The 262,038-nt window shown below is 36.8% G+C and overlaps 15 protein-coding genes and 4 non-coding genes across 22 annotated transcripts; 8 read left to right on the top strand and 11 right to left on the bottom strand.

Annotated features, from left to right (window-relative positions):
• Positions 1-2,944: 2,944 nt before the first annotated feature.
• On the top strand, positions 2,945-5,541 carry LOC114472277 (ly-6/neurotoxin-like protein 1). The gene is made up of 3 exons (XM_028461475.1): positions 2,945-3,109; positions 4,384-4,494; positions 5,163-5,541. The coding sequence occupies exons 1-3, from the start codon at positions 3,058-3,060 to the stop codon at positions 5,384-5,386; spliced, it is 387 nt and encodes a 128-aa protein (XP_028317276.1). The 5' UTR covers positions 2,945-3,057; the 3' UTR covers positions 5,387-5,541.
• A 3,345-nt stretch (positions 5,542-8,886) lies between these two features.
• On the top strand, positions 8,887-17,823 carry clic1 (chloride intracellular channel 1). The gene is made up of 7 exons (XM_028461814.1): positions 8,887-8,990; positions 9,181-9,245; positions 13,120-13,229; positions 14,404-14,529; positions 14,652-14,758; positions 16,050-16,231; positions 16,313-17,823. The coding sequence occupies exons 2-7, from the start codon at positions 9,204-9,206 to the stop codon at positions 16,472-16,474; spliced, it is 729 nt and encodes a 242-aa protein (XP_028317615.1). The 5' UTR covers positions 8,887-8,990; positions 9,181-9,203; the 3' UTR covers positions 16,475-17,823.
• A 2,977-nt stretch (positions 17,824-20,800) lies between these two features.
• Positions 20,801-23,319, bottom strand: LOC114472577 (prostate stem cell antigen-like). Its single transcript, XM_028461896.1, has 3 exons — positions 23,212-23,319; positions 21,896-22,015; positions 20,801-21,012 (listed from the first exon to the last, which is right to left on the bottom strand). The coding sequence occupies exons 1-3, from the start codon at positions 23,264-23,266 to the stop codon at positions 20,801-20,803; spliced, it is 387 nt and encodes a 128-aa protein (XP_028317697.1). The 5' UTR covers positions 23,267-23,319.
• A 5,147-nt stretch (positions 23,320-28,466) lies between these two features.
• On the top strand, positions 28,467-35,193 carry ddah2 (DDAH family member 2, ADMA-independent). Its single transcript, XM_028460985.1, has 6 exons — positions 28,467-28,595; positions 30,678-31,202; positions 32,710-32,898; positions 33,804-33,923; positions 34,037-34,180; positions 34,693-35,193. The coding sequence occupies exons 2-6, from the start codon at positions 30,903-30,905 to the stop codon at positions 34,810-34,812; spliced, it is 873 nt and encodes a 290-aa protein (XP_028316786.1). The 5' UTR covers positions 28,467-28,595; positions 30,678-30,902; the 3' UTR covers positions 34,813-35,193.
• A 327-nt stretch (positions 35,194-35,520) lies between these two features.
• On the bottom strand, positions 35,521-39,051 carry rps5 (ribosomal protein S5). Its single transcript, XM_028460986.1, has 6 exons — positions 38,985-39,051; positions 37,525-37,634; positions 37,066-37,275; positions 36,099-36,227; positions 35,725-35,823; positions 35,521-35,634 (listed from the first exon to the last, which is right to left on the bottom strand). Coding segments are annotated over exons 1-6 (618 nt in total). The 5' UTR covers positions 38,986-39,051; the 3' UTR covers positions 35,521-35,565.
• On the bottom strand, positions 35,872-36,003 carry LOC114472710 (small nucleolar RNA SNORA3/SNORA45 family). Its single transcript, XR_003675183.1, has one exon. It is a non-coding gene; the product is annotated as a small nucleolar RNA SNORA3/SNORA45 family (small nucleolar RNA).
• On the bottom strand, positions 37,346-37,479 carry LOC114472709 (small nucleolar RNA SNORA3/SNORA45 family). The gene has a single exon (XR_003675182.1). It is a non-coding gene; the product is annotated as a small nucleolar RNA SNORA3/SNORA45 family (small nucleolar RNA).
• Positions 39,052-41,286: 2,235 nt separating the features above from the next.
• On the bottom strand, positions 41,287-51,713 carry ppt2b (palmitoyl-protein thioesterase 2b). The gene is made up of 8 exons (XM_028460984.1): positions 51,257-51,713; positions 48,999-49,152; positions 47,680-47,775; positions 46,619-46,726; positions 46,457-46,540; positions 43,752-43,836; positions 42,665-42,719; positions 41,287-42,270 (listed from the first exon to the last, which is right to left on the bottom strand). The coding sequence occupies exons 1-8, from the start codon at positions 51,440-51,442 to the stop codon at positions 42,127-42,129; spliced, it is 912 nt and encodes a 303-aa protein (XP_028316785.1). The 5' UTR covers positions 51,443-51,713; the 3' UTR covers positions 41,287-42,126.
• Positions 51,714-55,484: 3,771 nt separating this feature from the next.
• ppp1r18 (protein phosphatase 1, regulatory subunit 18) lies at positions 55,485-63,606 on the top strand. The gene is made up of 4 exons (XM_028461895.1): positions 55,485-56,667; positions 57,742-59,175; positions 61,641-61,854; positions 62,772-63,606. The coding sequence occupies exons 1-4, from the start codon at positions 55,504-55,506 to the stop codon at positions 62,789-62,791; spliced, it is 2,832 nt and encodes a 943-aa protein (XP_028317696.1). The 5' UTR covers positions 55,485-55,503; the 3' UTR covers positions 62,792-63,606.
• Positions 63,607-64,687: 1,081 nt separating this feature from the next.
• cratb (carnitine O-acetyltransferase b) lies at positions 64,688-79,378 on the top strand. The gene is made up of 15 exons (XM_028460832.1): positions 64,688-65,068; positions 67,708-67,932; positions 69,208-69,326; positions 70,326-70,379; positions 71,047-71,212; positions 72,465-72,639; positions 72,983-73,073; positions 73,267-73,354; positions 73,439-73,539; positions 74,689-74,808; positions 76,422-76,544; positions 77,089-77,224; positions 77,340-77,402; positions 77,740-77,877; positions 78,709-79,378. Exons 1-15 carry the CDS (start codon positions 65,027-65,029, stop codon positions 78,910-78,912), a joined length of 1,845 nt encoding a protein of 614 aa, XP_028316633.1. The 5' UTR covers positions 64,688-65,026; the 3' UTR covers positions 78,913-79,378.
• A 776-nt stretch (positions 79,379-80,154) lies between these two features.
• On the bottom strand, positions 80,155-84,239 carry nrm (nurim). The gene is made up of 4 exons (XM_028460833.1): positions 84,051-84,239; positions 82,476-82,669; positions 82,216-82,392; positions 80,155-81,037 (listed from the first exon to the last, which is right to left on the bottom strand). Exons 1-4 carry the CDS (start codon positions 84,199-84,201, stop codon positions 80,729-80,731), a joined length of 831 nt encoding a protein of 276 aa, XP_028316634.1. The 5' UTR covers positions 84,202-84,239; the 3' UTR covers positions 80,155-80,728.
• On the bottom strand, positions 83,300-83,372 carry trnak-cuu (transfer RNA lysine (anticodon CUU)). The gene has a single exon. It is a non-coding gene; the product is annotated as a tRNA-Lys (tRNA).
• Positions 83,898-83,970, bottom strand: trnak-cuu (transfer RNA lysine (anticodon CUU)). Its single transcript has one exon. It is a non-coding gene; the product is annotated as a tRNA-Lys (tRNA).
• A 3,190-nt stretch (positions 84,240-87,429) lies between the features above and the next one.
• cdcp1b (CUB domain containing protein 1b) lies at positions 87,430-107,391 on the top strand. The gene is made up of 14 exons (XM_028460831.1): positions 87,430-87,543; positions 87,622-87,712; positions 92,781-92,990; positions 93,850-94,194; positions 94,914-95,132; positions 95,227-95,577; positions 96,496-96,711; positions 98,366-98,722; positions 99,411-99,770; positions 101,131-101,328; positions 101,416-101,769; positions 102,890-103,243; positions 105,250-105,331; positions 106,246-107,391. The coding sequence occupies exons 1-14, from the start codon at positions 87,454-87,456 to the stop codon at positions 106,742-106,744; spliced, it is 3,726 nt and encodes a 1,241-aa protein (XP_028316632.1). The 5' UTR covers positions 87,430-87,453; the 3' UTR covers positions 106,745-107,391.
• A 1,347-nt stretch (positions 107,392-108,738) lies between these two features.
• Positions 108,739-112,451, bottom strand: LOC114472556 (tetranectin-like). The gene is made up of 3 exons (XM_028461878.1): positions 112,296-112,451; positions 111,326-111,430; positions 108,739-109,437 (listed from the first exon to the last, which is right to left on the bottom strand). The coding sequence occupies exons 1-3, from the start codon at positions 112,390-112,392 to the stop codon at positions 109,031-109,033; spliced, it is 609 nt and encodes a 202-aa protein (XP_028317679.1). The 5' UTR covers positions 112,393-112,451; the 3' UTR covers positions 108,739-109,030.
• Positions 112,452-115,828: 3,377 nt separating this feature from the next.
• Positions 115,829-121,399, bottom strand: exosc7 (exosome component 7). The gene is made up of 8 exons (XM_028461877.1): positions 121,313-121,399; positions 120,501-120,602; positions 119,511-119,605; positions 118,079-118,241; positions 117,278-117,348; positions 116,363-116,486; positions 116,122-116,277; positions 115,829-115,998 (listed from the first exon to the last, which is right to left on the bottom strand). The coding sequence occupies exons 1-8, from the start codon at positions 121,367-121,369 to the stop codon at positions 115,894-115,896; spliced, it is 873 nt and encodes a 290-aa protein (XP_028317678.1). The 5' UTR covers positions 121,370-121,399; the 3' UTR covers positions 115,829-115,893.
• Positions 121,400-122,501: 1,102 nt separating this feature from the next.
• zdhhc3b (zDHHC palmitoyltransferase 3b) lies at positions 122,502-134,411 on the top strand. The gene is made up of 7 exons (XM_028461139.1): positions 122,502-122,835; positions 126,064-126,395; positions 127,365-127,489; positions 129,582-129,678; positions 129,892-129,973; positions 130,107-130,237; positions 133,119-134,411. The coding sequence occupies exons 2-7, from the start codon at positions 126,093-126,095 to the stop codon at positions 133,275-133,277; spliced, it is 897 nt and encodes a 298-aa protein (XP_028316940.1). The 5' UTR covers positions 122,502-122,835; positions 126,064-126,092; the 3' UTR covers positions 133,278-134,411.
• tmem42b (transmembrane protein 42b) lies at positions 130,672-146,762 on the bottom strand. Of its 2 annotated transcripts, XR_003675059.1 has the most exons (4): positions 146,405-146,762; positions 144,437-144,583; positions 141,731-142,260; positions 130,672-130,684 (listed from the first exon to the last, which is right to left on the bottom strand). XR_003675059.1 is itself a non-coding variant. In XM_028461140.1 (3 exons), the coding sequence occupies exons 1-3, from the start codon at positions 146,579-146,581 to the stop codon at positions 142,114-142,116; spliced, it is 471 nt and encodes a 156-aa protein (XP_028316941.1). In that variant the 5' UTR covers positions 146,582-146,762; the 3' UTR covers positions 140,565-142,113. The 2 variants fall into 2 exon arrangements, 1 of the variants encoding a protein (XP_028316941.1); XM_028461140.1 differs by lacking the exon at positions 130,672-130,684 and having other exon boundaries at positions 140,565-142,260.
• Positions 146,763-156,622: 9,860 nt separating this feature from the next.
• On the top strand, positions 156,623-240,768 carry osbpl10a (oxysterol binding protein-like 10a). 3 transcript variants are annotated; one of them, XM_028461308.1, is made up of 14 exons: positions 156,623-157,088; positions 170,715-170,890; positions 180,828-180,907; positions 181,350-181,418; positions 189,036-189,233; positions 198,945-199,185; positions 206,603-206,733; positions 230,478-230,627; positions 230,705-231,209; positions 231,810-231,814; positions 236,850-237,025; positions 237,993-238,175; positions 238,259-238,412; positions 239,789-240,768. In XM_028461308.1, exons 1-14 carry the CDS (start codon positions 156,856-156,858, stop codon positions 239,831-239,833), a joined length of 2,346 nt encoding a protein of 781 aa, XP_028317109.1. In that variant the 5' UTR covers positions 156,623-156,855; the 3' UTR covers positions 239,834-240,768. The 3 variants fall into 3 exon arrangements, with proteins under 3 accessions (XP_028317109.1, XP_028317108.1, XP_028317111.1); XM_028461307.1 differs by lacking the exon at positions 231,810-231,814 and having other exon boundaries at positions 230,705-231,203; positions 236,839-237,025; XM_028461310.1 differs by lacking the exons at positions 189,036-189,233; positions 231,810-231,814 and having other exon boundaries at positions 230,705-231,203; positions 236,839-237,025.
• The last annotated feature ends 21,270 nt before the right edge of the window (positions 240,769-262,038 follow it).

Here is a 262,038-nt window from a genome sequence, read left to right as displayed (position 1 = left end):
GGTGTATCACGTCATGAATAAAGTAAATAATAAAAAATGAATGCTATTGATCATAATAAATGTTTCCAATGATTATTTGTCATTTGTGTGCTATACTCAGCAGCAGTTTGTACGGTGTTATTGTGCTATGAAGGCACAAAGTAAACGGGCGTTACCTCTGTATGAAAGAAGCTGCTTTGTTTACACATTGATACCAGTGAGTCATCAAGTCAGTAATTCTCTGTAATGGGCTGTACTTTCTTTGCATACACACCTGTCTTTTGTTTGCATATACAAAAGGCAGGAGGACTTTATTTCATGTTAAGTTGTGCCAAAATTCAATTTCAGACATTGTAGGGTAATATAAGGTGAAAATAATCTTTTACACATGCATCCAGTTGGATTGGTGATGGATGGTTGAGGGAGTAATGGTGGAGCATCCAGATGCAGAGCAAGGAGGAGGCAGAAAGGAACACCTGGGTGGAGATTTAGCGCACACGCACACTCTGACAAGGCAGGGTGTGTTAAGACAATCAATGGACCATTACCAGAACTTCAATTCCCAAAAGCCATGGTGACATTTTAGAGCAGTGGTTCCCAACCTTTTTTGAGTCTTGATCCCATTTTCATATCACAAATATCTAGCAACCCCAGACTTTTTTTTAAAAAATTATTCTTGTATTATGTTTGTGATATAGTGACGAGATGCACCAGCTCAGATATTTGTATACTGTAGCTTTTAACAAAATTTATATTTCAGGAAGTGATAGCATGTAATGCAGTTGTTTGAGATTGCAACCCTAACCCTATTTGAACAGGAATATTAAAAAAATATATTTAATTTTTATACTATATTTAACGAGCTTTATATTTGAGGAAGTGATAGTATTTAATACAGTTGTTTGAAATTGTGTGTAATTTAATTTAAAAAATAATAATAATTAAAAGAAAATACAAAAATTTAATTTTCCTTATTTACTGTTTTATTTTTTTACTATAGTTATATTTGAGGAAGTGTAAATACATAACACAGTTGAGATTCTGTGTGTGGCATTTTAATTTGAAATGGAATAATAATTAAAAAAATTAGAAATATGATTTTTTTTTTCACACTCGTCATTTCAGGTGACCCCCATTTGAATTCCCAGTGCCCCCACATGGGCTCACGACCCCAAAGTTGAAAAACACTGGTTTAGAATATTTATTTTTTTAAACCAGCTGAACTCACTCCATATTCTTGTCCTCCCTTCAGTGTTCAACTCCAGCGGTTTCCAGCTTCACTCCAAAGGCTGCACGGCTGCGTCTGCCTGCAACCAAACTGAAACTGGGAGTTTCTTGATCAGTGAATACACCGTCACCACCACCTGCTGCAGCAGTGACCGCTGTAACACAGCCACATCCATCCAGCCCAGTCTTCCTGCTGCTATGGGAGTCGTACTATTAACTGTTTGGAGTCTGTGGATCCTGTATTTCATCCGAAAAGTGACTAAGGCCTCACCTGCCTTGTTATTTCTGTTTTTTTAACTGTAAACGCATTGTATAGATAGTGTGTTTGGAGCATTTACAATAACTGATATTGCTTTGATTAAAGGTAGGGTAGGCAATTTTCAAAAGCTCGCATGATTTTGAATGTAGCCTCCCTGATGGCTCCGCCTTTACCCCCTCGCCCCTCCCCTCTGTGCTCTGTCTCACTCACATGCATGTGCACAGCTGCTGCAGAAGAGCTCAGCTCATCACTTGTATTGTGTAGAAACTTTTTCATTCAGCAGTAATTAAATAATAAACTTTACCATTATGTATGTTAAAAAACGTGACCAAAAATTCTGTTTGTACTCTGTCAGCAGTGATGCGCTTTCAGTGTGAGCTCGTGCAGGGGGATGTGTTAAAAAAACGGTTAGCTCTGTTTCCATTGGTAGAAGTTGTTACAGATTTTCTTCGTTCCTTTTTCAGAACACATAAAATCCTAATTTCTGTCAGGACATAAAGACAATTTCAACCAAAAACTTAAAAAGTGTATGGAGAAAATTGCTTACCCTAGCTTTAACCAATGAGACTTTTTGAGTGACCTGAGCCATAGTCTATTGTACATGTGTCAAACTCGATACCCAAGGGCCAAACCTGATCTTTTACAGCCTCTAATTCAACCCGCTGGAGAAAGTAAAAAATCAATTACTGTGAAATTTACCAAATAATCCAGTTGTAGATATCTCAAATTTACTAACTCCACAATATTTTCAGGGGCTTGCATTTTCCCTTTCTCATTTTTAATTGATAATTGTGGAAACTTGTAGTGACTTGAACTGATATTGAAAACAAGGTCACAATAATGTTAAAGTGATTATTCTTTCCCCACCTAAAATAAAATGGCCCACTTATTCAACTGGACCATTATCGGACCCTGAACTAAAATGTCTTTAATACCTCTGACCTCTTGTTAAAGATGTTGTATACTGTGGATTGGATTCAGGCTGACTTCTGTTCTGCTTGCTTATTCTAAATAAATCATCTGAGTATTTCTCTTGCTTGGACTTTATTGATGTCTCCTGTTTTCTCTGTGTTTGTGTTAAATCTATTTGGATGGATATAGATTTCGGTTTAGAGGCAAATCTGTGTTTTTGAGACCTGTAGCTAAAAAGTATAACACATTTGTGCCGATACAATTCTCTGAAATCTGAACATGGACTTTCCCGTTTTGCTCACGCCCAACAATCCCAAACAAACTCAGTTTGGTTTGCAAATACAAAACTGCAACTGTGAATCTGCAAGGCGGACGATTATTTATTTATTTATTTTTTATACTTACAAACTTTGATATGACATTAGGTACAATCCATTGTAGGTTTTGGCATGATTTCAAGCCCAAACCTTCCGAGCATACATCAAAATTTCCGTATTACGTCAATGGACCCGTGGAACCTGTAGATCCTGATTCTTACAAAGTTGCATTTCCTGGCATGCGAATCATCCTTAAAGTCCAAGTCATTTGTTTTTTTACGAGCTCTCTCCTGACTGACAGACAATTGTTTGAGCTGTAGGTAATCCTTAAGAAATCCTCAGTTGACCTAAAAGTTTGGAATTATGAATAGTTTTTGGAAAGCTGCCATCGTTCTGAGTGCCACGATTGTAGTCGGTGAGTGACAATAGAATACATACACACAGATTATTATTAAAACGTTGGGTCTGGGATAGCACTGGAAACTGCTGAAATTATTTAGTATTCAATGGCATCATTGGTGTAACGAGAATACAATGTGTGAAATAAGTTTTAAAAAGTATCAGGAGGCAGGAAAGGCTAATTGCGGATTTATTGAATATTTGAACATATTTTAGATTTCAGTTTTTCAGTCACACATCACAAGTTGTGAGATTAACGTATGTGTTGTAAACACAGTGTGAGAAATGAATAGTGGAAAACTGGATCTTTATTTATGTGGTTCCCAAACTGGGGTACTTGAACACCTCTCAGGAGGTACACAGAAACAATTCAGTTTATTCATTTAATATGATAGATCTTTTATATATATATTTATATATGTATAAAATATCATATATATATATATATATATATATATGTATATATGCACACAGACTTTTTTACTCTTTAAAATACACCAAAAGCTGAAATTCTAATTCTAAAACAAGTAAAATGTCAGAAATAAATGAATAAAAAGGCCTAAATTTAAGGTTAATGTTGGACACAAATAAATAATGTATAATATGAGCAAAGGGATACTATACAGGCTAAGGGGTACATGTGGCATTAAAGTTTGGGAAACACTGATTTATAGTATCCCATCCTCATATAGTCTGTATGTTTACATGCTGATTGTTTATGTGTAGTTGTAGTGAAATGTTCTGATGTTTCTAAAACGGTGTAAAAATCCAGGATTAATTTTAAATCTTGTGTTAAAGCTCATCTTCCTCAACTCACAACTTTTTTTTTTTGTCTTATATTCAATCTTTTTATTTGCTTATTGATGCCATCTTTGCACATAGTCTTTACCTTACTGTCTTTACATTAAACTGCTTGAAAAGTGACCTTAAACGTCATTAAAGTTTTTCAGAAAACACTATTTTATTTGATTTTTCAGTTATTTCCATTGAGCAGAAATGCACTATTTTTTTTTTTTTTTTTTTTTTTTACATTTGAATCTAAAATATTTTCTAGTTTCACACGCACAAAGCACATTAGGACATATCATGATATAATGTACAGCTATCAGTTTTATAATGTGACCATATTTTGACACATATTCACAGATTGGATTACTTTTTAATGTAAGTACAGAAACTTGCATTTGTTTTTCTTGTTACCATGAGACTTTTGGTAATTGTCCTTCATTATGTTTAACTGTTTAATTGTAGGGCACACCTGACATCATCTCCTTTCTCTCTGTTGAACAGCACAGTGTCTGACATGTCGTGTCTGCCCCATCGGCCTTTTTGGGAGGTGCATATTCTCAAGTGACGCCACTTGTGCAAACGGAACGGAGAGCTGCTTCAAAGCAGAAGCACGTAAGAAAACATTCACAACAAGTATAAAGACAAGGAGCAAGTGAAATAAAAAAACACGAAAACATGTCGTTTTTAAACCGCTTCTTGTTATCCTGAAATACACGAATGCAGATGGAATCTTTGTTGGCACCAGTGTATGGGTGCCGAATGTAAAACATATTGTGAATATCTAGCTCACTTTTCTCACATTTAGCTAATTTTTCTTTCTTTTGAGATGAAAATTTAGGTAAAACGGCATGTTTTATATCATTGTTAAGAATGTGTACACATGAAAAATAAATATAAATCTAAATGTTAAATGTAAATCTAAATGTTAAATCTAAATGTTGAAACGAAATGTTAAATGTAAATCTAAATGTTGAATCTAAATGTTAAATGTAAATCTAAATGTTAAATCTAAATGTTGAATCTAAATGTTAAATGTAAATCTAAATGTTAAATGTAAATCTAAATGTTAAATCTAAATGTTAAATCTAAATCTAAATGTTAAATCTAAATCTAAATGTTGAATCTAAATATTAAATTTAAATGTTAAATTGGTTACCAAGGGTAAAAAAAAACTATTGTTTTTTAATGATAAACCATTGAATGGGGTCAAATTGACCCCATGGATAATAAGAGGGTTAAACTTTTCCTTCATGGCACTGCTGTGTTTGTGTTTTGCACAGAGTTTAACGCCACTGGAAGCTTCTCCCTTCATTCCCGTGGCTGCATCGACTCTGATCTGTGTGGGAAGACGATAACGGGCAACCTGGTGGGGGCTGGCTACACCAGCACCTTCCAGTGTTGTACTACAGACCTTTGTAACGGGGCCACGTCCGTACAGCTGCCTCTGGCCCTGGCCCTCTGCACTGCAGTCCTGTCCTCTGTCTGGGGATTCTGGGAAATGTAGGCTCATCCACTATGAGCGCTTAAGTCCAGACACTACAACCATAACCTTCAGACAAAATCAAAATAACAATAAGATGATTTTCTTTAATGATTACATTTGATTCATGAAATGTTGTTAAACTATTTGAAAAATAAAGACATTTTTGTGTGACTTTATCCAACTGTGAGATATTGTTTTATAACCAAGTGATGTTAGAAGCAGTATATTTAAATGTAATTTTGGCCAAAAAAATGGATTAAAAACAAAGATCAAAATAACCCAAAACAACTAAACGTATACTGTATACGTCATACATACACATTTAATTTTAGACATAATATATAATGTCAAATTGTTTATTTTTCACTAAGCTGTGTTCAATTTATTTACATGAAATTGAAATAAGAAAATTGTATACCTGACTTGATGATGATGTCATTACGACTTGTGCAAAAAATAAGAAATAGTGTTGCACTATGACATGTTCATCTGTGCAAAATCAAGCATTTCTCTCTTTACACGTCATAATACATGTGACATTATTGATGCATTTATTAGTTATTAATGAATTAACTCATTTAAATTTAAAAACATACTTTTATGGTTAAACTTTTTCTATGTTGGTTCATCACAATACATATTTTGTACGATCTCACAATGAAACTGCTTTATTGTTTCAATATATTTGGGAAGTTGGTACAAGACGTTAATCAGTCCATGTGCTGTTATCAAACTTTTTTATTTTAAACACGTAATTTTTGGCATATTTCTGTGTTTTTGGACTCATGTTGTCTGTTTGTAATTTCATATTGTGTGTTTTTGGAGTCATTTTGTTTTTTCCTGTCAATTTGTACATTTTTGTTGTCCTATTGTGTTTTTAAGGTCATTTTCATAGTTATTTTCATTTCTTTTGGGGACCATGCAAAATGAACTCGGGGGGTCACTAGTTGCACGTGTTCAAGCCTGCCCTGCCTGTCCTCAAAAAAGCATCTTTAGTCAATGTATAATCTACTTACTTTTTCTCTTTTTGCACCAATGTGATGTCAAACTAACACTGCACTGAGAAGGTGTCCGTCAGACAACATGAGATTACATTTGTCTGCCTATGCAATGTAATAACCTTAAAAAAAGATCATTTCAATGTAAAAACAAAAGAAAACTGCTGACTTGAATCCGTGTACCCTTTGTTCTTTGGTTATTCCGTTTTAAAACCAACTCAAAAGACCGAAGAGTACACGGATTGACATGGTATATACAGTAGCCCATGTTTCAGTCTATAGTTACAACCAGTGATTACATGGCATTATAAGTTATTATTATCATTCTTGACCTTTCAATGACAGTGGTTGTTGATTAGTGTAGGTAGTTGATGATGTAATACAACTGGTTTATATAAATGCGAAGCCTGTAAATAATACCATGATGATGGGTGTGTTTTTCTAGGATGTGCAGAGTTGTCAGCTGCTCAACAGCTACAAAACAAAAGAGCTTTGTATTCCTCAGATGACCTGAATAATCCTGTTTGCCTTCTTCCATGTGACAGAAACCAATAAAGATACAAATGTGTTATATCATTTATGACTTGGAAAACCCAATTTGAAGACAAAGAAAACATCAGATATTTGCATCAAATGTCCAGTATCAGTGATGTAGGATCAACACAACCTTGGATTAAGCTGCAAATAATTAAATAAATGCTCTTACGTCTGTGCATATGCATATTTATCTCTCCAAACCAGGGGTGTTAAACTCATTTTAGTTCAGGGGCCAAATATGGACCAGTTTCAGCTTAAGTGGGCCACATATTTAAGGTGGAAAAAGAGCAAAATTCCTCATGTGTCCTGGTTTGCACTTCCACGTATAAATGATTAATATGAAAAAGTAAAGTATGTGAGTACATCAGTTCCTGAAGGATCTTCACTTAAATTTCCCTGATTTGGGGAATTTGAGGAAATGTCGTGGAATAATTTGTGGAAGATTGGAAAATCTGAGAGTTCTTTCAACAATTTGTGATGCTCTAATTTGGCCCCTGACCTTGAGTTTGACGCATGTGCCCTAAACAAACAAATAAAACCCTTGTTCTGACGTCTTGTTATTTTATGTCAAGTGTGTTTTTGTATTTTACATACTAATTAAACTCAGGAAACAGTGCTATGGCGCCCTCTATTGGCTATTTATGCTACTACATCCCCAGCTCTGCATGGGACGATACACTGAGTTCACGATGCGATACGATATACAAGAAAGGGTACATTATAAGAATACTACAATATTTTTAAAAGCAAAAATACAAAACAAATTGCAGACGGAAAATGTATTTTTGACTTTAAGTCAGGGCATACTTAGCAGTGATCATTTTGACATAAAGTTTTTATTGAGTTTTAGTCAAAATGTAGTTATCAGGACTATTTCAGTTATAGTCTAGTTTTAGTCGACTAAATGACATTAAGATTTGAATCGACTAAATATGTTACAGCTACAGTCGACTAAATTATAAAGCAGAAGTTTATGCATTTTTTTTCAAAGAATCAATTACAGATTTGATGTGATCAATGTGTACTACATGATCACATGATTTCTTGATGAAAATATAAATATATTTGATATAGTTATTTTAAAAAAAAAACTATTTTATTAAAGAATTACACATAACATCAGTATTAAGTAGTAAAAATCGATATTAAAAAAAGATAGATAAGGAAAAAAAATCCACACCATCTACATGCAGAATATTATGGTTTATATATTTCTATTGAATTGAAAAGGTCATAACCAGAAGTAAGTTTTAAAAGAAGGAAAGTAATTCATTATTTCTGTAACCAACCGTTACTGAGTAGATAATTACTTTTTGTTTTAAAATGATCAAAAGACATATTTGTAAAATTAAAAAAAAAATAAAAATTAGATGACCAGACAACAATGAAATGCATCAAATCATAACTGACCAAAATGTAACGTGCGGTGCCAAAACAGCATTGAATGCTGGTTATTTTCTCAGTTTTAGAGTTCTTAATCTTTTTTTTTTTTTTTTTTTTTTTCAGTTATTTTGTTTTGAAAAGAAGTGCACAATTTGACAAACATTTTATTTTATACAGATGCCTTTGGGGAAAATAAATGAAGTTCTAATTGTGAAAGATTTTGTCTCTTCTTTATTAAGTTTGTACATTAGATGTTTACTGTATGCAAGGGAACCACGTGGCAAGATTCATGACCCAAAATAAACGTGGGAGGTGAAAGTAACTCGCAACTTTTACTTTTATATGTAATGGAGCTACTTTTTACTTGTACTTGAGTTTACTTGCACTTGTACTTGAGCACAATTTCAATCATCAGTACTTGAGTAGGCTTTAGTGCTTTAGTAAGTTTAGTTCACGCCTTTGGAAAAAAGAAGAAGAAAAAAAACACACAGAGCCCTAATTTGTGCACATTCTTTGTGTTTGTGCAAGTGATTCATTGTGAATTGCACGAAGCTTTTTGTAAATAAAGGAGAATTTGAGAAGCACAGATTAACCCCTCCCTCCCCGCGCGACAGGAAACGGAGGTGATGCGGAGCGACGCGACGCGTTGCTCAGACTGAAGCAAAACAGCAACGAACAGGCGAGCGACGACCCCGGTACCGAGTCAGGTCTGCACACTTTCTACCTACTTACTTACTTACTTACACACACATGCACACAGTGAAGCCTTTGACCCGCTGTTGGGTCCAGTTTGGTCACTTTTAACGGCCTGGGTTTGCAGCAGAGGATGCGGTTCAGGAAAGACGAGGTAACGCGTCACGCTGCGTCTCTTCCTCACTCTTTGTTTTTCATACACAGGTTTGGTTCTTCACTAGGAGAAGATGAGCGACTCCAATCAAACCAAACTGGAACTTTTTGTGAAGGTAAGAGTTCCCAGAGGGACAGGATGTTGGAAAAAAACGTGTGGGCATCACACCCAGAAAGTGACGTAGGCGACATTGTGTGACAGTGAGCCATCCATTGAGAACCACAGAGGCGGGTCTTTTTCTTTTATTACTACAAGTTCCATTGAACTCACATCTACTGTTGTACCTCTGCTGACTCACAAAGCTCTAATCTATTTAAACTCACATTAAGATAGTGGGTAGACGTCTTTAATCTATATTTAGTATGTTGGCCAAGGCGGATAATCCTATTTACATGGTGCACAAAACTGTCTCATAATATCCTGTAAATACACAATCTGTATTTAATTTTTATTTATTTTATTTTTTTTTTGGGGGGGGATAAGGATTTAATTTTTTTTAATCAATCATTATTATAAACTTTCTTTTTTTCAACTCTGTAGTTTCCAGGAATAAGTAGGCCTAGACATAATAACTATATTAAAAGTTTTACAATTCTGATGTCTTTATAACTTAAGTATATGACTCCTGAAGAACTGTGAAAGTATTATTTTGATTCTAATGAGTTGCCTTAGAAAAATCTCAGCGTAATTAATGTTTATCGTATCATGTTTTGAAAGCATGGGTAATTTGCCTAAATATATCTGTTTGAGTCAGTTAGTATATTTTTCCATCATTTATTTTATTCAATCTCTGTATGTTTTTAAAGTAGTAGTAGTAGTAGTTATTTGTAAAAACAGAGAAAATGTTGATGCATTGTTGAGATGATTCAAATTTGTTTTTTAACCAAAGGAAAAGAGAGAAAAACAATATCAAAACATTTAGCTTCTGTGGGTTCGTGTTACCATGGTAACTGCCAACAGCAATTGACACTACTCAAGTTAGCAAGTCTTAGCATGAATGGTGAATAAATTATGTTTAAAAAAAAGTCCTTTACAGGCTCAAATTAGGTAACATAAGTAGTAATATAATAACTGGATGATACATTTATATTCATAGAGTAAACTACTGCAGCTCCAAATATAAAAATAGAAGCACTATTGTTCATTAGCATGGTTAGCTAACTATTAGCTTACTTCAGTTAGCAAATTTTTTTATCTGCATCATCATAGCTACAGGAGAATTAGTTAAGTCATTATATTGTATAAAGGAGGCAATGTTGCCAGCAACTGGATTACAAATTGGAAAAAAATAAACTAAAATAAGTTTTTTTTTAACTTTCAGTAGACACTCCCCCCTTATGTATTTCTCTTTATGTAGAATTATATTTGTGCATTGCGACATGCAGATGTTTTTTTTTCTGTAAATGCACAGAACATGTGTAACCATAGTGTAATGTCCTCCCTGTTATGTGTACTGTCCTGTTGAGTTGTCACAATACTAAAATATTCAACTCGATACTGATACACAGTAAAATATTGGGTACTCAATTGCATTTCCAATACCACGGGGATATAGAAATAATGACACCAAAATTAAATAGAAATATTGGTATTAGCAATAAAAAATGCAAAAATACCCTCTATTGCAACATGAAACAATAACAGAACCACTGGTTAAATATGCTTACCTGAAACTATGATAATACATTTCAGGTAATCCGAGGTAGTACAATAAAAATTAATTAAATTCAGTGACGTGCAGTCAGGGTAGGCAAGGTAGGCAGTGCGTACCCAAGGGTGAATTGATATTTTGATTGTTTGTTTTAATTATAATATAATTATAAATTATCTTTCAATTTCAGTACCTATACGTTTGAAAGTATCAGCATTTAGTTATTTTCATTCCACAAATCACTAAACATGGCGGCCACGCCCTCTCCCAAAAGCACAGTGCTGCTCTGCCTCTGTTCCCATAGCGTGTTTATATGTGTTTGCGCATGCGCAATCTATTCCCCAATATGGAAAACCATTTACGTAAAAAGTCAGCTCTCTATGCTGCCTTTGGCCGTAACCGTGCTATGCTAAATGCTATACGTACGTTAACAGTGCATTAGTGAATTGATACAGCGTGGCCGCTGCTACAGGCAGGCAGGATGACAGTGCTAGAGACGATAACTTTCTTTTGAGGAAAAACAACCGCTTTTAAAAGATGGGAGACCAACACCTGAGTTACCAGACCTTCAGCAAAGGAAGGGTCAGAAATTATTTCATATTTTCCACAGTGAATGGTACAAAAGGAAGGATTAGCTTTGTGGATGCTCCTCACTATGGCTGTTCTCAGTTGTTGTCATTTTCTTTGTGTCTCTGTGTTTCCAACACAAACAATGGATGCGCTGTCGTGTCATGATATATATCTTGTTGGGAGAGTATGGAGGCTATATTGAATAATTGTTTATGTTTCTTTAATAGTGTTTTACGATGTTGATTTTGTTAGATTAACACTTGCCAGCAGAAACATTGTCATTGGTGTCGACAATGGTGGTCTTGATTTGCTACGCCCTGCCTACCCAACCCTAGTCCTCACGGCACGTCACTGATGAAATGAAAATAAACAACAACACTTAGAACCATATATGATTATTGAATCCAGATACAACATTTTTGTATCGATTCTTTTTAAAATTTCAATACTTTTGACAGCCCTACTAACCTGCATGCTTCATTGCACTCGTTGGCCCACGGGCCAGATGTTTGACACATGTGCTCCCACTGACTCATAATGGCTCCTCTGTGGGAACCAAGTGGGCCTCACTCTTTATGTCCTCTCCTCTGCTTCTGGTCTGAAAGGTGCCGTTTGTCACTCCTGTGAATCTTGTTTTTAACTATAGTTTTTTTCTAAACGCTTGAGTGGTTTCAAGCCAAAATAAGCCTCACATAGGAATTGTGACTTCCTTTTTTTAAAGCTGTGAGACCATTTCCTGAAGAAGAAGCAGACGTTAGCCTGTGAATGCTGCCTGTCTGCATTTTTAGTTCAAACTGACGGCTCATTGACATGTAAGGTCAAAACTATTAATAGGACATAGTGGACTGGAGGTTTAATAATAGTTTACGATGCAGAAAATAAAAGATTGTCTTTTCACAGTGCAAAGATAAAAATGATTAGGTTTACTCCTGCATTTTTTGGGGGATTAACTTGGGATTTCAAAATATCACATGTTGAGTAAGTATGTCACCACAAACTTCTGCTTTTCTAAAAAAAATAATGATGAAAATATAGTCTATGGCTGTGTTCACAATTGTCCACTAACGTACTAACTCGTACTAAGTCTGAAGACTCAAAATGAATAGCAGTGCATTCACATTAGATAGTATAGAAAGATTGAGTATGAAAGAAATACCCGGTTGTATACTATACACTCATACTCAACTGCCCCATGATGCATTGTGAGCAGAACGTAAAATCGTCCTGGGACCAACTTCAACTTAAAAGTCAAACATCCCTTTTTCAAAATAAAAGCATCTCTTCTCGTCTTCCATTTGTTTTTAAGGCTTTTATAAATAGGGCTCTTGTTTTGAATTTAACCAGAAGTTTTGTCACTAGCACAGTGGCAGGTCTTTGAAAATTTCCCAAATTTCCAAAATGTCGGCATGAAATGTGTATATGTGAGTTTTATCGATCAAATGAGCACATGTTGATATTCTACTTGGACATTTTCTCGCTTAAAAATGTTTTCAGAAATTCAAAGATGGAGAATAAACAGATATTTAGCCTCAATTTGCTTCAGGTTTTTCTTGTAGGTTTAAAATGCATCTTCCGAAACTTGGAAGTATACTTCAGTGTGAACGGTCATCATCCTAACCATACTTAAAGTATATTGTAAACACTTTATACTCATTCAGTTTGTAGTGCATAGTACATATTAGTACATAGTATGCCATTTCAAACTGTTATTTGAGACACTGACTCTGATGCTGTTAAATTTTACATTTAGTGTCCTTTTATTTTCCAGGCAGGAAGTGATGGTCAGAGCATTGGGAACTGTCCTTTCTCCCAGCGTCTCTTCATGGTGCTGTGGCTGAAGGGCGTGACCTTTGACGTCACCACTGTGGACATGAAGAGGTGAATGTTTCATCTCTCCTTTAATGGAGTCTTTGACTGTAAACACATTATTAAGAGATTAACACAGGTGGAATCTTTGATTCTCGGGTTGTGTTCTGCATTGCTCTACTTTGTTGTGCCGTTAGGTTGTTGTTGTTCTGGAGGCTCTGATGTTGCATCCTTTGGTGTTGAACATTTATAGCTCCGCTCATACAGAGACACATATTTTTGTCACATCGTCGCGTTCGTAAGAGTTTACATCTAGAGGTCAGTGACTTCTGAAAGCCATCAGTGTTTCTAAACATGTCGGGAGATAAAAAAAAATCCTGAACAATCTTGTTTTAATAAACGAAACCTCAACTTAACATACTATTCAAAAAGAAGAGAAAATTAATCTCACTGGAAACTATTACATGGTGAAACTTCAAAGGAAACATCAAAGGCATCCTTTGAACTTCTCTGACGAAGACTGACAGTTGACAGTCGAAACATGTCAGAAGATATTACATCTCCTTAAAAACCTTGTCTGAAAAAACAAAATCTCAAGTTAACATTAGTGTTTCTATTTGCTGGCATGTGGATCTGCAAATTCACATCCAACATAAAGATGTGCAACACGTGGGGGAGAAATTAACATCACATTTAATAACAGTTTCCTTGTTCTCCTGAAGTAGCGTCATTTTGGACCCTAAAATGTCTAGTGGACAAAAGGTCAAATGTCCTATAAATGCATACATTTTAAGAAATCAGTCTCTTTTAAAAGAGTCGTTCCCCTGTAGACAATGGGTTGCCTTCACTTGGCCAATGAACATCCTGGTTCATCAGTTTCCTACAGACTTTCAGTTTAAAAGTAGAACCCTTTTAAATAAGAGATGAAACATCTGTAAGTCCATTTGTCTTTACAAAATTCATATGAAACCAAAGAGATGTAAGTTTCTGTGGTTTGAGGTTAAAAAACAGCTTTGACGAGTAGAAAACCTGGATAGTTTGTATCAAAATTAAAGCCACAAGTTATTTTGCAACAACAACAATATTAGTTGTTTCCACTGGATTTCAAATAAAAACACACAAATATTTTTGTGTGAATTTTCCATAAATCACTTTTTTCCATCCACTTTAATAATTAATGAATGTTTGTTTAGTTTGTAATGTAAGTCTCACGGTTAATGAAACTTTTCTTCACTTTCCTCTGCAGGAAGCCGGACATCTTGAAGGATTTGGCGCCTGGAGCTCAGCCGCCCTTTTTGCTTTACGGTAACGAGGTGAAAACGGACACGAACAAGATCGAGGAGTTCCTCGAGGAAAACCTCTGCCCTCCAAAGTAAACTTTCAAGCCTTTACGAGTACCCTAATCTTTTCACCTTGTTTCTATAGCCTCTCATTGTCAGTATGCAACTATTTTTTTAGATACTGATACTGAGTGTGTGTGTCTTATTTGTTCAGATATCCTCGTCTGGCTGCTCGAAACCCTGAGTCTAACACAGCAGGGATGGATGTCTTCTCCAAGTTCTCGGCTTACATCAAGAACTCCAACCCTCAGACTAATGAAAGTGAGTTTTCTCGAGGGCTGTGTTTGAAATAGCACACTAACGTACTATACACTACATATGAGTATATACTGTCTACTATATACTATAAGTATGTTTAGGAGGATTAGGATGATGGCGTTGCCACTGAAGTATACCTCCAAGTTTCCTAAGATGCATTTAAAATTTACAATGACAAAAAACTGAAGCACACTTAGGCTAAATATTTTTGTTGATTCGCCACCTTGTAAACTTCTGAAAACATTTTAAAGGGGACATCATGCTAAATCCACATTTTTAGCCCTTAAATGCATTTTGTTGTACTGTATGGTCATTTGATCCATAAAACTCAGAAAAACATTTCATGCCGATATTTCAGAGATTTTCGCAGACCCCCCCATTGTGCTACTGAAGAAACTACCGGGTGACTACAAAGCAAGAGCCCTATTTACAAAAGTGTTAAAAACTAAATGAAGACAGGAAGAGATGCTTTTATTTTGAAAAAGGAATGTTTGCCTTTTAGCTTGAAACCGGTCCCAGGACGATTTTATGTTCCGCTCGCAATGCATCATGGGGCAGTTGAGTCTGACTAGTGTGCCCACTGTTTAGATACTTAAAAAATCTCTTGAGTATTTCTCACATACTCAGTCTTTCCATCCATCCATCCATCCATCCATCCTCCCTGGCCACTTCATCCACCTCTTCCGGGGGGATCCCGAGGCGTTCCCAGGCCAGCCGAGAGACGTAGTCTCTCCAGCCTGTCCTGGGTCTTCCTCGAGGTCTCCTTCCAGAGGGACGTGCCCTGTCCAGGGGGCATCCTAATTAGGTGCCCGAGCCACCTCATCTGGCTCTTCTCAATGCGGAGGAGCAGCAGCTCTACTCTGAGCCCCTCCCAGATGACTGAGCTTCTCACCCTATCTCTAAGGGAGAGCCCAGCTACACTACGGAGGAAACTCATTTTGGACTTAATGCCGGCAATTTAGACCAAGACTCTGTCTTTCCATACTATCTAATTGGAACCCACTACATACTCATTTGGACGTCAGACTTATTATGAATAGTACGATAGTATGCCAAGCTCTCACTGGCCAAAAAAACAAGTTGTATTATTTAGTGTTAGTCAATCCATCCAGATTCCATTGTCCAACCCGCTCACTCTTATCTCCAGTTTTATTTTTGTTTGAATTTTGATTTTACCATTTTTCAAGCAGGACTTTTATTCTATTTTGCCACTTTAAGTGAGATCCTGGGATGCATTTGTTGAATTTTGCGATATTATAAATAAAACTCCTGTATCTGTTTGCTGTGTGCTCAGACTTAGAGAAAGGCCTCCTAAAGGCTCTGAAGAAGCTCGATGACTTCCTCGGTTCACCACTTCCTGACGAGGTTGATGAGAATAGCACCGATGAGGTCACTTCATCCTCCCGCCCCTTCCTGGACGGCCAAGCGCTGACTCTGGCCGACTGCAACCTGCTGCCCAAACTGCACATAGTGAAGGTACTTAACTCTGTAGCCATATTAATAATCAGTCCAGAATTTTAAATCCTTCTGATTTTGTTTTGTTTTTCTACCTCGTAGGTTGTCTCTTTGAAATATCGAAACTTTAGCATCCCTCAGTCTATGACGAACCTTTGGAGGTACCTGAATGCATCGTACGCCAGAGAGGAGTTTGCTTCCACGTGCCCGATCGACAATGAAATAAACATCGCCTACGCCTCAGTAGCCAAAGCCCTCAAGTAGGAGTCTCATTAGAAAGCCAACATGAGCTCAAATATAGTCCCTACTTACAAACATTGTATTTCTTTACATTTCTATAGTTTCTAGGTGCTTTAAACAATAACGACAGTTATATGTTGTACATTTCAGAAGCACAACAAAAAACGTGATTGTTGTTTGTCAGTCTGTTACTATCTGTGTTCACTTTGCCTGCAGCATGTTTGAGTTACTTGATGTGTTTAAGCGATCGTGCCTCAAAAGTGTTCGCCCCCCTTCGCTGTTTCGCACTTAAATTAGCAACAAGAAGGATTGGCTTTTAATAAACTTATAAATCAATATTTTGACCATGTCTGTGGAGAAAATAATTCGTGTATTGTTTGTACGTGGGGTATTCCGTTTCAAAACCAAATCAAAAATACAATAAATAAACGGTGTGGTTATTTTAGCTTTATGAATTTAAAACCGAAATGGAAATACAGACAAAACAAAAAACAGTTGAGCGTTTTTCTGTTATAAAATTTTATTGAATAATAATAGCGAATTGTTGTTCTGTTGGTGTGATAATTACACTGAAATTCATGTTGTTGGCCATAATTTCCCTCTAAATATCCAAATATCTCACCAACAACAAGATTTTTCCATTAATATTTAGATTTTAAAACAGAAATAATTTTAAAGGTCCTATATCATGCTATATTAAGACCTTCCAAAATCAACTACAGCCACATATGGGTAATAATTTAAGTTTTGCAAAATAACATACTAATTTATTAAGATATATTACTTATTTTCTTTCAACCCGGAAGTTGAGACGCACGGTTTCTCGGAGCCCCGCCTCTCCCCGTGTGAGTGCCTCCTTTTTCATGACGTAGCCCCGGCAGCATGGGCAACATTCACGCCCACCACACTTTGTAATCAGTTCCAGAGAATGTATTTCAAATATAACGACAAAGAAGTGAGTATGGCTAACATTTGGCTAGAGGTTTATTTTACTTACGGCTGTGGCGTCTTCATCACTGGGGTTTATTGTGGGAATCGCTCCGGTTTGAAGACATAATTTACTGGACAATCCACTTTGGAACTGGCCAAGGTTCACCAAGCAGTCTTCTGTAAAGTGACGGTCACAGACTAACGGATGCTGGATGGTGTGTCACGTGCTCCCAGAGATAAATTCCAACCACTTCTGGCGAGTAGACTCTTCTTCAGGAAGTTTGAACAAATTCCGAGGACTGTCGAACATGCATTTTCGGTTACCAGACGTTATCGTTTAGTACAAAAACAAAGTCCGTTTTTTTTCCCTGTGCAGACTGGATAAGAAAGGACAATGACCAGACAAACAGATGTTTTTCGGCCGCTCGTATTACTCTAGCACCTGAGAGAATGGGCGTGTATGTTCACTGTGGAGGGGCGGCCCCAGCAGCAGGCACTTCCTGGAGGGGATGGTTCATAATTCTAGTGATGTCACTAGCATTTTAATCGCTCGTTTCTCAGAAGAGGGCAGAGAAGCAGCTCAGAGAGCAGGATTATTGAGAATATCTCAGAGATGCAGGAAAGAATCCCAGTAATACTTTGGGGGTGTTTTTGATAAGGAATTAACATTGTAACAAGGTTAAAAACTCAAAAAAGTTGATTTGCATGATATAGGGCCTTTGAATCAGTAAAACCAAAAATAACCACACCATTTATTTGTTTTGTTTTTTATCCGCATACAGTTTGTTATTTTGAAATGATTTGCATCAGCACTTCTGCCAAAGAGTTTGTCTGTATGAGTATTAAATATTATCGTCACATGGATGCTCATCAATAAGGGAACAAATGGTTTTGATTCATTAAAGTTTACGCTTTCTTTCTTTCTTTTGTAAAGTCTTGAACATTGAGAGGAAGGGGATGTGGGCGCTACAGGCCTTACAGAGGCAGGAAGCTGATTCAATAGAGTTGGGTTTCCCCTTTCTGTCCCTCCCACAGTGGGCGGGAAGCAGCGCTCAAGGTTACTGTGCATGCTGTGTTCTGATTGGCTGGGAGAGCCTCTTGCCATAGTTGAAGTTTCCTTTGGAGACAAACAGGGTTTTATTAATGTCACATGTTGAATTGTAAACCATTAAAGAGATATACACAAGTACAGCTCCAACAGGAAGTGGCTTTGGTCACTGAACTCATGCATTTTAGAAAGTAAAGTTGGAATTATTTAAAATTTTCAGAAATAATCACAACATTCTGAGTTTTTGGGTTAGCTACAATAGAGCAATGTATTTTTACTGATTCTTTTTTTAATTATTATTATTAATAATATTAATATTATTAAGAAACAAAAACAAGAATAAATGACAATCCATCCATTTGAAACATTTTAAAAATCATAATGAACAAAACAAATATTTGAATTTTAATGCGATCCATATAAGCATATATATATATATATATATATATATATTTATAAAGGAGCTTTTCGTTCACAGAAAAAAATGTTTGCTCAGTGTTTGTAATTTGTTGTATCATTTTTGACAGTGAGGTCATCACCAGCCTTATCTGTTTATATGCCTCATGTATTACACAATGTAAATCTGTCGCTTTAAATCACTTTTTAATGGGAAAAAAAAAAATGCATCTAGAAGCTTCTATTAGGGCTGCACAATTATTTTGATCAATATTGTAATCACGATTATAATCACAATTATTTATCACGTAAGGAAAATAATCTGTGTTTTTATTACACTACTTTTAAACAAACATTACGCGTACGGTTTATAGTGAAAAATGAAGCTTTGATTAAGAATTATGCTTAAAAAAAAATTACCCAAGAATTTAAAATGTATTAAAGCCTAACTAAATAAATACATTATTACAGAGTGCAGCAGAGCCCGTGTTTTAAATGTCAATATTGCAGATGATCAGATTAGATTAATGGTGGCAACCAAAATCGTGATCATGATTCAAATTTGATTAACTGTGCAGCTCTAGCCTCTACGCAAATCCAATGAGTCGCAGCTTTGTAGAAAAACGTTGATCAGTGTGAAACTCAATTAAAATGAACCGAAGTGCAATTGAAATTGATTGGAACGTACAAGTTTGGTTTAATGTAACCCGTCCACGATAAACAGTCACTGATAACGACTGCATCACGTTGAATTGATGCTTAAAGGGATCCAGTGTTGATATTATGTTTATTTTTCCTTCTTTTTTTACTGCCACATTTAACTTTATGTTTCCCCCTCGCATTTTCTTTTATATATATTTCATATATATTAGCATTTACTAAATAATTTCTGCTGTTTTTTTGTTTTTGTAATCATTTATTCAGTAGCAAACCTACTAAAAAGTGCACAGGTTGAATGCAATAGATGTTTGTGTGGACGCTAACCCTGTACGTTTAACTCTGCCATGAAAACAAGCTAATAGCACAAAGGAAATGCGTTTTTGTACTTTGAATATTTCATGATGTCACATTTATTACTGCCTCAATAAAATATCTTGATAATAAAGCCATGGTTGTCTTGTGTGTTCTTCAGCATTCGTGAGAGTATTTTTTAGTTTTGAGTAGGCCTATCGCACAGGATCTGAGGGTGGAGGACCTTCAAAATAAAAGTTTTCACACAGACTCAACACGATGCCACTTAGTTTATTCAGTAAAGGGACTCAATGACGTTAAATGTTATCTAAATATATGAATATAATTTAATAACTATAGGCTACAACGTCCAACATGGAAACAGAGGAGTTAGAGAGGTTATAGATTTTAAGGTTATTACAGCATTAAAAAAAAAAAAAACACATTCAGTGCTTTGTAGTTATCTAACTTTATTTCTTTTGTTTTTTTTCCAAAGTCTGCGCACAGTGTGAAACTAAAGAAATTCAACAAAATTTGAAAGAATTCTTTCTTTTTTGATATTACGAATTAGTGATGCTGAAAAAATAAAAATATTTAGTAATTTGAGTACCGGTAAATCTTTATCAAAAATATCGTTTTATTGCATTTTTGACAATATATGCAATCCTTGATTGTCTATGAGTATCAATGTGGCCTCTGAGCAGAAGGTTTGTACATTCGGAGCAGAGTGTGGAAATTGTTGTAAATTTAAAGAAAATCAATGTTTATGTTCTCTTCATTCTGATTTAATCAGATTTTTTATCATTTATCTTTATATTATATTATATTTATTATGTTTTTATATACTGTATTTTATATACACTTTACATATATATATAGTTTTACCTCTATTAAGATTTTAAAATTGACCCTAAGTCTAATGCCTTTGCTGCACATTGGTTGACAATAACCAGGCTGTAATGTTTGTGTATGTGTTATAAACTGTATTAAAACAACATGACAGTATTCCAGTATGATCTCTGGTTTCATCCCAGCAGGAGGACGAGTGTTGGCATCAGACACAGAGTGATGGAGCTCCATGTGAGGACGGCCGGGGTCACAGCAGCGTTACACAGGTCAGTGTCACAGCACAGGTTGGTGTAGTTGAAGTAGATCCCTGAGGCGTATTTCTGTCCACTCACACCACACTGGGTGGGCACGGCACAGCTCTTCTCATACATGTTCAGCTGCAGGGCCCCTGAGAGACAAATACAGTCAGATGAAAACTTTTTAAGCCCACTTAGTATTAGCACCATTTCCTCACAAACAGACAGTTGTAGTAGGTTTGTTGTTAATTTGTACAGTAGACAATTGGTAGATAATTATGTGGTGTAAAAACTTGGTCACTTTTTCATAGCCGACATATTGTGAACAATTAGCTTATTTTTCTTTCATACAGTATGTGACAGAAATTCATGTAAAACAGAATGTTCTATATCATTGTTGAAAATGTGTACACATGAAAAATCAATCTATATGTAAAAGTTAAATCTAAATTTTAAATGTAAATCTAAATCTAAATGTTCAATTCAATTCAAATTTATTAGCGCAAATTACAACCAAAGTCATCGCAGAGCACTTTCAAAATATAAAATTGGTCGCCAAGTGTAAAGCTAAAAGATTAGAAACTGTACAAAGTGGATATAGATAACTGTAGATATAGATATAAATTTAAGATTTAGATCTACATTTAACATTTAGACTTAACATTTAGTTTTAACATTTAGATTTAGTTTTAACATTTACATTTCAAATTTAGCATTTAGATTTAGATTCAAAGTTTAAGATTTAGATTGAACATTTACATTTATATTTTGATTTAACATTTAGCATTTAGATTTAGATTTAACATTTAGCATTTGGATTTAGATTTAACATTTATGTCTAAATGTAACATTTACATTTAGATTTAACATTTAGATACAACATTTACATTTAGATTTAACATTTAGATATAACATTTATTTTTTATGAGAAAAACAATATCACAAATTTCACAAATATTGCTGTAAATCAGTAAACGTTGTTTGTAGCTAAATGTTGTGAAAAGTTTCTGTTTATTTTAGCATGTGCAGCTTTACCTCGTTTCCCGGTGGCTTCACTGGACATACATCGCTGTCCTGCTGGACATTCAACAGGAAACTTCAAACAGTCCAGAGGAGAAATGGCTGGAAACACACATGTGTAACAGCGCAAACTCGCTGAGAAACACAAACACAAGCTGATCAATAATAACCAATGAGTGTCAGGGATAAAACACAGGTCAGTTTGGCTTCTTTTAATACGTAAATACACATTTTTTCTAAATCGGTTTTCTTAAATCAAGTCGTTGTCGCCCTCTAGCGGATTAGTTGTGTTACACATATTTTCTGTACTAATAAAGGAAATATTAATACACGTAAAATTACAAAAAAAAAAAAAAAAAAAAAATGCAACAAAACAACAGGAATATGTATTAAACAACAAAAATAGTCAAAATGAACCAGAAAATAAATGAGGTGACTAAAATGCATTTAAAAAAATACAGAACAGAAATTTACAAAATGATTCAAAATAAAATAAAAAAAAAAAACAAAATTACAGAAAAATTCACAGGTCAGCAAAAATAGATAAAATGACTCAAAATAAAATAAAATACAAAATGACAGAAAAAATTGACACAAAAAAAAATTGATTTAAAATTATAACATAAATACCTAAATATCAACCAACAACAGACAACACAACTATGCACAAAATGCACCGGACAACAAAAGTTTGACAAAAGTGTATCGAATGACAACAGAAATACATGAAGATAACCAAAAGTGGCACAAGATGCCTAATGAAAAATAACTGAACAGTTTACAAAATTACTCCAAAAATACACAAGACAACTGCAAAAACAACATAAAATAAAACCACAACACAAATACATAAAACAAGTACTCTTAAAACAAACATAACAAAATCATACACTAAACCCTTTTCCCCATATCAATGCTCAGATAAAGTGACCATCTGACATACTTTTCTCCATTTTACCATGTATTACAACCACTTTATAAAGCACTACTTTTACACTGACTAAACAAATTTACACTTTATTTATTTTCTGCATATTTTCCACAAATTGGCCTTTTTTTCAAATCCTGATCATGTCACTGACGCTCTGACTCGTGACAATATGGATGCACTATAAACTTTGAAAGTGTAAATATGTAGACTCCAAAAAAAATCACCAGTTTCAGTTATATTTTCATTTTAATTCAAACATTGGTACAAACAGAGAAGTTTCTTCTTGAACAAGAGAAAATCTAAAAGGCTCAGACTTTAAATAGACATGAAACCTAAAAAAAAAGACAAATTGACAAAAGGTCTAAATACATAAACAAAGGTTGTAGTGTTTTTAACGTACCTGCCAAAGGAAGACAGCACAGCAGTAGTGGTACAAGATGTGAGCGAGTCATCATAGTTCACCGTCTTTTGATTTCATACAGATTTGTACCGACTCGATCAGATTTATGGACGACTTGACCTGTAATGTTTAATAAAGACGCATTAGGATGGTCTATGACTCGTCCTGTCACATTCACAGACTTTGTGTCTCTCCTCGCTGACATTTCTAATGTCATTTAAAGCAGATAATAGTGATCAGCTGATGGTCTGTAGGCGTTGCTCTGTGGCCTCATGTTTGTTTGAATCTTCTGAAAGTTTCAGTAACAGTCTGTCACTGATGCACTGATGTCTTCATAAGGAGTACCATCGTTTGTTTACAGTCACACACACACACACAGTTAATGGGAGCCCCCACATGTGATGGACCGGTGGTGACCCTGAATATGATGGAATATTGTGAGATGAATGAGGTCAGCAGATAGAAGCTGAGCTAACTGAATTATTCTCTGAGCTGTAATGGGAGACGTGATGGTAACACTGAGCGTCTGCTGACAGCAGCACATGATGGAGCAGCTTTAACCATTTAAACGTTATCTTACGCTTTATATGCATCGTCCATATAGCTTAGCTTTAAAATAAACATTTCATCTCAAGACACGTTTGTTTTTCAAATATAGGCTGAAAATTTTACACTCACTTCCCCTTTCCTTCCTTCCTTCCTTCCTTCCTAACTTCCTTCCTCCTTTTCTTCTTTCCTTCCTATCTTTCTTCTGGCCTAACTTCCTTCCTTTCGTCCTTTGCTTCTATATTTTTTTGCATTTGTTCTTTCTTTTCATCATTTCTTTTTCCTTTTTCCTTCCTTCCATTCTTTCTTTCCTTCCTTTCTTCCTTTGCTTCTTTCCCTTATGCCTTCCTTCTTTCTTTTCATTCTTCCTTTTTTCCTTCCTTCTTTCCTTCTTATCTTCCTTTCGGTTTTCCTTCCTTCCTTCCTTCCTTCCTTTGCTTCTTTCCTTTTTACCTTCCTTTTTTCTTTTCTTCTGTCCTTCGTTCCTTCTTTCCTTCCTTCTTTTTCCTTCCTTCCTTTACCTTTTTCCCTTCCTTTTTTCCATCCTTCTGTCTTTATTTATTTCCTTTTTCCTTCCTGTCTTTCTTTTCAATCCTTTCTTCCTTTCCTCTTTCCTTCCTATTTTCCTTCCTTCCTTTATTTTATTGTGTTAGATGTGGAAGGAACCCACAAACAAAGAATATTCTTGCTCCTTTGTATAAACTTATTGAATCAATATGTTCAATTATTAATATAGCATAAGTGCTAACCAGTTTAAATGGCTACAGGGTATTTTCTCTTTCACAATAAAAGCTTAAGAAATGGTTTAATTCTTTAGCTACTGATCAAAATGTAGCATTTAACAGAATTTTACCTTTTTTATTTGTCAATGTCCGTTTTTTTTTTTTTTTTTTTTTTTTAGCTTTTTTGGCTTGGTAAAAAATGTACTTTAAAAAAATATTGACAACCATCTCATGAAATTGGTCTAAAGCTGAATAATAAAACTTTGTTTCAGAAATGTCTTCATTTTAGATTTGAGCCACATACAGTATCATGTTGAGGTCACGACTACTACAAACAGTTAAATATGTGCTTTTTCATGTCTTTTTTTTATTTTGATATTTATGTTTGTGTTATTTATCAGCTCTTATTTTGAAAGCTAAACTCATCAATAGACTGTAATTAAAAAAAAAAAAAAAAAAAAAGACTAATCTGCTTCTTTTCCTTTGAAACCAACCTGAGGAGGAAGTTGACGCTGTTTTTGTGTTGGCTGAAGGATGCCAGGGGACAGATGGTAAACTCTGTAATCCCGTCTGTGCCCTCCATCCATCCATCCATCCATGCACATCCCTCCATTCCTACATCCAACTCACACAGTTTGAGCAGAAAACTTCTCCATCATCCGTCTGCAGTAGCTTTACACAATAATAACTGAAAGTAGACATTATTGTCTGAAAAAGTCACTTTGTGCACACAAACCTGCACATAGACTGAGTGAATATGCAACATTTAGGCAAAAATCAAGTCAAAAAGCGTGTTTAGCAGCCCTTTAATCCACTTACCTCCAGGCAAACATCATCTGACCTACTTTTGCAGGAAGAGCCTGATTATTATTTTTGTGCCACGTCACAGAGAAAAACAGAGCAGTGTGGTGTTGATCCTTTAATCCATGATGGCTCTCAGACACTCAGTGCTGGTGTTCACATGTAAAGTCCAGCCTGGTGGTGTCTCACTGACCTCTACAAACAATATGATGGGATTATAGAGGATATTAAACCATAGTCTGTAATCCAAATGTCAGTGTGAGGATTGGCTTTATTTCTTATTTCTTTGAAAATCATAAATAATCGAACATTTATTTTTTCACAAAGTCAATTTATTAATTTACTACAAAGTTGCGGTGCTCATAAAGTTTAAGTCAGCAATTCCCAACCTTTTTTTTTTTTTCTTTTTTTTTTTTTGAGTGTGACTTCATTTTGATATCACACATTTCTGGCAAACCCAAAAACATTTGATCATTGATGATGTTTTTTAAACTGTGTTATAAATATGGAGTATAGGATTAGTGTATATAAGTGTATATACAGCATTTGAACTGAACTTGTAGCGAAAGTATAGAATAGTGATTTAAGATTGTGTTTTAATTTGAAAAATAACAATATTTAAGATATATATTTTTAATCAGTAGTTGTTTACATTTCAGATGACCTCACATGGGGTCACAACCCCAAGGTTAAAAAACACTGGTTTTGGAGCTTCTAAATCAAACTGTAATATTAATACATTATGTATTTTCTGTATTTACTTTTATTGTTTTTAGTTTCTTTTTTGACTTGTGTGTAATTGTTTTAACAACTGTAAAGTGTCTTGGAGTGTTTGAAAAGGACTTATTAATAAAATAAATAAAATAATTATTATTATTTTATTTTATTTTATTTTATTTATTATTATTATTCATTCATTCATCTTATCTTTGTTATTAAGATTATTTAAGAATTATTTCAGCATCTTTTAATGTCACTTTGGACTTTGCTCAGTTATTGTGTACAGTTGATATTTGCATTGATTTTTGTAAGTATATTTTTCCTGTGCCTGTTGAGGATCTTTTCTCCTGTTGTTTTGTTTTTTTTTTACATGTTGGTGATTTATTATTATTATTATTATTATTATTATTATTATTATACTCGACAAAATGTCCCTTATATTCTGATTGTTTTGATGAAGGGTTTATTAACCCTCAACATTTGTCACTATTGTGTTGTAAAAAAATAATAAAAGTAATAAAAAAAAAAATATTATGGCCCTTTGAGTAACTAATTTTTTTTATTATTTTTGCCAATTTTGTTTCTTTGTGTGTATTTTCCTTTGGGTGTGGTCAAACTTTCTTTTATTTTTCCACTTTTGACTTTAATAATGAATATTTTTAGTTAGACACTTTAGAAACATGGGTTGACCTTTGAACTTTTATTTCTATTTATTTATTTATTTTTCTACTTTTTTGAAGTTTTCATCTGGTCATCTTCAACACCAGAGACTTACTTTGACCTTTTTAACGTTTTAACGTTTTCCTCACAGGTTTAACCTTTTAACAAATCATACAAATGTGTAAAAACAACAACAGAACTGAAGTGAAATCAGTCTGATTGAATCCGTCCAGGATGTGGGGGATGGAGGGAGGAGCAGAGACACAGTCCGTCAAGTTCAGGATCACAGAGCAGAAGAGACCGGAAAAGCTGTCAGCCGTGGATGTCAAAATAAAAGCATGGAAACCAATTAGGGATTTTTTTTTTTTTTTTTTTTCCCCAGAAAAAAACAACTAAAATAGTTCCCAGTTTGTTTTCATCACAATGATTATGTACTAATAGTTCATGCATGCAAGTAAACAAAAAAAAATAGTGCAAAACATAATAATAATCCGTAGGGATGGGAAACACTATTAGCATTTAGACTAAATACAAGCAATTAACTGAAATAATGTGATTTAAAACGTTATTTTAACATAGTTTCAAAACAAATATTCATATCTGATTTTGATTTTGATTTTTTTTTTTTTTTTTTTGTTAAACTGTTGTATGCCTGTATGATATGTTAAAATGATTAAAAAGTTTAGGTTTTTGTTCGTTGTAAAGTGGTTAACCATAGCCTCACAGCTAATATGTCATGGGTTCGTTGTCGGTTAGAGAGTTCGTTTCTGTTTTTGTGGGGCGTTCAAATATTTTTGTGCTGCTGTTGTTATTATTCAATCAAAGAAAAAAATGTGTTCAAATCCAATTATTTGGGTTTCAAATATTATTTGCATTTGAACACGTTTTTTTTATGATTGAAAATATTTATTTTTGATTGAAGTAAACTTTTATTTTTTTATTGAAAAGGTTTTTTTTATTCAAGTGGTTTTTCTTTTGATTTAATTTCTTTTATTATTATTATTATTATCATTATTATTGAATAATAAAGACACGAATCTTACAATACGTATGTTTCTCATTCCAGTGTTTTGGTAACACTGAACAGGATAGAAATGTGGTAAAATTTTAACTTTTTTTGCATAGGTTCATTTCCATAATCTAGTATTGTTCTTAATGTTTGGCTTTATGCAAAATCTTTACAAAAGTTGCGCAAGCTAAAAAAAAAAATCAGCAACTTTTTTGCAACACTTAGCAACATATCACATTTAATAAACGTATGTGCATTATTATTATTATTATTATTATTATTATTATTATTATTATTATTTTGGTTACTTTTGACCAGATTTACGGCAATGTTTGTGAATTTTGTGATATTTACTTTTCTCGTAACAATACAATATAACGTCAATGTTAAATCTAAATCTAATGTTAAATCTAAATCTAAATGTCAGGGTGAAACTAAATATTTTGCTAAAATGCAAATTCATCCGCAGTATCGACATTTTACTTTTAGATTTAGATTTAACATTTAGATTTCATATTTAACATTCGTGTCAAATTTTTATGAGAAAAGTAAAAATCACAATTTAGTAAATATGGTTAAAAGTAACGCAAAAAAAAAAAAAAAAAAAAACCACATGCATTTTGAAACGTGGTTTGTTGCTAAATGTTGCGAAAAGGTGGCGTTTATTAATCCATACGCATCTTTACAATCGGCGCCTCATACAATAACATACAATAAAAGTTGCAGATTCATGCTAGTATGCGTTTTATTGTGAAAGTCTCAGGAGGATGTGCTTCTGTGCACACTCTTTGTTTGGACTAAATGTGTGACTGTCTGAGGGGAAAAAAGGAGCAGGAGGACAGAGTAACGGGAACTGCTCCGCTTTGGAAAATGACATTAAAGTGAGGAGGAAACAACTGGAGGTGGAAGAACTGAGCTGGAATCAGGTACACAAACCAGTGTGTGTGTTTTCATGTTGGAAAGATGAGGAACATCATGATAAGAAGTGTGAGAGGAGCGTTTAGAGCTGCAGGGCGGTTCTCTGCTGGGTTTGTCCTTCTCCTCAAACTCTAACTTTCTCAGTGTTTACACTTGAAACCGAGCCTGAAGCCTCATTATTTATGACTTTAAACACATTAAAGACATTTCTGAAATACTTATACTTGTTGCATAAGCTCTTCCTTCTCTACAGCTTCTCAGTGGGTGATCACTGTTGGGGGGTCAAATACATTTTTCAGTTACAATTACATTTTTAATTGTCCATGATCAATTACAATTACAGTGACTAGCATTCCCCCCCCCCCCCCCCCCCCCCCCCCATAAATCAATTACAATTATTTTTTTCTATCCTCAGTAAGTCAATTACAATTACGTTCTCAATTACTATAAATTAAATTACAAATAATCACAATTACTCAGCCTGAAATAAACAACATAATAAAAGTAAACCTTCCTAAATCAGCTGTAAAACACACTAAAAACTAATATATATCATCTCATTCTCATTATTTTCCTATTAATTGTCTTAATCAATGAAATTATAGGTTTTAATATTTTTAGGTTTTTTTTCTTTTTAATGGTAAAATGTGGGAAAGCTTGATATTAAACTTATTTTAATAATTAACTACATCTGTGTAGAACTGTAACATGGTTCCCCAGTTTTACGTTAAATTATGATTGAACATTTTTATAGAATTTTCATGGCAATTACAAAGTCAATTATCTAAACTCAATTACAATTTAATTTTGATTACGACAGCAACACATTTTTAATATTACAACTTTACATTATTGTGCCCCAGTTTTCAATATCGGTTCAATTCACTTCAGCAATTCCTGATTTTGTTACCAATTTTTGTGTAATTTAGAGTAAAATTTGTGGAATGGTTTGTGAGAAATTGCAAAATTGAGAATTCTTTCTACAATTTGCACTTAAAAATGACTGCATTCATGTGATATAAATAAAGGAAAAATGCAAAACCCCGAATAATATTGTGAAGTTTCATTAAATTGGAAAAAAAAAAAAAAAAAGTTGATTTTTTTTTTTTTTTTTTTTTTTTAGATAGCTTCAACTGGATTATTTCACAATTTACACAATAATTCATGTTTTCTCTGTTATTTTTACTTTTTCCTGTGAGCCAAATTGGATGCTCTAAAGAGCCAGATTTGGGCCCCGGACCTTGAGTTTGACACGAGTTCTTTAGAGTTGCTCCTGGCTGCTTTTATTGTGATAAGTCTACTTTCCAACAGCTTTGTCACTCTTTGCTTTATTTATTTATTTGGATGAGACTTGACTTCATGGCAGAGTTATAAATAGTACTAATATATCCTACTGAAGTAGTACTGTTACTTGATTAATATTGTACTCCAGTAAAAGTACAAGTAAGTCATACATAAAATACTCAAGTACAAGCAAAAAAAAAAAAAAAAAAAACCTCAACTAAATGGTAAAAAATACTGTCAACCCCCACCGTTTTTTTTGTTAATAATTTTTGTGATGGTTCCATTGCATACAGTAAACATCTCATCACAAAGTCTAAAACAGTGCCGTGCTAAATGTACCATGTGGGTAACGACATAATAGAAAACATAACCTGAACCCAAGAAAGTGTCTGGGTATTGATCAGAAATGGCAATGCAAAAAAAAAAATTGCCGACTCATCTCCTACTGCTGTATCTGTATGTGTTTATTGTCGCTTTATTTTTTGGCGTTTGAAATGTTTTTATGCTATACTATATCCTTACCTCCTTTTTTTGCGTTTTTTTTTTTTTTTGAGTGATAGTGTCCCGTCCTCTCTCTGTTCAAAGACGTCCATTTCTGTTTTACATTTCATTTTGCATTGGAAATGATTGATTTGAAATCTGACACTTTTAGTCAAGGAGACAAACTGGTTTTTGAGTTGAGGCAATTAAGCACCAGCCTGGAACTAGTAGCTGCGGTTTTGAATTTGAAGTGGTTAATTGTTGATGAATAAACAGTTTTTTTGTTTGTCTTGCTCCTAATGCGTCTGTCTGCTTTCATCCTACAGATTGGTGTCGCCTGTTTCCTCTGGTTTGTTCAGTCAGATGAGTGAAAAACATCAGAAATAAGAAGTGAAGCAGCAGGAAGAGGATGAAGAAGAAGCTCCTTCTCCTCCTCCTGACTCATCTCGTCTAACTCAACAACTCAGGCACTGCTTTTTTTTTTTTTTTAGTTTTCCTCCTGTAGATAATCTTTCATCATTTATTTGTCAGAAAACTAAAGATTAGAAATCATGGCGAACGTGTGTCCCTACGGTCGCTTCACCCACGCTGTGGTGCGAGGGATCCCCGAGACCTTTGGGACGACGCTTGGTGACGGCTGTAAGAACGCCGAGGCCTCGGTGGATCTGGCCAAAGCCAAGCGTCAGTTCGGCTGCCTGACTGGAGCTCTGAGGCAGAAGGTGGGGCTGCAGCTGGTGGAGATCCCCCCCGACCCAGAGTTGCCAGACAGCTGGAGGATGGAGGACGTGGCCGTCATCCAGGGCGACACGGCACTCATCACCAGGCCTTTCAGACAGCAGCGACGCAGCGAGGTGATGTCACAACAAGTCGTTTAATGTTGGCAGTGGCTATCTGCACGGTTGCCGTATCAATATACCGACATTCTATCCGTATGTAGCACCCCTATTTGGCCAGTTCAGGTCACGTGACTAAGACAAACTTTAACCCTAACCCTAAAAATGGTTGCGATATTGGGTTATAACCTAACCCTAAGATGCTACATACTTGTACTTCGTAACCGTACCAATAGCACCAGGGGGTTGTCCGCACGGCAACCATACAAATAGACATTTTCTTTAATGTGTGACTTTTTAGACATTTTCCAAATACCCACAATAAGTAACCTCAACCTAAACATAGATTTAGTCTCATAATCCCCGCAAGTTCACTTTGTCTTCTTTTTTTAAACAATATGTTAAGATTTTATTTATGCAGACACCTTTTTTTTTTTTTTCAGGAAATTTACTTTGATCTCCTGACAGTCGAAACATGTCAAGAGATCAAAGTAAAGTTCAAAGTAACAAATTAACTCAGTAAAGGACTGAGTTGTTTTAACGATCAACTTTTTGCTCCTATCGACTTACATTGGAAATTTCAACCTTTTCAACTTTTAAGCCCTTCATTCCCAGCAATTCTTCAACTGATTCAAACCCTTGAACCTTCAACATGTTCAGCTACAACCGATTTCAACTTTTTCAACCACTTTTTTCAACTTAAGGCTGTGTAAACTGGATTTCTAACTGGTTTTACTGGTTTTTCCTTTCATACTGGGCTTCTAGCTGATTTTACTGGTTAATGCTAACCTAGCATGTTAACTTTAGGCAAATGCTCATGCTGGGTTAATGCTATTGCTAGGCTAATGCTCATGTTAGGTTAATGCTAACATGAGGTTAATGCTATTGCGAGGTTAATGTTAACGTTAGGGTAATGCTAATGCTTCACTTGCATTTTCTTCAGGAAATGCAAATATTCTGGTTGTATATGTTAAACACATTGTGGTTGGCTCAAATCTCAAGACGGTATATATATTAAATTCTATTTATTTTTTTGCTCCCCCTGGCAATAATCTAAAACTCTACCTATGCTTTTACAAAGCTTTTCTTACATTTAGCGTTGGAAAAAGAATCCCATATATTTGTCTCTTCATCTCTTTTCTTGCTGATAGATTTGGATTTAAACTGAAAATGATAATAAAGGTTAGTATTACAAGTGTAATGTTTTATCATGTCTGACTCAAACTATTGATAAAGGTTTGTGAACAGATTAAATTAAATGTATTTATTTATTTATTTTAAAATGATAGCAGTGAATGTGCAAAGACACTATAAAGAGAAAACAAGAGAAATACACAATTCAAAATCAATACAAAAAATGTAATTGATTACATTTGTTGTTTAATTTGGGTGCATTCTCAACCTCTGGAGGGAAAAAAGTAACAGAGTAACTAAAAAGATGTATTTTGATATTATTTTTAATATTTCCCACAAATCTCAAACCATTGGATGCTCATAGTTGTTTTTTCTTCCTGTTCTCCATCAGGCTGAGGCAGTGAGGAGGGTGATGTCTGAGCTCCACCTCACTGTGGTGGAGATGGGGGACGTGGAGGGAGACACTGGAGGAGCCACTCTGGAGGGCAGTGACGTCCTCTTCACGGGGCGAGAGTTCTTCGTGGGGATCTCATCGCACACGAACCGCAGAGGAGCTGAAGTGCTGGCAGATACCTTCAGGGTGAGAGTTCACACCTGCAGTTCACCTGGGCTAAGGGAATATTATCACAATGTAACCACTAGAGGGCAGTAATTGGTCTTTTTTTTTTTTTTTTTCAAACTGAAAACCTATTAAGAGAAAACGAGATTAGTTCTGCATTCTGTTTGAAAAGCAGTTTAGTTTATTTATAGATGACATTTAAATTATTTATATATAAAAAATGCTTAACCTAACAAGTTTCTATGTTGTCAAATGAGTGTAAAACATTGCACTAGTTGTAGCTACTGTATTTACCCTGCATTATAATATGTCATCATTTCACTAGTTTTTAGGGCCTTATGATTATTTGTTTGTTAATTTTCATTATTTTTTTATGCCGTACTGTAGCCTTATGGTGTTTATCATAATTGCAATAGTTTAGTGTATTTTATTATTATATACTTTACCTCGGTTATAATGTTGTTGCCATGCTTGCACTAGTTTGACTTAGATTTTTTTGCATAACCTCTGATTTTAGGTATTCTTAAGATAACTTTTTTTTAAATTTTTATTAATGACTTCTTTTTTAATGTTCTTTACAAAAATAACCTTTAGCCTCAACCTAATCTTGATAAATGTCATATTTGTGCATTAGAGCACATGTATTTCTTAATATTAGAGCGGAGCTTGCTGAATAGTTTTATACAGCATGCTGTATTAGGTCATGCTCTTAACATGAACAGATTTCACTTGTTTTTTTGAGATGATTGCGTGTAGAAAAGAAAACATTCTCTCCTTTAGTAGCACCACCTGTTGAACATGCTGATTCACCTTTAAACTCAGTTAAAAATATTGCAACTTCTATATTTGCAAACTGCCAAAAATGTTAGTTGAGTTTCTCCATCAGCTCAGTAAAAGTTTCAAAGCCATTCCACGTGATTGTTCAGGACTTCGCAGTGTCCACCGTTCCAGTGTGTGGTGGAGCACGGCTGAAGAACATCTGCTCTATGGGCGGCCCCGACACTATCATCATCAGCAACAGTGACGGCGCCAAGAAGACGCTCAGGGTTAGTGTTTTAAGTCTGAAGCATCTCTGTGTGCAGCGTCACTTTCCTGCTTTTGTTCCATATCTAGCTACATTTTTGTCCAAGTTATGCAGCGTCTGTGTGTTTGTACACAGATGATGGAGCAGCTGACTGATCATCACTACGAGGTCCTCACGGTTCCTGAAGAATCTGCAGCAAACTGTGTTTACATCAAAGGTCCGGCCAAACACGACTTCCTGCTGCACCGACCGGTGGAGGAATGTCCCGACAGCGTTTCAGTGAGTCCTAGAGCATCAACTAGTTTTATTTCTTTGTTGGGAAACTGAATTATTCAACTGGGACAATTTTCTTTGCTTTGAAAGTAAAGAACCCACAAAGCAGTGGTTCCCAACCTTTTTTTTTTTTTTTTGGTTCGTGACCCCATTTTGATACCAATACTTTGTGGACCCTAGACATGTTTGTTATACTGTATTATAAATAGTTGTGCCAGGTCAAATATTTTTATATTCCATTTATTATTAACTAGATTTTTATTTGACAGAGTGAAAGTATACAGTTGTTTAATATTATGTCAAAGAATAATTTAAAAAGTTTTTTTTAATCCATTACTGGACACTTCAGGTGAGCTCAAGGTTGAAAAACACTACCATAAGATTTTAGATCTGGGTAAATGTAGCACATTATCAGGCTTTCGAGCAGACATGTAAAACTTGCAGAATAGAAGCTCTCCACGACTGAACTGTAGCATTATCATCTAAAGAAAAAGAAAACTGTTTTTCTTTGTCTTCAGGCGTTCCAGAAGCTCCAGGATTACACACTCCTGCCCACGGCCTGCAGTGAAGCCTCTAAACTGGGAGCAGTTCTCTCCTCACACTGCCTCCTCATCGACAGGAAACACACACATTTCTAAAAGCTTTACCGCCCCTTACCAAGTAAATTTTATATTTATTGTTGGAGGAATCTCTCCAATCTGATCTTTAGCACGACTGCTTCACTTTTGACTCGTTAGTTAATAATTCACAGATTAGATAGGTTTGGTGCAGCATGTAAAATGACTACCTGCTTTTAAGTTTAGAGAAACTACAGTAATGTAATCTCATTTTTATCTCACCTGTTTGTATTTTTCACTTGAGCGTTCAGGCCAACAGTTTTGCCTATTTTGAACTCTGAAAATCACGTTAGCTTTTGTGGGGACAATTCTGACCTAGCGGCCAAATGTAGAAAAGGCAGATTTGTATTTGCTTTTGTGTTTTTAGCATGCAAAATAATAAAATACCACATTTCACCTGAACTTTGTTTTGAAATGATCTATATTCCATTTCATACATGATTATTGCAAGTGAATAAATCAGTTTCTCTTTTAAAATTAAGTTTACTTTCAGGTTTTTCCATTTAAAGCAGTCCTCGGTGGTGACCAGTTGGGGTTTGTATTTGTCTTTTACTGTCATTTTACAAAAAGGAACAAAGCAATACAGCAACCTAAAATATCTAATCTGGCTGTAATTTAAGCAAAGCTTTTCAACTTCATCAAAATGAAAACTAGAATCAAGATTTGGGAGAGATCGTAATTATAAGATGTTACATTTTTACACTTCTAAGTCATCAAAAACAATCCAAAGACATTTCTTCAAATTTATTTCTCTTTGTTAGAAAGCGAACACGTTTAACGGTTGGACTTGGCCACTCTCTCCAACTCGTCCTTCTTCTTGATGGCATAAGAGTTTGATGAACCCTGGAAATATGAAAAGAACAGCAGTTAACACACGTCTAGAGAGCTGAGAGGCTCACATTATGTAAAAAGGAATTTTAAAAAAAAAAAAACCTTTGCTGCATTGATCAGCTCATCAGCCAGACACTCTGCAATGGTCTTGATGTTCCTGAAAGCAGCTTCTCGTGCTCCTGTGCACAGCAGCCAGATGGCCTGTAGGAAGGGACAGCGTTAATGTGATGATGCCCAACAAACATGGAGTGATGTGTCTGAGTTGGTGATTGACTGGGCCACAGCAGACTACAGCCAATGAATATACAAAGACATTTTCTCTGCGAGCACTCTAGCACACCAGGATAACGGATCATATCCAGGTGTGACTCTAGCCTCGGTAAACACATCAGGACTGAATCTTCTCTGGTTTGATAGTAGCTTAGATGTGAAATGTGGCCAAAAAGGAGCTAGCAGCTCTTTTTTTTTTTTTTTACCTGGTTGACTCTGCGGAGAGGAGACACATCCACAGCCTGCCTCCTCACGGTACCAGCACGTCCGATACGAGTGGAGTCCTCACGGGGTCCACTGTTGATGATGGCGTTAACCAACACCTGCAGGGGATTCTGGGAACACAGGCAGGAGGAGGAGGAGTTTGTGGTTGTACATAAAAACATTTGACATTAAGCTTCAGAGCTGCCAATCAAAAACTACACACTTATTTAAGAACCATTTTGTTTTGGAACAAACAATATGGTAAAAGACGTTCAAGGACCAACACCAGAAAAACTAAGCAGGGCCGGTGTCTTTAAAACGTTTAACACATTTATTGTGATACGACAATTTGCTTTAGTTAATTATCTGCTTCCCATGTTGTCTTAATGATTAGGAAAGAATTGCACAAAACAGCTGTCATAATGGGAACACCTAATAGGCTCATTCTTAGGACATATGTGCATCTAAAAAAACGTCTTTTTTAGGGGTGTCAAACTCATTTTAGTTCAGGGGCAAAATAGGGACCAGTTCAACCTCAAGTGGGCCACAGATTAGCGGCGGTAAATTTAATCATTCATGTGACATCAATCCCTGCAGGAGCTTAAATTTCCCTGATTTTGTGACCAATTTTCATTTAATTTGGGGAAAATTGTAGGATTTTGAAAGATTGAAAGTACTTGTAAAAATTTGAAATAAAAAACGACCATCATGTGCTATAGATGTAGCAGAACTGTGACCTGACAGAAAACGTGCAGTTTCATTGAATTTGTATATCTACAACTGAATTAGTTGATTTGCACAATGAGTCATGTTTTTGCTGTCACTGTTATTTTCTATGCAGCTCGGATTTGACAAGTGTTCTACTGTATAATTCAAAGACTGTCAATTTGCTCACCTACAGTGCAAATAAAAAACAATGACTGGATGAATCCATGGTTAGTTGGTAACACATTCATGTAGAAGTAGTACCTCTCCTGTCAGCAGGTGGATGATCTCAAACGCATGCTTCACAATGCGAACAGTCATGAGCTTCTTTCCGTTGTTGCGTCCGTGCATCATCATGGAGTTGGTGAGACGCTCCACAATGGGACACTGAGCCTTACGGAAACGCTTGGCGGCATAACGTCCTCCAGAGTGTGGAAGGTACTTGGCGTATTTCTCTTTGACGGCAATGTAATCCTGCAGCACAGGACAGCATTGTTAGCATGTTTTATTACACGCGGACGGCTAACATTAGCTTGATGGCGGCAGGTGTATCTAAGCTGGTGATTGGCTGAGCCACTGCAGGCCACAGTCAACGAATAGCAGAGACAGTTTTCCTCTGCGAGTACTCTAGCACACCAGGACAACGGGAGCATGTCGAGGCGTGACTCTAGCCTCGCTGTGTTTGGGTGATTGACAGTGCATGTGAAACTTCTTGATGCTCACCTGTAGAGAGATGTCATTGATCTGAACATCATCGGTGCTCCATTTGCCGAAGAGTTTGATCTCTGGGGTCTCAGCCACGGTCGGGGCAGTCTCCCACTCAGTCGTCGTCACTAAAACACAAGACAAAACCATTAACTAATGCCTGAATCTTAGAAACAATCCTGACGTTGTAATGAACCCAATACAAAGTGTTCTAGATTGGATTTAGAATTAATGCATACATTAATCTAAAAACTAATGGATCAGATGTGTTTGATGTGTTTATTATGTAATAGACACTAAGTCACATACTTTAAAATGCCAGCAGTCAGAAATAGAATAGGCATAATTGAGATGGTTTGGGTATTAAGCGTTCACCATGTACAAGTGCAGCATTAATTTTTCACATTTAGAACTATCAATATTACAAACTGAATATACAGCTCTGCAAAAATAAATATGCATTCCTAATAGTGACGAACTGAAATTTTAGCCAAAAAGTGTGTATTAATTAGAACACTTAAATGTGAGCATATTCTCCAAACTGCCTTTAAACCATATAATCCTGATCAATACACAAATGACTAAAATGCAAGCACGTTGGAGGTCAAAATTTGCACTATAAATATAATGGTTATTAATGGTATATAATTAAGTAGCGATAAAATGTAACAAAGGACCAACGTAACCTTGAATTTATCATGCAATCTTGCATACATTCTTGAACATTTGCACATTTTTAATTAAAAACGCTACAGATGTAACTGTAAATCATTGCTCGCTCGGAGGAATCAACAATACTGATATCAAATTAGGTGAAATATTGGGTTTTAAGGCAGGGGACGGATTCCTGAGACTTAAATGTGTCCCTGCTCCAACACACCTGAAACTAATGAATGGCTCGTTATCTGCTTCTGATGACAACACACTGGTTTAAACCAGGGACACATCTTAAAATCTCAGGAATTCGACCGTCAAGGACTGAAGTCCCCCCACCCCTGCTTTTAACGCATAATTCACAGTTTCGAAACCATAGGTAAGTTTATTAAATTCTTTAATTTTTCTGACTGTTCAGTGGTTTTGTGTTCTGCTGATGTAGGGCCTTCAGGACATACCCAAAATTATTCTGAATTAACTTGGTATATGATTGAAAATAAACAGCTGGAAGACTTTAAGTTGGGGGAACTATCATTAATCGACTGGTTTGTGGCTACAAAAACACTTGTGTTAAATACATGTTAAACTAAACCCGAAACACACCGCCGCGCAGTCCCCACATGTGCTAACCCGTTAGCCTCTCGCTAATGCTAACCGCTGTTGTCAGCTCAGGTCGCTTTCAAAAGGTTTCTTAACATTTTAAGACTAAACTACATAATCTGCTTGGACTCTATCGACAACAGGGAACGTTATAGTTCTTACAGATCCAACAGCGGTCGTGTTTGTGGCGGTAAAGGACAGTAAAATTATATTTTTAGACTCACTTGTGTCCGCCGTTCTGGACCTCACTTCTCTGAGACGGAAAAGGGCCTGCACGGGGCGCCGCCTGCTGATATCCGGTGCATAGCGCAGGCACTTCCGGGACTTAAAGAATGATGGGAAATGTAGTTTCGACGTGCTCTGAAGGCAGACCAGATTCAAAATGTAAACAAACTCTCATAAAACTTGATATCCGGATATTTACCTTTAATGCAGAACATTTTAAAATAATGACCAACATCCACCAGGAAACCGGAAGCTGTTTTCACACGATTACATTTTATGTACACAACTGTTATTCCTATTTTGGTTGATTTATTTAGTACTTCTGTTCATTGTAATACCAACAATTTCCTTCATATTCAAAACATCAGTTTTACTACTACTTTTCATTTATCGTTTGCACATATATACAGTATTTTTTTTAAACTCTCGATTTTTCCTTTTCTGAATATGAAGTACTTTTAGGAATATGCTTTATCTACCACATATATTAATATTATTTGAATTTCTTATTGGTAAATAGCTGTTAGGATGTCTAATATCAAGTTAATTAGTTCAATATTCATTAGGTTTATTTATGTCCTTATACTTGGACAGCTTTTGTTAGTCAGTGATCAAAAAGTCATAAAATTAAGATTGGCTTAACAAGAATTGATTACTTTTAACAGTTTAGTCCGATTACATGCAATACGTACAAATCTAACCAATAATCTTATGTGTCAACGCCAGGTGAAAACGGCTTAGCACAATTTATTATCAAGACACAAACCTTTGAATAATACACTGTTTTCAATAATTCTATTTTCTATAAAATATATTTACATCATAATGTAGGTTTAAATATGTAAGGGATGTCCCACTAATGTGGAAAATAATGTTCAATGAGCTAATAATTGAATCAGGTAAAGCAGAGACTGAAAATGATCTTTTATTGAGAAATTGACAGTATTTGATATATTTTCAATAGTAGGACAAACATGGTATAAACTTTGGTAAAAAGGTATGTCATATTGTCAATATTTTTTAAAAAGCATCCAAAAGCAGATTAATCATCTTATACATACAAATTGAACCCAGGAGGACTTTTCTTCATCCACATTAACTGCAGTCAGGACACTTGACGATCTACTTATTTGTACAAGTACGCATAAAACACACAGGATGCAACAATATCAAAATATTACTGTAAATATAACAACTTCATTACAGTTAGAGATCGTCCCAGTTACTCAAGTTCCCTTCTTTTAAAATGTGCAACACGTCGTTACGTAGCAATTCCCTCCTTTCATACAGATTTTTCCATTTGTCTTTCTTCAGAAAAAACAGTTGTAAGAACATCAGACAAGACAAAACAAACAGCTAAAAACTGTCCAATCATCCCTTTAATCAGTAAGAGCGAACAAAGGTCGCACAACGCCTGAGATATCTGAACGCTTTGGGAGGTAAGGAGCAAACGCCACATTCGCTCAGTCACGTGAGGCCGTGTGTGAATGAAACGCATCGAGGCATGAAGGGAAACTTTAAGGCTTAATCAAACCGAAGCATGTTGCTAATGATCAGGTCACATGGGTGTAAATAAAATAAACTAAATCTAAATAACTGCATTTTTGAAGGAGGAGGCATAGAGTCTGTAGTTGTTGCTCAGGCCCTGTGGCTTTGTGTCGCATGTTAGAGGTATGAGCACAATAGGATACAAAACAAATAAAAATGTTCAAATAAAGCGATCCATCACTGATTTTGATTAAATAAAGTTACATCAGCACTGTTTGACATTACAAATGTAGTTTAAAAAATTGTCATACTCCTTAAAGAGAGTTAAATGGTAGAAAATTAAACAACTTTAATCACAAAGTAGGACAAAAACAGTCCAAACTGAGTGAACAAATCTGTTTTTCTTCGGCTGAAATGGATTTAGATACTGAAGAAGCTTTTACCGCCAATAAATTATGTCAAAAGTAAGTATTTACGACAAGAGTATCCAACGCTGGTTGTTTAAAACAACAGATTAAAATTTACTCTCCAGTCCCACTCTAATGCCACAATGTTATCTCTGAAAGCAAAATCAGAGAGAAAACACACATTACAAGTGAAAGAAGGGCTGCGTACCAAACCAAAAAAGTTTTTTTTGAATAAAAAAAATAAATTGGTAACATGATTCCAGTATCATACGACGGCGTATTATGGCCACATTAAAATAAAATTAAAAAATATCTGGGCACTACGAGATTTATTTTGAGAATGAAGTTGTAATTTTATGAGAATAAAGTCGTATCTCAATAAAATTGTTAATTTTATTACATTGTCATATTTCAAGATTAGTCATAATATTTTTGAGGGTAAAATCTTAATTTAATGAGATTAAAGTCATATTTCAAGCTTAGTCATAATATTTTTTTGAGAGTAAAATCTTTATTTAATGAGATTTAAGTCATATTTCAAGATTCAAGTGGTTGTGTTTTGAGAATAAAGTCATTATTTTATGAAAATAAATTTGAAATACAAACAGGATCTTGTTTGTTTGTTTTGTGTTTGTTCTGACAGAAGAACCAGACTGACTCGGAGCAAATAGAGGTCGATTTAAGGGCTGTAAGTGTTAGTTGCGTTCACTTGAACAGGGAATTCTGAGCGCTTTACCATCACAAGTTTTTTTAAGATACGGCTTCATTCTCTTAAAATGATGACTCTATTCTCAATATATTAAGACTTTATTCTCAAAATATTACTACTTTAATCAAATAAAACTACAACTTTATTTTCATAAAATTATGACTTTATTCTCGAATTATTACAACTTAAATCTCATAGTGCTCAGATTTCTTTTTATTTTAATTCTGGCCCTAATAAGCCATCGTAATATCAAACATACCTTTAAGGCCACATAACAACCTTATTTATGATCTTTGAAAAACATTGGCGAAGAGGAGAGGCTTTTGTGTAAAGAAAAACTTAACTGACTGACACACAACAATATGAGTTATTTAGTACAAAAGCAGAGTCATCTTTAAAAAGCTAAAAAAAAATTAAAAAGAAGGCGGAGAGATAACATGTGACAAGCCATCACATCCCATCAGATCGTATGATGTAAAGACTTTCCCCATCTGGTGTAAATTTAAAAACCATAACGTGTGCGTGCGTGTGTGTGTGTTAGTCCAGCCACTTCTCCATGCACGTGTGGAACACGGTCTCATTGGAGTGCCAATACACGTGTTCCACTCCAGCGACCGTGCAGAGCAGCAGGTCTCCTCGAGCCGCCAGCGTTTTCAGGCCAAACCGGTCTCCCAGATACAGCTGAGACAAAAAAAATTAGACAAGCACGAGTTAGCGTTTCACTCATTTACTGCAGGTGTGACTCAACAACAGCCAGAGACCCACCAATCAACAAATGAAGTCACTAAAATTCATATTTTGTCTTTAAATCGATCTTGGTGTGTCATTGTTGAATCTTTAGTTTCGACTTGTTTAAGTTTTCTGAACTTTATCCCATTTTACATTTTAGTTTTTTGTTTGTTTTTTACTTTGTGTCATAAATTACAAAAAAAGAAACTTTAACATATAAAAAAAAAAGAGACAAAATTAACTTGCTGGAACGTTTAAGCCATTGTGTCTTTGTTATATATATTAATGGAGTTGGAAGTTCACAAGCTTCACAGGTTCTGTTTCCTTAAGAAAGGTTTTCACTCACATCTTGGTGTTGCATGTCCACCACGGTCTCATTGTCGTCGTAAAATCCAAACTGACTAGAAAACACAGGACAGACAGAAGGACGGGAATGAATGACTGTGAGCATCACATGACATTTCTCCAGAGTGGAATCAGAGTTTAAAGAAGCAAAAAGGAAGTGAAATGAAAACAAAGACAGGCTTTTATTTAGTGTGAAGCTAAGAACCGTAAAGAAGAAATCGTCACCTGACTGTGAAGTCATCAACACCAGTGTGTTGGTATTTAGTGGCAGTAATCACCTTAAAGCTGAGTAATGTTAGTTAGGGCCGGGACAAAAAATACGTCGACGCAAAATATGCGTGCCGATGCGTCATCTGGCCAAAACAAAAATGGCGGCACCGGAGAATAACAACGGCAGTGGCTGCTCCGAGTCTCAAAAGTGCAAGGCAGTGAAGTCATGCACTCATTCGTCGAAGGTAGCTGTTCCACGTAATCCTCGTCCGTTATCCCGGGTGTGACCGGGTGGCAGGGACAAGGAGGAAACACCCACCGTAACATCAGCAGCAGCACAGACGCACGCACACACACACACACACACACACACACACACACACACACACACACACACACACACACACACACACACACACACACTTCTTAAGGTAAAAGGAAAGTTTTTTTTGTTTTTTTTTTTTTTTTTGTTGGAAAAGCACTTTCTGACTCTGAATGCATTATTTTGTACTTTTACTTACTTGAACTTTATTTTGGAATTTTGAGTTGAAGAGCAATAAACATATATTACAATGTTAAGGAATCATTTTTTTTTTTCATTTTAGATATGTAAATCAACATGAATAAATTACTTTTACTCAAATAATGGGATGATAATCGAGTCGAATTGAACTGGGAAAAATGAATCGTTAGATTAATCGATGCATTGAAAAAATAATCGCTAGATTGATCGTTAAAAAAATAATCGTTTATCCCAGCCCTAATGTTAGTGCTATAAAACTGTTGAAGTTTCACGTATACGTAAATTAAATGACTCAGATTGAGTTTTTATTCCAAAGTGTGATAAATATAAATTAGGAGGAGAAAAACAAACCCACCTCGACTGCCAGGGAGTGATGACGCCATCATCAGGGCCGCCAACCAACACCAGCTTTTTGATCTTCAGGAAGTTTTTCTTCCACTCTAGAAACCACACAAAACACAGCACTTTATTCATTACTTTCCATTAAAATGTAAAACCTACTTGCTGACCTGATTAAGGTCAGACAGCAGTGTTTTGTATTCTTCAGATTAGGGCTGGGCGATATATCGAATATACTCGATATATCGCAGCTTGTAGTCTGTGCGGTGTTGAAAATGACCATACCGTTAAACTCGCGGACTTTTTTTTTTTTTTAAATATCTTAGTGGCATTATGCACAAAAGGTGCACTTAACTTTAGTGTTGTTTTGAAATGTCATCTTAATGACAACATGCACAAAAGGGCACTATTTGTTTTAAAATATTGTAGTGGCATTATGTACAAAAAGTGCACTTTAATTTTGTGTTTTGAAATGCCATGTGAGTTGCATCCTGCACTAATGTCTTGTTTTGAAATGTCTCTGTGACAATTTTGCACAGAACGTGCACTTTCTGTTGACAATTTTATGTTTGAGCCACTCACTGTTTAATAAATACAGTTATGTCAACTTTGACTTAGTTGTGATATCCCCTTTTTTGCATGAAAGTTTAAAATTGGCATATATTAATGCAGTATGATCAAGAATGTTTTAATGTAGACATATAGAATCATCATACTGGTGTGATTTTGTGCATCAAAGTGTTAATTCAAGGGTAATGCAAAATATCGAGATATATATCGTGTATCGTGACATGGCCTAAAATTATCGCGGTATTTATAAAAGGCCATATCGCCCAGCCCTACGTCAGATTTAAAAAGATCAAAAAACATTTCTTTGCTTTGTCACCTCATAACGTAGCAACTTAGTTTCATTCTAGAGTTAGTTGTGTCCAATCAAAGGTGAACACAGCAAAAACTGAAGTTGGTGCAACCAAAAAAGTGAAAGAATTTGTACTCTGTGTTGTATTTGTTCGTTGTTCTCCCTATGGATGGTCTGAGTCCATACAATCATTTACTGACATCCCGTTTCCACCACGATGAGTTAATTAATAACCATTTAAAATGTTCACCAGTTGAAAAATAGGAACTATCCTCTACATAAATAAAGTAATGTAATCTGTTCTTTTTTGCTCAGCAGTAAACAAGCCATAGGTTCACATACAGCAGATCAAAAATGAGAAACATTTTGACTCTTCATTTGGTTTCTTTTGTTTTGTATTGTGGGTTAAATGAGTGATCCATTGAGATATTTAAAGGTTTGCAGTTATCTATTTAAACAATGCCCTGAGGACAAAGCTTCTGGTCTAAAACTAGAAAAATTGCATTTGCAGAGAAAAAGCAAGTGAGAATGTTGTTGCTGAAAAGCTCAAACCCAGAGATGGGCAACTTTTATCACAGCGGGGGCCACAAAAATGTGATCTGAGGGCCACAATATCAATGTTCATGTCATCATTTAGAATAATGACCAATATGAGCTTTAACATAGGAAAGAACAAAAAGAAAGAACAAAAAAACAAAGTATTGTGTTTTTGGAGTTATTTTTCTGGGTATTTGTTATTGAATATTTAGTTGTTTTGTCTATTTTTGTTGTCATTTTTTAAAATATGTTTTTCTTCAAGTATTTTTGTTGATTCTTTTGTGTCTAATTTTTTTTTTTTTGGAGCCGTTTAATGTGTTTTTTGTTGTAATATCTCTCATTTTATATGTTTTTGGAGTAACATTGTGTATTCTTACGTAATTTTGTGTGCTTACTTTGAGGGCCCGCACAAAATTAAAGACAGATAAAGGCAAAAGTTTAATTTCTATGATTGACACAGTTTTTGTGTCGCATTAAGAACAGCCAGTCGCTTAAAAAGCAACTCATAATACATTCCAAGTACAAAAAACCAAATCCGTTACATGCAGTAATCTGAATCATGTACATCAAGGGTGTTGAACTTGTTTTCACTGAGGGGCCAAATACAGAGTAGTTTGATATCTAATGGGCCGCAAACTTTAGGCGGTAAAAAAAAAAGCGATTTGAACATTACTGTGCCCTAGTTTTCACTTCCATGTGTAAATGATATCTCCATATACATAAAAAAAAACATGAGTCCCTGCAGGATGTTCACTTCTAAATTCATTGATTTTGAGATCAATTTTTATTAAAGTTTTTACTTTTATTTATCATTTATCTTTGCATGTCTGCATATGTCATCAAATGTGAATACTGCATGTAGTGCAATCTTTTTCTTTTCTTTTTTTTTTTTTTACAGCAATGCATGGTTTATTCATGCAAAAAAGTTAAATAATGATTTTTTTTAACATTGAGTAATTGTGAACACCTTTTGTGTAATCTTTAGGGGAACTTTGTGAAATTGTTTGAGGAAATTCTAAGGTTGCAAAAAAAAAAATTCTTTACACAATTTGAGATAAAAAAAAAAAAAACCCAATTACGGCAGTCATGTGATATACAGTAAGCATGGCAAAACTGTGAGACCCACAAGTGAATCTTTTGGTAATTTACTCAATGATAAATGTGAAAAGCATAGATGAACAACAAATATTCACATTCACAGACAAAAAAGCTCAACAAACCTGAGATTATTGTACCTTTGTTTGAACCTTTTAATCTCAGGTTAAATAACTAGGATGAAAGATGACATTCTGTACGCAGGTAACTGACGGTAACTCGTTACTGACCTGTTGAGTTTGGATTCTTTCTCTCACTGTTGAGCAAAGCCAAATAATCACTGTTGTTCACGTAAAGGTCTTGGTGGTGCGGGTCTAGACAAACGATAAAACATAACCAAGATGAGAAAAAAAAGACATCATAGCACCTAATGCTAACACACTGAGTCTCACCATTCCAATAGTTGCAGATGGAGATCCTCTGACCTATCCCTGTGTAGCACAGGTGGTACAGGTTGGACTTCATTACCTGAGGGAAGAGGTACTTCAGGTAGTCTGTGTCTGAGGAAAGAAACAAAGACAAGTAGAAAATAAAAGAAAAAACAAAGAGATAAATGACTCCAAGTGAATCAAAAGTTCAAACATCTGTATTTTCTATGTATTTTTAGGCACAATTTTATTCTATTTCAGTGATCCTTAATATTATAATACTTATAATATTTTTATAATAATTCCAAAAACAAGATAAACTAATCGCCTGCATTAAAAAAAAAAAAAAAAAGTAAAAGTGCAGTAGTCAAAAATATAGGAAATGACCAAACATTGTTTGCTATCTGTGACAAAAAGGAAATTCAGTGCAGGTATGAAATAAACTTACAAGGAACAAGTAGGATCATGTTTCATAATGCAACTAACACATTTCATAAATAAATAAAAACTTGAAAACTAAATTTAACTAATCACCTGCATAAAAAAACAAATACAAAAGTGATCAATAATTTTTTTTAAGTCCGCTATTGAAAGTTTTGTTCATTGTTCCCGCTCCATGTGAAGAACATGCCGATGTAAATCAATTATTTTTTAATTCCATGTTATTTTGTCTATAGGTCTATATCTAATGCAATCTAATAATTTAATGCTCTTTTCATTTCTGCTACATTTTCAGAATGGTCATTATTGCTTTCTATGTGTGTAGGCTTTTTGTTTAGTGTTAATAATGATCTTTATTGTCAATGAAGAAATGCATTTAAGAAAATTGGCATGAAAATGAACATTTCCTCCTGTTTGTCGCGCCCCACCTGTCATGTGTCCATTTCCCACTTGGGGGCCGTGCCACACACTTTAAGGAGCACAGCTCATTACACCTAATTAATGTATTTTTCTCCACAATTTTATTCGTTTTCTTTTTCTCACATGAGGTCTACACCAGAGGGCGGAGCCTTGAATTTATAGCAGCAGAATGATGACACCACAAAAAGACAATGCAGATCCACAGTTGGATGAGGAAGGCTCACCTCCGTACTGTCCAGCCTGAGGTGAAGACAGAGAGATAAAGGACTGGACATTGTGGTCGGACAGAGTGGAAACAATCCCTCTGCAAACCAGCCCACCTGAAACAAACAAGACAGGTTACCACAGATATGAATAATAATTAATGTGCCTAAAAAAGAAGCACTAATGAGCCCCATTAAATAACTTTTACTAAAAGGTTAGCAAAGTATCACAGAAACATCCGACTGGTTCACTTTTTTTTAATGTATTTAAACACATTTGGATGAATATCCCTGCACAATGTTGCAAAATTAAAAGACATTGGAAAAGTCAAAAATCACCAGGGATCAAACTCACAACCTTACGGCAACATTTCTCACTGTTGAGGCTTAAAGATACTTTAAAATGAACAAACATTAGTAGAATACAGAACCATTTGTGGGTAAAATGTGTTAGAAGGACGAGCTTAGCTGAATGCCTGAATCCAATCTTGGAGAGCCACTGGTCCAGTAAAATATATTTATATTTTTTAGTGCTGGGACTCAATCGCATTAATCGTGATGAATTAATTACAGAAACATACACCACAACACAAGAAATGGGAGAACCTGGGGGGAAGTTGTTCCTGTGTGTCATGGGCGTTAACTGTACTGTACTAAGTGCTGTATTTTCATTTTATTTTAATACACAAACATTTAAATTGTTTGAGAAAGTTTACAAAAAATCTGGAAAAGCATGAATATACATTTTAGTTTGTGCTTTATTAACAATGTAAACATAATATTCCTTTATTCATATTGTACATTATATTAGCACTGTTAAATTTAATTGTTAAATTAGATATATATATATGTATTCTTTTGGTAGCCAAAATGTAATCACCTGTTCCTTGTCCCATTTATCAATTGTTCTGAAAATTTCAATAAAATCCGTTCAGAACTTTTCAAGTTATCTTGCTAACAGACTGACAGAATGACAGACTGACAAATAAACGGAGAGTAAAACATAACTTTACCGCTCTTTGCTTCTGCGCTTCGCTCTTGGTGGAGGTAATAAAAAAGTACAAAAAATAAGAAAAGGAAAAAATAATACATTTCCACCACTAATTTTCTTGTATGGCACATTATATATAAAGTAACTCAATGATTAAAGTGAAACATCCAGACAGGTCATGAAACCATAAAAACAGTGTTTTATTGTTAGGGAACATTTAAAAAGAGTCACCGAGTGTTACTGTAGTTTTTAATGGGTGTTTTATTCATCTGTGTACAGCTCTGATTGTGTTTTAAATGTAATGTTGGCACCTGACAGTCTGACTCAGTAGGTGTGTGCACTGGCTGACCTTGTGAGTAGCAGATAAAGTGAACCCCGTCGGCGGCGTTTTGCATTATAGGGTAAATAGCTGCCTTGAATCCCTCCACCTGTTTCCACAAGGGCTCCAGGCTCTCACTGCGGTCAAACAGGTCAATGACGGTCACATTGGTTCCAGGATGGGACTGCAGGAAGAAGAGATGCTTCAGTTATAAACAAATACAAATATACAGTATATATATGCATGTCTGAAATAACTGTTAACTTTATTGCATGTGGTAAAATGGCAAGTATATGGAACTTATTTAATCTTTGTAAGGCCTCATTCTTCCCTCATGATTGGTTTCATGCAAGTGAAGGGGAATTTCTAAAAGGTGTGTGAGGGTGAAAAACAAGAAAAGAGGAACTGGAAACGGAACATTTTTATTATAGATAGAAGCACTGTAACAAATAAAAACAAAAATGGTGTTCACAGAGGAATAATGCAGCGCTGTTTAGTATTAAAAACCTTTTAAACAGCATTATATTTAGTTTATATGTCTAATCCTGATATATTGTGAAAAGTAGATGTATATACACAATATAAACATGACAAAATAACACTTTTATGACAAAGTCTGAAACAGCTCCTTTAGCGCACACACACATTAACTATGGGATATCTACATATACTGTATGTGTGTGTTTATTTTTGCTCTATTTTACTGTCTTATTTTTTTTTTGATTTGCTTATCTTCAAGTGTAATATTAAACAGAACAAAAAAAGCTGAATAACAACAGTATATTTTGTTATTACGATGTGTATATATGTACATGTATGTGAATATATACACGCACATCAAGGGTGGTGGAAAAAACTCCTATAATCAATGAATTTTGCGATTTTATTGTTGACGATAATCAATTGAATTTTAAATTTCAAAAGATCAATTATTTGCATTTAAAAAAAGATTGTAATACAACCCAGACAAGTCCTCCCAATTGTAATATTTCAATGACACTATACCATTTTGAAGGTGATGTGAAGTGTTTATTGAAAAAAGAAGTCAAATAATTCAGCAGCTGACTGATGTTAAATGGAAGATCAATTATCAAATCAATAATAAGAGTGTCCCAATTTGATCAGTCCGATATCAGCAAAAAAAATGAGTATTCCATTATAAGGGCCTATATCTAAAATCACCGATTTAGTATATATTATTAGATTTATTGAGCTTATTTTTTTTTTTTTAATCAATTGTAGAGTTTTATGTTTAAGTTTAAAATGTATATAACATTGGTTAATAATATTAAATGTGTCAGTTTTTAAATCATACCTGCTGTTGCTAACTATTGTTTTTTGAGTAAAATCGCTTGATCGAACCTTTTCTAACATTCAGACTAAAAAAGAAACGTATGTATGATTATGATTCGTGCTGATATCTGATCAGAATCGGATCGTTATCAATATCTAAAGGCAGCAATATCGGTATCCTATCGTAAGTGAAAAAATTGTGTTGGGACACCCCTAGTTAATTATCAGAAATCGGCTTGTTATCGAATCAAGAAATCGGGCTGAATAACCACCGTTAATATACATTGTTTACCAAGTGTAATCCTTGTTACACAGAAATTATTCAGTGTTCAACAGCATGTTGGACAACCTTTATTTTATTACAGAGTGTCTAGGGCTGAACAATGTATCGAGAGTCAAGATATATCGTGTTTTCTATTTTAGCTATGTAGAAAATTACAATTAAAATACTCATTTTAAGAGTTGCTGCTTCCCCTAATCAAGCCACTACAAAACTCACTCACACGTGCTGTCCCTTTAAGGGGGGAAAAAGAAAGTCAAAAGTGGCACATATTCTGCAGCTGTTTGTTATTAATGTCCCTGTGTTTTTTGCATCAGAAAATGGAACCCAGAATTGTTTTTTCTGGTCTGACTTTATTTTAACTAAAAATATCAAGATTTATATCGTATATCGGCATCTTCACAAAAAATATCGAAATATGAGTTTTGATCAATATTGCCCAGCTCTTAGAGTGTCAATGACAAATGTTTGCTCTTTAAAATGCTTTACAGTACATAAATAAGAGCAAATCACGTGTTGGAGGACACTAAAACAGTCGTCTTATGTCCTATCAGCTGACATTGTGTATGATCAGAGCTGTTATAATGGGACAGTACACAATGTACACTCCATGTGCTGCTGATAACAAGGTGATACAAACCTTATGGGAATAACGTCGTAAATAATAGGTTATTTATTCCCATTAGTGAAAGTGATAGTCCAGGTTCGTGCTCACCTCGTTGATGAACCGCTGTAAATTCTTAAAATCCCCGGAGCTGTCGAACAAACCGTGCACGATCACCACCGGCTTGTATCCGACCACCGCAGCCCACAGACACGCACCGAGGAGCGGGTACAGCAGCCCGGACGCACCGCTGCGGCTCCTCCGCCTGCTCCGGAGGTCAAAGCTGAAACTCTTCATTAAAACTCGAAGAGACTATAAAAGCAATACGATATGAACAAACGGAAAAAAAAAAACACACGCGGACCGTTGTTGTTGTTGTAGTTTGGCTAACGCGGCGCCTTCATGTCTGTGTTCCAGCTGCTGTACAGATGTTTACACCAAAGCCTTTTTAAAACATGAAGCGTGTTAAATAACGGACAGTGTAAAAGTATCACAGCTGACACGCTCTCCTCGGTTGGTTCTGCTTCCAAATAAATATAAATACTGCCTCATAGTGAATCCGGTGACGCATGTTCCTCTATCCATTCAACCATTCAGAGCAAAGCGCTGATTTGACGTCAAACTTTTTTCATGAACACCCCTTTTTACGGAAGTATTGATGCCCACTACAATGGAAGCTTATTCCCACCAGTAAAAGATAAAATATTATTTTTAACTAGGAAAAGTAAAAAAAAAAAAAAAAAAAAAAAAAGAAAAAGAAAATCTGTCAATGAGATACTAATTCATAATTATGAGATATCATCTCATCATTTTGACCATGCATCTCATAATTATGAGTTATATTTCATAACATTTGTTCGATGTCTCACTATGGGATATACGCCCTCTGCACCTTTCTCAGAAGTCCATTCTCATTCTGCCAGTCCTGATTGGCTGATGAAAATGTATCCCTCCGCAGCAGGTAGTCCCTCCCACTAAAAGTGGGGCAGGCTCAGTATGCATTGGCATCCTTTCACCTCTTCTCACTCAGGAAGCTTCTCACCGCAGCAGCTTAACTGTCCACAGGTGGACCCTCTTCTGGATTCTGCTGATACCCTATCTTCGGCTCGGCTCACCCTCGACGCCACCCTGCGACTGTAGAGCATCGGACCCAACACCCCAGTTGGCAGCCCGCGCGATCTCCAGGCGCTGGTTGTCGGCCTTCGGTTAGTTTAGTAACTAGCAGCCAGTGCTAGCCGTGCATGGGAGTTTGTGATCACTCCGGAGAACCTTGTCCGTCATGACTCACAGAGGGGGATGGTCGCACCTGATTGCACCCAAGCACATGAGGTTCTGCCCCACTGGCGTCCCCCGTTTTTCCTTGCGTCCATATTCACCCCTTGTGCCTGTGGGCACACCAAATAAATATAAATACTGCCTCATAGTGAATCCGGTGATGCATTTTCCTCTATCCATTCAACCATTCAGAGCAAAGCGCTGATATGACGTCACCATCGTGTCCAGGTTAGGTGGTCGCCTGATGGGCTGGGACGAGGTGCACGGGGGGAGTAGTCTGTGGGGGTCGCTGGGATGTGTACATCCAGCGCTCCCGCATCAATTCCTGGAGCTCTCCATGGAGTTTCTTGCGCTGAGATGTTTCCTCTTGTTCCTCACTGGCCATCATGTCCTGGTGGGAATGGACAATACAACCACGGTCGCGTATATCAACTGTCAGGGTAGCCTGCGCTCCCGTCGGTTGCACCTGCCAAAGCGCAGGCTGATCCTGTGGAGTAGCAGTCACTTTCTGTTGTTGAGGGCTACGCACATTCCAGGGGCCCTGAACACGGGCACAGACCTGTTGTCCAGGGGGGCACCGTGCAGTGTATGCTGTTTTCTCCCTGAACTTTTGGGGGACTCCCCCTAGGGGTAGATGCGTTAGCGAACGCTTGGCCGCGTTCGCTGCTTTGTGCATTCCTCCCACTGACCCTATGATACCTCAGACCCTTGCCAGGGTGAGGAAACAGGGACACAGTCTGCTCCTGGCGGCCCCTCACTGGCTGGCATCATCATTATTATTTTACTTTTCCTATTCTTTTTTTTACTCGAGGGAATGAGCTTCCATACATCAAGCATGTTTGACTAGTGCAAAGTAATGCTGCTCCCATTATATTTTCACTATTTCAGATTGATTTTCTGTCACCACTAGAGGGCAGTCTTACAGAGGCCAGTGTCGAATTTGTGGCAATACATGGAGGCTCCTGACTGCTCCTCTATTTATATTCTAGTTTCCATTGTTATCACGCTGTTGTAAATTTTTATTCACGTACCCCCATGACAATTTCAGTACCCCGTACTCCACTTTGGGAACCTAGGATATAGGTGATGAAATATCTGAATATAAATAAACACAGAAGGTGATTTAATTTGAGCTTTATTTGTTTCTTTTCTAATGAAATTATAATGTTTACAGTATAAAGAACACTTTCATTGCTTTATTGATCAAAAGTCAACGTTGTTAAAACCTGATGAGGATGAAGAGGATAATGATGGGGGGTGGATGGAGGGGGTCAGTCCGGGCAGACGGCCACGTGCTTTTCTTAGGCCTGACAATATGGTGTGTGCCACTAAACTCTCCTCAGGGAATTGAATGTAATTATCGGATTATGGGGCTGAGGCTTTGGACACCGGGACTCTTTACTATACTCACTGACCGACCGAGGTGTCTGTGGCTGTCTGTAGGGACGGACACGGCCCTGTAGTGCTCAGTGCAGGTGGACCAAGAGTTCCAGAACTTGGAGTTTTACACCTGGATGATGTGAGGATCAGCAGGAAAGGATTTTGTTTACCACTGGGAGTTTGGTAAGTGTGGCCAAAGCGGAATCCCACTAAACAAGTTGGCTAAGCAACATGTGATTTTATTACAATTTTTTTACCTTGAATATAAGCCAACCTCTTTTCCCTAAATACCAGATTATAATAAGAAGTAGTTGTTATCAACCATTTATTGGAAATACATGAGTTACATTGAATTTAACCCTGGCATATTATTGAGCATGTCTGAAAAACCATTTGATCTCTAATTTTGTAAATCCTTCATATGTTTATGTTTTAATTTTCACATCAAATACCTTAAAGCACGTGTCAAACTCACGAACCACAATGTCAAATCCGGCCCTTTAGATCATCCAATTCGGCCCGTAGGAAAAAGTAAAAATGACAATAAAACGATGAATCATTGCATAAATAACCAAACATTTAAGTTTTAGCTATCTTTGTCCCTCCAAATACACAAATTTAATGAAATGACACAATATTTGCAAGGGCTTTTGTGTCTATATCACATGAGTGCAGCCTTATCCTACTGCAAATTGTGGAAATAACTTTTCTCTTCTAAATTACAAAACTCTTCTAAATTACAAAAAATCAATTGTCACAAAATCAAGGATTTTTGAAGTGTTGATCTTGCAAGGATTGATATTCACCACTTATCACTTGGATATGGTCGACGCCTTTCAAACTCTAAATACCAGTTATACGTGGAAGTGCAAACTAGGGTACTGTACATTAGTGTTAAACTCACACTTTATTTCTAACTAATCTGTGGCCCATTTCAGCTCAAACTGCACTATATTTGGCCCCTGAGCAAAAATTTGTCGGACACCCCTGCCTTTAAGGTTAAATGCAATGTTTTTTGCTTGTTTGTTTTTAAAATAAATGGTGTTTGGTGTTTTCATGTCACTAGATCATATCCCAACAACTTGTCATTCCAATATGTAGTTAATCAAAATACATTTAAGGTTGTCTGTCCTTTTTCTGATCAAAATACATCTTGGGATTTAAATTAGGGCATTTTTTTGTTCCTCTCTCTGCACAACTTTGACTCTCAAAATATATACTACAATGAACACAGCACATAAGGTTGGGATTGGCAACAGAAAAACATTTCCACTGTGAACATACCTGTACATTTTACTAAAAACACACACACACCGCAATATCAGGTTATTTAAAACTTACAAAAATTGCTGAGAAATCAAATGGGTAATTTTTTTTTTTTTAAGCATTTTAATTTTATATTATTCAGAAATTCTGGAGGTGACACTGGCTTGGTGAGTGGTTGTACTAAATCAGAGATCTTAAAACTTTCTTCAATACACCAGAAGAGTTTTCTATGTGTAATTGGTAATTGAACACATATAGTGACTCACCTAATAATTGGATAAATAATTGCCAACGCTGCCAACTTAAAGCCCCTCATGCATTCAAATGCGAAGCACCTTTAAAAAAAAATCTATTTTTTGTATTTTACAGACGATTCTCAAAGGCTCTAAGAAAGAACGCCCACCATTTTGCTGGAAAACATACTGCGCCTTTTGGTTATGTCTGTTACCTTACTGCCAGAATGGAAGCAACTCCTTCTGGAGAGAAAGAGGAGAGAGGAAGAGGAGCGAGGGAGGAGGGAGAAGGAGGAGGAGGAAAAGTTTGCAAACATGCCAGCCTGGAAGCGAGGGATCATCCAGCGAAGGAAGGCAAAGCAAGATGTTTTTGGTGACAGGGAGAAGGAGAGGGAAGTGTGTCTGCCACAGATGGAGGTCAGGTCTCCTACTGAAGGTCTGAGTGACACGGACAGTTCAGTGACCGCTAATCTTGGGAGTGAGCCATCACTCAGTCCAGATCCAGGAATCTGGCTGGATACAGAATCAAAAGTAGCCAATCAGGTTTCTTTGGAGACTATAGTCCCTGTGCATGAAAATCCATTCATTCGCACACAGTGTGTGTGGAGGAAAGGCAGGGATGGAGAAGGGGGTAATGAGCTGGAGGTTAAGGAGAGAGAAAAGTGGACTCCCAGGATTCAAGATGGAGATATGGATAGGGGGCACGATGTTGAACAGAAATTAGATAGGTTTATAGATATGAGTGTAGGGAGAGAAAAAGAAAGGGACAGGAGTCAGAGCAGAGAGAGATATGAAAAAGAGAGAAGCCAGTGGAAGGAGTCTGCTAAAGAACTAGTCAGGGAGCAGGAGTTTCTTAAAGTAAGAAAAGATTCAGAAGAACCGGAAACCCATTTGCAGTCGACTTCACATCCACCTGTCGGCCCTTGTCTGCGGACTATTCGAGCTGACAACATTATTATCATCGAGCCGGACAAGAAATGCAATGAGGAGAAACAAGCTCGATGGATGGAGGTTGAGAGGGAGCCGGATTGGCCTGATGACAACTACCATGGAAAGAGAGGGATGAAAATGGATCTGAGAGAGATTCTGGCAGTGGGAGGGAACGTTACCGAGATCAGAGCCTCAGAGGTGCTTATCATTAAAAACTCTATGACCCCTGAAGAGTGGAGTACTGAGGTAAAAATGAGAAACAATAGAGAGATTGAGTGCAGCTCGGATGTAAGGAGAGCAAATTCCTTAAAGGAGTTAAGGACTGACATGCCCTGGGTGAGAGAGAAAGAGAGACCATGGGGCCAGACGATTGTGATCAACAAAGACGAGAAGAAGGAAATTTTTGAAGATCATGTTTTTGTGGAGAGGGGAGGAAGGGTCAGTCAGCTGCTAAGTAAGTTTGGAGAACACCCCAAACCTCCTTCTCGATCCAAAAGTTCAGATAATTTTCTCCAGCCTGCGAGGAGCAAACAATCACAAGATGACAAAGGATCAGAGAAGAGAAAGGAAGACAGGAAAAACACAGTGTTGAAAGGCGTGCCGAAACGCTCATATAGCTTCTCTGACCGGGTCATCTCGGCTAAAGAAAATGGCTTATGTGGTGAAAAATACTACGACAGAAAAACACGTGAGAGGATTCATTCAGACAGGAGTGGCACTCCATGGGTTGACGTTGCATCTTTAAGAAGAGAAACCACAGCTAAGATCAAACTAGGATGTGCAAGACTTTTAGATAAAGAACGCTTTGCAAAATATAGAGACGGCCTATTAAAGATAGAGCACAGAAGTGAAGTTAAAAAAGTTGATCTCCTGGACAAAAGGGCTGCAGAAAATGTATATGATGTGGATGGAGATGAGGGATTCACAGTGGCCACTGTTAAAAACACAGAGGGAATATCATTTGCAAGAAGAGTACCAATTAGACAGGATCTGAAAGCAAGAGCAGAAAGGGACATAGCATGGATAGCAGGTGAGAAGAAGTTGGAAAGGGAACCAAGTGTAGAAAAAGACTCAAAGGTAGGAGAATACATCAAAGAAAAAAGTTGTCAAAAAAATGAGGATGGACCTAAAAGCACAAATGCACCAGAAAGTAGCACAATTGAGCCAGTCTGTGTTTTTAACGTTTCAGAAAGCCACTCTCGGCATATTTCAGCTTTTACAGATTGCTCCAGTTTACAAAGCACACTTGGAGGCAAAATACCAAATAGAGGCACAGAGTGGGCACTCGCACGTCCAAGAGGATCCCACTTGGCACATTCAGTATTGTCTCAACACACAGAGGAGCTTATTAATAAAATAGAACAAATAAGAGATACAACAGTTCACAGCAATGACAAAGAACAAGGATCGAAGGCTAGTCATTGCATTCAAACAGGAGAGACTGCACCCACTGGGCTCCTGCAGGGTTCGCTTGAAGTTCAAATCCCCAGGACTGTGTTTTATGTTGCTAAGGAATTGTCTGACAAAAAAAAGAGTGGACAAAACTTGGAAGAAGGAGGAGAGGTTGAGAGGAGGGACAGCTGGAGGGTTGGAAAACCCTTGAGCCGAATCGAGTCACTGCGGGAGAAAATCCGACAGAGAGAACTGGAAAAGCAGCAAAGGATAGCCACACAAGATGGAAATGGAATGGCTGCTGCAGATGCTGCCTGTGACAAGTTGAATGAGGAGAGGAGAACTGAAGTAGAAGAAGAGGGTGAAGCTACAGGTCATATGCAGCAGAGGCCCATCAAAGCAGAAACAGAAGAGGAAGATGTTGCAGCTCAGACATCCACATCTTTTTTTGACACTGTTCAGGAAGTTGATGTGTTGAAAACCTGCCCTCAGCTTCCTGCTTCAAGCCCAAACTTGCAAGAAGTCAGAGAAGAGGAAGCTACTGCTGCTTCAGAAGTTACGTCTGACTGCTTCCAGATAGTCCAGGAGGAAGATTATTCTCTGAAAAAAGTAGAGGAAGAGTTAAGGTGCCTTCCGGATAGACAAGAGAACAAAGAGGCCAAAAAGGAGTTGGACGTAACAGAGTTGGAGGGGTACGAGTCGCCTCTCGATCTTGAACAAACTTTCTTGCCATCACCGCCAAATCCGGACTCCCTTACAGCTATGAGCCGGATCTACAACCTGGACATGGTGGGTTCAAGATCAGGCTTGTGTCTGAGAGACAGGTCAGTGGACATCTCTTCTTCTGTGCAATTAGTTAAAGTGAAGCCCCTCATATCGGGCTCTCGAGAGTGTGACAGCAGAGCCTTTGGACAGTTTCAGCATAAAGAGCAGGAAGTGCTGAAGTCAAGTATGTCACCAAAGAAAGATACAAAGGGACAGCAAAGCCCCAGAGGATTAATACCTCATCAGGAGAAGGATGTTGACAAGCCTCGGGAGAAGAAGCAAGAAATGCCTGAAATGAGCCACAAATCATCTCGTCAACAAGTTTGTTCCCCAACATCTCATTCGAAGCAAACTTTCAGTGTTACCCCTTCTTTTGTCAGGAGCAGGTCACCAGATAATTTCTTGAGAGCCACAGACTGTGCCCCGACCCCAGCCTCTTCACCATGCTCACCCTCCCCATCCCAGTCCCCCAACATCTCTCCATCACCTTCCCCTTCACCGACACTCTTCTCTATAAGGAGTGCCTCAGGTGGGCCTGTCAAGAGAGGTGCCACGATTACAATTACACCCAAAAAAACTGTCCTCGGAGCAGCAATGGGGCATACAGTGCGGCCCATGGCAGCAGAATTGACATCTACAAATACTAAATCCCTTCAAAATCATATCTCTACTACTGCAGCTGAAGAGAGCAAAAAGAAGTACCCAACGGTGGAGGAAATTGAGGTTATTGGTGGATATGAGAATCTGGAGAGATCCTGTCTGATCAAGAAAGGGGGGACACCGAAAAGGGTGAGTAAAGACAACAAACCAGAAAAAACTTTTTTTATCCAATGTTATAGTCTAGGTACCAAAAATACACAAAAGTGAACTGTTCTTTTTAAAGCTCAGCATCAGCAATTACTGCCTAATGGGCCAGACGAGAAGTTCTCCTGCATGAGGAGAACATCCTTTTTGATTGAGGTGTACGATCGACTGAGCTAAGCTTGTTAAAGCCTTATCAAGCACGACATCTTGATTCTTAGCCATAAAACCCTGGAGGGATCACCTTTGCTGTTTGCTTCTGCAGACTAATTCTGTCCAGACGTTTAGGCTCTGTGACATTGACCTACATGACTTCAAGACCCACAGTAGGACAGTTAACGTCTGGTAATCTGATGAGTTGGTTTTTATTAAAGCTTTTATCATATATATATAACACCAGTGTTCAGGCTTCTGTGCTGACAGAAATAAGGAGGGGACTTGCCTTTAGTTTTTTAGTATCAGTTGCAGATCAGTGGCTTGTAGTTTCCTATCAGTTTGTATGTGAGTTAGCTACAAGCTGTTTCCTTGTTTTCTTGCACTAAATTTGTTGTTTTGTTGAGTTAGCTCTCATCCTCTCTTAGGCAAGACTTTCTTTGCATGCTTCCCAATGTGTTCTGGCTGACGCTTTGAGTTCATTAGACCAGAATGTCTTTGACTCTTCTGATTTTTTTCCTGTTTGATTACGAACAAAAGATTTTCAACGAGTTGGTTCGAAACAGAGAGAAACACAGTAGCATAGTTGTTTTCTGGTTGACTGTTGTACTGAGATGACTTGTTATTATGCTGTTAATCTTCAGGTTACTGCACACTTCTCGCTGACATTCAAATTAGACTCTAGTGTTAGAGGACCATCTGTTTCACAAAGCTCAGCTGTAGTAGCACAGTGAAGGAGAAACCAGATCCTGTCAAGGGATTGACTTAAAGAATAAAGAAACAACTGTTTTTTTGACACATCATTTTGTTACTACTTCTTTCTTTTCTCAATGTCAGGATTATAAGACTATATATATATATTTATTAATCTATAATCACCAGTTGTGACCACTGAGTGATTTTCTGAACACCTGCTGCCCTCACGTTGATGTTCTTCAAACTGTTTGATGTCTTATCTCTTTTCCTCCCACTCTGAACCCCCGCATTATGTCATTATCATAAGTCGTTATCTAGTTGAGCTTTCTCTTCCTTCTTCTCAAATAGTTTTTCAGTTATTTAGGCGTTGTTTGGGGGACCTTGGCGATAAAACATTGTTGTTTGCATATCTTCAAGATGTGCCCATTGTATTATCTCATGATTGAAGCTTTAACTCTTAGATTGCACTTTCAGCACTGAATGCTCATTTCAGTTATATCAATATACATCTCATAAACCGTCTTTGTGTTTTTTATTCCGTCCTCGGTGCCTCTGCCGTCCCGCTGGGTTAATCATGTTCAGGACTGGAGGATTAGCCTCCAGTGCCTTGGCGATGTTCAGCCCAGCCTCTCTAATACACAGCTATTATTTGCTCTGTTCTTGCAAACTGAAGCACCCATGTGCAGGTTGTGACCGCACCTTAAAGTGTGTTACTGTTTACGACATGCCTGAGACCTCAGTGCTGAGCTAATGTTATTACCAGACACGCCAGAATGTGCCACTGTGTATTGTTGGTTTAGAAAGCCTGTTTTACGCCACGGAGACCACATGATGACAACATTTCAAACAAACAGGAGAATCCAAACTCTTACTCCATGTGATTGCTTTAATTGAAGTGAAGTGTCCAAACAGGCTCAACAATTACGTTTCCATAAGTACACAAAGAAATGCAAAGATATCATTTTCTTATATAACCTGTTTTGTATTTGGTCTTTTGAGAATGCGTTTGGTATTTTCATGCAATGCTTTGTGTATCATTTTAAATTGCATTTATAATGCAAAATCTGATTACTGTTCAATCAAACCCATTAACCCTCCTATTATTTTCAAATATTACTAATGCATTTACAGGGATATTTACAAATATTCCTGGGGTCAATCTGACCAATTTTTTTTAAATCTGGGGTGCACATTCACGACTCTCACAGAATAAACCATATTTTTTTTATGTTGGGAACCCCCTTTCTTCTCAAACACATTTATTTATTTATTTTTATCCCCTTTTTGTTAGACATTTGAGGTTATTCACTATAAAGTTCTCTGTCTCAGACACATTCTCCTCTGTCAGTTTCACTGTGAAAGAGCTGTTCCAAAATGAGGATGTTGATTTTTATGCTTAATCAATTGTACCCATCAAATTAGGAAAAGTCAAGACATATGAAGCAAAAAAAATAGTCAACTATTATTTTTTTGAATGAAGAACATTGAATGGGGTGAAATAGGAGGGTTAAGTGAATCAGTAATTTGGAAAATTGCCAAACGGGTCTGAGTTTTGTGCAGCAAATGATGTGATTTCAACCACAATTCTGTTCACATCTCTGCAGGGCAAAGTGTGTTTCGATGAGGACCAGCTGGAGCAGGTCTGCGAGTATCCGTCGGAGACCTTCATGCTCGCGTTCAGCCCTTACCCTCACGACATGCTGAGGATGGAGAGGCTGCAGGGAGATGAGACGCAAGAGGATGAAGGCGAAGCAGAGGAAGCAATGGTCATGTTTAAAAACATGAGCATCGGAATCACAACACCTCGACTTCGCGTCGGTCAGTGACCCTGCATTCTCAAAAATGGTAGCCGCATGTGTTTTTTTTTTTTTTCTCTTTGTAGGTTTACAAGTTCTAAGATAATGTTCACAATGCTACTAATGTCTGAAAATATACATAAATGATACAATGCAGTTTTCTCACAATGGCATTAGAAATTAACATCACATATACGACAAATGTCAATAATTTGATGTAGTTTCTCCCATTTGCGTCATTTGATTAAGTAATTTCCTTTAGTTAAAGCATATATCTAAAAAAAACTTTACAGATATGGTGTCTTTATTTGGTGGAAGTATGATATCTTGAACTGGAGTTTTTACTAATTTACATAGCTTTTTAAATAGCTTTAACTTTCATTCTGTCATGTCAAAATGATGTTTGAGAATTTCTAATTAAGTACCCAATAAAAAATGGGAAAAGTAATGTACTTGAATCTGAATCACATTTGAAATATTTGTAAAGTTAAATATGACTAGGATAGCAAGTAAATGCAACTCGCCAATTATTTTACATTTTACCACTGTATCTGAAAACTAAAATTAACAATTTTATAAGCAATTCAACTTAGCTTTGTAAACTAGCTCTTATTTAGTTGAATGTTAGCTGTTTTGCTCTTACTAAAATAGAAAAAGTTATATTTCTCTAAATGTCATGTCTATTTAGACAAATTATCTTCAACAAAGGAGGTGAAATATAATGTTACAAGCAAGTAAGGTTAATTTTAGATAGTTAGCTTAGTAGCTCAGATAGCTAGCAACGGTGAGGCTTCTGATGGCACTGCATATTTGGCACATTTAAAAAGTAAAACTTTGGTTCCTATTATAGCTCTAAGTATGTGTTTTTACTAATTTTGTCTACTTGTGAACAAGAAACAATTGTAATAATCCTTTATCTTTTTTGTCTTTGTTTTCCAGATGAGTCTTGCCCTCGATAAAATAAAGTCGCCTTCGCCAAAGTTACCCTCGTATAGACATTTTTAACATTTTACCTTATTATTGCTCTCTTTTATCATTGTTTATTTAATGTAAATGATCAAAATTGGTAAGCTGCATGATTTTTATCAGAAAAAGCAAGTGAAACGGGTTTGTTTGGTTTATCCAGTTTTTAAATTGGGACATCTTTGTGAATATTTGAAAAAATAATATATGGAAGGTAGTAAATAATTAAAGGGTGCACCGCGATATATGTTGAAGGATCACTTTGTCTATGCCAGATGAGAAAACAATCTTTTTTGTTTATTGGTTAGAATAGTTGTTTGGTGCTAGTTTAAAGTGATGTCAGCAATGCCTCAGCACAGAAATCATCCCAAAGACAATATTATCATCTGTTGCCATGTGCCTGCTGGATTTGCTTATTTTCTCAGTTGCTATATTTCTTGAAGTGTACACAATATGATATTAGGATATCTTTATTTGATCAAAAAATCCACTCTCACTTATGTTGTACAAACAGGTTTTTGTACAATGTATGGATACAGAAAAAGTTGGGGGGGAAAAAAGAAGAAGCAGGAATTAATCTTCAGATTTAGTTTTGTTATTTTTTACCATGTGAAGTTTGAGTCTAAACTTTCCAAGAGGACAGAAGATTGAAAGCCTGGGTTGAACATGAATGATTATGTGATTATGATTATGGAATGACTGATATCTGACTACTAGCCATGGTATGAGTATTTGTTGTTCATACTATTTTTATTTGGATGTTTGAAATGCAACCAAATGCATTGATATCTTTTCTATGATGGTTGAAGAAGCTGGCTTCATGAGGAAAATGTTAATAAACGTATCTTACTAACCTTGTTTTTGCTGTATTTTTGTTCAGTTGGCATTTCATATATTCTTTACTTGATTCTTACAGATTTTTAGCTGGGTTTCATGTTGGTCTGTTGTGTTTTTGATCTAATATGACTGTCACTGCATTTTGTTTAAATGTTTGATGAATGCATGTACCTCACTACATGCTCTTCAACCCTCTATAAAGCTGATACTAGACTGAGAGGGAGAAAATATCCAATTAGAGGCATTTCTAGGTCCAAAATAATTTGTTGAATCTTGAAATCAGACCAAATAGTTTGAGCTGAAAGAAAAATACTCACTTCAAACCATTAAAATTGATCAATTAATAATTCTCAATCAAAGAAAAAAGTGTTAAAATGCAATTATTTGGGTCTCAATTTTATTATTTGCATTTGAACACTTTTTTCTTTCATTGAAAATATTTCTTTTTTTTATTTAAGTAAACCTCATTAACTCCTTGGAGGAGGTCATGAAGGAAAAAAAAGGGAGAAAACTGAAGATGGAAATGGAATGGCAGATAAATTTAAAAACAAAAAAGCAAAAGAGGCCACAAGGTACAGTAACATCGATCTAGTAGTTCAGCTCAGCAAAACAGAAGTAAGGGACATCATCAAACAGAAAATTAAACAAAGGTGGCATTTGGCAACACATTGGGAGGAAGAGGGGAAAGGAAGGTGGCACTACAGCCATAAAAATCAACTAAAGAGGAAAAATAAAGATGTAGTGATAACTTTTTTTATTTAACCTAACTTCTCTTTATGCTTTGAACACATTGTTTGGCCATCTGTGAAAAAGAAACAGTTTTATATCATTCACCTCATAATTTTAGCTCATATGAAAGCCTTTTGATTTGTGTTCTCTTCAGTATTTTTGTATAATGTTTTACTCTGAAGCTGTGCCTCTGCATATTTGTCCCCTACCTTATTTGTACTGTACTATTTTATATTTTATATATAAAATATATATTTTTTTAATTTTTATCTGAAAGCAGCGACCTCCCGTGGTCACATGAGGTACTGCATCACGTCACGTTGCTTTTTACGGAAACACAAATACGTCAGCACGTGCTGAAAACTGTTTAAGGTGTACGTGAGCGTCTGCATGCGCGTGCAGCTTGAAGTTACAGACCTCGGTGGGGCTCGTGCGACCTTATTTTTAAAGAGATTTCCTCTCTTTAAAATCCTCCAACACACAAATGTTTTCAAGTCTGAAGTCAGTCGAGTGATGTGGACGCTGGTGAGCGTCCATCATGGAGAAGTAGGAGGCGCTATCCTGGTGGTTTTGACGCTGTGAGCATTTGTTGCAGCAAAAGTAGGTTAGCAAGTAGCGACGTTTTTTTTTTTTTTTTTTTAGGTTTGTGAGTTATTAAAGAAAAGATGATCTCGAGGAAAGTTCCCTGCAGAACGTGGCTGTCTCGGGTGAGTTCCGTTACATTTTTTGGTCCGTCTGTCACTTTAATGTGTTGTACTGTTGAACGTTTGGTCTTCGCTCTCACATACAGTCAGATGAATGTTGTTTTCAAAGCAGATGATTCCATGATTAGTATTGGGCTGATCCGGTTTCCACAGCCCGATCGCTTACACTTCCTATTTTGATTCTGCTTTGCAGCTGCGCCCTCCTTCCTTTTGTTTGGCATGTGTTTGCTCTGTGCAGACATGCACGACTTTACTGGAGTTTGTCAACATATACATTCATTTCATTTTTTCATTCATTTATTTAGCTCACATTAAAAAAACCCCCAAACACTTAAGGTGCAAGGAGGGAGCGAAGCCCAATGGGTTTGTACAGGGGTCTACAACCCGCGGCTCTGGAGCCTAATGTGGCTCTTTGACTCTTTTGCAATGGCTCCCTGGCTTTAAAAAAAACTAATGCAAGAAATAGTTGTTTTTTTAATTATTTTTTTTTTTTACACAAGCTATTAATGATTAATGACATATAAAATCAAAATATGGCAATTTGTTAACTTAAAAATACATCAAGTTGTGCAATGACTCAGCTTCTTACTTCACCTCCTGCAACATCTACAGACCATCAACTTTGCTGTACCTGTGGCTAATCTTAAGTTTTAAATCCCTGGTAAGATAACTAAACCAACAAAAACACTATTCTGGAGGAAAATATAGATTTTAAATTGTGTGGGGACAGATTCATTTAACCGCCAATGTGCCGGTTAAATATGCATGCTTTGTGTGTGGCAACAAATTAGCATTAGGCATGTGTTGACCACATGATCATGCATTATCAAATTCAAGTTACTTTTTGTAGCCTTACAAATACATGAACTAAAAAAAAAAAAATCTTCTTTATATAACATTGAGTTCATGTAAATAGAGATGCATAAGAATATGAAGATGCAAGATACTGTTTTATTTCTTTATTTTATTTTATTTTAAACTGTTTTTAAATTGCCATTTACATGATCAATAAAAATCAAGTCAAATTAAATCAAACATTATTCTACAGAATTTTAAATGTATAGAATTTAATAGTATATTGTCTTCATTGCGGTTCTTTTGCAAACAAGATATATGTGATTAGATCAATTCAGGTTTTCATCAACGAATATTCCCAAAAATGTAGTGGTATTGACTTGCAAGATTTCAAAACCATTAATGTATAAGTTTGCTTGCTGTTTATATTGCAAAACATCATGAAGTTACAGTTTTTTATAAATAATATAGGAAAGAAAATGTTTTTAAGATATGATTAGATCATTTATATAAATATATTAGAAATAATAAAGGGCCCAAGTTTGATCCCTGAGGAACTCCATGCAAAATAACCATTCAGTGACACACATTGTTTTCGATTAAGTAATTTTTGAACTAATTCAGGGTAGTATTCTGAATTCCATATCTATTTAATTATGAGATCAGGATACTGTGATTAACTGTGTCAAAGGAATTACTGAGGTCTAAAAAAGACCCCAAGAACAAACTTTTTTGTTAGGGTAGAATAGATATGGGACGATAGTTACTGAAATCATCTGTATCACCAGCTTTGAATATGGGTAGCGATTTTGAGGTCAAGGGGAATAATGCCAGATTGGAGAGATAAGGAAAGAACATGGGTTAATGGTTGAATTACCGTAAATAGATCAATAGTTTCTTGAATCAAAATGTTCTTAATGCCATCATGACCTGGGGCTGAAATATTTAGTTCTATGATGATTTTACAGACTTCCTGTGTAGTTGGAGGATCAAAGGCGTTGAAAGAAGGATATTCTCCCTTAATAAAGCTAAAGGGGTTTCCATCTGCTTCCAAAATACTCGATGCCAGAGCAGAACCAACATTAACAAAAAGTTGTTTTTTTTTTTTTTTTTTCTTAACGGGAGCGTTTCTTTAAATCTTCTGTAACCCAAGGTTTTCCTTTAGAAGACTTACTGTATTCTTGAATTTGGAGTTAATTAAGGTAAAAGATTATTCTAAAGTAGAACTAATGTGAGCCAGAAATAGGTGATAAGCTGCATCGACATCTTTTAGCCCAAGAACCTCATCCCAAGAGACGTGGCTAATAGCCGTCTTAAAAGATACCAAGTGGTTTCTAGTGAAATTTTGAAATTTAAGGTGTCCACAGGCAGAATTGTTGCTTTTGGGTTTTGAAGGATTGAGCATATGTGTATCAGTCGCCCTGAGGTGGTTTCAAAGTCTAGAGAACTGAAAAGTATGTTATCGATTAATGAGGCAGACGATCTAGTTACACAACAGTTTAGCAGAGATTGAGTTGTAATAATTAGTGTCAGGATTAAAGAAAGTCCCATAAATTTCATCATTGCCCGCATTGAGCTCGAAGGGGCTGAATTCACTTGTATAAGAGTCTGTGGGGGAATTCTCCTTAGCGTTTAAAGGAAGAAAGTCAGTAGAGGACATGGGGAGAGAAAGAAAGTAGTTCAGTACCTACGGCGCAGCTCCCATACCCTAAAATACACACTTATCCATAATAAATAAAATGCCACAGGATATCTTTTAGACTGACATTCATTCAGTTTTAACAGCATTCCATTCCAGCAACATTGTTTTTGCTCAAAGCCATCAACCTTTTTTCTTTTTTTTGCAGATTTCCAGGAGACCAGAGGCATGTTTGTTTTCCTCTGTGCCCCCCCAACCTGTGCCGCCTCTGGCCAACACCCTCCAGGGCTACCTGAGTGCTCTGGAGCCCCTGTTGCCCCCCGACGAAATCAGTCACACCCGGCGGATGGTGCAGGAGTTCGGCCGGAGGGGCGGCCTCGGCCCAAAGCTTCAGGAAGGGCTGGAGAAGAGAGCCAGAGTCACAAAGAACTGGGTATGTTTGTATCTACAGTCGGTGTGGGCACAGAGACATTTTATTGGGTACGTCGATTTTTTGAGGCCTACAGAGAATTAATTTGGGGATATTTAGAGATAATAGTAAATGCTGAAAGCCTCAAATGCAATTAGTCTTTATAGTGTAACACTGTGGTTCTCAACCTTTTCAGTTTGTGAATCGTTAAAACCTTCAAAATAAAGTCAGCAAATTGATGGTCCATTGTTCTTTGAATCTGTGATAACCACATTTATTTATTTATCTAAATAATATCCACTGTTATCCAGGAAGTTTAGTGTATATGCATCTTAAAGATGTAAATCCTTGTTTTAATCAGAAATGGCAGAAAAGTGGTGAAATGTGATTTAAAAGAAACACGGAAATTGGTTAAAAGTTGCAAATTACAGTGGCCAAAAATGGACAGAAAAAGTGGTAAAAGATTTAAAGTGTCAATATTGGCTTAAAAGTGGCAGAAATTAGGGGAGGTATGGGGGTTGGGGTAATGTATTTTAAAGATTATGACCAATTAGTTTAAACTGGCAAATAATGGGCATGACAAATTGTGAATGTGGTTAAATTGGCAAAGACAAGCATGATATATGGTGAAAATAGGTTAAAAGTGTCAATAATGGGTTAACATGTGACATTGGGTGGGAAAAGTGGTGGAAAGGGTTTCTAAGTGCTGAAAATGTTTTGAAAGTGGAAAAATGTGCAGAAAAGGCATATACTGCATTAAAAGGAGCTAAAATATGGCAAGAAAAAGTGATGAAAATAGGTTAAAATATGACAAATTGATTTTAGTTGCAGAAAGAGGAAAAATTGGACTCAAATTGTTCAAAAGATTGAGAACCCCTGTTGTGAAAAAAAATCACCTTGAAATGTTATCAATTCTCAAGTTATTTTGCATACGGCTGGAATAAAATGCAATACTATCAGCTTTGTTTTTAGCTGCGTTGGAGAAATAATCTTATGTTGGTTCTGTATTTGGGTCAATGATGGGACATCTAAATATTCTGTCCATCAGTTTTCAATGTTTCCTAATAACGGGTCATTGATGCATATTACGCTGATTTTCACAGATAGTTTTTTTTTTTTTTTTTTTTGTGCCAATATGTGACTTTACTGACTCAAAATCCACCTGAAATTGTTCCAAAAATGTAAATATTAAATAAATAAATCAGAATAATTTACTGAAATACAGTTGACATTTGTGCCCCACCCCCCAAAGGCCATTATAATAACCCTGGTTTTCTGCGTGTTGTATCTCTTGTGCAGATTGCAGACTGGTGGGTGCAGCGGGCGTACTTGGAGAGTAGACAGCCGCTGCCCGTGCACTCCAGCCCAGCCATCTCTCTTCCCCGGAGGGATTACAATGACTGGAAGAGCCAGCTGGTGTAAGTCAACAAATGGCCAAGCAGAGAAACCCACCCCCCTGTATGGTTGGATGTTGTCAAAGTCACAGAAACACAAGCAGCCAAACACAAAGACACAATTTAAATTAAGTTCTGATTCAGCCTGCAAAGGTGGTTTAATGTGTTCATGAGGTACAGATTTGAACATTTCTAAATCATTTCTAACGGAAGCGAATTGCATTGACTTAAAAATCGTTATTTTTTTTTTAAGAATTCTTGTTTTTTTTGGGCAGTTTTATTTCTGTTTTTAGGACAAATTTTTTTGTTTTTTGGAGGAATTTTTTCTATTTTTCTTGCTAATTTTGTGCTGCGTAAAGTCGATAGACTAATTGTAATGCCTTTAATATAGCTTAGAACTGTCTCCCATTGTCTTAAACCGAGTTCAAAGTACATTTTTATCAAATTTAACTAGTCGGCCATGATTGCTTTCAATAAAGAAATAAATGCATTGTTTCAAATGCCCTCTAAGTTCAGAAAAACAAAAAAAGTTGGCATGAAAAACAGAAAAAAATTTACTCAAAAAATCAGAAGAAAAAAAATGGTCCAAAAAAAAAAAACTGAAAAACACAATAAATAATTCCGAAAACCACATTTTTTTCTCCAAGTGAATGCAATGTTTCCCTAATTTCTAGCGTGAAAATGTTACGATTACATCTCTAAACTGATTTTCAAAGTGCAAACATTGCAGCTACAAATGTGCGCAGCAACTCTACATTCTTTAAATTCTTCAAGTTTAAAATTCGAAGAAATACATGTTTTCAATGAGCTCAAACCTTTGTTGTGTGTTTATTGTTTAGCGTCGCACACATTTATTCTGTGAGTGACTGATCCGCAGCCACATCCACTCGAGGGCTGGAATTTTGCAAGCAAACCTTTTAAATATGACAACAATTTAACTGCATTATGAGGCATATGATTAATTTTAGCTGAAATGGGAAATGTGTATAACTTCACACTGATTCATTCAACTTCTGTTTTCAGGTTTGCGTCCAAGCTCATTGCAGCTGTCCTAGACTTCAAGGCCAAAATCAAAATGTAAGTTCCTGTTTGTGAAGATAAAACTGATATTACATCACCACCAATGAAGGATTTCTTCACGCTGATAAGCCACTGTGTAAAGTTTGGCTTTATAAAAATTACTGGGGTGATATAGAATTAGATTTGTGTCAAAGAAAAAAAAATCACTTCAATCAAAAAAAGTTTACTTCCATCAGAAATAAATAATTTCAGTCAATGAAAAGAAGTTTTCAGATGCAAAAAAATAATAATTGAGACCAAGTAATTGCATTTGAATGCTTTTTTTTTTATTATTGAATAACAGAGACAAATGTACGACCCATAATATGACCCAAATACAAAAATAAATGACTTCAGTAAAAAAAATTCAGTTTTCAATATAAAAAAAGTTTACTTCAATCAAAAGAAGTGTTCAAAAATAATTATATGGGCCTCAATTGCATTTAATCACTTTTTATCTTTGAAAATATTTACTGTATTTATGATTGAAGTAAACTTTTTGATTAAAAAGGTTTTTTTCTGATTGAATAATAAAGACACAAATCTACCTCCATAAGGTGAGCCATGCTCCTGCTTCTCTGGCAGACTCGATGTTAAAATGCTGTGTGTGCATCCCAGCAGAGAGCACGCTAAAGCTGTCTACAAAGTGACAACATTTTACTGCGCGTGTGTGTGTGTGTGTCAGGGGGCAGCTGCCCGTGGAATATATGCGGGGGAAGCCTCTGTGCATGGAGCTGTATCCGCTCCTCTTCTCCTCATGCAGGATTCCAGGTCCCAAACACGACTACGTCGCTCACTACGGCCGCTCCAGACGCTCGCCCACGCACATCACGGTCGTGAGAAACTACCAGGTGACACGGCAGCTTTTCTTTTACATGTGCCACTCCTGCTCCACCTGTAGTTACCAGGGTTGGGGTCAATTACATTTTTAAATTACAATTACGTCTTCAATTATCCACGTTCAATCACATCTCAATTATGATTACGTTGACCAGTATTTTTTCCAATTAAAATTACAATTGTTATTTTCCCCCTGAAAGTAAATTACAATTACTAAAGTTCGATTACAATTAATCACAATTACTGAGTCTTTAATGAATACGCCCATAGAACTTAACCGTCCTCTTGTGTTAGCTTTCTGTTAGCAGAAGTCAGGTCTGACTTTGTGTTCGCAAATCTGAGTGTGTGGATTTGTGGTGCAGCACAGCCTAATATGACTGAGACTGAAAATAAAGTATTTAGAGTACCTGTAGTGAAAATTTATACATAACAAAAAAATGTGTTTAATGTATTAACAATAAACAAAATATGTGCACCTAAAAAATGCATTAAAAGGTTTTATTTCGAACAATTTTATACTGTCAGGCTTTTTGGACAAGATATGACGCACATGCGTTCATCGGCCCGGCCTGTCGCTTTCAATTAATGTTGCATTATTATTATTGCATTAACAGGTCTGTTTTCATTGTGGGAAGTTTAGTTTTTCTATTGGCTCTCCCTTAGTGATAAAAGTGCATCATCCAGGTTGTATGTTAGGAGAGAATTAAATGTCACCTTTGTCACCAACTACCTGCTTCTTGTATGCGGACCTACGCCGACTCAGCATGCAGAATTAGCCTAACGGACGGGGCTGTTGTTACCAGCAGAAACGAGGCTGTGTAGTTGGAAGTTAGTGTTGGAAGTGTAAAAATATGGCGAGCAATTGTGATGAAAGCTGCGTGAAAGGATACAATGATCGGGTGTTGCGGCAGCTTAGTGTTTCGAAGGCCCCGTCCATTTAGGTCAAACAAGAAAATAAAAAAATTCAAGATGAAAATCGCCATCTTCACTTTTAAGGTGGAGCAAAACAAAGATTTACTTTCTGAACGTGTGAAAATTGGACATAAAGGAGCTCATTTAAATGCTCTGTGGAAGAGGATCAGCTACCGAACATGTGACGTCTGCCCCCCTGTGTGCGCAGATACAGCCATATGCGAATGGGGATCTCAATAAACAATAATGCAGTATATCTAAGAAAGTAATATTTAAAAACATTACATGATACAATCTATAAACGTGTGACGTTTATGTGTCAGTGTGGATCAATCGTTTCTTGTGGTGCAGTTCTTCCAGCTGGAAGTTTACAATAGCGATGGCTCGCGGATGACCGAGAGTCAAATCCACGCACAGCTGCTGAGGATCCGATCCCAGTCATGGAAAACGGACAAGGAGCCGATGGGGATCCTGACCAGCGAGCATCGGCACACGTGGGGCGAGGCCTATAACCGCCTGCTCAAAGGTGGGCTGGCGTTAAAAGCAGGGTTCTGTAGCTTTGATATCACACGTAGTTAAAATACGTTGTCAGTAAATAAGCTAAAGTCTGCAGGTGAATGCACTACAGAGTTTAATTTATGACACTAACTATAGTTGGTGTCAATTATATTTTTCAATTATAATTTTGTTTTCAATTACCCTTGTTCAATTACAATTCAAACAAATATGGTTTTGGTTGTCTGAGCCTTTTTTGTGTCAGTATAGATTAATTTCTTTCTAAAATTTGGGAAATTCACAATTCACTCACAGTTAAAAGATGTATTTTATGTTTGATTTTATTCTCTCCTTCCTGTCTCTGTTTGACTCAGATAAACTCAACAAAGAGTCTGTGCGGCTGATTGAATCTGGACTTTTCTCCGTGTGTCTGGATTCTCCCGTCATGAGGATTTCAGATGAGAAGTACGTACACGACGTGCACTTTTACTTTTGGACTTTAACTTGTGTTGATGTAATTAAATAACTGTGAAAATGTAGCATTAGAAAAACTTTAAATAAACCGGCAAGCATTAAAACAAGGGCTTATTATTCCTGGCACAATACAAACACAACTGACTAACTCTGCTGTTGTTTGATGTCCACCTGTGATTGACAGATACGCCAGCCGCAAGGCAGCGCAGATCCTTCATGGAGGCGGGACTTTCTCCAACAGTGGGAACCGCTGGTTTGACAAAACTCTGCAGGTGGGAATGATGTGTGGAGAGCTGGTTTAGCCAAATCCGAAAATTTTATTTATTTATTTATCTGGCTCTTGTGTCGTCTCCCAGTTTGTAGTGGGTGAAGACGGATCCTGGGGGCTGCTGTATGAACAGGCCACAGCTGAAGGTCCACCCGTAGCAGCACTGCTGCACCACATCCTGGAGTACTGGTGAGACCACCAATGTCTTTGTTGGTTCTATAAAGCTTGGGGTCGGGAGACACTGGGAGGGGTTTTAAGAAACTAAGAATATTTTTGAACAATTTGGCCCATTTTTGCTTGTTTGGTATGTACTAAGTATACCCATGTCAATAAGTAACTGTACACAATTAGTATATTTAGTATGTTTGGGATGAATTCCCAAAATAAAAAAAGCAGGTTCCTGAGTTAAGTCTTTTTAGATGATGTCCTTTTAAGTTTGAGTAACTGCATCCCAAAATGAATGAAGTACTCTACATTCCCATGAGTTTTGCTCCTTTAGATGCATTTTTGCTACATTACTCTCATTTCTGCCACTACTCCATCAAACTTCAATGCCTTTTCTGCACATTTTTTCCATTTTCAAGATATTTTTGGCACTTATAAACTCTTTCCATCACTTTTCCCACCTAATGTTGCATATTTTGACCCATTGTTGTCACTTTTAACCTCTACACCATGTTCCATGCTTATTTTTTCCAATTTAACCATATTCACAATTTGTCATGTCCATTATTTGCCAGTTTAAACTAATTGTTTCTACTTTTTTCTGCCACTTTTAAGCCATTATTGACACTTTTTCTGTCCATTTTTGCCCACTGTAATTTCCAACTTTTAACCAATTTCTGTGGTTTTAAAAATAAAAAATTCACTACATTTTACACCATTTTTAGTCACTTTTAACCCATTTTATTTCTGATTAAAACAAGGATTTACATCTTTAAGATGACTATATACTGTGGCGCAAATAATAAACTTCCTGGATAACAGTGGATATTGTTCAGATGAATAAATAAATGTGGTTATTAAGGATTCGTTGAACAATGGACCGTATTCGGACTTTAAGCCTATGCAGGGACAACAATCACCTGGTGAATTTTCATGCTGAAAGATAAACTTGCATACTTTTATTTTTAATGTGCAGTTTCACAGTAAAGTAATACAATAATAAACAGAAAGGTGATGTGAGGACAGGAAAATTTTGCTCAATAAACTTGTATTTATAGATTATTCTACGATAAATCAAACTGAATGTAAGCAATACTGCTGTAATGAGGATGTATTATTAACAATACATGACTATCATGAGGGGGGTCATTGGTTGAATTTTCTCACCCGCAGTGAGAAACCCGACCCAAAGAGGGCGCCTATCGTTCCTCTGCCAATGCCCAAGAAGCTCTACTTCCACATCGACAGAGAAATCAAGTGGGACATTGAGCAGGCCAAGCAGAACTTGGATATGTAAGCTCCCTGTCCTGTGCACGTGACCAGCCTATGAATATTGTTTACCTAACGCTAAACTCTGCTCACCTTCGACCTCGCTGCTTTGGCCTCCACTTTATGTTTGCTTTCTGTGCTGAAATCTTCAAAAGATGGAAAACACTCAGTCCGATGTAAAGCCACGCCAGTCTCATGGAATCATCACAAAATGTATCAGAAAATCTGTGAGCACGGCCCAGCAAACTGTTAGATAATCATTGTGCCAGTTTTATTGTGATGCTGCTTAAAGCTGATATCCGGAGTTTCTGAGAGGACATCTCGATGTCCTGGCCTCAACAGCCTAACTTCCTCCCCCTGCCTCTGCCAGAAGCCACGCCTCTACTTTTCTGCACGTGCATCGCGGAACATAAAGTCTCATTGATATAGGTCTATGGGTCAGGTAAGAGCCAAAATCATATTTATTATTCACTTTGATTGACAGTCTCAAAAACAGGAAGTCGAAGCCTATTAGCTGGGCGCACACGGCAATCGTTTCCATTTGTATCGGGGTCTATAGGATGAAGGAGGGACTTATATACAGTCATATATATGAATGACCACTGGCAGTAGACCATAGATTTCTCAGAAACTCCGGATATTAACTTTAAGTCAAAAGTATAATGCTGCGTTCATACATGAAACGTACCGCAGGATCGAAAAAATGTCCCCATTATCTTCAAGCGAAGCCCCGCCCACCAGTGACACATCCATCTTGGTGAGTTTCACTGCCTGCTGGAGCGAGGAGCTTCGTTCTTTTTCTCCTCTAATAAGCATAAACCACCAGTGAAAAAAGCCGGTGTGATTAGCGGTTAATGCTATGCTAGCTCAGTGCTACAGAGAGAACTTTTACCTGCTACTACCACCTCCTCGCTGATTCTCCTCCACGCAAAATCCTTCCTAGTCCGGTCCCGATTATAAAGACCGTGTCATACAGCTCCAGGTGGTCACACACAGCTTCTACTCCATGGTTGAATGGGTGAACAGACCGGTGTCCGTGTTGACGGCCTGACGTCATCGTCAACAAAGACTCTGAATGGCTTCATCATGCGAAACAGTCGCAGGAGTTCAATATTTTCAACTCTTGCGAATGTGAGGATATGCATAAAAATCAAGAGCGCACTCGCACGGCCAACGCACTTGACGTGTGGATCGGACCGCACCTCCGCACAGTAAAGATTCCCTATCTGGGACGCATCTATTCATTGACTTAGTATGGACTTACGGACATTTCGTGACGCATCCGGTGTGAACGCAGCATTAGGCTTTTTGTTAGCAACAATTACTATCAATCACTTTCTGACAACCTCAAAATTTTATTGTATTATTTATTAAGCGTTGCCCTTCTGTTGCGCAATTCTTCTTCACAATGTAAATGGTGAAGCCACACTGCACCTGTATGGTGCTGTAGCAAAAATGAAGCAGAAAGCGTCGACTGGTTGTGATTTTTTTCATGAATTTTCAAACTTAAACGACCCATTGACGCAAATCTATTTTTTCTTTTGTTTACTGCCCCTGGCAAGAATCTTGTTTTTTCTGTCACCACTTCTTCCTGTGTTAATTTATTTTTTAAGATTTGTCTCGTTGTCATTCCTTAGACTCATCAACGACCTCGATGTCAACGTGTTTAACTTCAAAATATTCGGCAAAGATCTCCCAAAGTCGTACAACATGAGTCCCAACTCCTTCATCCAGATCGCACTGCAGCTCGTCTACTACAAGTCAGTGAATGCACCACCGTAGACAACTGACTGAATGTGTTGGTTGTGGTAACAACAATATCCTTATTAACCCTCCTGTTACCCTCAAATTGTACTTGCATCTTTTAATCAATTTAATCAATTTTTTGTCTTCTTTTTGAATAATATGTTAAGGTTTCATTTATTCAGACAACTTTTTATGTTTCGACTGTCAACTGCCAGCCTTCTTCAGAGGTGTCTGCTGCTGATGTTTTATTGACATTCGCGTAATAATTCCAACAAGTTTTTTTCTTTCTTTTTTTTGAATAATATGTTAAAAGTTCATTAAGTCGAAACATGTCATTCGATCAAAGTCAATTTACTGACAAAACTTAACATATTATTCCAAAAAAACTTGCTGTGACAATTTTGAGGATTTCTTTTTTTATTTTAATGTTCAGAGTTTCATTGGTTTTTGGTAGATTTTTTTTTTTAAATTTTAGCACTAAAGGGAAAAATGCAAAACATTTTTTTAAATGGACTAAAATGAACCTTATTGTGTTGCTTTAATTGGTTCTATCCCTAGAGTGCACAGCGAGGTGTGTCCCACCTGCGATATCGCCTCTCAGCGTATGTTTCGAGGAGGAAGAACAGAGTTCATCCGCTCGCCTACGAATCAATCGCTGAAATTCATCCTCGCCTTCAACGATGCCTCCATTGGGGTGAGATTAGCTGCAATCTCTTGATCATCTTTGCTACTGAGAGTCTTGGATTCACTCCTGTGTGCGTTGCCACTTTGGATTTATTTAACTTGTTTTGTTTCTTTTCTGTTTGCAGCGACAAGCGAAGCTGCAGCTGCTCAGGGAAGCCGTGGACGCTCACAGCGCTCTGACAGAAAGGGTGAACATCAAACCTTACAAAACATGACTTCTGCCTGCCCTGTTTAACACATTAACCCTTGAGCTTAGCTACCAAAACGGTACCCTTCATAAAACTGTCATAAATTTGTTGGATACATTTTTTTCTTCCCCATTTTTTTACGTTAGGTTTCTTAAACAACTTCAGACCTAACCATAGATATAAAGTTTTCATCATATTTCTGTATTTATTTATTTTTTAACGTTCATGCCCTTTCTGTTAGTCTTTATTGAGAATTTAAAAAAACTGAATAAGCAAAAAGGACACTTTTGGTCCCCTGAGGATTAATAACGCTTTGAAAATGTCCACTGCTCTTCAGGTGATCAATGGACATGGGATTGATCTCCACCTGCTGGGGCTGAAGCTGCAGGCCATCGAGGAAGGACTGAGCATTCCCAAAATCTTCATGGACACGGCCTATGGCCTGGCCACGCACTGGAAGCTGAGAACCGGACAGGTGGGAGTGGTTTTTGTAAACGTTAGCGCTTTAAAGAAATGCAGATGTGCAGAAATACAAAGTAATCAACCAATTATCTTATTATGCTGATGCACTTAAAAAGGTAAAAGAGAATGATGCAGAGAGTAATGTGCAATATAAATAATAATGTACAATAATGATGGACTGCTCCTTTGTTTTGTTTTTGTGTTGTTTATAACTGGATTGTTTAGATCAGGGGTTCTCAACCTTGGGGTTGACCCCATTTGGGGTTGTGAGACACTGGGAGGGGGTCGCCAGATGCCTTCAAGACGCTACAAATAGTTTTTGTTCAATTTGAGCACAATTTTGCTTATTTTTACGATTTTTCTGCAACTGCACCAAACTTGCCATATTTCATTTTTCTACTTTTAAGACATTTTTGGCACTTCTAAACCCTTAACACTGCTTTTCCCACCTAACCCATTATTGTCACTTTTAACCTCTTTTCACCATATTTCATGCTTATTTTTGCCTATTTAATCACATTCATGATTTGTTATACCCATTATTTGAACCATTTTTTCTGTCTGTATTTGGCCACTCTAATTTGGAACTTCTAACCATTTCTGTGTGTTTTAAAATCCCATTTTTTTTGGTCACCTTTAACCCATTTTATATTGAGTAAAACAATGATTTACATCATTAAGTGTATATACTATGGCACAAATAATAATAAACGTTCCTGTATAATTGTGGATATTATTCAGATGAATAAATAAATGTGGTTATCACAGATTCATAGAACAATGGACCATCATTTTTCAGTTTTATATATTTATTCACCTTTTTGTTCATTTTCATCCTTTTCAGATCCCTGCCAACACGGACAGCGTGATGTGTTTCGGACCTCTCGTGCCCGACGGCTACGCCGTTTGTTACAACCCCCAGGCCGACCACTTCCACTTCTCAATCACCGCCTTCAATTGCTGCGAGGAGACCAACGCAGAGATGTTCGCGCGCACTCTGAAGGAGACGCTGTGTGAGCTGCAGGAGCTGCTCCAGCCCGCTGTGTAGAGCCAACACAGCCACGGCGTCTGTGCATAAGACTCGTCATTTCTGAAGATAGGGAGGACTCTGAAAATAATTTTGGTAAAGAAATAAAATCCGTTTTCTATGGTGTGGAATACTCGCTGCAGCTCCTCAGCATTGGTGCTGCATTGTCTGCTAGTTAAAAAAAAAAAAGGTTTCCTTCTAAAGCCAAACTGACACTCCAGCATTAATCAAACCAGAACACTCCCCCCTCCCCAATCATTTGGTCACACTCTGCTTTCTTGTGTGTTTAATGGAGAAAATGAAAATGGATATTTTTTCTCATACTGCAATGGTTTGGATCTGTTACTTGTGTTGGTTAATGGTAAACAGACCAATGATGTGCGACATGTCTGAGGATCAAAGTTCCTGATCGGCCGAATACTTCCTAAATGTTTGTAACTTACTTCAGCTTCAAACCTGCAACATGAATAAAAGCCTAATCACATGATTTCTCCTTGAATGTGTCATGTGTTGAGGTGTAATGCCTCCTGCATCTTCAATAATTTTCAACTTTTTTTCCTTCAACTTTGAACTTCCGCTATTCGGCCATTCTGCAATCGCTCAACTTCTAGAATATTTAGCTGTCTGTTGTCTGTTCAAGGATAATCTTCATCTGTTTTTGACCTACAGCCCTTCCACTGCAGTGACTGTTCAGGTCCGCTCCCATTTTTAGAGTGGAATAAACGGATGGGTGTTCTGAATTCCCTCATGCAGCTACTGCAACACGGGGCAGAAGCTGCATCCTCGCTTGTTTTCTTCAGAAAATGCAAATATTGTAGTTTCTTTTGCACTTGTTGCAGATTTGTTTCTTGTTGTGGCATGATTGAGCTGTTAAGCAAGTAACTGAATCACTGTATCTGCTTCAGCCTGGCAGATATGTAGCAATATTATTCTCACTTCTGGAAGAAAGCAGGAAAATTTGTACATGAGGGGTTTTTGAGTATGTTGAATTTATTTTTAATTGGATCCACACTGGCAAACCAAATGTTGCCACTCAAAATTAAGAAATCCAAGATGGCCACCATTGGTATAGCCAATTTGGAGGGTGTCTATATATACAGTATATAGGCATCGGTTATCTCTGGTAATCGAAAATGTAGCGTTAAACAATATTGGCATATTGAACAGCCCTAGAAATGAGCAAAAAGTTAGGTTTTAACTCTGCTTTATCCAAAGTAACATTGTTTTTCTCATACAGTAAAATAATACACTGTACCCAGCACATCAAATGTAACAGCTTTAATTAAAAGTATTCAGCTTGACTAGTAAAAAATAACATATTGTATGTGACATATTTAATCGTTTCTTTGTTGTACTTGATTTTTAATCAACAGCATTTATATGAATTAACCCTTTGACAATAAAAATATATATATTTTGTATTTCTGTCTAAAATAAGGCAAAGGAACCAACGTATGGAAATGTATTACATTCACTTGAAGAAAAAAAAATCATATTTTTCTGAATCATTTCTTTTTCTAGTTTTTTTTATTTCTTTATTGATAGCAAACATGGCCTGCTTGTTTAATTTGATTTAAATAAAAAAATTTTTTACTAATAACTTAATAATCTTTAAGCCATATTGATTCATTGAGTCATTTGCATTTTTCTATAATTTTGTGTGGGGTTTTTGACTCATCTTGTGTATTTTTACATAATTTTGTGTAGGGTTATTCGAGTCATTAAATGATTCATAAAAACAGGATTTTTTTTTCTTTTTTTTAATGAATGCAATACACATCCATACTAAAGAGCAGTAGCAGCAGCAGCAGCAGCAGTAGCAAGAACCATCTTAACATCACTTTGCTTTGTCCTGGTCAGATGGGGGAATGGCGCCATCCTGTGGTGGTTCAGCAAAAAGCTGCATCTTGTGGCTGAGCTTTGCACAGAGGTATCCTAAATCCTGCTGGTCCAACGAGTGGGCCAAGGCCAGGTAGGTGGACAGAGTCCCTGCCAACAGGAGCCGGTCCAGGGACAAGGCCGGTAGAAGCCACAACACCACAGCCAGCTCCAGGCACACCGGGTGACGGAGGTGGGACAGGAGGCGCTGGGCGGGGGCCGACTTGTAGGTCAGTGGATCCTCTAAACCCAAACACTCATAATACACCTGGGAGAGGGATAAGAATGATCAATATTGATGATATCTAGCAGGGTTAGGGTCAATTACATCTTCAATTATCCACGTTGAATTACAACTCAGTTCTGATTACATTGACCTGCCTTTTCTCCAATTATAATTATTATTTCCCTCTTAAATCAATTACAATTACATTCTCAATTACTAAGTTCAAAGTCAATTAATCACAATTACAGAGCCTTTAATAAATAACCCCATAAAACGTAACCTTCCTCTTGTGTTAGCGTCTCATTAATAACGGGTCAGTTTAGATGCATGTCTTAAATCAGCTGTAAAATAAAAATATATATATTTATATTTTTTGTTACACTCAAGTTATTTGTATATTGTAAATTGCACATAAAAATAAATAAATAAAATGTTTTCTCTATCATCTACTTTGGTTTTCTCTCTTGGTTTCCTTGTTAGGCTTCCTAATCTGTGAAAAATATTAGTATTAATATGTTTGATGTGGACATCAGAGCCTTTTTTTTTTATTTTTAAAGAATACCTGTAGTAAAAATGTATACAATGTATACAATGTATGTGTTTAATATATTACTAATGAACAAAAAATGTGCACCTTTTTTATTAAAACTTTTTAGAACAATTTTATGCCGTCGGTCATCAACTATGGAGAGTCGCCATTTTGCACAGGATATGACGCAAATTCGTTGATTCCTGTGAGCTGTTGCTAGGCAACAGTGTTCCATTGGTCTCTACAGTTTCTGAACAATGGCGACGTGTAAAGCTAATGGTTGCCAGAACAACAAGAGAATAACCCCCCACGGAAACATTTATTTTGTGTCTCTAAACCAAATAATCCTAATTCTAACATGTAAACTTGATATGAAACATGTTTTAACAATTGTTAACTACGTATGTGTATGTGTAAGCCATAGAACTATAACATGGTTCCACAGTTTTTGCACTTAATTACAGTACATTGCAAATGATAAGTTCATGACAATTACAGTTACAAAGTCAATTATCTGAACTCAATTACGATTGCAACATCACCAATTTTTTCCATTACAATTTCAATTATAATGATGTCATAATTGTAATTAAATACCAATTACGCAATTACAATTACTAATTGACCCCAACCCTGAATGATCTAGCTCTTATTTGAGATGAACTAAGTCTACTCTACTCTAAGGGTGTACCTGCTTAATACCCAACAATTCAAGGTAATCAAAGATGATGAAGATGCTGCAGATGATGGCCCAGCAGACAAAGTGCAGCGTGAAGCACAGCAGAGGGAACCAGACACTCCAGGGGGTCTGACGTACTGACCACAGACAGGGGGCGTCAGTCACAGGCTGCCAGTAACGCACCAGAATCTGTCACATGGGGGGGGAAATATATCAACAAATGATAAAAAAAAAAGCTGATTAGAAATGAATTCAAACTTGTGGTGTTCAACCTGAAGGGCCAGTGCAGTGGTAAAACAATATGCTGTCCTGTTTAGGGCCCCCAGCACTGATTGGAGGGCCTGTTTGACGGGGGTCCAGGCAAGCACACTGTGCTGCACAATGAACAGAGCCAACAGTCCCACGTCAACCAGAAGACAGCGGAGCACGGAGCCGTTCCGTAGAGCCACAGACAATGGTATGGAGTCTACAATGAAGAGAAAACCATCAATTACTGGGAAAATCATGAGTTTGATTACAAGTAACAAGAATATGTCTGAGTCTAGTTTGGTGCAGATATTTTCCCTGTGTCTGCATTAAGCTGTGTGTACAATATATGGCATAGAAGGAAATTAATTATATATTTATTGATACTGGGAATATATAGAATAAATGAAAGTCTGAATACATATATTCTGAATATATTCAGACTTTCAAATACATATATTTAAACTTTTCTTATACATAATTTTACCAATTCTTAATCGAGAATATTTTTTGTTTTTTTCTGAATTTCCTATAAGAACTTATCTTGTCAACTCTTTGAAAACGAAAAATATTTCCTGTAAAAATGGAAAAACGTTTTTTTTTCTCATTAATTCAGAAAAAACGAGGATTTTTTTTCTTCAATTCATGCAAAAAGGAGATAAGTTATGATTTGCTATAGCTCGCCTCCTATTCTTAATTGTAACAGCATGCAATGAAAATATATGAATTTGAAATGATATAATTAAGAAATCGTTTTCTTTTTTGCAGTTGAAAGAATATTCTCGACAATTGCAAACTTTTTTTTTAGTTAACAAAAAAAAACTACCGGTATTTAAAAAAAAAAATTCTGCGCCCAACGTGGGGCTCGAACCCACGACCCTGAGATTAAGAGTCTCATGCTCTACCGACTGAGCTAGCCGGGCTTGATGACATGCGGTGGCGACATCGGAGAAATAGACAGAGTAAATGAAAACTTCTCAACATCGCAACATTTTTTAGGGTTAGAGTTAAGGTAAGGTTTAGTGTTAGTCACGCGACCTAAACTGACCTACCACGTGACCTAAACTGCCCCAATGGGGGCTGCGTACGGATAGAATGTCTTTATATTGATAAGGCAACCGTACGGATAGCCACTGCCAATAATAAAGAACAGAAATCAAGTATTCAAATAGAATAAAAATAAGTGGTAAGTATGAAAAGGTGCATAAAACAACACACGGTATTTATGGCGTATTAAGTTTTAATAGTTGGAATTTACTTGGACTTTGACACCTTAACACAAATTATGAAAAATATCCACAACGTTAGATGGTACTGAGTGGGATTGGAACACGTGATCTCAGTACTTCGCGTGTTTCCCGAGCGTTTATCGTAGACGCACGCGCGCGCAAACCTTGTAGTTGATAACGTTATTGTTTTCTTTTTGCAGTTAACGGAAAAAAACTCAGCGCCCAACGTGGGGCTCGAACCCACGACCCTGAGATTAAGAGTCTCATGCTCTACCGACTGAGCTAGCCGGGCTTGGTGACGAGCGGTGGCGACACCGCTGAAATAGACAGAGTAAATGAAAACTTTGCGGAATTGTTGGGATATAGTTTTACCTTGGCAGAGCGTCGTCTCTCCGGTAATATTGTGGTAAATGGCTCGAAACGACACAAAGCGGATAAAATCAGCGCCAGAGACGAAGACAAATGCGAAATTGAGCAAAGACGCAGCACAGAAAGACCAACCGCGGAGAGACACTGACGCCATTTCAACCAGTGTTTAATTTCATTTCACTCTTTTAGTTCCGGGATAGAGACGCTATGTCAGTTTTTACACAATAAAAACACAAGATGGCGCTGCAAGAAGTAGACGTCATTTATTTTTGGGTCAGTGTTTCGTTTTGTGGCATTTACACCTTGACAAACCTTTGGGAGCAGATTGCAATGACTACATTACCTGGGAATACTTAAAGAAACATTTTAACTATAGTGAAAGATTGTATTCTAAAACTAAAACAACAGTATTCTAAAACTAAAACAACAAAATAAATGTAAAAATACACAATAAAAAGTGGTTAAAAATAAAAAAAAAGGATATCAATTACAGCAATAGAAACAAAAAAAGAGATTAGAATCATTTAAAGATAAACAAACAAGAAGATTACAAAGTTGTATTCGTCAAACTAATTACAAACCAATTAACAAAAATCTCCATCTTGGGCATTGGCTATCCGTATGGTTGCCGTATCAATATACCGACATTCTATAAGTACGTAGCATCCCTCATTGGTCACTTTAGGTCACGTGATAGGTCAGTCATTGGCCAGTTTAAGTCATGTGACTAAAAAACTTAACCGTATTGGATGATGACTAAGTCTAAGGCGCTACGTGCTTGTACTTCGGTGAACGTACTAATAGCACCAGGGTTTGTCCGTACGGCAACCGTACAAATAGACACATTCTATAAAATTTTACGACAATTATTTTTAGACGTCAGTGGTAGTGAATCAAGTTCACACAAAAATGTCGTAATTCACAGTAACGTAATTATTTTTCATTTCAATTATTAGTTAATTCTCTGTATTTTCCTGAGATGGGCAACGTTTATCACAACGGGGCCCAACAAAATTGTCTGATCCGAGAGGTCACATTGTTAATATTAACGTTAATATTTAGGTATAGAATACAGTTGTTTTATTAAGTATTGTGTGTGATTTTGTCATTTAAATAATAATGATATTTTTTTTAAATGTAGTTCATTTATAAGCAGTTTTTTTTTTGTTTGTTTAATAATTACTAGACAATTCAGGAGACCCCAATTGAGGTCCTGACCCAAAGGTTGAAAAACACTGGATTACTGCAATTCAGCACATGAGATGATCTGTCCTAAATAAATAAAACAACTATCGATATACCTGCATAGATGTACCTTTATTTTGATTTATTCACATATATATATACAGTATATATATTAATTTGATATTTACATGTTATATACATTTTTTAGCATTGTATGTGTGTTTAAATCACAGTGAATCTATAAAAATAAAAAGTCACATGAGTTTCCTCATTCAAAGGAGGAACCCTGATGATCTACATGTACAAATGTGGAAGAGAGCATGTTTGACAGCTGCTGGTTCTACTCTGAGCTTCTTTCTTTACTCTGTGACGCCCACTCAGCACTGCTGTCAGACTGGTTCCAGTGACTGGCTCCAGGTGCTCAGATCCACTGTAGTTTGGCAGCTCTAATGTTTCCTGCAGAAGCCAAAACTCAACATGAAGTCTTTCGTTCTTTCTTTCTTTCTTTCTTTCTTTCTTTCTTTCTTCACACATTTGTCTTTATTTGTATTGTCCAATTGTTTGTTGTTGTTGTTCTTCTTTAAATTTATGTTTCAATAAGAACAAAAAAAAAAAAAAAAGTGTAATAGTAAAAATCTGAGTTTTTGATTAGATTTTGGCATTGCCTTCAGGATAATTTCCTACATTTAGGACTAAAGTAAAGAGTTGGTTGGTGACAGGTTGTGTTTGTGAGCGTATAAGCCCTCAGGTGTGTTTCTTCCAGGAATGTCTCATGCAGTTATGAAACATGTGTCAGCAGGAGGATGTGTTGTTGAAAAACTCACCTCACACAGTCAAGCATGTTTCAACGTCATTCAAACATGGAAAACATTCAGAGTGAAAACAGTTCAAGGACAGAAATCTGAGTTGTCGCCGTAAAAGTGACAAATGTCTTAGAAAATACTGTGATTTACATCTGCAGTCCATTAGCGTGAATTAAACAGGTACACAAAGAGGAAAGTAAAACATTAAGAATACAATAAATGGTTTTACATTGTATTCTAACATTTATTTAGTATATTCAAATAATCTGGGTTAGTAAAACGTTAGGCTTTAAAAAACTGGACCAAAATGATCATTAAAAAAAAGAAAATTCAAATTATCTATGAAATAGATTTGTGTTGTTATTTGGAAGCAAAACAAAAGTTGCTTTAAGATTTAAAAAAATATATTGTCAATCAACAATCAAAAGTGTTTGAAAGAAAATATCTGACATCCACAAATTACATGTGAACACTATTATTTCATACAAAAGACTTATTTGATTGAAAATATATTTTTTGATTGAAGACATTTTTTGTTTTTGTATTTGGGAATTTTTGTCTATTATTCAATCCTAAAAATATTGCTGGAAAAAACCAAACATTTTTTTGCGTATCAAATATTTGTTTGCATTTAAACATTTATTTATTTGATTGAAAATCTTTGTTTTTGTGGGTGTTTTTTTTTTTTTTTTTTTTTTTAATCAAAGTGAAGTTTTTTTCAAATGAAAATATTTATTTTGCACAAACCAACATTTATTTATAATGCAAAAAATATGACTTCAATTAAAGATAAAAATAATCAATAATCAAAATAATAACTGACTTCAATATAAAAAAAAAAGGGTGTTAATAAGAAAAGTGTTCAAATGCAGATTTTTGACTGCCAGATCTCTATTTGCATTCAAACACTTTTTTCTTTGAATAAAACAGTTTCTTATGATTGACATGTTGTTGTTCTTTTTTGTTTGGTTTTTTTTTACTGATTTTTAATTTTTTTTTTATTGAAAAAACTTTTGTTTTGATTGAATGATAGGGCCACAAAACCAACTGGATTACTATATTCAAAATAAAGGTATTCTCTGTTTAGCTGGTGGACCCTGAAAATATGCACGTGTGACCCACTTTTGGGTCCCCACCTGCAAATTGACAACCCCTAAACTCCTATGATTGGATGCTTTTTCTCATTGAAACTATACATGAATGTAAAGCAGTGATAAACAGGAGGATCTCTCTGTTTCCACAGCCTTTTCTGCTTCTTTTTCTGACTCAATGTAACACAGCAGTTGCCACAGACTCTTTGGCACATTCTCCTGTTTATAAATAGGGCACGCGCTGCGATGCACAGACGTTAAATTGTCGCACGAGGAGCTCTGCATCACACACAGGAAGTCCTCCTTCTGTCGGGAGCGCGCGCCGTCATGTTAGGACAGGTAAAGCGTCACCTGTCGGCGGGGCCACGCCCTCCGCGCGCAGCAGGAAGTGACTGTCAACGGTCGTGCGGGTGGAGCGTGAGTGAAAATGTGTTTTTGCTTAAGAACTGACACCATTTTCCGCTAATTTTTAAAACGTTTTTATGTGGTTTATAGAAACAGGGTTTAAAGCATCCGGTCAACATGCGGGTGTACACCAGCTGCGCGCTCATGGGACTTTGCTTTTTGGCAGCTTTGGATTTTTCAGGTGAGAAAACCATCTGTCAGCACTTTTGTCGACTACACACTAGGGCTGGGCGATAAGCCTGGAAAACGTGTTGTGATACAACTGTTTCATATCAATAATTTTGATAATTCTTTTTTTTATTTATTTTTTGCTAATGCAAGTCATTTAATTTTAAACATTTAAATAAATAAATATAAAGACTATAAACAAAAATATTTAATTCTACAAAACGTGCAAAGTAATTTGAATTTCTGTAAATTATAATTATTGAAAATTTAATAATAAAGTAATATATTTTCTAATGGAGTTCAGTGAAATTATTGAACGTACTATTGCACATATTTGGTATTGATATTGATCAAATCTGTGTATCGTGATATATATATTGTTATTGTTTTATAGCCCAGCACTACCCCACACCTACTTCCACTTTCTTTGTTTGGTCTCTAAAAGGCCGCAGAAAACTAGCAACTGCTTTTCATTATATGCCAGTAAGCTTTATTATGATGTATCAATAAATTAGAACAGAGGTGGGCAACTTTTTATCACAGCAGGGCTACAAAAATCTGATTTTCTGATCTGATTGCCACATTATGTCAGCATTTAGAATAGTGACCAATCTGAGCATTAATACAGCGATGAACAATATGTTGTCCTTTCACGTGTTTTTGGTGTAATATTTCGTTTTGTTTTTTTGTGGTCGTTTTGTGTAATTTTTTTCTCTCCTGATTTTACGCTTCATGTGTTTTTGATGTCATTTACCGTATTTTCCTCTTCTTTCGTTAGTTTTTTTTTGTGTTGAGTTAATTTGTGTATTTTTGTTGTCATTTTGTGATTTTAGATAATTCTTTTTTGTGTATTCATTTTCTGTGTTTTTGTTGTCGTTTTGTAATTTTACAATTTTTCTCTCATTAGGCGTTTGTTTTTTGTTTTTTTAACGAATTTTTTGCATTTACATCATGGGCCGCTCAAAATTAGAACAAGGAGTCCTAATATATTCTACTCAAGTAGAAGTACTGTTACTTGATTAAAATTGTACTCAAGTACAGTCATGCATAAAATACTCAAGTACAAGTTAAAAGTAGCTCAAATTAATTACTTTTCTTCTTTTAAAACGTGCATACGTACAAGTAAAATTAGTGATTTAGAAATATACTCAAAAAAGTACAACTCTGGATAATTTGACTCTTTAAAAGCATTGATATTGATCCAAATGACTTAGACCTCATGCGTTCTGAAGCTTTATGACATTTCAGTGGAACTTCCTGCAGGCACAACTTCATCACCACCATCATTAATGATTGACCAGCAATCTGCCACCCAACGATGAATCTGTTGGCTGGTTTATTATCACAACAATGGCTTTGTTTATTCCCACAATTTTTTAATGCAATGGAAAAAAGCTGTTTGTACTTTATACAACATTTTGTGCAGGTTTGTGACCCTTTGTGACATTACATCATCCATACGCTCATCAATTACAGTCAAAATATATCCCTTAACTAGGTTTTTGTCATTTTGTTTACACGATGCACATAATTTGTACATTTTGACCAAGTTTGGATTCAAGTATAATGCTTCAGGCCTTAAAAACAATCCAATGCTTACTCGTTAGGAACATTTATTCATTAATCAACCATTTCACCTTATCTATTTCAGTTTTGCAGGTTGCTTTTGTGCACATGTGACAACTTTGGTCAATCCTAGCATCCCATCAGGCCTCTTGCTTAACTTTACATTGAATAAAAATGATCGTGATTACAACGACCACGTGTCAAATTCAAGGGCCGGGGACCAAATCTGGCCCTTAGCACACAGGGACAACTGGTCATTTTGTACGACCCTCAAAGTAAATGCACAGAATGACTCCAAAAAAAACCCAAAACAGAAAATATACACACAATGTCTCCTAAAAAACCCCAAAACATGCAAAATTACAAAATTAATCGCACTAAAGCACAACAAAAATACACAAATCTGTTCCAAAAAACACGTAAGACTACAAAAACACACACAAATAATAGAATGATAAAGAAAATGAGAACAAAAATTACTCTAAATCACAAAATGAGGAAAAAATGTACACATTTTCAACAAAAATATGCGAAATACTATTAAAAAATATGCAAAACTAAAACTGACAAAACCCTTTATTGTTCTCTGTGTTGATCTTCAGATAGGCGATTATTTTAAATGCTGACATAATATTCTAATAATGTGGCCCACGGACAACCCATTTATGGCCCCCAGTCTGATAAAAGTTGCCCAAAAATGACAGAGAAAACATGAATTATTGTATAAATTACCAACTAATTAATTTGTTATCTCAGTCCCTTTAAATACATGAGTTTAATAATACACCAAAATATTATAATTTGCAGGGTCATTCAGTTTTCCTGTGTTCTTTGGCTGCAGAAATTTCTAATTGCAAATTGTGGAAAAAAAATCTTTTTTTTCTCCTGAAATCCTGCAATTTCTCTCAAGAAATGCCGCAAAATTCTACTAATTAACACAGAATCTGTCACAAAATCAAGGATTTTTTAAAGTGAAGATCGTGCAGGGCTTATATTGGTAATTTATTCCTTGAGTATGTGCCTAACATACTTTACATATCAATTATACACAGAGGCACTGACGAGTGCACAATAATGTCAAATATGCTTTTTCCCCACCTAAAATCTGCGGGCCATTTGAGATCATATTTGAATTGAGAACCCAATTCAATTCAACTTTATTTGTATAGTGCAATTTACAACAGTCATCTCAATCGCCTTAGCAAAATATAAAATTCATCATAAGAGAGAAAACACCCAACAAGATCCACATGAACAAGCATTTAGCGACAGTGGGAAGAAACAACTCCCTTTTAACAGGAAGAAATGTCCAGCAGAACCAGGTTTAGAGGTGGCAGCCATCTGCGTCGACTGGTTGGGGTTAGTGGACAGAAGGACCAACAGAACAGGATAGAGAGATAGAACATCAGAGTGTCCCAGACTAGTTGAGCCATGAACCACAGATCAGAAACTGCCATCATCAGCTTCACAACACCTGAAACAGAGCAGAGAGAGAAGGACGAGGAGAAGGCACTGACTGCAGAAAAACATGATACAGTATTATGAAGTCAGCCTGCCTTGGCCTTGGGCCTCACTCCCAGTGGCCTAGTCATTATTTATTATAAAAGTGACAAATCTCTTCCCATGAATTGGTAAGCTAACAGATGGGTTGGATGAGGCCATCACTCGCTCTCACCCAGACCAGCACAACTGTGGACCTCCACAAAGCCCCTCATGGCTAAGATAGCAGCTGCCCACACCACTCCTCAGGGAGGGCCCACAAGCAGCAGAATCATTTCATGTGTATGTGCAGCTGTTTATTTGACAAAGGAACACACACAGTATTCACTGGCAATGTTTTAATTAGAGCAGGGGTTCTCAACCTTGGGTCGCGAGTCACTGCGAGGAGATCACCAGATGCCTTTAAGAGCCCATTTTTGCCTTTTTTTACCTGTTTTCTGCAACTAAACCAAACCAAACATATTTTAACCTGTTTTCATCACTTTTTATGCCATATTTTTGCCCTTTATTGCTTTTTTGCTACATTACACCAATTTCTCACATTTCAATGCCATATCTGCACATTTCTTTCCACTTTCAAGACATTATTGGCACTTTGAAACTATTTTCACCACTTTTCTCACCTAATGTTGCATATTTTCCCATTATTGTCACTTTTAACGTCTTTTCACCATATTTCATACTTATTTTTGCCAATTTAACCACATTCATGATATGTCATGACCATTATTTGCCAGTTTAAATTAATTGTTTCTACTTTTTTCTGCCACTTTTAAGCCAATATTGACACTTTGAATCATTTTTTACCACTTTAATTTGCAACTTTTAAACAGTTTTTTCAACCAGTTTTTAAAATTCCATTTCACCAACTTTTCCGCCATTTTTGGTCACTTTCAGTCCATTTTGCCACCTGTTTGATGATCTGTTGTCTGTAAGGTGCACTACATCCTCAAAACCACACAAATCTGGTAAAACTGTAGATTTTAGTTTGAAAGTAACACTTGCTTTTGTCTGAGGTAAACAGATGGCAGGATCAGACTTTACGTGATATGAATGAGCTGAAGTCCATCTGCTTCTCACTATGCTTTCATATTTGTAGCTGCTGCCTCCATGTTACACAAATAAACTTGTCTTAAACAAAATATATTTAAATTTGAATAGAGCGGACACAAACCATTTATCGCATTTGTCAAACTCGAGGCCCGGGGGCCAAATACGGTTCTTTAGGGCATCAAATTCATCCCGCATGGGAAAGTAAAAATGATGGGAAAAACATGTAACAATTACCAACTAATTCAGTTATAGATATCTCAGCCCTGCCAAATACAAAAATTCTATATAAATCCACAATATTTGCAGAGCTTCAGTTCTTATATTTTCCTCTAGCTGCTCAGAAAACTGCTGCCTGCCTCCACCTGTGGTGTGTGGGAGGAGCTTGCAGGTGTCCCAAAATAGTAACAGATCAAAATGAAAAACAAAAAATAGGACTGGCAAAAAAAGGTAGGAACAAAAAAAGTTTAAGACTTAAAAAAAAGAAAAGAAAAAAAATATTAAGACAAAAATGAATAAATGGACAAAAAAAGATAAATATATGCTTCTGCAATTGTGATTTTTTATTTTTTTTTTCCACTACTGGATGTGTTTGTTTTTTTTTCTTCAGTGGCCTTAATCTTTAGAGATACTGGAAACATCAGAAACCTGCAGGATTGACTTCAGGAACCCCTGCTGATCCATAATATTCTGATTCCTTTTATGAATTGACGCTAAATACTGTTTCATTCATTTTATTTACAAAATGATATTCTTTACAATGTGTTATCACTCATATTTTCTATCATTTTGATCTATTCTATAGAATCCATAGAATTCTAAGCAAAATTTTGTAGTCGGACATAAGGGGGTACTTGGATTCCAAAATAAGAGAAAGGGGTACAGCTATGAACCCTAATGAAACAATCCTTCATGTTTTTTGGTGACAGTGGAGTGACTTCCAGCTGTTTTCTCTGTTTCCTCAGCCTGCCTGCAGACAGTGGTGACAGCAGCCAGTGGACCCACTGTAAACGTGCAGCGCAAGCTGGAGTCGTGCACAGTGTGCACAGTCAGTGGTGTGAACGACACAGACGTTAACTGTCACCCCTCCCTGACTTTGGAGCCTGACGTTGAGCTCAAGCTGCTGTTTAATTGTGAAGAAGGGTCGTACACTGTCACCATCGATCGCACTATTGGTGAGCAGACAGGAGATCTGATGACCTCACAGCACGTTGACTCCAGTCTAATTAAAGTACTGCAAACATTATTGTCGTTACTCATTTGTTTAACAAGTACAGTAAAATAATTCTGCAGGATTAATTCTGTCTCTTTAAATATTTCCTATTTCCTTTATATATGTGTTATATTGTTATTTTTACAGGCTGTGTATGAAGTTTTTTTTTATTTAACAAACTTTCCCTATAACAGGGTTTGTAGGATCAGTTTGCTTTCAAGGAATTTATGCTTTAGCACACGCATCAAACTCAAATCCCGGAGCCCAAACCTGGCCATTTGGAACATCCAATTCGGCCCACAGGAGAAAGAAAAAATGACATTGCTGTCGTAAAAAGATTGCACTTCATGTAGTGTTGACCTTCGACAGCGTTTGCTATAAGAATAAGAAGTAAAAAAGAGAGCGAGTAAACATGAATCATTGTGTAAATGAAACTCACAGTATTTGTAGTAGCTCACAGTTTTCACGGTGCTTATATCATGTGATTGCAGTCATTTTTAATGTTGAACTGTGAAAAAAAAAACAACCTCAAAATCCTTACAAAATCCTTAAATTTTCCTCAAATTATTACATAATATTTCCCTTAAATTGTTCACAAAATCTAGAAAATGTAAAGTGAAGATCCTGTTCAATTAAAAGATCATCATCATCCTTCTGTAGCTGAATATGTCAGAGTTAAAAGCTTTTGCACAGCAAATAAAAAATAAATGACATACTGCAGCACAGTGTTAAAGGAACCCTGATTCACTTTGCTGATGTTTTGTTGTCCATTGATTGTTTACTGACAATATAACCTTTTTTTTACTTTAATTTGACCCCAGAATGCACGAAAGACACCTGCAGCCCAACAACACTAGAAACTCAACCATCACTTCTGACAGAGTTCTCCAGGACCTTCACCTGGGCCCTGAAGGCCCCTGAAAAGACAGTCATGAGTCTGGATGTCCTCGACAACAAGGGACTCATTGAGTCGTCCGAGTCGTGCTCGAATGGGTTTCAGTTTTCTGTGGATATACCTAAAACCAGTGGCCAGGACAAGACTCTGTATTGTCGAGGCGGATCTGTGGCTCGCTTGGATCTGTCCAACGAGGCTATTGTTTCTCTGCTAGTGGAGCCAAACACGCTAGTGGACTCTGTGCTGTTTCAGGCTTCTGCTGGACCCATAAGTAAGAATCCTTTTAAACTGTTTAGTTTAAGGTTTGATTCTTTATTTTTAAAGGTAAAATAAGAGTCAGAGCACATGTGTCAAACTCAAGGCTCGGGGGTCAAATCCGGCCCTTTAGAGCATCAGATTCGGCCCCCACGGGAAAGTAAAAATGATAGAAAAAAACATGAAACATTTTGTAAATTACCAAGTAATTCAGTTGTAGATATCTCAGCCCCTCCAAATACAAAAATTCAATTTAAAACCACAATATTTGCCGAGGTCAATTTTACAGTTATCCAGTTTCTTCCAACTCTCAATTTTTTCAAAATCTGGCAATTTTCTTTTTTTTAATTATTTCATAAAATGTCCCAAAATCATTGAAATTTATGTGAAGATCCTGCAGGGACTGATATATTGTATAATTTTCATTTATACGTGGAAGTGCAAGATACATGTTGAAATTCCTCTTTTTTTCCACCTAAAATCTGTGGCCCACTTTAACTCAAACTGGTTTGTATTTGACACCTGAACTAAAATGAGTTTGACACCCCTGATCTAGAGATTTAGATCTACATTTATTCAAAACTTAAGGCATCTTTTGACTGTAGCTTTACCTTTGGGTTAGTGTTATTAATAATTTTCAAATAAAATCTTCATTCTCAACAAGTGCATGTTGCAAAGCGGCAACCTGCTGCAGATTTCATGTAAGTTCTGCTTTTTCTATCCTATCTGGTCCAGAGGGCCAGACTGTGGTCGTAACCATTGATCCGAGCACAACTGTAGTCCTGAGCAGGGACGTGCAGGAACCAGAGTGTGAGATATGTACTCCCGCCGCTGGTTCCAATCCCGACTGCAGCTCAAAAAAAAAGATGCTAACCAATGTTGAAAACCTCTCCGTGGAGTTCAGTTGCTCAAATCCTGAGGGTGTGTTCAGTGTGACAGTAACAGAAAAAATAGGTGAGAGCTGCAGGGCCTAATAATAATGAGCAGTCCTTCTTTTACTATGTGTCGGTCAGTCTTTACCTTTATGCCTTTTTTTGTCTTCACTCAGAGTGCACCCAGATGTCCTGTAGTCCTGCTGTAGCAAAAGTTAATTCTAGCCTCTTTAAAGACTTCAAGCGATCCTTTCTGTGGAATATAAGTGTCCCAGACAAGACCGTCATCACTTTAAACTTTCCTGCCGACGGACTGAAGGTGGTTCCTGCAACAGAAGGCTGTGAAGATGGCCATCAGTACAGTGTGAGTACGAAAAAGAACAACGGGAAGATAAAACGCAGCGGATACTGCCGAGGTGGGACAGTGTCTCGCCTGGACCTGCTCGGAACCACGTCAGTGACGTTTGATGTTCCAAAAGGAAGCGACATGGACGGGACTGCGTTCAGTGTCGGAGCTGCAGCAAGAGGTGAGCAGCTGGTTTTAGTTCACTACAATGTGATCAGAGTAAAAAAAACATTTTAAAGGTCCCATAATAGATGAGGTATGTGCAAGTTTTATCACAGCAGGACCACAAAAATGTGATTATTTGATCCGAACGCCACATTATCAACATTCGTGTCAGCGTTTAGAATTATGAACAATCTGGGCATTAATACAGGAAAGACAAAGGGTTTGTGTGGTTTCCTTTTTTGTTGTTGTTATGATGGTCATTTTGTATGTTTTTCTCTATTTTTTTTTTTAACTTTAACGGTCAATATACATACAAACAACAACAATCGTCTTGCGAGTGGGCCCTAGCCTATCCAACAAGGCTCAAAACTGATCCCCATCTTCTCTCAAAGACGTGAGTCTTGACCTGTCTGATTTTTTTTCTTCATAAATTCTTTATCTTTTGCCCTTTTATTTATTTTTGTTGACATTTTGTGTGTTTTTGGAGTCATTTTGTGTATTTTACTGTAATGGTGTGTGTATTTTGAGTCATTGTACAGTATGTATTTGTCTGTCATTTTGTGTGTACTTGGAGTTGTTTTGTGTATTTTTCTCATCTAGTACATTTTTGAAGAAATTTTGATGTAAATTTCTGTGTTTTTCAAATTATTTTGTGGTTTTTTTTTCTTGTCGTTTTGTGTGTTTTTGGAGTTATTTTTTTGTATTTGTTTGGGGGACGCATTAAACGTAAACTGAAGGCCAGCAGTTGTCCATGCCTTATATAATCAGTCAGAGCAAGGGGGCTCTCAGGAACATTTTTAGTGTTATTGTTTGATAGATGGTGCTGATTAATTACCTTAATTATCAATCAAATGGGCTGTGCAGGGTGACCCTTATATAAGGCCATACTTTGCCTTTTCATTTTTGCAAATTATTTAAAACAGTTTTTTATTAGCTGGTAGGCTGCTGTCCGTGACACCGGACCCCGACACCATCATCATCATCAACAGGATGAACCAAGAACCAGATTGCAGTGTGTGCATGGACCAGCCGCCCAATCAGGTATGCAGCGACAACTTCCTGCAACTGAGGGATCTGCGCAACACCACCGTGGAATTTACCTGCCCTCGACCGCAGGACGTCTTCAATGTGGAAATCAACAGAGAGATTGGTGAGATATGAGCCCTCTCAGTGCCCACTGCTTCCCCTCAGGGAAAGTGGGTAAAAATGCAGAGAAGAATTTCACTACGGTGGTCAATAAAGATTACATTATTACATTATTATTATAAACTAGCATTAGCAGTAACAATAATAATGCATTAGATTTTATATAGTGCTTTATCATAGTCACCCAAAGCGCTTTACGGAATTAAGGTATTATTCTTTCACTTCACATTTAGTGGCGGTAAGCTACTATTGTAGCCACAGCTGCCCTGGGGCAGACTGACGGAAGTGAGGCTGCCATAGTGCGCCATCGGCTTCCCGGACCACCACCATCACTCACTCACTCACTCCATTTATACTAGGCAATGTGGGTGAAGTGTCTTGCCCAAGGACACAATGACAGATACCACTGGAGCGACTGCCCCGCACTGTGGCACCTGGAATTCTCAGTGGTCTCCCATCCAACTATTAACCAGGCCCAGATCTGCTTAGCTTCCAAGATCGGGCAATGACAGGCTGGTATGGCCACAGTACGGCAAGGCAAATTTATTTGTATAACGCATTTCATACACAAGGCAACTCGATGTGCTTTACATGATCAATAAGTGCAACAGAAAACATTAAACAGATTAAAAATCAGAAAGAACATTCAAATCAGCAGAAAAAAACTTTTAAAATCATCAGTAAAAACATTTAAAATCATCAACAGCAAGATGACCAAAAATGTCCCTCTCAAATATTACCCAGTAGAGAAAAAGAGTGTCTTTAACTTTGATTTAAAAATGTTCACATTGGATGCTGTCTTCAGTAGCCTAGCATTAGCTTAGCATTAGCCCAGCATTAACTTAGAATTAACATTAACTTTCTTTTCGCACTAGCCTAGCATTAGCTTAGCATTAGCCCAGCATTAACTTAGAATTAACATTAACTTTCTTTTCGCACTAGCCTAGCATTAGACTAGCATTATCATTAGCAGTAGCCTAGCATTAGCCTAGCAATAACATTAGCTAAGCATTAACCTAGCATTAGCATTAATTAAGCATTAGCTCAACATTAGCATAGTATTAGCCTAGCATCAGCTCAATATTGGCATAGCATTAGCCTAGCATTTACTGAACATTAGCTTAACATGAATCTAACTTTAGCCTAGCAATAGCATTAGCTAAACGTTAACTTAGCATTAACGATGCATTAGCTAAGCATTTGCATAGCAGTAGCTAAGCATTAGCCGAGCTATAGCTTAGTATTAACCTAGCATTAATTTAGCACAAGCCTTGCATTATCACTGGCATAGCATGAATTTATTGAGGTATTATGTGAGAAATTCCATTCAAGCACGGGGAGAACATGTAAACTCCACACTGAAAGGTGGATGGAATCATTGAAGCGGTCATTTAAACAGTTACCATGGCAACAGCAGTGATTACATGCAGCTGTGTGAGTGTGTGAGGTGACATGCAGAGAAATGCTGAAATCAGGCTGAGGCAGGTAGCATCTTGTGTCAAACAAATCCCAATTGTGGGAAAACTTGAAGGTCTACTGAAAAAACAGATTGTGAGAATCAGCCTGTTTCTAGGGCAAAACGTATGACCATGAAGGATGAGAGAAAAAACATGAATGTTTTAAGATTGAAAAACTTTTGTTTGCCTCTTTGTATCCAGACTGCACTGAAATCTCCTGCTCCGGCAACATTGTTCAAGCCGAGACGTTGCTGTTTCCGGACTTTAACCGGACGTTCACCTGGGACCTGAAAGTCGTCGCCACTCGAGCTTTTCAACTGGACTTTCCTGAACTGGGAATGCGGCAGATTCCCAATGAGGAAACCTGTCCGAGCGACCACACCTACTCTGTTATCATATATCTACGCACAGGTCCAGCGACTGTCGGCACCTTTTGCAAAGGCGGACCCATCACCACCATTCTCGCTCGATATAAAGGCCGCATGGTCTTGCATGTGCCTGGTGATGGAAAGCTTGACCCTGTGGACTTTAAACTCAATGTTGGACCTGAAACGAACAGTAAGTCGATTCTGTTTTTGTTTTGTTTTTTTAATGAACATTGAATACATCTCACACCAGGGGAGAACTATCCATCTGGCATCTGGCATACCGGGCATCATCCCAGTGGGCCGTTGACTTAAAGTGGGCCGGTCCGATCTGTTACGTTTTAGTTTTTTTTGACAAGTGAGTGGAGGCAGACATGGTAACAGCTGGCAAAAATAATCCAAAAGTGGCAAAAATGAAAAGTGACTAAAATGGGCCAATAGCAGTCAAGAGTGGCCAAAAAATGGGTGAATAATGAGGAACCAGGTGGTATGTAATGGCATAAAGTAGCTTAAATGGGCAAAATGTGGCAAACAATAGTGAAATAGAAGCAAAAAGTTTATTTAGATAAAAAGTGGCCTAAAAAAAATAGACAGGACAAAAATTGGATAAGTGTGACAGAAGAAGTTGAAAAACAGCCAAAGGAAATGGGTGAAAAGTTTCAAATTTTAAGGTTTTCTGGGGGAATAAAATGAAAATTAAGACAAAAAAAAGCCACATGTTGAGCATCTCTGACTTAACAACGGCTTCTATGTGGTGTCCACTGATAATATAGTGGGCTGGTCTAGACAGAAAAAGCCAGGGCACTCGTCTTGCACTATAAAATACATTAAATGTCAATCATGGTAGTTTATTGGTTTATTTCTGCACATTTTGTCTTTAGTGTTGGCGATAATGAAGGTCAACCTACCACGAGGTGTGTCGGACACAGAGTTCCCATCACCCAACTTCCCTGGAGATTTCCCCGACCTCCAGCAGATGCAGTGGGACTTCAACGTGCCGAGCATGCACAACTACACCGTACACTTTATGGATCACACTGAGCCGGAGTGTTTGGAAGGGGACGTGATGGTGGAGTATCAGAAAGAGGCCCAAAAGGCCACCATTCTGAGTCTGACGGATCCTCAGCCGAAGCACCAGCAGGGAGACTTCAGCTTGGTGCTGAAGAACTGTGAAACCAACAGGACGCTGCAAGGACTCGCCCTGAACTACAAAGTCTCTGTGATGAGGAGCGGACATCCAGGTGTGGCACTATTGACACAAGACAGCAAGAGTAATGTGAGCAATAAGTGAGGGCCGTAGGTAAACTGATATCAGGACATGTCTTATCCGATTAGATGGTGCTACAATAAAGACAAGGGCCCTCTTTTATCAACCTTGCGTGAAAACGGGTGCAAATTTGAGTTCACATTTGGTCGTACGATAATTGACAGGACCAAAGCGAGATTTATGAAACATTTGTATTTGACCAATCCCAGTGTACAAATGATCAGGTGTTGATAAATGTGGTGGCTGAATTTGATCTGGTTTGACTGAGGTCAAACAAACACTGGCAAGAAAAGAAAGGAAATTCTCTGAGGTAGAGCAAAAACTGGATTCAGAGGTATAGTTTTGCAGTGTGTTTACTGCGTGTTTGTCCTTGTCGGCCACTGTATAAAGGAGCTCATAGTTGACGTCTGCCCCACTGTGCGCACTCCGTACAACTTCATAGCAGAGATCATGGAGAGACACACGGAAATATACCATTTATATCAGCATCCGTTGTCTGCACGCTTTAAGCAATAAATAACACATTAAAAGAAATTAACTAAACTCTAAAAAAAAAAACCTTTAAATGACTAAATGTTGTCAATTATCTGTTCATTTCGCCTTTAGCCAATTTTACCTATACTTCAACATATTACTAATTGAATATTACTGATGAAGTTTAAGGTATACTTTACGTTTTAAAAGCATGAATGATGCACAGCAGCTTTCCCGTGATCCAATACAGAGCAGAAGCAGTGTTGCATTCCTGTGCATGTGTGTGCGCACTCACCATTGAACCACACGCTAATGCTCGGATGGCCGCAGAGTTTATCAGCTACTTTTATCAGGGTTATTCGATATTCCGTGAAAGGAAAACCAAAAAAGTGGTAGAAGTAAATAACGTGGACTTTTATAAAAATTCATTTTATTTAGTTTAATTTGTTTTAATAATCCGTTTTGATCTGTTCTGAATGTGTCTGCTTATGCTTAAATAACAGCTGAGGTTTGTTTAATATTTTAATTTCAGTCTGTCAGATTTTGCTGTGCCCTGCACCACAAATTCATACACTCAGATTTGCGTACACAAGCTCAGACCTGAAAATTGATAAGTACCGAAGCTTGCGTGTATATGGTTGAACACACATCCTACACTCAGTTCTAAATGTACGAAAGGTTGGTAAATGAGGGCCAATGTGTTTGTACATATTGCTGTAATTATATCTTAGGTATTTTTCAAGGTTTATGCTATAAAACATGCCAGAACTTTTTCCTTTCTTACCAATAAATGCTTTTTATAGCAAATTTGCAGCATTTGGAACAACTGAGGGAACGTCTTGTTTTTTTGTCTTTGTCAGTCCTGTGCACAGTGGATCTAACCAAGCACAAAGCGTTGTCTGTGGAGGTGCAGAATCTCGGCTCCGCCCTGGACTGTGAGGTGAGCGTTGACGCTGCGGTCCAAGATAAAATAAAGGTCGCTGCTGGCTCTGCAGCCAGGCTCTCCTTCCTCGACTGTACCGATGACGATTTACGCCTCACTGCCAGCGAAGTTATCGGTGAGTTTTATTTAATGCGCAACAGAGAGACTATTTGAGTGTTGAGAAGCAACACTGAGCTTTAGACTTGTCTGTGTTCCGTCACAGGGTGTCCAACCGTTGGTTCCTGCGTGCCGTCCGTCCTCACCGTTCCCACTCTGGATTCCTGCCTGTGGATGCCCCTCCACAGCTTCACCTGGCACGTCCGCATCCCTCAGAATGGCACAGTGGATCTAGTTTCACCAACAGGAACTCTCAAACAGTCTCTGCAGGGCCAGGCGTGCAGCCACCCTGCGCTGCATGTGGCCGAGGAGGACGGCTTTTCTGTTGGCGATTTCTGCTCTAACGGCCCCATCCAGAAGGTTCAGGTTCACTCCAACGTCTCTGTCACTGCCTCAGGACAGGACTTCACCAAAAACAAGGGTCCATTCCTCAACGTCAGCATGAGTCAGGAGATCCGAGGTAAGGGGTTCTCAACCTTGGGGTCGTGAGACACTGGGAGTGGTCTCCAGATGCCTTTAAGAAACCAATAATATTTTTCATACAATTTGAGCCCATTTTTACACATTTTAACCCTTTTCCTGCAACTACATCAAACTTATTGCCATATTTTAACCTATTTTTATGGCCTTCTCTTGCCATATTTTTGCTTTTGTTAATGCTTTTTTGCTGACTCTCCATCAAATTGCAATGCCTTTCCCCTGTAGACAAACAGGTTTTAAATGGCCATAACGTAAAGAAAGATCAGTGTTTGTATTTGCTTTCCTGACTCACAACCTCACTGTTCACACACCAACAGCTCATCAACTGAGCACATGCTCAGACATGTTCTCAGGGTGTTTGCACACAGTCATTCTAGAATCTAGGCAGTGAGGAAAAGGTTCAGTCAGAGAGGTTGTGGAGGGAAATGGATCCACTCACGCACTTTCTCATGCTCACACCACTCTTCCTCACGCACTCACTTTCTTATACTCACTCATTCTCATCCCACTATTCACTGACTGACTCTTTCTCATGCACTCACGTTCATGCTCATACTTACTCACTCATTCACTCTCACTCTTTCTCACACACTCAACTCTCATGCTCACACTTACTCATACTCATGCATTCACTCCTTCTCACTAACTCTCACACCACTCTTTCTCACGCACTCACTTTCTTATACTCACTCATTCTCATCTCACTATTCACTGACTGACTCTTTCTCATGCACTCACTTTCATGCTCATACTTACTCTCTTACACTCACAGTCAGTCTTTCTCATGCACTCACTCTCATGCTCACACTCACTCACAAATTCACTCTTTCTCACACACTCACTCATGCTCACACTTGTGTGAGAAAGAGTGAGTGTGAGAGTGAATGAGTACTCACTTTCACACTAACACTCACTCTATTTCACACACTCACTCTCATGCTCATACTTACTCACGTTCACACTCACTCTTTCTCATGCTCAAAAGCCTAACAATAATAATAAACAAATCACCCTTGTGTGGTATTGTTCCACCACACAAGGGCGCTATAGTACCAACATGTGACATTATTGAAGTTACATGAGTCTTCTCTTCATTTCAGAGACCATTATATACAAAGTCAGTCCTACAACAATGTCTCCCACTCTGCTGGCTACTCCCAACTGGCCTCAGGGAATGAAACCGTCATCCACCATCTCCTGGATGGTTACTCTGCCCAGTCAGTACAAGGCACAGCTCCAGTTTGTCAACGTCAGCCAGCCCAAGTGTGTGGACCAGCACACCGCCATCACCGTCAAGATGCTGGGACAAGAGGAGGAAATGATGAGCCGCCAAGAAGACGAGAAGGCGGAGGACCTGATGGTGCCCGGTAGCTTCTACCTCAACATGTCCAACTGCATCCCAGAACAGGAAAACTTTGGTGCAGTGGCCAAAATCGTCTTGGAGAAGAAGATCAGTAAGCAATCAAAAAGATAATGAGAGACAGGCAGGGTTGGGGTCAATTACATTTTTCAGTTACAATTATGTTTGCAGTTAACCATGTTCAATTACAACTCAATTATGATTACAGTGACCAGCATTTTTCCCCATTTCAATTATTTTGTATCTTCAGAAAGTCAATTAGAATTATGTTCTGAATTACTAAAGTTCAAATACAATTAATCACAGTTCCTGAGCCTGAAATAAATAACCTAATAAAAGTTAACCTTCCTCTTGTGTTAGCTTTCTGTTAGCATCTCTTATGATAACGGGTCCTAAGTCAGCTGTGAAACACATTAAAAACAAATATCTATCATCTCATTTATTTCCTATCTATTGGTTACCTTGTTAGGCTTCCTGATCAATGAAAATATAGGTTTTAATATTTTTGGTGTGGGCATCTGAGCCTTTTTTCTGTCAGTATACCACTCAAATTATTTTTTTTGTAAATGCTAAAATGTGGAAAAGCTTTATATGTTCATATTAATAATTATTAACTACACTAGTGCAGTGCCCATAGGACGTATGTCTTGTTATAGAAAAGTTAAGGGACGTTATATATATATATAGGGACGTTCAGTAGGTTTTTCATGGATGGCCAAATGAGGTTGTGTTTGAAGGTGGGATGTGCCTTTTGCTTTTTTAGTCATTGGGAAAAAGCAAAAACTGTAATATTTGAAAGTGTTTTGAAGGCTAAATCTGGTTAGATTTCAGTTTTGAGGATAATTAAAGGGTATGTTTGGTCAATATTGTACTAAGTATGAATTTGTTATCCATCATGGTTATGCTGTTGCATTGGTGTTAAACACAAACCCTTAGTATGTTTAAACAAATGTGTTAAGTTTTGAATCCATTTTAAGACAGAAATTGGTCAAGTGTATAGAGAACGACGGCTGTTGTAGCACAGTGATGATTTTATTAGAATGAGAAATTGTTCAATAATGGTGAGGGTTAGTGTTAATGAGGGTCATTTAAAGGGCGAACGGTTCCTCCAGCCCATAGGGCCGTGACGCGGTGTGTGTGTGGCGAAAAAGAAAGACGCGCACACACAGAGAGGGAAACTCACACATTTAAGACACTTTGAGACAGTGTAACTTACAGATGGACAGAACAGAGTCGGTCCACAACAGTCAGTTTAGATGCACAGAGCAGGAGCGAACCTCTATATACCGCTCCAACTCGCGACGCAGGTCCAAAGTGGCGCTTGTGCGCAAATACACATGTGTGAAGTACTTTAACAGTGCCAATATCAAAGCCAGCAAAGGCTTTTTTGAAATAATTCATTAACGGTATCATTGAACCAAGCAGCAGCCATGTTGAAAATCTCAGCTCTGTAATTAAATTGTAATTAAGCTCAGATAATGGACTTTGTAATTGTGAAATTCATAAAAATGTTATAAAAATTGTTAATTACAATTCAACTCAAAATTGGGTAACTCTGTTACAGTTATATATACAGTTCTACACATATGTAGTTAACAATTTTTAAATATGTTTCATATCAAGATTTACATTTTTCCCATTAAAAAAACAAAATTGAAATCAAGGGGTATACTGACACAAAAAAAGCTCAGATGCCGACACCAAAAATATTAAAACCTATATTTTCACTGGTTAGGAAGCTAAGGAAACATAAATAAATAAATTAGATGACAGATATTTAGTGTCTTTCACAGCTGATTTAGGACCTGTTGTCATGAGAGATGCTAACACAAGAAGGTTAACTTTAATTAGGTTATTTATTTCATGCTCAGTAATTATGCTTGATTGTAAATGAACTTTAGTAATTGAGAATTTAATTGTAATTGACTTTTTGAGGATAAAAAACAAGTGTAATTGGAAATCTGGTCACTGTAATCGTATTTGAACATGGGTAATTAAAAACATAATTGTAACTGAAAAATGTAATTGACCCAAACCCTGCTAAACATAACTATATTCTGTTTTTCAAAAATGTGATGTTTTCTTATGTTGTGTCTACAGACATTTTGGCCATTGTCCTGGGAGTACTGGGAGCTCTCATACTGTTGGCGATAATCGTGGCAGTTGTAATTGTTGTCATGAAGTGAGTGGGTCTACACGTGTTAGCATCTAAACGGATATCAGTGTCTATAGTACAAGGATTTGATTTGATTACTTCTATCTCAAAGGGAAATTGGGTTTAGCTAAATTTTTGCCTAGTTAGCATTTAGCTTACCATACAATTAAGAGCCACAGATTTTAAACCTTTGCAGACTACTGAATATGCAGCTGTATCTCATGTGCGTAGCTATTGGTGGTGATTACCAAACAATTACTGTGGAGGTTTTCTCTGTAAACAATCCAATAGTTATCGGTAGAAATGACCGATAGTAGCTTCCTTTTATTTTTGCTGACTTCCGATATGTTGATATTTATTTGCTGATACCGACATATACACACATTCCTTCCCCACCAACCTAATTTTAGCTAAAATTATAATAATCTCCATGGAAATAACACGTTAATGCTACTTTTTATGTCATGAACCAGAGGATGTGTTCCACAAATAAACGTCTGTGCAAAATAAGAATATTATTCAACTTTAGTTGTAAAAAAAAAAAAAAAAAAAAAGTGCAACGTGTTTTGTTTTTTTTAAATAAAAACGGCACATATCGGTTTTTAATATTGGCGGAGAAACCTATACCGAAGTTGACCAATATTACATTTTAGCGCTAATATGACCAATAATGTAGATGGGCCGATAACTATTGATGATGACTATTTTTCTTTAGACCAAAACAGTTGAAAGCAGCTTTGCTTTTTAGTGAAGAGGTTACAAGTTTTTAATAGTATTTCATATGTTTAATGTCTATTACACTTTGTCTTATTTACAATCGCAATTTGTGACTTACTTTAGCTGGTATTGAATGAAAATCCTTAAGTCTTTACTCCTATTTGTATTTTGTGAGTTAGTTGTACCTGCTTTTATTTGTAACATCATTGCACTTTTTTTAACAGGAAAAAGAAAAGCAAAAAGAACAAGGAGGCGTCCATTTACATTGGCAAAGGAAGCCTTTTCCGACCAGGCGACGGCCACTTCCCCAAAGCCAGATCCAACAACGAATCCCACGTCTACGACTCCATAGATGAAATGATGGTGTATGGGCACCTCCTACGTGACTCCAGCTACTCCGGCAGCATACAGGACCACTTTAACGGCAAGCCTATGGACACCTATCACACCTTTACGGGTCCCACTGACGGGACTCTGCCTGTAATCGCAGAACCCGATCCAGAGCCCGAAATGGATGGGTTCAACACGTTCCTCAACCCGGCCGAGAGTTTCATGCCACCTCGCCCGCGCACTCCCATCAACCGACAGGACAGCCTGGGCTTCCAGGACAGCAGGATGGTGGACAACGAGCTGTACACGTTCAAGAGCACCGGAGACTTTAACACCATCCGACTCTCTGCTGATTTAGACGCTCAGCCATCAGTATTGGAGGAGACGTTGTAGTTGGTTTAAGCTGCGTCCCAATGGTGGACCGCTGTTACTGAACTGTCTAAACAGCACTAGGATTTAACGCCTGGCTGTCAGTAATGCTTGTGCCACTGTCTTGATTGAGGATTCGGAATTTGATTGCTTTTGGTGTGACAGGTTTTTAAAAAAAATGGAAGCTGTGAACTTTGTCTTAAAAAGAATGGTTCAGCTATGGGTGAGCGTGAGATGCTGGAACCATGCTGTATGAAACCAATGATTTGTTTGCAACCGCATGAAGCCTGCAAGGCAACAAAATGGACATCAAGTACCCAAAAAAAACTCTTTAGATAAAGTGTTTCTCCAACAATTTTAAACTCCTGCTGTTTGTGTTTTGCGATGTTGGAAGGTGGGTTTTATGTTCCACACTTCTAGTCTTGAAGCATGGCAAAATGGTCGAGTCGATATTTTCATCAATCTTGTAAAAACCAAAACAATAATTTCTCTAACGTTTCAATTGTGTCTGTCAGTAAGGTTCTACCTGTGTGCCAGAAGAATTTTAGACCCAAACTACAGAATTTCACTGGTCCTTGTATTTTTTGTTATTTTCATATTGTTGTCTTAGTCTTTTTAAAGATTTCCTTTTTTTGTAAATACTGTTTTTTTCAATAAATCTAAGAAAACCACTCTGTGAGGAAGCACTTTGCTCTGTGAGGGTAATGGCTGCCAGGAAATACCAACGCTGTGACATTCAATGTTTTTCTGAGGGTTAAACAAAGACCTTTTTTCCATCCCTGCTAGAAAACGCCTAAACCTCAGGAACTCGGGCCATGAAGAACAGTGACAGAGGAGGGTAAGTAGAGCCAGGTTTTTGGTGATGACTGTGGAAATATTTACCAACCTGGAAACAACAGTAAGAGCGGCCACTAATATAACTAAAAGTGACTGTTGGCGTGCTAATTAAAGCAGGAGAGAACCTGTTTGTGTCACAGTAGCTTTTAAGCTAATTTGTTTGCTGAAGCAGAAATATAACATTGTGATGAATGTGGCAATGGTTACACACACTTCATCTGCCCAGACATGCTGTATTATCAACTTGTTACATTAACAAACTAATTTATTAGCCTAGTTAGTCACACCAGCAGCTAAAGGAGAGATAAAACACCATGTTTTGTTTTTTTACATTTTAGTTTCAATTTGAACAACAAGAAATTCCTTTAATAAATGACAACAGAAAGATGCACAGTTGTAGTTTATTGATGGCAGTTTGAGCGGTTACATCAAGTTAGCTTGCTGTAGCTATGGTTAGCTTAGCCTTCCTTAGAGAGGGCAGGAGATTTTTTTTTACAAGAATAAAACATGCATATAACTGTCTGGAAAAAAAGTAGTATAGTATATGCTGACAAGGTAAAAACAGTTGTAATAGAAAATTAAGGAAAAAGTCATTTTTAATATCCTTTATTAATCTGACTTGGGAATGGTATTTTGGGGCTGTTTGAACCAGATACGACTACATCTAGTTTTGTGAAAACATTTTTGAAACTTGTAGCCATTACATTTCTATTTACAGAAATATGAAGATTTGGAGCTACAGTCCCAATCGGATAATGGACCAAAATCAGCAGGAAAAAACAACCAACAATCGGATTTTATCAGCCTGCATCTACAATATACGATACCAGGTAAACTGATTACATTCTCAATTTCTAAAGTTCAATTACAATTAAGCACAATTACTGAGCCTGAAATGAATAACCTAATAAAAGTTAACCTTCTTCTTCTTGTGTTAGCTTTCTGTTAGCATCTGGTATGATAACGGGTCCTGACTCAGCTGTAAAATACACTAAAAACAAATGTCTATTATCTTATTATTATTATCTATTTATTTACCTTGTTAGGCTTCTTAATCAATGAAAATATAGATTTTAATATTTTTGGTGTGGGCGTCTGAGCCTTTTTTGTGTCAGTAAACCCCTCGATTTCAATTTTTTTTAAATAGTAAAATGTGGGAAACGCTTGACATGAAACATATTTTAATAATTGTTGACTACATATGTGTAGAACTGTACATATAGAACTGTGAGATGGTTCCCCAGTTTTGCATTAAATTATAATTGACAACTTTTATAGAATTTTCATGGCAATTACAATTATAAATTCAAATGTCTGAACTCAATCACAAAGTAATTACAATTACGACAGCAACAGATTTTTAACAAATATAATTACGCCATAATTGTAGTTAATTATCAATTACGCGATTACAATTATAATTGACCTGCAACCCTGGAAAGAGTAGAAACATGAGTGAGCTGAATGATCTGATCAAACGATGTTGAACTGGCAGACCGAGGGCTTACTCTTACGACAGTTCTCGTCAAACCACTTCCCCTGAGCGGACAGAGACAGAACGCCACAGTTCTGGGCCTGGCCACCATCTGGCTGGGGGAACCTAGAGTCAGAGATGTCCCAGTTCTTGTATGCAGCACTGAGGCCGGTCTGGTCCACCCAGGCTCCCTCGGTCATCATGTCGTTGATGCCGAGCCAGATATCCTGGTCCGGGCCGATGCTTTGCCGGACGTAGTCTCTCAGCTGCTGGTTCTCCTCCATGGATGTCGGGGCGCTCAGGACACCACCCAGAGAGTTGCAGTCTTCACTGGCAGTGTGATATTGCTTGCTCAGAGGGTCGGCCAGGAAACACTTGCCATTGATCTTTGTGCCTTTCAAACAAACTGAAAGCATAAAAGGAACAAACACAGAAAAGTATGTTAAGCCAACTGTTCCTCAGGAAGCCACCTTGATCTCCTGACATGTTTCGACTGTCAACTGCCAGTCTATGTCAGAGGCATCTGTTAATCACTTAGATGTTTCCTTTGAAGTTTCCTAGATTTCCGCATAATAATTCCAGCAAGATTCTTTTTGTCTTCTTTTTGAATAATATGTTGAGGTTTAATCTATTCAGAAAACTGTTCCTCGGGAAATCCACCTTAATCTCCTGACATGTTTTGACTGCCAACTGTCAGTCTTCCTTAGAGGCATCTGCAGATTGCTTTGATGTGTCCTTTGATGTTCCTTGACTTTCGTGTAATAATTCCAGCAAGATTCTTTTTGTATCATATGTTAAGCTTTCATTACTCAGACAACTTTTCCTTGGGAAAGCCACCTCGATCTCCTGTCAGTCTTACTCAGAGGTCTCTGCGGATCACTTTGATGTGTCCTCATGAGTTATTTCTGGGCGTGGCCAACTTAGCAGTTCTGTCAGCCTGGCCACACGCATAAGGAAACATTCAAGTGAACAGCAGATGCATGTCAGGAGATCAAACTACATTACCTGAAAAAAAGTTGTCTGGATAAATGAAACCCTAACATAGTATTCAAAAAGAAACTTGCTGGAATTTTTATGAGGAAGTCAAGGAAACTTCAAAGGACACATCAAAGTGATCAGCAGACGCCCTCTGAGGAAGACAGACAGTTGGCAGTCGAAACATGTCAGGAGATCAAAGTAAATTTCCTGAAAAAAGTTGTCTGAATAAATGAAACCATAACTTTTCTTTTTTTTTTTTTTTTAAAGGAAGACAGTATTAACTTACTGGAATTATCACAGAGAAAAGTGTTTAATAACCACTGGAACTGGTTAATAAACTGCTGGCATTTATTGGTTTTCAGTTTTCATGGTTTAACTTAACAAAACAAACATCAGGCCTCGTGTCTTCACTGATTTATAGGAACAACTGATAATAATTCAGTGTTCTTTTAAAGCGCAGAGAGGTCATGTGTTCTCCAGACACTCAAATATAGCCATGTTTGCTCCATCTGTTGCTATTTTTAATAGAAGCACATGGCAGGATATCGCCTTCAACTTGTGAACACACATTTTAACCTCACACAATGCTCACTATGCCAGACAAATACTGTAGGATTTACAGCTTCAGCTTTCCCAAACTCAGCATAGGTTTATTAATCTAAAAGAAAAACTGGTCAATCTGTGGGCTCAGTCTGAACTATTAACCAAACCAGTGGTTCTCAACTTTTTCAGCCCATGACCCCCAAAATAAGGACACTTTCTGTAACAATAACACTTTTGCTCATCAGAACACATATGAAATGTCGACCAAAAGCACAGAAATATTATATAATATCATGATTAAATATAACAAAATTTTCTAATGACTTGAGTTTTGATTTAAGGATTAAAAAAAAATCCTATATATTTCTTGAGTTTTTCCTGTTTATTTAATGTATTATCGAATTTAAATTTTCAAATGTACCTTTAAGGGTGCTTTGACTCAAACAGACACTTTCACAATAAATCTACTTGTTTAATGACAATAAATCTGAAGAAAAAAGCATCCATTATGTGTTTTACATCAACTACTCGTTGATCATTTCAACATGTTTCTTCTACGTAAATAGATTCAGTATTAAAGATTTGACTGTAAAAGTGTAATTTTTCTATTTTATTTTAATGACAAAAATCACACGTACAACAAATGTCATTTACATTTTAGTTTTTTATTAATTTTATTTATCATTTTATTTGTTCCGTGTGTTGATTTCTGGTAGATTTTTCAGCGCGGAATCTTAATAATGGATTTTCCCATCAGGCATCACTCTGTTTACCTGTTTGCAGGGCCTGTTGTTCCTTCAGGTGATTGAGCTCTTGGAAAATATCATCAATCTGTTTCTGCAGCGCTTCGATTGCAGGATTTGGAGCCTTTGTTGCATCTGATTCAAGAAGAACAAAAAAAATTAAAAAAAAATCAGTTCACATGTTTAAAACTGACTCAATCAAAAACACAGAAGCCATAGATCATAAATACTAACATAAGACAATAAACACAAATAAATACTAACATAGGGTAATAAACACAAATAAGTACTAACAGAATAATAAACAAATGAATACTAACATAGGATAATAAACATCAGTAAATATGAACATAGAATAGTAAACATAAATTAATACTAACATAGTATTTATTTGTGTTTATTATCCTAGGTTAGTATTTATTTGTTTATTAATCTATGTTAGTATTCATTTGTGTTTATTATCCTAACATGGAATAATAAACATCAATAAATATGAACATAGAATAAATAAAAATTAATACTAACAATGGATAATAAATAAAAATAAATGCTAACAAAGGATAATAAACAAAAATAAATGCTAACAAAGGATAATAAACAAAAATAAATGCTAACATATGATAAACAAAAATAAATACTAACATATGATAATAAACTAAAATAAATGCTAACATATGATAATAAACTGAAATAAATGCTAACAAAGGATAATAAACAAAAATAAATACTAACATATGATAATAAACTAAAATAAATGCTAACATATGATAATAAACTGAAATAAATGCTAACAAAGGATAATAAACTAAAATAAATACTAACATATGATAATAAACTAAAATAAATACCAACATATGATAATATACTAACATATGATAATAAACTAAAATAAATACTAACATATGCTAATCAAACCAAATACATGCAGTCCAGAGTGTAATGTGGATATGTTCTCACTATTGTTTGTGGTTGTGGTGTGTCTGACGGTTTCTCCATCTACCTTTTTTCAAAGGCTTCTTCTTGGTGAGGTTCTGTGAGGATGAGCAGCCAGTGAGCAGCAGCACTCCCAGCAGCACGCACGCTCCTCTCATCTCCATGCTTGGACCTGTTGGTGGACGCTGTTCCAATGTGAGCGCTCACAATTTATGTGTCCTGCTCACACTGCCTCTCTTTCTCTCTGTTCACCAAACAGAAACAGGGGTCTGTAGAATTCACAGTGTAACCTCAGGAGCCTTTCATCCTGGGCTGGGCGTGTCTCCTCTGGCTCTTCTTCACATGGAGCTCAGACACTGCTCAGAGCCAGGACTGGAGCACAGGTGTAGACCATCAGGCAATGACACAATCCTGCTGGGAATCCAGTAAGTTGGGAAAACTGTTTTAAAAGCCTGAAACAGGAAACTGCAGATTATCCATGGAAAAACACTGTTATTCTCTGTTTTAACACTTTTGGAAAACACGATTGCATGCATGTGTTGTACTAAACAGCAGCTATTATAGTTATTTTAATCTATTTAAATAATAAGAGGAGACTTCTTGTTTTTATTGTGTAAAGCATTTTGTGTTGCATTCACTTGTATTTAATTTAATCTATTTGGTTATTTTTTTCGAGCAGAGACATGAAAACAAAAAAAAACAAAAGGAACAAAATAGCTGTTTGTGTACAAGGAAACTCCAAAATAAGAAAAACAATCAGAGATGTTCAAAATAATATATAAGATTCATGTACACATGTTATATTTGTAATATTATGTCTGCTCAAAAGGGAGTGGGAAGAAGTAAGACTTATTTAATCCCACCCCATTTCTTAACCATACAATTTTCATCATATTGCTTCTAGAAATACACAATAAGTACTGAACAGAATAGGAAAACAAAAACGGGCTGATTAATAATCAGTAACTTAAGATATATAACAATACAATACAAAAGATCAACAAAGATAATAAATTCAATTCAAATTGCATGTAAAGACAACAGCCATAGATGTAATTGGCCTATTAGTTGCATTGAGCCCCGCCCCCATCTTCATTGTACCGTGACCAGATCATACGTTTATGAACTGATTTGTGCTTGTTTTAGGATGTATTTCATCCATTTATCACACAGGAAGTTGCATTCATCACTAGGAAGTAGTTGCCCCAAGAATAAGGTAAATTGTTGTTTTTCTACCTTTGTAATTATCTAGACCAGGTGTTCTCAACCGTTTCAGCCCACGACCCCCAAAATAAAGGTTCCAAAGATCAGGGACCCCCACTGTAGCTAAAGGTGGTTGAACACAGACATGGACATGGAAGAACAGTCATGTGGAGACAGGGCCATCTCTAAGGGGGATTAAAGGGGAGAGGTTTTTATGGTCCATTGTTCTATGAATCTGTGATAACCACATTTATTTATTTATCTGAATATTATCCAGCAAGTTTAGTAATATTTGTGCCACAGTATATAGTCATCTTATAGATGTAAATCATTGTTTTAATCAGAAATAAAATGGGTTAAAAGTGATCAAAAATGGTGGAAAAGGTGGTAAAATTGGGTTTTAAAAACCACAGAAATTGGTTTAAAGGGACAGAAAAATTGTTAAAAGTCTCAATATTAGAACATATAGTAGGAAGAAATTATTTTAAACTGGCAAATAATGGGCATGACAAATCATGAATGTGGTTAAACTGGCAAACAAAATAGGCATGAAATATGGTGAACAGATGTTAAAGGTGAAAATAATGGGTCAACATATGTGACATTAGGTGGGAGAAGTGGTGGAAATGGTTTATAAGTACCGAAAATGTTTTGAAAGTGGGAAAAATATGCCGAAAAGGTGTTGAAATTTAATGGAGAAGTGGTAGAAATGGGAGAAATGTAGCAAAAATGCATTAAAAGTAGCCAAAATATGGCAAGAAAAATAGATTAAACTATGGCAGGTTTGTTGTAGCTGCAGAAAAATGGTAAAAAATGATTGTTAAAAAAAATATTCTTAGTTTTTTGAAGGCATCTGGTGGCCCCCTCCCAGTGTTTTTGCGACCTCAAATGGGATCCTGACCCAAGATTGAGAACCCCTGAACGATCAATTATGAAAGTGACACCACACAATATCTGAGGGATTTATTATTAAAAAATAAATAAATTAAAAAAATAAATATATATATATATATACAGTACATACAAAAACCCTAGTGTTACCACCTTATGAATGTACTTTCCAAGGTTCAGATTCTGGGCACTGAGAGTTCTGGGCCCCAGTAAGGGTTTGTTTTGGACTGGACAGTGAAAATAATCCAGTCCCATCTGCTTCCTTCGCTCTGTCAGACTTTCACTACTAACAATCTTCAGCTTTGTCACGTGGCAAACACGAGCTGACAGCACAGGTTTCTTCAGGTCCGAGGAACAGCCACGTGGATTATTGAGAATGTTACAGCATGTTAGTGGTCAAAGAGAAATTAACTATAAAGTGAGCATGGCAAAAAAAAACAGCTGGATACTGTTCTGTTTTAAATGCAGTGAACAGCAAAAAAAAGGATTGAAAATTACCTTAAAATGTTATTGTTCCTTTTATTCTCTATAATCAAACTTTTCACATTCTGGAGTGTCAAAGAAAACAATTGTAATGAAATAAAAATACTGAAACATTCAAACAATTCTTAAATATGTATATTCACATAACAAAAACAAACTATTTATTACAATGATTTAATACCAAACTCAATCATAGTGAAACAAATATATGTCAGCATTTAGGATCTGTGCATTAACACAGGAAAGAACAAAAAAAAAGGGTTTTTGTGGTAATTTTGAGGTTTTGTGTATTTTCATTGTCCTTTTGGGCCTGTACTATGAATCTGGATTTCCTCTTATCGCGCTAACTTCTGGTCCTGTACTACACAACGGTGGATAACTTCCTATAGGGCGTTAAATCACCGTGGTAACTGAACACAGGGGTGGACTGCCATCGTCCCAGTGGGCGGTCGTTCCAAAGTGGACCGGTCCGGTCGCTATGTTTTTGATGAACGAGTGGAGGCAGACATGGTAAAAGGTGGCCAAAAATGGTCCAAAAGTGGCAAAAACGTAGCAAGAACAGAGTAAGTCATTAAAATAGGAAAAAAGCAGTCAAGAGTGACCAAAAAATGGGGAAACAGGTGGTATGTAATGACAAAACATAGCTTTAATGGGCAAAATGTGGCAAACAATAGTGAAAAAGAGGCAAAATGTAGGGAAAAAATGAATCAAGTGGTATTTATTAGGCAAAAGTAAGCTTATTTGGATGAAAAGTGGCCAAAAAATACTTGCAAAAATGAACAAAAAATAGGAAACAAGGGGTATTCATTGGCAAAAGGTCACTAAAGTCTGAAATAAATCCAGGATATACTTAAACTGCGTCGTAGTACAGGCCATTTGTGTTTATTATTGTCATTGTTGTGTATTTTTATTGTTGTTTGGTGTATTTTTGGAGAAATTTTGTACATTGACTTTAAGGGTCACCAAAAATTTGACCAAGTGCCGCCACTTGCACACGTGTGTTCTAAAGTAAAGAGAGAAGCAGAGAGTCCAGATATATTTTATTAGAAAATAATGAGTACTTATACAGACAAATACAAGAGTTAATTTTAACCAAGAAAGCCAACTTTCTGCCTTCTCTTTCCTAAACTTTCTTCTTGTTGCAGCAGCTTCATGAGAGGAGCATGGAGGGATTTACCAACTCGTTTACCAGCCTGAAAACAAATGAAACACACAAAGAATTGATATTAGGGAGGAAGCTATAATGAAATCAAACACACACACACTGGAAAGCTTGGGACACAGGTGGGTTTCTCTAAATAAAGTCAAAGGCTCACCTCTATCATCTCAAAGATGCTTTCGGGGTCCAGGCTGCCCCCCCCCACCTTCCTGGTGCAGGTGACTGAACCGCTGTGTGTGACGGAGACCAGGACGCTGGCCACGGAGCAGGCCTTCTCCTGCAGGGTGGCGTCCACCACGTGTCTGTGTCCAATCTGTGGGATGAGCCGCATCACGTGTGCGTCAGTGTCGTCTGATTGGAAAAGTTTTCTTTAAAAGAAGCAGAAAAGGTGAGCGAACCTTGCACAAAGTCACGATGCAGGGAACGTTTTCCACGTCGACTCTCATACAGTCGTAGGGGTCGTCGGACAACTCGATCTCCTTCCCGCCGTCTTCGTCAGCTGATATGTGAACTCTGGGAATTCTGTTGGTGAGACGTTCAGTGGACTGTGGGTCACATTTTATTTTGTTGCTCAGGGAAATCTGAGAATTTAAATCGCGTGTCAAACTCAAGGCCTGGGGGCCAAAGCCGCCCGTTGGAACATCTAACTCGGCCCGCAGGAGAAAGTAAAAATGATGAGATAGCATGAATTATTGTATAAATAAAACTCAACAATATTTGCAGGGGCTCACAGTTTTCCCAGTGCGTATATTGTGTGATTAGTAATTTTTCTAATGCGAAACTCAAAATTTTTACAAATTATTACATAATATTTCCCTTCATTTACTAGAAATTGGTCACAAAATCTGGGAATATGAAAGTGATTTCTGTCCTGTTGGGACAGATATGTTACTTATTGCTAGGATATTATCAGTTTCTTACATGTTTTGTATTTTATGTTTACAGTTTTATATTTTAAAAAGGAGCGTAAACTAGTTCACAATAAATGTTGTTGAAAGAACTCTAAATTGTTCCAAAATCCTGCAATTTCTCTCAAATGATTCCACAAAATCTCCCCAAATTAAATACAAATTGGTCAAAAAAAATCTAAAATCAAAGGACATTTAAGTCTCTGCCACTTATTGCTCAGACATTGTTGATGCCTTCCATACTTCATGTCTAATTTAAAACTTAAAAAGTGAACTTGGGCACATTAATGTTGAAATTGTTCGTTTTTCCCGCATTACATCTGTGGCCCACTTGTGATCAAACTGCTCCGTATTTGGCCCCTGAACTAAAATGAGTTTGACACCCCTGATTTAAACATGACTCACTTTGTGTTGAAAAGAGCCGCTTTGACGGCGACTGAGATGGCGTCGTACAAGTTTCCATCACACTGTAGCAGCTGTGGAGAATGTGCGTGAATAGAAGTTTGGTTACATTACAATCACTGATCGAAGACCAGTGGGTTTCATGTGGAAAACAAACAAAAAACAGCCACTCAATTCAATTGTAAAGGATATACTACAGATCGCCAGTTAGTGATATCAGTAGGGCCCTATAAAATCTATTTTATTTTATTGTTTCCAAATTCTGCGTTTCCACATTCTTTTTTTTTTATTTTGTTTTTTTTTTTTAATTTAAATAATTCATCTTTGTTTTCCAGAAAATGGTTTTTAACTCCTACGAGGAAACAAAATAAATAAAAATAATAATAATGAAAAGAAAACCATAATTAAACAAAAATGTATGTCAAAAATTATTTTGATTGCTCCTTTTTAATTATTTATATGTGACATGAAAACGTATGAGAGCGTTGATCCCCCTCAGGGATCAATGGTTTACTGAATCGGAGCAGGTTTATTGATTAAGTTTTGATCAACTTACGTTAAATTAACCTAATATAAATTATCCTGATGACATCATTCCAGACCGTAATGATAAGACAAAAATAAGTGGACATGTAATGTGGCACTAAAGTGTAAAGATAATTATTTACTGTATGTAAAACAAAACAAACTTGAAATAAGTTTCTTTTTGTTTTCTTAAGCTTTTTCTCACAGATCGCGAACAATGTTCATTCATCATTAAAAAAAGGTCTAAATGTACTGTAAGTGAAAGCAGCTGAAACTAACCAGCACATCCACATACAGCAGCCAGCAGTGTTCTCCTTCACTGATGCAGAGGCTCCTCAGGTCCAGGCAGTGCTTGTTGAACACTTTGTAGAGCATGTTGCTCAGCTCGATGCCAAGCTCCTCCCCCCCACGGCCCTCAAACTCAGGGGTGGCGTTGGCCGAGCTGGTGGCAGATACAAGACAAATAAAGAGATATGTTGTTTTATTCATTCAGGAAGTTCACTTTGATCTCCTGACATCCTCGGAGGCATCTGCTGATCGCTTTGATATGCCTCTGTAAGACTACCCTCTAGTGGTGAAAAAATCCATTACATGGCCAGTTGCTTAGACTTACAAACTCATTTTAGTTTAGGGGCCAAAAACAGACCAGTTTGATCTCAAGTGGGCCATGGATTGTAGCTGGGAAAAGAGCAATTTCAACATTAATGTGCCCTAATTTACACTTCCTGGTATAAATTACACAAATTATATAAGAGATCGACAATATCCAAGCATTAAACTTAAATTTACTTAAATTTCCTTGATATTATGAACAATTGTTATTTAATTTAGAAGAACAATGAGGTTTTTCATCAATTTGAGATAAAAAAAATGACTTCCATCATGTAATGTAGGGATGGGAAATGTGTACATTTGTATCCAAGTGTATTTGTGTGGAATCAGAACAGTATCATAATGAATGAACTCTTGCAGGGTTTTTCACGAATGCACATGCTTCGTTTCACAAATGTATTTTAAATTCACAAATGCACACGATCTGTGAGAAAATATATATTTTATGCAAACTTGTAATATAAATTCTGAAATGCACACGCTCTACTTCACAAATATTATTTTGAGACACACTTGTAATATGAATCCACATATGATGCAAATTGCTGAATGTGCATTTACAAACTGCTTCTGTGCAGTGAAACCTCTGTATTTGTGAGAGAAATCTCTGCGGTGAATATTGAGACTGCCCTGGCGTAGCGGGTCAACGAACGTCACCATTGGCTGATAAAAGTGATTGACAGATTCATCGGCCAATCAGGTGTGTTTGCTTTCAGCCAATCATATGGCTCCTTACATTTTCGCCACACTTTTAAACCAATTGCAGAGCTACTGATATGTGTGCGCATACGGAGTGTTCAAACAAGAGTGTGGAGAAAATGTATATGATTGCATTTGTGAATCTGAAATACAACTGTGAAACAAAGCATGTGCATTCGTGAAAAACCCTGCAAGAGTTCATTCATTATGGTACTGTTCTGATTCCATATATTTGGAGGGGGTGAGATATCTACAACGGAATTATTTTGTAGCTAACATAATGCTACATGTTTTTTCTCACATTTTTACTTTCTCCTACGGGCTGAATTAGATGCTCTATAATATAGGGGGATAAACGAATAATGCTTGAGGTCGGATCACGCACACGTACCACACCTACCAGTCAACAAAGAACTCCAAATATCCTTCATTTGGCACCAGAGGCCTCGGTTTGCCAATCTCTGCTTTAATCCCAACAAGAACTGCAGTGTGTCCCTGACAGAGAAAATGCACACACTTTGTAAGATATTCATATTCATCAGATTTAGCTGTGAACATCTGGAGATGATGACAGGATATTAAGTAATGGCTGCGTCCAAATAGTCCCTCCTATCTCCTTTCCTTATCCCCGTGGATGACATCACGGGGTTAAAGAAAGGCTTTAGGAGACTTCCTAAAGGAGTTAGGGAAAGGCCATCACGTTGTTTTGACAATCAGATGCACTTTCACTACAGGTATATACACATTTCTGAGAAGTGACGACTAAAAGTGCATTTACAACACTTTCCCCTGTGCCTCTAACCACTGATATAATCTCAAATATCACAAGGTTTCAATGTAAATCAAAAAAAGAGGCTACGAGGAACCAAAGTGAATCTAAAAGAACGTTGCATTGAGAACGGTTGTTCACACTCACCTTCCACTCAAAAATCAACATTAATCCAAAAATAAGTATGACTTTATGAAATTGTTACATTAATGCAAGATATATGCCTACATAACGCTGTAGGCATACAAATGTACAACCGCACAAAGCATTCCTAGGTGAATAAAATATGTTGAATAAAACAATGTGGCTAAAAATGTCTCTGATCCCTTTTTCTTGAAGGACAGTGTGCTCTGTTTTCAGTCATCGTGAGTTTCCGTGAACGCTCGGATGAGCGGGTCCCTTTAAATGTTGTCGCCACAAGGAATTGTGGGTCAGCATTATCTGGTCACCTTTGGTAAAGGATGCATCAGTGTTTCCTAAGCTGAAGGAGGTTAAAAGGAGTTGGAACGCTCCTTATCATGGCAACCACTTAAACACTTCCGGGGGTTAAGGAAAAGTGGATAGGAAAGGAAATAGGAGGGACTAATTGAACACAGCCTATGTTTTTAGCAGTGAGGTTACCAGCGTGACTCTGGCTGATCCATCTGTATTAGACACAACATCCGTCTCTATCTCCATGTGTCTGTAGTCCTCACAACCTCTGCCATCCGCTCGTAAGTCATCCTGAAGAACAAGGAGCAAATAACCACTAAAACACATGCAGGTGAGGTAAAAAATTGATAATTTCTACGTTTTTCATTTTGTCTTTTGATTTAAGCCTATTGTTGGACAAACTGTAGCACACAGGAGATGACTAAATCTAACAATACAGAAACAAGATGAAGAGGTATTAAAAGAAACAATGGGCACAGTGAGATGCTATATGGGCCGCTGATTGTAAAGTTGCGCATGCTAAAATAAACTGCAACTTTCCGTAACATTTAACAACAAACTACATTTGAAAAAAAACATATGGGAATTTTGACCAGATTTAAAGCAATATTTGTGAAATTTGTGATCTTCATTCTCTCGTAAAAATACAATGTCAATTTTAAATCTAAACGTTAATTATTAAATCTAAATGTTACATTTAAATCTAAATGCTACATTTTAAATATTAAATCTAAATCTTGACATATTATTACAAGAAAAAACATCACAAATATCGCTGTAAATGTGGTCAACAGTAATATTTTAAAAAATCAGCTACGTTTTTTAAACGTGGTTTGTTGCAAAAAGTTACTGTTATTTTAGCATGCGCAACATTACAATCGGCGCCACATAAGACGCTACTTTTTAAATATTTATCACAAAGCTAAGTGAACCCTGTGATATTCTTTCCTAATCTTTTGCTAACAAAGCGTAAAACAAATGATATATGTACGTGAACTCACCCTTATACCGTGTAAAATGTAGACCTTTTCAGCCTCACTGACTTGTACTGTTGCCATGTTGAAAATCCTGCATGAGTGTTGATGTCGCTTTACTGCTACGTCATCAGCACGCGACAAAGACCAAAAATGTTAATTTTTCAAAAAGTGTTTACGGCAAGGTCAAATTTAAATGCACAAATAAACGGTTGTAAAGTATTACTATCTGACAAAAGCAACAGGATACATTTTACTATACAATTTAGGTTTAAAGCTTTTATGAAGCTTCGTACAGCCTCATAATTAAAAAGTACATATTTTAATATACTGTTTTATGTGTCTCAGGTTATTTGCTTAATCCACAAACTGGAAATGTTATTTATTTATTTATTTATTTATTTATTTATTTATTTATTTTTAAGTGCATTCAAATAACAGCAATAATAAAACCCATTACTACCTTCTTGTGATGACTATCTGTGAGCTTTGAAAAATAAAGGTAACTGATGATTGTCTCATTTATGTCAAAAAGGTGTAAATAAATGGCATTCTGCAGCATAAATAATTCAATTTAAAAAATGTATTTAACATTTAAATTTAAAAATGCTTTCAGAGAGTTGTTGGCTTGATGGAAAAAAAATCCGACGGTCCACTTCCATATCTGAAAAAAGACTTGTAAAAATAAATAAATTAACCTTAGGCCTGATGTGCAAGAGGTGGTTCAGGGACCACATGTGACCTTTGGTCTAATTTTGTGCTGCACCCCAATGTCAAAGCAAATGCACGAAGAAAACAACAAACACACACGAAATGACTGAATAATAGCAACAACAAAAAAATAAATCCAAAATGGCAATAAAAATATACAAAATGACGCCATAAATATAAAACTACATTGTAAATACCCCAAATTACTCCATAAATTATACATACACACAATTACAACAAAATGCACAAAAATCGGTTCTATAGCGTCACCATCAGGCCAAAACTTTAATAATTCCATGCTTAATCGAGTGTAGCCATCAAATTGGGAAAAGTCATAAAATATGAAGCCAAAAAAAAGAGTTAACCACTATGTTTTTAATGATAAACATTGAATGGGGTCAAATTGACCCCAAGGATAATAGGATGGTTAAATATATTTTATGATCTTATGTGTTGGTCAGGCGCATGCGCAGTGCAGACTTTAGGGTGAGCGTGTTGCCTTTAAGTCTAAACTCTGGGTAAAGCCGTTCTGTGGGCTGTGGGACACCTTTCACTTCCTGGTCGGAGCTGCGTGTTATTGTCCCACCGTGTAAACCAGGGTGAGCTCGGGTTGCGGTCTGTCGGAGGGCCCGGGGACTTTATGGTTGGAGTTATCGCAGGGCGTGAGTGAGTTTGGGGCGGAGAGGGCGTGGAGCGGAGCTCGGAGAGAAGCTGGTCCGGAGATCGTGGCCGTTAGCCCGGATCTTCATCCGCCAAGAGCTCGGTGTGGTTCGGTTCTTCACGCGAGGACTTGGGAGAGGTTTTAAAAAAAAAAAAAAAACAACACTGGAGAGAGAAAGGTAGGCTATCAGAGGAACTATAGTCCACATGTGGAGGAGTAGAACCGGAACATTGAGCGCTTAATGTAAACATATGAAACCAGATACCAGAGCCGATCATCCTGGTCCCATTAGTAACCGGACCACAATATGCTCACAGTGTGTCACCATCTGCTCACACTACAGTGAAACCACCTGCTTAATAATGTGTATCTCACACTCTGCACTTCATGACCTGACGAGCACCAGTGTGTGCTGTGGTATCTGCCACCTGGACCGGGGTCACTGACACTGTACTGGGCTGACAAAAAATTCAGCCCTGGCATTTCCTGTCCAGACCAGTCCACTACATTATCAGAAGACACCACGTAGAAGCCGTTATTGAGTCAGACATGTGACTTTTTAGGTCTTAATTTGAAATATTATTCCCCCAGAAATCCTTAAAAGGGTGAAACTTTTTAGGCAGTGGCTATCCGTACGTAGCGCCCCTCATTGGCCAGCACTTCAGTTTGCTATTAATACGTAGATTCCTCAACTACGTTACGGACTAACTAACCCTAAACTACGTTATGGACTAACTAACCCTAAACTACGTTACAGACTAACTAACCTTAAACTATGTTACGGACTAACTAACCCTAAACTACGTTACAGACTAACTAACCCTAAACTACGTTACGGACTAACTAACCCTAAACTACGTTACGGACTAACTAACCTTAAACTATGTTACGGACTAACTAACCCTAAACTACGTTACAGACTAACTAACCCTAAACTACGTTACGGACTAACTAACCCTAAACTACGTTACGGACTAACTAACCCTAAACTACGTTACGGACTAACTAACCCTAAACTACGTTACGGACTAACTAACCCTAAACTACGTTACGGACTAACTAACCCTAAACTACGTTACGGACTAACTAACCCTAAACTACGTTACGGACTAACTAACCCTAAACTACGTTACGGACTAACTAACCCTAAACTACGTTACGGACTAACTAACCCTAAACTACGTTACGGACTAACTAACCCTAAACAAAGTGTCTATTTTTACGGTTGCCGTATGGACAACCCCAGATGCTATTGCTATGGTTACCGAAGTACAAGTACGTAGAGGGTTAGGTTATAACCCAATATTGCAACAATTTTTAGGGTTAGGTTTAGTCTTAGTCACGGGGCGCTGCGTACGACTAGAATGTCGGTATATTGATGCAGCAATCGTACAGATAGCCTCTGCCAACCCTAAACTAACCTTAACCGTAACGATGAGGGTTAGTTAGTCCGTAACATATTTTAGGGACTAACTACTGTACCGACTAACTAACCCTAAAATTAGCACCGAGAGTTATTCGTACGTATAGCCACTTTTTAATCCCTTTTTACATATTTCCTTTGGCCGTTTTGCAACTTCATTTGTCTAATTTTTGCCCTTTTTCTATAAGTTCTGATGCTTTTTTTCAGACTTTAACTACCTTTTGCAAACAAATACCCCTCATGTCTCTATATTTTTTCTCAAAATGGTGATATACAATTTAAATCTCTATATTTTTTTTTTTTTTTTTTTTTTTTTAATGGAAAAAAAAGAAGAAAAAAATATTGAAATTTGACTCAATGTTTGACCAGAAAGTCAATTCTAGGTTAAATTTCATGATGCAAAATGCCACACAGGCACATTTGTTAACAAACTGCTGCAAAATATGTTCTACATTTGGCTTTTTCTTCTCTAAGGGACAGCACATGTGAGTGAGTTCGTGTGACGTGTGGCTTTTTTAGAGGAAGGGTTAGGACGCACTCAGAAATCTATCTAACTGAGCTTTTCATGCTGTTTTGAGCAGTGGCGAAAGCAGTGACTCCTAATACAAGTATTTTTTTTATATAAAATAAGCTATAGTATAAATATATATTGATACTGCCAATATTGTCATTTTCTATAAATTATCAAAATAGAAAACTCGATATATCTTGAATCTCGATATATTGCCCAGCCCTAGTCACTATAGTGCATGTATGAATGAATCCAGCTTCGTAGTACAGGCTCTTATTGTTTGAAAAAAACAAAAAGAACAAGCTGTACTGGAAGTAGAAAATCCACACATGCTGAGTCACTTTTCCAACGACGAGTCACATAATTAAGGAAACTAAACCTGATTTGCAGGTTTTTACCCTTGCAGGTGGATTTACAGGAGCATGACAAGTCGTGACTGCAGCTCTGGGGGGCTGTTCACAGTTTACAGGAGTTTGTATTTTTTTAAATTCATCCAAGGAGGGAAAATGGTGAATTAGTGACAGGATTGTTGGCTGCTACCTCTGCCTAAAGATTGCACTTCAGCCTCAAAAAATTCTCACATTTTTACTAATTGTTCCTTAATTATTCAATAGGGACACTGTCATTTTTTAGTTTGAGCGGATTAATACTTTTTTAGATAAGGCCAATTTAGTGAGGGGGATATTCATCAAATACTGAAAATCCTTTACATGATGAGGTCATTGTCGATTGCCTCTGTGTCTTATAATCATTTATTGTTTATAGCACATGTCAAACTCAATCCGGCCCTTTAGAACATCAAATTTGGCCCGTACAAGAAAGTAAAAATTATGGAAAAAACATGAATAATTTTGTTAATTACCAACTAATTCAGTTGCAGATATCTCAGCCCCTCAAAATACAAAAGATAAACTTAAGCCACAATATTTGCAAAGCTCAGTTTTCCACTTCTTATATCACACGATGAAAGTCATTTTTTGTAATCTGAAATTGTTGAAAGAACGTATTATTTCAAAATCTGGCAAGTTTTCCTTAAATTATTTCCCAAAATTTTCCCAAAATCAGGCACGTTTAAGTGAAGATCCTGCACGGACTGATATACTCATACTTTATCATTTACGGTATATATCATTAATATGTGGAAGTGCAAACCAAGGCACATTGATGTTGAGATTTCTATTTTTCCACCTAAAATCTGTGGCCCACTTATTCGGCCCCTGAACTAAAATGAGTTTGACACCCCGATTTACAAGTTTTTCACTAGTAACACAAAAAAATATAAATTGTATGAAATGTAGAACATGAGAAATTTGTTTAAAATTTATATTTTTTATTTTAAAAAATAAATGTTTTTCTAATGCAATGGTCTTCACTAGTAACATTTTTTGCTTAAAGTGTTAAAAATCCTCAGATTATTGCTGAGTTGAAGGTTCTTCATGTTATTTGTGTCTCCCTATATTGTCTCTTCCCAGCATGCAGTTGGGGTCCCCGGTACAGTAGGATGAAGAGCCCGGCGCATCGCACCAGGGACATCGAGCGGCAGGCTGGCTACCTGAAGCGCGAGCACTGCGCCCCGCCCCCACTTCGCACCGGCTCAGACACCATGTGGTTCATCCGCGACAGCTGCGGGATCGTGTGCGGCGTCATCACCTGGTTCCTGGTCTTTTACGCCGAGTTTGTGGTGTTGTTCGTCATGCTGCTGCCCGCCAAGAACCTGCTCTACAGCCTCTTCAACGGGGTGGTGTTCAACGGCCTGGCCTTCCTCGCCCTCGCCTCACACGCCAGAGCCATGTGCACGGACCCGGTCAGTCTGAACCTTGACATTCTGACACTTTATTTTGGAATTGTTTCCTCATATGAAGACTTTGATAATCTTTGTACAAACCAGATTCTTTGGGACGTAGGTCAGATTTGAATTTAAAATTAACAAAAGACAAAACGCGGCTTTCTAGATCAGTGGTTCTCAACCTTTTCAACCTTTTTTTAGCTTGTTAGAAAGGCGACAAATCTCTTCCCGTAGATTGGTAATTTCCCTGTTGGCGTTTAGTAATAAAATGTCTATCTCTGACTGTGGCTAAGGAGTTGCGTCTCCATAATCTGTAGATGCGGTCATTACAGATGACTTAAATAAGGAGATATAAAGTGTTTCATGTTGATACCTCAACATTTCCTACCTTTTTAAGTAGGGATCGACCGATATGGATTTTTTTAGGGCCGATAGCGTTTTTTTTTTTTTATTCCCATCAGCCTTAGCCGATGACCCATACGGACTGCCGATTTTCTTGAGCTGATTTTTGGAGCTGATACTACTTTTGCTCCCTCAATTTGCGTCATAAAAATTACACAACGATGATAACAAATGGTACGAGTCGATTTATTGAAATTAACAAAGGTGAGGGAGAATGACGACAAGTAAAAAAACGTTTAGTAAATATAAAAAACAGGTGATTTAGAACAAGTTAAACATTTCTGCTCTCTGTAAATAATGTGGATCAGCGAACGCAGCAGCCCACATCGGCCGATGCAGTTACACGTAAAAAATGCAATAATCAACAGATGTATTGGTCTATCACTATTTTTAAGCCACTGCTAGCCTTCCTTCTTATTTTATTCTCTCGTTAAAGTGAAACCATGAAAATGTAGTATTTAAGAAGTGCTTTTCTAACTGGTAGCCCCTCGGACTATAGAGTACCTATGAAGTAGCTCACAGTTTCATAAGGTTTGGTGACCCCTGATTTAGACGTTAACGTTTGTCTTCCTCCTCCTCATCCAGGGAGCAGTGCCCAAAGGAAACGCTACCAAAGAATTCATTGAAAGTCTGCAGCTGAAACCAGGACAGGTGGTGTACAAATGTCCTAAGTGCTGCAGCATCAAGCCCGACAGAGCTCACCACTGCAGGTACAGAACAGAACTAGTCCCTGTGCAGTCTGTGCACATTTTTTCAGTAGCTGATGCATGCATGCAGGAAGCTCTTGATGTGTCTCTCCCACTGGGAGATCCACTCAGTCCTCCTCTGCCTCTCGCTGGCCTTTTAGAAAGTCTCACACTACCTTTTCCCTGTAGGTTCTACAGTTCAGTCTGACACTATATGGATTATTCCAAGGTCTGCTCAGCGTTTTAAAGGAATAGTGAAAAGCAACAACAAACAACTGCTTCTCAATGCAATCAGAATCATGATTTATTTATTGTCCCAAATAAAGAGTTATTACAGATCCAGAGTGGAAAAGGGATTTATTTCACAGACCGCATCAACAGAAACGCCTCAGATGGACTGAGTGTCACTAGATTTGCACTCTATTGAGCTTCTAAAGCGGGGGTGTCAAACTCATTTTAGCTCAAGGGCCAAATACGGACCAGTTCAGTTGCAAGTGGGCCGCTGGTTTTAGGCAGGAAAACGAACAATTTCAACATTAATGTGCCCAAGTTTATAAATTACACATAAGGTATGGAAGGCATCAACAATATCTTAGCAATAAGTGACAGATACTTAAATGTCCTTTGATTTAAGATTTTTTGACCAATTTTTATTTAATTTGGGGAGATTTTGTGGAATAATTTGAGAAAAATTGCAGGATTTTGAAACAATGTAGAGTTACAACAACTTACAACTGATTTATTTGGAAATTTACACAATAATTCATGTTTTCTCTGTCATTTTCACTTTCACCTGCGGGCCAAATCGGATGCTCTGAAGGGCCAGATTTTGCCCCTGGGCCTTAAGTTTGACACATTTTTTTGGTGGGAATTCTTCTTTTTTGGCCGATAAACATTTGCGTGAGCACACCGCATTTGTTTGTTTGTTTCTTTATTTATTTATTTATTTGAGCAACATAAGAAAAACACATTTTATGTACAATACACAACACGTATTCAAAGGAGAAAGTGCTCAAAAGGAGGTAGCAGAAGTTCAAGGAACTTATTGGTGCCTACCCCTCCTTCACAAAATAACATTATAAACTTCACATTTGGTTTTTCATTATGTAAGAATACTATACAAACATATACATATTTTTTTATTGTTTATGTTCATTTTTAACAAAAGTAATGGGAAAATAAAGCAGAATATTTACTTTTTATCGTTTATGGTCGTTCAAAACTAAAAGTAATGACAAAAATAAACCAGAATATTTACTTTTTTTATTGTTTCTGTTCCTTTGTAACAAAATGTGTGCAACATGCATGGTGGAAGCAGGTGGAAATGGAATTTTTCCTTGATAAAACATATGGAGAACTTATGAAAGTGTGTTGGGAGTTGCATATCTTAAACCCATGTGTTGCATACCCAAATGTGCCAGATAGAAAGATGAACCTTGGGTGAACACCAGTGCTTTTTGCTTCACCTCATGAGAAAACTTGATATCTGACGGAGACGGGGTAGACTGGCCATCTGGCAAACTGGGCATTGTCCCGGTGGGCCATTGATCCAAAGTAAGCCGGTCCGCTACATATTTTTATTTTTTATTTTTTTTTACGAATGAGAGAAGACTGACATGGTGACATGTGGCCAAAAATGGTCCAAAAGTCACAAGAAAAGAGTGTAAAGTGACTAAAATGGGACAAAAGCAGTCAAGAGTGACCAAAAATGGGCAAATAATGAGGAACCAGGTGGTATGTAATGGCAAAGTTGTTTTAAAGGGCAAAATGTGGCAAACAATAGTGAAAACAATATTGTCCACCCAATCCACCCCTTAATGTAATAACTTTTTTCCCTTAGCAGAAAGATGTTGCTAGGCAGACTCTGGAGAAACTGCTAATGTGGAAGATGGTCATTGGCCAAATCATGGGAAAACCTCCTTTTTAAGACCTCGTTAAAAAGTCACTTGCTCTGTGTTGGACAGTTCTCTCTGTTTATTGGATTCTCAATAATAGATTCCTTGATTTGACTTTTAAGAATTTTGATTCTTAGTTTTTGGTTAGTAAGACAGTAAATTGATTTCACGCACATTTTTTCCCACCAATGTTTTATACTTTGTAATCTGTGTTGCTGCAGTGTGTGTAAACGTTGCATCAAAAAGATGGACCACCACTGTCCCTGGGTGAACAACTGTGTCGGAGAGAACAACCAGAAATACTTTGTGCTTTTCACGGTGAGCGTCAGTCCCACACAGTCACTACTCACCTGATCATTATGTCAACCATCTATTCATAACTTTTTCCTCCATAATAACTGACGTAAACCTCATTATTTAACCTATTTTTATGCAAACCTTGTCAACAAAAACATGAACTCCTCCATTAAGTGATAATTTTAGGTTTTAGTTGTCCATCTGACACGGTTTATGTGTTTTTGCGGTTTTCAGATGTACATTGCACTGATATCCTTCCACGCACTCATCTTGGTTGCCTTCCATTTTGTGTTATGCTTTGAAGAAGACTGGACAAGTAAGTATACTATGCAGTGTTGATTTCTAAAAGTCTGTATGGGGAAAATAAGCAAAAGTGACAGAATAAATGTCCCATTATTCTGTAGTTTTATCACGAAAACTTGCTTTGGGTAATTTTCAATCTCCTGCAGAGTGCAGCAACTTCTCTCCGCCTGCGACAGTCATCCTCCTCATCCTCCTGTGCTTCGAGGGCCTCCTCTTCCTCATCTTCACGTCAGTGATGTTTGGGACTCAGGTTCATTCCATCTGCACAGATGAGACGGTGAGCGAACCACAGCAGTGAGAGCCGAGGTCTGATTTTATAACAGAGCAACACATTAGATCACTTCAGGATGCTATCGTTTAATGGCGATGATATTACGTGAAAAATAAAAAGGGAAGTGTTTGTCCTTAAAGCTGCAGGGGATGATAACGCACATTTTTATTTATTTTTTTTATTTTATGTTTTTTACTATTGCAATTAAATGACCACATTTATTTTACTGCATAATTGTGACCAGGGTTGGGGTCAATTGTAATTGTAATTGCGTAATTGAGCATTAATTACAAATAATGACGAAATTGTATTTAAAAAAATATGTTGCTGTTGTAATCATAATTCAATTGTAATTGAGTTAAGATGATTGCTATTGGCATGGAAATTCTATAAAAACTGTCATTTACGGTGTAATTAAATGCAAAACTTTGGAACCATGTTACAGTTCTATGACTTAAACGTACGTAGTTAACAATTATTAAAATATGTTTCATATCAAGTTTACCTGTGAGGTCTCTTATAGATCATTTTACCATTTTAAAATAAATAAATATAAATTTAGAAGCCTAACAACAAGGTAACCAAGGGTAGAAAAACAAATCAAATGATAGATAATATTCTTTATTGTATTTTACTGGCAATTTAATACTTGGATCAAAACTGACCCGTTTTCATAAGAGATGCTAACAGAAAGCTAACACAAGAGGAAGGCTAAGTTTAATAAGGCTTATTTATTAAAGGCCCAATAATTGTGATTAAGTGCAATTGACTTTCATGGGGAAAATAATTATTGTTATTTTAATTGTAATTGGAAAAAATGCAGATTGACGTAATTGAACAAGGATAATTGAAGATGTATTTGTAACTCAAAAATGTAATTGACCCCAACCCTGATGGAGACCAATCTCCTGCCCTCCTTAAGGAAGGTTAAGAAACACTTTATTAGAGGGAGGATATAAAAAGAGAGGCCAGTGTTACACCTTGGTGAGGGGGAAGGGAACAGGGAAGAGGGAGTCGGGGTAGGACAATGGAAGGAGTGAGGAATGTGAATAGCTCTCAATTTTAAACTGTACCTGTATTTCATCCTAAACTACTGTACTACTATAGTGACATTTCTGGTGTTTTCACGGATTGAAAGCCAAAACAAAATGGCGCATGTAGATATTTTGGTTTCCACAGAAACTTCCATATACGGATGAAATCGGCGTGACATGATGTCACAGGGAACAAGATAAAGAAAGTAAAACAAAATTGTAGTGAAGTGAATCACACTCTCCCGCTAAGAATGAAGTAACAAACACTTCTTAAAGAAACTTTTCTGCTTCATGCCCCATCTTTGTGACTCCAAATCCCACAATGCAATGCGCAAAACTTTACCTATTTTTAAGTCTCGTGAGCATTTGTCAACAAACCCATTGTTTATGGTGGAGTCAGGAACGAACTTTCAAGCGGCTGTTTCAACCTTTGTGAGTAAATTTTCCCTTTTTTTTTGGAAGAAATGCCTTTGATTTCTTGATCTAAGAGGTCTACATTGTCTTTATCTGTGTTATAAAAATGTAAGACTTCATCCCTAGCAGCTTTAAACCTTTTCATTGAATCAGCATACACACATATGCAGATATATATACTATTAGTGTTTTCCTGCTTTCTCCACCCACCAGGATGACTCACAATGTATTCATATTCCTCACAATTACAATCTATTTCAGTCATTGTGACTCTATCAACATATAGGTTGGATTTTACAAAACCAAAAATTAGTGGTTGTTTGATTTTCATTTTAAAATAAAAAATGTAACATTAAAATTCAAGGCATTTTTGATTAAATTTTTGATTTAATTTAAAAACTGGTTGATTTGCATGTTTTGTTTCTTTAAAAAAAAAAAAAAAAAGTTAAATTAAATGTCAGAGCAGTGGTTCTCAACCACTCAACCAGGTGGTTGAACACAGACATGAAGACATGTGGAGACAGGGCCATTTATAAAGGGGAGAGATTTTTAGGGTCCATCCATAAAGTCAACAAAATGATGGTCCATTGTTCTATGAATCTGTGACAACCACATTTATTTATTTATCTGAATAATATCCACTGTTATCCAGGAAGTTTATTTATATATCCGCCATAGTATATAGTCATCTTTAAGATGTAAATCCTTGTTTTAATCAGAAATAAAATGGGTTAAAATTAGTTTAAACCGGCAAATAATGGGGATGACAAATCATGAATGTGGTTAAGCATTATTATGGTGAAAAGAGGCTAAAAGTGACAATAATATGTCAACATATGCAACATTAGGTGTGGAAAGTGGTGGAAAGGTCTCAAGTGTAAATAATGTGCAGAAAATGCATTAAAAGGAGGAAAAATATGGCAAAAAAGTGATGAAAATGTGTTGTTTTATGGCAAGTTTGGTGTAGTTTCAGAAAAAGGGTAAAATAAGCAATAATGGGCTCAAATTGTTTACAAAATATTCCTATTTTCTTGATCCCCTCCCAGTGTCTTGCGACCCCAAATGGGGTTCTGACCCCAAGGTTGAGAACCCTTGTATTAGAGGACAGAAACAAAAAAGGCAGTTATTTTATATGAATTTTTGTTTTTGTCAGAAATAAAAAAAAAAAATGTAAATCAACTGGTTTTTAAAGTTCTGCTTATCCCTTCTTGACGCCTATGAAGAAAAATGCTTTGAATTTCAATTGTAATTTCTGAATTTTAGAAAGAAAATCAAATAACCAAAACATCTGCTCACAAACCTATCCAACATTGTGGTGAATTTTGCATTAAAAAAACAATAAGTAAGCACAGTAGATGTTCCACAGCTTTGTGCGCGTGCACGTGTTGTGTTCTCCACACTGTTGTTGACTGGTGCTTGGCCACATTTCGCTGTCACAGGGCATTGAGCAGCTGAAAAAGGAGGAGAGAAGATGGGCCAAAAAGTCCAAGTGGATGAACTTGAAGGTGGTGTTTGGACACCCGTTCTCTATAGCCTGGCTGAGCCCCTTCGCGACCCCCGACCACGGCAAAGCAGACGTGTACCAGTACATAGTGTGATGGCGGGAAATGAAACAGAACTGATGAAGACTCGGTGTTTCTTTCCTTTCTTTGAGTTCTGTTTATCTTCCATGTTCATCTTCTATTTGTAATGTCATTTGGCTGGGATCAGTTTGATAAAATGATAAAAAACAAGCACTCGTAAGGAAAGGAACAAGCCAAGCTGGAACAGAAGCAGCGTTACCAGCCGAGAGACTGAAATCTGCTTTTGCTGGAATGGAATCTTGGCTCCACCGTCTGATCGTTTTTAAATGTGGTCGAGTAAAATAGTCTGAATCTGAGTCCAGGATGTTTTCTCTTTTTTAAATTTTTTTTTCTGTTTTCTAACCTGCATTTGTCTTTTTGTGAACACTATCATCACGCTGTCCTTTGATTGGCCTTTGAGCGGTTCACTACTGAACCGTGGCACCTTTCTTCTTTTTTTTTAAATTTTTTTTTTAATTAATTTACGGTTTTATTAAACTGACATTTATTTGCCTTAAAGTGACAGGATCACATGCTGTTAAGGTAAACTTGTACTGTGATGAAGTATTCTTAAGAGATTCGCTTTCATTCTTGTGATAACTCCTCTGAATCTGGAATGTTAAAAAGTAAACATTTACTAGAGCAGATTTACCCCGCCCTCATTCAAAGACAAGTTGTGAAAAACAATTGGTTTTTAATTTGATGGATCTTTTTATAAGCCAGTCCATTAATTTTACGTTTTATTTAGTGGATGTGGGACGAAGAAAAAGTGGCACAAAACAATTGAAATGTATGTTTTGTCTGCAGCTCGAGACTGAGAAAGCTGTAATGCTGTTTTTTTTAGATGAATACAATGCAAAGTTCTCAGTATTTATTCAACAATTGCCTTTTTGCAGAACCAATCAGTGAGCCTTACTGTAGTTAAACACCTGAATGCATCATGAAGGGAGGCACGAAAAGTGATCATTTCAAGAGCGGTTTGCAGACAACAAACACGATTTATTATGCTTTCAAGTGTTTTTAGAAGTCATTACCAATACGTCAAGGCGTGACAGGTTTACACAACCCACCAGCTGTTTCTCTTCTGTCTTCACTGGTTTCATTTGTTTTGTGTGGAAAGCTATGAAAACAATATTTTACTTCAAGGAATAAAAGAAAAAGAAGAATGAATATCATGCGTCAGTGGTTTTTCCTAATTTGATTCTCACCTTTTAAAGAAAACTCGGGCATTAGGACAGGTGTGCACCAGTGGCTCCGAAAAATAACATCATCATGGATGTTTGAGAGAGCAGAGGCAAGGGAATCGCATTGACTGGCAATTCTTACAAAGCAACCAGTCAAATGAGTCAATTAAAGCACTCAGCAATCCATCTAGCTGAGCTTTTCATGCTGTTCTGAGAAGTAGCAAAAGCAGCGTCTCCTAAAACAAGTATTTAATATAAATATTGGTATAGGCGATATTGTAATTTTTTATATCGCCAAAATAGAAATCTTAATATACTGTATCTTGAATCTGGATATATTGCCCAGACAACTGTAGAAATACCGGTAGAGGACTCTACCCAGCCACAGATAACATGAAAGGAAGAGATCAAAGAGCAGGACTTCAAAGGAAGAGATTAAAGAGCAGACACTTCCTTGGGAGAAAAAGATCAAACGACACAGACTGAGTGTGAAGTGGCCTAAAGCTGCAGATAAGAGTCAACTGAGACTTCTGTAGCAAAAAGTGGATTGTCCAGTCAGTCTTAAGCTTTAAAAACTTTACTGAGGGAATAAAACTGCGGCATCGCATCTGTAAAAGTCACATTTTCTAACTCTGTCTGCGCGCATGTAGCATCTCTTCTTCGCATCACGGCGCAGAATAGCTGCATCCCAAATCGAACACTGAGCTAGTAAACAAATATCTGGTGGGTGCAACTGAAGGAAAACAATTGTTCTCTCGAAACATTTCCCCAACAATATAATAAATCTTAACATTCACAACAATAATGACTTCAACTATATTAAATAAACATGATCCTTTATGGCGCGTTCACACCAAATGCTTCAAAAGCACGCATCCTGCACCTCGTGCGGCGCATTTTGAAGCTTTTCGCGTGACGGACACTTTTGGTGTGCTGACACTGGTGACAAGCGTCTGTATTCAATGAGCACAAGTGTCCAACTACGCGCGTGAGGCACGATTATGATTTCGGAAATGTGTTTGTTGTGAACGTACCATTAGGAAGATTCAACGAGGAGAGTGTGGGAAACAGTTAAGTGACGTAAGCTCGGGCTTGATAACCCTGTAGCTGGCCGCCTTTGATGAGGGTGTCTGGTGTTAAAAAGGCCGAAACGCCCCCTGATCCAAAGGAACACGACTGATGATGCGTCCCAAATTTACATCCTCCCCATTTCTAAGACACAGCTCCCATGCCACTCTCAAATGGTAAACATCATGTGACTACCATCTTTTGACTGTTCCAACTTCACATCCCGTGTTTAATGATTCTCAGGTATGCAGAAAATTGTCTCCATAACAAAAGACAGAAGCACAGGAATCCAGATGGAGATCTTTATTCAATAATTCAACAGTTTTGTACGATGCCGCGATGCTAAATGTCCACATTCTCCAAAGTGCGTCCTATTAACAGAAAACACAGGTGACTGGTGCATATATCTTTTCATCTTTATTGTGTGTTGCACATGGTGTGAGAACTGTGCAACAGATTTAAAATTTCATTTAATTTAAGCCCAAGTGTATATTTTTAACCAAACCCAAACTTCCGGTTCTCAAACATCTTCATACAGTATATACCAGTGGTTTCCAACCTTTTTTGGATCGTGACCCCATTTTAATATCACAAGCGATTCAATGACTTTTCTTTTATATAATGAAAGTAACCAGGATTAGTGCACAGGTATTTTCATACTGTATTTCCTCTTTTTTTCTACTCTATAGCTTCATATTTGCGTTACTGAACGTATAGAATACAGTTGTTTATTTAGATTGTGTGTTTTATTTGTATTTATTTATTCTAGTCAATTAATAGACATTTCATGTGACCCCATTTAAATTTCATTGAAATCATGACCCCGAGGTTAAAAAACACTGGTATAAACACACTGTTGCTTCATGTCTTTGCAGTGTTAAGTATCAGAAACACATCTACAGTTAATGTGCACACGAGTATGATTACAACAACACACCTAATGCCATGCTGCCATCACAGAGCAATGACTGGAGTGATTAGAGAACCTCTCACAGGTTATGGAACAATTAACAAGTACGCTATAGTAGGTAGTTTGTCCTCACTACATAAAAGCAAAGCAGCAAAAAGAATGAGAGGTCACATTTTCTAAAGTGATTATTTCATTTAAATATGTTATTCCTCTGAAATGAGAGTTATGAAACCATGCAATCAGCAATCAGTGTTATGCTTATTATTTTACAATGGAAATGGGCAATAATATCAACCAATATTTGCCATAAAATGTAAGATCAATCAATAGTGATATCGGTTTTTCCAGATTATGAAAAACTGTTACGTGGTGCTGTTTGCGATAACGGTAAAAAAGAATATGGCACTTCTTTCAAAACTTATATTGAATGTGTATTCTTATTTTGCTCAGATGTTTATTTGTAGAATACATCCTGTGGGGCATCACAATAAAAGTCACTTTAACCTGCTGTAATTTCCATTGAGATATACATAATGCGACCTAATATCAGCAAATTTTGTATATGACAATACAGGTACAGCTCAAAAAATTAGAATATCATAAAAAAGTTTAATATTTTTGGTCACTCATTTCAGAAGGTCAAACCCATATATGATATAGGCTCATGACACATAGAATGAAATATAGCCTTTATTTCTTGAAGTTTTGATGATTATGGCTTACAGATAATGAAAACCTAAAATTCGGTGTCTCGGAAGATTAGAATATTACATGAGAATCAATAAGAAGGATATTTTAAACAAGAATGTAAGGCTTATGAAAAGTATGTTCATTTCTATGCAATCAATACTTGGCTGGGCCTCCTTTTGCATGAATTACTGCATCAATGTGGCGTGGCATGGAGGTCATCAACCTGTAGCACAGCTCAAGTAAAATGGAAGCCCAGGTTGCTTTGATAGCAGCCTTCAGGTCATCTGCATTGTTGGGTCTGGTGTCTCTCACCTTCCTCTTGACGATAGCCATAGATTCTCTGTAGGCTTCAGGCCAGTTTGCTGGCTAATCAATCACAGTAACACCATGGTCATTGAACCAGCTTTTGGTAATGTGGCAGCGTGGGCAGGTGCCAAGTCCTGCTGGAGAATGAAATCAGCATCTCAATAAAGCTTGTCAGCAGAAGGAAGCATGAAGTGATCTTAAATGTCCTGGTAGATGTTGCGTTGACTGGACTTCAGAAAACACAGTGGACCGACTGTTGCTCAGTGGTCCAAAGTTCTTTTTCAGAAGAAAGTGAACTTTTCATATCATTTAGAAATCAAGATCCCAGAGTCTGGAAGAAGAGCGGAGAGGCTCAGAATCAACGTTGCTTGAAGTCCAGTGTGAAGTTTCCACAGTCTGTGATGAGTTGGGCTGCCATGTCATCTACTGGTGTCGGTCCACTGTGTTTTCTGAAGTCCACAGTCAATGCAGCATCTACCAGGACATTTTAGAGCACTTCATTCTTCCTTCTGCTGACAAGCTTTATGGAGATGCTGATTTTATTTTCCAGCAGGACTTGGCATCTGCCCACACTACCAAAGGTACCAAAAGCTGGTTCAATGACCATGGTGTTACTGTGCTTGATTGGCCAGCAAACTGGCCTGACCTGAAGCCTACAGAGAATCTATGGCTATTGTCAAGAGGAAGGTGAGAGACACCAGACCCAACAATGCAGATGACCTGAAGGCTGCTATCAAAGTAACCTGGGCTTCCATTAGGCCTGAGCAGTGCCACAGGTAGATGACCTCCATGCCAAGTCGCATTGATGGAAAAGAAGGCCCAACCAAATATTGAGCGCATAGAAATAAACATACTTTTCAGAAGCTTTACATTTTTGTTTAAAATAGTCTTTTTTTTTAATTGATTCTATGTAATATTCTAATTTTCTGAGACACCGAATTTGGGTTTTCATTATCTTATAAGCCATAATCATCAAAATTTCAAGAAATAAAGGCTTGAAATATAGCACGCTATGTGTCATGAGCCTATATCATATATAGGTTTGACCTTCAGAAATGAGTGACCAAAAATATTGAACATCTTCATGATATTCACATTTTTTTTTAGATGTACCTGTACTGACATATTGGATATCAGTTTAAAAAAAAAAAAAAAGCTAATATCAAACATATTTTTTTTAATTTTTTTTTATATATCTTCATATATTAATTCAAGGTGGACATTTTTCAACTTCATCAAAAAATAAAAACTGTCAATAAACAATTTGAATATTGATGTTGACTGATTCACCCCATCTTTATGCTGGATTAATAACAAATATTTGGTGTACAGAAAATAATGTTTTCATCTAAAACTTGATATTGTAATTAAATCACCACTTAGGAGAAGGCTAGGTCTTCACTTTACTAACTTTCTCAAATGTCTTATTCAAACAAATGAAACAGATTAATCCAATCGTATAGCTTACATTTTTTGAAATAAGGTAAAAGGTTTTTGCATGTTTTTATGGAGAGAAGACAAACTTGAGAATTAACTCCCGTGTTTAAAAAAAAAAAAAAAAAAAAAAAACGCAGCACATACTGTATATTTAAGTATATAAAGGAGCAGCTACAAACAGCCCAATTTTAAGGTATAAACTGAGGCTTTTAAACACAACTCATCCATATTATTATGAGTTTTTACATCACCATTGCAGTCACATTAATTGGGGTACATTTCAATAACGCAATACAAAACCTACACTGCAGCTCCTGGAAAGACGTTTGATTTATTTGTGCGCTGCAGCCATAGGATAGTACACCAAGGGATTTACAGCTACCGTTATGCATTTGAGTTATGATATGTATCGCAACAACAACAGCTCAACCTTATAAATAAACAAAATCTAATGCTGTGTTCATTAAAATCCCTGCGTATCATTTTGCAAGTAGCTCATCCTTCCAGTAGAACACTGCAATTACCATCTCGTATACTTGTTTATTAATTCCCACCGCTATCTGTTACTCACGTCACAGTGTTGTGAAAAAAACAAAACAAAAACGTAGGTTATTGCAGTCTCTGCGACAGATTCAATAAAATTCTGGGAATTATTCAACAACAACAAAGACCTGACAAGAGATGAGTGATGGAATAATTTTCACAAAACAATAAGATGCTTTTTGCAAACAGGGAGCAGAAAATCTCCACATGCATTCATAGCAGCTAAGACTACGTAATTCTGAAGTTCAATAAGCCGCTTTATGGTGATGTTACTGTGTAGACCAGGGTTGGGGTCAATTCTAAATACTAAATTGATGATTAATTACAATTGTGGCATAATTGTGATTGTAATTTAAAAAATCTGTTGCTGTCGTAATTGTAATTGACTTTAGATAATTGACTTTGTAATTGTAATGGCCATAAAAATTCGATAAAAATTTAACTCAAAACTGGGGAACCATGTTACAGTTCTTCACATATGTAGTTAACAATTATTAAAATATGTTTCATATCACGCTTTCCCACATTTTACTATAAAAAACCCCCCAAAAAACTCAAATCTAGGGGTACACTGACACGAAAAAGGCTCAGACACCCTCACCTAAAATCTTAAAACCTATATTTTCATTGATTATGAAGCCTAACAAAGTAATCAATAGCTAGGAAAGAAATGAAGTGAAATACATATATTTTTAGTGTATTTCACAGCTAATTTAGGACCCATTATGATAAGAGATGCTAACAGAGGAAGAGTTGGTAACACTTTACTTGAAGCTTTATACATAAGGCTGACATTACGCTGTCATTAGCATGAATAAGGTGTTGTGAAGGCTGTCATTAAGTGTTGTTTGCTAAATTATGACACCTTTGGAGCTATGTTGGCATTTTTTGGGTTATGTGGAGGGATCTAGTCAGGTTAGGTAGGGTTTAGGGGTTAGGGTAACGAAGTGTTAAGGTTAGGGTATCGAACGACTCATAATGACAGCCTTTATGATACATTAGTCATGCTAATGACATGTGTCATGTCATAATAGTGACGGCGTAATGTCAGCCCTTAGGAATAAAACTTCAAGTAAAATGTTACCGAGGACTTTTATGAGGTTATTTATTTCAGGCTCAGTAACTGAGATTGATTGTAGTTTAACTTTAGTCATTGAGAATATAATTGTAATTGACTTTCTGAGGATACAAAATAATTGTAATTTAATTGTAATTTGAAAAAATGCAGGTCACTGTAATTTTAATCGGATTGTAATTGAACATTGGTCACTGAAAAATGTAAATGACCCCAACCCTGTTGTAGACTAACGCTATAGGATGCTTGGTGTTACTGTATTTATGGGAGTTGAGGCTTTGGTAGAAGCATAATGCTGCACATGGAATCATACATAATGTAAGTTCAGCTGCCTCTGAAATAGAAAGTGTAATTGTCACGTGATTACATATTAAATTAGGATTCAAGATATCCAAAGAAGGCAAAAATGTACATCCAGGCTAAGAAGCTGTTTTAACCAGCCCCCTAATGCTACATTACTAGGATTATGACTTTTGAGTTTGTGCATTCCAAGTGTTTAGGTTCACTGCCTTTAGCATGCATCATCAAATGCAACATTAGTGTAAGATGTTTACAGTCCGTGTCCGAAAACAAATGAATAAAACAAATAAATATGATAGCTAGCTTGAGGAAAACAAGATGGTAGCATCACTACCTTTGAAGTTGGTGGTGCAATGCTCATAAACTTCTGCCAAAGTCCATCTTTCTTTATGTACAGTGAGAATGCTCAAAATTTCTTATCTATAAAAAAAAATATTTCCTGTCTAAATGAAAAAGTGTGCTACTGAGACACAAACAGCCTCCATATTTGTGCACAAAACATGAATTAGCAGCTGAGACATGGTTAGCTTAAACCGTAAGGGTAAAAGCATTAAACCTAGCCTTGCTTGATCAAAACTGTAACAAACTAACACAATATTAAGTGTTCTGAATGGATAAAGCAGAAAAAGTCCCAAAAAAATAGGAAATGGTTTTTGTGAAGGTTAAGGCGAGCATCCTTTAAACGAGACTTTACGTTAGCATGAATCATCACTATTTAGTCCTGGCTAAACATGGAACTACTAAAACAAATATTTATGATTCCAGCTGTTCTGTTCTCTAAGAGTCTAAAATAAAATTTAAAAACATTAATGCGTGGGAAGCAGGAACTTTGTTGCTTTATAAACACTTTTATACTATGCTATGCGATGCTAAGCTAGCTAAATTACCCTTTCCTTGCTAAGCTAACCTAGCATCATTTTTACTCTACAGACTTGACAGTGGCATAAATGCTATTTCTTCTTGTTAAAATGAGTACAGTGTTTTGCATTTATTAACAGCTTTTGTGAAATAATAAGGTAACGTGCGATCTTTCCATAATCAACGTGAAGCTAGTTTTACTTTAGAATTTACATAAGCCATTAAACAAAGGTGATTTTTGACTTTTTGCAGACGTGATCGAGGTTTCAGCTTCAAGCCAGTTAGGCTTTAAAAGCATGCTTTGCATAAAATTGTTCTGGAAAGCTAAGATCTTGATATCAAGAAAGCCATTTGTTCTCCTATTCACAGTGGAATCACAGTTTACATGCCTAGAATATGAACTTCTTTCATTGTAGACCTATAGTGGTAGCTTTTTAAACAGCAGTTAACATTCCTAATTGTTCGCCACGTTTCACAATTTGTAAGAGACGAGACAATGCATTAGTCGTCTCTCTTGATGATCTCGTTCTGTTGTCTGTCCTGCGGTGAAACCCTTTGCAGAACCAACAACCCGGTGAAAGTCAAAGAGATCCCGACCCACCACAGGGTTATCTGGGCTTCCCCGAAAATCAACTGGCCCAGAAAAGCCTGCAAAAGAAGACATGTTATCTCTTTATACAATTAGGATTATTGATAAATCAACAACGCATAAAGACAGCACATGATATAATCAGGAAAACAATATTAAGACTTTAGCCAATTCAACTTTTTATAATAATGTAAATATTTAAATCTTGTGGTTTCCATACATAAAGGTCACTTAAAGGCAAAAAAAAAAATCACATAAAATAGACTAGTGGCCGAAAAACTAGTCCATGCTTTTGTTACCTCTAGACTGGATTATTGTAATTCTCTTTTAGCAGGCTGCCCGAGCAAGTCGCTTAAGACACTTCAGCTGGTTCAAAATGCTGCAGCACGTGTACTGACTAAAACTAGGAGAAGAGATCACATTACTCCTGTATTAGCCTCTCTGCATTGGCTTCCCATAAAATATAGAATAGAATTCAAGATTCTTCTTCTCACTTATAAAGCCCTAAATGGACAGGCACCAGTCTATCTCAAGGAGCTTGTAGTGCCATACAATCCCCCCAGAACACTACGCTCTCAAAATGCTGGACTACTCGTTGTTCCATTCATCTCTAAAAGTAGTATAGGAGGAAGAGCTTTCAGTTATCAGGCCCCACTTCTCTGGAACCATCTACCAACCACGGTTCGGGGGGCAGACACCCTCTCTACCTTTAAGGTTAGGCTCAAAACATTCCTCTTTGATAAAGCTTTTAGTTAGGAACCAGCTCATAGCTCATAATTAAGATGCAATAGGCATAGACTGCCGGGGGGGGGGTCTGGCATGCTCGGTTGGAGAGAGGTTGGAGAGGGCGTTAAGAGAGAGGTCATTTAGGTTAGAGAGGGACCGGAGAGGGTCCCATTCCTCTTTCAAACACTCCCTCTATGTCTGCTTACTCCCTTGTGTGTTTGCTCCTGTACTCCTTCTGGCTTTTGTCTTGCAGGTCCGTGGGATCCTCAGTGTGGAGTTACAGAGACTCAGCGGCTCTGTCTCCACCCTTTCCTCTGCACACACCCAACACAGCATAACGTGGATGGCTGTTCATCATAGGAATGGGATCCACACAAGGTTCCTGCTGCTTAACAGAAGGTTTTCCTTGCCGCCATGATGAATTCATGTTGGGTGTGGGATACATATGTATGTGTATATACGTATATATGCATATGTGTGTATCCATAAAATGAAGAGTCCGTCCTTAAGACTGCTCTACTGTAAAGTGCCTTGAGATACCATTGGTTATGATTTGGCGCTATACAAATAAAGATTGATTGATTGATTGATTGATTTAAAAATTTAAATTGAGGATACTTTTTGGTGGCACTGCATTAGACTTAAGTCACATTTAATACAGATGTACATTTTTACCTCCGCCAAGCATGAAACGCAGAGCGGAAGGTTATGTTTTACCCTGCTGGCTGTCTGTCTGTCTGTCTGTCTGTCTGTCTGTCTGTCTGTCTGTTAGCAAGATAACTTGAAAGGTTATGAACGGATTTGGATGACATTTTCAGGAAATGTTGATCATGGGACAAGGAACAGGTGATTACATTTTGGTGGTGTTCTGGATTACCAAAAATGTGAAAATACCAAAAAATAATGTGCCTGCTCCTTTAAGCGCTGTGGCTTATGGGTAATGTAGTGGTGGTAGGGTAGTGCATTGTGTGTATGTCCCGCCCGGTCCTCCTGCTGTACTTGGCGGAGGTCTGCGCTCTCTGAGTGCTCTAGTTTGTTTATATCATATGCCCTAAATCAGTAGTTCTCAAACTTTTTGGGCTCAAGTACCCCCTTTTCTCTTATTTCTGAATCCAAGTACCCCCCTTTGTCTGACTACATTTTGCTTAGAAAACTATTTAAAAACAACTATAGATCATAATGATGGAATGAACAAGTGATAACGCACATTTTAAATAATCTAATTTGGTAAATAAGAGGAAAGAAACACTATTTAGTGCAGTGGTTCCCAACCTTTTTTGGATCGTGACCCCATTCTATTATCAAGAATTTCTGTTAACCCCACAGACATTTTGGGGGGCGCGGCCTGAAAAGGTTGCGAACCACTGCTGCAACAGAAGAGATTATTTCATTATTAAAGAAGGTTAAAGAAATGATTATATGATTAAAATGTAAGCCCAAGCATGTTGGTAAAAAACACTGCGTTAAAATAGCATATCATTGAAATCAATGAGGGAAACAAATACTTACTGAAGATATGAAGTTGGATGCAGTGGTGGTCACAGTAGTTCGAGTGGAGGATGAAGAGTACCTGAGTGCTTTGGCTAGAAAGGTCCACATCACAGCATTACAGGTGAAGAGCAGCCCACCACACAGCAGCCTCAGGGGGATGTGAAGCTGAGTGATAGTAGAGGAAAACTCATATTAATATTACATTAGAATCACCACAATCCGTGACGTTTTATCATTATTTGCACCATAGTATATGCCGTAGTCATCTTAAGGATGTGAATCCTTGTTTTAATCAGTAATAAAATGCGTTAAAAGTAATCAAAAATGGTGAAAGCGGTGGTGAAAAGGGATTTTAAAAACCACGGAAATTGGTTGAAATTTGCAAATTAGAGTGGCCAAAAGTAAACAGAAAAAAAAAAGGTTCAAAGTGTAAATTTTGGAACAATTAACTTAAACTTAAATCATGTGCAGAAAAGGCATTGAAATTTGATGGAGAAGTGGCAGAAGTGGCAGAAATGGGAGAGTTGGATCAATGTAATTTAAAAAGTAGGAAGAAATAGTTTATACTGGCAAATAATGGGCATGACAAATCGTGAATGTGGTTAAATTGGCAAAAAAAAAGCATGAAATATGGTGAAAAGAGGTTAAAAGAGACAGTATCAACATATGTGACATTAGGTGGGAAAAGGGTTTATAATGTCTTGAAAGTGGAAAAAATGTGCCGAAAAGCAAAAATATAGCATGAAAAAATTATGAAAATAGATTCAAATATGGCAAGTTTGGTGTAGTAGCAGAAAAGAGGTAAAAATATTCAAAAATGGGCTCAAATTCTTAAAAAAAATGTTTCTCTTGATTTCTTAAAGGCATCTGGCGACTCCCTGCCAGTGTCTCGCGACCCTGAGGTTGAGAACCCTTGGTTTAAGGATGGGGGTCATTACAGTAAGTCCTAGTTTGAGGTCTGTAATTCCTTTTATTTTTAATGGCACTTTTTATTGAATTTCATTAACAAACAATAAATGGAAAAAAATGTCAGTGCTACAAAATACAAAAATTAATAAATACAGTACATAAGAGTATATGAAAGTGAGCTTGGATGTTGGTTATGTGTTGAATTAAATGTACTATGTAGGTAATGTGGCTGGCTTTTAGTCCAGCATGAGAGTAAGGATGGAAATTAGCTTTGGCTACAATCCTGCATATTCACAGATACATGTTTTCTAAGCATTTTCTTTTTTTTTTTTAGTATGCATTGTCAGTTGAATAAATAAACAAAACAAAATAAATAAATGTAAGTAGTCAATAGTTTTTACAACTTTGGGGTTTAATGAAGGCCGGATGGATTCTGTGTATTCTTGTAAGTCTAATAGAAATAGTTTAAATGCTGATTTTTTGCAAGTAAATTCATGAATTTATTACATCTGTGGATATGCAATTTTGTTATGACCATCAACAGGTTAATTGTGTAGTATTATTTTTCTTTTTTAATTGCAAAAATTGCAGAATCCTAACAATACATTCATATACACATAAGAAAAGCTATTCAAAATGAATAAACAGTTATTTGATTCCTTGTTCTGGTTTTGACATTAACATTTAATCCTAACTATTGTTATTTTAATCTTTGTATATGACATTCAAGTGCCTTGTTATATGTGTATATTCTGTAGTTTTGCTCAATAAAAATAAATTGAAATAAAAACAGGTCTTTGGTTCCTGTTGGCCTGCTGCAGAAGGTCAAACCTGAGACCTATCAGCAGTTGGGAACTCTCGTCCCAAATCTCGCGATAACATGAGCTGCAGTGTCCTTCAGCAGCACAGTGACAGCACGAGGCTCCCCTCGGGGATGCTGCGGTGGTGCTGATGCTGATGCGGAGGAGATGGAGATGGAGGTAGTGGTGGAGAAAACTATCCCAACAATCCTCTGCATTATTCACACTGTGTTAATAATTAACGCGTTACTTTACGGAGGCGATGCGGTGCTCTCACCCGGTCACAGGCAGTGGTTCCGTCCGCCTGTCTGAATTTCCGCTGCTCTCCCCAGGTCCGGAGTCCGGTTTCACACACCCCCTTTAGGTAGTCCGCTCCCAGGGACAGTTTGGCCGAGGACGAGGCCACGGCTCCGAGGAAACCCGCCAGAAGAGCGTAGAAAACTCCGGGGAACATGATGTTGGAAGCGGAGGATCCAGGCACATTATTCTCTCATCATCCGCGCAGATATCACAGATTACATGTCTCATAAAGCCACCGCTGCTGCTGGTTGTTCAGCTGTCTCTGCATGGATGGAAAAAGGCTAATAATGAACACGTTTTACTGCGCTTTCCGCCGACAGCCGTCCGGTGGCAGTCACCACACACAGTGGTCGGAGCCCAGCGGAACTCTGGGAAATGTAGTGCGCTAGGTTTAACACCTAATCAAGACAATCAAACCGCACAAATACAACACAGCCTATTTAAATACTGTATATGGAAATGTTAAATAGGACCTGCTGCATCCATCCATCCATCCATCCACCCATCCATCCATCCATCCATCCATCCATCCATCCATCCATCCACCCATTCATCCATCCATCCATCCATCCACCCATCCATCCATCCATCCATCCACCCATTCATCCATCCACACACCTACACCTTTCTGCATACCACAACTATCACTGCTATATGTGTATATATTTCTCCCCTGTTATTATATACATCGACCCATTTTTATTCATGTAATTTTTTTTTTCATCATGTTAAGTACGTGCTACAGACGTAATATTAAAAAAATTCCACATCCTTCCCAGTTTGCTTAAAAACACCTTTTTGGAACATTCAATTTGTAAGTGTAAGTGTAATCCCTTACAACAAGAATGGATATATGACATGTCGAAATGTCATATATCCATCTAACATTTACCCTTAAAGAGGGTTTTATTTTATTAACATTTCTGTGATGTAATCATGTAAATATAACTACATCTTCTTTTTCTTCTTTTTTCCAGTTCTTGTTCTTGTTCCTTTTCTTTTTATTGTTCTTCTTTTTCTTCTTCACATTTAGTCGGCATTTGCCCCATAAAGAAAAAGAAATTCCCAGAGCAGCATTACGTCACCTGATGACGTATTTTGCTACACTATGACACGTATGACCAGCAGGTGTCTTCATAGTGCTGCAGAGGCACAGAAGCAGCGTATTGAATACAGAGCAGCTGTGAATATTAATCATTGACTGACAAAGTGCATGAAACCATGTAGTTAGAAATTCAACCAGTTTTCCTGTTAATTGTTTCTCTTGTTTTGTACCACGTGTCCACATTGCATGACTTTGTGAAACTCTGATCAGTCTATGACGTCATTATTGTCCTCACCAGTGCTTTCAGTGTTTTATTGGTCACCTTTAAACAGGGATTAATATCAGAGGGTCTGAAACAGAGACGGGCAACTTTTATGGGCCACAAAAATGTGATTGTCTGATCCAAGGGCCACATTATCAACATTTATGTCAGTATTTATAATGACACAAAAAATATTAATACAGTAAAAAAAAAAATAAAAAAATAGGGAGTTTTTTCTTCCCACTGTTGCTAAATGCTTGTTCATGTGGATTTTGCTGGGTTCTTTTTTTCTTTTTTACTACAGACTCTATATTTTGTTAAATGCTCTGAGATGACTTTGTTGTAATTTGCGCTATATAAATAAAGTTGAGTTAATAATAATAATGATAATAATGGCTTGGATTTATACAGCGCTTTCTTCGAGGAGACTCAAAGTGCGTTACAGAAACCATTATTCATTCACACCAGTCACTCACACAGTCATACCAGTGGTGGTAAGCTACAATGTAGCCACAGCTGCCCTGGGGCAGACTGACAGAGGCGTGGCTGCCATTTCGCGCCGACGGCCCCTCTGACCACCACCAAAATACATGCACAATTCATACTCACTCATACAAGGCAATGTGGGTAAAGTGCCTTGCCCAAGGACACAACGACAATGACTCGGTTAGAGCGGGATTTGAACCCCCAACCCTTCGGTCACTGGACAACCCACTCAATTTTGTGTTGTTTTTTGTAGCCATCTTAGGTGAGTCATTTTGTGTGTGTTAGATATCCTTTTATTTTTCTCTCAATTTGTGTTTTTTTTTTTCTGTCAATTTGTGTATTTTAGTTGTTTGATATATAGATATAGATTGAGTGTTTGCAGTCATTTGTGAGTATTTTTGTTGTCATGTTATATATTTTCCATTTTTTTAAATTTTTTTTATGTATATATATATTGATATTTTTGTAGTCATCCTGGGTGTTTTTGTGTAATTTTGTGTATTTCTGTTGTTGTTTGGTGTATTATTTTATGAATTTTTTGTGTTTTTGAAGTCATTTTGTGTTTTTATTTTGGGCCGCATGTTAGTTCGAGGGCCGCAAAAACACTACCGTACAGGCTGGTTTGAGCTGTGCACACATACTGCAATTTATTTCGTTTTTTTGTGTGAATAAGGATCAACGATAGAGTGAAGATGTGTGGTTTAAAGAAAGGTGCCCTCTGTTCTGATCTGACTGGAGATGAGCTGCAGGGGAAAATCACTTCTCTGTCATATTTTCATACCACCATCTGAAGGTTAGCTGAGTAGAGAGCTGAGCCATTAACCGTTACCGTTACATCTCCCTTCATTATCCTAGCCGGCGGCTTTTCTGACAAATACATACGCGAACAAGTTTTAGCACTAATTATAAAATCTATCTTTTGTTGTTTTCTTCCTCTTCGCCAAAAGAAGGTTTGTGTGGTGACACTTTTAGCTTGGGTTGGTCATTCCTTCCTCAAACTAACCGCCAAATCTCCGCTTTGACAGATTTTGGCAGTTATCTGGATCGGTGGTCCTGATCATTGTACCATTACATGTGTCAAACTCAAGGCCCAGGGGCCAAATCCTGCTCTTTAGAACATCTAATTCGGCCCGCAGCAGAAAGCAAAAAAAGTCAGAGAAACCATGAATCATTGTGTAAATGACCAACTACTACAAAATAATACACAAATTCCACAAAACTCTACGATATTTGCAGGACTCACATTTTCCCGTGCTTATATCACATGATGGCAGTCATTTTTAATCTCAAATTGTTAAAGGAACTCTCAATCTTTTCCAAATTCTGCAAATTTCTTGAAATTATTCCACAAAATTTCCCCAAATTACATAAAAATTGGCCACAAAATCAAATAAATTCAAAGTGAAGATCCTGCAGGGACTGATATCTGTCATCTATTGCTTTGATATTATCAGTGCTTTACATATTTTATAATTTATACTTAAATTACTTATTTTTCCACCTAAAATCAGCGACCCACTTGGGATAGATTACTCCATATTTGGTTAAAATGGGTTTGACACCCCTGCTTTAAAGGCTCTGAAGAAATGTCTGTCCTCATTATTTACATACAAAAGGTTCAAATGTAGGGGCACCCACATTCTTTTTTTAAATTGCGAAGAAAATGCGCAATTTGGATCCAATCTGGGTGAAACTACATGAGGTAATTGAGCAACCAACCCGACATAACTGAGTCAAAATTAGAGATAGAGATCTCAAAATCCATAAAGTACTTTTGTCGTTATCCTGCTAACAGACAAACAAATAAATAAATGCCATTGAAAATATGACCTTTTTGGCGGAGGTAATGATTATGATTGAATGTAGTTATTTAATTTATTAATTTTATCGAATGCAGCTTGTAAAAACAACACATGGTTATACTTAACCTGCCAAAACCTTGTTTGGAATGGACAACAACTCACATTATCCAGAATAACCAGCAGCCCCAGTTCAGTGAGTACATTGTGGACTGGAGGACCCTGTCTTTTTAGCATGCTGGTCTGGATGAAGTCATCCATATTCTTTATGTAAGCTGCGCATATTGGATAATGAGGGAAAATGTGGTTGATGTGCATAAGTGTTACCCTGTCAGGTATAACTAGTGTAAAGGTCAGAAAATCTCCATAAGAATAAAGGCAATTAAAATTAATCCATCGACAGTTCTTTTTGTCTCCATGTGATGAACATGAACCCAAGTATACGTGCCTGATATCCAACCCATATTCATCGAAAATCCTATTATTATGCATGGAATAGCTGTAATGACACTATTTGTTCAAACACAAGATGGTAAATGGCTTCCTTTCTATTGTCTGAAAGGTACGACACACACACACACACACACACACACACACACACACACACACACACACACACACACACACACACACAAGGTAAGAAGAGAATACATCACGACAACAAAAACAGACAAAAAAAACATCATGAATCCACAAAATGACAACAAAAGCATACAAAATGAGGTGATAATACAGACATATTAATGTTCAGATGAGTTATTATTCTAAATGCTGACACGAATGTTCATAATGTGGCCCTCAGACTGGATAAATCCCAGTTTTTTGCCTCCGTTGTGATAAAAGCTGCCCATCTCTATAGGTTGTTTTTTACACTGTAGAAAAAGCCACTTGGGTCAACTACAACACTATTTATCTGTTTATAAATAACGCAATCTTTATAATTTATTAAACTTCTGTATGCAATTATGAAAAGTATATTTTAAGATTTTTTTTAAACATTACTCAGTAAATAGAGATGTAATTTTCAGCATTTTCAATGACGTTAGAACCCTATTAAAGTTGGTTTGCTGCAGTGTAAATAATATCCCTGCTGAGAATTTGCTCCAGCACAATGATTGTCAGCATTGCAGTGTGCAGATGTTCCAGAGTGATGGACAGTGTCACTGAAACCGGTGCTTATCTCAAACATCTCACAGGAAAATGTGCCCTGACCGAGCACGACTATTCGATCTAAGGTACTGCACCGACAAACAAAGCTCTCCTTCCCACCAGTGTGTTCAGGGTGTCAGGACTCATTAGGAGTGATGAAATATGATGGGAACGTGTGCTGAGAGAGCACTTCTTTTACACCACGTTGTCTTTAAAACAGAGTCTCAGGCATTTTCTCTGATGAGCCCTGTGATCCATCATCGTTTCCATTGAAAGGCTCAAAGATACTGTAAGCTATACGTGCCAAATGTGCTGAACTGCATGCAGCACTGACTCACCACGATGCATTTTGTGTGATTAAAGTTTGTCGATTCACAACTAAATGGTTCTATCAGGTTGTATCAACACCTGGTAATCACTCGTTTAGACAAAAACTGTCTAATGTGACATGTCTAAACCAGAGGTGTACTTCTATTATGTATACATAAAATACAAAATATGCAAGAAACCAACCATATCCAAGCAATATGTAATAAATATCAGTCCCAACAGGGTCTTCACTTTAAATTTACTAGATTTTGTGACCAATTTATATTTAATTAAGGGACATAGTTTGCCATAATTTGAGGCAAATTGAAGGATTTTGTAAGGATTTTGAATTTTTTTTAACAGTTTAATATTAAAAATGACTGCAATCATGCGGCATAAGCACAGGGAAAACTGTGAGCCCCTGCAAATATTGTTGAATTTAATTTATACAATGATTCTTGTTTTCTGTCATTTTTATTTTCTCCTGTGGGCCAAACTGATTGCTCCAATGGGCTGGATTTGGCCCCCGGGCCATGAGTTTGACACAGGTGGTCTAAAACGCTTTACATTCACTACAATCCACGTCTAATATGGAAGCATTTGTAATCATAACACTGTTGGTTATATTAACCTGTACACTTATCCTGATCATGGCGACAGGTTGCTGGAGCATAGCTCAGTTTATGAAAAAAAAAAAATTATTAATTTTTTTTTTTTTAAATTACTCAGTTTACTTATTCTGAAGGGCAGGATTTAGGGTTTATATTTGTAAAGTAAAACACCCTAAACTAGGAGTGTCAAGCTAATTTTAGTTCAGGGGCCAAATATGGAAACGTTTGATCACATGTACGCTGCAAATTATAGGCGGGAAAATGAGCAAGTTATGGATTATTGTGCCCTAATTTGCACTTCTATATATAATACAGTATTAGGCACCAACAATATCCAAGCAATAAGTGATAAGTATAAGTCCCTGCAGGATATTCGCTTCAATTTTCTTGATTTATGACCAATTTTTATATAATTCAGGGAATTATTTAGGATAACAGTTGATAGAAGCTATTGCTGATATGTTTTTAGAAAAGTTGTATAAAAAAAGATTTCTCTTCAGCTACAGATTCATTTCTTCGTTGATTAAAAAACTGAGCAGAAAATGTCTGTTTTGGGGTTTAAGAAGTTTGAATGCACTGCTGTTTACCATACTTATATTTTCCACTTTAAATATGTCTACACAACCTATTCCAGGGGTGGACTGGCCATCTGGCATACCGGGAGTTGACCCGAAGTAGGCCAGTCCAATCTGCAACATTTTTTTTATTTTGACAAGCGAGTGGGGGCAGACATGGTAACAGGTATAGCCTAAAATGGTCCAAAAGTGGCAAAAACGTGGCAAGAAAAGAGTGAAAAGTGACCAAAATAGTCAAAAGCAGTCGAGAGTGGTCAAAAAATGGGAAAATAAAAAGGAACCAGGTGGTATGTAATGGCAAAGGGTAGCTTAAATGAGCAAAATGTGGCAAACATAAGTGAAAAAGGGCAAAAGTGTGGAACAAAAAGAGGCAAAATGTTGTGAAAAAAGGAAACAAGTGGTATTTATTGGGCAAAAGTTAGCTTATTTGGATGAAAATTGGCCAAAAAAATGAAAGAAAGGACAAAAATTTAAAAAAATTGACAAGAAATAAGAAAAAGGGGATATTTATTGGCAAAAATCCAAATAAAGAAAAAGGAGTTAAAAGTTCCCCCATTCTAAGGTTTTCTGCGGGAATAATGATTAAAATTGATATGTAAAAGAGTAGAGTATCTTTATTTATCCCGCATTGGGGAAATTTACTGTCATGGCAGCTCACATCAGATAAAGTGCAATAATAGAAAAAAGACAACAGTCTATCCTACCTCACAGACACGACTTTTATGATAAACATGGATATTTTCTACTCTAAGGTCCATAAAATAACATGTGGTGTGCCTCAGGGATGAATTTTAGACCATGTTTTATTCATTTTATACGATCCCTCTTGGTGATGTCATCAGGATGCACGGAGTGAACTTCCACACTTACGCTGATGATACACAGCTGTATATCTCTGTGTCTCCTGATGACACCAGTCCAATGGATGCTCTTTTTAACTGTATTTTAGATATCAAATCCTGGATGGCAGATAACTTTCTCCAGCTCAGTCAGGACAAAACAGAAGTTTTAGTTCTCAGTCCTGAGGCCCAGAAAGAGAAACTTTTACTTAAACTTCAAACAGCATCTTTGATTCCCTCCATACAAGTTAAAAACCTGGGTGTTATTTTAGACTGTAATTAATATAATTGTGATAATCCCTTATGTGTTTTACATGGAAAAGAAACAAAGGAAAACTGTGAATTCTATGAATATATCTATACCGTACAAAAAGAAAAAACCTCATCAACCTCTCCTGGTAAAAATAAAAATAAACCTAAGCTTGACTCTCAGCAGCATCCTTTAATCAACCATTAACTCTCTGTTGCCCTCTTTTATTCTTTTGTATTGATCTTTGCTTTGGGGCTGCCTCAGCTGACAAGCAGCAGGAATCTATCTCTGCTCTGGTAAGTGTCCAGTTGAGATTCATCGAGACACGCCTTCGATTTTTCTACATAATCTCCATCCATTTATATTTATATATATATATATTCAGTCATTCGTCTAAGGCTGGTCCTCTTTAAGGTGTCCTCTTCATCAGGCTTGTAGCGATTTTATCTAAGGAGGATGTTATGTAGCTAATACTTTGCTACTGTTATCACAATGGGGGCCACAAAAATGTGATTGTCTGATCCAAGGGCCACATTATCAACATTAATGCCAGTATTAAGAATAACGACCAATCAGAGCATTAACACAAGAAAGAACAATGGGGTTTTTTTTTCATTGTTTGTTCTCTTTTTGTGTATTTTTTTCTGAGTTTTTGGAGTCATTTTGTGTATTTATCTGTCATTTTGGGAATTTCTACTGGCATTTTGTGTATTTTATGTGTCACATATGTGTTTTTGTTATTTCTGTGTGTTATGTTTGCCTTTTGTTTATTGTCAATCTGTCTTTTTGGATTTTTTCAGTATTTTTCTTGTTTCTTTGGGTATTTCGTTCTGTCATTTTGTGTCTTTGTTCGCGTTGTTCGTATTTTTGGTGTCATTTTGTATATGTGTTGTTGGTTTTTTAATTTAGGTGGTTGTTTAGTGTGTCTGATGTCCTTTTTTGTGTATTTTTGGAATCTTTTTGTATTTTTGTTGACATTCTGTGTATTTTGTGTATTATATTGGGCTTCATATTACTTCCAATTTCTTGAATTACAATTTTTGATAGATTTGTCTTGGGGGCCGCACAGTTTTGTTTTAAGCTATGTTGTCCTTGTTACATGTCGGGATGCATTTTGTAATATGTACACAACCACATTTACAGGCAAATACCATTGAGATCAAAATCAATAATTCATGATACACTTTTGGCAAGTAAAAAAAACAGCATTAAATTAGTGTTCTTGCATCTGCTTTAAAAAAGATGGTTGCTTTTTATTCTTTTGATGTCTAGCATAAAAAAAACTCTTTCCCTCGCATCGGAGAATTTTTTTGACTCTCAGAGGCTGTTGATGCTGTAACCTGCTGGCACATCTTAAAAAGAAAGCTCTTAATGTTTCTCTCTTTTGATATAAACTCCACTTTTAAACCCCAGTTGTAAATCTCTATAGAGATTATGTGCAGGATTAAGAAGGATCTTCCAAATAACTCAAATTACTTCAAAGGACCTCAAGTCTCTCTATTCCAATACCTTATAGCAGTGTGAGAAAAACATAGATTTATCCAATTCATTGTGTGATAATTAGTCAAAGATTGAATTAATTTTACAGCAATTATTTTGGTAAAATACCATCAGTGCAATTCAGAAGAATTGTAGGCGAGGAAATGAGATACTCCTTAATGACAGTAGGTGGCAGTAAGTAACACTACACGTAAAATTATGTAAAAATGTACATGTGTTTTTTGTGGTGAATGCAAAGGAATGAAAGATGGAAAAACGTTGCCCATAACAAGGTAACATCTCACAATTTCATGGCGAAACGTGACACTTTTTGTGTTTTCTTCTTCTCTCTTTAACTTTCAAACTAACGTGTTTCAATGGGAAGTTTCTTTTCTTTTTTCTTTTTCGTGCAATTCCATCTTATTACAATATTTCATCCAGGGTTTGGGTTTAGGTTAAAGGTAATGGTTAAGGTGATAAATCCCAATGACATACATCAGGTCATGCAAAGAATTTATGTCACACAGTGGGGAAAAAACTTGTGAAAATTGTCTTGCCATGCACGTAAAATTACACAAAGTCATTTGCTTGGCAGTTTTGCAAACTCTGTGAGACTGTAGAGCTCTTGGCGGACATCATCACTGTAGAGTTTACTGTAGAGCTAGGACTGATGACATCATCACTGAGTCCGTCTACTCAGGAGGTGGGGTGTGGAGGGTGGGGCGTCCAAACAAATCTGACGTTGCACACCATTGAACCAAGCAGCAGCAGCAGCCTTGTTGAAAGTCTCAGCTATGTCTGTCCCTGAACCACAGAGATGTTTGAGCCACAGACAGACTTACACACAGAGGTTTCTCGTTTTATAGATATATAGATAGATAGATAGATTACATCATTGTACTGTCAACTTTACTATGTTTAAATGCAAATATGTCAGAAAGATGCGGCCATTTGATTGTTGTCTGCTCATTTCATGTTTCAAGTTTCACAATGTCCGTTGATTATTTTAAAACAAAAACTAATCATTTACTCGGTAATGGTTGGGTGTAGAAATGACTTTACTTCTTTTAAAACGTACTTAAGTACAAGTAAAATTACTGATTCATAAAAGCAACTCAATTACAGTAACGTAAGTACTTGTAATTCGTTACTTTCACCTCTGGCTAAATGTTGTAGTTGGACAAAGGGGGGCTAATTGGATTCAGAAATAAGAGAACAAAAGTTTCAGAACCACTGATATAACAGACGTGTTAATCCTGATAGGATCTGAGTGGAATGTTGTCTTGTGACTTCTGACACACACACACAAGCACGCACACAGTGTAATATCCGGGGGGCGTGTCCTGAGTGCAGGGGGCGTGTCTGCTTCCCACTCTCCATCCTACCAGGAAGAGGCTGGAGTGAAGCAGAGCCTCGGAGGAGCCACGCACTGCGGAGGAAAAGCACGAGAGTCATGTCAGCTCCGTCACGCACCGAAGGACCCGGGGCACCGTAGCTCTCACTCTACCCGCTCTGTGACACTTCTGTGCCCGACTGAAGCCTTCGTGCCTCCCCTGCCTGGACTGTGGTGTGCTCCATCCCTGCCCCACTTCTTCTTCTTCCTCCTGTCCCGTTGTGACCCAGCATGGACAAGCCGCTGTGCACTCCGCATCCCGGGACCAACAGATCCAACTCGTCATGCTCGGAGCTCCGCGGCGGCAGCTCCAGGAAGGCCAGCGGGAGGAGCGGCTCCCACAGCCCGGGGTCGGGCTCTCTGGGCAGCGGCCGCGGGGCAGCGACTGTGCAGCAGACACGGAGGAGGCATCTGGAGGGAGTCCTGTGTAAATACACCAACCTGATCCAGGGCTGGCAAAACAGGTAACACTAACACATCAATGACTCCTCGTTGTTTTCTGACTAGTCCAGTCCACGTTGCACTTTTACCCCCCACGTCATGGTGAGGGGAGGGGGTGTGTGGGTTTAAACTGAAGGCTGCTGCTGCAAAGCTCTCCCTCGCCATAAATCTGAGCTCTCCATTCACAGAAAGCTCTCATTTCTTTTTTTTTTTTTTTTTTTACTTCTTCCTGTGAACACTAACATCTGAATGAAGTCCTTCTGATGCTGCTGAACAAGGTTTTCCTGGGATTACAGGAGTCGTAAAGGTCTTTTTGCAGTATAAAAATATGAACTGTTGTGAAAAAAATCTTATTAGCATGGTCATTTCCTCATTGTGTTGTTTATTTTGGTTTATTATACAGTTCAAAAGTGTGCGATATTCTGTCATAGAAACCACATTGAGCAACATCTATACATTATATCCCAGAGATGGGCAACTTCTCTCTGAACATTGACACAGAAAAAGATCAAAGGATTTGTGTGTATTTGCTGTCATTTTGTGTGTTTTGTTGTATTTATTTATTTATTTTTTTGTTGTCAGCTTGTGTTTTTGGGGTAATTTTGTTGTAATTATATATATTTGTCAGTTGTGCAATTTTGCCTGCGGTGCACAAGAGTGGAGATAATATATTTTTCTTTTTACAGAATGCAGTGGGACAAACTCAGCACAGTCTATTTTCAGCAGAAACTGTAAATCAACCAGTGGGGTATTCCAGAAAGCGGGTTATGTTGAAACTCTAAGTATGTTTGTGCTCAAATGAGGGAAACTCTTGAGTATTTTTAATTCATGAAAGCGAGGTAAGTTGAAAGTTCTATCATGAGTATGTCACCATGGTAATATTCTCATTAAACTGAACCTGCTCGCTGGCAGGTTTTGTCTAAGAAACCCTGGGTTTCTACCTGGCTCCGCCCACATGAACATCGCTTTTCAAGGAGCACTTTAATTTACCTTGACACTCTTCTCTGACCACACATTTGTAACATCAAACACTACAGATGTGTGCTGCGCTCACATTGTTACAAATGTTGTGTGCCGTTTTTACGTTTTTTTGCAAACTGTAGTTTTCTTTACAACATTGTGGATGAAGAGCATTTAGTGAATGTATGGAGAGCAATCAGAAAGTTTGATCTGCATTGAAGCGGCTACTGACGTCTGTAGTAAAATCCCCTGTATACAAACTTGTGGCAAATGCCAATTAGTGCTGAACAATTTTTGAAAAATAATCTAATTGCGATATTTTTTTCCTCAATACTGCGATTGCGATTTAATATGCGATTACTTTTTCAAGGGCCTCTTGTCATGTATAGCCATAGCCCTCGCTATGCAGCAGCCCCGGCTCTGCAGGCACATTCTATTCATATTGTTCCCCTGGCGTCAATGGAGCGATGAAGTGATGAAGTGACCAAAAAGCGAGACAATGTTCAAGCGACTCATCACAGGCAATTTAACCGACTATAATTGCTGAAGTGGCATTCTGTGTGAATGCACCTTTAAAACAGGCTCATACTCCACAAACACCTGCCTATGTCACTCATCGGGGTGAATAAATCACTCTTCCGGGTGGTTGCCATGGTAGTTCGTGTTATCTTTTCTCAATTTATGATGGCTGTTTATCGCGTTTGTGCACGTAAATAACGAGGTTTACATACTCATACCCAGAGTTTCCCATCGCAGGGTATGTTGACCCAGAGTTTATGGATAGACTCAGAGTTTTGTTGAACCTTCTTTCTGGAATACACCCCAGGAATGAGAAAAGGGGGGCTACATTATCAAAATTATATTCTGCTTTTAGAATAATGACCAATCTGTACGTTAATACAGGAAAGATCTAAAATGTTTGTGTACTTTTCTGTCGTTTTGTGTATTTTCAGAGTTTTTGGTTGTCATTTTCATATGTTTTCATAGTTTGTTTATGTATTGGGTTGTGTTGTCACATTGTTTCGTTACAAAAACACATTCAAAAAATAAAGTAATGTCATATATTTTACACAAATAAAAAGAACCACTTAACAGAGACAGTGACAAAAGTAAAATATCATCCATAGTTTTTTTTCTGTAGTATTCATAGGATACATTAACGCTGCACATCTTAATGCTCAATTCGGATATTTTAGAAAAATCTGATTTTTTTTGTGTCCTCATTCATATTTACACATTAAATGTTTCTTCAGTTTGAAGTATGAATGGGATGTGACCTGCATGCGCAAAAAGAGGTCGTGAGGTACGCGCAGCACACACAGTGTTTACGGAATTAAATATGGATATATGGAGGAATCTCGTCTCTGGGTGTGTGTTGCACTAATATGTATAATATACATATTTATTAGTTTTAAGAACTTACTCTAGTTTTCAATCTGTCCTCCACTGGGGTTTTCCCGCTACTACTTCTGTGACGCAGAATTATGACATTATCTCATTTTTATGGTGTACAGGTCGGATAGAATGCGACCTGGCTGTTCAGACAGCAGTCACATTGCAAAATGACCTGCAGTGTGAACATAGCCATAGTCAGTTTGTTAAACCCCTGATTAGTGCCTTGGTTGGACAGAGAATGTAACTGTTTGATGTCAAATGAACTTGAATTACAACTTTTGGGGAGATTTACTTTGGGGGCCGTATAAAATGAGACAAAGGGCCACATGCTGCCCGCGGACCGCCAGTTTTCCTTGTCTGGAAAACTGAGTTAAAGTCGAGACAATCAACATAATCAAAATAATTTATTACACCGTTTCAATCAAATTTTTGAAATAAAAAGAGTTGAATAGATTAGATCCTGACATGCATCCAGTCTGTCAAAGAGTTCCTGTTCTGTGAAGCCTTTTCGTCCTGTTAGGCTTGTGTTCTTGATATATCGTAAGTGTAAAAGGAATGATATTCATCTAATTGTGTTAATTCTGTGAATGTCTGATACTGTCCTACTGTCCTAATTATACAGAATAACAGCTGTGGTGATAACTGCGGAGCTTTAGTGCGCGACTCTCCCCTCATGCAGTATTTATGGCTTCCCCTCTCCCGCCTTGTCCTATTTACTCATCTTAGACACAAACAGAGTTTTATGAGCTCGTCTTTGATGGGATTTTATTTATTTGGCCTGAGTCACGCAGAACATGTGGTTTTGTTTGTTTTTGTATAAGATGCGCAGAAAGATGTTGTTGTTTTTTTTGTTTGACACTCCTGGAAACAAGTTCAAATGAAATGTTGAGGGTTTTTTCTTACCAACATGCTTAAATGTATCAGGCTTGAAGAGTCCCACTGTGGCTGTAGCAGTGCTGCAGAGGAGCAGCTCACTGTGTGTGTGTGTGTGTGTGTGTGTGTGTGTGTGCGCGCATCTGATAAAAAGTGACTACTTCTGCACTGCCATTAAACTGACAAGCAGATGATACACTGAACTGCATTCTGATGTGCACCAGCAGGAATACCTGCGCAGAAGTAGTTCCTTGTGATTGGAAAAATGACCACCAGGTAAAATGACCACCAGTTTAGCTCGTACACCAAGAGCTAAACCTGTCTTTGTACCAGTGCCTTTACAGTTTTGAATAGACTTAATAATCTGAACTGCTTGTTCATAACAGCACATTAAAAACACACTTCGGTCACAGGATAATTGGCACTACTCAAGAATAACCTGTAGTGGGAGATTCTGAAGGGGATTATTGGAGACATTTGTAACAAAGGCATATTTGTCACACATTCTCAACATCCAATTATCCGTTTTTTGTTTAAAAAATAGCTTTTCTGTGTCGTGCGGGGCCCGATTTTAAGAGAGAAATTAAAAAATGAAGTGAAAGCTGAAGAAAAATGATTTCTCGTCACTTAACTAGAGCTTCCGATTTCAATTGTAACCCAGTTTTTTGCAGTTTTTTATTCTAATGTTGCAGTGCGTAGAGGTAGTGTTTAGATGTTGTAGTACTTACTGTGGTAAGTCACCTTCCAGTTGTGATCACGTGTAGGAGCACTTTGTGTATGTCAGTCTGAGTGGCAGTGGGCTTGAGCACAGCCATTTCTAGCTCTGCGTGGGAGGCCATGTGTCAGTGTGTGAAGTGCAGCAATGTTGGGCTTTTCATCTGTGTGTTTGTGGAAGAAAAGTGCTGCATCGCCCATTTTTTGTGTTTTAGTATGGATATATGCAGTGAATGCCCATAGGACTCCCACTGACGCAATTTAACCATCTCATACATTTGTAGTTTCAGCTTTCATTTCTATGAACACCAGGGTGCTCAGAGCAGTGTTTTCACAGCCACAGCAAAAAACAACAACAATGTCACACTGTACTATATTAAACTATATCTATTCCACAATGCAGCCTTATTAAACAAACACAAATTAAACTTGGTCTTATTATCATTTTTTCATCACAGAATTTTGGCGTGTTTCAACTCCTTCAGCGTTTGACCGATTTTGACAATTAAGATATTAAAACGTGTCAAAAATTCAGCACAGTGGTGCTTGTACTTTTGTGATTTGTAACTTTTGTCATTTTTTTTTTAAAATAAATGATTGTGTTCAAAAATTTTCCCATTCATTTGTATTGGGAATTTTAACGTTATGGGATTTAACGGCTTCAACTTTGAACTTTAGCTATTCAGCCATTCTTCAATGGATTTTAACCATTCAAGTTTTAAAATATTCAGCTTTTTGATGGCTAATGCTAGGCAAATACTAATGCTAATGTTAGCTAATAGCATTGTTTGGTTAATGCTAGGTTAATACTAATTCTAGCTAATTCTAATATCAGGTTAACACTAGGCTAATGTTGATGTTGGGTTAATGCTCGATTATTGCTAATGTTAGGCTAGTATTAATATTAGGTAATGCTAGGTTAATGCTACCCAATGGTAATATTAAGTTAATGTTAGGCTAATGCTAGCAAATGCTAGTGCTAGCTAGTATTCATGCTAGCTAGTTATAATGCTAATGTTAATACTAATGTTAATGTTAGGGTAATGCTAATGCTAGGCTAATGCTAATTCAGTGTTCAATGACACCTGCACCTGCATCCTCACTTGCATTTTCTTCAGGAAATGGAAATATTCTAGTTGTTTTTATTGTTTATTATCTATTTCAATGAGGTGATAATATTTTTTTCACTGGTGCTTATTTTAGTAGTTTTTTGTCGGTTAGCAGGATTACGTCAAAAGTTCTTTACAAATTTTTACAACATTTTTAATAAAGATTGACCTTATGCCATGGTAGATTCCATTAAACAATGGAGGGGATCCTGATTCATATACTGAGTCTGGATCAGTTTAAAAATGGAAAAATCCCTGTCTCACATCATTGACAAAATGTCCCCAAAAATAATATTTAGGTTCATAATTGACCAAACTTTAAGAAATTGGACAAATTAAGATTAAATTCAGATTCTTCATTTCATTATAATTTTTTGAAAAAAATGTGGGGTGTGTCCATACAATTCAACCTTCTATATCATTATCAATGTGGATAGAAGGTTCTTCCAAGCCTTAAAAGTATGAATGATCATGGCGCAATGATCAGGAATTTATACAGCATAGTACTATCAGGACAAAACCTTTATTGGCCAAAATACAGTGACTGAATAATAATATCTTGTATAATCTGAAACAGTTCTTTATTGCATTTAAAAAAAATCTGTTTTTGATACAACCTCCCTTTTCCAGGAAAAGGTGGGATCTAGTTCTTTCTGTCAGCTCAGTGATTTCTGCCTATGATGCACACGCACACACACACACACACACACACACACACACACACACAAGCCCATACAGTCGAACTGCTGGCAAGAAGAACTCATTTGCCTAATGCCTCTCTGAAAGAAGTGAGAGTCCATTTCAGGATGAATAGGAAGACAGTATGTCGTCTCAAGCCAAGCAGAAGGAACTATCCGATTGGCCCAGTGTAGTTTACTTAGACATACTCTCAACATTAGTGTAACATGTCAGTACTGACAGAAAGCACTTCTTTTTTTACGCCTTCTGTTATTTTTGCAAAGGCAGACATGGTTTCAGCTGGTTTCAAAGGTGATGATGGCGAAGAGTTAAAGCTGCAGTATGTAGAATTGTGAGACTTGTATGGAATCAACCACACTCCCCTCACCCCTTCCTGCTTTGAATTCACCGGCATCCGAGTCAACTGTGGAGCTCTTTGCAACTTCTTTCTCAATAGAGACTAGTGACAAATGTGGGAACTTTATCTTGTGTTATTGGAGCGTTTTCTGATGTTTTAGGGTGCTTTCACATATACAGTAGTATGGTTGCATTTTAATTTGGTCTGATCTGCTTTCAGAGAAGGAGCAGAACAGAACAGTTTGAATTACAGTATGCTCAAAGGTCAGTATACATTTTTTTGACCAAATGACGCCAAAAACTGAAATACTGCAGCTTTTGAGGTTGACAAGAACACTATCGCCTGAGCAGAACTTGTGTGCGAGAACTGTGATTGAATGTTTGAGGTTTTATTATCACTACTGGGTAGAGATCTGCTTACTGTCTCTGGGAACAGGACCCACACTGGTTTGAAAAAACCCAACTGGCCTCTAAAGGCATGGAGTGGTGGTAAATGCCAGTGTTTTAGTTAAAATGATGGTCATGCTAGCAGCTAGCACATGTTATCTCAGTAGTTACTTGTTATGCACAAGTTAAATGGGATCTACAGCTGCTATTGTAACATTTACTTCACTTTCATGGATGTTCTCCCCTCGTGAGAACAAATTTGTCTTCCTCCAATTTGGAAAGGTTTTTGCTGTTATTGTTGTCACATTCCCACAGTGTTTATGTAGTAAGCTTTACATGTTGGCAAATGTGAGCTGTTTAGCTCCTGATTTCTGCACAAGTGTATTTTTGTCTCCGAATAAAACTCCAAATCAAAAAATCTCTCAGTAGAAGACCAAAATACCAAACAATCTTAGTATTTATATTTTACACGCTATAACTTTACAACCTAATTTATTTACAAGCTGTATTTTTGTATCACTGGAGTAAGTTTACGTATTTTTGGAGCAGTTTTATGAAATTTTAAAGTGATTTTATGTGTTTGTTGTGTTTTTAAAAAAATTTTTTTTCTGTCATTGTGTATTTTTGTGGTTGTTTTTTGTATTTTTGAAGTAATGTTATTTATTTTTGTTGTTTATTTTCCTTTTGTTTGATGTCTTTTGTGACATTTCTTCCAAATAGAGGAACAACTCTCTGTTTAGCTTCTGTTCACTTGCACTGCTGTGCTTTCTTTGATCGTCGCTGAGAGAGAAAAATAGCTTCGGTGTGGGAGTGGGAAAAACCAAGCCATTGCCTCATCTGTTGCTGCCAATTCTTACTATGGAAATAAAATAAACGAATCTGTTCCTGACCCATTTTAATGCAATGAATAATTACATTTGCGCAAGCTTTATTTTGAAAGGTGTTATGAAGGAAGTATTATACAGTACAAAGATGGCAGCCTGAGGCAGGATTTTTCCTTTTTAATCTTTTATACTTAGCTATGGTGATGTGTCAGTGTAGACTTGTTTGTTTAACTGCATGAAAACTTGCTGCGTGTGCCTATTGTCGGGGCAAAAATTGTTAGTTATGTTTATTAACATATTTACTCATAGACCTTATTCTTTTTAAGGCTTTAAGTTGAGACTTTTCATTTCTGCTGTCTCATGTTTTCTGCTCTCATCTCGAGGTCAGCTTCCCAAAACACATCTTATCCCTCAGACACGGAGGCATCACACAGTCATATGCCTACACACACTCACATAGTCACACATACACACCCAATACACATCCATTCATACACACAAACACCATACACGCACACACCTCCAACACTCACGACAATCAGGAGATACCAGAGAACTGGTTGTTTTGACCCAAAGAAGAAACTGTCTCTTTTCACCCTCTTCTATCACCTCCACCCTGTCCTCTTTATCTCCCGGGGGGAGGAGGGAGGGGGACTGAGGGGGAATATACGTGATGAGTTAGAACTGTGCCACTCGATCATCGGACGTCCGCCCGGGCGGTCACTAATTTTGTCCATCTTTGTACTCTTTTTACTTAGTTTTATAATAAACCTTTTTTATAAAATCATCAATGCCTCGCCTGGACTCCATCACTCAACCAGAGCAATAAATCATGTCTCCAAATGAGGTCAACCGCAAATTTGCCGTGACACTATGCACACTGAAATATATCAAGCTTAGAGAGAATAGATAGTTTTAGAGGTGTGTGAAAGAGATAATCTTTGTAAAATGGGACAGGCTAACTTTGACCTGAAGGGCTAACCTGAGACACCATCTCTCTAATATCTATAACCCCCTCTGTTCACTTCAAAGGTGACACAACAACAATCTACCTGAGTCAACTGATACCAGTGACCCTATTGTGGATCCAAACCACTCAGAAACCAAATAATACTTGGTAACAAGAGAAAAAATGTTGTTCTAAAACTGATATGTTTAAAATGAAAGCTGCTTTGATACTGAGGTTTGACAGGCTTTGGTTTAATTTACCTACAGACAAGTTAGAACGAACTAGACACTTCAAAACTTCAAAAACTGTTTAAAAGACAGTAATAATTCATCAGTGTTTTGAAGTGATGATATCTGCAACGTATAGATTTAGGTTTTTGACCTATGCCTGTGTGCTAATGTATTATGCATTGTTGTGTAGTCATCAAGTTGTTCAGAGAACAACATTCTCTGAGGCTTGGAAGAACGTAACAATCAATATTTAGCCATTAATACTTTTTGTTTAGCCAAGTGCTGAATACTGTATTTTTAATCTTGGCACTGAATATTAGTGGATGATTATAAATAACCTGAAATGATTGTTAGAGGTGCATATTTTACGTAGAAAAAGACAATGTAAACAACTTGAAAAGCCTTTCAGACAGTACAAGATCCACAATATGTTAAGATGTTTTTCCTAAATTGGCCAACATAATTTAAAGCTTTGTTTTTACAGACAAGAACATAGTGTAAGTCTCATAGATCAATAAATCTAAGATAATGTAATCACAATCAAATGTCAAAGTTTGAAATTGTGGCTCAAAAGTCTGTTTTTGTTTGTTTGTTGACAAATAGTCATGTGACTTGAACTTAAACTTGACCTTTGTAAATGTTTTGCACATTGCATAGAGGGATGCAAATAAGTGTTTTTACTTCATTCTTATTGTTTCTTGTTTCTTTCCTCAACAAGGAAGACGGTGATTCGTTAGACGCCATTTTTTGTTCTGCTTTAGCTATACGTGCTTCCCAAACTGGGGTATGTGTACCACTAGGGCAGGGGTCTGCGACCTTTTTTCTCAAAGGAGCCATTTTGCCTCATCTCACCTGGATTGAAGTCCTTCCAGAGCCGAAAAAATGTGCTTCTCAATGTTTTTTAGTTGATGTTTTTGTTGGGCTACTTAAAATATCTTTAATTTGATAACACATGATCATGTTGGTCAACACATATTAATTGCTATTTTCTTGCAACATATCAAGCATGCATGTTAGGCTGGCACATTGGCAGTTAATTAAATATTTCCCCACACAAATAAAATCTCTATATTCTTCCAGACTAGTCTTGGTTTAGTTATCTTTCCAGTGTTTTGCAACTTAAGGTTTTTTTTATGTATATATCTAAGTTATATTTAGGACATTTAGGAAAAGGTTGTGAGTTATAATGAGAACCAATATGTCTTCTTGTTTTTTAACGTTATAAATTTATTTTACATGCACACAGACTTTTTTTTGTCATCCATCAATACTAATTTGTGGCACAACTCTTTAAGATACACCAAAAGGTGAAGTTCGAATTCTGAAATGAGCAAAATATCAGAAATAAAGGAATAAAAAGGTCCAATTTCAAGGTTAATGTTCGACGAGACTCAAGAAACAATTTAGACGAGCCTGCAGACACAAAAAAACAACGTGTAACATGAGCTAAGGGTTCTTGCAATAAGAAATTAAGGCTAATGGGTACACGGGGCAATAAAGTTTGGGAAACACTGAGCTTTAGTATTCCTTGTGATATGACATAATTCCACGAGACATTCAACTTTGGCCATTTTCTTTGTTTTTCTGTGTAAGCCACAACTTTCAGTCCATGAAAACAACATAAATGTGTACTTCGGCAGTGATTTTTGGACACACTGGCATTAGTAGTAGATAAAATACAGGTAGGATTTAACTTTTGATTTTTTTTTTCTATCTTTTTGACTGACACTTCTCTTGGTCTTTTGTAAGAATCATCCAATGAAACAAAAGCAAGATGATCCAATTGTGCTGACGAGCCATTTTCTGCAATATGCCTTTTAATGGCTGCAGGGAATGGCAGTTAATGTGAATAAATGTGCCTGGCCAAGCTTTTTTCCCCCGTGTAATTATTGTTATGGCGATGATTCACATCAAAGGTAACGGCAGTAGCAAAGATCAGCTCTTTGTTTTAATAACACATGACGGATATAAGCTCGGCTTTGATGAAACATCAAAGTGCACAGCTTATGTGACCCCTGCTGAAAGATCTGTGGATGGATGCATGTGTTTTATTAGAAGTAACTTTCTGAAACTATGGCACGAATGGGAATGAGTCTCTGCAAAGAGACGGGATGATAAATAAAGCACAATGCTAATTCTAACATCACAGCCTCCTAGTATGGAAATCCCAAGTCTTTCCCATTATTATGATGATATGAGTATGACATGGCTCTCAGTCTTAGATAATACTTCACATTCATTATGTTTAGTCTATAGAATTAATTTGTCTACTTATTGAAACTACAACAAATATAACAGCATGTTAATACTTTATTATCCATTCAACAGATGCCGTTACGAGTAGCTGTCTCATGATATGATGAGTTATGGCAGGGGTGTAGCACCACATTTTGGGCCTTGGGTACAAACCATCTTGTTGGGCCCCTACTTTAAGTTATGTAGACTATTTTTTTTTTAGTATTCTTGCATTATAATATAAACTTTATTTTTTTCTTCACAATAACCTAATGAGTCCATATCCATTGCTTGTACTGTACTTTACTACGGAAAATTAATGCATTTTTTGGGGATAGGGATAAAATAAAATAAATAGCAAGCATGTACAAGTGTATTAACATGCATGAAAACAACCAAATGACCACTATGGGCTTGAAAAGGAAGATCCTATATTTGTACTGTGCGGTTAGTATAAGTGTATTAATCATATTGCTATATTTATTTGTTTAATAAAAGGTAAATATAGAATTGTTATAATCATGGGAACACTGGCCACCTACTTAAGACTTGGTGGCAGCAAAATGTTGTCTTCAAAATCATTTTAAAAAATAATTTTATTTCCAATTAAGATTTGACGTGCAAAAGGAATGTTCCAGCTTTTAAATGCGCAAGAGAGCACATTGTTCATTTCAACTGAAATAATATCATGCGTTTTCATTCCAATATAAATAATCTAAAAATGTTTAAAATGCATTTTTGTTATATATATATATATATATATATATATACAGTATATACTGTATAAAACCAATGTTGGGAACGTTATAGTAATTAGTTATAGTTACTCACTACTTGATCCAAAAAGTACCTCCCCCTGCCTTGGGCCCTGGGTACTCAGTACCCTTTACCCCCCAGTCCCCATGAGTGCTAAAATTCTTCTGTTTCTAATGGTTAGAATATACAGTAGTCATTCAATGACTGCTTTCAAGCTGCAACAAACAATTATTGCTGTGATTTGAGATTTCCAAGAAGACGCAATTTGAAGGTAGCAGTTTTTGTTGATCAATCCCTGTATTCCAAGAAGTTTGGAAAAAGGGGTTTCAAAATAAAAGCTAGTGAAAAACGATCGCGCTCATTATTTAATTTTATATGACTTAGTGTCAGGGACTGTTTGTTTTAGGATGACAGCTTCCTGCACTACTTCACAGTCCAAGTCTTATATTTTGTTCAATCTGCCTCAGAAGGTGAAAATCTGGGTTTGTTCAAGGTCTGTGAGCATACAGGTCAATTTCTATAAATGTATAGCACCAGGACACATGAAGCAGAATATCAAGGCCACTGGTTCTCTCCTGACTCATTCATCATGTTAAAGGTCAGTGGTTTCGCTGCAGATCAGGACTGCTCCAACAGGTCACGGGTAAAAGCCTCCATTCTGCTGACAGACCAGCGGCTGCACTACCTTTGTATACGCATACATGCAGTGAGCAAAGGGGGGGAAAGGAGAGAGTTGTGTGAAAACTGATGCAGGCAGATCATTGCCTGTGAGCGGGGATCAATTTTCAGCTTCTAGCATTCGCTGACTCCTCATTGGTTCATTAGAAAAATGCCTCCTGAGGTTGATGATGACACAGGATCGACAGAAAACTCAATTCTGTGTCACTAAACATTTAATAATCTAACAGTTCTTGCACTAATCTAACTAAACCTTTCTCTTTTTTTCATGAGTGAACCCTCACCAGGGGTCAATTACATTTTTCAGTTACAATTACCTTTTCAATTAACCATGTTCAATTACATCTCAATTCCAATTACAGTGACCAGCGTTTTCTCCAATTACAATTAAATTGCAATTGTTTTTATCCTCAGAAAGTCAATTACAATGACTTTCTCAATTACTAAAGTTCAATTACAATTAATCACAATAACTGAGCCTGAAATAAATAACCTAATAAAAGTTAACCTTTCTCTTGTGTTAGCTTTCTGTTAGCATCTCTTATGATAACAAGTCCTAAATCAGCTGTAAAAAAACACTAAAAACAAATATCTATCATTTAATTTGTTTCATATCTATTGGTAACCTTGTTAGGCTTCCTAATACATGAATATAGAAGATTTTAATATTTTAGGTGTGGGCATCTGAGCCCTTTTTTTTGTCAGTGTACCCCTAGATTTAAATTTTTTTAAAATGGTAAAATGTGGGAAAGCTTGATGTGAAACAAATTTTAATAATTAACCACATATACCGTATGCAGAACTGAACATAAACCTGTAACATGGCCCCCCCATTTCTGCGTTAACTTCTAATTGTTACAATTGACCCCAACCCTGACCTTCAGCCCAATTAATTAGTTTATTCACACTACACAGGATATGTTTAATGGTTGGTTTTGAAGTCTGTGTTATTCTATATTGAAGACGCAGTTGTTTTTAAAGGCAAGTACCACAGAACATTGTAGTGTCAATATTATTATGAGTGTCATTAAAAGCTGTGGCAGGCGAGGCACAGGTTTAATCAGTTTGTGGCCGAATAGTATTTGGTAATCAAAAGAGAAAATATCTGATTTAATTTTCTTGTCTGCTTCTGTTCGAGGTGGCTGCAATAATCTCCCCATTGGATGTTTCTTAATTAAGCTTGTTGGGTTGATGCTGGTGAAATCAGCATTAATGTGCATGAAGGGCACGTCGGCTTGTGGTGAATGATATCCTGCAGGCTTCGTTGCAACAGGAGATGAGATATTTCTGAAAGCTGCTTTTTTTTTTTTTTTTACGAGAGCTCTGTTTTGTTTCCGTCCCAACTCTCCTCCTCTTTTTCCTTCCTGTGGAAAATGAAAAACCTTCACAAGTATAGTAGGACATAAACCAAAATTATGATTAGAACACAAACGGTGCTACTTTCATTCTCCACACCTTGCCTTTTTTCCAGTTCATTTCATCTTCACTCTTTCCTGTCTTGCAGGTACTTCGTGTTGGACTCGGAGCTGGGACAGCTGCAGTATTTTGTCAATGAACAAGGAAAGAGCCAGAAGCCACGTGGGTCCCTGCCTCTGATTGGTGCCTCAGTAACCACGAGCGACGAAGCTCCACACATGTTCATCGTTAACTCTGTCAATGGAGAGCTGTACAAACTCAGAGGTAAGAACTCCACTGGCTGGATGTTGCCCTGTTGTTGACAAGAGTTATTTAGTGTGTTTTGAGATGGACCAAATGACCTTGGGTGCACAAAATAAAATCAAGTAAAAAAAAGTTGTGAAAACGCAATAACATTTGACCCTCTTGCATCCGGTAACAGTTTCCACGCTGCAGTGTTTACAAAATTGAGGGCTACGTAGAGTTAGTGGCTTCTCCTTTGACTTATAAGTATGTTGTGTGTAGTAATGCATCGAAAAAACAACCCAGCTGCAACATTCATTGTTTTCATTCTTTGTTTGTGAAGCAAAACATTCCCACACACTGACCCTCTTTTATCAACCTTGTGTGAAAACAAGTGAAAATCTGGGTTCATATTTGGTCGGACAACGGGATCAACGTGTGATTCATGAAACATTCGTATTTGACCAATCCCAACGTACAAATAATCGGGTGTTGATAAATCCGGTGGCTGAATTTGATCGTCATTAAGTTGTTATGCCTTTAAATCTTCCTGGTTCTGAGGCCCCGCCCACTTAAGTCAAACAAACGCTGTAAAGAAAAGGAAGGAAATCCTCATATTTGAAGTGGAACCAAACAAAGATAAGCTTTTTCACAGTGTGAAAACTGGACTTACAGGTATAGTTTTGCAGTGTTCATGTGTTTGCTGCGTGTTTCCCCATATCAGCCATCTTATAAAGGCACTCATATATGACGTCTGCCCCCCTGTGTGCGCTGCGTACAACTTCACACCAGAGATTCTGGAGAGAGACAGAAATCTACCGTTTACGGTATATCAGCATCATTTGTCTGCACGCTTTAGGCAATGCTCCAATGACATCTGAGGTTTGTTTAATATTTTATTTTCAGTCTCAGTCAGATTTTGCTACTGCACTGCAAATCCACACACTCATATTTGTGTACACAAGCTCAGACCTGACGTAAGATCTGATCGTGGCGTACGCTCATGTCAAAATTGATAAATACTGAAATTTAACATCAGTAGTGGCAAAACTCCTGAAGAATCATCATCATAAATGGATAAGGCAGTATCTGTCATTAGCTGTGTTTCCATTACAGTTTTTTGCGAAAATAAAAGCGATATTTGTAAAGTTTCGACAAAGTAGAACGTGTTTCCATTAAAGGTTGATTAGGGCAGGAGCCTCGTAGCACTTGTAAAATCTCATCTCGCGAGAACTCACTGCAGGAAGATGGAGGCTCAGAACCTCCTTATAACACTCCATATTCATGTGTTGTTTCACGTTTAATGTGGCAGTAATAATTTTTAGGTATAATGCTAAGAATTGTCTCGGTACCCTCTTCTGTCCACAAGTACCGTGCCATGTTTTCTCTGAGAGAAGTGGTCATGTGACCACGTTATGTGACGTGTAATTGCAGAAAAAGTGTTTCCATAGCACTTTTGCGATACATTTCAATATTGAAATGTCCAAAAAACCTACTCATGAAAGCATCAATTATTTTTATTTGAGTGTTTTTCTGAAATTCAGGTGTTCTCATTACCAGTTTTTATTGCGCTATTTAGATTTTGACATTTCCAATGTAATAGAAACGCAGTTAGTGACCGCAGTAGCTGCACATCACTGATCATTGTAATAAATGCAGAACCCTCCTCTGGCTGTTGCTTTAGCCGCCCTTCATCATCAAACTAGGACTCTTAATCAGCTCGAGTGGACACTCCTAAAACTATTTCTGTTCCACAATGTTTTGCACCAGATTTCCTAGCCCTGTTTGTTCTTCTATTGATGTAGGATATCTGTTAGTTTTTCCTTCCATTCATCTATCGTATTTGTCATTATGATGATGGTCACTGCTGGAGCACATCTTCATTCACAAATATAGTTTTAACTAGGGGTGTTCTAATCCGATATCAATATTGGATATCAGTCCGATATCATCCTGAAAACAAATATCGGATTCAAATTTTCGATTTTTTTTTTTTTTTTTTTTTTTTTTCCCAATACATTTTTAATTATTAAATTGTAGAATACCATAGATATTATGTTACAGGTAAAAAATGTATGTAACCAATTGGTTAATAATAAACGGGTCAGTTTTTCTCATACCTACGGTTGCTCACTATTGTTCTCTGTTTGAGTAACATCACTTGATCAAGCCTTTTCTAACATTCCACACTCCAAAATAAGTCATTTTATTTAAATAAAAAAAAAAAAAAGTTATATAGTATTTATGATTCATGCTGATATCGGATCAATATCGGTATCGGCCAATCCGCAAAGCACAATCGGTATCATATCGGAAATGGAAAATTTGTATCGGGACATCTTTAGTTTGAACAGTTCTGTACTTTGAGACTCAGTTGTCTATTGTACAGAAGCCCATTATTCTCAGTGGCTTGTTTCCACTGAAGTGAGAGAGAATAATTTTTTACTGTTGCTGTAGCCGCTGGAATGAACCCCTTATGCTTCTGAGGGGGAAGATATAAAAAATAACTGGGCCTATATACCTCAAATAACTTAGTGATGCTCTGAATGGAACGAAGAACCCCCCAACAGCTGGAAATCCTCTCCCACTCTCCGCCCCGCCCCCATCTCCTACACCCCTCCCCCAGAACCACCACCCACACCCACCTGCCCACATCCTATGTTTTGTGACTGTGTTTTTTTGCTGTCTTCTGTCTTGTGCCGAGGTGGTTTTTTTCCTAGTGTTAAACTATACTCCACATAGGGAATTCAGTCTAAGACCTGCCTTTTCCCCTTACTCCCCCCCCAATGAATAATGAAATATGACGTTTATCCATGGAGAAATAATACCTGCTCTGCTATTAAAGCTTAAAGCTGGTCCAGACAGAGACGTGTAAAGGAAAAAAGGAAACAAAGCATGAAAATGTTACTACTTTGTAAAGAAGTCCAACTGAGTCTCCACATCTTTCTTTGAAAACCTCAATTTGTTCAAACAGCATAGCTCAAAGTGCCTCCTGTGCTTTGCCAACAGTGTCTGCATCTGGATTATTGGAGTACGCTCATATCTGGTGTCTGGTTGCCTTGGAAACCTTTAAAAGCCACCTTTTGAGGGGACAGAAAGTGTAACTTTAAGGCTCAGTCACGAGTCAGATTTCAGCATTTCCACTCAGGCTTCTGAAGCGTATATGATCCGGCCAAAGCTGTAAATGCCACCTTTGTTCTGAGGACATTGTTTTTTCACCAGCTCCCAACTTATCGCTGACTTGGATAAAGAGACCCTGGAAAGACATGTGACATATGACACAGCTGGAATGAAGCCTGTAGGGCTTTTCTGCATGCAGAGCAGACGAGGACAGTTTTCTCATTGTTGGGTGTGGAGAGGTAAGGAAGTGCAGGGTTCTTTGTGTTTGGTTTCTGAGCAGGTGAAGAGCATCTTAAATTTCATCTCATCCAAAAGCTTGGATGCAAATTAAGCTATTCAGTGAGCCAATGAGAGGGTCCCATTGTTAAATCCCTTGCATTTGAAATCTATCATGGAGAAATACAGTATTTGTCTTTTTGTATCCTTCATGAAAATAACTTCCAGATATCGTCGGTTGATGAATTCTTCCCACATTATAGTTCGGGGTCCATTGATTTGCTCATTTGTGGGCGGAAACATGTCAATGTCTTGTTTGATTCATGGTCCATTTAAGATCTAAATAGGTCAGGAGGAGCCACTCAGTCAGAGGTTTGTTAAACACTTAATCATCCTTGCACAGCATCAAATGAACTGTTTAACAATGTAGTGTGAACGTTATATCATGCATTTCCTGTGTTAGTAAAGGCACTAATTTTTAAATCCACACAATTTACACACCAGATTATGTTTGTTTTAAATTTTTTGCATTTCTGTTGAGCTAAAAAGGTCATACCCAGGCAAATGAAAGCATGGTTACTTTTCTAACTACAATTTATTTTGTCTTTGCGATTTAATTTTTAAAAAAAAATAAATAAGAATATTTATATATATTTTAGTGCTGTCAAAAGATTAAAAAATGGTGCGATTAATTAATTATGCTATTATGTATTTTCATTTAAATCACATTTTTGTTTCAGATCAAAAGATTGGTATATAACAAAGTGTCTTTATAAAGTTTATTTATTGTTTTTAACAGACTTGAACAGATGAAATAAAACATCAGGACTTATTAATTTTGGCTCTGAACCCTGTCATCTTCTCCAGTTTTGGCAACATGGCATGCTTGGAGCATGTAGCAGCTAGCACTGTCGGAGTGTCTGCACTAGCTGTCCGTGCTAGCCGCTACATATTTAGCATTGAGTTGGTAGCAGAAGCCGCAAAGCTCCGGTGTTCGGCAAACTCTTCCTTGCTCGATTTGCACACAACTCGGCTTGCTGTGTTTTTAAAAGCCAAAATTAACACAAATGAAGTTGAGAAGCTCAATAGTCTCCCATCTTGTATTGTAGCCTGTGCATCAGTATTATGGGTATACCGGGTGTACCATCCCACCTTTAGAAAACATGATTAATGTTGTAAACATGAGTGGTACAGGTAAAAGTAACTTTTAAGAGTACCTTTATGAGAAAATATACACTAATCATTTGCTCATTAATGGATTGTAGCTTTTTTTAATGATGCACTCTTTTCTGTCACCTTAGTCTAACTCATTCAAAGGCTGTTGGGCGTTGATCTCATGTTGTTTGTATATGTGTGTCAAAATAATCAATAAAATGAATAAAGGCTTTGATTTCTCAAGCACTTTTTCTTATCATGTAACTCAATGTGTTTTCAGCACAGCTGCCCTAGTCTCTTGTAAAAACTTGTATTTATTGAATAAAAAAGGGTTTCTGATAAGACCTAAATAAAAGTGGCACTTCCTGCTTTCGCCCTTAGCATCACTTGGATCTCCATAGGAACAGGTGCACATTAGCATTGCAACATTGAGGATGCACTACATAATACAGATGACTAATTATCTCTAATCACTGCTGGGCTCGGGCACATTCCTCACAGAGTTTAGAATCGTACTCTCTGCGTAAACGGGCCCCTCAGAGTGAATGGTTTTTCTGCACGATGGCAAATATCACCAAGCTGTGTTCTTCCATGATGGCACTCAGGTTGCAGGTGCTTCTGTATAAAAGACTTGGTTCTCCTTGAGAAAGTGCGTAGCCATTCCCAGTGTGCGCGTGCACGACTGAGAGTCATCATGTGTGTGATTGCCTCATTTTTTTTTTTTTTTTTTTTTGCAGCTCTGCGGCTTTTTGCTTAAAGAGGCCCTTTTGTAGTCGCTCTTGAGCTGTGACATGTCTGCGGTTAAAGTGATTGGCATGTGTTAATTGAATTCTTTTTTTAATCAGAAAACCTTCACTAGGATGTCAGAAAACACTTAACCTGTGTCACAGCAAAGAAACACTGCAGGAAGTTTAGGTCAGTTTTTAACGACAACCTTGACAAGAAGAGCTAGAGTCACTTCTTACATTCCAGCCGACATTTGTCAGTTGATGTCAGTCAATGTTCTCCCAGACCAAGGACTTGTTTAATGCTGTAGGACAGAAAGGAAAAGCTTATCATATATTATATAAGCACCTCTCTTTAGCAGAGACCTTTCTCTTAACTATCTTTATACTCATGGAGAACTGAAATCTACGATGATATTCAAAGAGTTGACTGGGAGAGGGTAGGTTTAAAAGCCCAAAAGACATCCATTTATACGAGAATGAAGCTTCTGCAATATAAATGGCTGATGAGAACTTCTATCACCCCGGTCAAGCTTAACCAATGGTCCCCTGACGTTCCAGACACTTGTATCAAATGTTTAGAAGGAAAGGGTTCTCTGTTCCATTGCTTTTAGAAATGTCCACAATTACACAAATGCTGAAAATCTGTGATACAAATTATATCTGATGTTGTTGGAGTGAAGGTGCCTCTTCAAGGAAAGATGTCTGTACTAGGTAGACATCCAGAAAACTTCATAGTTGGCTCAAAATCCTCTTCCTGCAGGCCAGGAAGATGATCACTCTGTACTGGATGAAAATGGAGGTGCCTTTAATTCATGTGTGGGAGGAGATGGCATTTTGTATTGTACACGAGAGATCAGGAACCTACAAAGGAAAAGGAGGATCATTTGAAGAGATATGGAAACCTTTGTTAGAATTTCTTGGAAGTTATAGGATGTACACATTTTGAACTCAAGCTGCTGTGTTTGTGTGTTGTTGTTGGTGTGTGTGTTAATGCTTTGTTTGTTCTCTGTTATAAATGTTCATATTGTTCCAATGTGTGACAAATAAAACTGGATACAAATATTGTTCAAACAAAACTAGACAACATTACATGTCCGTATGTGTCAATCAAACCTACACAGGAATTTAGAGCTCTGATACTGCTTTTGTTTCTAAGTTACAAACATATCAAGTCTCTATTAAATTTCAAGTGGATCAAAACCTTAGCGATAGGATGAGGAGCTCTGTCATTAGGGAGAGAGGCCAGCAGAGGTGGTTCAGACATATGGTATGGATGTGTGCTGAGAGGAGACTTAGAACACGCTGGAAAGATTATATCTCCTAGGTGGCCTGGGAACCCCTTGGGATCCCCCTAGAACAGCTATTGGAGAGGACCGTCTGGGCTTCTCTGCTGAGAATTTATTTTCCTTCGATGTAGACTGGGCAGACCATGGAACGGTTTAAAACCTTGATCTTTTTTCCTAAACCCAAATCAGATTTTTTTAATGAATTGAATTGTCGGGTAAACACAAAGTATTAATTGAAGTTTCTTTAAGGCAGACACGGTGTATTAGTTGGTAAGGAAGTCTTCTCACCAATAGTTGCGGCTGTCACTGCAGCCTTCTCCAGAACTTTCAAACGCTGTCACTTGTTTCCACGTGTGACACTTTGAAGCTTTAAAAACTCCTCGTCGAGCCGGGAGACTTTCAAAATTAAAGAACTCCACCTTGCCATGTTGGCCCTCCGTCCTCGTGCAGCCGGCCAAGTATGGTGTTAGTTGTTATGGCTGATTTCTTCGTTTTCTTGTTCTGCTGTTTTTTGTATCTTGGTGAAATTTCTTGCCGTCTTCTTCTCACATTCTTTCTGGTGTTCTTTTTTCCATGTGTTGAATGTCTGTCCGGTTTCTCTAATGTATTTTTTATTGCATGATTTGCATGGGATTTCGTAGAATAATTACGTCTCATTTCTTGTCTGGTGTTATTTTGTCTTTTTGGTGTACATGCTGTTGTCGTAGTTTTTTCTATGGTTTTACTGCCGTTTATTTTATTTTATTTTTTTTCACTGTAAGCAAGATAAGAAGACATTTTTCAACTATAACACTCTGTCTATCTAAAACAAACAATTAATTAGTATTAAAAGAAGACATGCCGAAACACAATCGATTTAAACACAAGATAGTATTGAGGGCGTCAGAAAGGAAGGAGAGAGGTAGAAAATAGAAGTGTTTATGTTTCTGAATACTGTGTCTCACTTAGAGTAGAAAGTGACATCAGTGTGTCAGAGTAATACCCGGCCCCAGGACATTACTCAGTAAGAGACAAGATCAAATATTCAGGGTTTCTGCTTGGAAATAGTCATAATTAGGCATTAAATGAGACGGCAAGAAGGTTTCCCTCAGGAGTGCAGACTTCATCACCCACTCTCTAAGTGCGAATAGTTTTTTTGAGGGGGTTGCAGTTGGAGTCCTTCGACTGTCACGTTTTACTTTGAAGCAACACACCACTGTTATGTCTGTGTACTCCATTTAGTGCATGTTTTAGCCCAACAATGGGAAGACAAATGAAACCAGCAAAGTTTTGCCCTGTGGTTTCATCAGTTCAGTGACGTAAATGATGGGCTGGGTTGTGTGTGGATGATATTGTGGATCAACTCATTGATTAATCCACACAAATCCAATTCATTGCATGGGTCACCTTTGGGTTTTCTACTTTTTGTGTTATTGCAAGGTTTCGGGTAAGGGTTACTCTAAGAGCCTGAACATTTTGTGGTTTTGTGTCCCTGCGTCCTGCTTTGAGTACAAACACTGAAGGCTGTTTTGGTTTAATGTGGATAAAGCGGACCTTGGGATAAAGCGGACTAGAAGTGTTTCTTTTTTTTTCACAAATTTGTTTATTGAAATTTTCAATTTAAGGACAACACATAAAACACACACAAATACAAAAACCATGAAAAATAAAATAAAATCCCTCCCCCACCCTAAAACCCACCCTTCACTCTATTACAACAAAGTTACTTTCTACAAATCAAAGTCTTTTACAAGGTGTAAAAAGGGCAACCAAATGTCTTTAAAGTCCTCGAGTTTTCCTTTGGCTAGATATGTCAGTTTCTCCAGCGCCAAATTACTGGACATCAGTTTAATCCACTGTTTCACCCCAGGTCTTTCTGTGTCCTTCCATTTCAAAGCTATAACATATTTTGCCTGCACCAGACAAAAATTGACAAGTTTCCTCTTCTTTGGATTGCATTTGAAGCTGTTTGGAAAAATGTGCAGTACACAGAGTTTACCATCAACGGGCATTTTACACTCAATCATATCCGAAATGGCCGCACAAATTTGCTTCCAAAAGATTTGAAGTTCCTCACACTGCCACATACAATGATAAAGTGTCTCCTTTTCTTTTACCACATTTTATGCAGTCATCAGGGATATTAGGGTTGAAATGATGGAGTTTCACTGGTGTGATATAGGTTCTAAACAACCACTTGTAATGTACTAATCGGAATCTTGTCTTGATGGTTTGTTTTTGTTCGAGTAAACAGGAATTATTCCACTCCTCTTCTGAAATATCTGTTCCCATATCATATATCCAGGCTTGTAAATATGAAAGACTACATTCTTTTGAGGCTGCAATTAAAATATTGTAAAATTTGGAAAGCAAGCCCCTACTTTGATGATGGTTAAATATTCTCTATCGTGGACAATGGGGGCTGCACCGTCGACTTCAATAGATTGGTAACAAAACTCCTGACCTGAAGATATTTAAAAAAATGTTTCTTGGGCAAATCATATTTGTTTGTCAACTGTTCAAAGGACGTTAGAACTCCATGATTGTACAAATCCCCTATTTTACACACTCCTTTATTCATCCACATTTTAAAACCCATATCAGTGCGTGCAGGTCTAAATGTACCAAGTGTTTCTTAAACCCAGGGTCTTGTCCTCAATTTGTATTTCGAGCTGTTTTGTGTTTAAACAGTGATGGAATTGGAATGTCCTTTTGTTGCAAAATTGTCATCAAAAAACTGAATTATCTTCATTAGAATTACAACATAATTTGAGGAAAAACAAACAAAGTCAAGAAGACAAAGTCAAGTCTACGGTACTAATCGGCGGTGTGTATTGCCTGGCATCTGGCGATATGATTCGTATCCCGATGCATAGGTCACAATACAATATGATATTTCCCGATATTAAAGTGTAAGGCGATTATTGCATTTTTTTTTTTTTAATATGATTTAGGAAACAACTAATCTGTAAATGTATACACCTTCATGAAAACATTATGTATGAAATATATTTTATTAGCATATTTTACACTCAAAACATTGGCTTTAACATGCCATGTGCCAACAACTTCAAATAAAAAAATAACATACAATCTGCCTGTGGCTTTTAAACCAACTTTGACTTTAGTGCAACTTAACTGAGGTATATGCCTAGAACAACAAATAAATGCAGAAAGTTAGTACTTTCTTTTTAGATTTGATTGAAAAAACACAAGCTGGTCAACATGTCCAGGTTTCAGCGCACTTCTTTGTGCAGTTACAATGTCTCCTGCAGTGGAAAAGACTTTCCTGGTTAAATAAAGGTTAAAAAAAAAAAATTAAAAAAGAAATTGATATGGATGCATTGCGCAATGTAATATCGCGATATTTGGCCGAATCGATTTTTTTTCAACACCCCTAGTACTAATGCATGAAAATGACATTAATTCAATAAATATTGCTAAAAGTTGAGAGCAGCATGATCATTTTTGCTTTATGGTGTGTGTTTTTTCTAGCATCTGATGCCAAAGAGCAGCAATTTTGGATCAGTCAGCTCCAAGCATGTGCCAGGCGTCACTCGGACAGCAGCGCCAAGGTAAAACACACACTGAGAGTGTTACAGTATAACATAGGATATAACTGTTCTTCTCTCTGTTTGTCTTTAAAAGAACACATTTTCCATATCAGTCATATCAGTGACCACTGGTCAGGTTCATAAAGAGCAGGGTTCAAGTTTCTGGCCTTCAACAGATTAAAACTCATGCATGAATAACACTTTGTCAGTCTATGACCTTCTGTTTGTTTCTCAGGCTTTTTTTGTGCGTAAAGGAAAGAATCTGTTGTTTTAGAATTCTACACCGGATTGAAAACGTTTCCAAATATTTAATTAAGAGCTTTGTGTTGAGACACATAAATAAAGTTGAGTTAAGTTTGACTTCAGGCTCACAAACACGTGAAGAAATGAGCATATACATTTCAGCCTCACTGCGCCCTTCACACGTCTTTTCTAACCTTCAGTTTGTCTGTATTTGTCTCAGGTGAGGAAGTTAAAGAGCTCAGATGAACACCTCGGTGCAGACCGAGTCGCGACAGGTCAGGAGGTGCAGGTGAGCCACCAACACACAAACACACACACATTTTCACCCTTAAAGGTCAAAAAATGAACTTCCTGTCAAGTCCTTCACCGACACCCCTTTTTATCTACCTGTGTGTAAATAACCACAACACCTCACCACAGTACCACATTATCATTTCACTAATTCAGTGTGTTGCATCTGAGCACTTGAGGCTGCACTTACTTTGCTAAGCCATGATGAGAAAAGCACTCAGAGAAATGAAAGAAAAAGTGGACATGCAAAGAAAAACAAGGCCATCTTTCTTTGCACTCAGTCCCTGAGTGGCCGTTTTGTTCCCGTTGGCTGGCTGTAAGTCTATTTTCACGCCAGCAGCTGTTATTAATGTATCCACTGCTGTGGTTTAATCCCTCTCTGAGCAGCGCTGTCTGCCTCTCAGATCATTATCACTGCAACGCGGCTGATGAGGCGGCCAGCGGCAGAAGCTCTGATTACAGACCGCTGCAGCAGAAAGACTGTCGCACAATTCATTTTTCATTAAAAACCTTATTTTCTATATGAGCTTTTGAATAAATCCCTCAATAGATATGAGCAAACTCATTTCTACTGTTGATCGATATTCAGGATGGGTTTTTGGGTGTGATTGTATTCTAATATTCTCCTTATACTTGTGTGTCAGTAGAGCATGAAGTTGTTCCACAGCACAGTTTTAAACCCGTCGCCTGTGAGTAAAATCCAGGCCTCCAGATGGTCCAATATAAAAACAAAGTGAAGGAAAAGCTTTGTTTGTTTCTTCATCTATGGTGCAGAGCTTATGGTCCATGGCCACAATGAGACTCCCTATGGAGTTGTGGGCATGACCAGGGTTGGACTCAATTATAGTTGTAGTCGTGTAATAGATAATTAATTACAATTATGGCATATTTATAATCATAATGTAATTTTAGGAATCTGTCACAGTTGTAAGCATAATTGAATTGGAATTCAGTTCAGATAATTGACTTTGTAATTATAATTACCATGGAAATTCAGTAAAAACTTTCATTTACAATGTAATTAAACGCAAAACTGGTCTATGGTGTACACTTATTGCCAGGCGTTTTAGATGATTTTCACTGATTTTTTAAGACTCACAGAATATTTTGTACTATGACAATCTGAAATCTGAAATATTTGTGTTTCTAGCTTGTTTTGTTCTTCCGTAATCAGCAGTTGAATAGAGGCATGTTTCACACAATCCGCCAGTTTGTGACAAAAAGCTGAGAAAAACGTCTTTTTCTGAAAAAACCTATTAGTGACTGAAGCATTTCTCGGTCAGAATTGAATGGATTTCTTACTGTATTTTGGCCGTCCTCCAAGTCTCTCCCCCGTCAGTCTCCCCACACGCAACTTCCCCCTCTTCCCGGACATGCCGAGTGTCACCGCTTGCCCCGTTTTTTGATCATTTTATTTCACCATCACGACACTCTCAATAGTCCACTTAGTTCCACACATGCTCTGGTCGAGTGTGCACTGCTGTGAGCTTCAGCATCAACTCTCTAGCGCCATTTTCTGTCTCGTAAACTCCTTTCCTCTCCCTCTGAGCTCTGCCCATCATGGGTGATCTCTCATTCATTGGTGCGCTGCTGCCACCTACGTGTCACCAGTTGGTCACTACATCCTGGTACAATTTTTACACTCATTCAGGTGGTAATGTTAGAAGAGTTAGAGGTTAGAGTTGGCATATAATAGAAGTTTTTTTGAATAAGTAGGATACAATTGTACAGAGTAACAATACTGTGAATGTAACTGTAACTAGTAAAAAGAGTTTGTAGTTATTGCTAAATTCCAACTCTTGTACCTAGTAATAAATGCTCTACAATGTAAATGTAAAGATACTAAAATGACGTCTTGCATACACAAAACCGCATACAATCATCACATCGCTATATGAATAAAACTTTAGTAATTGAGAATGTAATTGTAATTGTCTTTCAAGAGAAAATTAATAATTGTTATTTATTTGATAATTGGAAAAAATGCCAGTTATCGTAATCATAATTGAATTGTAATTGAACATGTCATTGTATTTGAAAAATGTAAACGACCCCAACCCTGGTGCAGACCTTATGGTCAATGGCCGAGAGAAGTTAAGATCAACCACAGTCAGACTTCCTAATGGAGATGTGGACAAGACAATGCGATAAAAGCCGATACTTTCAAAATAAAGCGTCTTTTGCATTGTGTTGAATCAGTTGAGGTAGAAAAGCTGTTGCAGGTTGTCGTCTGTGACATTGGTGTTTGGATGAAGATTGAACCTGTAGGATAGGATTTGATTAGCTCAGATTAAATCTGTTTACTGTCACTGTTTGCTCAATTCAATAAAACTCTGCAGGAGCTCATAACAATAAAAGCACGGGCATGAACTCATTATCTGATGGCTCTACCCATGTGTTCATCTTTAATTACAACCGTGGTGACAAACCTACAACATTGTTGGTCCATTATAAATACTGGTAGCACTTCAGGGTACTTAAAAACTGTGTTTTAATAAATGCGAGCATTTCCTGCGAGATGGATTATGGTTTTCAGTTGTTTTTTTTAAAGAGCTGTGAAACAAACAATATTTCTTGTGTTATGTATTTCCCTGAGAACATCAATATATCTGCTGCTGTTGACAATGTGTTCACCCACTGCAGTTTTTATACTTGAGGAAAGTAAACAACATAAAGCAACCAATGTTAGACTAATCAGCAACTGAATAAATCTGTTTCCTATAGGCTTGGACTGTGTTTGAAATTTCATACTAACGTACTACTCATACTAACGTACTACTCATACTAACGTACTACTCATACTAACATACTACTCATACTAACTTACTATTTATACTAACGTATAGGGCTGGGACGATACCCTTTTGTCCCGATTCGATTTGAATCCTGATTCTTGGGTGCCGATTCGATTTAAATTGCGATTCTGATTTTACAAGTATTGCGATTCTACAATTTTCAACACATAAGTTGAATCCTAAACTTCTAGAAATATGTCACAGTTCCAAAAAACAATGCACATCACATCACATTCAATCATTCACTGATTTATCATTATTTATTCAGTGATTTATTATTGTTTGTGCTGAAATAAATAAAATAAAACCTCCATCAGAAAGGAGGTATACAACATGTACAAAAAAACAAATTTGTACATAACTTTTTGAAGTTGGAGTGTCTAGATTTCTGTGTAGGAACAGGACGTGCGTGCGTGCGTGTGTGTCGCGTGTGCTGGCACGTCACCTTAGCCAATCATAATCGCTCACCTTGTTTTTAACCCGCCTCCTCTTGCTGGCACATGTGTAAAAACACTGGCTCTGATTGGCTACCATGAAACATGACGTCGCCTTAGCCAATCATAATCGCTGACCTTGTTTTTAACCCACCTCCTCACAACAGCTGAGTCAGAAGCCGGGGATGCTTTCGGATAACATTTTATTTAATCAATGCATGTAACGCACCGCATTTAACGTTCAGTAACGATAACAGCGTTGTAACAGCGTAAAAAGTAATTAGTTAGATTACCCCGTTACTGAAAAACAAACACCATTACATAACACTGTTATTTTAAACGCTGTTATTCCAAACACTGCCTACTACTTATACTAACATACTATTCATACTAGCGTACTACTCATACTCACATACTACTCTTACTAACGTACTACTCATTCTAATGTACTATTCATCCTAACCTACTACTGATACTAACATAGTATTCATACTAACGTACTACACATACTAACGTACCATTCATAAATCGTCCTGGGACCGGCTTCAAGCTAAAAAAATCAAACATCCCCTTTTCATAACAAAAGCATCTCTTATTGTCTTCCATTAGTTTTTTAACGCTTTTGTAAATAGGGCTCTTGTTTTGAATTTAACTGGATGTTTAGTTAGTAGCACAATGGCCTCCGAAAATCTCTGAAATGTCAGCATGAAATGTGTTTTTGTGAGTTTTATGGATCAAATGAGCACATGTTGATATTCTACTTGGTCACTTTCTCACTTAAAATGTTTTCAGAACTTTCAAAGGTACAGAATCAATGCAGATATTTAGCCTCAGTGTGTGTCAGGTTATTGTTTGTAGGTTTGAAATGCATCTTAAATCACATTTTTAAACTATATTTCATCCAAAAGTTGTTCTCATTCAGTTTGCCCCCAATAAACGCTGCCAAAGTGACATTTTTAGTGTTTTCACTCCCGATTGCTGCCGAAATGGGAGTGAAGTCATATCACGGGGAAAACAAACAAAAACTGTGCCGCTCCTGTGCAGTCTTTGCATTCTTCTACAGGACTCCATATTCTACAATGCAATGCACAAAACCTTTTCAAAGTTAAAGTCTTGTTACCAATTGTCAACAACCCGTTTTTTAATAGTGGACGATAACAAACTTTCAAGCTGAAATGTCTACCTTTGACATTCATTTGAGAGTAAATTATCTTGATTTATTGATCTGAGAGGCTCACACTAGGTCTCTGATAAAAATAGATCATTGTCAGCAGCTTTAACATTATGTTGAGCATGTTTCTTTTAGAATCATTTTTTTTATTTTTGGATATAAGTGACTTTCCCCTGTGTTAATGTTGTCTGGTCTGTAAAAAGACTTTACAAGGAACATGTTTTACCCATTTACTGCCTTAAACCAGTCAAGTCTTTATGTTTATACCATTCCTGTTTTCTTCGAACTCTTTAAAGAGCTGAGTGACTGACTGCATGTAAATACTGCTGTGTAGGAGGTGACAGATCAGCTGTTGGACTTTGTGCTTTTCTACCCATTCGGTCTCAAACTGGGTCAGGTCCTCCCACCAGTTAGTGTCAGGAGAGCACGTGAGCTGCAACTATCAGTGTTCTCTGCCCTGAGTTTGGACTCACAGGAGGAGGAGGATCACCCAAAACTAAACCTAAATGTAAATTTTGATTTCGGAATGGATTTATGTTGAAGCGGTGAGGTTTGCCTTATTTTGTTGTTCAAATTTAACTTTTCCCTTGTTCTGGGTTCAAGCCCTGGGGTGGACGCTTTGGTCCTTTCTGTGTGGAGTTTGGATGTTCTCGCAGTTCTGCTTGCATGGGTTTTCTCCTGGTAATCCGGTTTCCTCCCACAATCCAAAAACATGACTACTGGGTTGATTGGAGTTTATAGGGTATTTGCATAACCCCGGTTCTCTGAGTAATATGAGTGAGATGTCTCACTATGGGATATACGCCTTTGCGTCATATCTCAGAAGCCCAATCTCATTACGCCAATCCTGATTGGCTGGTGAAATGTTTTCATCCACTGCAGGTAGTCCCTCCTACTATAAGTAGAGGGGGTGGAGAATATGGCGCAAATTAAATAAGCAAACCTCTTCTCACTCACCCAGCAAGAAGGGCTGTCTGGTGAGACATCTCACTCATATTACTCCGTGAACCGGGGTTATTCAAATAACCTATAGTTCTCTTTCATAACATTCGTTTCGATGTCTCACTATGGGATATGGTAGCTCCCGTATTGAAGACAAGCTTATCACGCGTTACACCAGCCTGCAGGGCAAGCACTGTTCCGATCAGGACGGGAGAACCTCCCGTGCCAGGCAAGGAGAGGAGACATGCAGCCGGTAAAACCGGACAAAAGTGCGGGGCGGGGACCAACTCGCCGCAGCACAAAGATCCTGAACAGACACTCCCCTGAACAAAGTCCAGGATGTGGCTAAACCCAGAGTCGAATGTGCATTCAAGCCAACAGGCAACAGCAGACCCTGACTCGTAGACAAAGCAATCGCTTCCGCCACCCACTGCAACAGGCGTTGCTTAGAAACAGGCTTCCCTTTATGGGGGGGAACCGAGGAGACGAAGAGCTGATTGCTCCCTGTCATATCCACGTAGGCGCGCACAGTACGCACCGGACACAACAAATGAGGCTCTTGCTCACCCTGTGGTGCAGAGAAGGCCGTGAGGTCAATAGGAGAACTAGAGCCCAATACCTTTGGCAGAAATGCCGGGTTGGGCCTCTGCACCATCTTCACATCGCCCAGGACTTCACATCGCCTGTAACTGAGCGCAAGATGAGTGCACTGCCAAGCCCGCAACAACACCGCCTTCAGGGACACACTTCCCATCGGTTCAAAAGTAGGACGTTTAAGTCCCTCCAGAACCACAGCCAAATCCCAAGGAGGCACCAGCGGCCTGTACACAGGGAGGAGTCTGCGTGATCCTTTCATAAAACGAACGAAACTCTCAGTAGTCAGAACATTATACGAAAGGACCAGCTTCATCACGGAAGAGGAAGACAGACAGCAGGAAGAGCAACACATCCAGCCGGCACTCACACGCTTCCAGTACCCCATGTGGGCCATCAACAGAGGGAAACAACAGGTAAAAAACAACAAAAAACAAAGAAAGCATTAGAAGTCCAGGACAGCAACAAAACCATGGTACTGCAATAAAACCACACACAAAACTTCAACAACTTCTGGTACACCCCAAAGACAAAATCAAAGGGGAAAACAAGTTCAATGTCATTTATGAAATACCATGCAACTCCTGCAATAACACATACATCGGGGAAACAGGAAGACCATTTCACACAAGGAAAGAAGAACATCAGAAGGAATGTGAAAAGGAAACGGCAACGCGACTCACAACATGGGACTCCGGTTTTATTCAACAGCTGCAACGTTTTTTTTTTGTCAATCATTAAAACCGGCGTACAGCTGTAATCGATCTGCTCCGTTCACACATGCTTCCTCACTCCGCACATGGTCGAGCGACTAGGGCATTCATTTGCAGTTAAAGGGACACACACACAGAATCTGACAACAGATGTTATAGAAATTCTTCAACTCTTCCACTCCCTCATCTGTATCAGGTAGTACCGAAGGAATTCGGTCGTTACCTTAAAAAACAACCTGAATTCATATGATCTGATTGGTGAACTGTGATCGGCCCAAAATCCTGATTGTATTAAGCCTACTTTGTATTAAATCATCTCCTGAAAGAGTGAAGGTCATCAGCTCAGATCTCTGAGGGTTTTGCCAAATGTTTTCATCTCAACGCTCTGTTGTGGAAGTGGATTCTTTTCTTTGTTTTTGTTCTTCGCTCGTACGATACCCAGGCATTATATGTGCTAATCTGAGAGATTAACCTTTAATGCCTCCTATCTGTACTGCTGAAGACTAATGGACCGTGGAAGTAAAGTAAAGATGGCTTGAAGAAGTGATGGGTTAACAGAAGGATCAGGAGTTGGGTAGCTTAGGTTTACTATGACTCATGTACAGTTGTTAAAAGTCTACACTCTGGGCCTGTGAACTGAATCAAACCCCTGGTGTGATCTACTTGTACTACTGTTGCAATCAAGCTGTCAACAGCACTTGTTAAAGCTTTTATGAGAAATTTGCACACATTATTTGTTTTAGACCACACATGTGCAGTATTATTTGCTTTCCTATTTAAATCAACCCTTCGTCAAAGTACACATGTAGGAAAAGGCTTCCAATCAGATTCTTTTTCTTTTAGAAGTATTCCAATGGTCAGATGTGATCCTTAACCTCTACATTTCCCATTTGAAACTCCCCACAACTCTCCCCTCCCTCCCTCTCTCTGTGTCACCTCCCTCCCTCCCCCCCTCCCCTCCTCCAGGGATCTGCATCCTCTGGTCGGACCCGCAGTTTTTCCCTCCTCCCCCACCTAACTCCATCCTCATCCCCGGGTTCCCAGAGGCACCTGGGCCACGCAGCCTCACCCAGCAACATCGTCACCATCACTCACCACAAATCTCCGGCTGCAGGTCGACGAGCCAAGAGTCAGTACCCGGGTCGGCTGCTGGAGGTGAAAGAGGTGGGTTAACATCAGAGTAGATCCCATTCCAAACCAGCAGCCCGAGCAGTTGGGAATTCTGACTTTTGAAAGTGGTGTAAAAGGCTGAGCTTTCTTTCCCTTTTTGGGTCTTCCAGGAAGTGATGGGCATTGGGCAGGTTTGGGGTCAATTATATTTGTAATTGACAATTAAATTAAAATATATTTTAACTATAATTGCAATTGTAATTTTAAAAAATATATTGCTATTGTCACTGTAATTATATTGTAATTGAGTTTAAATAATTGACTTTGTAATTGTATTTGCCATTAAAGTTCTAGAAAAGTTGTCAATTATACTTCAACACAAAACTGGGGAACCATGTTACAGCTCTATGTACAGTTCTACACATATGTAGTGAACAATTATTAAAATGTGTTTAATATCAAACTTTCCCACATTTTAGCATTTAAAAAACATCAAAATCGAGGGATATACTGACACAAAAAGCCCACACCAAAAATATTAAAACCTATATTTTCATTGATTAGGAAGCCTAACAAGGTAACCAATAGATAGGAGTGAAATTAGATGATAGATATTAGTTTTTAGTGTATTTTACAGTTGATTTCAGACCTGTTATCATAAGAGATGCTAACAGAAAGCTAACACAAGAGGAAGGTTAACTTTTATTAGGTTATTTATTTCAGGCTCAGTTATTGTGATTAATTGTAATACAAATTTTGTAATTGAGAGCGTGATTGTAATTGACTTTCTGAGGATTACAAATCATTTTAATTTATTGTAATAGGGAACAATGCTGGTCACTGTAATTGTAATTGAATTGTAAATGAACATGGGTAAGTGAAAACGTAATTGTAACTGAAAAATGTAATTGACCCCAACCCTGGTTGCAACATTGTAATAGAGATCTTCAGCTTTAATTGGGTTTTATTTGTGCTCAGAGTCTAGCTGCAGAAACCTGCTTCCCTGTTACTTTTCATTCAGAAAAACCTCAAACATCTGCGTGATGTTGGCCCTATTATAGTCCGTCAGTAGACTTGTGTCTTCGGTCGTTGTTCTCAACTTGCGCTGCAGACTCTGTTTCCTGTTGTGTGGCCTTTGGGATCTCCCAGTGTCCGTGCTGCTGGTCTCAGGTGGGATACTGGTGCAGTGAGTTCAGCAGATATTTCTGGCAGGCGTGTCCCCCACTGCAGCGCACTCACTACTCACTCTGGTTCACTGTGTAAAGAATAGCTTTGTTGGCATTTTTATTGGAGACATTCATTCACACTAATTAACATGGTTGCTGGAGCGTATGTTGTCGGATCAGGTCAGTGCTGTGAATGTGTCAATGAATCAACATATGAGGATGAGATGTGAGCGTGCGGCCGTGATACGGGAATGTAAATCGTGGATGTGGGAAAGTGACAGCATGTGCATTCATCTGAGACATTTGCATTGTTCTGCCATCTCTTCGATGTATTGGTGAAGTGGGAACATTTCAGCTGTTTTATCACTGCTGATAGTTTGTTGCGTACAAACAAGTGCTTACAGATTGTTTTTAAGGCTTTGGGCTACATCTTATTGAAGTGACAGATAAAATATTGTCAACATGTCCTGTTCTTTTATATATTATGATAATATTGAACTGTACATTTTACTACTGGATGCTCTTAAACGCACCAGGAAATGGTAAATAAATGAACTAATTAATTCTTGATGCTGTCACAGCTAGCTTCACATACATTTCCAATATTGTCTAGACTTAATTTTGTAAAAAAAGTAAGGAAAAAAACCCTATTATCTTCTCTGTAGTGTTTTGGTTGTAAATGTAACTTTTAGCATGATAGCAGAAGTAGCAGTTAGCCTTAACAGTAGCACCTCTTCCAAAATGTACATAAATAGATAGTAAATTGTATTTTGTGAAGTGAATTTGAAATGCTCATGTAAAAGTTCAACATGTGTGCGTAACCCTTAGAGTCAGGACCCCACATGGGATCGTCTGGAATTTAAATAGGATCGCCTAAAATGTCTAGTAATTAATCAAAAAAAACAATATATATATATATATATATATATATATATATATATATATATATATATATATTAACTCTATCCTATTCTTAAACATTCTCAAATCTAAATGTATTTGAAATAAAATGCAGTATAAAAATATCTGAGGTGGCGCTGTTGTCATTTTGTGCACTAATCTTAGCTACTCTATGATTATAGCACACTTCAATAAACATGATCAAAAACTAATTCTAGAAAGAAAAATGTCTCTTGGGTCGCCGGACATTTGTGATATCAAAATGGGGTCACGACCCGAAAAAAGGTTGGGAACCACTGGTTCACCACTCACATTCAATTTTGTTACAGGTTATTGCTAGTGCTTTAACTCATTTTTTAGGTGCTCAATTTAATTTTTGCTGTAAAAATTTGATTCACAGATCAAATACTGTAAAAAGTAGACCATTGTTGGCCGTGGTGCTTGCATGTGTCAGGAATTCAGTTCTACGTAAGTGTTATTCAGAAGCCACCTGACAAACATATTCAAATCTTAACTAGAGTCTGTTTAAAGGTGCAATATGTAGAATGTTCAACTTTTAAATATGTCATTCCTAAAATAAAATAAAAAATGTTGAGTGTTAAAAAACATGTCAGCTGTCATGCCATATGAGACTACATAGTTATATATACATTAATACATTTTGCCAGCTCGGCCAACCTGTAGTTTTTATTTTCCACCGGTTAGGTGAGTATAAGCCTATTTACAGCAGAGCCGTCCATGAACTAGGCCATCTCTGGTAACAAATATCCATCAAACAGATAAACGGTGCGCTACCCGTGAGGTTTACAACTAACAAACAACTTAAACATCTTCAGTCATCAACACATCACACATGTAAAGCTGATGATATACATCGGCCCGCAGGGCCCGCCAAAAACATTTGCGGGGTGTAGCAGAGCATATTGTCACCTGTACATTCAGTGGTCAGGGCCGTATATGGCAGATGTGTCTGTTTTACTCAGTAATATGCCACCTTGTGGTGGCAGAAATTGCTTGCAAATCTACACATTGCACCTTTAATTAAGTTTAAAGGTTTATTACCAGTTTGGATACAGGATGGTTTAGTTCAGGTAACAGCTGCGGACCCTCTTCACATGCAACTGGAAAAGAGTCCGAGTTTTCACACAACAATCACTTAAATAGCAGGAGGGCGGTCCTCTGTCGATCTTACAATGACATCACAGTTTGGTGACAAGGCAGATCTTGATCCGGAGCTGTTATCTTCACAAGCAACACTTAATTTGAAACGTCTCTGTCATGGTAAATGCCTTTTTTTGAACATGCATCAAGCTAGCACCCAGCTATGTTCTCTAGTTCTCTCGCAACTGTACACACACACTCCTTGACATTTTATCCTCTTTTTTTTTTTTTTTTTTTTTTTTTTTAAATTCAGATCATTTTTGTTCATTTTGCAGCTCATTGGGTTTTCCTGTTGATAGATGGAGATTGCAAAGGTTACAATCTAGCCTTAGGGGACTGTTATTTGACTTTATTAACAGACTGATTGAATCCTTTGTTTTTAGTTCACAAAAAAATCTAACCTTCGTCAAAATGAATAATAGACTCCCTGGTTATCAGAATAGATGGTTTACATATGCATTAGTGTAGCATTCACTTGTTTTAAGGAATTAGTTTGACCAAGCTCCATCACACCTGAAACAGTAACAATGCCATACAATACTACTTAACACAACAGCTGAAATATTACATTTTATAATCACTAACATCTGATAAACAAGTGCTACATGGTTGCACAATAACATCATTTGAAACAGTGGTCCTCAAACACCGACCCATGCAAAAGTATAGGGAAAGTATAGTAGAGGTGTAAAGAGCACTGATATATCCTACTCAAGTAGTAGTACTGTTACTTGATTTAAATTGTACTCAAGCACAAGTAAGTCATATATAAAGTACTCAAGTACAAGTAAAAAGTAGCTCAAATAAATAGTACTCATGTATAAACTTAAAAAGGAAGAGACCAAATCTTGCACAATTGGAACTTAATTTATTTTCCACAATGGCATCTGTATAAAATAAAAGGTTTGTCAAAATTTACTTTTTTTAATTAAAATAGCGCCAATGAATTAAATTCAAAATAAAATAAAAAAATCACAGGCTCTAAATAAAGCTTAATTATTTTACTCTAAAATTGATAATATAACCTCCATTCAATGCTATTTTGGAACTGTGCATTACGTTTCACAATGTTGGTTTATCATTTTAAAACAAAAAATAATAATTTACTCAGTAATGGTTAGGTGTAGAAATGTAACTAATTACTTTACTTCTTTTAAATCAGTAATAAACTTACTGATTTAGAAATATAGACAAAAAAGTACAAGTACCCATAAAAGCAATTCGGTTACAGTAACGTGTTTGTGGGCCATACCATTCCGGGCCACAAAGAAAGAGTAAAGTTGCAAAAAGTAATTTGTGTTTAATTTTCTGTGAGTGTTCCAGGTATTTTATTTTGAATAAATTGGAAGGGGTGTTAACAGCAATCAAATATTAGAGGGTACTTGCTTTTGGAGTCCAAATGTCTCAAGCACAATGTGAGCTGATTAAAAATCTCTCCCCTAAAAATCCTGTATTAGTTTTGCTCCAACTTGATCCTCATTAATCCTCCCCGCCTCAGTCACCAGACCTGTCAGTTCTGGTTATTTTTTGCTCATCAACTGCTGCTCCATCTACATCCACACCAAACTCCCATCCACTGCCTTTGGCTTATCTTCCAGGGGAAGATTTGTTTTTCCGTCACTCTTCAAAAAGCCCGTCTGCAGTTATTTTATAATGATTAATTGGATGAGATTAGGCTCATCTGTGGGTTTGCAATGCGACAATGATAAAGATGTGATTGCTTCTTGTCTCGCTTGCAAACTACGCCACCATTATTCTCTGTTATTCTTGTTATTTACGGACGATTTAATGAGTTGACAATCTTTTTGTATACTTATTAGTTAGTGGCTCATCTATACTCTAAGAGATGACTGGAGGCTTTATACGGGTATAAAGCAGACTTGTGTAAACCCCTTAATGAGTAGCAAGGAGAACACTTTACAAGCTTCATAGATTGAACATTTACACTGGTAAAAGCTGAAGACATAGTGTGGGCCTCATAGATCAATGAATCAAAGATCAATTGCTTGAAAAAATAGTAGTATATAATAGGTTAAAACTGTCCCTTGAGACAGTGATTTGATGCGTTTGCTCACAAAAACTCTTTTTTGGTGTTTTCATGGTCTGAAAGTTGTGTGAATAAGGTAGAGGTTGTTTATTATTTATATTTACACGGAAAGATCCATTTCCGACCAAAATTGAAAGTTTCCAAGAGTGAGATTATATCACGGTGCATACTGGGAAAATTAGTGTCCTCCTTGTCCAAAAAATCAAGAATGAAGAAAAAAAACTCTTCTATGCGTCTGTGTTTGAGACTCCACATCCCACAATGCAATACGCCAAACTTTTCCCACAATGTTTACAAATAGTGTTTACAATGGCTATGAAAACAAACTTTTAAGTGTCAATTTCAACGTTATATAACTTTTTTAAGCGCTGAATCTTTATTTGATGGAAAAAAAATGTTTCCTGCAGCTTTTATTTAGTCTTTAATCCCGATTTTGTCTTTAGTTCATAAACATCGATGTAGTTGACTCTCAGTCAGTATTAGTTGGTCTCACGAATTTGACATTTAAAAAGCTTTAATCAACTTTCTTTATATGTAAGGATGATACATTGTTAGAGCGTCACTGGAAATTCTATCTCAATCTCGTCTGAACCTCATAAAGCACTTAAAACCACAGCTCTGCTTTTTTAATTAAGTCTTACCGACTTAATGTAATTAGGATGGCACAAGCACGACTCCATCATGTACTAGATTGGCCAATGTATGCTTCATTAATAGTGTTGTGCAAAGAGATAATTTGCATGGCTGAAAATATTTACTGTCTAGGTAGTTTCTCTGTCACCCAGAGAAATAATGTCAGATAATCAAGAAAAGCCAAGTTCAGAGAGGAAAAAGCTCTTTGTCAAAGGGTCATCTCGCTTTCAACAGTCATTTGAAGTCGCACATGAAGGCAACTCCATGTGTGAGTCCTTGTATTGTGGGAGCTGACAGAGACTTAAATCACATCTTGAGAACAAAAGGTTTGAGTGCTGGAAACTTCAGAGCATCCATTGCTAAACCCTCATTCTTAAGTTATCTTGTTGGTGCGTTCAGTAGTGGGCAGTCCTTGATTTAATGATTTACCCCCAAAAATCAGTTTAAATTACATAATGGAATACATCACTGGTTCGCCAACTTGTTTGCCCCTTTACTCCCGTTCTCTTAATTCTGAATCCAAGTACCCCCTTTGTCCAGATTATGACATCTTGCTCAAAATACTATTTAAAAAAACAACATTAAAGCATAATTATGGAATGAACGAGTGTTAAGGCACATTTTAAAGTATCTTTCTTTGTAAATAAGTGAAATTAAACAGTATTTAGTGTCTCGTGAATAGATTTATTTTTACAGTTTCTATCATTTCCAGTCATCTCCTGGTGTGGGACCAAGAATGACCCTTGTCATTTTAGTTTATGTTCAAATCAATTATAATTATAATTTTTAGCTAAAAATACTTCATATTTTGAATGCCCTTATTTGTTAATTTTCCACTCTCTCTCTCAAGTGCCCCCTGTTGTGCCATTGCATACCCCTAGGGGTATACGTACCCCCATTTGAGAAACACTGGAATACATCAACCAGTTTTGTGCCAAATACTTAAGTTTTTTTAGTCTGATCACAGAAATAGCATTCTTAAGCGTTGCACTTGGTGCGAAATCCTTTTAAGAACAACCTAAAGGCGGCGCTACATCGTAGTTTAAATCACATTTCGAGTTCAGCGATCAACCTTTGTTGAAATATTGTTTTGACCACGCTGATCAAGAATCTGTGGTTTCTAAGTGATGATTTTGGTGCTCCACCCATTTAAGAACAGCCTAAAGGTGACGCTAATGCTGTTACACTGGTGGAATTATTTAGTATGCCACAATGATTATAAATCAGTTGTTCTTAAGTGACCAATTGAGTGCTAAACTTAGTCAACAATGACCTGGACCTAAACCAGGAGTTATAAACAATTGGAGATGAAATCAAGTTTTCAATAAATGAATCACTTAATGATTATTGATCAGTAATGTCTAAAGTACAATTCCACCACGTAAGTGCACCACTTAAGAACACTATCTCTGTGATCAGACTAAAAAAACAAAAGTATTTGGCACAAAGCTAGTTGATAGATTCCATTATGTAATTTAAACTGGGTTTGAGGGGTAACTCAAGGACCGCCCAGTGTCACAGTGAGAAAAAGGAAATGTAACCCTTTATTCAATTGCTTCCTTCAAAATAAAAGCTTCACCTCACACAGAAGTGACGAGTACTGCCTTGTCCTATCACGTCTCACATCACGTAGTGCTGGATGGAAAGCAGGGTTTACGTGTTAACCGGAAGTTAGAGTCGTCATAGCAGTGTTTGTCTCTTTGCCATAGGCGTGTCTCTATGGCAACAGGCGGCTTTAAAGCACTGATGTGTTGCTGGGGTTCTGGGTTAACTGTGATGCTCCCACCCTTGGTTTGTCCGTCTCTCTGTACATGAATCAGGCTCCTCCACATGTCACAGTGGAAGTTACACTCGATGTCAATCTGAGCACACACACACACACACACACACACACACACACACACACACACACACACACACACACACACAGCAGCAGCACTCTGAGCAGTAGCAGCTTCACTGGGCTGAGATGGATCATCAGGTTTAGGCTATTTCTGGAAACAACATTGGTTCTGTCAGCTCTAGGGAGCTCCGTCTGTATGAGAGCGTGCCTCTGTATGTCTGTGTTGCATTTTTTAGTAGCTAGAGTGATGACTCACCTGCTGCAAACCAACCCATAGATTTTAATATACACACTCGGGAAGTATATATTCTAAAAATTCTACTTTTGTATTTGATGTTGTGCGTTCGGTCATTTGTTTATTTGTTGTTTACTGAGTTACATGTGTTTTATTTGATTTTTCTCTTCAATTATGCTAAGTTTCAGAGTTACTCAACAATGCTCTTCACCAGTTTGTAGTCAATGTCAACCCTAAGGTCGCTTCTAGTATTCTGGTCTTTTAACAGAGAAAGTTAATTGAATTCAGTAAGTCTTTGCTTTTTATGTTGTTCACAATCCACAGTTATCAACGCGCATCTAAATTCTCTGATGTAAGCACTTTGATACATAATGTGTTGTAATTGGATTCATTGAGGTTATTTTTCAGGGTCGTCTAAATAATTTTTTATTAGTTTTATGTAATCATAGGATGTTCTTCTGTTAGCTTAAAATGTACTGTATGTAACCCATTGTTTAATATGGGTCAGTTTTTCTCACACTTACTGGTGATGATTATTCATTTCTGTTTGAGTAATTTCGCTTGATGAAGCCTTTTCTAACATTGCACGCTATAAAAAATCAGTAATAAAAGTTTGTATGATACGTGCTGATATTGTATCATATCGATATCGGTATCAGCCAATTCTCAAGGCAACAAACTAACTGTTATTGTTTTAGAAGTGAATTAGTTGTATTGGGACACACCTAATATTTTGTAACATGAAATCTCATTCAGTAATTGGGATAAAGCCGGTTTGTATTTCACAATAAAAAACACCTTATGTATGTATGTACTGTATGTACAGTATAACTGCTCAAATGTAGAATTACTGAACAGACATAAAAACACATCTTTTTAGTGTGGTTATTAAATTAGTGCATGTGTTCAGATGTAGACAAATGTGCCATTCAAGTGTGTGTGTGTGTGTGTGCGTGTGTGTTTATGAGGGCGTTAAATGATTAGGATAAACAACACAGATTCATTAGAAACTTTGTAACTCCAGGCAAATCACGACTTTTTCTCCTTGTGACGAACACTGTGAATAGTGACTCACACGCAGAGTTGAAATTATCACAGGTAGATGCTCCGTGTGTGTGTGTGTGTGTGTGTGTGTGTGTGTGTGTGTGTGTGTGTGTGTGTGTGTGTGTGTGTGTGTGTGTGTGTGTGTGTGTGTGTGTGTGTGTGTGTGTGTGTGTGTGTGTGTGTGTGTGTGTGTGTGTGTGTGTGTGTGTGTGTGTGTGTGTGTGTGTGTGTGTGTGTCTGCAAGCCAGAGGAGGATCTTCTTGGCAGTTTCTTTTCTTTTCTTGCCGCTGTGGTCTCTGAGGAGATGCTGCGGGGGATCAGTTGTTGAAGTCAAAATACTGGAACTAATGCAAAGTGGTGTCACTCTCTACCCACAAACACACACACACACACAACAGTGTGCACGACATACCATAAAAATACATCATCACTTCCTTCTAGGGGTGGGAAACTTTTGGCACCTCACGATTCAATTCCGATTATAGGAACAGCAGTTTGATTAGTGGTGCAACGGATCATCATTGATCCGTACGGATCTCTCTCCACGGTTCGGCCCGCACGTGGTCCGCGTAGTAATGCCCCGATAAAGCCTGTTCCGTTTGCGACGTCCACGTGTTTGTGTGCGCGCATATATATATATATATATATATATATATATATCTACAGTATGTGCTTCACTGTGTATTTGGTTGTTTGAGTGTACTGACATCCCACATTGCTGCTCCCTCTGTCACAGGTGATGTCACATGCAGAGGGCCAACAGAAGAACCTGGTCCAGTCCATTGATTCTCTGCCACCCAGGGGTCCGGTATCATGTCTGGACCAGGACCTCCTGCTGCTCAAAGCCACGTCGGCCGCCACGCTCAGCTGTCTGGGAGAGTGCCTCAGCATCCTGCAGCATTCTCAGAGCCACAGCCAGGCCACGCCTCCATCCCACAACCCCCAACGTAACCACACTCCTCACGGAGCCCCGTTCGGTGAGTCCACCACGGGCCTGGTTCCAGTGCTGGTACTGGAGCCCCCGTCCCCTGCATCTCCACAAACCCCTGTGTTTACTCAGGCCGCTCCTCCAGAGCCCAGCTGCTGCAAAGCCCTGCAGCTGGAGCAGTTAGACTGTGACGCTTGTCCTTGCATGATCGCTACCACGAACTTCAATGTTTGTAGCAAATGTTGCTGAATGTCGTACTTTTGCGTTTCAACCTGTTCCATTTCATTGTTAGATGTTGTTTTTCTTCATTGTGAGTAGATGTTGTTGTGTTGCTCACCGTTTACTGCATTTCTTGCACTGAATGAGACTAATCTCTCACAATGGTTATGTCAAGTACAAGCATGAATGTGAAGGATGTATGAAAACAGATTTAACCGTCACTGCTGTTTACAGAACCCACTGACAGCATTTCCTACTCCCTGCATGTGAGTCAGAAAAATGAACTGGGTCACCGAGTGAATGAGTGAACCTGAACTAAATGACTAATTCTATACTCACTGAAATCTATCCAGAAGAGTCTTTTGCCAAAGGAATCCACACTGGTGCCTAAAATGTCAGCTCTGTGCTTTTGTTTAACCCTCTCGGTGCCAGATCTCTCAATGGATCCAATAAAGTTGTTTCGTTTTAATCTATTTTTGGCTTTTTGTGAGGGTGATTCTCACAGCATTACGACAAAATGAAGGACGAGGAAGCAACACTTAGTGGTTAATAATGTGAAAATTTAACAAATGGGCTGTGGGTTTATAATATCAGCAACTCCAACATGTTTCCTACTAAGTGGTGATACTCTAAAAAAAAACCTGCAAGTCATCGCTTGTTGGATTAAAGCGGGACTGAAAGATTTGCAGCTTGTTTTGACTTTTGCTTCAAACTAAAGCTGAATAAACATTTGTAAACAGATGAATAATAAATCAAGAAATGTTTTAACTTAAAGCTGCTACCCCCAGTACATTTTTTTATTAGATGACATCATAATGTATGCCTCATGGATCAATGAATCAAACATAATTTGCTCCAAAACAAGGAAAAGAAATCTTAAAAATATGTTTTAATCTCCACCATAAACACTTTATTTGTTGACATTTACGTGCATTGCATTGTGGGATGTGGAGTCCCGTAAACGAATGGATAGATATGTTTGTACTAGTAGTTGGACTTGATTTAAAAACTGTATCAAATTAATTATAGACTAACTTTGTAATTAATTAATCTCAATTCATATTTTGGGGCACATTGCTTCTCGTGTCAAAATTATTTTGGTATATAACTGAATCAATTAAAACAATAAATGAACTTAAATTACAAAATTGTGTTGATTATTTTCATCACCAAGTGCAAAAATAATGTGCAATATTACATTGTTCACAAAGCACGAACAAAGTAATATATTCGTGCTATTCCAGATTTTTATTTTTATTTATTTTTTAAAACAAATTAGTTTTTGTGTATTAAAATAAAAAAACAGCATTTAGTACATAACATTCCAGAGAAGTAGAATTAGTGCAAAATAGTTAAATTATACTGTATGTGGCATGAAATAAATAGACCAACTGATGAATCTGATTAATTTTGTTTGAAATTGTCTGTCTACATAGCAGTTGATAAGTTGGCTCAGACGATGCTATCTGTAGCAGCGCTTCTCGCCCCGCCCACAGCCTCTACCATTGTAGTGGTCGACTGTCTACTGAGACTTTGTTAATTTGTCAGTCATGGAATTATTAATTTTGGCTCTGAACCCTGTCATTTTGTTCAGTTTGGATTGGAGACGCTGTCTCCTCGAACTAGGACCATTGTCTGTCCTAGCTGCTACATGTTTAGCATTGAGGTGGTAGCTGCTACCTGTTTAGCATTGAGGTGGTAGCTGCTACATGGTTAGCATTGAGGTAGTAGCTGCTACCTGTTTAGCACTGAGGTGGTAGCTGCTACATGTTTAGCACTGAGGTGGTAGCTGCTACATGTTTAGCATTGAGGTGGTAGCTGAGGCTAGAAGAGCTCCGGTGATTGGCAAACTCTTTCTTGCACAATTTGCACACAACTGTGCTTTTGTTTTTTTACACCTAAAATGAACGCCTACAAAGCTCAGCAATAACTTTTACTCAGGTTCTCCCGTTTCTTGTGTTGTGGTCTGCGGCGCATCAGTATTATGGGTATACCGGGAACTCGTGCAATGAGAAAGGTTCTGCGCTGTTTGGAGTGGGGGAAAAAACTGCTTTTTTTTAAAAATTTTGTTAATTAATCGCAATTAAAGCGATAAAGTCCCAGCACTATTCTTTACTTAATTCTTCCCGTGTTTTCTGGACAGTGATTACGCTATTACCAAAGATATCAGAATGAAATAAAAACACTTGATTTGTAGAAGCAATTTTAAAATTGTCCCTTATTTTTCAATTCAATTCAACTTTATTTATATAACGTCAATTACAACAATAAGCCATCTCACAGCGCATTATTGTTGGAGTATATGATGTTCGATTCATTGATCTATGAGGCCAAAACTATGATTTTATCTAACAGAAAAATATCACGGGAAGCAGCTTTATGGTAAATAATGAGAGCCATCACTTCATGTTTTTAGTCACTGACAGTTTGTCGCTCTCTTCTCTAACGCCAGCAGTCTCGCTGCCCTGTGCCTGTTCGTCAGACAGGGGGCGGTGTGGATTTGGATCACTGGGACGCAAGTACAAACCCGTTTCCTTCCACTGCCTGGCTGATCAGTCGTGTCGGGGTTCGGCTGCTCCTCGCTTTCGGCATGTATCTCCCGCCCCTTCAACCCCCACTCACACATCTCAACCAGGAGGTTTTTCTCGATTATGCAGAGGGCAGGGTTAGCGCGTTTCCCTGGCATGAGCAGCATCTCCACTTGGATGCAGCTGATAACTAAGAGGGTGGCTGGCTGGTTGAATGCTGATGTACATTGTAAGGCACTTATGAGGGAAAAAAATGCTGCATTAACAACAAATGGCTCAGGCTGAGCTGCCAGGCATGCTGGTCCAACTACCTTCCTATTGTCAGTTTAAACACAATTTTAATCAGGCCCTGGGTTAAAAAAAAAAACTCAATGGTACTTATCTGAACAAACCTGCCAGTCACAAGCCATGGAAGTATCTTTGCTGATCTCTTTTCTTCCCTTTAGATTCTTTTCAGTGCCCCCCCCCCCCCCCCCCCTCTTTTGGAGCTTGAAGCCTCACTCTCCTCACAGACGCACAAAGACCAGTTTCCTTTAAGGAAATTAAATCCTATAAAGGAAATGGACTCTCCTTTTAGCTTTAATGGAAAACTTCACAGCAGAATTCCTCCAAATAGAAAATACAACAACAAGGAGTTATACTTGAAAGACAATATGTTTGAATGAATGTCACAGCCCAGAAATAGAAGACGAAGCCATTGGAAACAGCGTAATGCATGATCGTTTGTTTTCATAGTGTATGTGATTCATCACCAGCATGGTTGAACCAATGATGGAATCATTGTTTTGCTCATTGAGTGCCTCTATTTCTGGTGCGTGACGGAGTAGGTGTCAAAACACACGTTGGGCTCCGGATGAGAGAAAATATTGTCATCTGAATTCAATACCACAGGAGGAAAAAATGAACAGTTTTTATTAAATCATACATATTAGGATGAATTAATGACAAATAATGCACAATACATAAACCTGCATAACTTGGGGTGAAATTTTCAATCAGTCACAGTCAAAATCAAACAAACCCCATTCATTTTACATTTGTTTAGAATTTGTTTAGTATGTATCATTGTAGATAAAGTGCAAACATTTGTTGACCTTTAGTTACATATTTTCTGACTTATTGTTAAAATCTTCTTTGTACACAAAATGTATGTAAAGTTGTTGTGACGTAGGCCCTACAATTTAAACTAAATTAAAGACAAAACTACAAAAACTATTACATACAAATATTTCACACTGTATTCATGGTTTTGATCACTATTAATGGCAATTGTGTATATTTTGAGTAAGTCCAAAATGTATAATAGACAACTAAAAGCTTTTTTATGTACATATTGCATATGATGACTTTGCTAATAATTCATAAAGTGGAATTTGAGTACCAGTAATGACAGCAGTCCTGTATTCTGCAGGAATGGTAAAACCTCATGGATAATATCAGACTTTGTTGGTTTGTTTGCATTTTTTTAAAAAAAATTTTATTATCCATTTAAAGTTTTATTGATGTAAGACACTTAGAATTATATTTAATATATTTAAAGTTTGATTTGATTTGATAATCTAAGCACATTTTTGTCCACAGTCATTGACTGATATATTGCAGCCATTCTCAACTGGTGGGTCGGGACCCAAAAGTGGGTCGCGGGCCTTTACTGGGTGGGTCGCGGACAGCTGGTCAAAAAAAAAAAAAAACTAATGCTTACTGTCTCTCATGTTGGCTTTTCTTTGATTTTGAAAGAAACTTCTTTTGACAGGCATGCTGTGGAATGCATGTTGCACAGGAAAATACATATAGTTATATTTTTTAAAAAAAGAACATGTGTTTTTAACAGCTGTTTTTGAAAAACTAAATTTTGAAAAAAAAAAAAAAAAAAAAGGTCGCGTTTTACTGAACGTGGCTCAGGGTGAGACCAATTGAGACCCCCTGCTATATTGAATACACAGGCAAGCCAAAGCCTTGTTCACTTTATGAAGCCCTGAATATCAGCTTTATGCTAATAACGTCCACGAGGCAGAATAATTCAAGGACGTCGGTCATACTTTAGTGCTTTACTGCATTATTCACCCGTCCTTGTGCTGGAAAAAGAAGTATTTACAGGATAAACACTTGATTTCTTTTGAATCTTGTTAACCTCTAAGAGGTCTCTGAATAACCTTTTCAAGCTTCCTGCTTTTTATTTTAACCATATTAATAACGTCTCAGCGTCCTTCAGGCAGAGAGGCCGAGGCTCACACTCGTGTCCACTTAGAGCAGCTCACACACACACACACACACACACACACACACACACCTCTCACATCCTGTTGTCAGTCCCACTGTCAGCAGAGCAAAGCTCAGCTGAGGGCCCACAGCTATTTCAGCACACGTTGGTGCCGACGCGCTCGCTTCGAGACCGACCTGCTCGTCGACCTCTGCCGGCACAGCTTTGCGTCTGGCTAACAAAATATCAAAGAACTGCATTAGACTTTTAATCCAATTTGAGTGAAAGAGATGAGAGAAGGACCTCTGCAGCCTGCTCCGCCTCCATTAGCTATGCTTTGAAAATCAGATCTGCTGCTGTGTCGAGTATTAGAGCTTTTTAGGACTTGTGGAGGCTCTGTGATTAAAGAAGAAAAACTGAAATCATTCACTTAAAACTAATCCAGTTTAAATGAGTTTACCCAGTATTACCCAATATGCAATATTAGTAATAACTTTTAAGTTCCTTTGAGGACTCTCAGGTCAGTTTACACATATTGATATGAAGCGGCGACAATATCAGTATTATAGGCCAAATATAGCCGCAAGCGGTGATAAACAGTCGCCGCCTTTGATGTGCCGCCTTCAATTCGCTGCTTCAAGTTCATACGAAGACATAATATAACCCGAGGAGAAGTGCGTTAAAATAGGACATTTGTCCCATATTAAATTCTCTTCACTCTGTAGGGGGCGCTAAAGCACCAATGTTTGTTTTTCTACATTGAGCTTGTTCAGGGCCGATTCACATTTGTCGCAAATCTGAGTTTGTATGTGCAATTGGGAGCATTTTCCAAAAATGTATTATTTTGTCATTTTTACCCAAAATTCACTGCTTCGCCCTACATGCGTTAAAATACAACGTGAGCGAAAAAAGCAATTTTGCAAATTTCAATTCAAGTTTCTGGACTTCCTGTGTGTTTTTTGGCATGGTCATAATAATATTTTTTACTTGTCTTGTCATGGTCTACTTCTGTGTCAATTTTCATGATTCTACGATGAATTAATTTCTTTGGCAATTCCAATCTCGTAATGCATTTGTGGCGTACTTGGGGCCACTGGCGCGTCAAATCTTTGCATTTTTAAAAAATCGGAAATAGCCAGAAATTAGAGAAGCGCACGATTTAATTTTGTTAGAATTTTTGTGACTCTACATATTGGTTCACTAATACGCAGCGCCTCTCATTGGCCAGTTTAGGTCACGTGATGGGTGCACCACGTGACTTAAAGTTCTGTCATTTGTATTTTAGCTCATATTTATTTTTAGCTGCCCCACTAACCCTTTTATTTTAGCTCTAACTGTAACTCTATCCCTAACCCTAAAATGCTTATTATTGTCGGCAATGTATTTTTAAAGGTGGTATTTGCCGTGCTAAATATGTTCAAATGAAAAAAAAAAATAGTCAAATGTGGGATTCGAGCCCACGTTAGAGGTGAGTGCAGCGCCTTAGACCACTCGACTATCCTCTGGAAATGTATCTATAGTCCCGGGGGCTACATTTAGACACTTTCAACAAATGATTGCCTCCTTGGCGAAGGTATTAAATAATAGCCAGAAACTAGAGAAGCGCACAATTTAATTTTGTTACAATTTTTGTGACTCTACATATTGGTTCAGTGGGTGAAAAGTACGTGAGTTGGTTCCGACACCGAGAAAGAAAGAAAAAATAATATTCCAGCACAATAACAATGTTTTCCTCTTTTTGAGTATCATGAACTATACCATTTTCGGAAAGCCCGGGGGCATGCCTACGACATTATAAGGGTCCCTGGTCACTGACGGACACATGGCGTTTGCATGGGCTCCGCCCCTTCCCTCAGAGTGTGGCCACTATGAGAGTAAGAGGCCCTTCACCAGCTCGTGGTGTTCGGTCCTAATAATTAAAGGGTAAAAACGCTCAGAAAGTTGATTTAGGGAAAACTATTTAGCACTACTTGTTATGCTTTGATTGTAATATGTAACTATACAACTATGCAAAGGATGACAGACAAGAAAAGTATCAACAAAAATCAACAAAACAAAAGGGTCTGGAGAACCCTGACCAACCTTAACAAAAGGAGCCAAGACCATGGACCAACCAAATTATCAATATTCTGTTGCAAATTTGTCCAGGAATACTTCCTGTGCTGTGATGCAAAATATCAAACTAGATGAAAAAGTAAAAACTTAATGAAAGCAAAATGACATTGTGGTTAATCATTGCTGTGATGAAAAGTTATATTTTCTTACCTGTACCTGTTCATATGTTTAATTCTGTAGAAGAAAAAACAAGCCACTTTGATTTGTGACACGTGCGCATTGGGAAGACAGTGAGGGATTGTTTAATTTAAACAGATGCGTATGAGCCCTCCATCAATCAATCACACACACACACACACACTTTAATAATGAATGTCAGGCATTAGTAGGAGATGGGGATAATTCCTAGCTGCTCTAACCTGCAGCTCCTTTTCTAGCTCTGACTCTGCCTGATGTTTTTCCAGATGCTGCTCCTGTGTGGACTGTACCAAAGACGCCGTCGGGGGAGCAGATGAAGAACGGAGGTGTGACTCCTCTACAGTCGGCCCAGCCCTCCCCAGGCCTCAGAAACAGAAGTCTGTCTCATGGTGCTGAGGTGAGGCACACTCAGTCACGCTGTTCTTATTCTGGTGATGCTGTGGTTGAGACACAGCCATGTTTTATGTTTTGTTGGATTTAAAGCTGCAGTATGTAAGTTTTTTTTTTGGCGTCATTTGATAAAAAATCCATAATCATCTTTGAGCATATTGTAATCCATCCAAAGTGTTCTGAGTAGACAGTGAATCTCTGCTTCTTCTCCTGGCCCTGTAAATGAGCTTTAGAAATATAGGAGTGTGTTGCTGGACTTCAGCCAATCAGAGATCTTTTTACCAACAGAATGATCTATGAGTTGTTTTGGGCGTTACTATTGGCTGCTCGAGCTGCTCGCCAAAAGTCAATGAGCTTTCACAATCTGACAGTAGGGAAAGTGTTATACCCATGTTCAATTAAAATGTAATTATGATTACAGTTATCAGCATTTTTTCCAATCACAGTTAAATTACAATTATTTTAATCCTCAGATAGTCAATTACAATTATGTTCTCAATTACAATTAATCATAAATACTGAACCTGATATAAATAACCTAATAAAAGTTCCTCTTGTGTTAGCTTTCTGTTAGCATCTCTCATGATAACATGACCTAAATCAGCTGTAAAATAAACTAAAAACAAATATCATCTAATGTATTTCCTATCTATTGGAAACAGGCTACCTAATCAATAAAAAATTGTTTTTAAATATTTTTTAAATGATAACATGTAGGAAAGCTTGATATGAAACCTATTTGAATAATTATAGAGTTTTAATGGCATTTACAATTACAAAGTCACTTATCTAAACTCAATTACAATTTAATTATGATTACGACAGCAAGATACTTTTAAAATTATAATAATAATCCTAATCGCATCATAATTATAATTAAGTATAAATTTCGGGATTACAATTATTATTGAGCCCAACCCTGGTAAACACTTTCACTGTGTTTTCTTTCATAATTGAGTAATGTTCTCAAATCAATGTGTGGAATTTTTCTGCTTTATTTGATTTTTTTTTTTTTTTGGAATTGGAAAAGCAGTGCATGGGATGATGGGAAACGTGCTCTGATCTCTGCAGTGATGGAGGTCACACAGGGGTTACACAGTGTTTGCTTGCAATGATTCAATTCAATTCAACTTTATTTGTATAGCGCAAATTACAACAAGGTCATCTAAATACGCTTAGCAAAATATAAAATTCATAATAATTAAGAAAAAACCCAACAAGATCCACATGAACAAGCATTTAGCGACAGTGGGAAGAAACAACAGGAAGAAATCTTCAGCAGAACCAGGTTCAGAGGTGGCAGCCATCTGCGTTGACTGGCTGGGGTTAGTGGACAGAAGGACCAACAGAACAGGATAGAGAGATAGAACATCAGAGGATCCCAGACTAGTTGAGCCATGAACCACAGTGAACCTTTTGCAGTCAAAATGTCTTGGATATAAAACATGAAAAATGAGGTTTTAGGTCGACATGCATGTGAGTGTGCATTAGACGACCTGAAGGTAGTTAAACCTGGTTCTAGTGCGCAGTTGTTTCCATCCACAGATACTGTGTTATCGTCACAAAATGCAACCCGGCCACAGTCACCCCTATACATAATTTAGGGTAAACAGTATTATTAACTGTAATTTTAAGTGGTTCTTTTATTTTTTTAAATTCACTGTGCCACCTTAATCCAAGTTTGTGCCCCAGCAGTGCCCCTCCTAGCAAAAATGTCCTAGACCCGCCCCTGGCTGCTTACAACTTCAAATCTGCTTCAGTTCCGTGGCAATTTTGACAGCAGATTTTCTTCTGAACTTATTCAGTTATGCAGTCAAGTTCTGGTCGACTACAAGACGTTATTTTAGTCCCATGCAGGCTTTACCATAGCAGTGGTTCCATTGGTGCATTACATCTAACAGCAGTCCCTCAAAAGTTACTTGTAGTCCTTTTTCAGTAACAAGGATAACATGAAGGAATGAGCCACAAACTGAGTTTTTTAAGAACGTGGGCTAATGAGGCTGTGAAACTGGTCTGAAATCAACATGTGGAGCTTTGCTAAACCAAACTAGCTCACTGGGCTTTTTAAAAAGCTAAGACGATGGTAATGAAAACACACACTAACTGAGATGCATTTTCTGCTCTATTGACATTTATCTTGTGCACAAGTTAGTAATATAATATATATCGATAAATGTCTACCTTGCTCTTGTAATTATCACTGTGTCTTTAAACATCTGATTTGTTGCCTCCTATTTCACTGCTGTGCTGTTTGCTCATCGGCTGTGAAAGTTTCAAAAGGGCTGCTGTGGTAAGTAGGTCACACGGCTCAGAGGTTGAACCGATCCGGTCCCAGTGGAGTGTGCGTGGGTACGTACGGGGGGTCAGAGAGTGTCAGTCAGATGACTCTGACGCAGTAGAGCATCTGTCTGGGAGAGAGCAAGAAGAAAAGAAAGAACATTTGTTTTTTGCCCATCATCCTGAGCCTATTATTAACAGAAGCCTTGAATAAAATCCTCAACACTACTTCCTCTAACTGTAAAGTAAATAAACTGATACAGGGGGACGTGTTTAGTCTGGATCAGTCCAATCTGAGGACCCGTGTAAAATAATCTGTCTTATTAATGACTGCGTTCTATTGGTATGTGAGTGTAAAAAGTGTTTGGATGTCAAACTATTTACCGATGTCGTCGACTTGTTCACTGGGTTTCATGGTGCATCATAAAGCAGATTTTTACTGCTAATGTCAGACATTATTCTAAACTAAGTGATCCTACCTTTGCCATTAGCTTCTGCCTTTTAAGGACTCACTTTTCTTACTGGTTTTAAAGGGCCCGTGTTACACTAAATCGACATTTCTGTGCTTTAAACATCATAAAGTGCTGTTAGGGCTTCATACACATGTCCAAAGTGTTTGTTTTCATTGATTGTTAGTTAGAGGGTGATTTGCTCCTTTCTTACTGCAGGGTGAGCACAAACACATCGCTCCAATTTGATGACGCGTTCTTACTTTGATGACGAATTTGACGTGACAGTGAGCTGGAGAAGCCGCGCCTCCAGGAAGCTCTCTGCCGTGATTGACATGTAAACAGACACGCCCACGAAGGTGAGCATTTCAGCGTCCTTCGCTCAGTGCTATGTATGTATTTTCCACAGTCTATGTATGTACCGTTGAACGCCCCGCCCCCACGCTCTGTCTCGTGTTTTATAAAGCAGTATGAGCTCAGCCACGGAGTGGGTGGGAGGAGGGCGGGCCGTCCTCTGGCGCTACGTGACTGTGCGGGGAGGAGGAAGTCAGTGTCCTGTCTATAGACACGCCCACTCATGAATATGCATAAGTAGGTTTGTGTAGAGTGAAAGTGACTTTTCAGAGGCTAAAACAGGTGAGTTTGGGAAAATAAACCTCAAATACTATGTTTTGGGGGTTCTTAGAACAAATGGAGATGGGTGAAAAGATAGCATGAAATGGGACCTTTAAAAGATATTTGTAAAATGAACTATACTTAAAGGAAAAGCATTTCATTACAGATTTTTGCAAAATAAAAGCAATGTTTCTAAATGTCGACAAAGTATAATTGTGCTTTGAAAGTGTTTCCATGAACCTTGTTTTGGACTAGAGCCTCGTAACTCCCGTGAAATGTCATCCCGCGAGACTTTGCTGTAGAAAGACGGACGCTCTAAACCTCCTTATAACACTCTGTATTCCTTTGTTGTTTCACGTTTAATGTGACACTAATATTTTTTAGAAAGTGTCTATTTGTACGGTTGCCATATGGACAACCCCCGGTGCTATTGGTACGGTTACCGAAGTACACGTACGTTGCATCTTAGGGTTAGGGTTAGGATTATGGTTAGAGTTAAGGTTAGGTTTAGGGTAAGGTTTAGTCTTAGTCACGCGACCTAAACTGACCAATGTCTGACCTATCACGTGACCTAAACTGATCAAATAGGGGCGCTGCGTACGTATAGAATGCCGATATATTTTTAAGTCTAATGCTAAGATATGTCTCGATCTCCTCTTCTGTCTACACATGCCCCACCAGGTTTTCTCGGAGAGAAGTGGTCATGTGACCAGGTACCTCACGTTCTGTGACATGTATTTGTATAAAAAGTGTTTCCACAGCACTTTTGTGACATATTTCAATATCGATACGTCTGAAATTCCTCCTCATGAAAGCGTAAACATTTTTGCCATATTTGAGTGTTTTGGTTTTTTTTTAAAGTCAGGTTTCCAGCTTTTATTGCACTATTTAGATTTGGTGCATTTCCAAGGGTAGTGGAAACGCAGCTATGACTTTAAAGATAAATATTTCTTTGTAATCTATAAACTCTTGCAGGTGAGGGGAAGGAAGTAGAGGAAATAGAGGAAGACGCTACATAATAATGTTATACACACATAATAATGTTATACATATTGCTGTTGAGTGTTATCCTGCTCAGACAAACCTGCACCATTATGGAAGCCCACATTGTCTGTCTCAGTGAGTGCATCCTGGTGCCAAACTGATGTTATTTAGTATCATCCTTCATCATTCTTCATCATCCTTCTTTAGCTCAGACTCAGGAGTCTATTTCTAAAGCAAAGACACAATTACTATACACAAGATAAAAGCACGTACATATAGAATATACTGTATATGTATATGATGAACAATCCAAATAAATAATACATGAAGTTGGGTTTTTTGTAAATTTAAGCTGCCTTCAAACCAGTAACTTGATGTATCATAAATGTATAAGTAGTGAGGTGATAACGCCCTTTCCAGCTTTGCCCTGCAGCTGGGGATCAGATTTCATATGAAACCTTCAAAGATGCTTTGGCTGCTGTTTGATGAAGGCAGAGTGTCAATAAGTTCAGTCAGGCGCTGATGTTTATCATCTCATGTTCAACTCCAGCTGAAATATTTAAGAGTCAAAATGATACGTAAACCATCACATCAAAGCGCTTTAGATGATTGGTTTTAAAGCTGAATAACAAATGTTTGTTACTAATTAAGTTAGTCAAATATATGAACTTTTAGAATTCAAATAAACATAATACCGGTTTGTATATCATGTTGTCTTCATGTCAGGATTTCTGTTTGTGTTTTTCGCTCGTATAGAAAACGTTTTAATCCAACTTGTTCGCAATTAGTCATGTGAAATTCAGTTCTGTTTGAACGCTATGACGATATTCCTAAGAAGACCAGAAACATTAGGGTGGATGGATTTTGACATTGAGAATGGTGTTATTTATTTATTTATTTATTTATTTATTTATTTATTTTTAAACCACGTTTGCATAACTTGTAAAAGGTTAATTTAACACTATATGTTGTGCAGTATTTTTATAACAGCTATGAATGTTTTATTCTTGCAAAAGCTTAATTGTCACCATCACCAGCCCTACCTCATGAAAGGGGATGGATACACCTGAGTATTACACTGCCTTCTCACCGCTTTGCTTATAGTTGGATTTTTATTCAGGCTGTGCATTTACGAAAACATTATGTTTGTTATAAAACTGATTATGTATGTATTTATCCACCTATTTTAATCCCTTTGTCCCACAAAGTGTGTGCATGTGCCAAAGGTGCTTTATCAATGTCATATAATTCATACAACAATGCATATGATTCTAGGAGGGCAGTTTTTGAAGCCCTTGCTGTGAGTTTGACACTTTTGTTTTGGATGATGCACAACATTTTGATTTTATTCTAATTATTTAGTGACCTGTCACTATGTGTAAGCTAGGATAGGCTCTAGAGCGTGTGTGAAACTCAAGGCCAATTAGTGGCCCTATTAGAGCATCACATTTTGAAAGTAAAAACAACAAAGAAAACAATAATACATGTGCAAAATACCAAATAATTAAGTTTTAGATTTCTTAACCACTCTAAATTCACAAATTTGATGAAACTACACAATATTTGCAGGAGCTGACATTTTTCCCGTGCCTATATCACACGACCATGAGTCATATTTTAGCGCAAATTATGGGTTGAACCGACACGTTTTCATTTAAACATGGAAGTGCAAACTAGGGCACATTATTGTTGGAAATGAGCTTTTTCCCACCTAAAATCTGCGTCCCACTTGAGATAACCTGCTCCGTATTTGGCCCTTGCATGAAAACGAGTTTGACACCCGTGCTCTAGAGTCTGATTGTGATGATGAGTCATCATAAATGGATTCATGGATCAATGACGCACCGACCAGCCATGTCTAAGTTTAAATGCATTGAAGGGGGAAAACAAAAAGGGAATTGTTCTAATCTTAGGAAGAAGACAGGACCTAAATAATCAAATGTTTCTGTTTGAGTTATGAAGTGCTGGCATTGCATTAGATATTCAGCCCATTGGTTTGCAGCCAACAGGAGAGAGTGCAGAGCCCAGTGCGTGACTGTGGGAAAACAGAGAGGGAATTTGCTGGCGTTTGTAGAAATCTGTTGACTTTCATGCATTTGCAACAGCTTCAGCTCCCTAATGCATAGTATTTTCCATCACTGCAGCTGGAAGCCACCAAGACTGTAGAAGAGGGAGGAAATGACACAGGACAAGCACAGCACATCTGGAAACTGTGACTGTTTATGTAGTTTTTAGTGCCACTGGACATGTTTTATTGTTTTTCACTCAGAAATGAACGAAAATGCTGCAAAGAGGACCTCAAAGACTGTTTCACTGTTGCACACGAGGTAGCTGGACTGTATCAGTTACTGTATGTCTCTCAGCAGACGTGTTGTGTGGGGATGTGCTGTTAAATCCAAAGCAGGGGTGTCAAACTCATTTTAGTTCATGGGCCAAATACAGACCAGTTTGACCTAAAGTGATCAAAAGAGCAAATTCAACATTAATGTGCCCTGATTCACGCTTCCACATATAAATGTTATATAAATGAGTAAAGGCACACACTGTAACCTTTGGCCACTAGGGGGCGCTTGACGTGAAAGTTACAGGTCTAGCGCCCCTAGTGGTCACAAGTCAAAGAGTATATTGTCCCTGTAGGACAGGGGTGTCCAATTCCGGTCCTCGAGGGCCACTATCCAGCATGTTTTAGATGTTTCCCTCTTCCAACACACCTGATTCAAATGATCAACTCCTCATCCAGCTCTGCAGAAGCCTGATTACTATCCTAATCATTTGAATCAGGTGTGTTGGAAGAGGGAAACATCTAAAACATGCTGGATAGTGGCCCTCGAGGACCGGAATTGGACACCCCTGCTGTAGGATCTTCACTTAAATTTCCCTGATTTGGGGAAATTTGGTGGAATAATTTGAGGAAAATTTGCCAGATTTTGGAAAAATTTAAAGTTCTTTCAACAATTTCTGATTAAAAATGACTGCCGTCATGTGATATAAGAAGTGGCAAACTGAGCTCTGCAAATATTGTGGATTTTAATTTAATTTTTGTATTTGGAGGAGCTGAGACATCTACAACTGAATGAATTAGTAATTTACAAAATGTTTCATGTTTTTCCTATAATTTTTTGTTTTCTCGAGGGGCCCAATTTGATGGCTTTTGCTCCCGGGCCTTGAGTTTGGCACGTGATCTAAAGTGTAAAACAACTGCACACATCATGGCAAAGGTAAGAGGCATGATAAAGAAAATGTATGAAGCTCAGTTTACATCAAAGAGTTGCAGCTAAAAAGCCATGAGTAAAAAAGGGGTTTATCTGCTCAACTACATGGAGAAAAGAATGAACTGTGGTGCAGTTTGTGATGTAAGAAGCAAAAAATGAATTATATTTAGTGTCTTAGTCCAAGGGAAGGAGATTGGAACAAAGATAAATGTCTAAATTTGAACTTTGAGGCACGATGGACATTCTTTTAAAGAGGAGGGTGACATTTTTGGTAATAAGTTGGACATTTGTGGATATATTAGTGATATCTACTTGTATAAAAGCAAAAAAAAAAAGATGTTTAATCATCTGGCAGTATCATTAGAAAGATATCAGATGACCTTGAAGCTGCACAATGACCTGAAACATTAAGTTTGTATCATAAAGAAAAGTTCAAGCACAGGAAAGCAAAAAGCGCTGTGATGAACAAATTTAGATTAGAGCAAACCTTGGGTTAGGGGTGTCGAACTCAGGGGCCAAATATGGAGCAGTTTGATCTCAAAAGGGCCACAGATTATATGTGGGAAAACGAGTAATTTCAACATTATTTTACGTATTCATAAAATACAAAATATATAAGAAACCAACAATATCCAAGCATTAAGTGATTGAAATCAGTCCCAACAGAATTCTCACTCTAAATTTCCTAGATTTGTGACTAATTTCTGTTTTAGTTGAGGAAAAATAAAAGATTTTGTAAGAATTTTAAGTTTCTTTCAACAGTTTACCATTAGAAATGACTGCCATCATGCAATATTAGTACTGGGTAAACTGTGAGCCTCTGCAAATATTGTTTCTTTTACACAATAATTCATTTTTTCTCTGTCATTTTTACTTTCTTCTGTTGGCCAAATTGGATCCTCCAAAGGGCCAGATTTTTCCCCCTGGGCCTTGAGTTTGACACATGTGCCTTAGGTTGATGAGGAAAAAGAAATCCTTGACTCATCTTTTCCTCTGTCAGCAGTTGTTCTTTGCTTTCTCCAGCAGAGGGCTGCAGAGACGTTACACAAGTTTATTTGCAGCTCCTCTAAATAATTCACTGCATCATCACACGAACCATATAACTTTGAATTCAATAATGAAGTTGTGGTGGCAAAATTGATTAATTATGTATACTCATATATTTGCTTTTTGATCTCATTCAACTTAATACCCCAATTTGTAACTTTCCACTCCTGTCTGATGTCTTTTCCTCTTCCTGCAAAGTCAGTGGACCCATACTCCCATGATACAGCTTCTCTAAAGGAATGTCAGTTGGCCTCAGTTTAATCTCCAAGGCCAGAGCACGTCCAAACCCACCCCGACATCGGAGGTGTCACCTCCGGCAGACTGACCTTCCCCCCCTGGTCTCTTCTTTGTTGTCTGTGGAAGGGGGGAGGTGGGACAGTGGGGTATAAATGTGTGTGAAAGGAACTTTTGGTCCCTTCTTCTTCGCGTCTCTCCTCTGGCCAGAGGAGACCACTTCTTTGTCTATCCCGCTTTGTACCTCTTTATTTAGTTTAGATTAAATTATTTTTTATTACTTCATCATCTCTCCTGTCTGGTCTTCATCATTTATCACCACAGAGTGTGTTTTCAAGTCAAAGACGAGGTAACCGTAAATTTCACCGTAACAAAGTGTTTGTAGGATTAACCTGGGATTGATTTGGAGCACACAAACAAGTTGGATTCTATTAGTCTCAGTGTGTCCAAGCGTCAAGTTCAGCCTCAAATTCTCCTGAATGTCACTGACTCACAGACGTTCCCAGTGGAAATAAATAAGAAAGCACATCATAAGCAGTGTGTTGAGTGGGTTCAGCAGGGATAATATCGAGCCATGACTCACTCCCTGTTCTGTCATCCACGCTTTATTAAACCTCCAGATTCAATCGTTTGAAATGAATGTGACACCCTCTAGTCAAAGTCTGTCGTCTCTCTTTATGCATCGCTAAGATCTGAAGTCGATGGAGCAATCATCAGGATATTGTCTTGTTTAGACGAGTGACGAGTATGAAAAGCCCTCATCCCTCATCAGCGCACATTCAGCGACGCTTTGTGTCTGTGCGTTTGTTACCGAAGAACCTGCAGTTGGAAATGAATTCCTGGTGTCGGTATGTTATCGTTAAAGCATTGAAATTAATCATGACTTACACAATGACTGATGACTAAATGTTGACTAAAACTAAGTCAGAAGACTATGACTTCAACTAATGTGGATGGAGGAGGTAATCACACGATGTAGATTCAGTTTCTTGCTTTACGCTCCGTATCATCCAGTGCAAACGGCGCCCCCTGTGCTCTTTGTATGTTATTGTTTGAGTAGATAAAACATATACACTCAGATTCATAACATCAAAGGATCAGGAGCTTCTCCTTTTGCGTTGTTCGTCATGTCCAACGTCTTTCATCCTACGTGTAACTCTACTGTAAATGCTCTGAAAACCGGGTGTGGACTGGGACTAAAATTCAGCCCTGGCATTTTCTGTCCAGACCAGTCCACTACATTATCAGCAGACGCCACGTAGAAGCTGTTATTAAGACAGTGTTTCTCAACATGTGGCTCTTTATGTCTTCATTTGAATTATTATTCCCCCAGAAAAACTTAAAAGGGGGAAACTTTTGAACCCCTTTTTACCTACAGTAATTCCTTTGGTCATTTTGACACTTCCTTTTGTCACTTTTTTGCCCCTTTTCAAAAAGTTTTGACGCTTTTTTCAGATTTTAGCTACATACATATCCCTTTTTTCCTATTTTTTGTCCATTTTTGCAAGTACTTTTTGACACTTTTATCCAATTTTTCTTTTCATCCAAATAAGCTAACTTTTGCCCAATAAATTCCCCTTGTTTCTTTTTTACCCTACTTTTTTGCCTTTTTTTGTAACACTTTTGTCCTTTTTCACTATTATTTGCCACATTTTACCCATTTAAGCTACCTTTAGCCATTACATACCGAGTCTTCTTTATTTGCTCATTAGTTGGGCACTCCTGACTGCTTTTGGCCCATTTTAGTCATTTTCTTGAAACGTTTTTTGCCACTTTTGAATCATTTTTGTCTACCTGTAACCATGTCTGCCTCCACTAACTTGTCAATAAAAAAAACATAGCAGACTGGACACGCCCACCCAGTATGCAACGTGCTCTGTGGCTATGTCTGTCCTTTTGATTGAGTGACACACAGTCCCACAGTGCCTTTGGGCCTGGTTTTAGTGGGACAGGCTCCAGTGCCACATGATGACCTAGTGTCATCGGAAGTGTGTATGTAGGACTGACGAATAATATTGGCTTAACATTCCAATTGCAAAATTATAAAACATCGACGAAAATATCGATACGGTGCATACGTGTTAATAGTTATGTACTGCTTTCAGGCCACATGGTTTGTTTTCTTTATATAACACCGTATAATCATGTGTCTGCACTTACATCTCCTCGTGCTTCCTGCGGACGTGGCATTCGCAGATACTTTGTAGGTCTGTTTCCTTCACAGCCTCAATCTTCCTTTCCATTCATAACACTTGGAGTTTTGCTTTTCTGGGTCTGTGAATGAGTCGCTGCTTTTTTTCTGGGTCAACGCCCTCCTCCTTCCCTCTCTCATTGTTTCTATATTCTCCAAAGTCTTCAGTCTCTTTCATGGTTCTATCCTCCACTGAAGGCCAGTAGATCTCCAACTACAACTTTTTGTTTTTGAATTTTTAACTAAGATATTATATCAAATTATATAACGTGAAATGCCTTATTCATTTGGATCAACTGGCTGAGATGCAGCGATCACAAGCAGCTTTCAGATAAATGCCAAACGGGAACCCAAAGAGGAAGCCCTTAGAAGCCTTAACTCAAAAGCTTTTCAGTAACTTGCTGGCAGCTGACATTCAAACCATTGCTGACATTTACCAGAGCATGTGGAGCTTAAAAAAAAAAGGAAGGTACGAGTGGTTCTCGAAGGACGGTTTGTCCAGATGTTGACTTTAATGAAGGAAAATATCAGTAGCAGGTTCAGTGGCCTAGACAACCAGGAGATGTTTGTGAAGTGGTTGTTGATGAGCCTGCCTGGAGGTTTTTCTGGGTAAATAAATATGTTCAGTCAGTCACTGATTGAATACAAGAAGCAGACTTTACTGCAATCGAAGACAGGAAGAGGCCAGTGATCACTACAGTAATTAGTAATTACCAGTAGAGGTGAAAGTAATGGATTACAAGTACTCACATTACTGTAATTGAGTTGCTTTTATGGGTACTTGTACTTTTTTGAATATTTTTCTAAATCATTTTACTTGTACTTAAGTACGTTTAAAAAAAAAAGTAAAGCAATTCATTACATTTCTACTATTGCTGAGTAAATTATTATTTTTTGTTTTAAAATGACCAACAGACATTGTGAAACTACAAAAAATGAAATGCCAGATAACAATCATAAGCCGATGACGCCAAAACAGCACTGAATGGAGGTTATTTCAGCCTGATATTTTTTTATTTATGTTATTTTATTTTAAAAAGAATAGTACGTTTTGACAAACCTTGTATTTTATACAGATGCCTTTGTGGAAAATAAATTAGGTTCCAATTGTGCAAGATTTGGTCTCTTCCTTTTAGAATTATTACCAAAATAAATGTTGGTGGTGAAAGTAACTAGTAACTTTTACTTTGAGTACTTGAGTATTTTATGTATGACTTACTTGTACTTGTACTTGAGTACAATTTCAATCAAGTAACAATATTTCTATTTGAGGAGGATATATCAGCACTCTTTACACCTTTGATTACCAGTGCACAGAAAGATCCTGTAACGTTAGTAAGAATTGTTTCCTTTTAAGGTTTGTTTTGCACAAAAATCCTGATTAAACGCACGCACACAGTTTTCCCAGTTTCTATACTTGCTTTATTAATAGTGTGTTATCCCTCCAGTAAGACAGTTGATAATTGGACAACGGGGACTTTTTAGGTTCAAATCAGGGGTGGAAAACTCATTTTACCTCATGGGACATACAGTGCAATCTGATCCTATGATGGCCGGAGATATAAAATAAGGATCTTTAAAAAAAAACCTAAGAAAATACAACTCTAAATGTATGTCTTTGTTTTATTTCAAATAATTTATATAGCACTTTTTTCAATGCGACTCAAAGCTTGTTACAAAAACCATTATTCATTCATGTCATTGACAATAAGCTAACCTTTTACAACACGTTATTGGAAAAAACAAAAATCCTAATAAAATAACTTCGATTTTAACAATTCTATTAAAGGGGACATATAATGCTAAATCCACTTTTTTAGCCCTTAAATGCATTTTGTTGTATATTTAGAGTGCTTAGAAGTACAGAAAAAATCAAATTAGTCTCTTCAGGTGCTCCGTAGATATCTTTATATTCTGTTTTGCTCATATTTTTCAATCTGTTTTGATTTTTCTATTCTCTATTACGTTTTTTGAACTATTACATCACAGTATTTGCAGCGGAACTGCCAAATTAGTACATCAACTCCAGGTCCAACACTTCGAGCAATCCGCCATTTTTATTTCTCGCTTTTATTTTGTAGTCCAAGCTGAAGGATGCCGAAGTTACGAGAGGATAAGTCAAAATGTTCGGTTGTAGGATGTAGAAACCCACACGCTGCATTACACCGTCTCCCAGCATCAGAACCTTTTCAAAGTGCCTGGTTGAGTTTTATTTTTCACAGAAATGTACCCACACCTGTGGGTAAGGTCATTTTTGTGTGCGCGAAGCACTTCAAAGATGACTGCTTCAGCAACCTCCACCAGTATAAAGAAGGATTTGCCAAAAGACTTTGTCTGATTGAGGGTTCAATTCCTTCTATCTTTGGAGACGACGAACAGAGCACTTCGGTAAGCTGTAAATAACGCTAAAAAGTGTGATAAGACGTCGCTGTCATTGTTTTGTTAGCATTAGCAGTTGCACCTTCTTCAGACTTCATATGTTAGCGCTGTGTGCTCATTTTAGATCCTTGATGATATGGCCTACGTGATTTAATTTAAGTCTAAAGTTTTCATTAGTCATTTCATTTTGCCATTTTTGTCCTTGAAAAGACTGTATTAAAATGCATTTTGTGACGTTAGCTTGGCGCTAGCGTTAGCTTGGCGCTAGCGTTTGCTCGGTGCTTGCGTTAGCTCGGTGCTTGTGTTAGCTCACTTGTTAGGGTTCTGCAGGTTTATCATCTTCATTTTCATCTCGCTCCGCTGGGTCCGACTCTGGCTCGAACATATAAGGCTGGATGGACAAGTCTTCTGTTGTTGACATTTTGTAAATAACCTCTGAATAAAAAGTTTATGTGCCGCTACAAAGCCGTATCTCTTCTATCAAACTACAAAAATGGCCGAGCAGGGTGGAGTTGAACCGAGTGTCACCTGAAGAGGGGGCGGGGTATGGAGTGTCTCATTTGCATTTAAAGAGACCGCACCAAAACGAGTTGCTCTCAGAAGCACATCAGAAAAGGGGTAGAAAAGGGGCCTGTGGAGCTATAATAATGAGGAATTCAGACCCAAGCATTGCAGTTCCGCTTTATATAGACCACAACTGTGTGATTTACTGTATATGTAAAAAGGAAGGATTTAAAACCATGATATGTCCCCTTTAAAGTCTTCGTATATTTACCCTTGAGCATTTACTGTTCATTGTTTTCCAAGGAAGGTTTCCAACACCTTAGATTATAACCCTATAAATGGTGCATCTATAACAATGGCCTTTAAGTGTGTCGTAGGATAACTGCTGTCTATAAAGTTGACATTGATGAAAATGTTTTTGTAAACAAAGACAAAGAGCTATTCAACCCACATTTTAAGGCAATTGAAGCTGACCATTGACATATTATCATTCTTTTTAATCTGGAGGAGAAAATGCTCTGTTGCTGATTATTTAACCAATGAGATCATGTGATGATATTGTTTTCTGACTGAAATAAACAACTGTGTCTTTGTCTGGTTGGGGTTAAGATCTCCTGACCACTGAATTCTAGGAGCCAAACAGTAGCGACAGTTAACAAACACTCAGACTGAACTGTTTAAAACATGTTTGACATTTAGGTGGATGGTTTACATTCATTTCACAGGTACGTTTTCTTGTTTGGATCTTTTTTTCTTCCTTCCATTTTTTTGTGTAGTTTATTCCTTCAAAACACTTTTAGACATTGACCATAAAAACCGGTACTACGAGTACCCAGTAGGGCCAGCTTTTATTTTCCAATTTGATGAAATACGTAGGTAGATCCTTGAGAGCATAGAAGAGCTTTTGATGCCATTTTTCTGGCAAATTGGGTAAATATTGTGCCTGCATTATGATCATGTTTTTTAATATACTGCCAAATCCTGCATATTGTTAAACGTCACAGTATCGTTCTCTAATGTGATGGAGTTGACGAAAGCTGGTTGTTACGCTTAGTTAATCTTGAGTAAGATGGCGTCCGTTTTGGACCATTCTGAGCGACAACCAAATCTATATCTATGTTCTCAACTACAGGTTTTGCGACCTTGTAAGGAACCATCTTGTCTCTTTTTCATTGTTGTGGAAGGGGTTTCTGCCCCTAGTGGACACACTGGGTTTCACCAAAAGTGAAGACCTCCTTTTTGCATTTGTTCTTTACAGAAGCAAATCTTCTGGAGATGGGTTTTGTCCCAAAAGGACGACAAAATGATTTTTTATTGGCTTTATTCATGCTTGTGTTTATGTAACGAAGATGTGATAGAAGTGAGGCTGATAAGAGGGAGGGACAGATGGTGAAGGAGGACAAGCCTCTCGGATGTGCTGCTTGTTTAAAGCGAGAATGAGAACGAGTCTTTGAAGTGGGTCGACTTCCTATATCGAGCCTTGTGCCAGATGCTCCCCACCAATCTCCCACAATGCTTTGCAAAGGAAAAAAGAGGAAAAGAGGATTGGAAAATAGTGCAAAGGAAATCAGGTGTGAGGGTGAGCAAAGTGATGGATTGGGAAAGATGGTGATGAAACAGAATAAATGAATGAAAACTAGAGGCAAGGGAATGACAGGGAAGACAGAGTTCATTAAAAGAATAAAAACAATGGATGAATAATAAAAATAATGTGTCGAAGTCAGGACTGGAATCAATTGAAGATCAGCTTTTGTGGTGGAAACAGTTACCAAAAATAGACTGAGGGGGTTTCAGCTCTGAGCGAAGAATATGAGGAAGGAACTCAGAAGAATATAAGTCCTTCAAGGAGTGAAGTATCTCATTTTCTTCTGAGTGCAGAGGAAACTATCTCAGGTTGCTGCATTTCTGCACTTTGCTCATCCTTGTCCTTGGGGGGTGGGTAAGAGTTTGGCATCGAGCTAATGATCATGTACGAGAGAAAACCTCAGTCATCAGTAGTGTTGTTCCAATACTCTTTTTTTGTCCCGATGCCGATACAGATACCCAGTTGCATTGTATCGGCCGATACCGCTACATGCCGATATTGCGGTGATATGATCTGTTTTTTTGCCGAAAATAAGGTCCTCAAAATCTCTGACATTTTTTCTCATGTGTAGAGACATTCGTTTGTTTTTCGGAAACATGAAAACGCGGCCCCACGATTGGTTCAGAATGGCAGCTCCGGGCCATTAGCAATAGCTTGCCTTGGCAATGCATCGGGAGCGAGAAAAACACAAGGCCCTGCATTTGCAGAAGAGTTTGATGCTGTAAATGGCATTTGCGGGCCCCTCCCAATACTAGTATCGGTATCGGCACAACATTAGTTATGAGTCATGAGTCATGCAAGTTTGAACTGAATACATCCATAAACAGGACACTGATCAGCCAATAACATTAGACCACTGAGTGGTGGTGTAATTAATGATGGCCATGGATCTCCTTAATCTACACCCTCCTCCGACACCTGTGATGAATTGGCCATAGCGTAAGAATGGAAAAGATCGCATTCCCAAGAAACATCTAAATGGGATAACTTGTGCACAGCAAGAGGCTCGTTGGACGATCCAGCTCTGTTTAAAGCACACGGCTAAGAGGAACATGCTAGCTATCAAACTACACACGGACTCGTGGGACACAGTGGCCTGCAATCATTCACTTTGAGAGCATGATGCACTAAAGCCCAGAGGGAGACAAAAGCCGCTAAACACTTCCTAAGAGGTCACTGAAACGTCTGTGGTTCTTGTGGTTGACACTGTCTCCAGGATTGGGCTCACGAACCCTCTAGAATGTGGTCGTAATACTACAATCCTAAATTATAGACGTTTTCTGATAATGCATACTGTATGGATGCATTCTGTATGTTGTGCCAATTTATTCAACAGAAAATACTACACAGTGATTGACCGTTTTTAACCCATTTTGTGTTGACTTGGCGCCATACAGAGGAGGATTTTATGACTCATGAGTGGATCTTGAGTTAGAAATTGGCAGGTTTACAATGATAGCGAGGCAGCTTTAAGTAAAATATGAGTAACAAGAGAACTCAAAAACACAAAACTTTGTCAAGCACCAAATCTCCTCTTTGCCAGATACAGTATTGGCAGTTATCTGGATCAGTGATACTGATTATGGTACCATGATCATTCACGCTTCACAGGCTTGGAAGAAATTGTTATCCCTGTTAACAAATGTGTTAACAAATGTTAACAGGGATAACAGGTACAAATGTTTGGGGGAGAAAAAAAATCACAATTAATTGTGCAATCCAGGTTATATCCAGATGAAATTTGTGGGGAAATTAAGGAACTATCTCAAATCTCTTACAAAATGTAATGGAATCTTTCATGGGGCAAGGCCTATCTTTGGGTAAAAGTGTTTTTGACATAATCGTACTACCACACAAACGAACAAATAATAATAATGGCTTATATTTATATAGCACTTTTTTCAAGGAGACTCAAAGCGCGTATAGAAATCATTATTCATTCACATCAGTCACTCACATCAGTCATACCAGTGGTGATAAGCTACAATGTAGCCACAGCTGGCATGGGGCACACTGACAGAAGTGTGGCTGCCATTTTGTGGCTACTGCACCTCTGACCACCACCAACATTCATGCACAATTCATGCACAATTCATACCCATTCATACGAGGCAATGTAGGATAGAGCGGGATTCAAACCCCCAACCCTTCGGATATTGGACGACCCACTCTACCACTGTCCCTAGGTCGCCCCGTGGTATACTCTGATAAAAAAATAGCCTATTACTTTTGGACTGGAACTATTTTGGTAATTAGTCTTTTAAAGAACTAATCAAGGTAAAGTTAGGGCAGTTATTTTTACAGTTGCTATGAAATAATAGTAGATACATTTGGATGATAGAGAAACTGAGGATTAGCTACTGTATGTGTGCAAATCATCATATTTTGTGGGAGGTTTTTTTGGAGGGGGAAATGACCAACACATCTGCAAAAACTGAGACAACTGGGAGTCTTGTCAGCGTAGGACAGTAGCCAGGAGAGCTGAGGGAGAAGTGATGCAGAAAGGGAGGAGGAGGTAAAAATGGAAAAGGATGTAGGGAAACAGCAGAGTGATGATAGGAGGGTGGGTGGAGGTAGCGTCAGCAGGACTTTCCCTCGGCTCCCTCTCTGCCTCCTCCCTGTTTTTCAGAGTGGGTGGTGGTGGTGGTGGGCAGAGGAAAGAACGAGTCACGCACAGCAGCTCCTCACTTTACCTCAGTCTCTCTGAAACAGACCTGGGACTCATTAATGACCGCTGCTCACTCACTCAGCAAAATCACATGAGGAGGAGGAGGGCTGCTTCAGAGCAGATCTGGACTTATCCAGGGTTTCTGACTTAGAAAACACACTTAAACCTGATTGAACGGCAGCTGGAGTCTCAACTCACCTGCCTTTGGAGCTCTAACTTCTGGATGTGAGCGTTGGTGCTTGTTTTCGCCGCCTCTCCACTTCTTTCTCTTCACGGAGATGAGATCCAGCTTCATGCAGGTCAAGCCTGTAGCGACACAGCAAAGCAGTGTGAGAGCTGATGTTTGTGTTTGTCTCTGCATGTGTTTGAAATGAGGTGAGCAGTGTAAGCAGAAGCTCCAGGGATTACCCAGCATGCATTGTAGGGGCATTTGAGCTTGTGTGCATGTGATCAGAAAAAAGTAGACACAGTTTCGCTCTTTAGAGTCTTTCTTGACTTCATATATTATGGATTCTTCTCAGTGGCAGAGCTGCTTCAGGTTCAGAACATTTTCACCAAATAAAAACGTTAAGTTTGTTTATATAATTTAATGGACATAAGATTTAGTTTTTTTTCTCTTTTTAATAATAGGTATAGTTGTTAAATTAACATATTGAATCAAAATTAAAGCTATTATTTTATTCATGGTAGATCTGCTTAGCTCCACTGCACGTGTGCCCTTCTTTAACACACCTGAGTGCAGCCACTGGCTCATTATTGGGTCTTTTGCACCGCTAGGGAATTCATCCATGCATCCATCCATCCATGCATCCATCCATCCATTAGAAACTGTTCGAGCTGAAACATTGCATAAAACAGGACACTATCATGGAAAGATCATTTTATTACACGCAAACACTAAATACAGTGACATTCACTTTCACTTTTATTCAATTTCTGGAGCGTTCGGAAATTCCAAATCATACCTGTTCAATGAAAACAGGCAAACTTCACTAAATATGCTTAACTTTCTAACCTTTAAGGCAAACAAAATCAGCACTTTAATCTGTAAATAAATAAATACTACGACAAAAACCAAAAAATTACAGTTCTATTTCTATATGAAGTGTATTTCACTTCAGAAATTAAAAACATTTACACTACCGGTCAAAAGTTTTAGAACACCACACTTTTTCCCCAGTTTTTTTTTTACTGAATATTATTCAGTTTATTGTGTCATTGCACTCTGAAATGAAAGCATAGAACAAATAAGCAATTTGAGTTGAAAAAGATATCATGGAATCAATTTATGACCAAAATGTATGCTGAAGTTTTGACTCATCAAAGTACACGTGTTCCAACACTGCTTTTATGCTGACAGAGGGGGTTGTAAGTAACCAAGAAAAGTTGGAACACCTGTAGGAATTAGTAGCACCAGCCTTCAAGGCTAATTTAACCTGAAATGTACATTGTTTTTGAGTTTTGGGTAACCAAACTGTTTTTTTAACCTCTGGCTGTTCAGTGCTTACATTTGTACTATTTCAAGCTATTCATTAGACTTGCACGACTTGCATTGCAATAAAAAACTGGAAAAATTAGGGTGTTCTAAAACTTTTGACCGGTAGTGTATATGGAAAACTTTATACACACACACACACACTGATAGAGTGACATACATTGATTTTCTTTGATTTGACTGAAAGTAAAAAGAAAACAAATCTTTATCATCATCCCATTAAAAAGAAACCCTCATTTTGTTTTGCATATTATTCCTGCCAGAGTGAACGAAAAACCTGAAACGACTTCTTTCTCAGTAAAGTCCTCTGCATGCTTGAATAATTCCGGCACTAGAACATGTGAAATTATTGAATATTTGATCAGAGAACCGGTTTTCTAGTCGGCACAATTTAATGAACTATCCTTTAGTTAGATGTTATTCATAGAAAGTATATGAAGACAAAGAAGAGCGACAAAAAGTGACAGCTAAAGACATTAAACTGGTAGTAGACCATCAACAGAAACACATTGTGTGGGTGTTATGCGTATTAAGGGATCATGTTAGTGTCTGACAATTAGTGGAGGACATTAATGGGGTGCATGTGGGTTGAAGCTATAACATGCAGTGTAATGAGTAAATAGAAGAATATTTGTTAAGAACAGGGGTGTCAAACTCTTTTTAGTTCAGGGGTCAAATATGGACCATTTTGGGCCTAAATGGGGCTTTGATTATAGGTACAAATTCAACATCAATGCGCCCTGGTTTGCACTTACATGTATGAATGATATGTAAATGATATAGTATGTGAGTATATCAGTCCCTGCAGGATCTCTACTTAAATTTCCCTAATTTTTGGAATTTGATGAAATTTTGTGGAATAATTTGAGAAAAATTAGATTTTGGAAATATTGAGAGTTCTTTCAACAATTTGAGATAAAAAAGAAAAGACTGCCGTCATGTGATATAAGAAGTGGAAAAGTGAGCTCTGCAAATATTGTGGATTTTAATTACATTTTTGTATTTGGAGGGGCTGAGAATTCTACAACTGAATTAGTTAGCAATTGACAAAATGTTTCATGTTTTTTTCTGTCATTTTTACTTCCTCGAGTGGGCTGGATTTAATACTCGAAAGGGCCGGATTTAAGTTTGAACGTGAGTAAGAAGCATGTGGAATTTTGACTCAATCCAGATTTTAATTCCAGCCCAAGTCAGTCATTTACTGTTTTTTTAATAAAAGGCATACTCCACTTTAGTTCACTTTGGTGTGTTTATGCATCTTTAGGTGGTACCAGCTTTGTGTGTTCACTACTGAGATGTTTTGACCTCTTCCGCAGCCATTTCCTGTTCCTGTCAGGAGCCTCTTTAATTAGTTAGATCCACTGAAATCATAACAGACCTCCTCTTCTCCACCCTCTGTCTTTTTCTCCCCTTCCTCTCTCCCGTCTATATTTATCTCTCCGCTCAGAGAACCAGGCAGCTCCAGGGACTCCTGTATGTGTGTGTTCAAGCATGCTGCCTCCTGACGGCGCTTGTGTCTTTTGTGCACAACCATTTTTGTGCACTGAGCGTATTTGGTGCCAGTGCGAGCGTGAAGGAGGCGATGTGTGGAGCTGTTGGCATGCATGCAGGAATGGAATGAAATATTCAAGTAACAGGCAGGTCTAAGGAATCCATCCCCCCTCTTCCTCTTCCTCCTCCTCTTCTGGAGTGTTTTATGCAGTTTAAAAATGATCCCAGCTTTTCTGTTACAATCATGAGCCCTGATAACATATGTCAGGGTTGAGGTCAGTTACATTTTTCAGTTGCAATTAGGTTTTCAATTACCCATGTTCAATTAAAATTGAATTACATTTACCGGAAATATGTTTTTACCTTAGAAAGTCAATTACAATTAGGTTAATCACAATGACTGAGCCTGCATTAAATAACCTAATAAAAGTTAACCTTCCTCTTGTGTTAGCTTTCTGTTAGCATCTGTTATGATAACGGGTCTTAAATCAGCTGTAAAATACACTAAAAACAAATATCTATCATCTAATTTCTTTCCTATCGATTGGTTACCTTGTTAGGCTTCCTAATCAATGAAAATATAGGTTTTAATATTTTCGGTCTGGGCGTCTGAGCCTTTTTTGTTGGTATAACTGTAAAATGTGAAGCACTTTGTGACCCTGGTCTGTGAAAAGCGCTATACAAATACATTTTACTTACTTACATATAGCCCTCGATTTCAGTTTTTTAATGGTGAATTGTAGAAAAGCTTGATATGAAACATCTTTTGATTATTGTTAACTACATATGTGTAGAACTGTACACAGAACATGGTTCCCCAATTTTGTGTTAAACTATAGTTAGTGAGGATGCTCCTACTACTCCAGCATTTTTCAACTGATTCCAACAAATTTAGTGTCAAAATGTTCAAATATTCTCTGGACATTCTGCGATGTATTAGCTTTTTTCTAACTTTTCAACTTTTTAAACTATTTAACTTTTAATTTTCCCATCCACTTTTTCTACATTTTAACAGCAGGGAAATGCTAATGCTAGGTTAATGCTAAGCTAATGCTATTGTTAATGCTAATGCTAGGTTAATGCTAAGCTAATGCTATTGTTAATGCTAATGCTACATACTGTAATACTAAGCTAATGCAGTGCGACGTGGGCCAGCACCTGCATCCTCACTTGCATTTTCTTCAGGAAATGCGAATATTGTAGTTGATAATTGTTATAGAATTTTCATAATTGTCAATTACAATTATAAAGTAAATTATCTAAACTCAATTACAATTTAATTACGATTAACTATGATTAATAGCAACAGATTTTTCAAATTACAATTACGTTAAAAGCAAGAACAATAGGTTCCTATGGCCATTCATGGCCTTCGGACCCTATTTATAATTATGGCATAGTTGTAATGAATTATCAATTACGCAATTACAATTATGATTGACCCCAACCCTGTCATGTGCACATGTGATTTGGGCTGTAGATAAACTGGGAGGGTGAAAAGCAGAAGGGCGGTGATGTTGTTGTTGTTGCCTACAGGCTGAAGAGCACTTTGTGCATTATGTATCAAACCTCCTTGTATTTTCCTCCTTCCTTCCTGCTTGAAAGTCGCTGTAGGAGGTATCAGAGCTTTTCTTTAACTCCAACTGGATCCATTTCCACTTGAATGAGGGAACACAAAATGAAGACAGGAGATCTGTGCTCTGTGGGAGGGTTAAAGCTCCAAGCTCTCAGGGGCCAAACATGGGTCATTCACAGACCTATAGAGCTCATGGAAGCATGTGATGTGCTGGAAGTATCCTGAAAGGAGGCTTAGTGTACATGAATAGTCGTGGTAAGAAGAAAACTAATAGCAGGTTGTGATCAGTCGTGTCCTTTAGTGTTTATGGGTTTATTCTCTGTCAGGAACTCCCAGCCTCTAAATGAGCTGTGTGACCTTACGCAAAGTGAAATGTTACGGGCAGAAAACAGCTTCATCTTCCTCCTCTTTAGCCTTTTCAGGGGACAGGTGTCAGAGCGAGCCACGCTTTGTCCTGCTGGGGAAACACGAGCAGAATTCAAATGCACAGTGGAAGATCTTCTGCAGTTTTTAACATTTTTATTAAATCAAAGCTTTGGTTTCAGTGAACAAAAATATTCAAGTTATGTTTGCAGTTTTCTTGTAGGACTACGGGTTGATAATGTTTGATTCATGTCAATCGTGAAGAATATATATATATATATATATATATATATATATATATATATATATATATATATATATTGTTTTTCACTCTGAACAATTTTACAAAGTTTCCACTTAGAGTACCATTATCTACTGTTCAGTTGGTTTTTCTATTGTGTAAAGGTTTAGCTTTTGTCCTTTTGTCTCTAGCGTTATAAAAAGTCCCATCATACTTTCCCAAACAAATATGCTGACTCAGTAAAAGCCAATTGGACTTGTTTGATTTATTCTATTGCAGATACATCAGCATCAGCTGTATTATTATATGTAAAAAGCCACTTTATTGCAATAATGTTCAACCTACTACAATTTCAGAAATCCCAAATCCAAACCGATCCGAGCAGACACAAGCTTGGGGGAAATGAGATACTATTGTAAAGTTTCTTCTTCTTTTCGTAGCATCATCAAGTGCTGGACGACATCAGCCCCAATGAGGAGGTAACTGACTCTGAGGACAACGAGGAGGAGGACCTCGGTGTTCTAGACGACCAGCGAAGCATCATCCTTCACCTGCTCTCTCAGCTTAAACTGGGCATGGACCTCACACGGGTAGATACAAACATCTAAACTAAAGCTTTGTCTGTTTCCAAATCATCCCAGTTTTAACAACGTGCTTCTTCTGCTAGGTGGTTCTGCCAACCTTCATTCTGGAAAAGCGATCTCTGCTGGAGATGTATGCCAACTTCATGGCCCACCCTGACATGTTCCTGTCCATCACAGCCGGGGCCACGGCCGAGGACCGGATAGTCCGCTTTGTGGAGTACTACCTGACTGCCTTTCACGAGGGCCGCAAAGGCGCCGTGGCCAAGAAGCCCTACAACCCCGTGTTAGGGGAGACCTTCCACTGCTCCTGGGAAGTTCCTCGAGAACGAGTCAAACCTCTGGTCAGGTCCAACCAAGGGTCGGCGCGGGAGCCGGGCCGGGGCCCCAACAACACCCTGCAGGGGGACGACTTGCATGGAGGCTGCTACAGGGTCCAGTTTGTGGCCGAGCAGGTTTCCCATCACCCCCCAGTGTCAGGCTTTTACTGTGAGTGTCGGGAACGCAGGATGTGCGTCAACGCCCATGTTTGGACCAAGAGCAAGTTTATGGGCATGTCTATAGGAGTGTCCATGGTGGGAGAAGGTGAGTGTGTACTACACAAAGACTCATAATAACCTTGTTTTGTTGTTTTTCTCATGTGGAATTTGGAATGTCTTTCCAAAACCATTTCAGGTTTAACCATCTCTGCTTCACAATATGTTTCCCTGTTTAGATGTTTTTTTTAAACTTATTTTCAAAGTAGACAACTGGTACATTTTCAAACACAATTATCTAACTTATTACATTTTCTCAAATTCTTGCAGCTGTATCCATATTGTGCTGTGATTGACAGATGTTAGCAATCATATTTTAATAATAGCAGATCTGAGCATGCGATCATGGAAAATCCGAGGCCATACTTATACAATATACAAACTCAAGATGTCTGTAATCAAACACACTGCACCAATAAAGTGCACTGTCATGCAATATTGGGATGAAAACCTGACTGGAGTCCAGCTCTGCAGTGGTCAGTCTCTAATGTATCTGAGGTAATTCATAAAAGGGGAGAACCAAATGCGAGGTTCATTAAGGATTACGGATGCACGTGAGAAATTCCCATTCCTGAAGAAGTTCATGCAGTTTGTAACATGGAGTCACAAAACACAGGGCGTCACATCTGCAAAACAGGAACCAACTCTTCAACAGTGTCTCCCATAAATAGTTTCAGATTTCTTGAATATTCATTAGCACTTGATCATCAAAAATGCAAATGTTGCCCTCACAGCTCTGATGAAGGTTGGACGAAGCTCCAAATAAACTCAATCAGCAGACGTCAGTGTGCAGACTGCAAGGTGATGAGTCACAGGAAGTCCTTGATGGACTGTAGTCGGACACCAGGCCTGAGTCAGATATCTGGTGCTCACCTGTTGGCAGGTCCTGATGCAACACTTCACTGATAGAGAACATGGTGACCCAGGGGACCTTGATAACTGAAATATCAGACTTTTGCCACAGTAGCTGTCCTCAACTGATTGCAGCTGATTGTGTGTGTTTGTAAAAGGCTGTGAGGCAGTTTGATGGTGAGTCAGCTGCAGAGGAAAATCAAAGCAGCAACAATTCCCTGATTGCACTGCATTTAACCTACAGGTCGGTCTTTGCAAATCTGCATTCATTACTTCTTATTTTAAACATGAGCAACCCCTTTTCAGAAAACACAACAAAACTACAACTTTGAGTTTAGATTATCTGATCCTAACACCTAACAATGCAGACTCATCCACTACAGTTCTGTTTAACATTAGCTTAAAGATTAACTGAACCCTGAGGTTTTGACTGACTTGCGTCCAGGCTGGAAACTCCAAGAAAGCCTTATTAATAGGCGGGGCTTCTGGAGCAGTTAAGACACATCCAGTTTCTCTCTAATAGCAGATCCCTCCCCCTAGTTTTCACAGGAGGGGCAGGGCCAACAGTTGTGGTTCTTGACAAAAGCTGCCTCCAAAACGTCATCGGCCTCCATCTCAGCCAATAGGAAATTCTACTGTAATAGCTAGGTTTTAACCCATAGAGGGTAGTCACTCTTACAAAATACGCCAAATTAAAATACTTTGACTAAAATGTCAAGAATTGGCCAAGAATCAGTCAACAACTTTACATTTCTGAGCCAAATATTTTTGTTTACAGCAGAACAAAAAGGTTTTGGGGTTTTGTTACTTTTTCATGTGTAATAGTTGAAATGTGTGATTGTTTGAGATGCTAACACTGGATTTCCACTGGATGCGTCACTGCTCAATGCTCCGCTGTCTGTGATGCATAACTGTTGCGACAAGGACTCAGGAGATCTCGCTAATTCACGCTTAATCATACAATATAGCGAGTTGTATTCAATATAAAGAGAACCACAAATTCATACAAACAGTTAATTGTGTCCTTTTAGAGTAGCAGAAGGTAAATGACTGGGTCCTGCTCTTTAGATCTTCCGCTTCTGTGGAGATCATTGTGATTCAACCATGGATATGTAAATATTTATATGTGAAATACAATCCACTGCCACACTGTGCAGGGTGTACCCGTGCCAAGTTCCTAAAGAAAGCGAGATAAAGGCACCAGCAGACCCCCCGTGACCTTGAAAAGGAGCAAGCGGGTTGGAAAATAGATGGAAATATGATCCGCTTTGAACAGAGTGTTTTATTTTGAAAATAAACCGAATGTTTTATTCTGTGTCTGTACACTACTTCCCGTCCCACATAAGCTTATCTTTGCTGAATGTATGTTTCCAGCGTCTGGCAAAAATAGAAGGGCTGCGTCTCTGTTGTGGAGGGCTTCGGCAGCTGTGACGGACCACATACGCTTGTGGTGGAAATAGACAAATTAACTAGAATTGAAACATATCAGCTTCGTTGCAAAACAGCCTAGCGATTAAAATGCTCAAGGATTCATTCATCTGGATAATCTGCCTCATTTGGTTGGTGTGAACACAAACAACATTCTAGAGCAATTGTTTCGGAACGTTTCCAATCGAAGTCTAAAGCGATTCTGGTGCGATGTGAACAATAACGCTTTCGGCTCAGGCCAAACACAGGAAGTGTTGAAGATGACGTAGAGCGCACAGCATTGTGGGTGGGCAAAAAACATCAAAACCGCCAAAAGCATGACAATTTGTTGCTGCTCCATACATGAATGTTTTGAAAGAACAGATGGAGAAGGAAGAATTTTCTGACCAATAGATGTGACTCTTCTTATCGTCTGTTTGTCTGCTCAGAAAAGTCTCTCGTACTCTAATAACCAATAACCTAATAACCAAGTGACAAGCTAATGCAACTGTATCAGAGACAAAAAGGCAACTGTGAACACAAACCAATCCAAATCAAGCTGATAAAATCATCAGCTGTTCCAGTCCAGGACTCTATCGGTGTTAAAACAGCCTTACATGATAGTTACTCTTAGTCCTTTTCCGTGCTGACTGTGTCCTCTCTGTCTCAAAGGCACCACATGCAGTTTGTTTTCCCTGCAGGTGCTTTGCTGTAAAACTGTACAAGTGCTCTACTGTAAACATGTGGCTGTGATGTAAGACCTGCAAACTATTCATGAGAATCACAGAGGCAGATGTAACCCGGGCAGGTTCAATCCACTTATGGCAGCACATGATGCTGCTGGTGACTTGCATGTGCTCGTGGTTCATCATGTGCTGCATGTGTGTGTAACAATAATAAGCCTTCTAATGGAAAGCCCTGAGGTGAGCAGATACAGGAGAGTAGACATTCTTTCAGACTGTTTTCAAATTCAATAACATTTTGCATTGTTTCTCAAACGTTTAGCTTTATATTGCAGCTTGTATTCCCCTGCACTCAGTCTTATTACAGTGTTTAATATCAAACGCTCCTGCCTGAAAACACCCCTCAGAGAATGAATGTCATAAAAGCATTGAAAATCTGCCACGAGGATGTACTCAACTCGTGGTTTTATTTACAGTTTTCAAACTGTAACTTATGTAGAGCTTTTGTTCCCGCATGTGTCATAACAGTATGTAGCATTTTCTATGTTTTAGCTCTCAGGTGTAGCCTTTTGTAAAGTGAATTAGTTAGACATTAAGAATTCATTTGGATCCCATGGTTTAAAACAAATGCCCACTGGAGTGATGAACAACAACACCTGCTGCTCATGTTAATCTGGGAAATATTCATACTTAAATAACGCAGCAGCTCATGTTCCTGAAGAGGAATCCTTTACAGTTTTTTCGGTGCAGCTAATAGATTTTTGATATCTTTAGGAGTATTTCTTTATTTTAGTTGCTGGATGTTTGTTTTGCGATCAAGTTCCAATGTTCTCTTCATTGTCTGTTTCTTGCGTCCAGCATTTGAAATGTTGTGTTTAATGACATCAAATGCGGTGTGACGTTCAATAACACACCATAAAACAGGAATTGAGATGCTAAAGTGGCTTTTTTTTTAATCTACTATGACTGCAGGCTGTGAGACTTCATCCAGCTGCTGCTGAAAAACATTAAGGTCACATCTGGGTAAAAAAGATTTGCCTGTAGGAATAATTAAGAATATTTTATGAATGACACAATGTGTTCATTGTTTTTAATATATTGAGTTATATTGAATTGGCTGAAGGTTAAACATTACTGTGTCCAGTTAGTTCATTTATCACCATATGTTAAACTAGCTATAATTATGTTCCTCATTAGTTCTACCACCCAGTTGGGCTTATTGTGTTTTAAATATCCCGTGTCTCCAATTTTTTGAAATTACAGTATTAACTTCCTCAAACTGAAATGGCAATTCATATTATTATTATTTATTATTATTATTTACTATCTTCATTTTATTAAACAAAATCAAATGGGAACATCAATGTTTCAGTACAATATTGCACATTTACATGCAATTTGTTTTATTTTTTTACAGAAACAGGTGGGCAAACACTGACAGAAATCTTATTACAAAGTCATGAGATACAAGTAATTCACATCCTGAAATGAAAATAGTTGTATGACACAGGCTAAACCCTTAGCTTCATGTTTTGGGACAATATAACAAGCCTTTCCACAATGTCTTTGCCATAGAACAAGTGGCCTAATGCAGTTGTTCCCAAACATTTCACAGTCCGCTACCCCTTCAGACCATTAACCTGAAGCCATGTACCCTCTACTCCTGTACAACACAATAATCTCATATACAGTGTAGCCCTACAGTGAAATTTGTCCCTAAATTTTTACCTATCCTGTTGAGGAATAATATACAATAAAAAATATTATTAATCTGTAAGAACACAAGGAAACCTCTCTTTCAGAATTATCACTTTTTTTGCTTTATTAAATTATTAGTCTACTGGCATTTTCTGTGATAAATCAGTCTCTCTCTTTTTTTAAAAAAATTAATCTACCAAACATTTGTTGATTGAACATATAGCAGTAATACAACATATTCATCACCCTGAAACTGTGAAATAAACTTGCTACATCTTTAATACGAAGGGTGAGATTGAGAGGATGCACAGAACTCTGCAGAGTTTGGCTAAATTTGATATATATTCTAGTTTCCAATGTTGTCACACTGTTTTTAATTCCTATTTACAGTACATACCCACCATGACAATTAGCGAACCCCACTTTGGGAACCTAGGGCCTAATGTTTAGCAAATGTACAAAGCTGAAGAAATGGAGCCAAAATGGATTTGGGTAAACTGGTGAGGAAATAAAACAAAAATGTGTAAACTATGAACAGAATCAGGGACATTTTTTGACATCTGAGGCTTTGTCTACCTTAACTAAACCCCCATAAGCTAATCATTAGCATTAAAGATAAGGTAGGTGGCTAAGGTGCTTAAAGTGGGCCACAATCCTGAGTTTGCTGACCATTGAGCTCAACGGTAAAGTGGTGACGTAACTGGTCACTACGGCTTTTTGTGAAAATGAAAATACTTAAAGATACAAAATGATTTTTGATTCTTGTACACATTTTTATTATATTTGTACATTAGTATTATTATTATTTTTATGTTATCTTATTTTTCTACTGTAATGAATGCACTTGTATTTAATCCTTATTTAATTAACAGTCTTTTACTTACTAATTATGTACGTTTTCTTTTTTCTTTCATTCTTTAGTGTTTTTTCTTTTCATTTGTAATATTTCTCGAGCGTCTGTGACATAAGTAATTTTCCCCTGGGATAAATAAAGTACTTCTGATTCTGATTTTTTGTTTGTTATTGTTGTTTTTTTTATTTCAGGTGTTCTTTACCTCCTGGAGCACGATGAGGAGTACGTGTTCACGCTGCCTTGTGCCTATGCCCGCTCCATCCTCACTGTGCCGTGGGTGGAGCTTGGAGGAAAAGTCTCCATCAACTGTGTGAAGAGCGGTTACTCGGCAACCGTGACCTTTCATACGAAACCTTTCTATGGAGGGAAGGTGCACAGGTGAGACGGAAAAGACATCATTCTCTCCTCTTCCTGCTCTTAGCTGAGTTACATCATTTATTGATGAGTGGAGCTGCTGCTGGGTGTAAGTTAGTGTGTTTTACCACTGGATGGCGCATTGGGGAACAAGCCTGTGTATGGAGTTGAAGTCACCAGCTGCCATTTTGGTATTCCTTAGGGAAGCCATTAATGCCATGTAAACAACAGCTTTCTTGATTTTATCATTTAAATACATTCAGAATTTCACGGAGCCACTCAAACATAATGGGAAACTATACAGTGAAATATAATAAATTATAGGTTTATTTATTGGAATACGTTTCTTTGAATTTCTTACATTTTTTTCATCGTTAGACACACTTTTAGGTCTATAATCTATTCTAGACCTCCTGCAACCAAGGAAAGTAGTATGATACAGGGTGTATATGCAAGTATAGAAAAGTATGGAAAATAGAAACTAATGTATGAAAAAATGTCCATGTTTCCAGGACTGTTCTGTTTTCTAAAACGTAAGATTATGAAAATCTAAAAAAAAAAAAAAAAAAATTATTGATTTGTTTTTGGGGTTTTTTAAGCTGAAATTGTCGAATGTTTGCAACATATACAACAATGCAAGAATGATTAGTAACATAATTATTTTTTTTATTGTAGTACCATACATGAACTGCTGGGTGCAGTGTGGCTTCATCATTTACATTGTGAAGAAGAAATGCCAATAGCAAAAGAACCAACCTAAAGTCTCAAAAGTTTGGTACCACTTCACTGAAAAGTTATACTACACACCCAAGGCCAAAAAATAACTTGTATTTTTTTTAAAGAACAAACAAATAATTTATGAATATTTTTTACAGTCCCTGTGTTTTATGGCACTTGAAATATTTATATATTATGCACAAACTGTAATGAAAAGGTGTCTTTTAGGTGTTCTTTTGACGTGCTTTTTCAAACAAACATCCTTACACTTCAGAGTGACGGCGGAGGTCAAACACAACCCCACAAACACCATTGTGTGCAAAGCACAGGGCGAGTGGAACGGCACGCTAGAGTTCACCTACAGCAGTGGGGAAACCAAAGTGATGGACACCACCAAACTTCCTATAACCAGGAAGAGGCTGAGGCCTGTGGAGCGACAGGGTCGGATGGAGTCCAGGTGAGCTATCCAACTCTGCTGTGTTTTAAAAGCATATTGGGACTGATTATTGACACTGATGGCTGGGTTTTCCTCCTCTACAGGCGCTTATGGCAACACGTCACCAGGTCACTGAAGGAGGGAAACATCGACCAGGCCACGGATCACAAACACCAGCTGGAGGAATGTCAGAGAGGAGAGGAGAAGAAGAGAGCAGCTGGTAACAAACTCTGGACTCCCAAATACTTCACAAAAGAGGTAAGAATGTAAAAATAAAGGTGAAATGTTATGTTCACTGATGCTTGAATCATCTACCGTGTGTGGTTGTGTGTGTAAGGAGGATGCAGGTGCTGGCCCATGTCGCACTGCATTAGCTTAGCATTAGCTAGCATTACCATAAATTAGCATTAGCCTAGCATTAACATTTAACTAGCATTAACACCAACCTAGCATGAGCATTAACCTAACATTAGCACTAACTTAGCATTAGCCTAGCAATAACGTTAACCTAGTATTAGCTAAACATTAACCTAACATTAGCCTAGCATTAAAGGTGCAGTCAGTAACTTTCAGATCCCATCCTCCCCACTGCTCTCTTGCCCTGCCTCTTAAGTCCCACCCTCAGAGGAGTTAACAAGCTAACGTTAGCCCAACAGCAACATCACAGTAATATAACATGCACTGTTAAAAGCATATTACTGCAGCGCATCTCTCTCTCAATGTGTACACACCTAAGCAACAGCAGCAGCAACAACCCAGTGTCACTTACAGCAGCCCACACGAAGGCTGCAGTGAAGGCAGCGCGCACACGAACAAACAACACATGCACTACAGAGTTCTAGTGTAACAATTACAAATCAAACATAATGTAAATCAAGCAGCAGTAATTACCTTTCGAGCAGAAAAATCACCAATTCCATCTTCTACTCCTCCAGACCATACACTGTAAAAAAGATGGCGCTCCAGGCACTACCTTGCTATGAGCATTGCTGTGTTTTGGCCACGGCGGAAAGGGGCGGAGGCTGTGAGCAACAGCTGTCAGACAGTCCATCAAACACAATCCTGGCTTTGATTGGTTCTTTTTGCTCGGTCACGGTGCATTCTGGCAATCTATTTTTTTCACACGAACTACTAGTTTCATGTAAAGCTGTCCTTACATAATGACAGCTATAGCAAATATGACAAAAAGTCATAAGAGTTACGAACTGCACCTTTAATATTAACGAAGCAAAAACTCTAACTTAGCATTAGCATACATTTACATTAGCTAGCATTAATATTAGCATCAGCTAGAATTAGCATTAGTCTAGTGTTAGCATCAACTTAACAATTGCATAAGCACTAGCTTAGCATTAACCTAGCAATAGCATTAGTCCCACAATAACATTGTTATTGCTGGAGCTGAAAAGTAAATGCAGTTTCACAAAAAAAATTATAACTCAAAAAGTTTAAAAGTTAGAAATATTTAAAAATGATAGCATAAATCTGGGGAAGTTTCTGAATGTTTTGATTGTTTATTTGTCAAAATTGGACAAACGGTGTAGGAGGAGTTAGCGACCGACGAAAGAAAAACAGATAACGATAGGAACACGTTCTTCCTCACTAATGTCTGCGTTCCTGTCTCCAAATGACAGGGTGACGGTTGGATCTACAACAGCCCGCTGTGGAAGTCGACTTGACATCAGAACATAAAGTCTGCTTTTTAAATAAACTTAACAGCAGGATTCCTCCCTGTGACTAACAAGGTGCCAAAGGGATCTATTCTCCGTCCACCGTCATCACGTGGAGAAGTGAAGAACATTTTTTTATAAACTGTTAGATAACGTTACTATTCATAGTGTTTCTATTTTTCACCTTACCAAGGCCTTTCTTTGCACACTGCACAGGATTTTTTGATTTTGTATACATTTTATTCTCAGACACTGTTAACTCTTTTAGCTTTTAGTCCAGCCACGCAGCAGTGTTAGAATGAATTATTCTCTTTCTGTCACACGTGAAACTGTAGCTGTAAAATGTCTAAAAGGCACTTTCACCATAGAGATAAACCAACATGTTTATAACTATGGCTCTTTCCAATCAGGGTGGTCTCTCAGAGCTTTATGGCAGATAATAGATGACGTTTGTTATATGTTTATGATATTCTTCAGTATATTGCAGCGAGCTAATAGAAGTGAAGGTCCTTGTTGTTTTGTCTGCACTATGAATGTATCTATCCACTCTTTACTCATCCTGCACTGTTATCAACCGTCTCCATTGATGTTGCTTTCAAACCTTTCCCCCAAACCGAAGAGTTGATGTCCATTCCTCCCTCTCGTCTGCTGGGAGGATGATGAAGATGATGATGATGATGAACTGTTATTGAATTGTTTTCCAGGTGCATAAACAGTGTTAAACTAATTTGAAAGAGCAGTTTGTAGAGTTTTCACTCTGTTATTTCTACATCACGTGGAATCACCAGATGCCAGTTTGTAGCCTCAGCCACGCCCTCACACGGTTGTTCAACATCGTATTACAGTTCAGAACAGTTTTTGACTCACTGACGGAGATCATTGATTGTGGAGGAAGTGAAGATTGTAAAAAAAAATTATAATAAAGAACTTTTAAATTTTTTAAATCAACGTGTCTGTTTATGGGATGGTTAATACCGTTTCACGCATTGCATTGTGGGATATGGAGTCCCAAAGAAATGTTTTTACTTCATTCTTACTGTGAAAGACTTATTAATTTTTGTTGTTTTGTGTATTTTTGGAGTCAATATTGTGTGCGTGCGTGTGCGTGTTTTTTTTTTCTTGTCATTTCTATCTTTTTGTTTTGTGTATCTTTGTTGTTTTGTATATTTTTCATTTAATTTGCATGACTTTTTTTGAGTTTTTTTTTTTTTTTTGTGTATTCTTTAGTTTGTTTTAGTTTTATATATTTTGTTGTAATTTTGTTTCTGGTGTACTTCTGTTGTTACTTTGTAAATTTAAATTTGTATGTATTTTGGAGTTGTCGTGCGTTTTTTTGGGGTCATTTTTGTGAATTTTTTGTTAACGGCTATATAGTAAGTCCCCAAAAACGAATGCAATCTGAGGTTCCCAAAATCTGAGGTAAGGCTATATTAGGGCATAAAAATGTCAAAAAGTTATGATTTTCTCACAGTAGGTCCCTGCAGTAAAGCATTTATACTGTATAATGACAAAAGTCTGGCAAACACCAAAAATCGAATGAAGAATATAGCAAGGAATGAAAAAATCACCCGCTGTTAAAAATGATTGGTAAGGGATGAATATGTCAAAAAGGGGTTTGCTATGTTTTCTTAGTTAAGTCCCTAAAAATGAATGCAATTATAAAAAACACACTAAAACAGGCAAAACTGCAGTGAGATACAAAAAATAATGAAAATCTTAAGAACACTAAGGCTATGTAAGACATCAAAAGGGAACACACCCACTCGTGCAAATATGACAAACACACTAAACATGAAACAAAGTAAAACATAAATGAATAAAGTAAAGCTGTATTAAGTAGCCAATAAGTTTGTCGCACAACATTCTTGCTTAATATCAAATATTTGTTGACAAAGAAAGTTCCATGACTGTGATGTGTGTGAGTAAGACTAAATAAAAAAAAAAATCTGTCAATCCAAAAATAAGAACAAATGCTGCCATCAAGTGGCACAATCTGTGTTTATCTATACACCCCGAGGTGAGCAGCTTGTGTAACAAAATGTGAGTATTCATGTCAGCATGTAGAAAAGTCAACATTCAGATGCTTTTGTAATTGATTTGTTTGGTTTTCTGTCATTTTTGTATACTTCTGTTGTATTTTTGTTCATTTTAGGTTATTTTCGGTAATACTAAAAATATTTTTGAGTTATTTTGTGCTTTTATTTGGTCTTCATATGTGCTATGCATCATTTTCTGTATCTTTGGCATGGTTGTGGTCAATTATAATTGTAATCATATAAGTGATAATTTATTACAATTATGATGTAATAATGTTTTTATGCCTTACTATAGCCTTACCTCCATTGTGAGGCGTTTGAAATATTTTCAGCCAAATTTATGCTTTACTATAGCCTTACTTCCATTTTGAGGCGTTTTAAATTGTTTCCCTTTTTTATGCCTTACGAGAGCCTTACTTCCGTCTTGAAGTGTATGAAAAATGTTCGACCAAATTTATGCCTTACTATAGCATTGCTTCAGTTTTGAGGCGTTTGAAACTTTTTTAATGACTTACTATAGCCTTACTTCAATTTTGAGGCGTTTGAATTTTTTTCCCTCTTTTTTTGTCTTACTATAGCCTTACCTCCGTTTTGAGGCCTGTAAAAAATTTTCACACTATATTTTTCCCGACTATAGCCTTACTTCTGTTTGAGGCTTTTGAAATGTTTTCAGCCAAAATTATATCTTACTATATATAGCCATACGTCCATGTTGATGTGTTTGAAATTTTTTCTCCCTTTTTATGCCTTACTATAAGCCTTAGTGAAGAGCGATTTTTTGTACCTTACTGCATTCTTACCCCTGTTTAAGTATGTGAATTATATTTGCAGTCGTTTTTAGGGTCTAATGATGGTCTTAACTCAATTTTTTTATTTTTTTTATTTTTTAAATTTTTGCAAAATATGCCTTTCCTCCAATTTTAGGTGATTTATTTATTTTGTCATTTTTTGTGACTTACTGCTTTTTTTTAGCCTGTTTGAGTATGTGCATTATATTTGTAGTAGTTTTTAGGGTCTAATGATGGTCTTATCTCAATTTTTTTTTTTAAATTTTTGCAAAATATACCTTACTATATAGCCTTACCTCCGATGTTATGTGATTTTTTTATTTTGTCATTTTTTTTATGCCTTACTGCTTTCTTAGCCCTGTTTAAGTACGTGCATTATATTTGCAGTAGTTTTTAGGGTCTAATGATGATCTTATCTCAATTTTTTTCCTTTTTTTTATTTTTGCAAAATATGCTTTACAATAGCCATACTTCTGATTTTGGGTGATTTGGGTCATTTTTAATTTCTTACTGCATTCTTAGCCCTGTTTAAGTATGTGCCTTATATTTCTAGTAGGTTTTAGGGTCTAATAATGGTCTTATCTCAATTTAATTATTTATTTAATTTTTTAATTTTTGCAAAATATGCCTTGTTATAGCCTTACTTTTGATTTTGGGTAATTTTAGTTTTTTGTCATTTTTTGTGCCTTACTGCTTTCTTAGCCCATTTTAAGTACGTGCATTATATTTGCAGTAGTTTTTAGGGTCTAATGATGGCCCTAACTAAGATTTTGTTTTTTTGAAAATTTTGAAAAATTATGCCTTGTTATAGCCTTACTTTTGATTTTAGGTGATTTTTTGTTTTTGTCCCTTTTTGTGCCTTACTGCTTTCTTAGTCCATTTTAAGTATGTGCATTATATTTGCAGTGGTTTTTAGGGTCTAATGATGGCCCTAACTCAATTTTTTTTTTTTTGAAATTTTTGAAAAAATATGCTTTGTTATAGCCTTACTTTTGATTTTAGGTGATTTTAGTTTTTTGTCAATTTTTGTGCCTTACTGCTTTCTTAGCCCATTTTAAGTATGTGCATTATATTTGCAGTAGTTTTTAGGGTCTAATGATGGTCCTAACTCAATTTTTTTTTTTTTTGAAATTTTTGAAAAAATATGCCTTGTTATAGCCTTACTTTTGATTTTAGGTGATTTTTGTTTTTTGTCATTTTTTGTGCCTTACTGCTTTCTTAGTCCATTTTAAGTATGTGCATTATATTTGCAGTGGTTTTTAGGGTCTAATGATGGTCCTAACTCAATTTTTTTTTTTTTTTGAAATTTTTGAAAAAATATGCCTTGTTATAGCCTTACTTTTGATTTTGGGTGATTTAGTTTTTTGTCATTTTTGTGCCTTACTGCTTTCTTAGCCCATTTTAAGTATGTGCATTATATTTGCAGTAGTTTTTAGGGTCTAATGATGGTCCTAACTCAATTTTTTTTTTTTTTGAAATTTTTGAAAAAATATGCTTGTTATAGCCTTACTTTTGATTTTGGGTGATTTTAGTTTTTGTCATTTTTTGTGCCTTTCTGCTTTCTTAGCCCATTTTAAGTATGTGCATTATATTTGCAGTGGTTTTTAGGGTCTAATGATGGTCCTAACTCAATTTTTTTTTTTTTGAAATTTTTGAAAAAATATGCCTTGTTATAGCCTTACTTTTGATTTTAGGTGATTTTTTGTTTTTGTCATTTTTTGTGCCTTACTGCTTTCTTAGCCCATTTTAAGTATGTGCATTATATTTGCAGTGGTTTTTAGGGTCTAATGATGGTCCTAACTCAATTTTTTTTTTTTTGAAATTTTTGAAAAAATATGCCTTGTTATAGCCTTACTTTTGATTTTAGGTGATTTTTGTTTTTGTCATTTTTTGTGCCTTACTGCTTTCTTAGCCCATTTTAAGTATGTGCATTATATTTGCAGTAGTTTTTAGGGTCTAATGATGGTCCTAACTCAATTTTTTTTTTTTTTTAAATTTTTGAAAAAATATGCCTTGTTATAGCCTTACTTTTGATTTTGGGTGAATTTAGTTTTTTGTCATTTTTTGTGCCTTTCTGCTTTCTTAGCCCATTTTAAGTATGTGCATTATATTTGCAGTGGTTTTTAGGGTCTAATGATGGTCCTAACTCAATTTTTTTTTTTTTTGAAATTTTTGAAAAAATATGCCTTACTTTTGATTTTGGGTGATTTTTTGTTTTTGTCATTTTTTGTGCCTTACTGCTTTCTTAGTCCATTTTAAGTATGTGCATTATATTTGCAGTGGTTTTGATTGTCTAATGATGGTCTTAACTCAATTTATTTTATTTTTTTTTTTTTGAAATTTTTGAAAAAATATGCCTTGTTATAGCCTTACTTTTGATTTTGGGTGAATTTAGTTTTTTGTCAATTTTTGTGCCTTACTGCTTTCTTAGCCCATTTTAAGTATGTGCATTATATTTGCAGTGGTTTTGATTGTCTAATGATGGTCTTAACTCAATTTTTTTATTTTTTTTATTTTTTAAATTTTTGAAAAAATATGCCTTGTTATAGCCTTACTTTTGATTTTGGGTGATTTTAGTTTTTTGTCATTTTTTGTGCCTTACTGCTTTCTTAGCCATGTTTAAGTATGTGCATTATATTTGCAGTAGTTTTTAGGGTCTAATGATGGTCCTAACTCAATTTTTTTTTTTTTGAAATTTTTGAAAAAATATGCCTTGTTATAGCCTTACTTTTGATTTTGGGTGATTATAGTTTTTTGTCATTTTTTGTGCCTTACTGCTTTCTTAGCCCTGTTTAAGTATGTGCATTATATTTGCAGTAGTTTTTAGGGTCTAATGATGGTCCTAACTCAATTTTTTTTTTTTTGAAATTTTTGAAAAATATGCCTTGTTATAGCCTTACTTTTGATTTTGGGTGATTTTAGTTTTTGTCATTTTTTGTGCCTTACTGCTTTCTTAGCCCTGTTTAAGTATGTGCATTATATTTGCAGTAGTTTTTAGGGTCTAATGATGGTCCTAACTCAATTTTTTTTATTTATTTTTTAATTTTTGCAAAATATGCCTTGTTATAGCCTTACTTTTGATTTTGGGTGATTTTAGTTTTTTGTCATTTTTTGTGCCTTACTGCTTTCTTAGCCCATTTTAAGTATGTGCATTATATTTGCAGTAGTTTTTAGGGTCTAATGATGGTCCTAACTAAGATTTTTTTTTTTTTGAAAATTTTGAAAAATTATGCCTTGTTATAGCCTTACTTTTGATTTTAGGTGATTTTTTGTTTTTGTCCCTTTTTGTGCCTTACTGCTTTCTTAGTCCATTTTAAGTATGTGCATTATATTTGCAGTGGTTTTTAGGGTCTAATGATGGCCCTAACTCAATTTTTTTTTTTTTTGAAATTTTTGAAAAAATATGCCTTGTTATAGCCTTACTTTTGATTTTAGGTGATTTTTTGTTTTTGTCATTTTTTGTGCCTTACTGCTTTCTTAGTCCATTTTAAGTATGTGCATTATATTTGCAGGGGTTTTGATTGTCTAATAATGGTCCTAACTCAAATTTTTTTTTTTTTTTTTTTTTTGAAATTTTTGAAAAAATATGCCTTGTTATAGCCTTACTTTTGATTTTGGGTGATTTAGTTTTTTGTCATTTTTGTGCCTTACTGCTTTTTTAACCCATTTTAAGTATGTGCATTATATTTGCAGTAGGTTTTGATTGTCTAATGATGGTCTTAACTCAATTTTTTTTTTTTTGAAATTTTTTTGAAATTTTTGAAAAAATATGCCTTGTTATAGCCTTACTTTTGATTTTGGGTGATTTTAGATTTTTGTCATTTTTTGTGCCTTACTGCTTTCTTAGCCCATTTTAAGTATGTGCATTATATTTGCAGTGGTTTTTAGGGTCTAATGATGGCCCTAACTCAATTTTTTTTTTTTTTAAATTTTTGAAAAAATTTGTTATAGCCTTACTTTTGATTTTGGGTGATTTTAGTTTTTTGTCATTTTTTGTGCCTTTCTGCTTTCTTAGCCCATTTTAAGTATGTGCATTATATTTGCAGTGGTTTTTAGGGTCTAATGATGGTCCTAACTCAATTTTTTTTTTTTTGAAATTTTTGAAAAAATATGCCTTGTTATAGCCTTACTTTTGATTTTAGGTGATTTTTTGTTTTTGTCATTTTTTGTGCCTTACTGCTTTCTTAGTCCATTTTAAGTATGTGCATTATATTTGCAGTGGTTTTTAGGGTCTAATGATGGTCCTAACTCAATTTTTTTTTTTTTTGAAATTTTTGAAAAAATATGCCTTGTTATAGCCTTACTTTTGATTTTAGGTGATTTTTTGTTCTTGTCATTTTTTGTGCCTTACTGCTTTCTTAGTCCATTTTAAGTATGTGCATTATATTTGCAGTAGTTTTTAGGGTCTAATGATGGTCCCAACTCAATTTTTTTTTTTTTTTTAATTTTCAAAAAAATATGCCTTGTTATAGCCTTACTTTTGATTTTGGGTGATTTTTGTTTTTGTCATTTTTTGTGCCTTACTGCTTTCTTAGCCCATTTTAAGTATGTGCATTATATTTGCAGTAGTTTTTAGGGTCTAATGATGGTCCTAACTCAATTTTTTTTTTTTTTGAAATTTTTGAAAAAATATGCCTTGTTATAGCCTTACTTTTGATTTTGGGTGATTTTAGTTTTTTGTCATTTTTTGTGCCTTACTGCTTTCTTAGCCCATTTTAAGTATGTGCATTATATTTGCAGTGGTTTTTAGGGTCTAATGATGGTCCTAACTCAATTTTTTTTTTTTTTGAAATTTTTGAAAAAATATGCCTTGTTATAGCCTTACTTTTGATTTTGGGTGATTTTAGTTTTTTGTCATTTTTTGTGCCTTACTGCTTTCTTAGCCCATTTTAAGTATGTGCATTATATTTGCAGTGGTTTTTAGGGTCTAATGATGGTCCTAACTCAATTTTTTTTTTTTTTGAAATTTTTGAAAAAATATGCCTTGTTATAGCCTTACTTTTTATTTTGGTGATTTTGTTTTTTGTCATTTTTTGTGCCTTACTGCTTTCTTAGCCATTTTAAGTATGTGCATTATATTTGCAGTAGTTTTTAGGGTCTAATGATGGTCCTAACTCAATTTTTTTTTTTTTGAAATTTTTGAAAAAATATGCCTTGTTATAGCCTTACTTTTGATTTTGGGTGATTTTAGTTTTTTGTCATTTTTTGTGCCTTTACTGCTTTCTTAGCCCATTTTAAGTATGTGCATTATATTTGCAGTAGTTTTTAGGGTCTAATGATGGTCCTAACTCAATTTTTTTTTTTTTGAAATTTTTGAAAAAATATGCCTTGTTATAGCCTTACTTTTGATTTTGGTGATTTTAGTTTTTTGTCATTTTTGTGCCTTACTGCTTTCTTAGCCCATTTTAAGTATGTGCATTATATTTGCAGTGGTTTTTAGGGTCTAATGATGGTCCTAACTCAATTTTTTTTTTTTTGAAATTTTTGAAAAAATATGCCTTGTTATAGCCTTACTTTTGATTTTGGGTAATTTTAGTTTTTTGTCATTTTTTGTGCCTTACTGCTTTCTTAGCCCATTTTAAGTATGTGCATTATATTTGCAGTAGTTTTTAGGGTCTAATGATGGTCCTAACTCAATTTTTTTTTTTTTGAAATTTTTGAAAAAATATGCCTTGTTATAGCCTTACTTTTGATTTTGGGTGATTTTAGTTTTTTGTCATTTTTTGTGCCTTACTGCTTTCTTAGCCCATTTTAAGTATGTGCATTATATTTGCAGTGGTTTTTAGGGTCTAATGATGGTCCTAACTCAATTTTTTTTTTTTTTGAAATTTTTGAAAAAATATGCCTTGTTATAGCCTTACTTTTGATTTTGGGTGATTTAGTTTTTTGTCATTTTTTGTGCCTTACTGCTTTCTTAGCCCATTTTAAGTATGTGCATTATATTTGCAGTAGTTTTTAGGGTCTAATGATGGTCCTAACTCAATTTTTTTTTTTTTGAAATTTTTGAAAAAATATGCCTTGTTATAGCCTTACTTTTGATTTTGGGTAATTTTAGTTTTTTGTCATTTTTTGTGCCTTACTGCTTTCTTAGCCCATTTTAAGTATGTGCATTATATTTGCAGTAGTTTTTAGGGTCTAATGATGGTCCTAACTCAATTTTTTTTTTTTTGAAATTTTTGAAAAAATATGCCTTGTTATAGCCTTACTTTTGATTTTGGGTGATTTTAGTTTTTTGTCATTTTTGTGCCTTACTGCTTTCTTAGCCCATTTTAAGTATGTGCATTATATTTGCAGTGGTTTTTAGGGTCTAATTATGGTCCTAACTCAATTTTTTTTTTTTTGAAATTTTTGAAAAAATATGCCTTGTTATAGCCTTACTTTTGATTTTGGGTGATTTTAGTTTTTTGTCATTTTTTGTGCCTTACTGCTTTCTTAGCCCATTTTAAGTATGTGCATTATATTTGCAGTAGTTTTTAGGGTCTAATGATGGTCCTAACTCAATTTTTTTTTTTTTGAAATTTTTGAAAAAAAATGCCTTGTTATAGCCTTACTTTTGATTTTGGGTGATTTTAGTTTTTTGTCATTTTTTGTGCCTTACTGCTTTCTTAGCCCATTTTAAGTATGTGCATTATATTTGCAGTAGTTTTTAGGGTCTAATGATGGTCCTAACTCAATTTTTTTTTTTTTTGAAATTTTTGAAAAAATATGCCTTGTTATAGCCTTACTTTTGATTTTGGGTGATTTTAGTTTTTTGTCATTTTTTGTGCCTTTCTGCTTTCTTAGCCCATTTTAAGTATGTGCATTATATTTGCAGTAGTTTTTAGGGTCTAATGATGGTCCTAACTCAATTTTTTTTTTTTTTGAAATTTTTGAAAAAATATGCCTTGTTATAGCCTTACTTTTGATTTTGGGTGATTTTAGTTTTTTGTCATTTTTGTGCCTTACTGCTTTCTTAGCCATGTTTAAGTATGTGCATTATATTTGCAGTAGTTTTTAGGGTCTAATGATGGTCCTAACTCAATTTTTTTTTTTTTTGAAATTTTTGAAAAAATATGCCTTGCTATAGCCTTACTTTTGATTTTGGGTGATTTTAGTTTTTTGTCATTTTTTGTGCCTTACTGCTTTCTTAGCCCATTTTAAGTATGTGCATTATATTTGCAGTAGTTTTTAGGGTCTAATGATGGTCCTAACTCAATTTTTTTTTTTTTTGAAATTTTTGAAAAATATGCCTTGTTATAGCCTTACTTTTGATTTTGGGTGATTTTAGTTTTTTGTCATTTTTTGTGCCTTACTGCTTTCTTAGCCCATTTTAAGTATGTGCATTATATTTGCAGTAGTTTTTAGGGTCTAATGATGGTCCTAACTCAATTTTTTTTTTTTTTGAAATTTTTGAAAAAATATGCCTTGTTATAGCCTTACTTTTGATTTTGGTGATTTTAATTTTTTGGCATTTTTTGTGCCTTACTGCTTTCTTAGCCCATTTTAAGTATGTGCATTATATTTGCAGTAGTTTTTAGGGTCTAATGATGGTCCTAACTCAATTTTTTTTTTTTTGAAATTTTTGAAAAAATATGCCTTGTTATAGCCTTACTTTTGATTTTGGTGATTTTAGTTTTTTGTCATTTTTTGTGCCTTACTGCTTTCTTAGCCCATTTTAAGTATGTGCATTATATTTGCAGTAGTTTTTAGGGTCTAATGATGGTCCTAACTCTATTTTTTTTTTTTTGAAATTTTTGAAAAAATATGCCTTGTTATAGCCTTACTTTTGATTTTGGTTGATTTTAGTTTTTTGTCATTTTTTGTGCCTTACTGCTTTCTTAGCCCATTTTAAGTATGTGCATTATATTTGCAGTAGTTTTTAGGGTCTAATGATGGTCCTAACTCAATTTTTTTTTTTTTTGAAATTTTTGAAAAAATATGCCTTGTTATAGCCTTACTTTTGATTTTGGTGATTTTAGTTTTTTGTCATTTTTTGTGCCTTACTGCTTTCTTAGCCCATTTTAAGTATGTGCATTATATTTGCAGTAGTTTTTAGGGTCTAATGATGGTCCTAACTCAATTTTTTTTTTTTTTGAAATTTTTGAAAAAATATGCCTTGTTATAGCCTTACTTTTGATTTTGGGTGATTTTAGTTTTTTGTCATTTTTTGTGCCTTACTGCTTTCTTAGCCCATTTTAAGTATGTGCATTATATTTGCAGTAGTTTTTAGGGTCTAATGATGGTCCTAACTCAATTTTTTTTTTTTTTGAAATTTTTGAAAAAATATGCCTTGTTATAGCCTTACTTTTGATTTTGGGTGATTTTAGTTTTTTGTCATTTTTTGTGCCTTACTGCTTTCTTAGCCCATTTTAAGTATGTGCATTATATTTGCAGTAGTTTTTAGGGTCTAATGATGGTCCTAACTCAATTTTTTTTTTTTTTGAAATTTTTGAAAAAATATGCCTTGTTATAGCCTTACTTTTGATTTTGGTGATTTTAGTTTTTTGTCATTTTTTGTGCCTTACTGCTTTCTTAGCCCATTTTAAGTATGTGCATTATATTTGCAGTAGTTTTTAGGGTCTAATGATGGTCCTAACTCAATTTTTTTTTTTTTGAAATTTTTGAAAAAATATGCCTTGTTATAGCCTTACTTTTGATTTTGGGTGATTTTAGTTTTTTGTCATTTTTTGTGCCTTACTGCTTTCTTAGCCCATTTTAAGTATGTGCATTATATTTGCAGTAGTTTTTAGGGTCTAATGATGGTCCTAACTCAATTTTTTTTTTTTTTGAAATTTTTGAAAAAATATGCCTTGTTATAGCCTTACTTTTGATTTTGGTGATTTTAGTTTTTTGTCATTTTTTGTGCCTTACTGCTTTCTTAGCCCATTTTAAGTATGTGCATTATATTTGCAGTAGTTTTTAGGGTCTAATGATGGTCCTAACTCAATTTTTTTTTTTTTGAAATTTTTGAAAAAATATGCCTTGTTATAGCCTTACTTTTGATTTTGGTGATTTTAGTTTTTTGTCATTTTTTGTGCCTTACTGCTTTCTTAGCCCATTTTAAGTATGTGCATTATATTTGCAGTAGTTTTTAGGGTCTAATGATGGTCCTAACTCAATTTTTTTTTTTTTTGAAATTTTTGAAAAAATATGCCTTGTTATAGCCTTACTTTTGATTTTGGTGATTTTAGTTTTTTGTCATTTTTTGTGCCTTACTGCTTTCTTAGCCCATTTTAAGTATGTGCATTATATTTGCAGTAGTTTTTAGGGTCTAATGATGGTCCTAACTCAATTTTTTTTTTTTTGAAATTTTTGAAAAAATATGCCTTGTTATAGCCTTACTTTTGATTTTGGGTGATTTTAGTTTTTTGTCATTTTTTGTGCCTTACTGCTTTCTTAGCCCATTTTAAGTATGTGCATTATATTTGCAGTAGTTTTTAGGGTCTAATGATGGTCCTAACTCAATTTTTTTTTTTTTGAAATTTTTGAAAAAATATGCCTTGTTATAGCCTTACTTTTGATTTTGGTTTATTTTAGTTTTTTGTCATTTTTTGTGCCTTACTGCTTTCTTAGCCCATTTTAAGTATGTGCATTATATTTGCAGTAGTTTTTAGGGTCTAATGATGGTCCTAACTCAATTTTTTTTTTTTTGAAATTTTTGAAAAAATATGCCTTGTTATAGCCTTACTTTTGATTTTGGGTGATTTTAGTTTTTTGTCATTTTTTGTGCCTTACTGCTTTCTTAGCCCATTTTAAGTATGTGCATTATATTTGCAGTAGTTTTTAGGGTCTAATGATGGTCCTAACTCAATTTTTTTTTTTTTTGAAATTTTTGAAAAAATATGCCTTGTTATAGCCTTACTTTTGATTTTGGTTGATTTTAGTTTTTTGTCATTTTTTGTGCCTTACTGCTTTCTTAGCCCATTTTAAGTATGTGCATTATATTTGCAGTAGTTTTTAGGGTCTAATGATGGTCCTAACTCAATTTTTTTTTTTTTTGAAATTTTTGAAAAAATATGCCTTGTTATAGCCTTACTTTTGATTTTGGGTGATTTTAGTTTTTTGTCATTTTTTGTGCCTTACTGCTTTCTTAGCCCATTTTAAGTATGTGCATTATATTTGCAGTAGTTTTTAGGGTCTAATGATGGTCCTAACTCAATTTTTTTTTTTTTGAAATTTTTGAAAAAATATGCCTTGTTATAGCCTTACTTTTGATTTTGGTGATTTTAGTTTTTTGTCATTTTTTGTGCCTTACTGCTTTCTTAGCCCATTTTAAGTATGTGCATTATATTTGCAGTAGTTTTTAGGGTCTAATGATGGTCCTAACTCAATTTTTTTTTTTTTTGAAATTTTTGAAAAAATATGCCTTGTTATAGCCTTACTTTTGATTTTGGGTGATTTTAGTTTTTTGTCATTTTTTGTGCCTTACTGCTTTCTTAGCCCATTTTAAGTATGTGCATTATATTTGCAGTAGTTTTTAGGGTCTAATGATGGTCCTAACTCAATTTTTTTTTTTTTTGAAATTTTTGAAAAAATATGCCTTGTTATAGCCTTACTTTTGATTTTGGGTGATTTTAGTTTTTTGTCATTTTTTGTGCCTTACTGCTTTCTTAGCCCATTTTAAGTATGTGCATTATATTTGCAGTAGTTTTTAGGGTCTAATGATGGTCCTAACTCAATTTTTTTTTTTTTTGAAATTTTTGAAAAAATATGCCTTGTTATAGCCTTACTTTTGATTTTGGGTGATTTTAGTTTTTTGTCATTTTTTGTGCCTTACTGCTTTCTTAGCCCATTTTAAGTATGTGCATTATATTTGCAGTAGTTTTTAGGGTCTAATGATGGTCCTAACTCAATTTTTTTTTTTTTGAAATTTTTGAAAAAATATGCCTTGTTATAGCCTTACTTTTGATTTTGGGTGATTTTAGTTTTTTGTCATTTTTTGTGCCTTACTGCTTTCTTAGCCCATTTTAAGTATGTGCATTATATTTGCAGTAGTTTTTAGGGTCTAATGATGGTCCTAACTCAATTTTTTTTTTTTTTGAAATTTTTGAAAAAATATGCCTTGTTATAGCCTTACTTTTGATTTTGGGTGATTTTAGTTTTTTGTCATTTTTTGTGCCTTACTGCTTTCTTAGCCCATTTTAAGTATGTGCATTATATTTGCAGTAGTTTTTAGGGTCTAATGATGGTCCTAACTCAATTTTTTTTTTTTTTGAAATTTTTGAAAAAATATGCCTTGTTATAGCCTTACTTTTTATTTTGGGTGATTTTAGTTTTTTGTCATTTTTTGTGCCTTACTGCTTTCTTAGCCCATTTTAAGTATGTGCATTATATTTGCAGTAGTTTTTAGGGTCTAATGATGGTCCTAACTCAATTTTTTTTTTTTTGAAATTTTTGAAAAAATATGCCTTGTTATAGCCTTACTTTTGATTTTGGGTGATTTTAGTTTTTTGTCATTTTTTGTGCCTTACTGCTTTCTTAGCCCATTTTAAGTATGTGCATTATATTTGCAGTAGTTTTTAGGGTCTAATGATGGTCCTAACTCAATTTTTTTTTTTTTTGAAATTTTTGAAAAAATATGCCTTGTTATAGCCTTACTTTTGATTTTGGGTGATTTTAGTTTTTTGTCATTTTTTGTGCCTTACTGCTTTCTTAGCCCATTTTAAGTATGTGCATTATATTTGCAGTAGTTTTTAGGGTCTAATGATGGTCCTAACTCAATTTTTTTTTTTTTTGAAATTTTTGAAAAAATATGCCTTGTTATAGCCTTACTTTTGATTTTGGGTGATTTTAGTTTTTTGTCATTTTTTGTGCCTTACTGCTTTCTTAGCCCATTTTAAGTATGTGCATTATATTTGCAGTAGTTTTTAGGGTCTAATGATGGTCCTAACTCAATTTTTTTTTTTTTTGAAATTTTTGAAAAAATATGCCTTGTTATAGCCTTACTTTTGATTTTGGTGATTTTAGTTTTTTGTCATTTTTTGTGCCTTACTGCTTTCTTAGCCCATTTTAAGTATGTGCATTATATTTGCAGTAGTTTTTAGGGTCTAATGATGGTCCTAACTCAATTTTTTTTTTTTTTGAAATTTTTGAAAAAATATGCCTTGTTATAGCCTTACTTTTGATTTTGGGTGATTTTAGTTTTTTGTCATTTTTTGTGCCTTACTGCTTTCTTAGCCCATTTTAAGTATGTGCATTATATTTGCAGTAGTTTTTAGGGTCTAATGATGGTCCTAACTCAATTTTTTTTTTTTTTGAAATTTTTGAAAAAATATGCCTTGTTATAGCCTTACTTTTGATTTTGGTGATTTTAGTTTTTTGTCATTTTTTGTGCCTTACTGCTTTCTTAGCCCATTTTAAGTATGTGCATTATATTTGCAGTAGTTTTTAGGGTCTAATGATGGTCCTAACTCAATTTTTTTTTTTTTTGAAATTTTTGAAAAAATATGCCTTGTTATAGCCTTACTTTTGATTTTGGTGATTTTTTTTTTTGTCATTTTTTGTGCCTTACTGCTTTCTTAGCCCATTTTAAGTATGTGCATTATATTTGCAGTAGTTTTTAGGGTCTAATGATGGTCCTAACTCAATTTTTTTTTTTTTTGAAATTTTTGAAAAAATATGCCTTGTTATAGCCTTACTTTTGATTTTGGGTGATTTTAGTTTTTTGTCATTTTTTGTGCCTTACTGCTTTCTTAGCCCATTTTAAGTATGTGCATTATATTTGCAGTAGTTTTTAGGGTCTAATGATGGTCCTAACTCAATTTTTTTTTTTTTTGAAATTTTTGAAAAAATATGCCTTGTTATAGCCTTACTTTTGATTTTGGTGATTTTAGTTTTTGTCATTTTTTGTGCCTTACTGCTTTCTTAGCCCATTTTAAGTATGTGCATTATATTTGCAGTAGTTTTTAGGGTCTAATGATGGTCCTAACTCAATTTTTTTTTTTTTGAAATTTTTGAAAAAATATGCCTTGTTATAGCCTTACTTTTGATTTTGGTGATTTTAGTTTTTTGTCATTTTTTGTGCCTTACTGCTTTCTTAGCCCATTTTAAGTATGTGCATTATATTTGCAGTAGTTTTTAGGGTCTAATGATGGTCCTAACTCAATTTTTTTTTTTTTTGAAATTTTTGAAAAAATATGCCTTGTTATAGCCTTACTTTTGATTTTGGTGATTTTAGTTTTTTGTCATTTTTTGTGCCTTACTGCTTTCTTAGCCCATTTTAAGTATGTGCATTATATTTGCAGTAGTTTTTAGGGTCTAATGATGGTCCTAACTCAATTTTTTTTTTTTTTGAAATTTTTGAAAAAATATGCCTTGTTATAGCCTTACTTTTGATTTTGGCTGATTTTAGTTTTTTGTCATTTTTTGTGCCTTACTGCTTTCTTAGCCCATTTTAAGTATGTGCATTATATTTGCAGTAGTTTTTAGGGTCTAATGATGGTCCTAACTCAATTTTTTTTTTTTTGAAATTTTTGAAAAAATATGCCTTGTTATAGCCTTACTTTTGATTTTGGTGATTTTAGTTTTTTGTCATTTTTTGTGCCTTACTGCTTTCTTAGCCCATTTTAAGTATGTGCATTATATTTGCAGTAGTTTTTAGGGTCTAATGATGGTCCTAACTCAATTTTTTTTTTTTTGAAATTTTTGAAAAAATATGCCTTGTTATAGCCTTACTTTTGATTTTGGTGATTTTAGTTTTTTGTCATTTTTTGTGCCTTACTGCTTTCTTAGCCCATTTTAAGTATGTGCATTATATTTGCAGTAGTTTTTAGGGTCTAATGATGGTCCTAACTCAATTTTTTTTTTTTTTTGAAATTTTTGAAAAAATATGCCTTGTTATAGCCTTACTTTTGATTTTGGTGATTTTAGTTTTTTGTCTTTTTTTGTGCCTTACTGCTTTCTTAGCCCATTTTAAGTATGTGCATTATATTTGCAGTAGTTTTTAGGGTCTAATGATGGTCCTAACTCAATTTTTTTTTTTTTTGAAATTTTTGAAAAAATATGCCTTGTTATAGCCTTACTTTTGATTTTGGTGATTTTAGTTTTTTGTCATTTTTTGTGCCTTACTGCTTTCATAGCCCATTTTAAGTATGTGCATTATATTTGCAGTAGTTTTTAGGGTCTAATGATGGTCCTAACTCAATTTTTTTTTTTTTTGAAATTTTTGAAAAAATATGCCTTGTTATAGCCTTACTTTTGATTTTGGTGATTTTAGTTTTTTGTCATTTTTTGTGCCTTACTGCTTTCTTAGCCCATTTTAAGTATGTGCATTATATTTGCAGTAGTTTTTAGGGTCTAATGATGGTCCTAACTCAATTTTTTTTTTTTTGAAATTTTTGAAAAAATATGCCTTGTTATAGCCTTACTTTTGATTTTGGGTGATTTTAGTTTTTTGTCATTTTTTGTGCCTTACTGCTTTCTTAGCCCATTTTAAGTATGTGCATTATATTTGCAGTAGTTTTTAGGGTCTAATGATGGTCCTAACTCATTTTTTTTTTTTTTTGAAATTTTTGAAAAAATATGCCTTGTTATAGCCTTACTTTTGATTTTGGTGATTTTAGTTTTTTGTCATTTTTTGTGCCTTACTGCTTTCTTAGCCCATTTTAAGTATGTGCATTATATTTGCAGTAGTTTTTAGGGTCTAATGATGGTCCTAACTCAATTTTTTTTTTTTTGAAATTTTTGAAAAAATATGCCTTGTTATAGCCTTACTTTTGATTTTGGGTGATTTTAGTTTTTTGTCATTTTTTGTGCCTTGCTGCTTTCTTAGCCCATTTTAAGTATGTGCATTATATTTGCAGTAGTTTTTAGGGTCTAATGATGGTCCTAACTCAATTTTTTTTTTTTTGAAATTTTTGAAAAAATATGCCTTGTTATAGCCTTACTTTTGATTTTGGTGATTTTAGTTTTTTGTCATTTTTTGTGCCTTACTGCTTTCTTAGCCCATTTTAAGTATGTGCATTATATTTGCAGTAGTTTTTAGGGTCTAATGATGGTCCTAACTCAATTTTTTTTTTTTTGAAATTTTTGAAAAAATATGCCTTGTTATAGCCTTACTTTTGATTTTGTGTGTTTTTTGTCATTTTTTGTGCCTTACTGCTTTCTTAGCCCATTTTAAGTATGTGCATTATATTTGCAGTAGTTTTTAGGGTCTAATGATGGTCCTAACTCAATTTTTTTTTTTTTGAAATTTTTGAAAAAATATGCCTTGTTATAGCCTTACTTTTGATTTTGGGTGATTTTAGTTTTTTGTCATTTTTTGTGCCTTACTGCTTTCTTAGCCCATTTTAAGTATGTGCATTATATTTGCAGTAGTTTTTAGGGTCTAATGATGGTCCTAACTCAATTTTTTTTTTTTTTTGAAATTTTTGAAAAAATATGCCTTGTTATAGCCTTACTTTTGATTTTGGGTGATTTTAGTTTTTTGTCATTTTTTGTGCCTTACTGCTTTCTTAGCCCATTTTAAGTATGTGCATTATATTTGCAGTAGTTTTTAGGGTCTAATGATGGTCCTAACTCAATTTTTTTTTTTTTTGAAATTTTTGAAAAAATATGCCTTGTTATAGCCTTACTTTTGATTTTGGGTGATTTTAGTTTTTTGTCATTTTTGTGCCTTACTGCTTTCTTAGCCCATTTTAAGTATGTGCATTATATTTGCAGTGGTTTTTAGGGTCTAATGATGGTCCTAACTCAATTTTTTTTTTTTTTGAAATTTTTGAAAAAATATGCCTTGTTATAGCCTTACTTTTGATTTTGGGTGATTTTAGTTTTTTGTCATTTTTTGTGCCTTACTGCTTTCTTAGCCCATTTTAAGTATGTGCATTATATTTGCAGTGGTTTTTAGGGTCTAATGATGGTCCTAACTCAATTTTTTTTTTTTTTGAAATTTTTGAAAAAATATGCCTTGTTATAGCCTTACTTTTGATTTTGGGTAATTTTAGTTTTTTGTCATTTTTTGTGCCTTACTGCTTTCTTAGCCCATTTTAAGTATGTGCATTATATTTGCAGTAGTTTTTAGGGTCTAATGATGGTCCTAACTCAATTTTTTTTTTTTTGAAATTTTTGAAAAAATATGCCTTGTTATAGCCTTACTTTTGATTTTGGGTGATTTTAGTTTTTTGTCATTTTTTGTGCCTTACTGCTTTCTTAGCCCATTTTAAGTATGTGCATTATATTTGCAGTAGTTTTTAGGGTCTAATGATGGTCCTAACTCAATTTTTTTTTTTTTTGAAATTTTTGAAAAAATATGCCTTGCTATAGCCTTACTTTTGATTTTGGGTGAATTTTTGTTTTTTGTCATTTTTTGTGCCTTACTGCTTTCTTAGCCCATTTTAAGTATGTGCATTATATTTGCAGTGGTTTTTAGGGTCTAATGATGGTCCTAACTCAATTTTTTTTTTTTTGAAATTTTTGAAAAAATATGCCTTGTTATAGCCTTACTTTTGATTTTGGGTGATTTTAGTTTTTTGTCATTTTTTGTGCCTTACTGCTTTCTTAGCCCATTTTAAGTATGTGCATTATATTTGCAGTAGTTTTTAGGATCTAATGATGGTCCTAACTCAATTTTTTTTTTTTTTGAAATTTTTGAAAAAATATGCCTTGTTATAGCCTTACTTTTGATTTTGGGTGATTTTAGTTTTTTGTCATTTTTTGTGCCTTACTGCTTTCTTAGCCCATTTTAAGTATGTGCATTATATTTGCAGTAGTTTTTAGGGTCTAATGATGGTCCTAACTCAATTTTTTTTTTTTTTGAAATTTTTGAAAAAATATGCCTTGTTATAGCCTTACTTTTGATTTTGGTTAATTTTAGTTTTTTGTCATTTTTTGTGCCTTACTGCTTTCTTAGCCCATTTTAAGTATGTGCATTATATTTGCAGTGGTTTTTAGGGTCTAATGATGGTCCTAACTCAATTTTTTTTTTTTTTGAAATTTTTGAAAAAATATGCCTTGTTATAGCCTTACTTTTGATTTTGGGTAATTTTAGTTTTTTGTCATTTTTTGTGCCTTACTGCTTTCTTAGCCCATTTTAAGTATGTGCATTATATTTGCAGTAGTTTTTAGGGTCTAATGATGGTCCTAACTCAATTTTTTTTTTTTTTGAAATTTTTGAAAAAATATGCCTTGTTATAGCCTTACTTTTGATTTTGGGTGATTTTAGTTTTTTGTCATTTTTGTGCCTTACTGCTTTCTTAGCCCATTTTAAGTATGTGCATTATATTTGCAGTAGTTTTTAGGGTCTAATGATGGTCCTAACTCAATTTTTTTTTTTTTTGAAATTTTTGAAAAAATATGCCTTGTTATAGCCTTACTTTTGATTTTGGGTGATTTTAGTTTTTTGTCATTTTTTGTGCCTTACTGCTTTCTTAGCCCATTTTAAGTATGTGCATTATATTTGCAGTAGTTTTTAGGGTCTAATGATGGTCCTAACTCAATTTTTTTTTTTTTGAAATTTTTGAAAAAATATGCCTTGTTATAGCCTTACTTTTGATTTTGGCTGATTTTAGTTTTTTGTCATTTTTTGTGCCTTACTGCTTTCTTAGCCCATTTTAAGTATGTGCATTATATTTGCAGTAGTTTTTAGGGTCTAATGATGGTCCTAACTCAATTTTTTTTTTTTTGAAATTTTTGAAAAAATATGCCTTGTTATAGCCTTACTTTTGATTTTGGCTGATTTTAGTTTTTTGTCATTTTTTGTGCCTTACTGCTTTCTTAGCCCATTTTAAGTATGTGCATTATATTTGCAGTAGTTTTTAGGGTCTAATGATGGTCCTAACTCAATTTTTTTTTTTTTTGAAATTTTTGAAAAAATATGCCTTGTTATAGCCTTACTTTTGATTTTGGCTGATTTTAGTTTTTTGTCATTTTTTGTGCCTTACTGCTTTCTTAGCCCATTTTAAGTATGTGCATTATATTTGCAGTAGTTTTTAGGGTCTAATGATGGTCCTAACTCAATTTTTTTTTTTTTGAAATTTTTGAAAAAATATGCCTTGTTATAGCCTTACTTTTGATTTTGGGTGATTTTAGTTTTTTGTCATTTTTTGTGCCTTACTGCTTTCTTAGCCCATTTTAAGTATGTGCATTATATTTGCAGTAGTTTTTAGGGTCTAATGATGGTCCTAACTCAATTTTTTTTTTTTTTGAAATTTTTGAAAAAATATGCCTTGTTATAGCCTTACTTTTGATTTTGGGTGAATTTAGTTTTTTGTCATTTTTTGTGCCTTACTGCTTTCTTAGCCCATTTTAAGTATGTGCATTATATTTGCAGTAGTTTTTAGGGTCTAATGATGGTCCTAACTCAATTTTTTTTTTTTTGAAATTTTTGAAAAAATATGCCTTGTTATAGCCTTACTTTTGATTTTGGGTAATTTTAGTTTTTTGTCATTTTTTGTGCCATACTGCGTTTCTAGCCCATTTTAAGTATGTGCATTATATTTGCAGTAGTTTTTAGGGTCTAATGATGGTCCTAACTCAATTTTTTTTTTTTTTGAAATTTTTGAAAAAATATGCCTTGTTATAGCCTTACTTTTGATTTTGGGTGATTTTAGTTTTTTGTCATTTTTGTGCCTTACTGCTTTCTTAGCCCATTTTAAGTATGTGCATTATATTTGCAGTAGTTTTTAGGGTCTAATGATGGTCCTAACTCAATTTTTTTTTTTTTGAAATTTTTGAAAAAATATGCCTTGTTATAGCCTTACTTTTGATTTTGGCTGATTTTAGTTTTTTGTCATTTTTTGTGCCTTACTGCTTTCTTAGCCCATTTTAAGTATGTGCATTATATTTGCAGTAGTTTTTAGGGTCTAATGATGGTCCTAACTCAATTTTTTTTTTTTTGAAATTTTTGAAAAAATATGCCTTGTTATAGCCTTACTTTTGATTTTGGGTGATTTTAGTTTTTTGTTATTTTTTGTGCCTTACTGCTTTCTTAGCCCATTTTAAGTATGTGCATTATATTTGCAGTAGTTTTTAGGGTCTAATGATGGTCCTAACTCAATTTTTTTTTTTTTTGAAATTTTTGAAAAAATATGCCTTGTTATAGCCTTACTTTTGATTTTGGGTGATTTTAGTTTTTTGTCATTTTTTGTGCCTTACTGCTTTCTTAGCCCATTTTAAGTATGTGCATTATATTTGCAGTAGTTTTTAGGGTCTAATGATGGTCCTAACTCAATTTTTTTTTTTTTGAAATTTTTGAAAAAATATGCCTTGTTATAGCCTTACTTTTGATTTTGGGTGATTTTAGTTTTTTGTCATTTTTTGTGCCTTACTGCTTTCTTAGCCCATTTTAAGTATGTGCATTATATTTGCAGTAGTTTTTAGGGTCTAATGATGGTCCTAACTCAATTTTTTTTTTTTTTGAAATTTTTGAAAAAATATGCCTTGTTATAGCCTTACTTTTTATTTTGGGTGATTTTTG

The sequence above is a fragment of the Gouania willdenowi genome, chromosome 11 (genome assembly GCF_900634775.1).
Source record: "Gouania willdenowi chromosome 11, fGouWil2.1, whole genome shotgun sequence".
Classification (NCBI taxonomy): domain Eukaryota; kingdom Metazoa; phylum Chordata; class Actinopteri; order Blenniiformes; family Gobiesocidae; genus Gouania; species Gouania willdenowi.
This window is presented reverse-complemented; position numbering and strand designations above follow the sequence as displayed.

Bases quoted from the DNA above. Each gene is read 5' to 3' on its own strand.
- LOC114472277 (XM_028461475.1), top strand. From the start codon at position 3,058: ATGAATAGTTTTTGGAAAGCTGCCATCGTTCTGAGTGCCACGATTGTA. The intron at 3,110-4,383 runs GTGAGTGACAAT...TCTGTTGAACAG, and splicing joins GAGTGCCACGATTGTAGTCG to CACAGTGTCTGACATGTCGT. The intron at 4,495-5,162 runs GTAAGAAAACAT...TGTTTTGCACAG, and splicing joins CTGCTTCAAAGCAGAAGCAC to AGTTTAACGCCACTGGAAGC.
- clic1 (XM_028461814.1), top strand. From the start codon at position 9,204: ATGAGCGACTCCAATCAAACCAAACTGGAACTTTTTGTGAAG. The intron at 14,530-14,651 runs GTAAACTTTCAA...TTATTTGTTCAG, and splicing joins GAAAACCTCTGCCCTCCAAA to ATATCCTCGTCTGGCTGCTC. The intron at 14,759-16,049 runs GTGAGTTTTCTC...CTGTGTGCTCAG, and splicing joins CAACCCTCAGACTAATGAAA to ACTTAGAGAAAGGCCTCCTA.
- LOC114472577 (XM_028461896.1), bottom strand. From the start codon at position 23,266: ATGATGACTCGCTCACATCTTGTACCACTACTGCTGTGCTGTCTTCCT. The intron at 22,016-23,211 runs GTACGTTAAAAA...TGTGTTTCTCAG, and splicing joins GTGCTGTCTTCCTTTGGCAG to CGAGTTTGCGCTGTTACACA. The intron at 21,013-21,895 runs GTAAAGCTGCAC...TTTGTCTCTCAG, and splicing joins TGAAGCCACCGGGAAACGAG to GGGCCCTGCAGCTGAACATG.
- ddah2 (XM_028460985.1), top strand. From the start codon at position 30,903: ATGGCGAACGTGTGTCCCTACGGTCGCTTCACCCACGCTGTGGTGCGA. The intron at 33,924-34,036 runs GTTAGTGTTTTA...GTTTGTACACAG, and splicing joins GCGCCAAGAAGACGCTCAGG to ATGATGGAGCAGCTGACTGA. The intron at 34,181-34,692 runs GTGAGTCCTAGA...CTTTGTCTTCAG, and splicing joins AATGTCCCGACAGCGTTTCA to GCGTTCCAGAAGCTCCAGGA.
- rps5 (XM_028460986.1), bottom strand. The intron at 36,228-37,065 runs GTACTACTTCTA...CTGTGTTCCCAG, and splicing joins TCCACCTGCTGACAGGAGAG to AATCCCCTGCAGGTGTTGGT. The intron at 35,635-35,724 runs GTTTTTTTTTTT...TCATATTTCCAG, and splicing joins AGCTGATCAATGCAGCAAAG to GGTTCATCAAACTCTTATGC.
- ppt2b (XM_028460984.1), bottom strand. From the start codon at position 51,442: ATGAAGAGTTTCAGCTTTGACCTCCGGAGCAGGCGGAGGAGCCGCAGC. The intron at 49,153-51,256 runs GTGAGCACGAAC...TTCTTCCTGCAG, and splicing joins TACAGCGGTTCATCAACGAG to TCCCATCCTGGAACCAATGT. The intron at 42,271-42,664 runs GTGAGTGAAAAC...TTTTTGTCTCAG, and splicing joins TGGACATGCAACACCAAGAT to CTGTATCTGGGAGACCGGTT.
- ppp1r18 (XM_028461895.1), top strand. From the start codon at position 55,504: ATGTCTGTTACCTTACTGCCAGAATGGAAGCAACTCCTTCTGGAGAGA. The intron at 56,668-57,741 runs GTCAGTCAGCTG...TATGTTGCTAAG, and splicing joins TTGTGGAGAGGGGAGGAAGG to GAATTGTCTGACAAAAAAAA. The intron at 59,176-61,640 runs GTGAGTAAAGAC...ACATCTCTGCAG, and splicing joins AAGGGGGGACACCGAAAAGG to GGCAAAGTGTGTTTCGATGA.
- cratb (XM_028460832.1), top strand. From the start codon at position 65,027: ATGATCTCGAGGAAAGTTCCCTGCAGAACGTGGCTGTCTCGG. The intron at 72,640-72,982 runs GTGGGCTGGCGT...TGTTTGACTCAG, and splicing joins CTATAACCGCCTGCTCAAAG to ATAAACTCAACAAAGAGTCT. The intron at 76,545-77,088 runs GTCAGTGAATGC...TTCTATCCCTAG, and splicing joins CTGCAGCTCGTCTACTACAA to AGTGCACAGCGAGGTGTGTC.
- nrm (XM_028460833.1), bottom strand. From the start codon at position 84,201: ATGGCGTCAGTGTCTCTCCGCGGTTGGTCTTTCTGTGCTGCGTCTTTG. The intron at 82,670-84,050 runs GTAAAACTATAT...TCTTCATTGTAG, and splicing joins AGAGACGACGCTCTGCCAAG to ACTCCATACCATTGTCTGTG. The intron at 81,038-82,215 runs GTACACCCTTAG...TCCCTCTCCCAG, and splicing joins AATTGTTGGGTATTAAGCAG to GTGTATTATGAGTGTTTGGG.
- cdcp1b (XM_028460831.1), top strand. From the start codon at position 87,454: ATGTTAGGACAGGTAAAGCGTCACCTGTCGGCGGGGCCACGCCCTCCG. The intron at 99,771-101,130 runs GTGTGGCACTAT...TGTCTTTGTCAG, and splicing joins GATGAGGAGCGGACATCCAG to TCCTGTGCACAGTGGATCTA. The intron at 101,329-101,415 runs GTGAGTTTTATT...GTTCCGTCACAG, and splicing joins CACTGCCAGCGAAGTTATCG to GGTGTCCAACCGTTGGTTCC.
- LOC114472556 (XM_028461878.1), bottom strand. From the start codon at position 112,392: ATGGAGATGAGAGGAGCGTGCGTGCTGCTGGGAGTGCTGCTGCTCACT. The intron at 111,431-112,295 runs GTAGATGGAGAA...TTCTTGAATCAG, and splicing joins GAAGAAGCCTTTGAAAAAAG to ATGCAACAAAGGCTCCAAAT. The intron at 109,438-111,325 runs GTAAACAGAGTG...TTATGCTTTCAG, and splicing joins ACAACAGGCCCTGCAAACAG to TTTGTTTGAAAGGCACAAAG.
- exosc7 (XM_028461877.1), bottom strand. From the start codon at position 121,369: ATGGCAACAGTACAAGTCAGTGAGGCTGAAAAGGTCTACATTTTACAC. The intron at 116,487-117,277 runs GTGAGTCATGTT...TCTCACCAACAG, and splicing joins GCGGCTCTTTTCAACACAAA to AATTCCCAGAGTTCACATAT. The intron at 116,278-116,362 runs GTTCGCTCACCT...CTCATCCCACAG, and splicing joins GCATCGTGACTTTGTGCAAG to ATTGGACACAGACACGTGGT.
- zdhhc3b (XM_028461139.1), top strand. From the start codon at position 126,093: ATGAAGAGCCCGGCGCATCGCACCAGGGACATCGAGCGGCAGGCTGGC. The intron at 126,396-127,364 runs GTCAGTCTGAAC...CTCCTCATCCAG, and splicing joins GAGCCATGTGCACGGACCCG to GGAGCAGTGCCCAAAGGAAA. The intron at 127,490-129,581 runs GTACAGAACAGA...GTGTTGCTGCAG, and splicing joins GACAGAGCTCACCACTGCAG to TGTGTGTAAACGTTGCATCA.
- tmem42b (XM_028461140.1), bottom strand. From the start codon at position 146,581: ATGTTCCCCGGAGTTTTCTACGCTCTTCTGGCGGGTTTCCTCGGAGCC. The intron at 144,584-146,404 runs GTGAGAGCACCG...ACTATCACTCAG, and splicing joins GAACCACTGCCTGTGACCGG to CTTCACATCCCCCTGAGGCT. The intron at 142,261-144,436 runs GTAAGTATTTGT...CTTCTTTTGCAG, and splicing joins CATCCAACTTCATATCTTCA to GCTTTTCTGGGCCAGTTGAT.
- osbpl10a (XM_028461307.1), top strand. From the start codon at position 156,856: ATGGACAAGCCGCTGTGCACTCCGCATCCCGGGACCAACAGATCCAAC. The intron at 181,419-189,035 runs GTGAGCCACCAA...CCCCTCCTCCAG, and splicing joins CGACAGGTCAGGAGGTGCAG to GGATCTGCATCCTCTGGTCG. The intron at 230,628-230,704 runs GTAGATACAAAC...TTCTTCTGCTAG, and splicing joins TGGGCATGGACCTCACACGG to GTGGTTCTGCCAACCTTCAT.